The sequence below is a fragment of the Elephas maximus genome, chromosome 3 (assembly GCF_024166365.1).
Source record: "Elephas maximus indicus isolate mEleMax1 chromosome 3, mEleMax1 primary haplotype, whole genome shotgun sequence".
In the NCBI taxonomy this organism is placed as follows: domain Eukaryota; kingdom Metazoa; phylum Chordata; class Mammalia; order Proboscidea; family Elephantidae; genus Elephas; species Elephas maximus.
The window spans coordinates 59,133,872-59,422,229 of record NC_064821.1 but is presented as its reverse complement, the minus strand read 5'-3'; the positions used below and the strand labels follow the sequence as shown (position 1 = coordinate 59,422,229).

The 288,358-nt window shown below is 45.2% G+C and overlaps 5 protein-coding genes across 10 annotated transcripts; 2 read left to right on the top strand and 3 right to left on the bottom strand.

Annotated features, from left to right (window-relative positions):
• Positions 1-36,603: 36,603 nt before the first annotated feature.
• RNF186 (ring finger protein 186) lies at positions 36,604-37,299 on the top strand. The gene has a single exon (XM_049875515.1). It carries the CDS (start codon positions 36,604-36,606, stop codon positions 37,297-37,299), a length of 696 nt encoding a protein of 231 aa, XP_049731472.1.
• Positions 37,300-60,447: 23,148 nt separating this feature from the next.
• On the top strand, positions 60,448-191,222 carry TMCO4 (transmembrane and coiled-coil domains 4). 6 transcript variants are annotated; one of them, XM_049878122.1, is made up of 16 exons: positions 60,448-60,547; positions 67,193-67,291; positions 73,580-73,769; positions 84,040-84,214; positions 85,092-85,119; positions 106,509-106,641; positions 117,346-117,443; positions 118,404-118,547; positions 119,382-119,501; positions 126,995-127,159; positions 128,070-128,206; positions 131,778-131,862; positions 152,983-153,069; positions 170,512-170,629; positions 178,402-178,519; positions 188,208-191,222. In XM_049878122.1, exons 3-16 carry the CDS (start codon positions 73,588-73,590, stop codon positions 188,616-188,618), a joined length of 2,001 nt encoding a protein of 666 aa, XP_049734079.1. In that variant the 5' UTR covers positions 60,448-60,547; positions 67,193-67,291; positions 73,580-73,587; the 3' UTR covers positions 188,619-191,222. The 6 variants fall into 6 exon arrangements, with proteins under 6 accessions (XP_049734079.1, XP_049734080.1, XP_049734077.1 ...); XM_049878120.1 differs by lacking the exon at positions 60,448-60,547 and adding an exon at positions 60,660-60,700; XM_049878119.1 differs by lacking the exon at positions 60,448-60,547 and adding an exon at positions 60,852-60,936.
• A 255-nt stretch (positions 191,223-191,477) lies between these two features.
• Positions 191,478-208,786, bottom strand: HTR6 (5-hydroxytryptamine receptor 6). Its single transcript, XM_049878127.1, has 3 exons — positions 208,073-208,786; positions 192,303-192,461; positions 191,478-192,100 (listed from the first exon to the last, which is right to left on the bottom strand). Exons 1-3 carry the CDS (start codon positions 208,784-208,786, stop codon positions 191,663-191,665), a joined length of 1,311 nt encoding a protein of 436 aa, XP_049734084.1. The 3' UTR covers positions 191,478-191,662.
• An 8,948-nt stretch (positions 208,787-217,734) lies between these two features.
• Positions 217,735-232,048, bottom strand: NBL1 (NBL1, DAN family BMP antagonist). The gene is made up of 6 exons (XM_049875514.1): positions 231,876-232,048; positions 231,676-231,824; positions 231,367-231,571; positions 221,649-221,843; positions 221,439-221,550; positions 217,735-219,337 (listed from the first exon to the last, which is right to left on the bottom strand). The coding sequence occupies exons 1-6, from the start codon at positions 232,046-232,048 to the stop codon at positions 219,074-219,076; spliced, it is 1,098 nt and encodes a 365-aa protein (XP_049731471.1). The 3' UTR covers positions 217,735-219,073.
• A 17,770-nt stretch (positions 232,049-249,818) lies between these two features.
• MICOS10 (mitochondrial contact site and cristae organizing system subunit 10) lies at positions 249,819-287,597 on the bottom strand. Its single transcript, XM_049878118.1, has 4 exons — positions 287,457-287,597; positions 253,799-253,846; positions 252,466-252,575; positions 249,819-250,082 (listed from the first exon to the last, which is right to left on the bottom strand). Exons 1-4 carry the CDS (start codon positions 287,518-287,520, stop codon positions 250,074-250,076), a joined length of 231 nt encoding a protein of 76 aa, XP_049734075.1. The 5' UTR covers positions 287,521-287,597; the 3' UTR covers positions 249,819-250,073.
• Positions 287,598-288,358: the final 761 nt, after the last annotated feature.

Below are 288,358 nucleotides of genomic sequence, written 5' to 3'. Positions count from 1 at the left end.
GCTTTGGAGCACTTGGTAAATTCCTCTCTGCCTTGTGTTTCCTCAATTTGTGAATTGCATTACCCTCAATAAATCTCTTTGATTTTACTTTAGCAGGGTGAGTGCTCTTACTCTTGGACATTTCTTGGTGTCAGATCCATGGGATTCAAAGACACAATATGTTTGGCAGCCCCTGGAACATAGTGGACTTCAGGCTTCTGGCACCAGTATAGTCACTTGGTGTCATGGGTTGAATTGTGTCCCCAAAAATATGTGTCAATTTGGTTAGGCCATGATTCCCAGTATTGTGTGGTTGTCCTCCATAGTGTGATTGTAATTTTATGTTAAGTGGATGAGGGTGGGATTGTAACACCACCCTTACTCAGGTCACCTCCCTGATTCAAGATAAAGGAAGTTTCCCTGGAGTGTGACCTGCACCACCTTTTATCTCTCAAGAGATGAAAAGGAAAGGGAAGCCAGCAGAGAGCTGGGGACCTCATACCACCAAGAAAGCAGCACCGGGAGCAGAGCACATCCTTTGGACCTGGAGTCCCTGTGCCTGAGTATCCCCTCGGCCATGGGAGGATTGAGGACAAGGACCTTCCTCCAGAGCTGACAGAGAGAGAAAACCTTCCCCTGGAGCTGATGCCCTGAATTTGGACTTATAATCTACTGAACAGTGAGAAAATAAATTTCTTTTTGTTAAAGCCATCCACTTGTGATATTTCTGTTATGGCAGCACTAAGACACTAAGACTAAGACACTTGGGCTTGTCATTCCCCTGGATTTCCGGGAGTCACCCCAGGTAAAAAGCCTCTTACATCAAGCTCCACTTCCTTGTGTTGATGCTCTTAGAGATTTAATTTTGGCCTTCTCTTGTACTTTCATCTTCAGTTCATGCTTTGAACATGTTGCAAAATTTAGTTTGGCATGGCTGTTACCACAATTCTTCCAGATCTAATAAGAGACTTCAGGAGAATCTGAATTTCAGCCCATTAAGTTGGAACTCATTTTATTCTTAGGTGCACATTCAGGCTCAGGGCACATTAAGGTTTTCAGTGCACATTCAGGTTGAATAGCACAGGCAGCTCACTGTTCTAGTAAGACGGTGGCCTGTTCATACTAAAGACAGTTTAGAAAATGCTATTCACTGTTCTGTTAAGTTGATGGCAGGCTCTTGTTGTGGGGTTCTTGAGCTGGATAAACTAGTATTTCTGTGAAGTGAATTGGAAAATAAAGTTTCCCAGATTTGACAACCACAATGGAATGGCTATGTTTGATTGGTATTTGGAAGTCTTCAAAAGATAAAGAAAAGTATAACTGCCTCTATGCAGGGCAGCATTTCTAAAATGACCAAACAGCTAAAGGAAATGCAATGTCAGGAACCTTTCCCTATTTCTCCTACCTGCATTCCTCTGCCACTTTGACTTTACATCCTAATCCTGATAGGCCCATTTGTGTTCTCTTTTCTTCCCTTTCTGGGGAATTTTTTGGTGCTCAGAGTTGTCAGAGGGTCTGAAATGTCTCCATCTGAAACTCTGGCAACTTAATAAGTTTTACGTAGACCCTGTTTTCTGTTGAATTGGGTCTTACCAAAGAATTACTATATACATTTTAAGAAATGGAGTTGTTTGTTGTGTGGTATTGTATAAGCCTGGTCTTTGAGCTGGCATCACAGACAGGTGAGTTTATGTGCTTTTATGTCTTGTTTTGCTCTGAGACATTGCCTCTGGCCTGGAGGGTAGTATCTGAGTTTCTGTCTTGTATCAGGTAGAAGTTCACAGCTGGTGTTTTCATAGGGCTATCTAAAATCTCAGTTTTTTTTTTCTCTTCCAAGGAAAACTGTCTCTTGCACCTGGACTTTCAGTAGCTTCCCTGAGATACTTTGATACAAATTAGTTCATTGATTGAAAAGTGCACTGGAAAAAAAGCCTTTTTTTTTTTTTTTAATTGATACAACAAGGCCTCAAAAAGATAAAAAATTAGAAGGCTAGAGGTGGGGCCAAGATGGTGGACTAGCCAGACGCTTCTGGAGATTTCCTCTTACAACAAAGACCTGAAAAAACAAGCAAAACTATTTTATTTATGACAATCTAGGAGCCCTGAACATCAAAGCCAAAGTTAGAATACAGACTGAGAGGCAGAGGTGGAAGAGTCAGTTCAAAAGCAGAGAGGAGTTGCCAGACCTGAGTCACCGGATTCCCTCAGGCACCATTCCCGGGAGTGGCTGTGGTGGGCTGGTACTAGCATTTGGCCGCACTTTCCTCAGAGAGAAGCAGCCAGCTGCACAGCCTACTCACAGCTCTGGAACCAGAGAGAACAGCACTCTCAGCAAAAGGTAAGTACTTGCATATATTTTAGTGCACCCCCTCCAAGCAATCTTCAGTGGCTGTTGATTTCTCTGAGCCTGAGATAGGCCCTGTTGAGCACCTGGAGCAATCCTCCCAGCCTTGCAGAAGGAATAAATTTGCAATTGGGGGAAAAGATAATTTGCCAGCTCCACTAACCGGCAGAGCTCAGGACAGAAGCAGCTCCTGTCCAGGCATAAATGGTCTGTGGACTTTGAGTGCCCTTCCCTTCTGCATGGACCTGTGTGGGCCTATTTCAGGAGAATAGACCCTTGTTGGCAGACTACAACTGTTTCAGCTGTGCGGTGGAGAGGTGGGTGTTTGATGTTTCACACCACTTTGCCTATTAAACAGGGTCCTCAGCTACCCACATCAGGGGCCTAAGGACTGGTGGCTCCACTCAGGTCACCCAGCTACCCGCAACAGGGGTCCAAGGATAACTGGTACCTCCCAGTCGTTACAATCAAAAACATTGGGTGACATGGTCCATCTGCTGAGCCCACGCACTTGTACAATCTAGGGAAGAGGGACACGTGTTCTTCAGAGACACTTGGGGGGTGGTTCTCAGATCCCTGCCTTGTTCAGAGCATGACCCCCTGCTGCAACCAGATACCAGTACCTACACCAATCACCTCTGTCCCTCCAAGACTGTAGGACAGAGCCTGTACCACACACTTGATGATCAGCTACCTAGACACCCAAGCTGAATTCACACAAGAAGCATGAATGGACTCCTAGACTGATATACCGGATAACAGCTCTAGCCATCTGGGGACAGGATATCAGATCTCCAAAGGAGAAAATAATCAAGCTAGCACATTCGAGCAACCCATTTGGGCATATTAAAACAAAACAAAGCAAGAAGCTATGGTACAGGAAGCACACATAAAATAAACTAATACAATAACTTATAGATGGCTCAGCAACAACAGTCAGTACAGAGTCACACAAAGAAACAGATCATGATCGTCTCAACAAGCTCTCAAAACAGAGTCAATGAATCTTCTGAATGCAGTGCCTTCCTGGAATTACTGGATTCAGAATTCCAAAGATCAATATACAGAACTCTTCAAGATAGCAGGAATGAAATTAGGAAGGAGATCAGGCAATATGCAGAACAAGCCAAGAAACACACAGATAGAGTAGTTGAAGAAATTAAAAAGGTTATTCAAGAACATAATGAAAAACTTAATAACCTGCAAGAGTCCACAGAGAGGTAGCAATCAGAAATTCAGAAGATTAACAATAAAATTACAGAATTAGACAACTCAATAGAAACTCAGAGGGACAGAATTGAGCAACTGGAAGGCAGAATTGGTGAACTTGAAGATAAAGCACTTGGAGCCAATACATTTGAAGGAAAATCAGATAAGAGAATTTAAAAAAATGAAGAAACCTTAAGAATCACGTGGGACTCTATCAAGAGAAATAACCTACGAGTGATTGGAGTACCAGAACAGGGAGGTATAACAGAAAATACAGAGAGAATTGTTGAAGACTTGTTGGCAGAAAACTTCCCTGATGTCATGAAAGATGAAAAGATACCTATCTAAGATGCTCATCGAACTCCACATAAGGTTGATTTCAAAAGAAAGTCATCAGGACATATCAAAATCAAACTTGCAAAAACCAAAGATAAAGAGAGAATTTTAAGAGGAGCTAGGGATAAACAAAAAGTCACCTACAAAGGAGAGTCAATAAGAAAAAGCTCAGGCTACTCGGCAGAAACCATGCAGGCAAGAAGGCAATGGGATAACTTACATAAAGTACTGAAGGAAAAAAATTGCCACCCAAGAATCATATATCCAGCAAAACTGTTTCTCAAATACGAAGGTGAAATTAGGACATTTCCATATAAACAGAAGTCAAAGAAATTTGTAAAAACCAAATCAAAACTGCAAGGAATACTAAAGGGAGTTCTTAGGTGAGAAAATCAGTAATATCAAGCATCAACCCAAGGCTAGAACACTGGACACAGCAATCGGATGTCAACCCAGACAAGGAATCACAAAAATAAATCAAGATTAAAAGAAAGCTCAACAATTAGGAGTATACAGCAAAGTGTGTATAATTTTTGTATGAGAGACTGACTCGATTTGTAAACTTTCACTTAAAGCACAATAAAAATTAAAAAAACTAAAAACAGGAAAACAACATTAAAACAATAAAGAGGGACTAAGAAATGTACTCACAGATCTTTCTTATTGACAGGAAGACAAGGTGATGCAAAGAAATAAAAGTTAGGTTTAAATTTAGAAAAATAGGGGTAGGTATTAAGGTAACCACAAAGGAGACATCAAAATAAAATAGGGACTCAGCAGAAACAAAATCAACAACAATGAATATGAGGAGAAGACAATATATAAACTACTCAGCACAAAAAATTAAGTGAGAAAAATAAACTGTCAACAACATACAAAAAAAAAAGACATCAAAATGACAGCATTAATTTATACCTATCCATAATTACACTGAATGTAAATGGACTAAATGCACCAATAAAGAGGCAGAGAGTGGCAAAATGGATTTAAAAAAATGACCTGTCTATATGCTGCCTGCAAGAGACATACCTTAGACTTAGAGACACAAAAACTCGAAGGACGAAAAAAAATATATCAAGCAAACAACAATCAAAAAAGAGCAGGAGTGGCAACATTAATTTCTGACAAAATAGACTTTAAAGTTAAATCCACCAGAAAGGATAAGGAAAGACACTATATAATGATTAAAGGAACAACGTACCAGAAGGATATAGCCATATTAAATATTTATGCACCCAATGACACGCCTGCAAGATACATAAAACAAACTCTAAAAGCATTGAAAAGGGAGATAGACAGCCCCAAAATTATAGAAGGAGACTTCAACACACCACTTTCAGTGAAGGACAGGACATCCCGAATGAAGCTCAGTAAAGACATGGAAGATCTAAATGCCACAATTAACCAACTTGACCTCATAGACATATACAGAACACTCCACCCAACAGCAGTCAAGCATACTTTCTTTTCTAGTGCACATGGAACATTCTCTAGGATACACCATATATTAGGTCAGAAAGCAAGCGTTAGCAGAATCCAAAACATTGAAATATTACAAAGCATGTTCTCTGATCATAAAAATAGAAATCAGTAACAGAAAAAGCAGGGAAAAGAAATCAAACACTTGGAAACTGAACAATACCCTGCTCAAAAAAGACTGGGCTATAGAAGATATTAAGGATGGAATAAAGAAATTCATAGAATCCAAACAGAATGAAAACACTTCCTATCAGAACCTTTGGGACACAGTGAAAGCAGTGCTTGGAGGCCAATTCATATCAATAAATGAAGACATACAAGAAGAAGAAATGGCCAAAATCAAAAAATTATCCCTACTACTTGAACAAATAGAAAGAGAGTAACAAAAGAAACCCTCAGGCACCAGGAGACAGCAAACAATAAAAATTAGAGCAGAATTCAATGAAATAGAGAGCAGAAAAACAATTGAAAGAATTAACAAGACCAAAATCTGGTTCTCTGAAAAAATTAACAAAATTGATAAACCATTGGCCAAACTGACAAAAGAAAAACAGGAAAGGAAGCAAATAACCTGAATAAAAAATGAGACGGGTGATATTACAACAGACCCAACTAAAATTAAAAGAGTCATATCAGGTTACTATGAAAAATTGTACTCTAACAAATTTGAAAACCTAGAAGAAATTAATGACTTCCTAGAAACACACTGCCTACCTAAACTAACAGAGGTAGAACAACTAAATAGACCCATAACCAAAGAAGAGATTGAAAAGGTAATCAAAAAACTCCCAACTAAAAAAAGTCTTGGCCCAGATGGCTTCACTGCAAAGCTCTACCAATCTTTCAGAGAGGATTTAACACCACTACTGCTAAAGGTATTTCAGAGCATAAAAAAAAGAAAAGGATAAAATACCCCCAAACTCATTCTACGAAGCCACCATATCCCTGATACCAAAACCAGGTAAGACACCACAAAAAAAGAAAATTACAGACCTATATCCCTCATGAACTTAGATGCAAAAATCCTCAACAAAATTCTACCCAATAGAATTCAACAACATATCAAAAAAATAATCCACCATGACCAAGTGGGATTCATACCAGGTATCCAGGGATGGTTCAACATTAGAAAAACAATTAATGTAATCCATCATATGAATAAAACAAAAGACAACTGCTGTAGAAAAGACATTAGACAAAGTTCAACAGCCATTCATGATAAAAACTCTCAGCAAAATAGGAAGAGAAGGAAAATTCCTCAACATAATAAAGGGCATTTATACAAAGCCAACAGCCAACATCATCCTAAATGGAGAGTCTGAAAGCATTCACCTTAAGATCCGAAACCAGACAAGCATGCCCTTTATCACCACTCTTATTCAACATTGTGCTGGAGGTCCTAGCCAGAGCAATTAGGCTAGATAAAGAAATAAGGCGCATCCAAATTGGTAAGGAAGGAGTAAAAGTATCTCTATTTGCAGATGACATGATCTTATACACAGAAAACCCTAAGGAATCCTCAAGGAAACTACTGAATCTAATAGACAAGCTCGGAAGATTATCAGGACACTAGATAAACACACAAAAATCAGTTGGATTCCTCTATACCAACAAAAAGAACATCAAGGAGGAAATCACCAAATCAATACCATTTACAGTAGCCCCCAAGAAGAGAAAATACTTAGGAATAAATCTTACCAGAGATGTAAAAGACTTATAAAAAAAAAAAAACTACAAAACACTGCTGCCAGAAACCAAAAGAGACCTACATAAGTGGAAAAACATACCTTGCTCATGGATAGGAAGACTTAACATTGTAAAAATGTCTATTCTACCAAAAGCCATCTATAGATACAATGCAATTCCAATTCAAATTCCAATGACATTTTTAATGAGATGGAGAAACAAATCGCCAACTTCATACAGAAGGGAAAGAGACCTCAGATAAGTAAAACATTACTGAAAAAAAAGAACAAAGTGGGAGGCCTCACACTACCTGATTTTAGAACCTATTATACCACTACAGTAGTCAAAACAGCCTGGTACTGGTACAGGTACAACAACAAATGCGTAGATGAAGGGAACAATATTGAGAATCCAGACATAAATCCATCCATATACGAACAGCTGATATTTGACAAAGGCCCCAAAGTCAGTTAAATGGCGAAAAGACTGTCCCTTTAACAAATGGTGCTGGCATAAATGGATATCCATCTGCAAAAAAATGAAACAAGACCCATACCTCACACCAAGCACAAAAACTATCTCAAAGGATCAAAGACCAAAATACAAAATCTAAAAAGATAAAGATCATGGAAGAAAAAATAGGGACAACAGTAGGAGCCATAATACATGGTATAAACAGTATGCAAAACATTACTAACAATGCAGAAGAAAAAGTAGATAACTGGGAGCTCCTAAAAATCAAACACCTATGCTCATCCAGACTTCACCAAAAGAGTAAAAAGACTACCTACAGACCGGGAAAAAGGTTTTAGCTATGACGTTTCTGATCAGACCCTGATCTCTAAAGCCTACATGATACTGCAAAATCTCAACTACAAAAAGACAAATAACCCAATTAAAAAAATGGGCAAAAGATATGAATAGACACTTCACTGAAGAAGACATTCTGGTAGCTAACAGATACATGAGAAAATGTTCACGATCATTAGCCATTAGAGAAATGCAAATCAAAACTACACTGAGATTCCATCTCACTCCAACAAGGCTCCATTAATCAAAAAAACACAAAATAATAAATGTTGGAGAGGTTGTGGAGAGACCGGAACACTTGTACACTGCTAGTGGGAATGTAAAATGGTAAACCGCTTTGGAAATCGATTTGGCGCTTCCTTAAAAAGCTAGAAATAGAATTACCATACTATCCACCAATCCCACACCTTGAAATATATCCTAGAGAAATAAGAACCTTTACAGGAACATATATATGCACACCATGTTCACTGCAGCATTGTTTACAGTAGCAAAAAGATAGAAGCAACCAAGGTGCCCATCGACAGATGAATGGATAAGTAAATTATGGTATATTCACACAATAGAATACTATGCATCAATAAAGAACAGTGATGAATCTGTGAAACGTTTCATAACATGGACGAACCCCAAAGGCATTATGCTGAGTGAAATTAGTCATTTGCAAAAGGACAAATATTGTATAAGACCACTGTTATAAGAACTCAAGAAATAGTTTAAGCAGAGAAGAAAATATTCTTTGATGGTTACAAGAGAGGGAGGGAGAGGGATATTCACTAATTAGATAGTAGATAAGAACTATTTTAGGTGAAGGGAAAGACAACACACGATACAGACAAGGTCAGCACAACTGGACTAAACCAAAAGCAAAGAAGTTTCCTGAATAAACTGAATGCTTCGAAGGCCAGCGCAACAGAGGTGGGGGTTTGGGGACCACGGTTTCAGGCGACATCTAAGTCAATTGGCATAATAAAATCTATTAAGGAAACATTCTGCATCCCACTTTGGAGAGTGGCATCTGGGGTCTTAAACACTAGCAAGTGGTCATCTAAGACACATCAATTGTTCTCAGCCCACCCGGAGCGAAGGAGAATGAAGAACACCAAAGATACAAGGAGATTATGAGCCCAAGAGACAGAAGGGGCCACATAAACCGCAGACTATATCGGTCTGAGACCAGAGGAACTAGGTGGTGCCCGGCTACAACTGATGACTGCCCTGACAGGGAACACAACAGAGAACCCCTGAGGGAGCAGGAGAGCAGTGAGATGCAGGTCCCAAATTCTCGTAAAAAACCAAACTTAATGGTCTGACTGAGAGTAGAAGGACCCCAATGGTCATTGTCCCCAGACCTTCTGTTTGTCCAAGACAGGAACCATTCCCTAAGCCAACTCTTCACACAGGGATCGGACTGGACAATGGGATAGAAAATGATACTGGTGTATATAAATTTTGGTATGAGAGACTGACTTGATTTGTAAACTTCTACTTAAAGCACAATGAAAAATTTTTTTAAAAATTTAATAAGACAGGTTCATGTATGTTAAGAGTATCTATGTTGTGGCCATGAAGTTTGAAAATGTAGATCCTATTCTTTTTTTTTTTTTTAGATTGAGGAAGTTCTTGATGACACTGTATATATTTGACTGTGTTTCCAGACTTAATGGACACCCTGTAGTTTAGCAAGGTTAAAGGCATGTCTACTGGAAGCCAACACAACCTGTACATGGCCAGGTCATGGAAGCTCCCTGAGGGACCAAATTGCTGGGCTGAGGGCTGTGGGAACCATGGTCTCAGGGAACATCCAGCTCAATTGGCATAACAGAGTTTATAAAGAAAATGTTCTACATTCTACTTTAGTGAGTAGTGCCTGGGGTCTTAAAAGCCTGTGAGTGGCCATCTAAGATACTCCCCTGGTCTCACCCCCTCAGGAGCTATGAAGAATGAAGAAACTAAAAACGTAAGGGAAAGATTAGTCAGAAGAACTAATGGACCACATCTATCATGGCCTCTACCAGACTGAGTCCAGTACAACTAGATGGTGCTTGGCTACTGCCACTGACTGCTCTGATAGGGATAGCAGTAGAGGGTTCTGGACAAAGCTGGAGAAAAACGTAGAACAAAATTCTATCTCAGAAAAACCAGACTTCCTGGCCTGACAGAGACTGGAGAAACCCTGAGGGTATGGCCCCCAGACACCCTTTCAGCACAGTAATGAGGCCACTTCTAAGGTCAGCCTTCAGCCAAAGATTGAACAGGCCCATGAAACAATACTAAAGGGGTGCACCAGACCTGGGGCAGGGACTGGAAGGCAGGAGGGAACAGGAAAGCTGAAAATAGGGAACCCGGGTTTGAGAAGGGAGAGTGTTGACATGTCGTGGGGTTGATTACCAATGTCATACAACAATGTGTGTACTGTTTGATGAGAAACTAGTTTATTCTGTAAACCCTCATCTAAAGTTCAATTTAAGAAAAATTAATATAAAAAAAAGATTTTAAAAAACTATTCCAAATTTTTCTTCCCTAAAGGATCCTATAAAGCATGCAAGGATAAGGTTATGAAAATGTAATAATTTCCTACCTCCAGATAGTACTACCAACACCCAGACCAGATAGTACTACTAAATTAGAATTGGTTTAATGATAAACAAGTGCTTATATAGATCTAATGGTCTGAGTATTTCCAGGAATTTATGAGGGCGAATTTGTTCTGACCAAGATTTTAATGTTCTATCATGTGCCTGTCTTGGAAGAAGTACAACCAGAATGCTCTTTAGAAGCAAGGATGGTGAGACTACATTTCACATACTTTGGACATGTTATCAGAAGGGTTCAGTCCCTGGAGAAGGATATCATGCTTGGTAGAGGGCCAGTGAAAAAGAGGAAGACCCTCAGTGAGATGGATTGACACAGTGGGCTCAAACATAACAATTGTGAAGATGGCCCAGGACTCAACAGTGTTTCATTCTGCTTTACAGGCATCAGAACTGACTTGACAACACCTAATAACAATAACATCATATGTCAATCTTAAGAGCAAAACCTTTCTAAGTAACTTAAGCTAGATATTATATGAAATGTGTTTTATTTAAGGGAAAGGGGTGATTTCCAAGAATTGATGGGTTCATCTTTGCTAAAGATCTTTGGCATTTACTGGGTATATAAAAGGTTGTGATAAACAGAAGGCAAAACTGCTTACCAAGAGAATTGTAAAAGGGAAAGAATTTGGTTATCTTCTGTCTTTCAAAATACCTAGGCCAAATTAAACATATGTAAATGAACTGGGATGTCTAATTCTTGTCTCTGAACACAGCCACAAGATAGGGAGGGGCAGGATCAGGCCTCCTCAGCCTCCAGGCTCTGAGGTCATATAACTCCAAGGATGTTTTTGAAGGACCCCTCCCAACTAGGCGAAGACCTTTTAAGACAAAAGTAAATAAGAAAAATGCTATCTTACTAGAGTTATTAGGAGCCCTGGTGGTGCAGTGTTAAAAAGCTTGGCTGCTAGCTGAAAGGTTGGCGGGTCAAATCCACCAGCCACTGCTGGTGGCAGAAAGATGTGACAGTCTGCTTCCTGAAGATTTCAGCCTTAGAAATCCTGTGGGGCAGTTCTACTCTGTCCTGTAGGGTCACTATGAGTCAGAATCAACTCAACAGCAGTGGGTTTGGTTTTGGTTTGGTGCTATAGTTATAAGAAATTGGGTGGCTCCCCATCATAGAAGAACTGTAAACAAGTTCTCTGTTGCAGAGGAGTTCTAAGAAGTCAAAAGATAGAAATCACAATGAGACACGCCTGAAATGGCCTGGGTAAATATTTCCACCCCTAGTCAAAAACTTAAGGTTATATCCATATTAATGAATTGGTCTGTTGAGCACAGACTTTGTGATTTCCCAAACCAGTTGGTGAAATATTAAAGGGTTAAAATTAGGTTGGAGAAAATATGGGAAATGGTAAAAGTTTGAATGGAAACTTAGAATATTTAAACAAACTTTATTTCAACAGTAACTATGTTTTATGGTATTTAGGCTTAAAAAGATTCTAAGCTCTTTAGGTAACTTGCTAATATTAAATTGAGTATATACTTTTCCTTTTTATGCCACAGAGAAAGGGTATATACAATGATGAAGATCAAAGACTACAGTCTTCAGCATGGATTACACTCAACATAAAGAAAACAAAAATCCTCCCAGTTGGATCAATAAGCAACGTTATGATAAGTGCAGAAGAGATTGAAGTTGTCAAGGTTTCATTTTACTTGGCTCCTCAATCAATGCCCATGGAAGCAGCAGTCAGGAAATCAAATGGCATATTACATTGGGCAAATCTACTGCAAAAGACCTCTTTAAAAGTGTTAAAAAGAAAAAATGCCACTTTGAGAACTAAGGTTTGCCTGACCCAAGCCATGATATTTCCAATTGCCTCATATGCATGCGAAAGCTGGACAGACAATAAGAAATATCGAAGAAGTACTGATGCCTTTGAATTATGGTGTTGGCAAAGAATATCAAGTATACCGTGGACTGCCAGAAGGATGAACAAATCTGCCTTGGAAGAAATACAGCCTGAGTGCTCCTTGGAAGCAAGGATGGCGAGACTTCGTCTCACAGATTTTGGACATGTTATCAGGAGAAATCAGTCCCTGGAGAAGGACATCATGCTTGGTAAAGTAGAGGGTCAACAAAAAAGAGGAAGACCCTAGATAAGGTTGTTTGACACAGTGACTGCAACGATGGGCTCAAGCATAACAATTGTGAAGATGGCACAGGACTGACAGTATTTCATTCTCTTGTCCATAGGGTCGCTATAAGTCAGAAATGGCTGGATGGCACCTGTCATGGATTGAATTGTGTCCCCCCAAAATATCTGCCAACATGGCTAGGTCATGATTCCCTTATGACTGTATGCTTGTCTAACATTTTATCTTTTTATGTGACTGCCCCGTGTTATAAATCCTTTCACTATGATCTAATAAGATGGATTAGTAGCAGATACACTGATGAGGTCTAAAAGATTAGATAGGGTCTTAATTCAATCTCCTTTGAGATATAAAAGAGAGAAGTGAGCAGAGAGACATGGGGACCTCATGCCACCAAGAAATCAGCACCGGGAGCAGAGAGTGTCCTACGCACACACATATATATATGTCTGCTAAAGAGTGTGTTAATTTTTGCCGTTTAAGGGGTACACTATAAGAGATATGCAATAAATACAATGTTCAAAAGGTTTATTAAATGGAAATTTATCTGATATGGTAAAAACTTTATATCCGTTTGCCTAAAGTTTGAGGGGTTAACATATGAGAATTTTAAGAACTTTTGATGCCAAATAGCATATAAAGCAAAGAGTTGGGTTTTCACCGTTGAAATAACAAAATTAATTACTGGGTTGAAGAGTTAATTTATTCTTTGTGTAATCTGCATCAAAGGGAAAAGTTCACCCTCTCATTAGGATAAAAATTCCTGAGTCAAAGACCAAGCCACACGGCTCCGAAAAAAGCTAAGGTTTTTACCTGTAAGACATTTTGTTAAACAACTTAAGTATTGTTTCTCAGAGACCTGTGATAAACTCCTGACAATTTTGAACTTTGGGGAAAGCCACAAAAGATTTGTTTCTGCTTTTTAAAAGGAAAAATACTAACAAGTTTATTTAATATGTTATGAGTTACATGAAGCACGTTGATAAATCAAGAAAAGCGCCTGCTTTACTTTGGGTTAAAAAAATATATGTGTTAGCATTTCCTTTTGTTTTTACCTGGTATTAGACAACAAGTATATACTATTATGTCATAATTTCATTTTCTTTTATTGCTAACTGGGTCACAACTTCATTTCTTTTGAATCTGGCATCATCAAAAGCCAATGGTTTAACTGGGCAAATCACATCATTTACCCATGGAATTTTTTTATTACTATTCAGAGGTTTAAGACTTGATTATCTTGATGATCCAACTGGATGTGGAAATTATCAAACAATATCATTAATATCACATGCAAGTAAAATTTTGCTGAAGATCATTCAAAAGCGGCTTCAGCAGTATATCGACAGGAAACTGCCAGCGATGCAGGCTGGTTTCAGAAGAGGACGTGGAACCAGGGATATCATTGCTGATGTCAGATGGATCCTGGCTGAAAGCAGAGAATACCAAAAAGTTGTTTACATGCATTTTATTGACTATGCAAAGGCATTTGGCTTTGTGGATCATAACAAATTATGGATAACATTGTGAAGAATGGGAATTCCAGAACACTTAATTGTGCTCATGAGGAACCTGTGCATAGATCAAGAGGCAGTTGTTTGGACAGAACAAGGGGATACTGCATGGTTTAAAGTCAGGAAAGGTGTCCGCCAGGGCTGTATCATTTCACCATAACTATTCAATTTGTATGCTGAGCAAATAATCAGAGAAGCTGGACTATGTGAAGAAGAAGGGGGCATCAGAATTGGAGGAAGACTCATTAACAACCTGCATTATGCAGATGACACAACTTTGCTTGCTGAAAGTGAAAAGGACTTGAAGCACTTACTGATGAAGATCAAAGACCATAGCTTTCACTATGGATTGTACCTCAACATAAAGAAAACGAAAATCCTCACAACTGGACCAGTAAGCAACATCATAATGAATGGAGAAAAGATTGAAGTTGTGAAGGATTTCATTTTACTTGGATCCACAATCAACACCCATGGAAGTAGCAGTCAGGAAATGAAAAGATGCATTGCATTGGGTATATCTGCTGCAAAAGACCTCTTTAAAGTGTTGAAAAGCAAAGATGTCACCTTGAAGACTAAGGTGTGCCTGACCCAAGCCATGGTATTTTCAATTGCCTCATAGGCATGTGAAAGGTGGGTGATGCATAAGGAAGACCTAAGAATTGACTCCTTTGAATTGTGGTGTTGGCAAAGAATATTGAATATACCATGGACTGCCAAAAGGATGAACAAATCTGTCTTGGAAGAAGTACAACCAGAATGCTCCTTAGAAGTAAGGATGGCAAGACTGTGTGTTACATACTTTGGACATGTTGTCAGGAAGGATCCATCCCTGGAGAAGGACATCATGCTTGGTAAGGTGGAGGGTCAGCGAAAGAGAGGAAGCCCCTCAATGAGGTGGATTGACACAGTGGCTGCAATAATGGGCTCAAGCATAACAACTATTGTGAGCACGGTGCAGGACCAGGCAGTGTTTCATTCTGTGGTACATAGGGTCGCTATGAGTCAGAACTGACTCAAGGGCACCTAACAGCAACAACAACCAGGGATGGGAGGGAGGAGAAAGGGGAGTGGCTAACGGTGATGGAAATATCACATTAAGTGTAGGGTTGCATAGCTGATTATTGTAATTCTGTCAATGAATCGTACACCTGTAAAAAGTTGAATTGCAAAAGTTGTGTGATAGGTATATATACAACAACAACAACAAAAACAAAGAGTAGCTGCTGAGGCTGCTTATGTACCACCAAAAGCCTCATGGGATTTGGTTTCTTGGTTTGGAGGTTTAGTGTCATGGTTTCATGGGACATCCAAGTTAATTGAAGTAATAGCATGTTTAGTGCTTCTGTTCTACCTCCTAGTTCATTGCGTAGTTCCTGAGATTTTAAAAGATTACAGGCAGCCATACAAGGCAGAGCAAGTGGTCTTTCTTTGCCTGGAACAACAGAGGAAGAAGGAGAGTCAGAAATAGGAGGAGAATATGGAATATGTGGCTAATTGCCTCCATAAACAACTGCCTCCTTTGCCATGAGACCAGAAGAACTGGATGGTGCCCAGCTACCATTACTGAACATTTTGATCAAAGCTCCTATAGAATTCTAATCAAAAAAGAGAAAATGTAGAACAGAATTTCACATTTTCTTGGACTCTAGACATCCTAGAGCTGTGAAGGTTGGATGAACTTCTGAAACTATTGCCCTGTGATGATCTTTAAACCTTAAATAAAAAATATCCCTTGAACTCTTCTTAAAATCAAACAGTAGTTTAGCTTAACTAGTAAAAAAGTGTTCCTTGAGCATTACGTTCTTTTAAGAACTATCTATACAGGATCAAATTGACAACAGCAACTTAGAGGATTAGATAGTAACCTTAAGGGTCAGTGAATTTATGTTGATGGGGGAGGAACAACTCAGAAAAAGAGGGTGAGAATGGTTGCATAGCTCAAGGAATGTAATTGATGTCACTAAATGGTACATGTAAAAACTGTTAAAAAAGAATTAAAATGGAGAGCCAGGAGCCCAGATTACTGAGAAATGAGGGGGAATGAGTTGGGAGTCGAACTAGACAGTGACAATGAGGGGAAGTAGAATATATAATCTGATGGCATGAAGTTCAAAGATGAGGGGTATTAGGATGAGGGGTGGGAAAAAGGTCTGTAAATGGAAATAAGGAGCAAAAAGAACACCTGCCCCACCTCCTGGCCCAGTGGTACAAGGACTGTGAGAGGAACAAGAGCTGTGGCTGAGGGGCAGCAGGGGAGGCAGTGTTCCAAGGCAGAGTCAGGTTTCTGTTAGAACAAGAGGGTGAAGGAAACTTCCAGTGAAAGGGTAAAGAATGGCTTAGGAACTCTGGAGGGCTTATGAACTCAGGAGTTGGGGAGGAGGAGAAAAGGGAGACAGCATAGGACACGATAGAGCCTTTTGGAAATTAACGTGCTGTGATGACCTGGAAGTCAGGGGGCTTTAGTGGTTATTGACAAAAATCTGGTAAAAGCCCTAACGAGAGGGTCCTGGTGGGCTTAAGCAGATTATGGAGGCAGTGAGTGTTGGGGGCAGATGAGTAGGTGCTTAGGGCCGCCTTTTTGCCCCTGAGGGTGCATATTCATTTCCTACCTTGTAGAGGCAAGAGGAATCTAACTTTGAGTCGTGTGCTCATTACTGACCCCTGTTGAGGAAACTGCTTCCAGGAGATCAGGTTACACCAAGCATCGTACCATCTTCACCCTAGATGATAGGGATAGAAGACCTAGGGCAGGGATGTATCAGCCCCTCTTCAGGCTTCCTCTTGACCCTGAAAAACACAGAAAATTTCTATTACCGGTAAACTCTTACATGCTATCTTAGTTACCTAGTGCTGCTATAACAAAAATACCACAATTGAGTGGCTTTAAAGAACAGGAAGTTATTGTTAGATAGCTTTGGAGGCTAGGAGTCCAAATTCAGGGCTTCGTCAGGGCTATGTGCTGTCCATTCTAGGAGAAGACCATTCCTTGTCTCTTTCAGCTTCTTGAATCCCCAGGCATTTCTTGACACTCCTTGGCTTATAAACAGGTCTGCATGTGGAATCTTCCCCCTGAGTGTGTCTCTCCACGCCTGTTCTTTTCTCTTATCAGACACCACTCAGAAGAGATTAGGTTTACAGCCCACCCTACTCCAGTATGACCTCATTAACAAAACAAAAGAAAAGAAAACCTTATTTCCAAACAGGGTCACAGGTTAGGACTTCAATATATCTTTATGGGGGACACAATTCAATCCATAATGCATGCTAAGCACTATGTTAGACAATCTTTAAGCCTCATGCAATTCTGTATTCAGCATTATTCCCCTTTTATAGCTGAAGAAACTGAGGTCAGGAAAACAGTGGAATAGTGATGCGGAGCAGCCTCATCACATGGCTGGATTACCATCTCAGGAGCTGGAATCACTGGGGTTACATCTGGCTGCCACTTACTAGCCATGGAATTTGACCTTAACCTCTCTAGTTTTGTAGTGAGTGGTAAATGACTAATTCATGAAAACAGTCAATTCTCCTGTGATAGACAGGGGATCAAGGCTCACCTAAAGGTAGACTACCTCTGGGTTTCTCAAAGACATGAGTCAAGAATTTCCTTTCTTCATGGATTACACCAGCTTGAGTTCAGTTTTCTGTTTTCTGTGATTAAAATATTCCTGAAGTAGACAAGATTTTAATCTCCGTTAGGCAGATGTTATTGTTGTTAGGTGCTGTCAAGTCAGTCGGTTCTGACTCATAGTGACCCTATGTACAATAGAACCAAACACTGCCCTGTCCTGTGCCATCCTCACAATCATTGCTATGTTCGAGCCCACTGTTGCAGCCACTGTATCAACCCATCTCTTTGAGGGTCTTCCTCTTTCTCTCTGACCCTCTACCAAGCATGATGGGAGTGGTCCCTCCTGATAACATGTCCAAAGTTCATGAGACAAAGTCTCACCAACATTGCTTCTAAGAAACATTCTGGCTGTACGTCTTCCAAGACAGATTTGATCATTCTTCTGGCAGTCATGGTATATTCGATGTACCTCCAGGGACTGGTCCCTCCTGATAACATGTCCAAAGTACATGAGATAAAGTCTCACCATCCTTGCTTCTAAGGAATATTCTGGCTGTTCTTCTTCCAAGACATATTTGGTTGTTCTTGTGGCAATATTCTTTGCCAGTGCTATAATTCAAAGGCATCAATTCTTTTTGGGTCTTCCTTATTCATTGTCCAGCTTTCACATGCATATGAGGTGATTGAAAATACCAAGGCTTGGGTCAGAAACACCTTAGTCCTTCAGGTAACATCTTTGCTTTTTAACACTTTAAAGAGGTATTTTGCAGCAGATTTGTCCAATACAATACATCGTCTGATTTCTTGACTGCCTCTTCCATGGACGTTGATTATGGATCCAAGTAGACAGAGAAACCGAAAATCAGAGCGATTAAGCTGGTTGCACAAAGACACAGATTAGGAAGCAATGAAACTAATATTTGAACACAGGTCTGTATGACCTCTCAGCCTTCCCAACACCCATACGACACCCAAATATCCAGAACCCTCCATTATTTCTAATCTAGTATCTTCCTTCCAGAGTCCCCGGGTGGTGCAAATGGTTAAGTATTCGACTACAAGCCGAAAGGTTGGCAGTTTGAACCCACTCAGAGGCACCTCGTAAGACAGGACTGGCAATCTGCTTCTGAAAGGTCACAGCCTTGAATACTCTATGAAGCAGTTCTTCTACTCTGCACACATGGGGTCACCGTGAGTGGGAATTGACTTGACGGCAACTAACAACAACAGTTTTCCTCCCAGGGGGTCTTCTGCAAAGGCCAGGACTAGACAGGTTGAGAGAGGAGAGGGGCTGGTTTGGCAGTCTTCTGACTTTGGACTGATCAACTGCAGAGGAGTTTAATGTATCACAGGCCACACCAGTGGGGGAGTGATTTTTTACATGGTCCAGTGGTCCAGATCCAAGGTCCATGTTCCCTGGAATGTGGCCAGCAGAGAACTGGTGGTAAAGTATTCTCAAATTGGCACGTGTCGTCTCCATGCCTCCTACATCCAGGACGGCATGAGTCAGAGGAGGCAGGAGCCAAAGGGTTTTATTTTGAGAAAACCAGGTTACATGCCTATACTTACCCTTGCCTTCTTTCCTAGATTCATCAATTCTTCCCCTATTTTTCTCTTTTCATTCCTTTTTTTCCTTTCTTGTTTTTTTCTACCTTTCTTCTTTCCACAATGCTTTTGAAATGGTTTACAGAAAATATATACATGTGAAATAACCCACAAAAACCCAGTGCCGTCCAGTATTTACATGTGAAATATAAGTACAAAAAACATCCATCAGATATCAGATAGATAGCAGTTATTGAGCCAACTCCAAATCATAGTGATGAGCTGACTCTAAATCATAGTGACCTCCTGTATTACAGAATGAAATGTAACCTGGTCCTGTGTCATGCTCACTGTCATTAGCCTGTTCAAGCCCATCATTGTGGTTATTGTGCCAATTCATCTCACTGAGGGTCTCCCTTGCCCTTGTTGTCCATCTACTTCACCAAACATGTCCTTCTTCAGCAATTGATCCCCAGCAAGCAAGCTGGAGGAAGTTCTAATGTGATCCACAGGTTTTCATTGCTTGATATTCAAAAGTAGATCACCAGGCCTTTCTACATAGTCTACCTTAGTCTGGACATTCTTCTGAAACCTATCCACCGTGGGTGACTACTTGTATTTGAAACATTGGTGGCATAGCTTCCAGCATCATAGCAACACAAAAGCCACCACAGTAGGATAAACTAGAATACAAATTTGTATTAGTTCCTGTTATGAATTGAATTGTGTCCCCCAAAATGTGTGTCAGCTTGGCTAGGCCATGATTCCCAGTATTGTGCGGTTGTCCACCATTTTGTGATTTGATATGATTATCCTACGTGTTATAAATCCTAACCTCTATGATGTTAACGAGGCAAGATTAGAGATAGTTATGTTAATGAGGTAGGACTCAGTATACAGAATTAGGTTGTATCTTGAGTCAATATCTTTTGAGACATAAAAGAGAATGAAGCAGAGAGGAGAGGGACCTCATACCACCAAGAAAGAAGAGGCAAGAGCAGAACATGTCCTTTGGACCCTGGGTCCCTGTGCTGAGAAACTCCTAGACCCAGGGAAAATTGATGACAAGGACCTTCCTCCAGAGCCAACAGAGAAAGAAACCCTTCCCCTGAAGCTGGCATGCTGAATTCAGACTTCTAGACCCTTAGACTGTGAGAGAATAAATTGCTGTTTGTTAAAGCCATCCACCTGTGGTATTTCTGTTATAGCAGCACTGGATAACTAAGACAATTCCGTAGGGCTACTCTAACAAGTTTTCACAAACTTGGAAGCTTAAAACAACAGAAATTTATTCTGTCACAATTCTGAAGCCCAGAACTCTGAAATCGAGGCATCGGGAGGACCGTGCTTTCTCTGAAGTCTCTAAGAAAGAATTCTTCTTTTCTTCTTCCAGTTTCTGGTGGCTCCAGGCACTCCTTGGCTTGTGGCTGCATTACTCCAATCTCTGCTTCTTTCACAAGGCCTTCTCCCAGTGGTTTTTGTTTTTATTTGTGTAAATATTTTATTGAGTTTTTGGTGAAAGTTTACACAGCAAATTAGGTTTCAATTTAACAATTTCTATGCATATTGTTTAGTGACATTGGTTACATTTTCTACATTGTGTCAACATTCTCCATATTTCCATTCTGGTTGTTCCACTTCCATTAATCTAGCTTCCCTGCCCCCTCTAACTATCTCATTTATGCTTCAGGGTAAATGTTGACCATTTGGACACATAGATGATTTAGGAAAAAAAAAAAAAAAAAGGAAGCAGAGTACTCACGGGTGATATTTTTTATTTTATGAGCCAGTCTGCTATTTGGCTGAAAGGTGACCTATGGGAGTAGATTCAGTTCAAAGTTAAAGTATATCTCAGGGCGATAGACTCAGGGGTTCTTCTAGTTTCCACTGTTCAAGTAAGTCTTTTTTTTTTTTTTTTTTAAGAATTAGAGTTTTGTTCTATAATTTTCTTCTATTCTATCTGGGACCATCTATTGTGTCCCTGATTAGAATGGTCAATAGTGGTAGCCAGCCACCATCTAGTTCTCCTGGTCTCTGGATAGATGAGGCCATGGTTCGTGTAGGCAGTTAGCCCTGTAGACTATATTCTTCTTTGAGTCTTTGGTTTTCTTCTTTCTCTTTTGCTCCAGATGAGTAGAGACCAATAGTCATATCTTAGATAGCTGATTGCAAGGTTTTAAGACCCCAGATGCTAATTAACATACTAGGGTGTAGAACACAAACTTTATAGACTATGTTGAACCAATTGACGGAGTTGTTCCACGAGACTGTGGTCCTGTTACGGATTGAATTGTGTCCCCAAAAATGTGTATCAACTTGGCTAGGACATGATTCCTAGTATTGTGTAATTGTCTACCATTTTGTGACCTGATGTGATTGCCCTATGTGTTGTAAATCCTAATTTTTGCCTGTGGTTAATGAGGCAAGATTACGGTATGTTAAAGAGGATTGGGTGGGATGCAACATCCTTATTCAGGTCACAGCCCTGATCCAATGTAAGGGGCATTTCCCTGGGGTATGGCCTATATCACCTTTTATCTTACAAGAGATAAAAGGACAGAGAAGCAAGCAGAGAAAGCTGGACCTCTTATTACCAAGAAAGAAGCACCAGGAGCAGCTCAAATCCTTTGGACCCAGAGTCCCAGCACTGAGAAGCTCTTAGACTGGGGGAAGGTTGATGAAGAGGGCTTTCCCTCAGAACTGACAGAGAGAGAAGGATTTCCCCGGAAGCTAGCACCCTGAATTTGGACTTCTAGCCTCCTAGACTGTAACAGCCAGAAGGAATAGGGTCAAGAAAATACAATCACAAAATGCAGGTTTCTAAGGGCTTAGCTTGACCCAACAGCATTTCCCAAACTGTGTTTCTCAGAACCCCAGAGTTGAACAAAGCATTAATAAGTATCCTTTAAGAAAACGGTTCCACAGTCAAATAAGTTGGAGATAAAATCAGGATTCAACAAAATAAGTAGGTTTTTTTACTGTGGGATTTCTAAGAATTTTTAATACTCTAATGCTTTTTTTTTAATGCCCACCTTGACTTCCCAGGCTTGGATGAAGGATGTAGTGTTTCCAAACTTATTAATCTATGAGCCCTCCTTGCCACCCACCCCTAGATTTTTAAAGAGCACCTTTTAGAAGCTCACCGAGAGCTACAGACTCATGGGCCACAGTCTGAGAAAGGCACATCTGGAGGAACAGATGAACAAAAATCCTCGAAATAAAATTTCTCTCAGCCAGGCATTGGAAAGGGTTGGCCATCTGACAATTTGAGGAGACAGTGTCTGAAACAGCCTAGACTTCAAGTGTTTTGCCTGATGAAAGTGAAGAGGATTTGAAGCACTTACTGATGAAGATCAAAGACTGCAGTATGGATTACACCTCAACATAAAGCAAAAAAAAAATCCTAACAACTGGACCAATAAGCAACATCTTGATGAAAAGAGAACATGTTAAAGTTGTCAAGGATTTCATTTTACTTGGATCCACAAATGATGTCTGTGGAAACAGCAGTCAAGAAATCAGACAGTGTGGTGGCAGAGCCAAGATGGTGGAATAGACAGAGGCTTTCGGCGAGCCCTCTTTACAACAAAGACCCGAAAAAACAAGTGAATCAAGTATATTTGTGACAAGCTGGGAGCCTTGAGCTTCAAAGGCAAGCTTAGAAAACGAACAGAGGGGCAGGGGGAGGAAGAGACCATTCAGAAGCGGAGAGGAGTTACCGGACCTGAATTGCAGGGAGCCCTCAGACACCATTCTCAGAGCTGCAGTGGCAGGCTGGTACTAGCCTTCTGCCGCAGTTTCCTCAGGGAGAAGCACCCCAGCCACACAGCCTGCTCACACCTCTGGAATCTGAGAAGAATGGCGCTCTTGGCAAAAGATAAGTACTTGCATATATTTTACTGCACCCCCCCCCCCCCCAGCCCCAAGCTAGCTTCAGAAGCTGAATTTCCTGGGCCTGAAATAGACACTATTGAACACCTAGAGCCATCCACCCAGCCTTGGGGAAGGAAAAAATTTGCAATTGGGGGAAAAGATAATTTGCTAGCTCCACTAGCCGGGGGAGCTCAGGACAGAAGCGGCTCTGATACAGGCATAAACCGTCCATGGACTTTGAGCACCTTGCCCTTCTGCATGGACCTGTGTGGCCCTATTTTAGGAGACTAGGCTCTCGTTAGCAGACTCCAACCATTTCAGCTGTGTGGTGGAGAGGTGGGTGTTTGATATTTGACACTGCTTTGCCTATTAACCAAGGTCCTCACCTACCCACATCAGGGACCTAAGGACTGGTAGCTCCACTCAGGTCACCAAGCCACCCACAACAGGGGTCCAAAGATAACTGGCACCTCCCAGTCCTTACAACCAAAAACTTTCATTGCCCGTGATCCATCTGCAGAACCCGCCCACCTGCACACTCTAGGAAACAGGGATGCACTTTCCTCAGAGACACTCGGGGGTCAATTCCCAGCCCCCTGCCTTGTTCAGAGTGTAACCCCCTGCTACAACCAGATACTGGTACCTACACCAATCACCGCTGCCCCACTAAGACTGTAGGACAGAGCCTGTACCACACACTTGATGATCAGCTACCTGGACACCTGAGCTGAATTCATACAAGAAAACTGAATGGACTCCTAGACTGATATACCAGATAACAGCTCTAGCCAGCTGGGGACAGGATGTCAGAGCTCCAAAGGTGAAAATAATCAAGCTAGCTCACTCAAGCAACCCATAGGGGTAGACCAAAACAAAACAAAGCAACCAGCTACGACACAGTAAGCAAGCATAAACTAATACAATAACTTACAGATGGCTCAGAGACAACAGTCAATATCAAGTCACATAAAGAAACAGACCATGATCACCTCAACAGGCTCTCAAAGCAAAGAATCCAGGGATCTTTTAGATGAAAGTGCATTCCTAGAATTACCAGAGCCAGAATACAAAAGTTTAATATACAGAACCCTTCAAGACATCAGGAAGGAAATGAGGCAATATGCAGAACAAGCCAAGGAACACACAGATAAAGCAACTGAAGAAATTAGAAAGATTATTCAGGAACATAATGAAAATTTTAATAAGCTGGAAAAATCCGTAGACAGGGAGCAATCAGAAATTCAGAAGATTAACAATAAAATTACAGAATTAGATGACTCAATAGAAAGTCAGAGGAGCAGAACTGAGCAAGTAGAAGCTAGAATTTCTGAACTCGAAGATAAATCACTTGGCACTAATATATTTGAAGAAAAACCAGATAAGAGAATTTTAAAAAATGAAGAAGCCTTAAGAACCATGTGGGACTCTATCAAGAGAAATAACCTGCGAGTGATTGGAATGCCAGAATGGGAAGGGATAACAGAAAATGCAGAGAGAATTGTTGAAGATTTGTTGGCAGAAAACTTCCCTGATATCGTGAAAGATGAGAAGATATCTATCCAAGATACTCATTGAACTCCACATAAAGTAGATCTTAGAAGAAAGTCACCAAGACATATTATAATCAAACTTGCAAAAACCAAAGATAAAGAGAGAATTAGAAGAGCAGCAAGGGATAAACGAAAAGTCACCTACAAAGGAGAGCCAATAAGAATAAGCTTGGACTACTCTCAGAAACTGTGCAGGCAAGAAGGCAGTGGGATGACATATTTAAAAAATTGAAGGAAAAAAATTACCTACCAAGAATCATATATCCAGCAAAACCGTCTCTTAAATATGAAGGTGAAATTAAGATATTTCCAGATAAACAAAAGTTTAGAGAATTCATGAAAACCAAACCAAACCTACAAGAAATACTAAAGATAGTTCTTTGGTTAGAAAATCAATAATATCAGGTATCAACCCAAGACTGTAGAACACTGGGCACAGCAACCAGAAGTCAACCAAGACAAGGAAACCCAAAAAAACAAAGGAAGAATATTAAAAAAAAAAGTTCAAAATAGGGTAACAGCGATGTTATTATACAAAAGAAGACAACATTAAAATAATAAAGAGGGACTAAGAAATGTAATCATACACCTTCCATGTGGAGAGGAAGATACAGCGATAAAAAGAAATAAAAGTTAGGTCTAAATTTAGAAAAATAGGGGTAAATAATAAGGTAACCACAAAGGAGACAAACTATCCTACTCATCAAAATAAAATACAAGAAAAAAATAAAGAGACTCAGCAGAAACAAAATCAACAAGAACAAAAAGGAGGAAAGGACAATATATAAAGATAATCTACTCAGCACATACAATTAAGTGGGAAAAAGAAACCGTCAACAACACACAAAAAAAGGCATCAAACTGATAGCACTAAGTTCATACCTATCCATAATTATGCTGAATGTAAATGGACTAAATGCACCAATAAAGAGACAGAGAGTGGCAGAATGGATTAAAAAACAAGATCCGACTATATGCTGCCTAGAAGAGACAAACCTTAGACTTAGAGATACAAACAAACTAAAACTCAAAGGTTGGAAAAAATACATCAAGCGAACAAAAATAAAAAAAAAAAAAACAGGAGTAGCAATATTAATTTCTGATGAAATAGACTTTAAAGTTAATTCCATCATAAAGGATAGGGAAGGACACTACATAATGATTAGAGGGACAATACACCAAGAAGATATAACCATATTAAATATTTATGCACCCAATGACAGGCCCGCAAGATGCATAAAACAAACTCTAACAGCATTGGAAAGTGAGATAGACAGCGCCACAATAATAATAGGAGACTTCAACAGACCACTTTTAGTGAAGAACAGGACATCCAGAAAGAAACTCAATAAAGACACGGAAGATCTAAATGCCACAATCAACCAACTTGATCTCGTAGACATACACAGAATACTCCATCCAACAGCAACCAACTGTACTTTCTTTTCTAGTGCACATGAAACATTCTCTAGAATAGACCACATATTAGGTCATAAAGCAAGCCTTAGCAGAACCCAAAACATTATTAAGATTGCAGGAGAAAAACTAGATAACTGGGAGCTCCTAAAAATCAAACACCTATGCTCATCCAAAGACTTCACCAAAAGAGTAAAAAGGCTACCTACAGACCGGGAAAAAAGCTTTTAGCTATGACATTTCCGATCAGCGCCTGATCTCTAAAATCTACATGATACTGAAAAACTCAACTACAAAAAGACAACCCAATTAAAAAATGGGAAAAAGATATGACTAGACATCTCACTAAAGAAGACATTCAGGTAGCTAACATATATGAGGAAAAGTCCACAATCATTAGCCATTAGAGAAATGCAGATCAAAACTACAATGAGATTTCAGCTAACTCCAATAAGGCTGGCATTAACCCAAAAAACACAAAATAATAAATGTTGGAGAGGCTGTGGAGAGATTGGAACACTTATACACTGCTGGTGGGAATGTAAAATGGTACAACCACTTTGGAAATCAATTCGGTGCTTCTTTAAAAAGCTGGAAATAGAACTACCATTCGATCCAGCAATCCCACTCCTCGGAATATAACCTAGAGAAAGAAGAGCCTTTACATGAACAGATATATGCACACCCATGTTCATTGGAGCACTGTTTACAATAGCAAAAAGATGGAAGCAATCAAGGTGCCCATCAATGGATGAATAGATAAATAAGTTATGGTATATTCACACAAAGGAATACCACACATTGATAAAGAACAGTGAGGAATCTGTGAAACATTTCATAACATGGAGGAACCTAGAACGCATTATGCTGAGTGAAATTAGTCAGTTGCAAAAGGACAAATATTGTATAAGACCACTGTTATAAGAACTTGAGAAATAGTTTAAACTGAGAGGAAAACATTCTTTTGTGGTTCGAGAAGGGGGAGGGAGGGGGGTGGGAGAGGGGTATTCACTAATTAGAGAGTAGATAAGAACTACTTTAGGTGAAGGGAAAGACAGCACACAATACAGGGGAGGTCAGCACAACTGCACTAAACCAAAAGCAAAGAAGTTTCCTGAATAAACTGAATGCTTCGAAGTCTAGCATAGCAGGGGCAGGGGTTTGGGGACCATGGTTTCAGGGGACATCTAAGTCAATTGGCATAATAAAATCTATTAAGAAAACATTCTGCATCCCACTTTGAAGAGTGGCGTCTGGGGTCTTTACGGTCAACCCACCTGGATCAAAGGAGAATGAAGAACACCAAGGACACAAGATAATTATGAGCCCAAGAGACAGAAAGGTCCGCATGAACCAGAGACTACATCAGCCTGAGACCAGAAGAACTAGATGACTGCCTTGACAGGGAACACAATAGAGAACCCCTGAGGCAGCAGAAGAGCAGTGGGATGCAGACCCCAAATTCTCATAAAAAGACCAGACTTAATGGTCTGACTGAGACTAAAAGGACCCTGGTGGTCATGGCCCCCAGACCTTCTGTTGGCCCAGGACAGGAACCATTCAGACATGGATTGGACTGGACAATGGGTTGGAGAGGGACGCTGGTGAGGAGTGAGCTTCTTGGATCTGATGGACACCTGAGGCTATGTTGGCATCTCCTGCCTAGAGGGGAGAGAGGGGGTTAGAAGCTGGCAAAATGGACACGAAAAGAGAGAGTGGAGGGAGAGAGCAGGCTGTCTTATTAGGGGGAGAGTAATTGGGAGTATGTAGCAAGGTGTATATAAGTTTTTGTGTGAGAGACTGACTTGATTTGTAAACTTTCACTTAAAGCACAATAAAAATTATTAATAAAAGAAATCAAACGGTGTACTTCACTGGGCAAAATCTGCTGCAAAAGACCTCTTTAAGTGTTAAAGACCAAAGATGTTTACTTTAGGACTAAGGTGCGCCTGACCCAAGCCATAGTATTTTCAACCGCCTCAAATGCCTGTGAAAACTGGACAGTGAATAAGGAAGACCGAAGAACTGATGCCTTTGAATTGTGGTGTTTGTGAAGAATATTGAATATATCATGGACTGCTAAAAAACGAACAAATCTGTCTTGGAAGAAGTTCAGCCAGAATGCTCCTTAGAAGCAAGGACGGCAAGATTTTGTCTCAAGTACTTTGGACATGTTATCAGGAGGGACCAGTCCCTGGAGAAGGACATCACGCTTGGTAAAGCAGAGAGTCAGTGAAAAAGAAGAAGAACTTCAACAAAATGGATTGACACAGTGGCTGAAACAATGGGCTCAAACACAGCAGCCATTACGAGGATGGTGCAGGACCAGGCAGTGTTTGGTTCTGTCATACATGGGGTTGCTATGAGTCGGAACCAGCTCGACGGCACCTAGCAACAACAACAAAAACAATGTATGATAATAGATTATAAAGAAAATGTTCTACATCCTACTTTGGTGAGTAGCGTCTGGGGGCTTAAAAGCCTGTGAGCGGCCATCAAATATACTCCACTGGTCTCACCCTGTCTGGAGCAAGGGAGAATGAAGAAAACCAAAGAATTAAGGGAAAGATTAGTCCAAATGACTAACAGATCACAAGTACTACCTCCTTCACCAGACTGAGTCCAGCACAGCTAGACGGTGCCTGGTGATTCTAACTGACACACACACACACACACAAAAAAAAAATTTACTTGTCTGACAGAGACTGGAGAAACCCCGAGAGTATGACCCCAGACGCACTTTTAGCTCAGTAATGAAGCCGCTCCTGAGGTTCACCCTTCAGTCAAAGATTAGATAGACCCATAAAACAAAATGAAACTAAATGAGCACACCAGCTCAGGCACAAGAACGAGAAGGCAGGAGGGGACAGGAAAGCTGGTAGTTGGAAACCCAAGGTCGAGAAGGAGAAGAGTGTTGACATGTCATGGGATTGGCAATCAATGTCACAAAACAATACATGTACTAATTGTTCAATAAGAAACTAGAAACCCTGGTGTCATAGTGGTTAAGAGCTACGGCTGCTCACCAAAAGGTTGGCATTTTGAATTCACCAGGTGCTCCTTGGAAACAGTATTGGGAGTTCTACTCTGTCCTATAGGGTCACTATGAGTCGGAACTGACTGGATGAAAATGGGTTTTGTTTTTTGTTTTGGTAGTTTGTGCTGTAAACCTTCATCTAAAGTACAATAAAAATTAAATAGGATTGAAAAAAGTATGATAAATTATTAAGTAAAAATACAAATTGTCAAAATAAAGATAAAAATGAGAATTTTGATATGAAAACAAAACTTATTTGTTCAAGTATGCAGACAAAGAAATTGAAAAGGAGATACCCAAAATTAAAAGTGTGGGTTGTGAGGTTAATGATTACTGATGTCTTTTCTTTTCATTCATCAGTAATTTTAAAAAAACAATAAACATAGATATTTGTTGTTGTTAGCTGCCCTCACGTCAGCCCCCGACTCATGGCGACCCAGTGTGTTATACAGTGGAATTGCTCCATTGGGTTTTCTTGGCTGTAATCTTTACAGACGGTGATCCCTAGGCGTTTTCTTCCATGGAGCCGCTAAAAGAAAAACCAGGTGGGTTTAAACCACCAACCTTTTGGTTAGTAGCTTATTGCAAACCACTTATGCTATCCAGGTTTCTTCTGGATATTTAAGTAATTATAGTAGTAAAAAAAGAAAGAAAATAAATTCCAGTTTCCGACTTCCTGCAGTTTGTGCCTGAGGCACTCACTATCTCTCTTGCATCATCTCTCTCCCGTCCATGCACTGATCTTCATTATTTCATTACCGTCATTTTGGCTCCTAATCCCCTTCCTCTAAGCGCCCCCCACATTCACTTTGTACCACACATGCTGGGTCGTGAGGGTGGAGCTGCCCGGGTTCAAAGGAGCACAGAGGCAGGAAATCTGGGGTAAGAGTGTGAACTAAAGACATAGCCAACACCAGCCAGACCAGGGCAAAGAGTAGTGGAGAACGATGGGGCATTTGCTTGAACACAGCGCTCCTCACCTACTGGAGTGTGGAGTGGAAGGGCTGAGGTGGCCATGATCAGAGGCCAGGGATAGATTAGACAGTTTAACCTCATGGCATTACTTCTCCCTGACTCCTTTATCAATGAACTTGATACAGGGCCAAATGCTCAGATAAGGAACACTGGTGGCACAATGGTTAAGTGCTGGGCTGCTAACTGAAAGGTTAGTGGTTCAAATTCACCAGACACTCCACGGAAGAAAAGAGCTAGTGATCTGTTCCCATAAAGACCCATGGGGCTGTTCTACTCTGTCCTATAGGATCGCTAGGAGTTGGAATCGATTGGACAGTACACAACAACAATGCCCAGATCAGAATCAGTGTGACTTCCAGTGGAGCTGTTCCTCTCAGCAGAACTAGCCTCTGTCACCCCAGGTCCCTTCCCTAGTTGCTGCTCGGTGTGAGGCTGTGCTTCTCACACTCTTGGGTCACGTGACCCCAGGGGTGTGTAAAGCCATAGGATAAAATAAAATTGCATTTTAAGAGGGAAAAAAAGTTTTTCTGAGAATTAATGTATTCGTATTTGTACAGCAATTAAAACAAATACATTTTATTTGAAGATTTGGAAAGACTCACTTAAAAGTTTTAGAGTTCCAATATTATAGCAAACACAAATATATCATGGAGTAGAATGCAAAACCTAAATGAACTTCACATTTTAAGGCCCTAAAGACATGTTGTACTTCCCCCGGGATAGATGTGCTTCAGGCTATGCCCCTGGACCCTGCCCACCTCCACCTCTGCTAAGAAGCACTGGCTGAACAGATCACCAAAGTGTCTTATCTCCATGTCCCAGGAAGGTTTCAGTTACTTCTAGGTCAGTTACATACCAGGTGCATAAATTACTGAGCCTTCCCTGAGCATGGTTTGATAGGGGTGGGGGACATAAGCCATCTTCCATAATTTTCTAAGATATTTTTGTCTTCGTTTTACCAAATTAACCAGCTGAAGCTCAATGAAGTTGAAATTACTTGTCCAAACAAAAAAGTGGATAGTCAGAATTGCAACTATAAATTAACCAGTGCAGATCATAGTTAAGCCAAGTCACCTTTAAGAAATGAAGTTGTTCCCAATCCAAAATGGTGGGATGGAGGTAAAATGAAGAAACATGCTGTTGTTGTTGTTGTTGTTAGTTGCCTTCAAAACGTTGCCCACTCCTGTGGCATCCTCACAATTGTTGCTATGTTTGAGCCCATTGTTGCAGCCACTGTGTCAATCCATCTCATTGGGGGTCTTCCTCTTTTTCATTGACCCTCTACTTTACCACACATGATGTCCTTCTCCAGGGATTGGCCCCTCCTGATAACATGTCCAAAGCAAGCCAGATGAAACCTTGCCATCCTTGCTTCTAAGGAGCATTCTGGTTATCCTGCCTCCAAGTCCGATTTGTTGACTGGCCATTTCCATGGGTGGTATTAGAAGGAACTTTCACATTCTACTTAATATGCACTTCTATAATGCTTGGGTTTTTATAACCAATATGTTTTCTTAACAGTGGTGGCCAACAACGTCAATAGAGTATTCTTTAGACACTAACCCTAAATAACTTCTTTTGCTATGATTTCCTCCACCCAGCTACCTTCTGATAATTTGTCTTCCCACTGAGGTGGCTAGCAAAGAGAGGAACCACTGGCTCAATTATCACTGTGTTGCTCACTGATTGCCTACTTCTCATTATGCATGAATGCAGCTTGACAAATTTTATTCTCCTCCCACCCCTCAACCCATCCTAGGGTCTAGCAAACAGAAAGGGATATTATACAATGCAAGTAAAGTAGACAAAAGACAGAGCCTTAGCCATAAAGAAAATATGAGCCCAAGAGACGGAAACGACCACATAAACCAGAGACTACATCATCCTGAGACCAGGAGAACTAGATGGTGCCCAGCTGCTACCAATGACAGCCCTGACAGGCAACACAACAGAGAGTCCCTGATGGAGCAGGAGAAAAGTGGGGTGCAGCACTCAAATTCTAGTAAAAAGACCAGACTTAATGGTCTGAATGAGACTAGAGGGACCCCAGAAGACATGGCCCCTGGACCTCTGTTAGTCCAGAACTAAAACCATTCCAAAGCCAGCTTTTCAGACAAAGATTAGACTCGACTGTTGTTGTTGTTAGGTGCCCTCAAGTCGGCTCTGACTCACAGCGACCCTATGCATAACAGAACGAAACACCGCCACGTCCTGCGCCATCCTTACAATCATTATTATGCTTGAGTTAATTGTGCAGCCACTGTTAATCCACCTCGTCGAGGGTCTTCCTCTTTTCTGCTGACCCTGTACTCTGCCAAGCATGACGTCCTTCTCCAGGGACTGATCCCTCCTGACAACATGTCTAAAGTATGTAAGACGCAGTCTTGCCATCCTTGCTTCTAAGGAGCATTCTGGTTGTACTTCTTCCAAGACAGATTTGTTCATTCTTTTGGCAGTCCATGGTATAGTCAATATTCTTCACCAACACCACAATTTAAAGGTGTCAATTCTTCTTCCACTTTCCTTATTCATTATCCAGCTTTCACATGCATATGATGCTATTGAAAATATCATGGCTTGGGTCAGGTGCACCTTAGTCTTCAAGGTAACATCTTTGCTTTTCAACACTTTGAAGAGGTCCTTTGCGGCAGATTTACCCAGTACAATGCGTCATTTGATTTCTTGACTGCTGCTTCCATGGCTGTCGATTGTGGATCCAAGTAAAACGAAATCCTTAACAACTTCAATCTTTTCTCTTTTTATCATGATGTTGCTCATTGGTCCAGTTATGAGGATTTTTGTTTTCTTTATGTTGAGGCGCAATCCATACTGAAGGCTGTGGTCTTTGATCTTCATTAGTAAATGCTTCAAGTCCTCTTCACTTTCAGCAAGCAAGGTTGTGTCATCTGCATAACGCAGGTTGTTAATGAGTCTTCCTCCAATCCTGATGCCCCGTTCTTCTTCATATAGTCCAGCTTCTCAGATTATTTGCTCAGCATACAGACTGAATAGGTATGGTGAAAGGATACAACCCTGACATACACCCTTCCTGACTTTAAACCAATCAGTATCCCCTTGTTCTATCCAAAAAACTGCCTCTTGATCTATGTACCGGTTCCTCATGAGCACAATTAAGTGTTCTGGGATTCCCATTCTTTGCAATGTTATCCATAATTTGTTATGATCCACACAGTCGAATGCCTTTGCATAGTGGATAAAACACAGGTAAACATCCTTCTGGTATTCTCTGCTTTCAGCCAGGATCCGTCTGACATCAGCAATGATATTCCTGGTTCCACGTCCACTTCTGAAACCAGCCTGAATTTCTGACAGTTCCCTGTCAATATACTGCTGCAGCCATTTTTGAATGATCTTCAGCAAAATTTTGCTTGAGTGTGATATTAATGATACTGTTCTATAATTTCCACATTCGGTTAGATCACCTTTCTTGGGAATAGGGATAAATATGGATCTCTTCCAGTCAGTTAGCCAGGAAGCTGTCTTCCATATTTCTTGGCATAGATGAGTAAGCACCTCCAGCACTGCATCCATTTGTTGAAACATCTCAATTGATATTCCATCATTTCCTGGAGCCTTGTTTTTCGCCAATGCCTTCAGAGCGGCTTGGACTTCTTCCTTCAGTACCCTTGGTCCCTGAACATATGCTACCTCTTGAAATGGTTGAACATCAACTAATTCTTTTTGGTATAATGACTCTGTGTATTCCTTCCATCTTCTTTTGATGCTTCCTGAGTCATTTAATATTTTCCCCATAGAATCCTTCACTATTGCAACTCAAAACTTGAATTTTTTCTTCAGCACTTTCAGCTTGAGAAACGCCAAGCGTGTTCTTCCCTTTAGGTTTTCTATCTCCACTATAATACATAAAATGATAGTGGTGAGGAGTGTTATTCCTAGCTCGAGTAGACATATGAGGCTATGTGGGCAGCTCCTGTCAGGAGATGAGATGAGAAAGCAGAGGAGTACAGGAGCTGGTTGAATGGACAAGGGAAATATAGGGTGAAGAGGAGTGTGCTGTCACATTGTAGGGAGAGCAACTAGGGTCACATAACAATGTGTGTATAAGTTTTTGTACTAGAAACTGACCTGAATTGAAAATTTTCACTTAAAGCACACACACACAAAAGGCAGAGTCTAATAACATAGTAACACACAGGAGTTAGGTCACTCTTGGCCATTTAAAAAGTCTGAGTGTTTTGTTGATGATTGATTCTGTGTCAGAAGGGAGGTAAAGTGCTCTTCTCTTCATCCATTGCTGTGAGATTCAGAAGTCTTTTACCTGCAACGGACAGAAATCTAAATCAAACTGGTTTAAGAATAAAAATGGGAGGAGTTGAGTTTTACATATTCATAAAACTGAAAAATCCAAAGACAGCGCTCTTCTGAGGCCAGCTGCAGGCATGGCTGGCTCCAGAGGCTCACCCAATGTCATCAGGTCTTTCTCCAACTCTTTTCTTTGTCTTTCCTGAAAGCTCCAGGTTTCCATCCTCTAGCAGAAAGAGAAACTTCTTAATTGTTCCAACAGAAGCCCCAAAACTGAATCTCATTGTTTCAGCTTAGATCACATGCTGACGCCTAAAGGACTCGCTGCAGCCAGAGGGATGGAACACACTGACTGGTCTGGCCTGAATCATATCACCTTCCCCTTGCCCTTCCTCTTCTCTTTCCCCTTCCCCTTCCCCTTACCAGAGAGCTGGGGTGAGAAATCAACCCGACCAGAACCACATAGAATGACACTGGAGAATGGTGGTTGCCCAAAAGGAAAACAGGGCACTGTTACCCAAAGAGTGGGAAACAGATGTTGGGCATGGGAACAAAGCAGCAGATGCTCAGTGCTAGATCTGAAGCTCCCTTCAGCTTGGTTTGGGAGAAAACAGTATGGAAAGAAATAACTGGTTATTGAGCTGAAGGCTCAGGAGAAGAAGAAATGGGATGGGATAGGATGGAATGGGACGGGACGGGATGGGACGGGACGGGATGGGACGGGACGGGACGGGACGGGATGGGACAGGATGGGATGGGATGGATGGTAGGGGAATTAGATTTCAGAGACAGAGGGTCCCGGGAAAAGGTGAAGCAAGAGTTATTCTACAGGGGAGAGACCTTCTGTCAGGCTAGGCACCCAAAACACAAAGAGTGTGCCTGCAGTGCCTTTCCCCTGGGGTAGTGGGAAGAGCTGAACAAGAACAACAAACTCTGTATGGACCTCAACAGTTGACATGAGCAGCCAAGGACCGTGGAGCATGTCCTTCTGGATTCAGTATCACCTAAGTGAGACTTTTTTGAGGAAGTGGACTGTGCCTTCCCGCCCTTCTGACCTTAAGGGCAAAGTAGTGGGTCACGTTTTCTTAACTGCCATGCAGCTTATATCTATCCATCTCTTATAAGTCCTGTCAGCTTGAGTCAGCTGCCCAGAAGCCACCCGCCTCTGCATGAACTGCTGAGACTGAGTTTCTGGACCCGAGCAAGAGGCTGGGCACCTGACCTTGGACAGGGCTAGATTCCACCAGGTCCTGTTCACATGGGAGGCCCCTTGGCGGTCAGCCAGCAGGCCTGCCACTACCACGCCCTGCCCTCGCATCCAAGCCTGGGCTGTGCCTTCCTTGCAGTGCTGTGCCAGGATTCTGGGAGTTTGAGGATGAAGACCCTGGGCATGGGGATTGGCTCAGGCTGGGCTTCATAAATGGCTGCTATTCTTATTGGATATGAAGCATGCCTTGCATATAACAAATGTACCCATTACGGGTACATGAGGTGGGTACCCAGCACATCAAAGACACTCGAGAAGTGGTAGCTCTTCAAATGATTATTGTGACTTTAAAGGGCCTGAACAAGTAGCAGTTACTGAATACCCGTGGGCTGTTGTGGTTTTTCTGTGTTCAGCTGTGCTTTCTCCTCCCTTGACTCAGAATACTTTCCCCATCACTTCTCCATTCTTCAAGAAGCCACCTGCTTCCAAATCTGCTCAAAGCAAAACCAAATTTTTTCCCACTGGTCCTGACACCCAAAAGGTTTTTGTTCAGGACCAACCTGTAGTGGGGTTTCTCAAGGTGGGGTCCCACAGTTTACCTGCATTAGAATCACCCAGTTGACAGCTATGCAGATCCTCGGATCCCATCCAGATCTGCTGAATTTCAGTCTCTGGGTCTGGAGCCTAGAAATCTGCATTTTAAAAGGCTCCCTTGGTCGGGGGGAGGGGGCCCGATACATACCAACCTCCACAAGCCACAGTCCTGTGAACACTCACCAACAGGAAAGTCCTGATTCACCCAGGCCCTGCCCCCTTGTCCCGTCTATCAGGCAATTCAAAGTCTCTGGGCCGCAAGTTACTGATTAACCCTAGGTTTCGTGAAAAGAAATAATAATAACTGAAGGAATAATGTAAAACAAGAAACAAGCTGAGCAGTTCTGGAAGAGAGTGGTGGTGGTAGATGGCTGTTGGTGGCTCGAAACTTCCATCCAGACTCCAAACCAGTCACAGCAGCAACAACTGAGACTCCCTGTTGATATCAGCCCAGGCTCTGAGCAGCATCGTCCCTGCGGGCACCTGTGCCCAGAATGGCCTGTACCAAAGTCCCGGAGCAGCCAGCCCCCCAGCAATCCCATCCCATTTCCACAGGATCCTCCACCTCCAAGGCCAAGGACCCTGCTAGGTGTCACCGAGGCTCAGCAGGGATTGACCTGGAATGCCTGGTATGCCGGGAGCCCTACAGCTGCACCCGGCTACCCAAGGTGCTGGGCTGCCAGCATGGCTTCTGTGCCGTCTGCCTGAAGCTCCTGCTGTGTGTGCAGGACAACACCTGGTCCATCACCTGCCCACTGTGCCGCAAGGTCACTGCCATTCCCGGAGGCCTCATATGCAGCCTGCAAGACCAGGAGGCAACGAGGGGGCAGTTGGCACACCCTGTCCCTGAGGTGTCTCTCTGTCCTCAGGGGCTGGCAGATCCTGCCTCTTCGGCAGCAGAGCACCCCAACTTGATGGGAGAGGATGAGCAGGATGCAATGAGTGCCAATCGCGTGGCAGCCCGGAGCCTGGCTGCGCACCTGCTCCTACTGATTCTGCTCATCGTTTTCATCCTCCCCTTCATCTACCCTGTTGTCATCAGGTGGGTGCTGGTCTTCGTCATTGGACTGGCCCTGTTGTTGTCCACCCTCTGCTGTTGTTACTCCAGTGGCCGGGGCAGCTGCTGGCCCTCCTCCAGGACTCTTTTCTGCAGAGAGAAGAAACAAACCCAGGTCTCTTCGATTGCCTGAGTGCACTCCAGCCGGGCAGCCCTAGCAGCTCCTTCAGCCTCTTAGGCTCCTGTTACTGTCACAATGACCAGGGTAAGGGGCTATGAACTAAGACTGGCTCCCTCGGGAGGCTAAATGCCAACTGGACTTGCAAACCAAAGCCAGAGGGTGGTCTTGGGTCAAGAACTTTGTGCTTGGAGGACAGGTCTTACGCTTGTCTTTGGCATACCATCTCTAAACTGGGGGCAGGGAGGAGGCACAAATGACTTGACCGCTACAAGGGAGCATCCTGTTTTCTTATTCCAGTGCTCATGGTTTTTCTTTATATAACTTGATAAAAGTATTGCAATGTTGATCCTGTTGCAGAACAAACAGAACCAGGACACACTCCCCCTTCTTTTTTTTTTTTTTTGCAATTCATTTGGCTGGTTTCATTTTCTTGGTTTGGTTTGGTTTGGGGTTATTGTGTTTGGGGCAGTTTGTTCATATTTTTAGCTGTTACCCACTTTTCCTCCCAGGAAATGGGAGCCCATATCCTTCTCCTGTTTTCCCCAATGCTAGCCACTTCGTGCCCATCCCAAGCCCACCAAAGGTCCCAGTTGCTTAGTTCTCCCATGAGTTGACCGAGGGTTTGAAGAAGAAAACTTGTGTAGAGGAATGGAACTCCTGACGTTGTGTGGGACTCACACATTTAGTTTTCAGAGTTGGGGAGAGGTGGACAGGAAGCAGATGAGTGTGGAAATGTTCCCAGCATCCCCACCAGATCTCCCAGCTCTATGCCATGAAGCCTAGACTTAGCAGAGGATCTCAGGGTCACAAAGACTAGCCCCACCATAGCGGGTCCAGCCGCCCATCAGATGTACAGTCTCATGCTACAGAGCCAGATCTTTATGGGTGTTGCTTTCCTTTATTATTGCATCCCAATTTCCATTTGCAATTTTGTCATAAAGATAAGAAACCCCATAAATGCAACGGTTCTTACCAGTAGCTGCACATTTCCTGCTACACTCTGATAGCCACCTGAAAGGTTTTGTGTCTTCTTCTCCAAGCCATTTCTGCTCTTTAACATAGGGGAGTCAGTCCCTCTGCTGGTTGCCAAAGTTAAGCCTTGGCCAGGGGAATGTGTGGGGGTACAGGGGAGCGGAGGATGGCACATGACACATTATCTCCTTCCAAAGACCCCAAAATTGGGAAACAGACTTGAAGCCTTAGAGGAGCTCATCAGGCATAGTCCATTGCTCTTCCCTGCCTCCCTCCCCATCCCATCCTGGTAGGATGATCATCACAAAAGAGACACTTAGTTCACGGTGACTGTGTCTTTGTCAGTGAGGGATGGGTTAACCCTGGCTCAGTTGTTATTATTGTTGAGCAAGGCCTTTTACCTCTCTAAGCCTCAATTTCCCCAAATGAGCTAGCTGGACTGGATTATTCCTAAGACCCCCGAAATCCCAGGAGCTGAGGGCACTGCTAGACCCCAAAACAATGGACAATAGTCACATCCCCTCTGGATTTAATACAAAGAAAAATCAAACTATAAATATGTGTACTGTTCACTGCTCTTAAAATCTGAGTGCGTTCTTTTTTCTTATAAGGTGCTTCCAGGGTAACTCTGTGGCACCCATGCCATTGGCCTTATTAACTCACAGGTGCTGAGAGGTGGTGGGTGTGAGTATGCATGTGGGGGTATGTGGGTACTTGCGCTTTCAAGCCAGGCCAAATGGACCTGAAGAACACCTTGTCTCCCCAGGAGGACTAAAGAAAGGGAGTCATTCCATATTTGCTCAGCTGGCCTCAGGCATGTGCAGTAGAATAGAGAAAGAACATTCTCTCCCCGCTCACTCCCTCATCCTCATTCTATCTAGTTCTTTGGACCCTTAACCAAGAAGAAAACCTCCACCAAGGTTTCAGTTGCTAACATCAATATCATTTCTACCATAATAATGGCGAGCATGTATTTATTGACTGCTTACTATGTGCCAGGAGTCCCTGGGTGGTGAAAGCGGTTGATGTATTCAACTGCTAACTGAAAGGCTGGAGGTTCAGGTCCACCTAGAGGTGCCTCAGAAGAGAGCCTGGCAATTTACTTTCGAAAAATCAGCCATGGAAAACCCTATGGAGCACAACAATTCTACTCTGACACACATGAGGTTTCCACGGGTCGGAATTAACAGCAACTGATTTACGGTGTGCCCGTCACTGAGTTAACAGCTTTGTGTGCATTATGCCATTGAATCTCCCTAACGTGTTTTATATGTGTTATAGCGTTGACTCTTCATAACAACCTATGAAGTAGAGATCGTTACTATCCCTATCTTACAGATGAGGAGACTGAGGCTCAGAGAAGTGAATTCCCCTGCCTAAGATTGCATAGCCAATCAATGCCAGAGCTCCCTGGGGGGTTAAGCAGAGGTTCTTTCTGCCTCATCATGCCGCCTCCTTTGCAGGAAGCTGGTCACCACTTGCAGGCCTGAGAGGGGTTCCATGGTGAGCAGTAAACTTGCTTTGGGAGCCTTCATATTCCAGTGGTCAGGTGCTCATAGAGGCCAGAGAATTCCAGAACCTGTTGTCTATATGCAAGAGAAAGAAAAGAGAGTGATGAAAATGGTATAACTTTCCTGTAGACTTTTCCCCCTTTTAAAAACTTTTATGTTGTTGAAAATATGCACAGCAAAACACACCAATTTGAGAATTTCTACACAATTCAGTGACATGGATTACGTTTTTAACATTGTGTAACCATTCTTACCCTCTTTTTCTGAATTGTTCCTCTACAATTAACATGAGCTCACTTCCCTCTAAGCTCCCTATTGAATCTTTCGAGTTGCTCTTGTCAATTTGATTCCAATTTCCTATACACTTTATCACCTCCAGCTTCCCCTGCAGGGAGCTGTGCTAGCAGGAACATTGGAGTCCCAGATCTGAGGCCCCATTCTACCCATCTTTGCTCTGTACCCTTAAGCAAGTCACTTTATCTCCCTGGACCTTATATCATGAAAATAAAAGCCAGAATAGGGACTCTCCTGTTAGAGCCTCTGGCACATGGGAGGCCTCCAAACAATGTGCCCTCCATCCCTCTGGGCAATAGTGTTCTGAAACTGCTGTCACAATCTCCTTTGGACCCCAGCTGCTCCCAACCACTGCTGACCCCTGGCAGTGTGGGACAGAGAGCTCTGGAGGCCAGTCTCTGCCCAGGCTGCCCTGGAGGGGAGCAGAGGAAATAGGCAGTGGTGGGACAGGACATGAGTGAAAGAAACCAGAGAGGGAGATGTGAGGGTCATGAACAATTCAGGATGGAGTCTGCTTGCATAGGACTCTGGGAGAAAACCACAGTACCTAACTGGGTGGTGACCTGGGCCAGTAAAAAACACACCAAACACCTGATTTCATGGTAATATCAATCGAAACCCATTAACTAGTACAAAACTACCCATTAATCATTGTTTAGGCTCCCCTATACATAGGCCCCACATCATGTAGGCCCTACATGCCCTATATGTGGTGTATAAACACCCAGTCCTCACTATTGCTCGCGGACCTCTACATGGCTAACTCTCAGAACTTTGCTGTCCATTGCAAGAATCTTGGCACAACCTGTGTCTGTAACTTTCCTAATAAAGCCAGATCTGATCAACCTGGCTTTTACCACCTCCTGTTTTGGAATCCAACCTGGGCCCCTCAGAGCCATTCTTGCCACTCCAGTGGGGTGCAACGGAAGACCGGCTTCAATGCCAAGCCCTGACCCAGTGTGGGACCCAGGAAAGTTACAGAGATTTTCTGAGCCTTAGTTTGCGTTCTCCCACCTGTAAAGTGGTGGAGGGTGCCACACACCTTGTGGGGGCTCTGGGAGGATCCAATGTGCTACCACGTGAGAATACTGTGTCCTCACTTATGAACATTTTGCTTCCCTCTCTGCCTTGATCATCGATCATTGACCTGCTTGGGCGAAGGGTTCGTTGGGCCTGTCCGGTGTGATAGGGAGTAGGGTACCAGCCTTGATGCTGGGGTGGAGATGTCAGTCCAGAGCTGGGAGCTTTTCTGGGACAGACCAATCTGGTGGAAGACTTTGTGTTTAGGTTAAGGTGGAGATCTGGGAAGGGAGGTCCTAAGGATGAAGAAAACTTTTAGGAGGAGGCCAAATTTCACCCTTATCAGACTCATCTCCCTATGTAGGAGCCCTGGAGTCAGACATACCTGGCTCAAATCCAGCTTCACCACTTAAAAGTCGCCTTACCTTTAATGAGTCTCAAGTTTCTTACCCGTGAAATGGAGGCAATAATGCACATCTCATAAGGTTGCTGGAGAAATCAGATAATGCATGATTGAGCTCTTATGATCATGAGAATGTAAAGAAGGGAGGGAAAGACAAGCAGATGGAGATGGGGTTGAGTCCTAGAAAGCCCTAATGGGAATGATGAAAACAGACTTCTTTATTACAACCTGAGCATTAGAATTAGCCTCCTCCACTATCAGCCTCAGCCTCAGCAATATCCTCAACAACAACATAACACTAACAATAATTGCTAATAATATTTGTGCAAAATGTGTTACATATATTATCACATATGCTGATTTTTTTTATCAATAGGGACTATTATTATTATCAAATTACCAATTATCCTAGGCACCAAAAACCAAAAACCCAAACCCAGTGTCATCGAGTCAATTCCGACTCATAGCGACCCTATAGGACAGAGAACTGCCCCACAGAGTTTCCAAGGAGCGCCTGGCAGATTCGAACTGCCAACCCTTTGGGTAGCAGCCATAGCACTTAACCACTACACCACCAGGGTTTCCAATACCTCAGGCACAGAGAGGTTACATAACTTACTCCAGATCACACAGCGAGGTGGAGGTAAGGCCAAGAGTAGACTGCAGACCGCCTAACTCCAGAGTCTGGAATTTCAGGGTTTGCTATAAAAATGGAACATTCCTGGCTCATTGTAGGTGCTCAAGGTATGTGGGCCCTTTTCCTCTAAAGGTGAAGAATTAAAAAGAGATGGCATTCACCCAGGGGCAGTTCATCCCATAAGCAAGGTAAGCACAGACTTACTCGTGCTTATTTACTAATCTGTAGTGAACAATTTCACATAAGCACAAGTAAGCAAGTGCTTACGTTGCTTATTGGATAATCTGCCCCTGATTCCCTCATTTGGTTACAGCTTCCTGATTTAGTGAACAATTTCACATAAGCACAAGTAAGCAAGTGCTTACGTTGCTTATTGGATAATCTGCCCCTGATTCCCTCATTTGGTTACAGCTTCCTGATTTAGTGGGTGCCTGAGGCAGAGAGTTACAATATCTCACCTGTCCCATCCCCAACAACCACTTCCTCACCTTACCTTACAGCCCCAATTCATCGCTGGGAGTCACCTGTTCATTGCTGGAATCTTTTCAAATGACTGGAGGAAGTTGTTTAGCCTTTTTTAGAACAATTCATTCTTTGTGGCGAAACGGAAGGTTTCTCGAAATAAAGGACTTTCCTGCAACTTTTCAGGCCATGAGAACAACATAAAAAAAATAGAGCCCATTAAAAGAAATCCAGTCCAAGTTCTTGAATCTAGCTGGAGCTGCTCTGTGAACTTTAGGTTATCGTCTGGGTATTTTGAAACCACTTTTTTTTAATGAGGGGGGATATTTCTGGGGTCAGTAGAGATCTCCTTGAAGAATTCAAAACACCATGGAAAATAGGAATCACCACCCATCTATTTATTCAACGAATATTTATTGAGGATCTGCCTTGTGCCAGGATATTCAATCTCATGTGACCTCGTAGAAGTTTGAGGAGGAAAAACCACTAAAATACACTGAGTACCTACTATGTGCCAGTCCTCAGGCTATAGCCTTTAGCTGGGTTACTTCATGTTCACTTAAAGAACTTTCCCGGAGCCTTGCAGCAGATAAGTGGCAAAGTCAGGCTCAAAACCAAGTCTGACTGACTCCTAAGACTAGGTACTATTTTCTTCATCCATTTTGTGGATGGGAAATCAAGGCTCGAAAAAGCCTGTGATTTCCAAAAAAAAAAAAAAAAAAATTTTTCCCAATGTATTGAAGATAAAGTTGGAACCAGAATCTACAATTTCTGAATTTTCCCCAGTCTTTGTAATAAATCCCATGAGAATTATTGAATTATTATTCCCATTTCCCACCACCCATCTGTCAAGTTGTGGTGCTGTGGTGGCTGGTGTGTTGCTGTGATGCTGGAACCTATGCCACCAGTATTTCAAATACCTGTAGGGTCACCCATGTTGGACAGGTTTCTGTGAAGCTTTTAGACTAAGACAGAGTAGGAAGAAAGGCCTGGTGATCTACTTCCGAAAACCCGCCAACGAAAACCCTATGGGATCCCAACAGAATATTGTCCAATATAGTGCTGGAAGATGAGCCTCTAGGTTGGAAGGCACTATACAATGGCTGCAAAAAATCCACCCAAACATGCCAACGATCCTGAAGATAACACAGGACCAGGCAACATTTCATTACGTTGTACCTAGGGTCACCATGAGTCAGAGCTCACTCAACAGCAGCTAACAACAACATCCCCATCTCACCAATTAAAGAGTTAAAACCTGTCTTGGTCATCTAGTGCTGCTATAACAGAAATACCACAAGTGGGTGGCTTCAGCAAAGAGAAGTCTATTCTCTCGCAGTCTAGTAGGCTATAAATCCAAACTCAGGGCATCAGGTCCAGGGAAAGGCTTTCTCTTCCGGGCTCTGGAGGAAGGTCCTCGTCATCACTCTTTCCCTGGTCAAAACTGCTTCTCACCGCAGGGACCCTGGGTCCAAAGGACGTGCACTCCTGCTCTTCATTCTTGGTGGTATGAGGTTCCCATGTCTCTTTGCTCGCTTCTCTCTTCTATATCTCAAAAGAAATTGGCTTAAGACACTATATAATCAGTATAACTGCCACTAATCCATCTCATTACAACATAGTGATAGGATTTACAACACGTAGGGAAATCACATTAGATGACAAAATGGTAGACGATCATACAAGACTGAGAATCATGACCTAGCCAAGTTGAGAGATGTTTTGGGGGGACATATTTCAATATATGACAAAACCCAAGGGGTTAAGGCACTTGCCCAACGTCACAAGCTAGTAAGCGAGGATACCAGAATGTAAACCCAGTCTGTTTGACTCCAAAGCTTATGTCTGCACTTTCCACTGTACCGCACTGCCTCTCACAAACTTGTCTGCATCGTGAAGCAGACAAGCTTGCATGTCTCACAAGACACTCAAGGTACTCACCATAAGAGTCTTTTTGCTCAAAGAGGACTATAATGACCATTGACCTTTTTTATTCTCCCCTTCAGCTGTCTACTCAGGTTCCTCTTCCCTCCTATTGGCCTCCCCTCTCTCTTTTTGATGAAATCGCCCTTGTGTCTAATCTCATCAAAGGAAAAATTCCACCAGCAACCACTACACCAACTGGGGACCTGGTCCTTCCTCTACCCACCATCCTGTTTCACCAGAGGCAGTCACATGATCTAGGTCACAAGATACAAGTCATTCCAGTTGCTCTTTTCCAGAATTTTGGATCTGGACTAGTAAGGAGGGGTGAATGTTTGAAAGCGGGAGCAGCAGCAACAGATCACATGGTCCCCCCACACTGTCCTTTAGGCCTGCTTGATTCAGTGAAACCCCCATTTCCTTTCCTATGTGAATTTTTTCTTCTTCTTTAGATTGTCAGAATCAGTTTCTGCTGTTTGCAACCAGTATCCTGAACTGCCCAGGATGTAGCCTGCTGAACTGCCCAGGATGTAGCCTGCTGAAAAAAATCCCACCCTGAGCTTCAGCCCCTCCAAAGCCCAGGCAAGCTGCAATGTCACAGGCCAGGGAGCCAGGAGCTCCTCTTGCCCTCCACGATGCCAACAGCCAGCCTGACCTCGTGGTGAGGCTGCACTGATGTCAGGCCCAGGAGGGAGGTGCCCAGGTCAGTTCTGTTCAGATGTGGGATCAGACAGGAAGCATAGCATTAGATCTCAGAACAGCCTCCATCAAAGGAGAATGGTCCCCGCGCTATGGGCCTTGTGACCCCCAGGGGAAACAAGCTCTGATTCTCCAAAGAAACCCAGCTGCAGCACCTAAATGGAGTCAATTTGCAGAATAAAATAGCAGCAAAGTAGCTGTGGATACAGCAGTTCCAAAACAACTGCAGCTCAAGACATGCCCGTGAACATGAGGGAAAGGGTAATAGCAATAATAGTGGCTAATGTTTATTGAAGGAGCCCTGGTGGTACAATGGTTAAATGCTCAGCTGCTAACCAAAAGGTCAGCAATTTGAACCCGCCAGCTACTCCACAGGAGAAAGATGTGGCAGTCTGCTTCTGTAAAGATTACAGCCTTGGAAACCCTATAAAGCAGTTCTATTCTGTCCCAAAGGGTCACTATGAGTCAGAATTGACTCAATGCCAAAGAGTAATGTTTATGGAATGTTTACCACATGCAAGGGAGTCCCTGTGTGGTCAATAAGCAACTCAGGAATTTTGCTAGAGCTATCTAGAGGAAATGTTTTCTCCACCAGAGCTGCTAGTTGATAGACCGTTCATCTAGATTTTCTAGTGACCATCTTGCCATCCCATGGGGAGGATTTTCCTATGAGTGGAGCTAACTCAGAGAAAACCAGAGCCCAGTCGTAGATTCCTAACCAAATTATTTGGGCACCTAGATCTGACCATGCCTGAAACCTGCTACCCTCTCTACTTTTCAGTAGTAAAATGAGTCAATAAATTCATTTTCATTGCTTAAAGCTTTTTGAGGTGGGTGGTTTCACTTGCAAGGAAAGGAGCCCTTGAATTACGAGGTCATGTAGAGTCGAAGCTAAGGGGGTTAATATGAAGCTACGTGCATAACGAGGCTAAGAAACTGAATTTGAGAGAGAAAGACAGACTGATAAAGCAGATACTCACAGAGAGGTAGACAGGAAGCAGGCCGCATACCTCTGAGAGGCAAAGAAAGAAGCCTCAGGCCCCAACTTTGCAAGACACCAGTCTTGGTGATACTGTTCCTGTTCTGCCCTCCTTGAGAATAATTGAGTTGATTCTCGCTCATAGATACCCTAAAGGACAGAGTAGAACTGCCCCATAGGGTTTCCAAGGAGCACCTGGTGGATTCAAACTGTCGACCTCTTGGTTAGCAGCCATAGCTCTTAACCACTACACCACCAGGGTTTCCACTAATTGTTATATCCTCTAATATTCCTCTCTTGGTGCTTCGTTTTTTTTTTTTTTTTGGAAGATAAAATCTTTTAATGGATTTTAACCTAAACCAAAAAGCTGCATTTTATATTTTCCTATCCTCCCGCTGCCCTTTTTTTGTGTATGTAGCAAAACGCTGACATTTCAACAGTCTTCGGAATCGACTCAAAGGCACTGGGTTTGGTTTGGTTTGGGTTCACATATCAGTGATATTAATTATGTTTATCATGTTGTTCAACTATTGCCCTTATCTGTTCCCGAATTATGCTATCACCCTTAACAGAAGCTCAGTGCCCCCTAAGCATTGGGTTTTCCTTCCGCCCTCCCTCCTGTCCACGCTTGGTAACCACCAATAGACCTTGGTCTCTATACACTCGCCTATTCTACATATTTCATTTAGGTGTGATCATGCAATATTTGTCTTTTAGTGATAGACTTATTTCACTCATCATAATATCAGAACTTCACTTCTCTTTGCTAAAAAAAAAAAAAAAAACCAAACCCGTTGCCGTCGAGTCAATTCTGACTCATAGTGACCCTATACTCTAATTATGAATCAGGATTTCTCTTTATGGCTGAGTAATATTCCATTGCACATATATACCACATTTTGTTTATCCACTCATCTGTTGATGGACATTTAGGCTGTTTCCACTTTTAGGCTATTGTGACTAATGCTGCAATGAACATTGGCATACAAGTGTCTATTTACGTTCCTGTTTTCAATTCTTTTGGATATATGTCTAGGCATATCAAAAGAATATTTCAAGATCTAGCCCAAAGTACACTTTCAGTGATTGGATGATATCTACACTTACAAGTAAAACTAGTTTATATGACTATTATTCAAATTTACGCACCAACCACTAAGGCCAAAGACAAAGAAATTGAAGATTTTTACCAACTTCTGCAGTCTGAAATTGATCAAACATGCAATCAAGATGCATTGATAATTACTGGTGATGGGAATGTGAAAGTTGAAAACAAAGAAGAAGGATCAGTAGTTGGAAAATATTGCCTTGGTGATAGAAATGACACCAGAGATTGCATGATAGAATTTTGCAGGACCAATGACTTCTTTATTGCAAATACCTTTTATCAACAACATAAACGGCAACTATACACATGGGCCTTGTCAGATAGACTACACAAGAATCAAATCTACTACGTCTGTGGAAAGAGACAATAGAGAAGCTCAATATCATCAGTTAGAACAAGGCCAGGGGCCAACTGCGGAACAGACCATCCATTGCTCATATGCAAGTTCAAGTTGAAGCTGAAGAAAATTAGAACAAGTCCATGAGAGCCAAAATACAGCCTTGAGTACATCCCACCTGAATTTAGAGATCCTCTCAAGAATACGAGAAGGATGTTTACCTGTGTTTTATTGACTATGCAGAGGCATTCAACTGTGTGGATCATAACAAACTACGGATAACACTGCAAAGAATGGGAATTCCGGAACACTTAATTTTGCTCATGAGGAACGTTTACATAGATCAAGAGGCAGTTGTTCGGACAGAACAAGGGGATACTGATGGGTTTAAAGTCAGGAAAGGTGTGCGGCAGGGTTGTATTCTTTCACCATACCTATTCAATCTGTATGCTGAACAAATAATACGAGAAGCTGGACTATATGAAGAAGAACGGGGCATCAGGATTGGAGGAAGACTCATTAACAACCTGCGTTATGCAGATGACACAACCTTGCTTGCTGAAAGTGAAGAGGACTTGAAGCACTTACTAATGAAGGTCAAAGACCACAGCCTTCAGTACGGATTACACCTCGACATAAAGAAAACAAAAATCCTCACAACTGGACCAATAAACAACATCATGACAAACAAGGAAAAGATTGAAGTTGTCAAGGATTTCATTTTACTTGGATCCACAATCAACCGCCATGAAAGGAGCAGTCAAGAAATCAAAAGACGCATTGCTTTGGGTAAATCCGCTGCAAAGGACCTCTTCAAAGTGTTGAAGAGCAAAGATGTCACCCTGAAGACTAAGGTGCGCCTGACCCAAGCCATGGCATTTTCAATCACATCATATGCATGCAAAAGCTGGACAATGAATAACGAAGATCGAAGAAGAGTTGATGCCTTTGAATTGTGGTGTTGCTGAAGAATATTGAATATACCGTGGACTGCCAAAAGAACGAACAAATCTGTCTTGGAAGAAGTGCGGCCAGAATGCTCCTTAGAGGCAAGGATAGCGAGACTGCATCTTACATACTTTGGACGTGTTGTCAGGAGGGATCAGTCCCTGGAGAAGGACATCATGCTTGGCAGAGTACAGGGTCAGCGGAAAAGAGGAAGACCCTCAACGAGGTGGATTGACACAGTGGCTGCAACAATGAGCTCAAGCATAACAACGATTGTAAGGATGGTGCAGGACCGGGAAGCATTTCGTTCTGTTATGCATAGGGTCACCATGAGTCAGAACTGACTCGACGGCACCTAACAACAACAATGGCTCAAGAATAGATTTGATGCATTGAGCACTATTGATCAAAGACCAGACGAGCTGTGGAACGACATTAAGGATACTATCCATGAAGAAAGCGAAAGGTCATTAAAAAGACAAGAAAGAAAGAAAAGACCAGAATGGATGTCAGAAGAGACTCTGAAACTTGTTCTTGAAGTTAGAGTACCTAAAGCGGAAGGAAGAAATGATGAAGTAAAAGAGCTGAACAAAAGATTTCAAACGGCGGCTCGAGAAGATAAAGTATTATAATGAAATTGGGCAAAGATCTTCAGTTAGAAAACCAAAAGGGGAGAATATGCTTGGCATTTCTTAAGCTAAAAGAACTGAAGAAAAAAATTCAAGCATAGAATTGCATTGCTGAAGGATTCTGTGTGAAAAATATTGAATTATGCAAGCAGCATCAAAAGAAGATGGAAGGAATACACAGAATTACTGTACCAAAAAGAACCGGTCGATGTTTAACCATTTCAGGAGGTAGCATATGATCAAGAACCAATGGTACTGAAGGAAGAAGTCCAAGCTACACTGAAGGTGTTGGTGAAAAACAGGACTCCAGGAATTGACTGAATTCCAATTGAGATATTTCAACAAATGGATGTGGCGCTGGAGATGCTCACTCCTCTATGTCAAGAAATTTGGAAGACAGGTACCTGTCCAATCAACTGGAAGAGATTTATATTTGTGCCCATTCAAAAGAAAGGCAATTCAACAGAATGTGAAAATTTTCAAACATTATCATTAATATCACACACGAGTAAAATTTTGCTGAAGATTCATTGACAAGCGGCTGCAGCCATGATATCATTGCTGACATCAGATCAATCTTGGCTGAAAGCAGAGAATACCAGAAAGATGTTTACATATTTTATCGACTCTGGAAAGGCATTTGACTGTGTGGATCATAACAAATTATGGATAACATTGTGAGGAATGGGAATTCCAGAACACTTAATCGTGTTCATGAGGAATGTGTACATAGATCAGGAGGCAGTCATTCAAACAGAGCAAAGGGATACTGTGTGGTTTAAAGTCAGGAGAGGTGTGTGTCCGGGTTGTATCCTTTCACCATACCTATTCAATCTGACCACTGAGCAAATAATCCGAGAAGCTGGACTATATGAAGAACAGGGCATCAGGACTGGAGAAAGACTAACAACCTGTGTTATGCAGATGACATAACCTTGCTTGCTGAAAGTGAAGAGGACTTGAAGCACTTACTGATGAAAATCAAAGACCACAGCCTTCAGTGTGGATTACACCTCAACAGAAAGAAAACAGAAATCTTCACCAATAAGCAGCATCATGATAAACAGGGAAAAGATTGAAGTTGTCAAGCATTTCATTTTACTCGGATGCACAATCAACACCCATGGAAACAGCAGTCAAGAAATCAAACAACACATTGCATTGGGCGAATCTGCTGTAAAAGACCTCTTTAACGTGTTAAAAAGCAAAGATGTCACCTTGAAAACTAAGCTGCACCTGACACAAACCATAGTATTTTCAATTGCCTCACATTCATGCAAAAGCTGGACAATGAAAGGGAAGACTGAAGAAGAATTGGTGCCTATGAATTTTGGTGTTAGTAAAGAATATCGAATATACCATGGACTGCCAGAAGAACAAACAAATCTGTCTTGGAGGAAGTAAAGCCACAGCGATCCCTAGAAGAAAGGATGGCAAGGCTTCGTCTCACGTACTTAGGACATGTTATCAGGAGCAGCCAGTCCCTGGAGAAGGACATCATGCTTGGTAAAGTAGAGGGCCAGTGAAAAAGAGGAAGACCCTCAAGGAGAGGGATTGACACAGTGACTGCAACAATGGGCTCAAACATAACAATGACTGTGAGGATGCAGCAGGGCTGGGCAGTGTTTCATTCTGTCACATGTAGGGTAGCTATGAGTTGGAACCAACTCAATGGCACCTAACAACTACAACCTAGGAGTGGAATTGCTGAATCATACGGCAATTCTATGCTTAACTTTTTGAGGAACCCCAAAACTTTCCCACAGTGATCGTATCAGTTTACAATCCCACCAGCAATGGGCGAAGATTCCAATTTCTCCACAATATCCCTCTCTTTAAAGAACTACCTAGCTGAAGAATTCCAATAGACACCTCCCCATCCCTTCCCCAGCACAGAACCTGGTGCACAGTGGGGACCACGAACCTCTGTTGAATGTTAAATGGAAGATTTGCAAGGCAGGACCTGGCTCATCTAAGTTCCTTGGGAAGACATGAGGAAGGTGGTTTGGGTAGCAGGGCAGGTCTCGTGAAGGATATGGAAACTGCGTGGGCCTGGAAGGATGAATAGCCAGGCAGAATGGAGTGAAGGAGGGCACTGCACGCAACATAAATAGTGTGAGAAAAGCATGGAGACTGAAAAGTAGATGACTTTTTTGCAGCAGAGAGTTGACCTGTCTGACTAAGGATTTGTCGGGGGAGCAAGGGAAGCAGGCTGGGGCTGATCCAGGAGGGTCCTGTGTGTTAGGCTGGGGAAGTCCATGACCACATGTGGGAAGGCTTGATGTGCATGTGCTCAGAGTTCCCAGGAGCCCTAATACTCTGAAATTGCAACTGCAGACCAGTGTTGGCATACCCTTGTGGGTCTGAGCGGGAAGTCTGTGGCTATGTACATGAAAAAAGATGCATCTCAGGGGTGAGCATGAGGGGGAGTGGAGAAACAGGGAGAAACTATCAGAGTTGCTATTTGCTCTGCCATGGATCTCAAACAAACCCACCTCTGTATTTTCCTCCCAGGCTCTGGCCTCCAATCCCTGTGTGATGGGGACATCAGACAATTTCAGACTGTATTAATAATGATATTCATTCATTCATTCACTAATTCATTCAAGAAATATTTACTGAGTGCTTACCACATACTGGGGATTGGGTTAGGTCCTAGGGAGACAAGGTCAAGAAGACATGTGATTCTTAGACGCATAGAGCTTATACTGGGGCAGATGCTGGAGATTACCTACTCAACAGTTATTCCATCTTCTGCCTTAAGAGAAACCTGATTTTGTCTGTGCAGCAATGTGCTTAACTAATACTGACAAGAGGAGTCTCATCTCTTGGCTATATCCTTCAGAGGGCCCCACTCTGACCCTTCTCCAGCTGCACCATCCCAATGGAGAAAGGGGTCTGCAAGACCAAGAGGATGTGCCCACCTAAGCCCAGAACTCTTGACACTTTCTCCCTGTTCTTCCACTCCCTGCCCAAACAGCCCCAAGCCCACTTCCAGCCAGCAGGAGCGAGCTCCTCCTCTGATGCGTTCTCCTGAGATTGCAGCCAATATGCACATTCCTGGGTTCGATGAGTGACCAAGAGGCAGGTGTTTGTGGGGCAGTGGATAGAGCTTGGATATGCAGGGCTGGAGGTCCACGTGCCTGTGTGTGAGGCCCTACATGGTATGAGATGGAGCTAGGGATACGCAGTGGGCCAGGGGCTACATTCTGAAGTGAAACTCTGAGGAGTCCAAGGATTCTAAATTCACACGTAGTTTTCCGGATTGTTTTGAAGACACATCTGTCAGGGTGAAGGTTAGGATGTGTTTTATTTAGAATTTTGTACTCTTTCCCTGAACTCCACAAATGTGACGAATAGGCATGTTCCCACCCATGGGGATCTGAGCTAGTCACCATTGCCAGATACTCACTTTCCCAGACTCCCTTCAGCCAGAGGAGGCCATGTGATCCACACATGTGATCCCAACTGAGGCTTCTGGGAAGTATTTTCCACCCTGACCATGGGAGAGAAGCTCATGAGGAAAGGCTTGTGAAGTGAGCCCCCTTTTCTCTCTTCTTTCCTGCTTTTGAACACAACTGCTGAAAGATATGTTAGGGTCGACTGGCCATCTTTGGACCATAGGATGACACAGTGAAGGACTACAACCAACACGCTGAGGGTAGTGAAAGATGGAAAGAACATACATCCTTGCTGACATTACTGAGGTACTGGAACCACCTATCTCTGGATTTTATATTCCATAAATCATAAGCATCCTTATAATTTAGGCCACTACATGGGTCAGCATTTGATGCTTGCAGCGGCAGTCATCCAAATGGAAACATACATTCTAGTGACTAGTGAGAGAAACCAGTCTGGCTGGAAGATCACCGTCTCCATTTTTTGCCATATCTGCATACCATTTTTACTATTTTTTTTTAAGTCATCTCGTTTTTCTTTGCTAAATGTTTTAAAAGGAAATACCTCACTGCCATAAGTAACAAACCGATATCATTTGCCATTATAGAAAGTAATAAAAATATACAAAATGAAATCAATATTGAAAATACATTTAAAAAAACTGAACAACACTAAGTGCAATGTGGTATCATGGATTGGATTCTGGAACAATAAAAGGCCATTAGTGGAAAAAATGGTGAGGAAAGTCTGTACTTTAGCTACTAAAAAAGTAATTACTATTTAGTACCAATGTCATTTTCTTAGTTCTGATAAACGTATCATGATTATGTAAGATGTTAACAGTAAGGAAACAGAATAAAAAGTATATGGGAACTCTCTATACTGTCTTTGAAACTTGTGTTAATCTAAAATTCTTTCAGAGTAAAAAATTTATTAAATAAATAAATTTTGAGTAGCTGAAGGCTCTGGGCTGAGCCCTATTCTCTCTTCATTAAAAAAGAGGATCAGCAAATATTAGAGGAGCTTTAAAATACAATAGCATCAAACTGTGTTCTTGGCAGAAGGGCTGAACAGAACTGAAAGGGAATAACTTTCTCCTTGTGTAATTCAAGGTGGTTTAATGCAAATTCATTTACCAACTAAACATATCTTGTGTACCACCAGTAATACAAACACCACATGTTGGTAAATAATGGACCAGGCACAAGTGTAAAGCATTCTTAGACCAGGAGCAGATACAGGTCATCATCTGAGCCTCTGTGTAAGAGATAAAGCAGGGAACTACACAATTACTACCTAAACCATGAGACCATCGGGGAAGAAATATTAACCCAAGTGGCTTTGATCCCAAAACTCTGCTGCTTCGCTCAGCCAATTCCAGTTGATGGTACAAGTAACAAAAAGATGTTCAGTTCTTTGGGTCAAAGATGCCTTGGAAACACAAACAAGAAATTGCTGAGCAATATAACAACATCTTTGTTAACCACAAGCCATCTACAGCACCCTGTGCCCTAGACTTCCTCCAAGGACACGTTCGGTCCCTCCCTGTAGGAGCCCTGTTTATTTCTGAGTGTCGCTAGGGAAGAAGAAATGACCATAAACAACTTCCTAGGTCACTGAGTCTCAAGTTCAACACAATGGCTTTATAAGGTTACCCTACGGGAAGGGATATGAGGCTATCTTCAGGAACATCAGCCCAAGAATCTAGCTCCATTAATAAATACCCACGCCAGGCCAGGCCCTACCTAGGTCCTAGAATGATAGACACAACTGGGACATAGCAAGGGAGACTTCTCCCACTGGGGATCCATTATCTGCAACTCATCTAAATATTTTTAAACTTGTATTCTAGGCTTCGGGAAGGGCAGGACAGCTGAACCAGCCAGGCCTGGCTTAAAATCCTGACTCTGCCACCTCGTGGTTCAGTGATCTGAGCCACGTGACTTAGATGTCGACCTACTCCATAGTTTGCAGCTGTCAGGGTCACCAAGTGTCATGGATTGAACTGTGTCCCCCAAAGATGTGTGTCAACTTGGCTAGGTCACGATTCCCAGTATTGCATGATTGTCCACCATTTTGTCATCTGATGTGATTTTCCTGTGTTGTAAATCCTACCTCTATGATGTTAATGAGGCAGGATTAGATGCAGTTATGTTAATGAAGCAGAACTCAATCTACAAGATTAGGTTGTGTCTTAAATCAATCTCTTTTGAGATATAAAAACAGAAGCCAACAAAGAGACTTGGGGACCTCATACCACCATGAACGCAACACTGGGAACAGAGAGCATCCTTTGGACCCAAGGTTCCTGCACTGGGAAGCTCCTAGACCAGGAGAAGATTGATAACAAGGTCGTTCCCCTAGAACTGACAGAGAGAAAAAGCCTTCCCCTGGAGCTGGCACCCTGAATTTGGACTTCCAGCCTCCTAGACTGTGAGAGAATGAATTTCTCATTGTTAAAGTCATCCACTTGTGGTATTTCTGTTATGGCGTGCACTAGATGACTAAGGCACCAAGAAATAAACAACTCACAAAGGCACTGGATGGAACAACACTTTACTCACACAGATAAGAGACCAAGCAAAAGCAGCTTTAACAGTGGGCATTGGTCCCTCCCAGGCCAGCAATTCTCACTCTGCAACCACAGGGAGGTGGTCTGCACACATCCCTCTTGTGTTGCAGGCAAAGAACGCTATTTCCTCCCTGCCAGGAGCAGATATAGCAGCAGTGTTTCCCAGGTGCTGGATAATGCACACATTTAGATAAGCAGTTCCTGGGAGTGTTGACATGTACTCAGGGCAAAAGGCGGGGGGTGGCGGGGGAATGTGCTAACAGACCACTATCTACTACAGGATGTGTTCTGTGTCAAGATGCCCCAGAAAAGGAGTCAGCCCACACTCTCATCTCATCCAAGAAGCTGGGCCAACACATCTGGTCCTAAGCACAAGGTTCATTCCTGAGTCACAGGGAAAGGCGGCAGGCTGCACTCAGGCTGCCCCCTCCCACAAGTATTCACTGTAATTTCTATAACTTCTGGGAGAATTGAATCCAATAATTTAGTTGTTTTAAACCTATTTAATCATCAGAATTACTAGGGGAGTTTGTTAAAAATACAAATTCCTGGGCTCCCAACCCCCCTGAGAAGTTCTAAATGTGGTAGCCTATGTCTCCCAATAACCCATGCCTCCATTATGTAATTTTATTGGGCCTACCCTATAAAACCAGAGCCAAACCAGTTGCTGTCAAGTCAATCCCGACTCATGGTGGCCCCACGTGTTGCAGAGCAGAATTGTGCTGCGTGTGTTTTCATGGCGGTGAACTTTTGGAAGTAGATCAACAGGTCTTTCCTCTGAGCCATCTATGGTGGGGTTCGAACCACCAACTTTTCGTTAGTGTGCTTAACCATTTGCACCCCCCAGGGACTCCATGTCTATCCTACAGTAGGCACGAAGCAAGTACAGGCCCCATCCCTGACCTGGACTTTTGCTACAGTCTGTCCACTGATGTCATTCTGTAATCTGTTCTCCACACAGCAGCCAGTGGGATCCTCTTAAAATGTGAAGTCATTTTCACCTCATTTTCCCAGATCTTCCTACAACTCTTCATCTCATGCAGAATAAAATCCCAAATGCTTACCGAAGCTGACAAAGCCCTACATCCGTGGTTCCTGACCCTGGACACACATTAGAAACACCCGAGGAGCTATGACCACTCCCAATGCTTAGCCTTCCCTCAGACCACCAGAAACAATCTCTGGGGGAAGGACCCAAGCAGAGTTGCCAGACAAAATATACGCCACTCAGTTAAATTTGAATTTCAGATAAATAATGTATAATCTTTTAGTATGTGTATATCCCAAATATTGCATGACATGTCTGTCACCATGTGTCTTTCAGTTTATCATACTGTGGTAGCTTGTATGTTGGTAAAACACTGGAAGCTTTGCCACTGGTATTTCAAATACAGCAGGGTCACCCTTGGTGGAAAAGTTTCAGTGGAGCTTCCGGACTAAGGCAGGCTAGGAAGAATGACCTGGCAGTCTGCTGAAAAAAACTGGCCAGTGAAAACTTTATGAATAGCAGCAGAACATGAAACATACTTACATAGAAAAGTAAAAAATAAAAAAAGTGATTGTTTATCTGAAATTCAAACCTAACTGAGCGTCCTGTATTTTTATTTGCTAAATCTGGCAACTCTAGGTCCAAGCATTCAAAAAAAAAAAAAACACAAACCAAACCCCTTGCCATCAAGTCGATTCCAACTCACAGTGAACCTATAGGACAGAGTAGAATTGCTCCATAGGGTTTCCAAGGAGCGTCTGGTGGATTTGAACTTCTGACCTTTTGGTTAGCAGCAGAACTCTTAACCACTACGCATGCCACCAGGGTTCCCAGTCCAAGCATTAGCATTTTTATAAAGCTCACAGTAATATGGCCCCAAGTACCTCTCTGATCTATCTCATCTACTACTCTCCTCCAGTTCTCTCTCCTGCTTTCAATCTCTTTCTTGAATGTGCCCACCACACTCCCACCTCAACACCTTTGCAGCTGCTGGATGTCTGCCGGAGATGCTCTGCCCCTCAGAGGTCACGGGCAGGCTTATCCTGACCACTTCATCTACCGTAACACTCCTCCCTGCGTTCCTGTCACCCCACTTGACTCTTTTCTCACTATAACACTGTCACTACCTAGTGGATTAATATCTATTTGCTTATTTATTACCTGTCTGCACCACTGCCCACCCCAACTAGAATGTGAGTTCCATGACTTTGCTGGAAACACGTTGGTTCTTTTCCCTGTTGTGTCCACAATGCCTAGAACGCCACCAGCCACTCAACACATATTTGTTGAGTTAGTCAACGGTTATGAAAATGTTTCCCCTTCCAACACAACTGCCCTAAGCATCCCCTTGGGGGAGGAGTGGATAGAAATCATTTTATTAGAAGTGATAAGAAGACATCTTATTTGAAGTGATAAGGGGCTTTTTCTTGTCTTTTACTGAGAATAACTTTAGTTAACATTTATTGTGTCCTGTGTACCAGACACTGTTCAAAGCACTTTATTTGTATATACTCACTTAATTCTCGTGACAACCCTTGAATGTGTGGGCCATGACTATCCTCACTTTATTGATGAGGAAAGTGACTAAATCCTTCAGTGTCCAATACCAAACCTCAAACATCTCAGTGGCATACACCAAAAGGGTAAACATATATTATCCACCTTTCCTACCTGTAGTCTTGATTATGAAATTAGGTCCTATGTGCAGTGGGGTGACTAGGATGAGAGGCAGGTGGTATGCTCGGCTGTAACTGGGTCCAATGTCTGGAGGCAAGTGTGTTCAACACAGAGTCTCTAAGTGAATTAGGGACAGACAGTTGTGAAGAGTGTTGCCTGGTCCTTCAAAGACTGGTTGGAAGAGGCCGATATTGAACAAAGGAGGGCTGGTTGGACATTTTCTGTTCCAATTCTGTATTAGTGTTGAGCTTCCATATGGTTATTAATATTCCGTCTTGATAAGGCCCACATGCTCAAAGGACTAATCCATCTGACCCTCACAAAAATCCTATAGACAAGTGGAGCTGCTCTTCTTGGTCCTGACTGGCCAGTGGGGAGATAAGGAGGTGGAGGCCAAGAGAATTCCACAAAGGGCATGAGTCACAGTCCCTGGACCGGAACGCAGGTCTCCGACCCTTGTTCAGTGCCTTCTCCACTCACGGTACTGGGCTGTCTCCACTGGGAGAAAGAGCAACAGCTTTTCTGGCCACTGATGACTCATGTTCCAGCTCTGGCATCCATTCCCTCTGTGACTACTGCACCGCCTAGACCCTAGATTGGGCATGATGAAGATTCACAGGGTGGCTGGGGGAATAAGATTCATTCATTCATTCATCAATCAAATGATTCTGGGCACCCACTGGGTGTCAAGCACAGTTCTGAGGGTAGACACACAGTAGAGAGCAAAGCAGCTGAGATGCCCTCTCTTCAAGGTTTTCAATTCTAGTGGGGGTAGGGGGTTGGGCAGACAATAAACTAGTAAATGAACAAATTAATTTTGTTCAGGAAAATAAACAAGATAATTTTATAGAATAATAAATAAAACTAGTTTCCTGCCCTCAAAGTACTCACTGTGAGAAAGACAGTCATGTAAATAAAATACAACAAGGCAAAGTTTAATACTGGGGGTCAATGAAAGGGAAGTCCCTCCTTCCAACTAGCTTGAGCCTCGACTCAGTGGCATCACTAGGAGGGCGAGGGGGTGCAGACCATACTGGGTGACACTGTCATGGGGGTGTCATCAAAATGACAGTGTATAAAAATATCCCTAAAGTTAGTTATAACAACGAAATATTTTTTGTAAGCCCAGTTTACATGTATCAATATGCCTACAAGGGTAATTTATTTTTTGAACCTTCTAATGCCCTCCTGGAAACTCTGGTGGCATAGTGGTTAAGTGCTATGGCTGCTAACCAAAGGGTTGGCAGTTTGAATCCACCAGGCGCTCCTTGGAAACTCTATGGGGCAGTTCTACTCTGTCCTATAGGGTCGCTATGAGTCAGAAATGACCTGACGGCACTGGGTTTGGTTTTTTTGGTTTAATGCCCTCCTGTTGGAGCTGTCATTATTACCCAAGTATGGTGATGCTTTGAATCACATGGTTTCATCTGTTTTTTTTGTATGTTACTTTCGTTGCTGCCAGTGTTTTTATAGTTGCTGATTTTGTCAAGTTTTCTGGTGTTTTAGCAACAAAATTGTGGAAATTAGTATTTGTAAGCCTGTATCAATAACTTTTCTGAGAATGAAGTAGTAATTAAAGGAAAAGAAGGAGTGATATACGGGAATTACAATTTACAAGTAACATTAGCACAAAAAATATTACTAAGGATTTTGTGTGGTCTGGTCTGGGAGGACAGCCTAGGGTTGGTGACACCATGAGTTACCACACTGGGTGACATTAACCCTAGTGATGCCACTGCCTCAACTGCAGCAAGAATTTCTCCACCTTGAAGGAAGGTGTTTGAGCACAAACTCATGGCACGTCTCCATCACCTAATTGTTACCCACACCTGTGGTGGCCCTTGCACTTTCTGTCATTAAACTCTGCCCTCTCCTCATTAGAGGTGGAAATCTCAGAGTATAGATTTAAAATAAGTAATAACATAAGAATAGAGGAGGAAATCCCTTTATGCATCTAGCCTCCAATTTTACATTGTCCCATCTTAGCATTATGAAATACAGTTCAATAAAATACATAATTGAAAGCTTCATCAACAACAACAAAAAAAATCAAACAAGACAGGTAGCCAGGTGTGTGATTTCCCAGCACGTAGAACAGCACCTGGCACATAATAGGTGATCGATCCATATTTGTTCAATGACTGTGATGATTGGTTATGGGAGGTTCACACACGAAGCCACCATGAGTGGAGACCAGAATGAAAAGCGGGAAACAGACAAAGGAATAGGAAGGTCTGGGGGCAGAGTTCCCAGGCATGGGAAGCTCAAGGTCCTGACGCTGGACAAAACTTGGCCTTAGAGAAACAAAAGGAAGAATCAGGGAGAACACGGATATCTCAACACTCTTCAGAGTGCTTTATATACACGCCGTAAGGTTGTTTCTGTGACTGGTTCTTTGATATTACATAACAGAGTTTTGAAGATTTCCACCCAAGTGGCTTTTCATCCCTCCACTCTCGGACCCGAGCAGTTTCTATGGAGTGGAACCTTAAGGGTCCCCTTCTCTCACGCCCCGTCTTGCTGCTTTCTGGAGGGCATATGTACCCACGAACATAGTTTGGCGCCACGGTTGGCCTGTCCCTTCCTGAGGCCGGCAGCCCTGTCGCGGTGGTTGGCGCTGGGTGGCGATGGTGGCGTTGGGACGGGCCCCCGCTCCCGGTGCAGCTCCGCCGGGCCGGCCCGGAACAGGCGCGCTCGGGGTAAGGCTTTGCAGGCCGCGGGCTGGCCGAGACAGGCTGGGACCCGCGCGGGGCGGCTGGGCGGGAGGGGAGAGGAAAAGAGAGGGGAAGGGAGCGGAGAGGAGGGAGGAGCCCGGAGGGAGGAGCCCGGACCGCCGCTGCCGCCGCGTTAAGGTAAGGAGGTCCCGGCACTGTCGCCGGGCCGGGGAGCCGCCGGGGCGCTGGGCAGTGGCCACCCCTCTGGGACACTGTCCGCCGCCGGCCCCGCGGGGGGAGCCCCGCAGCCAGGCTCGCCCGCGGGCCCCTCGCCACCCACCCTGCTCCCCGCAGCTCGTGGGCACCCGACCCACCAGGAAGTGGCCATGCGCTCCCCCAGCGCCGACATGCCCTGGCGTCAAGACTGCCGCCTGGTTAGTTTTGTTTTTGTTTTTTTCAGAGCCGGAAGTGTCCTAGAAATCATGTAGGGTGGCTGACCGGGTAACTGAGGCCAGGAGGAGCACCCAGATGTCTCCTGCCTCCCAGTCCAAGGCTTTGAACCTTAGAGATCACCCAACCACTCCCTTGACGAGTGAGAACGCTGCCCTGGGCCTGGGAGGGGCAGGGACTTGCCCAAGGTCACATGGAGTCATGGGACTTCCCCGTGTGCGACAAGGTCCTTCCACGGCACGCTTGAGGAAGGCCACCGGGCACCCCTGACCCCCCCTTTCCTTGCCCCTACAGACCTCTGCGCCCCACAACCGAGTCTCAAACTGAGAATTTCAGAAGGGCTTGGGAATCTTCTAGAGAAAAGCCAGTCCCCCCATTTTACACCAGCCATTTCTCCCTCCCTTGCCCACTGTTGTTTTAGGAGGAAAAAGGAATTATTACTAACTTTTGAGTGGATTTTTACAGCTAGGTTATATGAAGCTCTGAGAGGTGAAATGATTTGCCCAAAACCACACCACTAGGAAGGAGAACAGGATTAGAACCTGGATTACCTGACTTCAGAGCCTGGCCTAGTGCTTGGCAGAGTAGGTCTTCAGTGTCCCTTCCCTGGGGTCACAAAGGGAGTTAGGAGCAGAGTCGAGGCTAGAATCCAGGTCTTGGTCTAGAAACTAGTTACCTAACACAAAGTAGGAGTAACCCTTTAGTTCTCTTTTCCCTAACTCAGTGTTTATTTCACTGCAGAAAATAAACTCTCTAAGCTTTGGAGGCATCCATTCATTCATCACATATTTAATGAACACCTACTGTGTGCCCGTGTGTGCACTCTTTAGACACTGTGAATACAGCAGTGAACCAGTCAGAGAATACCCTGCAGAAGGTGGAATAAAAACACTGGGCCCTTTAGTTGCAGGAGGGAGGGAGGGCTGGGCACAGAGAAGAGACCATTTGGGATCTTCGACACTGTGAAGTATGTGTCGAGGGCAGAGAGAGACAAGGACACCAAACCTCAGAATGTGGTATTAGAACAGCCTCAAGCCCTCAAAGTTTTGGTCTCTCATAGGACCTGAGTGAGATGTTTCTTTTAGCCAGAGCCTTCCCTCTACATTCCCTAGGGATTTGGGGTGAGGTGAAGGGTAGGTGGGATGAGAGTAGTCCAAAGAAGTCGAGAGACCTGGGCTAGAAACCTGGCACTGCCATTTCTTAGCTGTGTGACCTTGGGTAGGTCCCTCCACCTCTCTGGTCTGTTTCTTTATACAACAGGAATCATAATACCTCAGAGCGTTGATGATACTATGTCAAAATGCTTTGTAAATAAATGATGAAGCATGGTCCAAAGCGTGGCTATATCAGGACCTTGCCAAATCAGGCATAAGCAAGAGTGTGTTTATTTAAGGTTTATTTACTTAGAGGCTGTAGTGACCCTGATAACCTATTACTGCTCCCTGTGAAGAAATCTAAGAGGCAGAGGTGGGGGTGGCCGAGTTCCAGTCGAGGAGGCTGAGGCTCCCTGCTGCACTTGTGAAAAGAGTCGCTCACATCACAGTAAGCATTTCCGTTTATACAACCCTTACAGCGTGGTGTGTAGCATCAGGCAGATGTAGACGTAGAGCCTAGCTTTTCCACTTCCTAACTTGGTGGTCTTGGGCAAGTTTCATGACTTCTCTGTGCCTCGGTTTCCTCATTTGTCAAACACCTGTCTTCTAGGTTTGTCCTAAGGATTCTAGCATTCTAGGAGTGGAAGCTTGTAGAGGGCTAGGTGCAGTATCTGGCACTCTAGGAGGCTTTTTACTTTTTAGACCTGAGGCCCAAGGAGTGGTTGGGTTGGGCACAGTTAACGATTAGGTTGCCGTAGCTCAGGGTGTGGCTCCCATGAAGGTTGGTGCCTGGAGAATTTCCCATAAGCCTAAAACCATCTCTTCACTGGCACCATCCAGAGCTACAAAGGCTGGGCCAGCTACCTGGGCTGGCAGATGTGGAGCCTGAGAAATGTCATTACATGGTTTATTGTGGTGTCCTTTTCCGGCCTTTGTGTTATGTAAACACTGCTGTACATTATAAATGGGGCTGCAGATGGAGAGATGGGGGCCCTATATTCTTGAATGTGTTGCAGTAAGACAAAGGCGCCTTGAGGGGGAATCCAACCTATTTTCTACTTAGCTGCACTTTACTTGGCAACCAGGGTGATTCAGTTGTACCACCCTCTGTTTGAAACCCTGGTGTGGCTTCACATTTTCCTAGGATAAAGAACAAAACCTTTAACAAGGACCATAAGGCTTTACAGGAGCCCTAGTGGCTCAGTGGCTAAGCAAACTGAAAGGTCAGCTTTTTGGAACCCACCAGCTGCTATCTGGGAGAAAGATGTGGCAGCCTGCTTCCGCAAAGATTACAGCCTTGGAAACCCTGTGGGGCAGTTCTACACTGTCCTGTAGGGTCAAGTCAGAATTGATTCGAAGTCAGTGGTTGTTTGTTTGTTTGTTTGTTTGTTTTTTGAGGTCAGGGTGGTATAAGGCCTTGCATAGCCTGGGCCGCTGGTGGTGTCAGTCCCTCCTGTACCTCCAGCTGCATCTCAGACCACACTTTCAATAGGCCATGCTCTCAGTGGGCCTCCATGCCAGGCACACTGCTCCCTCCTTCCTTGGGGCCTTTGCAGATCCTCTTCTGGACACTCCTCCCTTTCCCCTGGTTAACCCCTCCTTGTCCTGCAGATCTTAGCCCACCCTTGGCTCACATTCCCGATGCCCTGGGCCATGTGAGGTCCCTGGTATGTCAGTGGTTAAGCTCAGGGTGGAATTGTACACCTCAACTAACCCCATGACATTATGGACTGAGTCTGCAGGAGCTCAGTAATGAAATCTACCCATAAGGAGTATCACTTGAGCAGAAATGGGGACCTCATTTTATATAAAACTCTCTTGGCCTTCATCCAAAAAATAATGATGAAGGCATTTCTCCGTCCTGTTGGTAGATATTCATTCATTCATTGAGTACCCACTGTGCCAGGTGCAATTCTAGGATACAACACAAAATCTATTGCCCTCAGAGAGCTTTCTCCAGGGAAGGAGACAGACCATAAACAAACACACCTGTAATACATTTTAGGGTGGTGATGAACGTGCAGAATCCAGTGAAGGGTAGGGAAGGTGGTGGGCCTGCTGTTTTAGACCTGGGTGAATAGCCAAGGCAGCTACGCCAATGGGGGAGGAGGGGAGAACTAATGCTCTGAGCATTTCCCACTCCCACCCTAACCTACCTGGTTGGGGAGACAGGCCCATAAGCAACTAACCATTAGAATCAATAGGAAGTAGTGGGACAGCCCGGTGGAAGGCTGTGGGCTTCAGAGGCAGGAGGCCCCACTTTAGCTGGACAAATCCAGGAAGGCTTCATTGGAGCCCCTAAATGGGACTTCAGTAAAATGGAGAAGAGCTCACACTTTGGAGTCAGCCTTGGGGGACACATCCTTGGGGGATACAGCCAGCAGCGTGACCTTCACCTCTCTGAGCCTCAGTTTTCTCATCTGTAAAATAGGGACAGTGATAATCTCTACCTCTAGCTCTGAAATGAGATCATGAAAGTAAGTCCACAGGACATCTTAGCTGATTTTATTATTAAACTGCTTTTGGCACCATTTGGACATGGAAGAGAAAATCATCCCAGACTAAGAGATCAGTATTAGCTAAGGCCTGAGGTGGGAAATCCCGGCATGGAGTGGAAGCATGGGACAGGCTGGAAGAAGGTTAGTGGAGGGAAATAAAGTTGGAAACGCAGATTAGACCCATCCCAGAGGTGGTTGGGGCTGCTGAAGGTGAGATGTTAGCCAGTGAACAGATGGGAGCTAATGAGATAGATCTAATTTGGTGGTTTTCAAATTGCGTTTGAAATCTTACTGCCAAATCAGGGTATAAAGTAGACCAAAGAGAAGCAGTGTGACATAATAGTTAAGATGGCTGCCTTTGGGCTAAGACCCAGGCCCAAGTTTAAATCCCGCATGACTTGGCCTTGACCTTTATTTCTCAGGGTCTCTCTGCCTCTGTCTATAAAATGGGAGATAATAGCACCTACCTCGTAGGATTGGTGAGAGGAAATGAGGTGAAGCATGGAAAAGGGGCGGCATGTGGTCGACATTTGCCAAGCATTTACTGTTATAGTTTGAAGGTGGGTGTTGAGGACTCCCCACAGGTATCTCCTCCTGTACACCATGGCTGGAGATGTTCCTGGGACCCTTTGGAGCAGTTTGAAAACCCATGGGTCAGATTAACCATTACAGACTTTTTCAATTTTGCCTCCCTTCCTTCCCAGGCAAAATGGCCTTTTGAATTATCTTTAATTGTCCCAAATGGAAACCACCGTTCATACAACAAATCTTTATAAGTACCTTCTGTGCTTACTTTAAGGAGCCCTGGTGGCACAACAGTTAAGCACTTGGCTACTAACCGAGAGGTTGGCAGTTCGAACTCACCTAATAGCTCCGCAGGAGAAAAGACGTAGCCATCTGCTCCCATAAAGATCGGAGAAAACCTTCTGGGAAGTTTGGCTCTGTCACATGGGGTTGCTATGAGTCGAAATCACTTGATGGCATCTAACAACAACAATGCTTACATACAGCAGAGGGAGATAGCCAATAAGCAATAAACATAAGTAAATGATTGGTGTATTAGTGATGTGTGCCACGGACAAAGCAGAGGAGCAGGGTACAGGGGATTGGGATGGAAGACTGGGGGGCAGGGTGGCTTCACTGAGGTGTGAGATGTGAACAAAGACCTAAAAGGTGAGGGAGTTGTCCATGTGGTTATCTGGGGGAACAGCCAATGCAAAGGCCTTGAGGTAGGAGCGTGCCTGGTGAGATCAAGGAGCAGCAAGGAGGCCAGCATGGCTGGAGCAGAGTAAGTGAAAGGGAGAGGAGTAGGAAGTGAGGGTGGAGAGGGCCCAGGGCCAGACTGCATGTGGCCCGGTCGCCACTGTAAGGATTTTGTCTTTGGATGAGAAGGAGCCATGGGAAGGTTTGGAGCAGAGGCAGGGCTTGATCCAGCTTTAGTTCTAAATGGAGCTATCTGGATGTTGTTTGTTGGATAGGCTAGGGGTGTGGCAGAAAGAAGGTGAGAGATCAGTGAGTAGGCTACTGCCATGATCCATGAGAGAGATGATGGTGGCTAGTACCAGGGTGCTGGCGGAGGAGAGGAGCAACGGTCAATGACAAAACCTCATAGAGCCGGAGTATCTTGTCATACCACCTGCCTCACCCTCCAGCCCCGTCCGCCAGGCTGCTTCAGTGAGCTTGGAATGGGAACATTTCCTCTGTGCCAACGTTCCTTTTTTAATTCTGCTCCATGATATTATTGCCCAAAATCCTCGGTTGGACTGTGGTGGAGTTGTTGCCATGGAGACACCCCTGTGATGCCATTTTTAACTCTGACTTCCAATTTGATTTCCACATAGAGGCATAGAAGGCACACATTTCTCTCCTAAAATGCTGGCGGTAAACTGGGCCTGCTTTGGGTCCTCCTTTTTAAGACCATCTCAATATTATCTTCTTTTGGTTGTGTGTGTGTGTGTGTTTTCATTTCCGACTACGATCTTCAGAGTTTCTGGCTGCACTAACCAAGAGGCACAGTGGGCAAGCTCCACCTTCATTGCTAAGTGGGTGGTGAGGATCAGCATGAATCCAAACCCCAAAATATGGAAATGGAGCCAGTCCTGACCTTTCTACTTCTTCATGCTCGTCACCAGACGCTCACGTAGCACACTCTCTCACCGGCCCTAGCCACCCAGAGCTGGTCAGACCTCACACATTGGAAGGACACCTTCTTTCTGACTGCTAGAGAGGCAGACACCAGCCCTTGCTGGCTCTCACTGCCTCTGTGAATTTGTTAATTCGGTGCAAGTACTCCCAGAATCTTATGGCTACAACTTAATTACAGCCAAAAAGGATACAAAGGAAGAGACAGATAGGCTGAGGTTTGGGGAGGGGGAGAGGGTCATGGTGCAGAGCTTCCATGTCCGAAGTGATAATGTGCTACCTCTCCTGTGCATGGTCGCTGACCAGGGTCATACCTGGCACATCGTGAGCGCTCAGCAAGTGGTGGCTGCACTGCTCTCTGCTGAGAAGGGCATCCCAGGAAGAGGAACCAACGGGGGCCAAGAAGTGCGGAACGAGGCTCATCCTGCGCTTCTCTCCTGTGGGCCTCCTTCAGATTCCACACCCTGTGGATCCACAGCCTGGCTTTTTCTGGTTTGCTCCCCCAGGACAAGTCTCATGTTTCTCTGAAGAACCTTCAAGAAGCTAGACAGCCTGTCTTGAAACTTAGAGAGAAGGGAGGCCCACAGTTGTTTCTTGAAATCTGAGTAAGTATTATTTAAGGTTTATCATCTGTCTTAGTCACCACTGTATCCCCAGCATGTGGCACAGTGCCTGGTACATACCCAGTGCCGTCAATTCCGACTCATAGCAACCCTATAGGACAGAGTAGAACTACCCCATGGGGTTTCCAAGGAACGCCTGGTGGATTTGAACTGCCAGCCTTTCTGGTTGGCCGCCGTAGCTCTTAACCACAGTGCCGTCAGGGTTTCTGCCTGGTACGTAGTAGGTGCTAAAATGTATTTATTACATTAATTAACTGGTTAGCTTGGGGTGGGGGTGGATATCTATTTATAATGTCCTTAGACTTTAAGAAAGGGTTTTTAAAACTCTGTAGACTTCCCGTTGCTTTTTTTTTTTTAAGCTTTTTATTTTGAAAAAATGATAGACTTACACCAAGTTGCACTGATAGTACCGAGAGGTCCCTTATCCCTCATTCAGCTCCCCACAACAGCCTTTGCTTTAACAATTAAGTCTAAACTCCTTAGCTGAACAGTGAGGGAAGACCTCTCAGAAGAGGTGACATTTGAATTGAAAATTCAGGGAAGAGTGTTCCAAGCAGGCGAAACGGCAGGTGCAAAGGCCCAGAGGTGGGAACCAGCTTGTGTGTTTGAAGACAATCAGTGTGGCTGAGTGTAGTGAACAATTTGGGCAGAGGGTGGGGTGGGATCTGAGATGGAGCTTAGAGGTAAGCAGGGGCCAGATCGCATAGGACTTTGTAGGCCATGGTAAGGAGATTGACATTTATCCTGGAACAATGGGAAGCTTTCAGAATCTTTTAAGCAGGCAAGTGACATGATTGGTATATATGACAAAAATATCACTTGGTCTACTATGTAGAGAATAGATTGTATGAGATCAAGAATGTATTTTGTTAAATGAATGAGTGAATGAGCTTGGCCTGAGCCCAGCTTTTTGTGCACAGAGTACATCCCCCTCCTCTGTGCTTCTTTGATTAGAAGGCTGTTTAGTCTTGAACTAAGAACTCATGTGGGGCTCCTCAGATACCAGCCCAATAAAATACTATCTTGGGCTCCTCTGGGTGATAGGTGCAATTACTGCAGCCTCCAAATGGTTCTTTTTTTTTAAGTTGATTAAATGAAGTGAAAATTGCTGAGCCTGCAGACATGATAGCTGGGTGCTGCCCTTGGTACCAGCTTTAGTTCATGGTTTGAGCTGTCCTCTTTGGTCTTCCACCATGGAGGCTGGGGAACGGGAGGGTCTGTGGTCTGGGCTGATCCTCTGAGCCACAGAAAACTACCAATCTCAAACTTGGGTTGTTGAAGCAACAATTGGATGCCAGTCCTGCTGGGTGACCTTGCCAAGACCTTAACCTCCTCTCTGAGCCTCAGCTCCTCCATCTAAAACAAGAGGAGGAAGATCCCTGGGGTGGTATAGAGGAAAGAGTGTGGGATTTGGAGCCAGAAGTCTGGTTTAGATCTCATCACTTACTGACTTTGCAACTTTGGAAAAATTGCTTGGCCTCTCTGAGCGTTTTTCCTCATGGCAGTTGTCTTAGTCATGTAGTACTGCTATAACAGAAATACCACACATGAATGGCTTTAACAAAGAGAAATTTACTCTCTCACAGTCCAGTAGGCTAGAAGTCCGAATTCAGGGTGCTGGCTCCAGGGGAAGGCTTCTTCTCTCTGTCGGTTCTGGAGGAAGGTCCTTGTCTTCAGTCTTCCCTTGGTCTGGTAGCATTTCAGTGCAGGAACCTCAGATCAAAGGATGCGCTCTGCTCCCGGCGCTGCTTTCTTGGTGGTGTGAGGCTCCCATGTCTCTCTGCTCGCTTCTCTCTTTTGTATCTCAAAAGAGATTGGCCTAAGACACTATCTAATCTTGTAGATCTCATCAATATAACTGCCACTAATCCATCGCATTACATCATAGTGATAGGATTTACAACACATAGGGAAATCACATCAGATGACAAAATGGTAGACAGTCATACACTACTGGGAATCATGACCTAGCCAAGTTGACAGAGTTCGGGGGTGGGAGGTGGGGACACAATTCAATCTAAGACAGCAGTTGTGAGAATTAAGTGGGTTGGAAAGTGCTTTGTAAACTGTCACATGCTGTACGAATGTTGATGTGTTGCTATTCACTACCTCAGGGTTGTTTCAAGAAGCTAATAAATTATTAGTCGTGGACAGATTTTTAAATAACTCCTCTACAGAAATCATATTTTGAGAACACGAGTTTTTATTGCTCAGCTGGATAGGAATGAAGCTATGGACCAAAAACAGTGCAGAGTCTGGTTATTAGACTAGAAATCTCTTGGCAATATGACAAGTATTTAAAACAGGTGGTGCTCAAGAGCTCTGGCTTTGGGCTCTATCAGTCTGTCGTTTATGGGTTGTACTCCTCTGAGCCTGTTTCCCCATTTGTAAACCGAACATTATGGTAAACCAGTTGCCGTCGGGTCAGTTCTGACTCATGGCGACCTCACATGTATTAGAATAGAACTGTGCTCCACAGGGTTTTCAATGGCTGATCTTTTGAAAATGGATCACCGGGGCTTTTTTCCCAGGTGCCTCTCCGTGGACTCAAACCTCTAACCTTTGGTTACCAGCTGAGCATATTAATTGTTTGCACAACCCAGGGACTCTGGACATTAGAGCCTGGCACCTGGTAAGGGCTCGATAACGTTTGCTCTTGGTATTGTTTACTCCCCCTTTGTTATGTGCCAAGCGCTGTGCTGAGCATTTCATTTGTTTATTGATAATTTTGTTCATTTGTTTAACAAACATTTATGTAGCACTTAAAGGAGCCCAGGTGACGAACTGGCTAAGCATTCAGCTGCTAACTAGAAGATTAGCAGTTCAAACTCACTGGCCACTCGCAGGAGAAAGATGGGGCAGTCTGGTTCTGTAAAGATTATAGCCTTGGAAACCCTGTGGGGCAGTTCTACTTTGCCCTATAGTGTTGCTATGAGTCAGAATCAAGTAGAGCAATGGGTTTTGGTTTAACCCTGTGCCAGCTCTGTTCCAAGTGTTTACAAATATTTACCCACATGGGCTATATCATTTAGTCCTAACACAGCTCTTCCAGGTAGATACTGTTACCATCCCATTTTGTGGGTGAGGAAACCTGAGAGCAGAGTTGAGCTGCCCAAGGTCCCATATCTATCAGGGGGAGGTGCTTGGATTCACACCCAGGTCTGTCTGGTGGCTGAGCCTGCATTCCTATCCTGGGTGCCCTGTAGTCAAGGTTAGCACCCCTCTCTGACGGCCTGGCACTGCCAGGGAGGTGGATCCCCACTCCCAGCGCCCTTCCTACCCCTTGAATGCCTGGTTTGGCTTGTCTTTCCCTGTCTCTCTTCTCCTACTCTCTCCTCTTTTCCCTCCCCTTCTTTCTTCTTCTCTCTCCTCCTTTCTCTCCCTTTGTTTCATTGAGGCCTATCCATACATATAGTACACTATACTATACTATTAAAAAAAAAACTATTGCCATTCCTATAGAACCACCCTGTAGGGTTTCCTAGGCCATAATCTCTGTGGAAGCAGACTGCCACATCTTTTTCCCACAGAGCCGCTACTGGTTCAAACCACTGACCTTTCATTTAGCAGCTGAGCACTTAACCTTATACCACCAGGGCCCCAGATACAATATACACATACAATAAAGAGCATAAATTTTAAGTGTCCCTCTCAGTGAACTTTTACACATATTTACACCCATGTCCCTGAGTGATGAAAACGGTTAAGCACTTGGCTGCTAACCAAAAGTTTGGCAGAATATACCCAGAGGCATCTGAGAAGAAAGGCCTGGCAATCTACTTCCAAAAGGTCACAGCCATTGAAAACCCTATGGAGTGGCTCTACTCTGAAACACGTGGGATCACCATGAGTCAGAATCAACTAGACAGCAACTGGTTTTTTTTTTTTTTTTTTCCTAATCATCACCAAGGTCAAAATATAGACCCAGAAGGCTCCCTTTTGCCCTTCTGAGCAGATACCCCCTCGCAGAGGTAACCATTCTTCTGACTTTTATCACCATAGATTGGTTTTACCTATTCTTCAACTTCATACAGGTGGAATCTTACAGTATTAGTCTTTTGTGAGTAGATTTTTTGCTTATCATTTTGTCTGTGAGATCATCCATGTTGTGGTTAGCTGAAGCTTGTTCATTTTCATTGCTGTGTAATGTTCCATTGTGTATATGTACTGGAATGTACCCATTCTACCGTGGATGGGCATATGGGTTGTTTCCAGTTGGGGACTCTTGTGAATGAAGTTGCTATGTGCCTTCATGTACATGTCTTTTGGTGGACAGGAGCTCTCATATCTCTAGAAGTTGATTACTGGGGAATAGGAAAGGCATAAGTTTAGCTACAGTGGATACTGCCAACAAGTTTTCGAAAGTGCTTGTACCAGTTAGGACTCCCACCAGCAGCAGGTAAAATTTCTTTTTCCTCCTGTCCTCGCCAGCACCAACACTTGGTCAGTCTTTTTAATTTTAGCCATTTTGATGGGTAATAGTAGTATCTCACTGGGTTTTAATTTCCATTTCTCTGATGGATGATAATGTTAAGTACCTTTTCATATACTTATTGGCCATTTGGATATCTGTTATGCAGTAACCGTTAAAGTCTTTTGCCCATTTTTTAAAACTGGATTGTTTGTCTTTTTCCTAATGATTAATTCCCATTGCCATTGAGTCAATTCTGACTCGTAGTAACCCTATTCGGCCGAATTGAACTGCCTCATGGGGTTTCCAAGGCTGTCAATCTTCCTAGAATCAAATTGCCACATCTTTCTCCTGCAGAGTGGCTGGTGGGTTCAAACTGCCAACTTTTTGGTTAACAGCCAAGCACTTAGCCACTGAGCCACCAGGGCTCCTTAATGATTAATAGGAGTTGTTTATATAGTATAGATACAAGTCCTTTGTTGATATGCGTTTTGAAAATATCCTTCCTTAGTCTGTAGATCACGTTTTCATCCTCCTAAAAGTGTCTTTGAAGAATTAAAAAAAAAAACAAAAAAACCAAACCTGTTGCCGTCAAGTTGATTTGGACTCACGGTGATCCCATGTGTTTCAGAGTACAACTGTGCTCCACAGGGTTTTCAGTGACTATAATCTTAGCAAGTAGATGGCCAGGCCTTTTTTTTTTTTTTTAATTGTGATTTAGGTGAAAGTTTACAGAGCAAATTAGTTTCTCATCAAAAAAATTTATATACAAATTGTTTCATTGCATTGACTGCAATCCCATATTATGTCAGCACTCTCCTCCTTTCCCATTCCACCCTGGTTCACCGTGTCCCTTTGTCCAGTTTTCTTGTCCCCTCCCGCCTTCTCGTCTTTGTTCCTGAGCAGGTGTTGCACATTTGATCTCATATACTTGATTGATCAAAGCAGCAATTCCTCACATGCGTTGTCGTTTGTCTTGTAGGCCTTCCTAGTCTTTGGATGAGAGGTGAACTTCAGCAGTGACTTCAAGTCTGAGTTAGAAGGGTGTCCGGGGGCCATAGCCTCAGGAGTTCCGCTAGTCTCTGTTAGACCAGTAATCTGGCCTTTTTTGTGAATTTGATCAGTTGTTCTACGTTTTTCTCCTGCTGTATCTGGGACCCTGTTTTATAATATCAGTCAGAGTGGTTGATAGTAATAGCCAGACACCACCTAGCTCTTCTGGTCTTGGGGTTGTGTAGGCTGTGGTTCTTGTGGTCCATTAGTCCTTTGGACTAGTTGTTCCCTTGGATCTTTAGCATTTTTCCCTTTCCTTTGCTCCGGACTAGAAGAGACAGATAGTTTTATCTTAGATGGCCAATCACAAGCTTTTAAGACCCCAGACGCTACTCACCAAAGTGGGGTGTAGAACATTGTCTTTAAGACTCATGTTGTGGCAATTAACATAGATGTCCCCCGAGTCTATGGTCCTTTGCCTCCGAGCCTGGGAACTTCATCCCATGAAGTATTCAGTTACGTCTAAGAGGTTTTCCCAACTGTGCCACTTGTGTGCTCTATTGTCCATATGAGTGTATGAGCAGCATCTACAGTCGTGTATTTAGAAATTTCCGCCTCCAAATGCCAGGCCTTTTTTCTGTGGTGCTGCTGGTAGATTCGAACTGCCAGCCTTTTGGTTAGTAGTCAAGCACAAATCATTTGTGCCACCTGGGATTCTTTTGGTAAATAAAAGTTCATTTTAATGAAGCCTACTTCATCAATCTTTTCTTTTATGGTTGGTCATTTTTGTGTCCTGTTTAAGTAATCTTTGCCTACCCCGTGGAAACATTTCTTACTGGGTTTTTGTTTTTTTTTTTTTCCTGCAGGGCTGGCAATGGCCACGTGGGAAAGACCTAGCCAGAGGCTGCCTCAGCAGCAGCCTCAGGTAGCCGAGGCAGCCACAGAGGGGGACCCGAGTCTGCCCACAGGCCGGGAGCTGGCCGAGGCCAACCGCTTCGCCTATGCCGCGCTCTGTAGCATCTCCTTGTCTCAGCTGTTTCCAGAGCCCGAGCACAGGTGAGTGTTTTTGTCTCACAGTGGGAAGGTCATACTGCCCAGATTTTCTTCAGGGAGGTAATCGTTGACAGCCTGGCAACCTGCCAGGTACTGCCAGCACTGCGGTGGTGGGGCTTACACAAAGAGGACCAGGCTGTTGTCCTTACCTTTAAAGAACTCACAGTCAGGTAGGGTTAAGACATCCCCTCATGCAGTATTCACTCATTTATACCTCTACCAAGCATTTTTTGAGCACCTGCTGTGTACCAGGCACTATTTGAAGTACCTGGAGGATCCAAAACCCCAACCCGTTGCAGTTGAGTCAATTTTGACTCATAGCAACCCAATAGGACAAAGTAGAACTGCCCCCATAGGGTTTCCAAGGCTATAATCTTTATGGAAGCAGATTGCCACATCTTTCTCCCACAGAGCAGCTGGTGGGTTCGAACTGCCGACCTTTCAGTTAGTAGCCAAGCACTTAACCACTTGCCACCAAGGCTCTTTCAAGACTGTGACCTTTCAGAAGCAGATCACTAGGCCTGTCTTCCAAGGTGCCTGTGGATGAGTTTGAACCACCAGCCTTTCAGCTAATACTCAAGTGCTTAACCCTGCACCATCCAGGGATCCCAGGGATATGTAGTTTTTTAGTAAGACAGGCACTGCCCCTGCCCTGAAGTAGGACACGGTCTGTAGGAGGATAGGCTATTTATTTATTCATTCAGCATGCATTTGTTGAGCACCTACTGCTTACTGAGTGTAGTGGAAGGCGCTGTAGAGGAAACAAAGAAGAGCAAGGCATGGCTCCTGCCTTTGGGGTACTTACTGTCTAGGGGAGGTGACTACATCAGTGACTGTGGTGGTGGAGCATGGGGTAAGCTCCATGATGGGTTTAAACAGGTTCTTGTGGGAGCAAGAGAATGACAGGTTTAACAACAGTGTTACATTTTACTGTCTGCTGTTTACCAATATCTGCCATGTATGCATTTGTGTATGTGTGTTTACATCATATATTTGGAGTCAGAAGAGCAGAGTTGTTAAAAAGCATGGGCTTTGGAATCAGTGAGACCTAGGATTAAATCTAGGATCTGCCACTCACTGGTTTTGTCACCTTGAGCACAGCATTTGCCTCCTTGAGCCTCAGTTTCCTCATCTGTAAAATGGGCGATGGTAATACCTACTTCATCAGGGTTGTCATGAAGATTAAACAGTGAGATGAGGCATGTAAAGCATCCCCATGTTCAATCCAGTGCCCAGCCCACAGTAAGCTCCCAATAAATGTGAGCTCTTTTCATTATTAAAACTTGGGGCATCAGGGAAGGCTTCATAAGGGAGGTGATATCCAGGCCGGGCTTTGAAGGTCAGGTGAATTTTCACCATCATAGGTGGGGGAAAGGTGGGGACCAAAATGGAACTGAAGCACCTGGACTGGCCAAGGGGAGGGCTGCCTTTGCAAATGGGGAGTTAGCTGGGTGAATGGAGTCCCAGGCTCCAGGAACTCTGCATGACAGGACTAGACACACAGCCAGAGAGGAAACTGCGAAGCAGATTCATGGAGGGTCTTGAATGCCAGGCGGAGGAACTTGGCCTTTGTAGATAGTGAAGAGAGGCTGGAAGGTTGGAGCAGGCCAATGACTTAACTGGATTTCTGTGTCTAAAATCTTCAATCCCCAAACGTGTCTGGAGCTGTTAGTACCAGGGTCCAGCAAGAAGCATGGAGGGCAGGGTCTGCCTTCAAGGATTCAAGAAGGATGAGTTTAGAGGCAGGAGGAGGCCAGTTAGGAGGCTGGTGTAGTTAGTTGCAAGGAACAAGGACAGTGGCCAAGGTTGGGGGGACAGATGAGACAGACTTTTCTCAGGGAGAACAGAGTCAACTTGGGGCAGGTGGATGTTGTGGACGGAGGCAGAGAGAGGAACTAACTATGGCTCCAAAGGTTCAGGCAGGCTGGGGAGCATAGAAGGACAGAGATGTCATTACTGAGACCAGGAACAACCGGTTGGGGCAGGAGATGACAAGAAGTTCTTTCATCTGTCGTGTTTTCAAGACCCCTACTCAATGCACCCCCGCTAAGTAAACCTCCCTCATCCCTTGGGTCTTGGCTATTTTTTTCGTGTGTTTTTTAATACCTTTGTCTCTCCCACTGGACTGAGCACTCGGATTTATTCATTTATACCTCCAGGAAGCTTTCCTTAGCCTTTTCCCCCCACCCCCTGGCCAGGTGTTTCTCCACCTGTGTGCCCAGAGACCTGTCACTGCAGCCACCACATGCACTGTCATCCTTGCCGTGTCCACCACCCCTCCAGTTTGGGCTCTTGGAGGACAGGAGCTGCCTTGTCCATCTCTGAGCCCCTAGTGCCTTGCACACAGCCTGGCATAGCATAGATACTTGGTAAAGGTTTGTGAAAAGGAGTGAATAAATCCTGGCTTTATTAGCACAGGGGCTGTTCCGTGGGCTTTGACTCAGATCTGGGTTCACATGCTAACTCTGCCACTTCCCAGTTGCATGTGACCTTGGGCAGGTTATTTAACTTCTCCAAGCATCAGTCTAGTCATCCGTAGAATGGGCTAATAATAACCACCTTGCAGCATGGTTGTAGGATTTAAATGGGACAATGTAGGTGAAGCACACAGTACAGTGCTTAGTGAATGGTGGGGCTTGCTTTCTAACTGTGACTTACTCTCTTTGCCTTAGTTTCCTCATCTATAAAATGGTAACAATACTGGAACCTACCCCTATCAGTCAGAGTATTTTGGGCTGCAAGTAACAGGACACTGATCTAAAAGAGATTTGAACAATAGATTTGTTTCTCCCACTTAACAAGAAATCCAGAAGTAGATAGCTCCAGGATTAATTTACTGCCTCAAAAATACTTTGAATTGGCTTCACTGCAGTTCTCTTGGCCTTCCCTTCCTGATCACAAAATGGCTGCTGCAACTCCAAGCATCACACCCTCAAAGGACAAGGCCCAAGGCAAGAAGGAGGACAGACAGATTCTCCTCAATGTCTCATCAGGGAGGAATATTTCTTGGAATATCCTGAGAAGCCTCCCCCTTTTGTGTCATTAGCTAGATCTGGTCACATGCCTGAGCCTCAGCTGCAAGGGAGGCTGGGAAAAAATAAAGGCATTTGCCATTTTCAACCCCCATCATGAGAGAGGGCTAGGGAGTTACTACTGCAGAGAAACTGCCAACAGTGTCTGCCATCATCAGACAGGTGGTTGTGAGAAGGGAATGGTTTGATGGCCCCCGCAGAGCCTAGCACAGAGCTACCGCCAAGGAAATGTTGAGTGTTCTCATTATTAACAATGAAACCAACCGCATCCTCTATCGGGAGGTTAGAAACCATTTCACTGGGATATCCTGTTCCCGAGCAGGGGGTGTCCCATCTCCCACAGGAGTCTCATTTGCTCCCTGCTCTGGCCCACATTGTTGTTGCTGTCGCGTTGGCCCCTGACTCATGGCGACCCCGTGCACAATGGAGTGAAGTGCTGCCTGATCCTGCACGTCTCCATAGCCAGTTGCCCATCAGACCGCCATGATCCACAGGGCTTTCACGGGCTGATTTTTGGAAGTGGATCGCCAGGCCTTTCTTCCTAATCCGACTTAGACTAGAAGCTCTGCTGAAACCCGTTCAGCACATCGTAAAAAATCAGTAACAAAAAAAGCCAAACCTGTTGCCGTTGAGTCGATTCCAACTGATAGCGACCCTATAGGATGGGGCAGAACTGCCCTGTAGGGTTTCCAACGAGCAGCTGGTGGATTGGAGCTGCCAGCCTTTTGGTTAGCAGCCGAGCTCTTAACCACTACACTACAAGGGCTCCAAGCAGCATCATAAAAACATATAAACCTCCAGTGACACTGGTGGCTACACATAGAATCAAACCGGATGTCCTGCCAGAAAGGCAAGAATTCTATCACCGGACCACCACTGTCCCCACTCTGGTCCATACCTGTGCCGTATCTGGGAAGCCTCCATCCTTCCAGAAATCTCCTCTGACCTGATAAACCCCATAGACGGGGGAGAACTTTGTGTACTTTGTTCACATAAGCAAATACTTATTAACCCAGAAGTTAATACCGGGGCACTTGCAGAAGTGAGTTATTGTTCTGTACCCCCAGCAGCCCCCTCCACCCCAGTGCTGTTGCTTGCAGCTACACAGAGCCATAAGCTTTTGCTGGGGGTGTTTCCTCCTTGAAAGTTTCCGAGTCAGTGTGCCAGCTGTTTCCGCAGGGTTCCTCTCAGTTTTCTGAGACAAAAAACCCATCTAAATAACCTCCTCAATCTCTTTAAAACCTCGATAAGCTGCTGGTTTCAGTCATCTTTAGAAAATACTCTGTGGCAGTTTTGTCCACGTGGGGCATAAAAGCAAGCCTCTAAAATATTTATCAATGATGCGGGCTGTAAACATCACAGACGCTGTTGTTCCCCACAATTAAGTCTATTTATTAACCATGGCATAGACCAGGACCCAGCAAATATTTTCTGTAAAGGGTCACACAGTAAATATTTTAGGCATGTGGGCCATACAGTCTCTGTGTCAATACTCTGTGGTTGTAACCTGAAAGCAGCCGTAAGTAAATAATACGCAAATGAATAGGCATGGCTGTGTTCCAGTAAAACTATTTACAAAAATAGGCTGCAGGCCTGGATCTGACCCCCAGACCAACTAGGAGTCAGGAACCCTGGAGCCTAGGTTAGGTTTTTCCCCTGCCCTGCTTTGAGTCCCTAGATAAGCCATGTCCTCTCTGCAGCCGAGGGGCTCCCTCTGTAAGGTAATAGTACCACTGCACAGAAATGGAGTAAGAGTGAAAGGGCGTGCTGGATGCATGGGCTTAGCCAGTGCCTGGCATGTGAGGTTGCTGTTGTTGTTGGGTGCCATGGAGCTGATTTTCAACTCACAGGGACCCCGTGTGACAGAGTAGAACTGCCCCATAGGGTTTTCTAGATTGTAATCTTTATGGAGGCAGATCACCAAGTCTTTGTTCTGCAGAGCCACTGGGTAGGTTAGAACTGTCAGCCTTCCGCTTAACTATTTGTACCAAAAGGGCTCCTTGTGATGTGGGGAGTGCTGGGTAATTAATCCCTGGGAAAGGATGACCGTCTGTGCTATGGTTAAGCGTGGCCTGTCGGGTTGGAAACCCTGGTGGCATAGTGGTTAAGTGCTACGGCTGCTAACCAAGAGGCTGGCAGTTCGAATCCGCCAGGCGCTCCTTGGAAACTCTATGGGGCAGTTCTGCTCTGTCCTATAGGGATGCTATGATTCGGAATTGACTCGATGGCAGTGGGTTTGGTTTTGGTTTGGTGGGGTCTGAGAGATGTAGGTTTGACCCTTAGAGCTGTCCCTTATCTTCTCTGGATTTGGGTTTCCTTGTCTCTAAAATGGAAACCCTGGTGGCATAGTTAAGAGCTACGGCTGCTAACCAAAAGTTGGCAGTTCGAATCCACCAGCTGCTCCTTGGAAACCTTGTGGGGCAGCAACGGGTTTGGTGGTTTTGTTTTGTTTTGTTTTTTTTGTCTCTAGGATAAGGGTAAAGCTGTTCTTCCCACCCTCGGGGGGTTGTGGTGAGAGTGACGTGAGCCAGTGTATGCGAAGCACTGAGCACAGGGACCAGCAGGGGTTTGCTCTGTTATGGTTATTTGTTGGGGTCAGTGTTGTTGATTTTCATATATTTCGATCAGGCCACCAACCAATATAAGCAATTACCAAGGCCCTGCCAATCCAAAATGCTACTCATTATTTGATAAATGGCACTTTACTTGTATGTTTGTTAACGCATTCATTTGTCTGTTTAAGAAAAGCAGTATAGAATACTTTATAGCTGCCTGGTATTGTTCTAAGCACGTGACAAATGTTAACACAGTTAATCCTCAGGACAACCCTATAAAATAAGTATTATCATCATCTTCACTGTTTTATAGATAAAGAAGCTGAAGCACGGAGAGGTTAAGTAACTTGTCAAATTTCACACAGCTAGTGGCAGAGCTGGAATTTGAACACAAGTCCTTGCTCTTTGGCCCTCCACTGCTGTTATGAAATGCTTCTCTACATCCAAGACTTTCTTCATGAACATAGGGCCAGGTAATGCTGCCGCCCTCGGCCCTGAGCCCTTTCTGCCTATAAATACACCCTTAAGTAATGTTCTGAAACCCTGGTGCTGTAGTGGCTGAGAGCTTTTGGTCAGCAGAGGCTCCTTGGAAACCCTATGGGGCAGTTTATTTTTATAGAGTTGCTGTGAGTTGAAATCGACTCAATGGCAACAGGTTTTTTTTTTTTTTTTTTTTTTAAGTAATGTTCAGTTCACTTAGTCATCCATTTCCCCATACATACCACATCCTCATACCAACCTGGGGTAGTCCCGTAAATTACAATGGGTTAAATTATAATTATTGTAAGAACGGTAAAAAAAAAAAAAAAAAAGGTAGTAAACATTTATTGACGGTTTACCAGGTATCAGGTGCTGTTACCCTGTCATTTAATCTTCCCCCATGAACCTATGAGCCAGGTCCTATTGTCATCCACATTTTATAGCAGAGGAAAGTGAAGGTAAGAAAGGCGAAGTAAAGACACACAGCCAGTCACTGAAGAAGCTGGGTGTTAGGGATTGAATTGTGTTCCCGTAAAAAGTGTGTTAACTTGGCTAGTCCATGATTTCCAGTATTGTGTGACTATCCACCATTTTATCTGATGTGATATTCCCATGTGTTATAAATCCTACCTCTATGATGTTAATGAGGTAGAATTAGCGGTGGTTATGTTAGGTTATGTTAGGTTATGTTAATGTTAGGTTTTTTTATGTTAGGTTATGTTAATGAGGCAGGACTTAATCTATAAGATTAGGTTGTGTCTTAAGTCAGTCTCTTTTGAGATATAAAATAGAGAAGCAAGCAGACAGACATGGGGAACCTCATGCCTCCAAGAAAGCGGTGCTGGGAGTGGAACACATCCTTTGGAACCGGGGTTCCTGGGCAGAGAAGCTCCTAGAACGGGGGAGGATTGATGACAAGGACCTTCCTCCAGAGCCGACAGAGAGAGAAAGCCTTCCCTTCGAGCTGGCGCCCTGAATTCAGACTTCTAGCCTACTAGACTGTGAGAGAATAAACTTCTGTTCGTTAAAGCCATGTACTTCTGGTATTTCTATTATAGCAGCAATAGATAACTAAGACATGGGGACTCCTCCCAGGTGGTCGAACTTCAGAGCCTAGCTAAACCATTCTCTGCTGTCTCCCTTTGCCGCCTTATAAATAAAAATAATGATGCTAACATTTATTGAGCATCTCCTACATGCCAAGTCCTGGTCTGAGTGCTTTATATGTTTCACTGAATTTAATCTTCAAAGAACCTTATGAAGTTGGTCTCTTAAACCCATTTGGCAGATAAGGCAACTGTCTTAGTTATCTAGTGCCACTCTAACAGAAATGCTAGAAGTTCATGGCTTTAACAAACAGGAATTTATTTTCTCACAATTTAGGAAGCTAGAAGTTCAGATTCAGGGGTGTTGGCTGTAGGAGAAGGCTCTCTCTGTGTTGGCTCAGGGAAAGGTCCTTGTCTCTTTTCAGCTTTTGTTTGCTGGTTCCTTGTAGATCTCATGTGGCATGGCATCCATCTTCCCCCATCTCTACTTGCTTGCTTGCTCAAATCTACTTTTTTATATCTCAAAAGAGATAGACTTAAAACACACCCTGTGCTAATACTGTCTCATTAACGCAACAAAGAAAACTCATTGCCAAATGGGATTGTTGTTGTCATTAGGTGCCATTGAATCAGTTCCGACTCGTAGCGACCCTATGTACAACAGAACGAAATTCTGCCTGGTCTTGCGCCATCCTCACAATCCTTGCTATGCTTGAGCCCATTGTTGCAGCTACTATGTCAGTCCTTCTCATTAAGGGTCTTCCTCTTTTTCCACTGACCCTCTAGTTTACCAAGCATGATATCCTTCTCCAGGGACTGATCCCTCCTGATAAAAGTATGTCCAAAGTATGTGAGGCAGTCTTGCCATTCTAGCTTCTAAGGAGCATTCTGGTTGTACTTTTTCCAAGACAGATTCATTTGTTCAAGTGGGGTTATAACCACAGATAAAGGGTTAGGATTTACAACACTTATTTTGGGGGGACACAATTCAGTCCATAATAGCAACTGAGGCACGGAGAGGTCAATTTACTTTCCCAAGGAGCCGTGTCACTCGTATCCCCCCTTCAGGAATGAAGGACTTACGTGCCAGCTGCTGAAGTGATGCCAGCACAGCCCTGCGCTCTCAGCCCCCTCTGGGCCCTGCCTCAGCTGGACAGCTACCTTGCCCAAGGTCTGCCCTTCCCTGGTGCGGCCCACATCCAGTGACTGGTTGATGTGGGAAAATAAAGGCCTGGTCCTCTTACCCCACTTGGAACAGATCTGAAGTTTCATCCCATCTTGAGAACTCCCTGTGGTCGGACTGAGGCTTCCACTGACACTGCGCTACAGCTCAGCTGTTCCCTCCGCCCAGTGGGCTTCCTTTCCTCCGTCCCTCCCTCCCACATGTGCTGACCCCAAGGGCATGCCCTAATGCCTTCCTGCCCATCTACATATATACTTTAAAGTTACCAAGTTAATATGTTTAACAAGTGTTGGAGTCCATATATTTTTACAACAATTAAAAAAAAAAAAAAATCCTTCTGCCTCGTAATTGTCATCTCAGAGCTGCTTCCCGGGGAATCCAGATTTGAACCTGAGCCCTTCAGCTCTCCTGTCAGGGGCCAGCCTGCAGAGGTCTTTCCTCTCAGGGTTCAGCAGCAGCAGGCTCTAAGAAATGGCACGTGTGGGCTGACCAAGGTCTGTGGAGCCAGGGCTGAGTGGGCCAGGGGCTAACCTCCTGAGGTTGCCCCCACGACCAGGGAGCTCTGTCTGTTTCTGGGTAAGTCTCATTCCACCCTGACCTGATCACAGCCCCTAAAGGGTGCAGAACCTGGCACCGAGAGTCCCAGGGCAGTGTGGTTTGAGGCAGGGTGGGCCACTGGATTTGGAGTTAGACCTGGCTTCTAGGTCCCAACCTTTCTCCCTGGGCTAGTAGAATTGCCTCCTACCTGGCTCCCCTGCTTTGCATCCCCAACTGCCCCCACCTTCAACTCACCCCTCTCGCTGCCACAGAGTAGTGGCTCTAAGTCAGAAATCTGTGGGGACTGCCCCAGCCCCCAAATGCCACTCACTCCCCTGCATCTGTGTCTCAGCTCACACGCTTCCTTCTCCCTTGGGGTGACACCATCCCGTCCTCTGTCTAGGGACTCCTGGGCCTTCTGTAGGACTCAGCTCAAATATCTGCTGTGGTCAGAGACCCCACAGTGTATGAGGTGATTCCGGGAGGTGAACATAGTTGGGAGAGCAGGCCTTTCCTCTTTGCTTTACCCACTTCTGCAGTGGCTGACTTTTTCTAGCAAGCATGTATTTAGTGAGTTAAAACAGCAGTGAGTCACTTCAGGGAAGCCTTTTCTGGTTGCTTCCCCTCACCTCTGCAGGTGGATTTGGGGGCTTCCTTTTTGGTTTGGTTAGGACTTAATTCCTGCTCTGCCTAGCATATCACAAGGCACTGACTGGGCTCATTTATTACATGTGCGTCTGTACCCAGCTGTGAGCATCTTCGTCAGAGACCTGTCTTGTTGGTCTGTGATTCCTCAGCCCCCGAACAGGCCAGGCCCAGGGCAAATGTCAGTAACTGCTCATTGCCCTCAGTCTTTGCTTTTTCAGCCTCTTTGGTAAAGTTTTCGGGGGAGAAGAAACTAAAATCCATCCCCTAAAATTAGGGGATGCATTTCACGGATGACAGTCATCAAGTTTTCAGCTTCCATTTATTGATTTTTTACCTACTGCGTACAGACTGCTTACGTACATGTTGTCGTTAGCGACTGTAGAGTAGGCCCCCCACTCGTAGTCACCCCCCACACAATGGAACAAGACGCTGCCCAGCCCTGTGCCGTCCCCATGATTGGTTGCGGATTGGGTCATTGTGGCCCATAGGGTTTTCATTGGTTAATTTTCAGAAGTAGCATGCTAGGCCTTTCTTTCTAGTCTGGAAGACTCCACGGAAGCCTCTTCAGGATCCTAGTATCATAGCAACGTGTCCACTGACAGGTGGTGCCTGCGCATGAGACGCGTTGGCAGGAATCGAACCCAGGTCGCCCACGTGGGAGGTTAGGATTCTACGCCTGAACCACTACTGCCCCTATTCACACACATGAAGATGTCTGATGTAAACTTCCCACAGCTGTGTGAGGAGGGCGTTCCAAAAAGCCTCGGGATCTAAGCTGTGGTTGTCTTTCAGCTCCTTCTGCACAGAGTTTATGATGGGCCTGGTGAAGTGGTTAGAGCTTTCCGAAGCTGTCTTGCCAACCATGACTGCTTTTGCCAGCGGCCTGGGAGGCGAAGGAGCAGACGTGTTTGTTCAGATTCTATTGAAGGACCCCATCTTAAAGAATGACCCATTGGTGATCACTCAGGTACGTACAACACCTGGGTCGGGTGGCAGCTACAGAATGGGAGCTGGGGGAGTGGGGAGTTGAGGATGGGTGTGGGCGAGTAAAACAAACTATTTCCTTTCAAAAGTCAATCTGAACATTGCTTCCAGTGGGGTGGGGTGGCCTGAAAGTTAATACTTCATCATATTATGGTTTTATGATGTTGATAATAGCTAATCTTAAATTGTTATTGAATATTAACTGTTTATTTAATATTTATATAGTTTTTATGTCCTAGTGCTTTTCCAAATATTAACTCACTTAATTCTCAGAACAGCTTTATGAGGTGTAGGCAATATGATCATCCCTTTTTATAGATGGGAAAACCGAGACACAGAGAGGTTAAGTAACTTGCCCAAGGTCACACAGCTAATAAGTGGCTCAGCCAAGTTTTGAACCCAGGTGGTCTGACTCCAGAGCCCATGCTTCTAACCACTAAACTGTAGTGCCTCTTTGGGAAGCAGCAGTTTTACTGTATGCCCTCGGGCAAGTCACTCACCTGCCCTGTGTGTGGTTAAAGCAGGTAGAAACTTGTGACATTGGCTGCCGGGGGGCAAATGTATATAGATTTAAAACAGCCCCTTCCCCTCAGTTACCTTCTGCCTTCTTTCCTACCTTTATTTAACTACCTGAAACTCTCACATTTTTATTTGCTCACTTGTTTATTATCTGTCCCACCGCTAGAATATAGGGCAGAGATTGTTGTCTGGCTTGTTCTCCCACTAAGGAAAAAAAAAAAAAAAAAAAACCCAGTGCCGTTGAGTCGATTCCAACTCATAGGAGTCGGTAAATATATGTTGAGTGAGCAGGCTGGTAGCATACCAACTTACTGCTGATTCCTGTTACCTTTTCCCCCCAGGACCTTCTGACCTTCTCACTCAAGGATGGTAAGTTGATTTTCTAAGCTTTGTAAGTTATGGGCCCCCTTCTTCATCCCCAGCCAGTAAAGCAGGGATAGGTGCCGCCACCCATGGCCCCGTCCTCCGTGGTCTTTTTGGTGCAAAGAAAGAAAGGGAACCCAATATCGTTGGTGAGCTGGTGAGCACTTCATTCATGCCAAACAGTGTATGGTGCTCCTTGGCGTGTGTCTCACTTATTCCTCACATGGCCTTGTGGTTTTACCTCCTAAGTAGCTCTTGAACCTGGCCTCTTCTCCATCTGCACCCAGCACCCCGATCCGAGCCACCATCAATCACCCCAGTCCTGAACAACAGCAGGAGCCTCCCTGCTGTCTTTCTGCTGCCACTCTGGCCAGCAGTGCTGTCTACCCTGCAACCCCAACGGTCTCTTCAAATGCACGTCTGACCTCGTCGCCTCTCTGTTTAGTGCCCGCCAGTGGCTCCTGCTGCACTTGAGAGGACCAGCACCTCCAACGTGGCTGGAGGGGCTGTGTGTGGCCTGCCCCTGCCGCTCCAGGCTCATCTCTCCACACGCTCCCCCCCCCCACCCCCACGGTTGTACCCAGACTGACCTCTGTGTAGTTTCTCCAACATCCTGAGTTTTCTCACCTTGGCGTCTTTGCGCATGCCCCTCCGCCTGGCTGGAAAACCCTTCTTGCTCCTCTTTGTCCAGCTACTTTCTCCTTGTCCATCTCTCTGCTCAGTCATCACTTCCCTAGGCAAGCCCTCCTGGCCTCCTGACTCAAATGCTCCACCGGCATCATGTCTACCACAGTTACAGTTTTACATCTGGTTATGTGATTCTTTCAGGAGCCCTGGTGGCACAGTAGTTAAGCACTTGACTGCTAACTGCAAGGTCAATAGTTCGAACCCACCAGCTGCTCCATGTGAGAAACATGTGGCAGTCTGCGTCCATAAAGATTACAGCCTTGGAAACACTGTGGGGCAGTTCTACTCCGTCCTATTGGATTACTGAGTCGGAGTTGACACGATGGCAAAGAGCTTTGGTTTTATGTGATTCTTTGATCGTCTTCTGGCGTCCCTGCCTGACCGTCTGCTCCACACAGGCAGGATCCATGTCTGGTTTTGTTCACCACCTAGTTCTGTTGCTGTACACAGCACCTGGTGCATGGCACACACTCAGTAAATACTTGTCAAATGAATTACTGAGACAGATTGGTTGCACTATTCTATAGATAAGGAAATTGATGTAGAGAGGTGAAGCAACTTACCCAAGGTTGTCCAGTAATGGTAGTGTGGGATTCCACCTGTATTAGTCTCCTAGGCCTACCATAACAAATTACCACAAATTTGGTGACTTAACATGACAGAAATTTTATTCTCTCATAGTTCTAGAGGCCAGAAGTCCAAACTCAAGGTGTTGGAATGGCCATGCTCCCCGCAAGGACTGTAGAAAAGAACCCTTCCTCGCCTCTTCCTAGCTCCTGGTGTCTCCAGGTGTTCTTGGCTTGTGGCTGCTTAACTACAGTCTCTGCCTTCATCTTCATATGACTGCCTCCTTTTCCCTTGCCTCTGCTCTGCGTGTTCTTATAAGGACACTTGTCATTGGATTTAGGGCACAGCCAGATAATCCAGAATGACCTCCTCTCAAGATCCTTAACTTAAGTACGTTTGCCAAGACCCTTTTTGGAGGCTACCATCCCACCCACTGTACCACCCTGGGGTGTTTTCCATTCAACCACTACACAGTCTGCCTCCTGAGCACCTTCCCGCCCAGGGCTCACCCTCCTGCCCAGGGCTCACCTTCCAGCTTCTTCCACCTCCACTGCCTGGGCTTCCCTGTTATTGTGCATGAGACTTCTTATTGTCCCTAGTCTGATGAGAGGTTTGGGTACAGAGCCCTCTGATGTTAATCTGATGGGACACAGGAAGAGAGAACACAAAATTGGAAATGGAATCCCTGACAACCTCCAAACCATGTAATAGGAGAAATTTCACCCAACTCCCCACTGGCACCCTGGCTAGTAGAGGGGTGGAGGGGGAGAGGAGGAAGAATAGAACTTTAAGAGAGAGAACAGTATGTGCAGAAGCGGAAGGTGGGGAAGAGCACACAGAAGGAAGGTTGGTAGGGCAGGTGTGCAGCAGGCAGGGCATTGGGCCAGGGAGGTGGCGGTCAGCTGAGCTGGGCAGGTGAGCAAGATGGGGCTCACGGGGGCAGGCTTTAGGAGGCATCACTGTCAACTTCTTGGTAGGTGCTGTCGAGTTGATTTTTGACTCATAGCAACCCCATGTGACAGAGTAGAACTGCTCCATTAGGTTTTCTAGGCCATAATCTTTACAGAAGCAGATCACCAGGTTTTTCTCCCGCAGAGCCACCGGGTATGTTCCAGTCGCCAACCTGTGGGTTAGCAGCCAAACGCTTAACCATTGTACTACCAGGGCTCCTTTGCTGTCAGCTACCAAAAAAAAACCATTGCTATTGAGTCGATTGCGACTCATAGCAACCCCATAGGACAGAGTAGAACTGCCTCATAGGGTTTCCAAGTAGCAGCTGATGGATTCAAACTGCCAACCTTTTGGTTAGCAGCTGAGCTCTTAAGCACTGCACCACCAGGGCTCCTCACCGTCAGCTAGAAGTGAGAGAACACAGGCCTCCATGAAGGCAGCAGAGAGACCGGGGGTAAGGGGCTGATACGAGAGTCATTCTGAGGGAAGAGACAGAAGAGTTTCTGAGAGCAGATCTAGGGAAGAAGAGTGAATATACTGAAAAATCAGTAGTGACGTCTGAACTCTGGAACCCTGGTTGCCCAGTGCTACCTGCAAGAGTGTAGGTTCTCAGGAATCTTGGCATTTGCAGTCAGTGACTCTTTCATGAGAGGTGGTGGTCAGAAACCCTAAAGGAATAGGGAGCTGGGACTTCGTCAACAGGTCACAAGAACTGCTTTCTCACACTTGCTTGCCAGTTAATGTTCAGTTCAGTGCCTTCAAGGGTAGCAGAGCACGTGGGTCAGTTGGTAACCAACCCTTTCCCCCTCATAGGGTTTTCTTGGCTGTAGTCTTTATGGGAGCTTCTTGTTACAAGAATAATACATTTTCTTAATTATTTAAAAAAATACGACCTCTAAACACTTGCTAAGGAGCCCTGATGGAACAGTGGTTAAGCACTCAGCTGCAAACTGAAAGGTTGGCGGTTCGAATGCACATGAGAAAGACCTGGCAATCTGCTCCCATAAGATTACAGCCTAGAAAACCCTATGGGGCAGTTCTACTCTGTCACATGGGGTTTCTTTGAGTCGCAAATCGACTCAACGGCACCCAACAACAATAACAACAGAAAGCCTTTGCTACTCAAAGTGTGGTCCAGAACCAGCAGCGTCAGCATCCCCTGGGAGCTTGTTAGAAATGCAATATCTGATGCGGACTTGCTGACTCAGGAGCTGCCTGTTAACCAGATCCCAGGTGACTTGCATGCACATTACAGTTGGAGAAGCAGGCAGGACATCGGACCTTCTCTAAGGTGCACCCCCAAAGCATGTCTTTGGACCTACTCTAGCCAAACAAAACATCTTAACTCTTCATGTCTTAGAGCTAAATGGAGCCTCAAGGGGTGCTTTGGTTTAGCCCCCGTGCAGGCAGGCAAGGCATTCAGTAATGCACCTGTTTAACAGCTGAGGCTGAGTGGCTTGCCCTCAGGTAGGTGGTAGAGCGGGTCTGGGAACACTGCTTGGTCTTCAGACTCCCGGTCATGGCATTTTCTGTCTCTTGGCACCACAGCTCACATATTCAGGGGCTGTGAATCTAAGGATTTGTCACATATCTTACTACAGAGCGACTGAATCACTTTTTTAGACCAAAAGTAAGGGAAAAATAATATCTGATCCTTCTGGACTCTGTTGGAGGGAGTGGTTGGGTTTGCAAGGTGGCCTGAGGTTCAAGTGGCTGGAGAGTAGGGCAGCATCTCAAAGCAAAAGCCATTGCTGTCAAGTCAATTCCAACTCATAGCAACAGAGTAGAAGTACCCCATAGGGTTTCCAAGGCTGTAATGTTTACGGAACCAGACGGCCACATCTTTCTCCCACGGAGCAGCTGGTGGGCCCGAATGGCTGACCTTTTGGTTAGTAGCAGAGTGCTTAACCGCTGCACCACCAGGGCTCCTTAGGGCAGCACCTCAGCAGATATAATCAAATATCATGAAGCATTATAATGATAAAAAAAAGCCACTATTTATTGAGTGTTTACTATGTGCCAGGCATGATGCTAAGGGCTTGAATAGGCATTTAGCCCTCTCAGCCCCCTAGGAGGGAGGTATAGGGCTTGTTCCCATTTTGCAGACCTGGGACTTTCACAGTCAAGGGTGGTTTTTCTGTGTTGGAGGGCTCAACCGTCTTCCTCTTACAGAGATTGATCGGTTGGTGGCATACAGTAGAGGCGGAAGCTGTCTGTGCTGCCGGGTTTCTCCCTGAATTCAAGGTGGGGCAGTTAGTCATGGAATCAGCCCAGGAAATCAACATGAAAAGCTGCATTTCTCAAAACTTCCTAGAAGGTTGACCTTTACTGGGAGTTTTTAGAGTCTTAGTCACCAGCATTGCCACATGGGCAATTGGATAGAATTATTCTGTGTGCTCATCATTTTCTTTTCCTTATCCAGTAACAACCCACAAAGCTGTTTGCCCACACAACTGAAAAAATAAGTCTTTGATATGTTGAAGGTTAAACTGAAGCTGAGCCAGAGCTCAAGGCCAAGGTTTCTTACCATGGCACTTTTGATATTTGCAGCCGGATAATTCTCTGTTGTGGGGAAGTACACTGTGTTATTGTGGTGTGTTTAGCAGCATCTCTGGCCTCTACCCACTAGATGCCAGTAACACTCCCTGAGTTGTGACAACCAAAAATGTCCCCATACATTGCCTAATATCCCTTGGGGGACAAAATTATGCCCATTTGAGAACCACTGCTCTATGACCCAAATTTCAGCCATGTCAGATGGGCCAATTTATCTATTTGCTCCTCTACACCTTTATGTAGATTGTAAATTATTAAACTAGTCGCCGTCAAGTCAACTTTGACTCATGGGGACCCCATGTTTGTCAGAGTAGAACTTGTTCCATAGAGTTTTCGATGCCTGATTTTTTAGAAGTAGGCCTTTCTTCTGAGGTGCCTCTGGGTGGACTCGAACCTTCAGTCTTTGGGTTACCAGTGAGCACATTAACTATTTGACCATGGTGTATAATCTTCAGGTCAGTTGTTTGAGGTAGGCACTATTGTCCCAACCTCCAGGGTAGGAAATTAAGGGTCAGGAGGCTAAGTAGGTAACCCAGGATTACATTTAAGATATTTAAATTCCATTTAAGGCAAAACAAATCTCTGCATGAACTCTGCCTTAGTGCCTGGGAACCTTAAACTGAATCATGACTTTGCCCCCTGTACTCTGAACTGGAAGAGAGACTTGACTCTAGGCCATGGAACCCAAAAAGGCACACATCAAATGAGACATAGCAGTCCTTACTGTACACTCCCTCTACTTTCTGACCTGGTCTTTATTACCAAATTACAAACCATCTACCTCCCTGATGAATCTGAAACGCTGAGGTCTGAGCTACTGGTCTTTGGTCATGGTGAAATTCAAACCTTGTCACCTGGTCATTTCATCAGCCTCCTTGAGATTCATCCAATTTGTCTTCAGTGTTGAAACTGGCTGGTTCTTCCATTTTTTAAGTATTTGTTGGATGACCAGATAAGGACTGAGCCTGTGTGTGCCAGGCTGTGTACTGGACACTGGGAATAATTCTGATCAGAGCTGATGCCCATTGATTGCCTACTGTGTGCCTGGCTAAGTGCTTTACAGGTACCGTTTCCTTTAAACCCTGCAGTGACCCTAGGAGGTCGATGTGGTTATTGTCCCCATTTTACAAAGGAGAAAACTGGGCACAGAGAGGTGAAAGGGCCTGCCCAGGGTCACACAGCTGGCAAGTGATGGAGCCAGGATTCGAACCCAGGCTATGTCCACTTTCCACATGTTCAGGGTCTACTCTCTTAACTACAGTTCTGCTTCCCACAGAGGGCTAAATTGAGACTTAGTCCCTGTCTTCCTGGTGCTCATGGCCAGGCACACAGCTCACTTTTAAGAGGGTTTAGTGAGGCCAGAAAGAAGGCTGGGTACAGTTTATGGTGGGAGCCAGAAGAGGGGTGATCCTGCTGGCTTCTAAGGAGTAGAGTCTGAGGAGGGTTTCAGGAGAAGCAGCCCCTTCTCTGTGCCCTCTGCTATGGAGACCACTGGTCCTGAAGTAAGCTTATCACTATTTCGATTCCCTTAATGGTGTTCTTCAAATAAGCTATGAGGAGAGAAAGCAGGAATCAGACAATCTCCAAAACAATCTGAGGAAAGCTACTGCCTCACAAGGGAGTCCATCGTGAAAGGCCTGTCCCTCCCACCTGCTCTCCTTCACAGACAAGCTTAAACGCCAGGCATGGTAGCACAGCACTGGAAGTCAGGTGTGGTTTCTTCTTCATTTTTACGGGAAAAAATTCACTAAGGGTAACAATAGGGATAAAAATAAATATTCTGGAAGAAAATGTGTAGTTAAAAAAGTTGGTAAGTTGAGGGGCGATAGTGCAGTGGGCAGGGTAGGCAGTGTCTGAGTTGGTGTGAGAGGTGTGTCCCCAGTCCCCACAGACAGGAGGGAGGAAGAGCCTCTTGCCCTGACATGCTCGGGGCCACTCACAGCCCTGCCTGGCTGCCCTGGCTCTGAGCACAGCTTCTCAGCATTGCTTACCAGAGAGGCTTCAAGGAAATGGGACTATTCACTGTAAGGTTATTATTATTGATCACCTACTGCATCTCAGGTGCTGGCTAGGCTTATCACATGTTCGTCTTGTTTCATCCCAACAAGAGTCAGTTCCGACTTACAGCGATCCCACAGGGTTTCCAAGGCTGTAAACCTCTGTGGAAGCAGACTGCCACATCTTTGTCCAGCGGAGCCACTGGTGATTTCAAACTGCTGACCTGTCGGTTAGCAGTCGATAGCTTTAACCAGCAGGGCTCCTTAAAAAAGGCATTACAGTCCCCATTTTACACATGAGGAAACAGACCCAGAGAGGTTAAGAAAATTCAGACCCAGATCTGTGGGACAACAAAGGCTGAAGGTTCTGCTCTGGGCTCTCTTTCTTTGGTCTGGAGGGCAGTCCCCAAAGGTAAAAGGGAGACCGTGATCTCTTTCACAAAGTCTGGGACCCATGGCAATCTCAGTGGGTACAAGGTCAAATCCAGGCCTCTGTGTCTGCCCCATACTCAGAGATGGGGCCATTACTGAGAACAGAGGTTGGTTCAGTGCCTCACAGCTAGAGGCTATAATGCCCACCCTCTATGGGGAAGGGCATTTGGAAATGTGGGGTTGTTATCACAATGCTTGGCATGCTGCTGGCATTTAGTGCCAAGTTCCAGGGCTGCTGTGTGTCCTTCTCTGCACAGGACAGTGCCGTACAATAAAATAAGTGCAAAATGCATGCTTCCCTAGTCTTGCTGGTCTGGGAAGATGCCCGGAGGTGTGGGTTCTGGCCCTGGCTCCCCATTAACCCATACAATGAATCCTAGACATGTCCCCTGGCTCTTCTTAAGCCAGAGGGATCAGTTGGGCTCCAAGGGTTCTACCAGCTCCCACAGTATGTGGTTGAGTGTCTGGGGTGGGCGCCAGGCTTGCCTGACAGCTCTGAGTCTGGCGCACACCTGCCCCTGGTGGCAGAGCCGAGATTCCTGGGTTTCCCCCCACAACTTTCCAAAGAAGGGGCCACGGGGGTGATGTTACCTTTCTGTGTTCTTGTGACCCATGGCCCAGAGCGGTCCCTGGGATTGTATGTGTACCCCACATACTCATGTACACAGAAGATAGGAGTCACAGCTGACCACATGGGTTTGTCCTGGAGCCCCAGAACTCACTCAAGAGTTATAGACATGCCTTCAAAAGACAGCCCCAGTGGAATGAGCAGATACACTGGCGTCAGAGAATCCTGGATTGTGATCCAAGCTCCACCACTTTCAGCTGTGTGACTTTGATAAAGTTTCTTAACCTCTCTGCACCTGTTCTTCCCTCATGTGCAAAATGGGGCATTTGCACCTATCAGCCTCCCGGGGAGGGAGGGTTAGTAATCACTAATGCAAAGCTCCTCACATAATGCCTGGCACTCAGTAGTTAGAATCGACTCCATGGCAATGGGTCTGGTTTTTGGTTTTTGTTTTTTTAGCCTACTAGACTGTGAGAGAATAAACTTCTGTTTGTTGAAGCCATCCACTTGTGGTATTTCTGCCATAGCGGCACTAGATAACTAAGACAGTGGTGGTGGAGAGGCAGCTGTTGGGCTGTTTCAAGTCCATTTGACCTTGGACTTTTGGAAGTCCCTCCCTGTGAGGGGGAATGGGCACCCTGAGGCTGCTTCTCAGATCTCTGAGCTGGAAAGGACCTCAAGAGTCCAGGTCCTCCACCCTTGGTCTTTAGGTGGTTGCCAAAGTGTCGAGATCCTACCACTGTGGCTAGACAGTCCAGGAAACATCAAGGACTGGCCCAGATTCAGAGACAGGCCAAGAGGAAGGAGAGGAGGCTAGAAGTAATGGGTGAGCTCAGGTGAAATGGGCAGTGCTACTTACATCCAGAAGACAAGGTTCTGCTGTCCCATGGCTTTGGTCCCCTTGTCGTGGGTGGGGTCAAGGGCATGACCTCTGCAGCCAGACTACCCACTTCACTACTCATCAGTTGGGTGGCCCTGGACAAGTGACCTAAGCTCTTTGTGCCTCAGTTTCCTCTTTGACGGAATTGAGATACCAGTGGCCCCTGCCTCCTTGGGCAGGTATGAGAATTCAGTAAATCAATACATGTAGAGTGTGTAGCGCCAGATCTTATTTAGAGTCAGCAGGAGAGAACTGAAGCTTTCAGTATCTGAATTATAGGATGTTTCAGCATAATCACCCTTTTCTGCTTTGCAGCTGAGGCATGAGGGGCCCATTAATGATGCATTCATTCATACGAATATTCCATCCATTCATACAAGTGTCTAAAACAAGTGCTTTGTTTTAGACATAGGTCCACGTTCTGAGGATGCACCGTGAATTAGGAGCTTATGTTCTAGAAGCAGAGACAGACAATAAACAAGTAAGGCAGATACAATAATTGGCTTTAAATGGTGATGACAGAATAACTCAGGGTAAGGGAATAGAAGAGTCCCTGGGTGGCTCAAATCGTTAATCACTCAACTACCAAAAGGTTGGCAGTTCGGACCCTCGGAAGAAAAGCCTGATGAACCACTTCTGAGAGGTCACAGCCTTGAAAACCCTGTGGAGCACAGTTCTACTCTGCAACACCTGGGGTTGCCATGCACTGGCATCAACTCTGCAGCAACTAATTTGGTTTTGGTTTAAGGGACTAGAAAGCAATGGAAGTGACCAGAGAAGCCTTCTCAGAGGAGGTGACGTTTGAGGAAGGAGCTGAATGATGAGCAGGTCTAGAAGTGCTCCAGACATTGTCACAACTTTGACATTTAAAAGTAACTCACGTAACAAGGGTAGGAAGGGAGAAAGAGAGGTATTCACTAACTAGATAACCCAGTAGACAAGAATTATCTTAGGTGAAGGGAAGGACAACATACAATACAGGGGAAGTCAGCACAACTGGACTAAACCAAAAGCTAAGAAGTGTCCTGAATGTAACCAAACACTTCAAGGGACAGAGTAGCAGGGACAGGGGTCGGGGACCATGGTTTCAGGGGACATCTAGGTCAATTGGCATAACAAAGTTAGTGTTAAGAAAATGTTTTGCATCCCACTTTGGTGAGTGGCGCCTGGGGTCTTAAAAGCTAGCAAGTGGCCATCTAAGATGCATCAATTGGTCCCAACCCACCTAGAGCAAAGGAGAATGAAGAATACCAAAGACACAAGGAAAATATGTGCCCAAGACACAGAAAGGGTCACGTAAACCAGAGACTCCATCAGCCTGAGACCAGAAGAGCTAGATGGTACCCGGCTACCACCAATGACTGCCCTGACAGGGAACACAACAGAGAGTCCCTGACAGAGCAGGAGAAGAATGGGGTACAGAACTCAAATTCTAGTAAAAAGACCAGATTTAATGGTCTGAGCCTGGAGGGACCCCAGAAGACATGGCCCCCAGACTCTCTGTTAGCCCAGAACTAAAACCATTCCCGAAGCCAACTCTTCAGACAAAGATTGGACTGGACTGTAGGACATAAAATGATACTTGTGAAGAGTGTGCTTCTTCTTAGCTCAAGTAGATACATGAGACTAAACGGGCAGCTCCTGTCTGGAGACGAGATGAGAAGGCAGAAACAGACCGGAAGCTGGTTGAATGGACACAGGAAATCCGAGGTAGAAAGGAGGATTGTGTTGTCACATTATAGGGAGAGCAACTAGGGTCACATAACAAGATGTGTATAAATTTTTGTATGAGAAACTAACTTCAACTGTAAACTTTCACTTAAAGCACAATAAATAAAAGTTACTCAAACATTGTAAGGGATGATCCCACCCGAGGGAGAGAGAGAGAGAGAGGCCTTAACCAGTTAACCCATTCTTTTCCCTTGTCCCTTCCAGGAGTAGAACTCAGAGGGTACTGGAAATAGAGAGTAAGCCTTGACTGGAGGTGGAAAGCAGGAGAAGGTCTTTTGTGCTGTTTGGGGAGAGGGACACAGCAGAGAACCCTGGCAGTCAAGGGAGAGCTTTAATCAGTTAGTGAGCCAAGACAGCTTAACAGTACACGTACTGCTTGCCAGGCATTGTCTGAGGAGACAGCAAAGAACAAGGCAAAAATCCCTGCCTTCATGGGACTGACATTCTGTTGGGGAGAGCCAGACAATAAGCTTGTACACAGATATAACAGTGGTAGAGACCAGGATAATGGAGACAGGGCGATTCAGGGGTGGCTGCTCCAATTCAGGGGCCTATAGCTTATCTAAGGAGTTGATATTCAAGTTGAGACCCAACTGAGAAGAAGAGGCCAGCCAGGCAGAGCTCTGGAGGAGGAGCTTTCCAGGTAGCAAGAAGAGCAAGTGCAAAGGCCCTGAGGCAGGAATGAGCTTGACATCTTGGAGGGGCTGATGCTGGTGCATGAAGCAGGGACAGGTAGAAGGTGAAGGGGGAGGGGGTGGCAGGAAGGAGCTAGATAATGTACAGCCCTTTAGGCAGTGGAAAGAAATGTGGGTTTTATTCTAAGTGAGTTGGAGAGCAGTTGGAGAGTTTTAAGTAGGGGAGAGAATACAGTTGGATTTATGACTTTAAAGAATCCCTCTGGCTGCTGTGTTGCCAATAGAGTGTGCGGACAAGAGCAGAAGATGAGAAACTAGTGAGCAAGATGGCTGGTGGCTGAAGAGGGATGGCAGTCGTGGTGGCAGTGGAGTTGGAGTGAAGTGGACAGACTCAGGATATATTTTGGAGGTGGAGCTGTCAGCATTAGCTGGTGGATTGAATGTCAGGATTGGGGGGAATAAGAAGAATCAGGAATGATACCTGGACTTGTGGCCTGAGGCAAGGGTAGATTGGTGTGCCTTTAATGAGAGAGGGTAGAATAGACAGGCCCTCGAGGAGTGAGTTGGCCACCTGGCAAGTTGGCGGTGAAGCCAAGGTCAGAGAAGCCCAGTCTCCTGGGTAACCCAGATCTTTTGCCCCTTCCCCATACCCACAGCCTTTCTTAAATAGAACATTAGCTCCAAGACTGCAAACCAGCCGCCATGGCCCTTGAAATGAACCTTACAGGAAGCTGAGGTCACAGACGCTGGTGCCTGAGAAACCTGGGCACCTGGCAGCCTGCATTCCAGAAGCTGAATCACCGTGGCCTTGACCCATGGAGTGTATATTCGTGGCTGATTGTAGTTGTCACCCATTAATCACTGGCGACCAAGGCTTGCTTGATTTCCACAGCTCGATTATCACCTGGGCTCAATAGTAGTCTGTGATCCTAGGAAGGAGCAAGGAGCTCCTTTGTTCGTGGAGCTTGAATTGACCTAGTAACCCAAGACATGGTATGCAGCTGTCTGCTCCCCAGCACGTAGGCAGTTCGTCATCTAGGGAAGAAGCCAAGGGCAGCTGGGCAAATGCTGGCAGGCCCGTGAGACTCAGGCTCACTCAGAGGACGCCAGTTAAAGGAAAAAAGTGACCTACTTTACAGAAACTGAAATCTTCAACTTCAGAGTCCCCTTTTTGAAATGCTAGCCACTACTACTTTAGTATAATATTATTGCCTAAAATTGTAGACCACCAGCAGAGATGCCCAGTTCTTTAACATTCATTAAGGGACCAAGAGTCCTTCCGTGCACTGTTTAATTGAAGCTTCACAACAGCTTTGTGATGTGACTCTTAAACTATTCTGATTTTCTTCCTGAGAACTCTGAGGCTGAGAGAGGACAAGCCATTTGCCCAAGGGTTAGCCGCACACATAGAATTCCTACTCAAGTCTGTCAGGTCATTCATTGAACGCGTATTCCGCAAATTTTTATTAAGCATGTTTTTTGTGTCAAGCACTGTTCTAAACACTAGGGATAAACCCAGTGCCGTCGAGTCGATTCTGACTCATAGCGACCCTATAGAACAGAGTAGAACTGACCCATAGAGTTTCCAAGGAGCACCTGGTGGATTCAAACTGCCAACTCTTTGGTTAGCAGACGTAGCACTTAACCACTACGCCACCAGGGTTTCCAATACTAGGGACAGAACAATGAAAAAGACTACTCCCTAAGTGCTCGGCTGCTAAACAAAAGGCTGGAGAATCGAGACCACCCAGAGGCACCTTGGAAGAAGGTCTGCTTCCGAAAAATCAGTCACTGAAAACTTTATGGAGCACAGATCTACTCTGACACACATGGGGTCCACCATGAGTCGGAGTCAATAGCAGCAAGTTAGAGCGTTTATACTTCAAGGGGAAGTGATAGACCAAAAAAAGTAAACAAGTGCAATACCAGAGAGCAGTGCGTTCTGTGAGGGAAAAATACAGAATAAAAGGATAGTGTGACGTGGGAGAGGGGACAGCTATTTTAGACATGGTGGTCAGGAAAGGCCTCCCTGGGCAGGAGACATTTGAGCAGAGATCAAACGTGAGGAGCCAGCCGATGAAGATCTGAGGAAAGACCAGTCCAGTTAGCGGAAATAGCAAGTGCAAAGGCCCTGAATTCAGCAGGAACATTTTAGAAGGTGAGGTCAGGGAGCTGGCTGAAGCCTTGTGGGTTATGATAGGGTTTGGATTTGGTTCTAATTGTAACAGGTTTCAGGTCTCCCTTACCTCCATGAAAAGAAGAACAAATTGGGCACCTTGTCTCTGGAGTCCTATCTCTAGACATGGGAGCCATTTCTGTGGTCCGGGAGGAACCAAGGAGGGAAAGTTAGAGTCTGGGAGGGAAGGAGATTAAAGAAGAGAACTGGGAGGGATAGAAGTCTGCTCCTCCTACTCCCAGCCTTCAGACCAGTGGTGCATATTAAGGTAGACTCCCTGCCCTATTCTGCGTTCGGGACCAAGGGAGGGTGTTGAGGAGGGGTTGGGCGGGAGAGAAGTGATCCCCACATGCCAGGCTAAGAGGCATAGACTGGGCTTTATGGGTAGAGATGTGGTGGGGAGAGGCCCGAGATGGAGAGACCAGTGAAAATATGCTTGGCACAGGCTACTGAAGAGGCTCAGGTAGGAGCTGTGGGGATGGAGAGAAGCAAAATGGACACCTAAGAGATGGTACTGGAGCCCTGGTGGTATAATGGTCAAGAGCTAGGCTGCTAACCAAAAGGTCGGCAGTTCAGATCCACCAGACTGGGGAGAATACAACAGAGTTGGTGATATTGGATGTGAAGGTTGAGGGAAAGGGAGGATCATGAGGTCTCCCGGTCTCTTAGGTGGCTGAATGGTGTCATGGTCTGAGATGGCACACCCAAGAGGAGGCACAGAATGTGCTTCATGCCACACAAAGGCTCATTGTCTGGCTCCCCTGTGCGCTTTTTGGTACAGATGGGAGGGGGTTTAACAGCTCGAGCTGATAATGGAATTGGAATCTTAGAAAAATAGGGACACACTACATAGGATCCTATCTATCATGTGCTGCCTGAAGACAGAAATCCCCTCAACAGGGTTCAGTTTCCCCCTTTCAGGTCCCCCATTCCTTACTAGCCAGATATTAAGCTTTTCTTTTCGTTGTGGTAAAAATATACACAACAAACATACAATTTCTACATGCATAATTCAGTGACATTGATTATATTCTTCAAATCATGCAACCATTCTCACTATTCCTTTCCAAATTATTCCATTATCATTGACATAAACCAAATGCCCCAAGCAAAAACTTTCCCCTTTCCCCCACCATCCCACCCCTAATAACCACTAATAATCTTCAATTTCTATGTATTTGCTTATTTCATATAAGTGAGATCATACAGTATTTGTTCTTTTGCAACTGACTTATTTTGCTCAGCGTGACATTTTCATCCTGCTTTCAGTGGCATGCATCAGAACTTCATTTCTCTTTATGGCTGAGTAATATTCCATTGTGTGGAATTTTTGTTTACCCGCTTTGTTTATCCATTCATCTGGTGGTGGACATTTCAGTTATTTCCACCTTTTGGCTATTGTGAAAAGTGCTGCAGTGAGCAGTGGTGTACGGGTTTCTGTTTGTGTTCCTGCTTTCACTTCTTCTGTATGTATACCTAGGATTGCGACTGTTGGGTCATATGGTAGCCCCAGTGACACAGTGGTTAAGATCTCAGCTGCTAACCAAAAGGTCAGCAGTTTGAATCCACCAGCTGCTCATTAGAAACCCTGTAGGACAGCTCTACTCTGTCCTAAAGGGTCACTATGAGTCACAATCAATTTGATGGCAATGGGTTTTGTTTTGTTTTTATGCCAAACAGTTTTCCTAAGCTTTTCTTATGAGCTTCTAGGCTATAAAATTAGAGCTTGGACAGACCACTTTTGGTTAAATTTTGATAGATTAATTTTTCCAACTGTAAAATTAACCCAGAATCATTATGGATAATTTTGAAAAGGCAAAAAAATCATATTTAACATATTTCTTTCACCTTTTTCTCCTATGCAGTAGTTTGTTATTTCTTAGTTGGAATCTTATTGCATATTATCAACTTAATTTTCTATCCCTTTTTAAATGTTTTATTGCATAGGCATTTTTTCCATTATTACAAGCTTTTGGAGGGAATCATTTTTCATGGCTCCTTAGTTTTTCACTACATGGGTGCACCTTAACCCAGTGCCATCGAGTCGATTCCGACTCATAGCGACCCTATAGGACAGAGTAGAACTGCCCCCGTAGAGTTTGCAAGGAGCACCTGGAGGATTTGAACTGGCCGACCCTTTGGTTAGCAGCTGTAGCACTTAACCACTACGCCACCAGGGTTTCCCCTTACGTTACTTAACTAATCCCGTTATTAGACCTCCAATTTCATGTTTGTAAAAATGGCGTGGCAGAGGTGTCTGACCACCTCTAACTTCACAAGGGGGAGGGAAATCATTATCAGCATCAGCAGCCCAAGGCTGATTCTGATGGGGTGAAGGTCAGACACTCCTCCTCTCCAGGATTTCTGACACCAACTGTCCCTCCCAGGGCACTCTGTACTTCTCTGCTGGGTTCAATAATTTGTTGCAGTGGCCACACAGAATTCACAGACCATACCCACAGTTATGGGGTTTATTAGGGAAGTAAAAGGTTACAATTCAGGATCACAGGTGACTCAGGATACAGTTCTCTGATCTGGACAGCCTCTTCTCAGCTGTGCCCATAGGCAGGCCTCTCTCTAGCCGTTGGCCCCTCAGCCCTTGGCCCCTCTTCCCTTTGACCCTCAGACCTCTTGGGCTGGCCTCTACCCTGCTCAGGCAAGTGTTACAAGCTCCTTAGCCCCGCCGGTAAGTGCCCAGAGGCACCCCACTCCACCAGCAAACCTCAGCCTGAAGTTACTGAACTTTTTCACTCCATGGGTCGACACACCCACTGTAACCACCTCGCTCTGTGGGCCAGAAAGCCCACTGTGCTGTCTTGTGCCAGTCTTCTAGTTCTGCTACTGCTGTTTCTCTCCTGCTGCTTCTTGCCATCTTGCACTGTCTCCAGTGTTACAGCTCTCTTTCTGTCTGTCTCCTGGGTCTAAGAGGTTCTCAGCACAGGGACCCTGGGTCCAAAGGATGTGCTCTGCTTCCATCTCTTCTTCTTGGTGATAATGAGGTCCTGGGATAGCAAAACAGACCAATTCCCTTATTAGGGTTCCATACACTTTATTTTCATGGTCCCACCCCCACAAGGGTGCCATGCACCTTATTTGTATTGTTAACAAGTTGTCCAATCCCCTCGGTGGGCCACAAGCGCCTTGTTTGCATAGTCTAACCGAATCATTTGGTGGGAGTTATAAGACTTATGGTGAGAAAGGTCATGTAAACGCGAACCATCACACTGCAGGCCACCCGCTGGCTTTTCTAGCCATGGATCTTTCATACCTGGAGGATAACTTCCCCTTTCCAATCACTTTACCAGTCCAAAACAGTGATTAACAATTAGTCCTTCAGTAGGCAAAGAGTTCTCAGGGTGCAGTCACTCAGGTACCAACCGTTCAGGTCTGCTGCAGGTATACATCTGATCTGGTCAGGTTCTCCAAAAGTCATTTCATCTCCACCCTTTCTGGCCTCTGATAAAATTTAACTGAGAGAGGATCATTCCCTTGCTCTGAGGCTCTCTCAAGATTCAGTCATTGTACTCCAGTCCAGCAGTGCCTCCCTCTTAGTCCATTCTTTCACACTTACAGCTTCTACAATTACAGTTTTTTATAATCACAATTAACCTTGTTAGCAGTCAGCTCACACCTGAGTCATGTAATCCTATCGGCATCTTCCCCTACCATCTCTTCCCCAACCCATAAGGAAAAGAGGTAACTACTCAGTGGGGATGCTCTCTTGTCTCCCTTATTTTGAATCCAAGCACACCCAGGAAAGCATGTAAGCCAGCCACTTCATGCCTTGGTCTCCCCATTTTAGATAGCCAATGTTTGAATTATTCATTCCTATCAAACCAGTACTCTGAGGAGAAAAACATGTTCCTTGATCTGAAGAATATCCTCTGTTCCAATTGGAACTTTGAGTAGCTGCATCCATAAGCAAAGTCCAGTCCAGAGCAAGCCATCAAATTGCAGCAATCTACACCAGTTCATGGTGTCAACCATCTTTCTCTTCATTAGGTCAGGTTCTGGTCAGCTCATCCCTAGCCCCTGTGGTCTAGGTCAATGGGCACTACTCGTAGGCTCCAGAGTCCACACAACTCCCTGTACTTCAGGCCAGCCAGCCTCTTCTCTGTCTCTCATCCCTAGCCCCCATGGGCTAGGTTAGTGGGTGCCAATGGCACATGTCCAAACTCATCCCATCTCTTTATTGCTATGCCTCTCCCACTTCAACTCATCTCATGGCCCCAGGTAGTTTCCTCAAGTGAACATACGAGGCTGTCTACTTACTGGCTCCCTTTGACTTCCAGTCCTGGAAGGGGGTTCTTCTAATGGGCATTGACTTTTCCTACCAGTGGCAAACCACTTGCTCAAAATTCAAAAAGCCTGTCATTTTTTTTCCCTGCAGCTCCTTCCTTCAAATGCAAATTTCCTGCTCTCCCAGCAGTTCTGAATGCATGTCTTTTTAAATGCAAATTACCTGACTCTGGGGGTTCTGAGTGGAGCTCGGGTTTTCTACTTAAGCCCCCAGTACTCTATACACAGTGCTACTGCATTCAAACCAACAGCCTGTGTTTCTTTTGGGCAAATCCATGTTCCCCTTTTAGTACATCCAGTCAAGCATTGGCTGAAGGCAGAGTTACAGTCTGTAATCTATAATGCCCAGTAATCATTTCCATCATATATTTAGGTCTGTTTTACACTAGGTAGGAGAAACATTCAGTATCCATAGTACATTCAGATACACACATAACCCCCTTTTTAAACATTCCAGGTTCATCTTCTCTTCTCCAAACCTTGTCTATCTTCCCATTCCTACGCACATGACCTTGGGCCTCTGGCTGGGTAGAACCAGAAGACCCTGGCCACCTATCAATCGTCTTGTTTAACTGGCCTGGCTTTTTTCCCAAGCCACTCCAGATGTGGCTTTTCTCCCCTCAGCTGCAGCATAACATCTCATACTTTCCTTTCAGCCATTACAGGTAACAACCACCAAAGTAACCATCTAAGAATCGCAAGTTTCACTGCCCACACCCCTTCATTCTTTCTCTTTCTAAGTCCCATACCTCCATGAGTTTGCAGCCATGGTAACAAGTCCCACTCCTGACACCAACTGTAAAAATGACATGGCGGAGGCATCTGATCTCATCTAACTTCACAAGAGGGAGTGAAAATCAACATCCCAAGACTGATCTCTATGAGGCAGAAAGGCCATACGAAAGTGATCCATCTCACCACAGTGTTATAAATGCATCAGTAGTGTCTTTATAGACTAAATATTTTCCACCTTTTGAATGGTTCTCTTAAGCTTGGAATTCCAGATATGGAATTTCCAACACACAAAGTATGCACATCTTAGACTTATACAAAGAAAACTACAGTACGCTTCTGCAAGGAACCAAAAGAGACTTATGTAAGTGGAAGAACATACCTTGCTCATGGATAGGAAGACTTAACATTATAACAATGTCTATTCTACCAAAAGCAATCTATACATTTAATGCAATTCCAATCCAAATCCCAACGACATTCTTTAATGAGATGGAGAAACAAATCACCAACTTCATATGGAAGGGAAAGAGGCCCCGGATAAATAAGGCATTACTGAAAAAGAAGAACAAAGTGGGAGGCCTTACTTTACCTGATTTTAGAACCTATTATACTGCCACAGTAGTCAAAATAGCCTGGTACTAGTACAACAACAGATACAAAGACCAATGGAACAGAATTGAGAATCCAGACATAAATCCATCCACATATGAGCAGTTGATGTTTGACAAAGGCCCCAAAACAGTTCAATGGGGAAAAGACAGTCTTTTTAACAAATGGTGCTGGCATAACTGGATATCCATCTGCAAAAAAATGAAACAAGACCCATACCTCACTCCATGCACAAAAACTAACTCAAAATGGATCAAAGACCTAAATATAAAATCTAAAACGATAAAGATCATGGAAGAAAAAATAGGGACAACGTTAGGAGCCCTAATACATGGCATAAACAGTATACGAAACGTTATAAGAAATGTAGAAGAAAAACTAGATAACTGGGAGCTCCTAAAAATCAAGCACCTATGCTTATCCAAAGACTTCACCAAAAGAATAAAAAGACTACCTACAGACTGGGAAAAAGTTTTTAGCTATGACATTTCTGATCAGCGCCTAATCTCTAAAATCTACATGATACTGCAAAAACTCAACCGCAAAAAGACAAATAACCCAATTAAAAAATGGGCAAAAGATATGAATAGACACCTCACTAAAGAAGACATTCAGGTAGCTAACAGATATATGAGGAAATGTTCACGATCGTTAGCCATTAGAGAAATGCAGATCAAAACTACAATGAGATTTCATCTCACTCCAACAAGGCTGGCATTAATCCAAAAAACACAAAATAATAAATGATGGAGAGGCTGTGGAGAGATTGGAACACTTATACACTGCTGGTGGGAACTTCAAATGGTACAACCACTTTGGAAGTCAATTTGGCGCTTCCTTAAAAACCTAGAAATAGAACCACCGTACGACCCAGCAATCCCACTCCTTGGAATATATCCTAGAGAAATAAGAGCCTTTACACGAACAGATATATGCACACCCATGTTTATGGTAATACTGTTCACAATGGCAAAAAGATGGAAGCAGCCAAGGTGCCCATCAACGGATGAATGAATAAATAAACTATGGTATATTCACACAATAGAATACTATGCATCAATAAAGAACAGTGATGAATCTGTGAAACATTTCATAACATGGAGGAACCTGGAAGGCATTATGCTGAGTAAAATTAGTCAGTTGCAAAAGGACAAATATTGTATAAGACCACTATTGTAAGAACTTGAGAAATAGTTTAAACTGAGAAAAAAACATTGTTTCGTGGTTATGAGAGTGGGGAGGGAAGGAGGGTGGGAGAGGGGCATTCACTAATTAGACAGTAGATAAGAACTACTTTGGGTGAAAGGAAAGACAGCACACAATACAGGGGAGGTGAGCACAATTGGACTAAACCAAAAGCAAAGAAGTTTCCTGAATAAACTGAATGCTTCAAAGGCCAGTGTAGCAGGGGCAGGGGTCTGGGGACCATGGTTTCAGGGGACATCTAAGTCAATTGGTATAATAAAATCTATTAAGAAAACATTCTGCATCCCACTTTGAAGAGTGGCGTCTGGGGTCTTAAACGCTAGCAAGCAGCCACCTAAGATGCATCAATTGGTCTCAACCCACCTGGATCAAAGGAGAATGAAGAACACCAAGGACACAAGGCAATTACAAGCCCAAGAGACAGGAAGGGCCACATGAACCAGAGACTACATCATCCTGAGACCAGAAGAACTAGATGGTGCCCAGCTACAACCGATGACTGCCCTGACAGGGAACACAACAGAGAACCCCTGAGGGAGCAGGAGAGCAGTGGGGTGCAGACCCCAAATTCTCATAAGACCAGATTTAATGGTCTGACTGAGACTAGAAGGACTCTGGTGGTCATGGCCCCCAGACCTTCTGTTGTCCCAGGACAGGAACCATTCCGAAGCCAACTCTTCAGACATGGATTGGACTGGACAGTGGGTTGGAGAGGGATGCTGGTGAGGAGTGAGCTTCTTGGATCAGGTGGACACTTGAGACTATGTTGGCATCTCCTGCCTGGAGGGGAGATGAGAGGGTGGAGGGGGTTAGAAGCTGGCAAAATGGACACGAAAAGAGAGAGTGGAGGGAGAGAGCGGGCTGTCTTATTAGGGGGAGAGTAATTGGGAGTGTGTAGCAAAGTGTATATGGGTTTTTGTGTGAGAGACTGACTTGATTGGTAAACTTTCACTTAAAGCACAATAAAAATTATAAAAAAAAAAGTATGCACATTTTTTAAGTTTTTGATACATATTGTCAGATTCCCCTCCAGAAACTTTTTACCAATGCATACTCCCCACAGTGATATCTTTGAGCGCCGGTTTTTGTTATTGTTGTTTTCACCTCCTTCACAACTTTGGAGTTAAAAAAACTGATCTTTGCTAATTTGCTGAAAAATATCATCTTGCTTTTGAGTACCATCATTTTAAATATTTGTGTGATATCCCATCCAGGAATCTGTACTATTGTTTAATGGACTGTTTCTCATGGGGTTGTGCATTTAGGATATTTACGGCTTTTTTGGGCTTTATAAATTACACTGCTGGGAACATCTCTGTGCTTAAAACTTGGACTGATTCTTTGCCTGTGTTGTTTCTCTCTCAAGGGCACTATGATGCCCGGGCCAGAGTCCTCGTTTGCCACATGACCGCCCTACTCCAGGTGTCCTTGGAGGAGTTGGATATCCTTGAAAAGACGTTCCTCGAGAGCCTGAAGGAAACCAAAGAGGAAGAATCTGAGTAAGAGAGCCCTGTGGCTTCAGTCATCCCTGTCAGTAATTGAGGACTTCCACTTGAGTACTCTTTTCAGATAACAGCACTCCTTTCCCCCCTTTAAGACAAGGTCCTGTGAGGCAGAAGAAGCATTGAACAGAGTGAGAAGTCCCAGCTGTAGCCATGACTCACTCTGTTGCCTTAGCAAGTCACTTCCCCCTTCTGGGCCTCAGTTACCTCATTTGGAAGAAAAGAGGGGATTAAATTGATGATTGCTAAGAACCATGAATATTGCAATTTTAACATTTCATGGCCCTGACACACTGGTGTGGATGTCTCTTAACTCTGCCCTGGTCCACCTCAGTCTCTCATGACACCTTGTCCATGGGCCAGATTGAGCCCATGGAGCCAGAGCCAGGTTCAGATCCCACTTCTGACACGCATTCACTGTTGGACCTGGGGCAGGTGGCCCCTTCTCTAAACCACAATATTCTCACCTGTAACGTGGAATAATGATACCATCCTCCCATGGTCATTGTGAAAAACACATGTGATTATATTAGAAAATGCTTGGCCGAGGGGTGGCACGTAGCAAATGCTTAGTAGATATGAGTCCTCCCCCTCCCTCACATGCTCCTGTAGCTAACATTTGTAGGGCAATTTTGCTATCTATATATGGTAAGGAGTGTGTAGAGGGAAATTATACTGGTAACTTGGCCACAGAGCAGCTCTATCTAGAACACCTCACACAGGATCTAATCCAAGAGCAATAAATCAATCATAGTCACAGCCTAATTGCGGGCTCCTTGCACCAAGCACGTCTTCCCAGTCTGGGTTTTGCTCAGCTGCGGTGGCTTTCTTTGAACAACCATGTTGCGCCAGCTCGGCTCACCTGGGAGTTGAGCTCTGAAGCCACGTTCAGAGCCAGGGTTGCCCTTTTGCCAGAATTTGTTGGGCAAAGGGAGGGGTGTTTTGTGAAGGGAGGAAACTTGTGTGTTGAAATGACCTGAAAACAGACTTGCTTTGGCTCCCAGAGCTGTGTCAGTAAAGAAATACCTGAATCCAGGCCAAGTATCATAACGTAAGGGCTTCCCAAGTTCTTTGGATGTGTTGGAAATTTGTAGTGTCTTATGTGCTTCGAAATCAAGGAACCTCTTAGTTATTGTTTGGAAATCTTGTTGTCAGAAAGAAATGTAACCCCCAGAGGGATTTGTTCTGATTAAACTCCCATAATGCCAGACCAGAGAAGATGTAAAACAGAAGTTCTAGCCTTCTTTGGGTCAGACATAGCTCAGCTCTGCCACTTACCAGCCATGCAAGGGTCAAGTTATTTAACTTTTCTGGGCCTTAGTTTGGAAACCCTGGTGGTGTGGTGGTAAAGAGCTACAGCAGCTAACCAAGAGGTTAACAGTTCGAATCCACCAGGTGTTCCTTGGAAACCCTATGGGGCAGTTCTACTCTGTCCTTTAGGGTTGCTGTGAGCCAGAATCGACTTGATGGCAACAGATTTTGGTTGGGCTTCAGTTTGCTCACCAGCAAAATGAGATAACAATAGCACCTGCCTTATAGAGCTCTTGTCGAGCTCAGATAAGTTCACACATGTAAAGTGCTTCAAGCAGGCCTGGCACAAAGTAACTAGTCGATAAATATCATTATTTGCTGTTTTAATATCACTATTGTAATTGTTACTATTATATGTGGATCCTTCCCCCAGAAAAATGCTCCACATGTATAATTTTTTATTCAGTTTTAGGAACTTCCCAGACCTTGCAGATCCCATCTGTGGTTTCCAGAAGGATCTGAGACCAGGGAAAGCACAGTAACTGTTCATTCAGGAGACCTCGTTCTCATTTTGATTCTGGTACTGTGTGTGGCCTTGGGCACATCACTTCCCCTCCCTGGGCACCAGTTCTTCACTTGTACAACTAAAGGATCGAATTAAATGTAGGTTTCTTTCAGCTCTGAGGTTTTCTGTTTCTGTGAGATGAGTTTATCAGTTGGCTCTCTGAGGTGATTCTTTCCAGTGTGATGTGCCAACTTTCTGTTCTTGGGTCCCAGCTGAGCCTTAAGGCTATCCTAGCTTCCCCCACTTGTTTAATGACTTCACCTCTCTGTGCCTCAGGTGGTGGTGCGGTGGTTAAAGTGCTCTGTTGTGAACCAATAGGTGGCCAGTTCGAACCTACCAGCCACTCCACAGGAGAAAGACGTGGCAATCTGCTTCCGTAAAGATTTACAGCCTTGGAGACCCTATGGGGCAGTCCTACCGTGTCCTGTAGGGTCACTATGAGTCAGAATTGACTTGACAGCAGTGTTTTGTTTGTTTGTTTGTTTTGGTAACATGGGGATAATGGTAGTATCTACATCATAGGGTTGTTGAGAGGATTAAATTAATCAATACATATCACATTCTTGGCACGTAGTAGGCTGCCAGTAGGCTTTAGCTAATGCACTACTAGAGGTTGATACTGGTCTCCTTATAATAACAATGTCAGCAAGTCACTTTTATTGAGCGTTCACTAGACGTTGGTACCCAACATCATTCCTTTTAATCCTGATAGCAGTGCTGCAGATGACGACGACATCACTCACCCAAGTTTGCACAGCTGCCAGTGGCAGGGCCAGGGTTTGAATCAGGCCTGTCTGAGTCAGTCTGATATCCAGTCTGAATGTCACTCATTGCATCACCGAGGCCATTGTTGACAATCACAGGTGCCGCCCTTAATTCTGAAGAAAGCCATAAAGATAATCCCTTTATGGGGCTTTCCGAGCTTTTACGAGAAAAAATGTCTCTAGACCTCCTGGAGATAAGCTCTCCCTCTCTTTCAAGAGAAGTGATAAAAAAAAGAAAGTGGCAGTGAGAATTATAAAGTTAGGGAGCACCTTTTCATAGGAGACAAGATGGCAATGAGTGAAATTTAGCTATTTGTGGATCTGTGAGATGGGCAGTGTGGGTGTCTTGCTTTTCGTTAGGGATGTTTAGCTTCAGCCTATCACTTGGCCCAAATCTGTGATTTGGCTTCCACCTCAGTCTTTGGCAAGTTGAAGTGACGAAGTCAGGGATAGGAACAAAGCTGTCATTTAGAGTTAGTGTTGTTCTCTGACTTTTCACTCTCAAATACAGGAAGCATTCTATATGGATCTCAGAGTGAATGTCTCCACCTGTGCTTTAGATTTGGGAATTCAGTCAAACAATTGAAGTAGTTGCAAGAGTAAAATGCTGCCGTAGTTAATGATGACTGGGAAAGCTATTCATTTTATGTACGAAACAAAAATATAAAAATAAATATATTCTTTTTGAGTCAGCGAATGTTTATAAATATTTAAATAATAGTACAAAGCAGAATACTGGAGTATGTCATCCATCCAATTTTTTGTTAAATTGATTGCATATACTAGCATTTGTATATTTAAATAACACAGCCATCAAGGATAGTATTTGCTTTTTAGCTATCCCTTTTATGAACAGTGGTAGCCCTCGTGGCGCAGTGATTGAGAGCTTGGCTGCTAACCAAAAGGTCGGCAGTTTGAATCCACCAGCTCCTTAGAAATGGGGCAGTTCTGCTCTGTTCTGTAGGGTCACTGTGCATCAGATTCAACTCGACAGCAGTGGGTTTCGTGAACAGCAGAACATAGAGTGCCCACCTATGTTTTCCGCCTCTCGGGTTTATTGGGAAGCTGCTTTCCCACTGACGGTATATGCTGCCAACAGGTGGGGACTTGTATAAAGCCCACTGCCGCTGAGTCAATTCTGACTCACAGTGACCCTGCAGGACAGAATAAAACTGCCCCCTTAGAGTGTCCAAGGCTGTAAATCTTTACGGAAGTAGACTGCCACACCTTTCTTCTGCAGAGCAACTGGTGGATTCGAATCGCTGACCTTTCAGTTTGCAGCTGAGTGCTTAACCACTGTGCCACCAGGGCTACTGGGGGACCTGTATAACTGTTTGAAATGGAAGAAATGGGCATATGCCACAAATTACTGTTTTTACAGGGTATTATATGAGGTGTTGCATCCTGGAGGTGTGATTGTGTAAAACTTTTGTCTCTTTTGGCTTTTGTACAGCAAGTAAGTCTTGTAAGTATATTTCCGGTTTCCTTTGCATTATTTGGAAGCTGAGTTTCTCATGATGATTCCACGTTCACAGGAGTACCGCATTTTCAGGCGTCATACATTGTATGCGCCTGTCAAGAGGTCTGGAAGGTGATGCAGAGTCCAGAGGGACATATGTGTCCCACATAATATTACTCAAAATTCACATTACCTACCAAAAATTCAGACACATTCAGTGATTCAGCATGTATTCCATTAATGAAAAGACGTTATGTAAACAAAAAATTATTTTTAATTTTTTAATTCATTCATGAAAGTGTTATTCCCATTTAGGCCATGAGTCTTCTCTTTGGAACTCAGCTAAAAATGAGTGACTATGTGGCATCATAGCTATACAGACATCACTGCAGGAACAATCTAGAAGCAGATGATGCTGAGAAATGTCAGTGGCACTAACTCAAGGATTTGACTATGTTCTTAATCATAAATCTGTAGTAATAATTATAGCTTTATACGATTTCAGATTTGTTCTAATATTCTTGAGGTTTCATTCTTGATGGTAATTGGCATATTGGCTTATATTCTGGCAAATGGTTTTACTAAGCCAAAATGTATATTCCATGCCCCTCTGGTTTTCTTAGATGTGGACAGTGTATCAATAAATATATCACCATGGCAAGATGTTCACCTCTGACCGTTGTTGGAATAATTAGGTTTCATTCAGCTTTCTGAATTCCCTCTCAGTTCCAAGGCCAGGGCAGGATGCTATAGTTAGAGAGTTGGCAAAAGCTTGCTCCATGCCCTGAAAGTTTGGTCCAGCAGTTTTCAAACATTAGATACAGCAGGATCCCTGGAGGAGCTTGTTGCAAATATGATTCTCTACCCTCACGCCTAGAGATTCAGGCCTGCAAAGCTGTGGTAACCCCTAGAGATTCTGATACAGTTGATTCAAAGCCCACCCCTTGAAAATCACTGGTCTAAAATTTCAGGATAAACGGTACAGAGGGTTAGAGGGGCACAAAATTGGGGCATTTAGCCAACCTTGGAACTCAAGGCAGGCTTCCTGGAGGAGGTGTCACATCAGCTGACTCTTTGGTTAACCAGACAAAGGAACGTGAGAAAGTCCTTGGAAGGAACAGAGGTACAGAGACATAGAGCAGTGTGCCTGCAAGCAGGTCAGTGTTTTTGGAGGGTAACGTGTAAGTTAGGAAGTGACAAGAGATGAAGCAGGAGAGATGGATAGGGGCCAGGTCACAGTGGGCCTGAATACCATGCTGGAGAGGTGACACTTTATGCTGAAGGAGTCAGGAAGGCAGGGAGGGAGGACGAGAACAAGGCAGGCAGTTGTGGTTATACTTTGCTATTCACCTTGGCCTCTGTATTGTTGTTCTTAGGTGCCGTTGAGTCAATTCTGACTCATAGCGACACCATGTGACAGAGTAGAACTGCCCTACAGGGTTTTCTAGGCTGTAATCTTCATGGAAGCAGACTGCCACGTCTTTCGCCCACGGAGCGGCTGGTGAGTTCAAATTGCCAACCTTTCAATCAGCAGCTGAGTGCTTAACTGTTGCACCACCAGGACTCTGCTGTATTAGCTAAGTCCTGTCCTTATCCTTCCAAAGAGTCATTCTCCATTTATATTTCATATGTGAGGAAACTGAGGCTCAGAAAAATTGGGCATCTTATTTTAGGTCCCCTGGCAAGATAATGGCAGAGATGAACTCAAATACCTCTTCCCCAAATTTCAAGACCATTCGCTGTGTTTGTTAAATCAGGATACAGCTGATTCACAGTCAGCTGCTTGTTCAGTTGCAGGTTCCTCTTGTATGTCCTCAGCTTGAGTTTTTTCTCAGGCCTTGAACTCTGCTGAAAGCAACTAATTTCCAGCCTTCCTGTTTGCACTGGAAGGGCCAAAGTATCTCCCCCAGCCTGTGCTTAGAAGGAAATTATGGTGATAAGGAAAGGAATGATAATAGCAACAAACGTTGAGTGATTACAATATATCAGCTACTGTATGTACGTTATCTAATTTAATCCTCACAACCCCTGGGAATTAAGTACTTTGGAGCCCTGGCGGTTCAGTGGTTAAGCATTTGGCTGCCAAAAGGTCGGCAGTTTGAATTCACCAGCCGCTCCTTGGAAACCCTATGGGGCAGTTCTACTCTGTCCTATAGGGTCACTATGAGTCGAAATCGACTCAAGGGCAACAAGTTGGTTGGTTTTGGTTTTTATATCCATTTGTTGGATAAGGAAACTCAGAGCTCACAAGTAATTTGTGCATAGTCACAATGTTAGTAAGTGCCTTTATCTATTAGGATAGGCTAGGGTTTTGCTGCAGTAACAAATGAGCCCAAATCTCAATAGCTTACAGAAACACAGATGTATTTCTTGTTCATTCTATTATGTCCATCATAGATCAGCTGTGGCTTTAGTCCACACTGTCTTCACTCTAAGGAGCCCTGGTGGTGCAATGGGTAAGCGCAAGGGTGCTGACTAAAAGGTTGGCAATTTTGAACCCACCAGCCACTCTGCAGAAGAAAGATGTGGCAATCCACTTCTGTAAAGATTACGGCATAGGAAACCCTATGGAGCAGTATTAGTCTGTCCTGTAGGGTCGCTATGAGTCAGAATTGCCTTGATGGCAACAGGTTTGGTTTTTGGTTTGGTCTTCGCCCTGGGTCCCAGGTTGACCGAGCAGCCTCTATCTGGAATGTTGCTGGTCTCAGGGCAGACTGAAAGAAGACGTGTCAGGCCCTACACTGGTTCTTGAAGATTCTGCCAGAAGTGACACACATCACTCCCACCTGCATTTCATTGGCTGAATCAGGTCATGTGGCCACTCCTCAGTTCCACAGGGCAGAGGTGTATAACCCTTCCATAGGGAGGGCTACTGCAGGGAGGGATAGTTGAATATTTGGTGAACAGCAGAGGTAGGAGTCAAGCCAGTGTATAAAAAAAAACAATTGCCATCGAGTCAACTCCAACTCATGGCACCCCACGTATGCCGAGAAGAACTGTGCTCCACAGAGTTTTCTTGGCAGATTTTTCAGAAGCAGATCACCTGGCCTTTCTTCCAGGGGCACCTCTGGGTAGGTCCGAACCACCAACCCTTTGGTTAGTAGCCCAGCACTTAACCATTTGCACCACCTAAGGACTCCTTCAAGCCGAGGCTTACTGGGTGTGAATCCTGACATCAGAATCTATGCTCTTAATTGCTGCTCTGCCTACTACTCTGCTAAATACTTGGGGTCCAGCCTCATCCAAAGCTTCTGCTGAGATGAATGTCAGTCATGGAAACCAGCACTCATGGGTGCACAGAGATTTTTACTGTTGGTTTCTGCTTTGCGCTAATGATGCCACTGAGAGGTACTGTCCTTTACACCCAGAAAGGGCTTATGGACAAAGTTTTTGGAGTGAACTGGCAGGGAACAAGAAGGCATAGCTCATGGACAAAATTTTTGGGGTGAACTGGCAGGGAACCAGAAGGCATAGCTGATCCCCAAATCCTTATCTCAAACTCTGTTTCTTTTAAGTGACTGGAGAATGAGCTATTTCTCTATCTAATGCCTGGCTCGTGAGGAAGGAGATGGGACCGACAAGTACTAGTTGAGCAGGTGCATTGTTCTGCTCACCAACACACAGCACCGAAAAGTGCCAGCACACAGTACATTCTCAATGAAAGTGTGTTGATTGAATGGATGAAGGCATGCATTAATTTAATCTGTGTAAACCAACAGCCTAATAAGGTAGATGCTATTATCCCTGTTTTACAAATGAGGAAACTGAGGCTCAGGGAAGTGAAGTATCATGATGACAGTAAAAACCATGATAACAATAAAAAACCAGCCAGTTGCTGTCGAGTCAGTTCCAACTCATGGCAACTCCATGTGTGTCAGAGTAGAACTGTGCTCCATGGGGTTTTCAATGGCCGAGTTTTCCGAATTAGATCACCAGGCCTTTCTTCCAAGGCACCACTGGGTAGACTCGAACCTTCAACCTTCTGTTAGCAGCTGAGTCCATTAACTGTTTCATCACACGTGGTTCCATAATAACAATAGCCACCATTTTATTGAACACTTGCAATGTGACAACCATTATGCTAAATACTTTGCAGATACTCTCTTAACTGATCCCCACAGCCCCTCAGGAGGTAGGTACTCTTATCCCTTTACATCTGTAATATAGGGACAATAATAACACTGCTTCTCAATGGTGTCACTAGGGTTGTGTTACCCAGTGCAGCAACTCATGGTATCACCTCCTGCCATCCCAGACCCTACAGAATACTTAATAATGTTTTTTGTACTAATGTTACTTGTAAATTGTAATTCTCCTATATCACTGGATATAATGGCAGTTGTAGTGACCTAAATAACTAGCAAAATTAAAATTACACTTTTAGAGTGGGAAACTGATTTGCTCTGTAAACTTTCACCTAATGCACGATAAATTAATAAAATAAAATAAAAATTACACCTTTAAATTACAATATCATATGCATAGCCTACACATATTTAGATTCACATAGTTTCACGTGGTTAAAGAGAAAATTCGGTAAGAAAACAATAGAATTTGAAGTAAAAATGTTTAAGAACTACATCAAAATTATGTTCATTTTAACGTTAAACTTTACCGTTACATGAGAGACATTAATAGATTAGGTTTGCATAATCAATAACGGCCCAAACAGTGTAGGAGTTGTAGACAAATACATACAGAAATACATTCGTAAATGAAATCATACTGTAAAAATAAGCAGGCTCAAATACACACGCATTTCAGCACTTAGTGAACATCTTGACTCAGTCAGACCTTCCCTTTCCTGGCCTTCAGAGCTGCAGACTTGTGAGTGACTTCATCAAAATCCGTGCCTTTTGTCAACTCACTTTTTAATGTGTCACTATTTCTTGAAACCATAATTCAAACTTAAATCCTGGAAATTTCATTAATGTCAGATATATGTTTATACTGTTTTTAAAGAAAATTAAAAAGACTGAAATTTTTTTAAAAATTAATTTCGGATTTAAGTTATATTTCTAAACAAGTATCAGGAAACATAGCATTTCCCCCACTTCATGTTTTAAACTGTCAGTTTCTCTGGGTAGTTATCAAAGAGTTATATAATCAATAATTGTTATACATGTAAGTTGCTTATCAATTTTAATCATAGAGTAATATGTGATAAATATAGTTGTAAACTGCTTAAACGTAATATTTCTTGACTATACAAATACTAACAACAAAATTGTTTTGTAAAATCTTTCTACATTGAAATGCAACATTATTAATTACAATGTTATTGGTAGCTGAGCGGAAGCCTTTTCTGATTTTTCTCCTTTTAATTACTTCTTCATTCTCAAAAAAGTTATTGATATAGGCTTACAAGTAATAATAAGCACAATATTGTAGCTAAAACACCAGAAAATTTGGCAAAATTAGCGACTATAAAACCAACAGCCGCAAGAAAAACCACACCTCGTGCTCCTAGCGCCTGCAATGAGACCACGTGATTCAAAGCATCACTATGATTGGTTAATAGTGACAGCTCTGATGGGAGCGCTTTAGAAGGTTCTAAAAGTAAATTAGCATAGAGTTTTAGCTTTGTAGGTATATTGATACAGGTAAGCTGGGCTTATGAAAAATGTTTTTGTTGTTATAATTAACTACAGGGATATTTTTACAAGAAATAATACATATCTGCTGAAATACTGCACAAAAACTTTATATTCAGTCATTTCAGTGTCGCCCCCTCTGACAGTGTCACCTGGTGCAGTCCACACCCCTTAGTGACTCTATTGCTGCTTCTTAGGATACGATTAACTGTGTTAAATGCCAAACACAGTGGCTGGCATATAGGAAGCCCTCGATACATATTAACTATTCTTCTTTTATTACCCTTATTTGCTATCATTGTACATTGAGTCGTTGTCCAAACTCCAACGTCAGTTCAGAGTCCGTGCTAGTAATGAACTCAGTGCTCCTGCCCTCACCCCCTCGTCTTATTCCCTGTGGCTTCAAAGTGGCTGAGGGCTGAATCGCCGACAGGAGAACAGGGCTTAGTGGTACCTCTGAGCCCTCACACAGCAGCCATCTCAGGATCCACCTGACCCCAATCCATTCTCAATTCTTTCCTGTTGCTAAATTTTATAGCTTTTAAGTTTCAAGTCTGAATGATTCTAGACATTGCTCCCAGGCCAAGGTCACCAATGCAGACATTTCTCTAACCCATCTTCAAAATGATTATTCTGAAGGAAATTGGTTTCCACATGTCAGAGAGGGAGGTGGGACGGGGCGGGGGAGGAAGGGAGGGAGGCTAGGCGGGAGGCAGTGGAGTCTGAGACTCTATTTTGTGCTTGTTCTGGGTCCATCTGTTTAAAGATATTTTTTGTGCTTCTTTTGCTGTTGTTACTGTTTTGTTGTCTTTTCATTATTCAAATTGCAATCGTGTTAGGATGGATCTGTCGGGTAAGTAGCACTTCCCATGCATTGGGATTCCCCAGCTGGGTTTCAGAATGTCATCCATTTTTCTAAAACCATCCACAGGCCCAGAGTGACTTGGGTGCCTTGCTCTGCATGACAGCGCACCCAGCATTGACCCTAGTTTGGGGGTTGGTGAGGCTGGGAGGTCTCAAGGGATTCCAGGCACATCTAGCCCTAAAGACCAACCTCTTCTCCCCCAGAATGGCCGAGGCATCCTGGAAGAAGAAAGAAAACCGGAGGAAATGGAAGCGGTATCTCCTGATAGGCCTGGCGACTGTCGGAGGCGGGACGGTGATTGGTGAGGCCGGCTTAAGATGGTTGCGCATAGACCAGGGTGGTACAGAGTGAGAGGTGACACCAAGCTTGAGCGAGAATGCAGTGTGCAGGGGATCAGCTGGGAGGTGACCCCAAGATGGAAGTGGAAGGACCTCAAAGGTGCCCACACCAGATAGGCATCCAGTCCATCTTTGGCAACTGTCAGTGATCCGGGAGCTCCCGGTTTTGCAGCCATTCCTGACTGGTTGGTGTGTCTTCTCCTGTTTCCCCTTAAGTCCAGTTTGCCCTCCAGCTCAGATTCCGGCACTAGACTCCTCAGTGCCCCAGTCCTGCTTTCTTATTGTCTCCAGCTCACTTAGCCTTGTTTGTGGCTTAAAACAACACAAATGTATTACCCTACAGTTCTGGAGGTCCAAAGTCCAAAATGTGTCTTCAGTGGGCCTGTGTTCTTTCTGGAGACTCTAGGGGAGAATCGGTTGCCTTCTCCAGCTTCTAGAGGCTGCCTGCATTCCTTGGCTCATGGCCCTATCTTTAGGGAACCATTGTTCTGCCTACCACAGTTTTCCTTATCTAGAAAATGGGCATAATGTTGTGAGGATGCAGTAATATGACGTATATTAGTAAATGCCTGGCACGTAGTGGAGTTCCTGGGTGGCGCAAATGGCTAATGTGCTCAGCTGCTAACGGAAAGGTTGGAGGTTTGAATCCACCCCAGGGTACCTCAGAAAAAGACCTGGCGATCTACTTCCAAAAAAACAGCCATTGAAAACCCTATGGAGCACAGTTATACTCTGTCACACATGGGGCCACCATGAGTCAGAACTGACTCAACAGCAGCTGCGAGCTGTGCGGTCAGTAATAAGTATGTTCACTAGTGTTGCTAGAAGCTTCCATGGACTGCAGTAGGCAGCTGATGGGGAAAGAACCCAACAGGCGGCGTCCTCATTCTCACCTTCACCCACCGTGGCTGCTTTCCTTGCAGGTGTGACCGGGGGTCTAGCTGCCCCTCTTGTTGCTGCAGGAGCCGCGGCAATCATTGGCAGTGCCGGGGCAGCAGCTCTGGGCTCAGTGGCCGGCATAGCTGTCATGACCTCACTGTTCGGTGCAGCTGGTGCCGGCCTGACAGGTAAGGCTCCAGAGCAGTGGTGCAGTTGTAAGGTATTTTCAACGAGGGTGATGCAGCCCCTAAAGGACACCTCATATTCTCCTCGGTAGGGGCTCCTTGGGAAGTGTGAAGGAGGCAGGGCGTGGCTTGGCTTATTCTGGGCCCCAGCCATGCTAGAAATTGCAGCAGGCATCACAGAGAACTGGGCCAGTAGCTTGGCACGGTCAGGGTTAGGGCTGAGTTTGAGAAACTAGCCTCTCTCCCTGCACCTTGTGTAAACTTCCTGAGAAAGGATTTGATTGGACCTGCTTGCCACCATCCAGCAAGGGGCTTTCCTATTGGACAGTCCCAGGCGGCGCTGTTTGGGCTTCCTCCTATTTAGAGGGTATATAGCTATCCTTCCTTTACCAGCATCACCTGGGGGAGCTCTTCCAAACCATGGATGTTAACACACACACACACATACATAGATTCCCATTCAACTCCTCAAGTAGGGTATCACTCCCCCGCATTGAGAGCCTTGGTTAGTTTCATCCACTTTTACTGAGTGGAGGTGTCATACCCCCAAAGTGTGTGAGAAGGACAAAAGGTACAGAACTAACTTAGTCAGGACAGAGTAGTGGTTTAGAGCCTGGGCTGTGAGTTCAAACCCCAGCTTGCAATTCAGGGGCTGCCCAGCTTTGAGCAGTCTCTTACTCTCATCTATAATTGGCGACAATAACGACATCTGCCTCAAGAACGAAATGCATTTGTCCAGGACAGGACACATAGCCAGTGCTCACCAAGTGGGCCATTCTGGCTACTGTTCCCCAGGGCCGCCAGTCACCTCCATTTTTGTTCTGTCTGGGTCTTCAGGATACAAGATGAAGAAGCGTGTTGGGGCCATTGAAGAGTTCACGTTCCTGCCTCTGACGGAAGGCAGGCAGCTGCACATCACCATCGTCATCACAGGGTGGCTTGCCTCTGGAAGATACCGTGAGAACCAGAGAGCAGGAGGCGGAGAAGGATGGGAAGGGGGTGGGCTTCGACTAAGCTGGGCCTGCTGCTGAGTTCCAGACCCTGGGCTAGGCTCTTGGTTGGGTATGTCTCTAGGGGGGTCAGTATTAGAAGGACCATTTTACAGGGAGAAAACTTGAGGCTCAGAGAGGTAAGGTGACTTCACCCCCGACCCATCCATCCATGTATTCTTCCATCTATCCACGCACCCACCCACCCATCCTTCCATCCATTCAGCAATACTGGAGTGTACTGTATTTACCACATGCCAGATGCTGAGCCAGGCCCTAGGGATTAGAACAACACAGGTGTGACCTCTGCTCCCTTGGAACGTATGGTCCAAGGCAGAAGAAAGATGGTTGAGCAAGAAATTACAAGGAAGCTTTATGAACGGAAGGAGCTCTGGTGTCGCAGTAGTTAAGCACTCAGCTGCTAACCAAAAGGTCAGTGATTTTAACTCACCAGCCACTCCGGAGAAAGATGTGGCAGTCTGCTTTCATAAAGACTACAGCCTTGGAAACCCTATAGGGCAGTTCTCTTCTGTCCTGTAGGGTCCTATGAATAGGAATCAACTCGATGGCAATGGGATTTTGGGTTTTTATGGATGGTACGATAGGTACAGGGTATTTCTGGGTAATGAGGAAAAGCTTTCTGGAGGAAGTAATATTTAACCTGAGGAACAGATGGTAGTTAGCCAGGTAAAGAAGGAGCAAGTAATGTACACCAAGCAAAGGAGCGGCATGTCCAAAGGCCCAGTGGTATGAGAGAACCAAAAGGAGTACCCAGTGGCTAGAGCAGGGAGGCAGAAGACAGAAGAGTGGGCAGGGGCCAGATCACACAGGAGTGTTTGAGCTGTGATGAGGGGTTTGAGTTTATCTTAAGCACAAGTGGAAGACAGTGAAAGACTTAAAGCACAGAGGTGAGAGATCAGTACATCTTGGCTATGTGACCTCAAGCAAGTTATTTAACCTCTCTATCTCAGCTGCTTCATTTGTAAAGTGGAACAAACTTTTCCTGCCTTTCAGGGTTGCTGAAAGGATTAAATTAAATGAAATAACATGCAGAAGGCATCCAGCACAGCTCCTGGTTCTAGTTGGCATTTCATAAATGTTTGTTCCCTTTGCTGCTCTAACTTGAACTTGTGTTGAATATTGATTCAAGGTCGGAGGTTGCCAAGAAAGACATGACTCACACACAGGCACTGGTTGGAACAACACTTTACTCACATAGAAAGAGACAGAGCAAGCTCAGCTTCCGTAGTGGATGTTGGTCCCCCATGGCCAGTGGGTTATTCCCTGCAGCCTCCACAGGGCTGGTGTTCTATACACACCCCTCTCATGTTACTGTTGAGAGACCTCATCCCCTCCCTGCTGGGAACAGGAATAGTAGTGGCTTGGTCAGGTGCCATATGATAAAAAAAAATACTCATGAATAAATAGATCAAAGATGTTCTTATTAGGCCCATAACAAAGAAAGAGTTTCCCTGATAAGGAAGAAGTAGGCTCAGTTCCCAGCCTCCATTATCAGGGAATGTTCTGAGCCTAAGACTCTTGATTAGGCAGTCAAATGAGCAGGGGCTGCAGCAGTCTGTCTTCCCAACAGGAGCTTCAAACTAGGGCATCACTGAGGATAAACACTGTGATCCACTGCCTGGCTCAACTTTGGCAGTGCCCTGTGTGAGGCTTAGCAAACGGTTCATCACAGAGCAGGGTGGACCAGGAAATCCTGAACACCCCAACCTGACCACGAGGGGCACATGCTGATAGCCTCCTGGGGTCCCCAGTCTCTGAGACCAGAGGTGAAAGCCACAGATCTTGTAAGGAAGAAAGCAAGTGAGAAAACGTCTAGGCTCTGTTCAGAAACATTTCCAGGCACCAGAATCAGGCCCCTCCCCACACAGTAGGTCTCTAAACTTTAACTGAGCCCCTAGTATATTCCTACCCCATGCCTGGCATTTTACCTACATAATGGAAACCTGACATGGGTTACCGCCTGTAATCCTCACATCCACCTTCTGGTGGGTGCTGTTCTTATCCTGATCAGTGGGAAGAGGAAACCCAGAGGGCTTACGTCACAGGTGAGTGGCAGATGGAAAATTCAAACCCAAAATCCCTGTTTCTTTTTGTTTGTTTTCACTGCACCTTGTATCTTAGTTGGAAACCCTGGTGGCATAATGGCTAAGTGCTATGGCTGCAAACCAAGAGGTTGGCAGTTCAAATCCCCCAGGCGCTCCTTGGAAACTCTATGGGGCAGTTCTACTCTCTCCTACAGGGTCACTATGAGTCGGAATCGACTCAACGACAGTGGGTTTGGTTTTATGTGTCTTAGTTACCTAGTGCTACTTTAACCGAAATACCACAAGTGGATGGCTTTAACAAAGAGAAGTTTATTTCCTCACAGTAAAATAGGTTAAAAGTCTAAATTCAGGGCATCAGCTCCAGGGGAAGGCTCTTTCTCTGTAGGCCAGACTAGGAGCTTCTTCACGCAGGGACTCTGAGTACAGAGGACGCACTCAGCTCTGGGCACTGCTTTCTTCCAGGTATGAGGTCCTCCTGTCTCTCTGCTCACTTGCCTCTCTTTTGTCTTAAAAGAGATTGCCTCAAGACACAATTCACAATTCAATCTTGTAGATTGAGTCTTGCCTCACTAACACAACTGCTGCCCATCCCTCTTCATTAACATCATAGAGGCAGGCTTTTCAGCTTATAGGAAAATCACACAAGACCAGGAATCATGGCCCAGCCAAATTGATACACATATTTTTGGGGGGACATAATTCAATCTATGACGCCATGCTACAGGAAGAAGAGGAACGGGAAGGGAGGAACAAGAGCAAGAGTCTAAATAAAGGAATCTGTGGCTCTGACCAGTATGGGAAGCAAATCCCTTATGTTCATTTTACCCCCAGTGGCTCCTCGCTTTGCCTCGGATCAAAGGTCAAGTTCCTTTTAGGGGAAGGAAATCATCTTTAGTGTTCTTTTCCAAAAGTCTAGTGCAGTGGCTACCCAGGTAGAAGGAGTGGCTTGGGTTTTTTTATTAGTATAAGTAATAAAACCAAGGTAGAGAAAGTTCAGAAAGGTAGACATCACCTATCCCTGCCTCTCCAGCAGCCAGGGAAGCCAGATTTTCATTGCAGTCTTGCTGCACCCGTTTCCTATGGCTGCCGTAATGAATTACCACAAACCCGGTATTTTAAAACAACTGAAATTTGTTCTCTTGCAGTTCAGAAGGGTAGTAGTCCTGAATCAGGGTGTCAGAAGGACCATGCTCCTTCTGAAGTCTCTAGAGAAGAATTTTTCCTTGCTTTTTTTTTTCTAGTGGTTGCAGGCAACCCTTGGCATTCCTTCACTTGTAGCTGCATTACTCAAGCCTCTGCCTCTGTTTTCACATCCCCTCTTCCCTGTGCCTCTTGTCTCTCCTCTTCTTACAAAGAAACCAGTCACTGGATTTAAGCCCCCCCTCAACCCAATACGGTCTCACCTTGATCCTTAACAATTACATCAGCAATGACTCTATTTCCAAAAAGGTCAGATTCTGAGTTTCCAGGTGAACGTGAATTTGGGGGGGCACTATCCAACTCGCTACACTTGCTTTTATGTATTTTTAGACTGACTGGATTTTCTTTGGCCCACCCCTTTATTAAACATGATTGTGTATAATAACGATAATAGCTTTATAGCGAACCATTTGCCAGGAACCAGGCATCAACCCGAGCATTTTGCCTGCATCAGTTCATCACTTGGTTCCTCGCATCAACCCAAGAAGGTGGGCGTTATTATCCCCCCCATTTTACAGATGAGGAAACTGAGGCTCGTAGGGCTGCTCAGGACTACTCAGCTTGTCTAGGCACAGGAGCAGGGCTCGACCCATTTTTTGTTTTTTGGACTTGTCCCCATTTTGTGTGGCTCCATAACCTATATTCTTGGCCATGGAACAATGCAATGCAGTACAGGACTTTACAGTTTATATAATGCTTTTCATACAGCATCTGCTGTGACCCCCACCATATCCGGAGTCAGATATTATTATTCTGTTCTCACAGATGTCGAAACTGAGACTCAGGGCATGGTGCCTTGCAGTGAGTCACACACCCAGGAAGCTGCCGAGCTTCCTAGCCCAGTGTCATGGCAAACCTGTGCCATTCTGTACCCCTGCTTCTCTCAGGCCTGGCTGTCAGCTTCTACAGACTGTGTGTGTGTGTGTGTGTGTGTGTGTGTATGTGTGTGTGTGGTAAAATATATATATATAACATAAAATTTGCTGTTTTAACCAGTTTAAGTGTACGATTCAGTGGTATTAATTACATTCACAATGTTGTGCAACCATCATCACCATCTGCTTCCAACACATTTTCATCACCCCAGACAGACACCGAACACCCCTTAAGCAATAACTCCTCATTTCCTTTTTTCCTCAGCCCCTGGTAACCTCTAATCTACTTTCTGGCTCTGTGTATTTGCCTAGTCGAGCTACAGGCAGTCCCCAGGGCACGAATGAGATCTGTTCCTAAGTCTGTCTTTAAGTTGAATTGGTAGGTAAGTTGGAACAGGTACATACAGCTCTTATTTAGCATCGGTTAATCAAATGTTTGTCTCAATATACAGTATATTTTTCACCTTTCTATGCATATAAAACACTTAAGAAACACTTCCAAACTGCACAGTGTTTTCATGAGCATCACAAAGTAGTGCATGCATTCATTATTACAAACCATTGTATTTAACTCAAATTTTTAATATAATAGGCTTTTTGGCAGTCCCTTTCTTAAGTATGAGTTGTCCATAAGTTGGCCATTCATAACCCAGGGGCTGCCTGTATTTCATATAAGTGGAATCATACGATATTTGTCCTTTTGTATCTGGCATCTTTCACTCAGTGCAGTGTTTTCAAAGTTCATCCATGTCACAGAATTTCAAATTCTCAGGGAATCTAGACTTCCTGGAGCCATTGAGGCTGGATGAACCCCCAAAATTATTGCCCTGAGATAATCTTTAAACCTTCAACCAAAAATATCCCCTGAAGTATTCTTTAAACTAAACAATAGTTAATAAAGAATGTCTGCCTTGAGCATTGTGCTCTTTTAAAGCTGTATCTTGTTGCTTTGTGCCGAGTCGATTCCAACTAATAGTAAGCCTATATGACAGAGCAGAACTGCTCCATAGGGTTTCCTAGGCTGTAATCTTTACAGAAGCAGGTCGCCAGGTCTTTTCCCCCACAGAGACTCTGGTGGGTTCAAACTGCCAATCTTTCAGTTAGCAGCCAAGCACTTAACCATTACGCCACCAGGGCTCTTTAAAGAACTAACTATATGGGATCAAACTGACGATAGCAACTGGAAAGGTTAGATAGGAAGCTTAAGGGGCAGTGAGTTTGTGTTAATGGGGGAGGAACAGTTTGGAAAAGGAGGGTGAGAATTGCTGCACAACTTGAAGAATATAACCAGTGTCACTGAATTGCATATTAGAGATTGTATGTTCTGCTGTGTATATTTTCAACGACAACAAAAAATTTTAAAAAGGAAGAAAACTAAGTCCATCTATGTCATGTTGTTAGGTGCCATCGAGCTGGTTGCGACTCATAGCAACACCTATGTACAATGGAACAAAACACTCTCCAGTCCTGCACCATCCTCATAACCATAGTTATGCTTAACCCCATTGTTGCAGCCACTGTGTCAATCCATCTCATTGAGGGTGTTCCTCTTTTTCACTGACCCTCAGCTTTACTAGACATGATGTCCCCCTCCAGGGATTGATCCCTCCTGACAGCATGTCCAAAGTATGTGAGACGTAGTCTCGCCATCCTTGCTTCTAGGGAGCATTGTGGTTGTAATTCTTCTAAGACAGATTTGTTCATTCTTTTGGCAGTCCATGGTATATTCAGTATTTTTCTCCAACACCACAATTCAAAGGCATCAATGTCATAGCATGTATAATTCCTTATTCCTTTTTATGGCTGAGTTGTTGACAATCCCTGAGTTATTGCGTACCTGTGACAGGGTCCCACAGAGGGAAAGGAGCAACCAGAGTTGTCATTGGGCAAACATACCACCCTGGGCGGGGTGGGGAGAGATGGGGAGAGGCCTTTGGCTCCAGCAGGTGGATTGGCATAGAGCTGACTCCCAGAACCTGAAGCTCTAGGACATTGACTCCATCCATTCATTCATCATGTGTTTATGAGTGCCTGCCATGTGCCACATCACAGGCTTTGGGAACATAGGCTGTGGGACAGACATACAGTAAACAGGGACACAAACGTAATTGTGATTATAGCCTGTGATGAGAGCTTATGATAAAAAAAGCAGAAAGTGTGTGTGATCTAGTCAAAGGGGCCAGGAAGGCTTTCCGTGGAGGAAGTAATTGAACTGGAATCTCACGGACAAGTAAAAGTGAGCTAGGAGAACCTAGAGAAGATCCAGAAGCTATTGAAGGTGGGAGGAGATTTGTGTTTTGAAATGGTCATTTGGGCCACAGGCAGAAATGGTTGGGGGCCAGGTTAGGGGCCCCTCCTCTGTACTTCCATAGCCCCCTGTCCCTTCTCCTAGGATAGCTAGTAACCAGTTGCCATCAAGTGAACCCTGACTCATAGCAACCCCACGTGTGTCAGAGTGTAACTGCACTCCACAGGGTTTTCAGTGGTTCATTTGCAGAAGTAGATCACCAGGCCTTTCTTCCGAGGTGCCTTTGGGGGACTTGAACCACCAGCCTTCCACTTAGCAGCGAGCATGTTAACCGTTTGTACCACCCAAGGACTCCTCTCCCACAATAGCGTCACTGTATGATGTTTACAGGCTCACTCCCTCCCAGGACTGAGAGCTCTTTTCTCTAGACAGCTTAGTTTCCTCAGCTGTAAAATGAGGCTCATTGTAGTACCTATTTCAGAGGCTACGGAAAGGATTAAATGAAAGAGTCCCTGTACAGTCCTCAGCACAGATTTGCCTGGCACTTAGTATGTGAGTACATGCTTAGTAAACATTACCTCCAATAATAATTTTCTGTATCCTCAGCGTCTGGCATAGTCTAGGCACCTGGTTAATGTGTTTAGAATGAATGAATGAAGTGACCTCTGAATCCCTATGATGCCAGAATTACTGCAGGGCGAGAGAAAATAATATTTTTATATTGTAGTAGTTCAAGCACTAATTTCTTATAACTACCTACTGAAGAGAGATACATATTTATCTCTCCACTTCACAGATAAGCAAAGTGAGGCTCAAGGTGAGCTAGTGATGTGTCCAAGGTCACCAGCTATAATGAATGCAGGAGTTGGGGTTTGTACAACAGTCTGCTGACTCCCAAGGCAGTACTGTGCTCCATAGGCTCTGCGAATAGCTGCCACTCGTTGGCACGTGATGGGCCTCTTGTCTTCCCTGCAAGAGTGAGTGTTCCCCTGTTGCTGCCTGCCCAGAAAGGTGAGTTGGAGCATCTTCTGATGCAGACAGGAGAGATCCCATCTCCCTGTGTTCTCCGCAGGCACCTTCAGCGCCCCATGGGCTGCCCTGGCCCGCAGCCGTGAGCAGTACTGCCTGGTCTGGGAGGCCAAATACCTGATGGAGCTTGGCAATGCCCTGGAGACCATCCTCAGTGGTCTGGCCAACAAGGTGGCCCAAGAGGCCCTGAAATACACAGTGTTTTCTGGTAAGTCTTCCCCTGTTTCCCACAAGAGCTCTCCTCCTACCTGGTTCCATTCCTTTGCATGCCTGAGGCCCCAGTAAACCAGGCACTGGGATGGGCCCTAGGGACACAAAGAGGTTCAGACTGCATTCCTATATCGTGAAAAGTTCATGGTTTTTGCAGGCAGAAGACATGTAAACAGCCAACCACATAATCACATAATGTATCGGTTAGCTATGACTGCATAACAAAACCAAAAAACCAAACCTGTTGCCATCAACTCAACGCACTGCATAACAAGCCACCCCAAACCTCAGTGGTTTAAGATAATAAGCATTTATTATTATAGCGCACAAGTCATGAGACTGAGGTTGGCTGATCTTAGCTGGGCCTGGTCGTGTCTTTGGGCCAGCTGTGTCCACTGATCTAGACTAACCTTGTCTGGGACAACTAAGGAACTCAGCTCTGCTTTCATCCACTCTGGGTCAACAGGCTAGCACATACCAATAGAAGAAGTATAAGAAAGGAAAGCCCCGATGCACAGTCCATTTCAAGCCTCACATTTACCAACATCTCATAGGCCAAAGCAAGTCACATGGCTGAGCCCAGAGTGGGTGGACAGACAGGTCCGTCCATTATGGCGGGGGGGCACTGCAGAGTTATGAGGCAAATTGGGAGGATATGGGGTGGGGTGATACATTGGAGCCATCTTTGGAGTCTCCCACATGACAAGTGCTTTAGCAGAAGTCTAGTCCATGCATCAGAAATGCAGAAGCTTCAAATCTCTCCTTTTTAGCAACTGGACAATCCTTGGAAAACCTGCAAGTTCCAGGTTAGGCACTCTGCATACACTCACTCTAAAGGCATCCCTTAGCCAGTTATTTCCCTAGAAGGACCTCCCACCCACTTCATCACTGGTTTCCCACCTCCCCAGGCATTGTGGCTGCCCTGACCTGGCCAGCATCACTCCTCGCTGTCGCCAATGTCATCGACAACCCCTGGGGTGTGTGCCTCCACCGATCAGCAGAGGTTGGCAAGCACCTGGCCCACATCCTGCTCTCCCGGCAGCAGGTACCTGGGAATGGCAGTGGGCAAGGGGCAAGAGGGAAAGTTAGGGGAGCGGGGATTGACTTGCACACAGACGTCAACCTTAGAGACAAGTCCATGTGGAAATAATCCAGTGGCTTTGGGGGGGTGGTCTTCACTGTCCCTCCAGTTCAAGCCTTGGAAGTGTCTGTCCTAGGATGGACCAGGAAGAATCTTAGGCTGTGCATCTACAGCATTTTAGGTGAGGACTAGGTAACAGAGTCATCTGCAGGTACGGGCAAGGTGGGAGGACTACAGCAGAAGACAAAGTGGCTACTATGTATTGACTTTTAACTGCAAAGTTTAGCAATAATGGCTGGGCTCCAAAAAAACAAAACAAAACCCATTACCATCAAGTCAATTCTGACTCATAGCGACCCTACAGGACACAGAAGAACTGCCCCTAGGGTTTCCAAGGCTATAATCTTTATGAAAGCAGACTGCCATATCTTTTTCCTGCAGAGTGGCTGGTAGGTTCGAACTGCCGACCTTTTGGTTAGCAGCTGAGTGTGTAACCACCGCATCATCAGGGCTCCTTTGGCTGGACTTATTAGGGTGAGATTTCAATGGAAACTTCTGACTGGGTTTGCAGTGAAGCCAGTAGAGTGAATGAGAATACATGCCTCTGCTGGCTACAAATGGAACTCCCACATCCTGGTGGCCAGATGTTCCTCCCCAGAAGTACAAAGCTCTCAGCTGAGGAAATCTCCAGTGGTATAAATACCTTGTAAAATGGTTAGGAAGAGAAATCATAACGTTGTACTTTTAAATTTTGAATCCAGTAATGGTGTACTTACCAAGGAAATGAAACTGCCTCCCTTGAAAATAAACAAGTTAAATAGAAGGAAAAGTTTGAGAATTAATAGCAGAGTTGGCTGCATTGTTAGGAATGGTTTTGACTGCAAGTGGGAGAGTACTCAAAATAACAGTGGCTTAAATAAAGATAGATGTTTATTTCTCATGTAAAAGCCTAGGAAGGCAGCCCCACACTACAATGGTGCACCAGGTGTCAGAGGCCTGGGTTCCTTCTAGCTGGTTGCTCCATTGTACATGGTCTCAATCTCATGGTCCAAGATGGCGGCATCTGTACTCAAGGTAATGGGAGATAGAAAAGGATGAAGAAAACAAAGCAAAAAACCTTATAGCACTTTCACTGGTATCTTATTGGCCAGGCTCTTACCATGTGACCATATCTAGCTGCCAGAAAACCAAAAACCAAGCCAACTGCTGTCACATTGATTCCAACTCATGGCAACCGCATGTGTGTCAGAGTACAACTATGCTCCATGATATTTTCAGTGGCTGCGATCTTTCGGAAGTAGGTTACCAGGCCTTTCTTTCAAGGTGCCTCTGGATGGATTTGAGCTACCAACCTTTTAATTAGTAGCCAATTACTTAACCGTTTGCACCAGAAGCTGGGAAATGTAGCCTTTTCTGGATGGCCATGGGCCCAGTTGAAATTCAATATCTATGGACAAAGGGGAGATACTGAGGGAAAACTAGCAGTTTCTGTCACAGTGGGAAAGTTGCTTGAAAAACCGGTAAGCTTTCATCCCATTCCTGTATCTTTGCCAAAAGAAACAGAGAAGTCATAGCAGGCCTGGCTGTATAACAAAAATCAAAATGACATTGGCTTAAACAAGGTAGAAGTTTATTCTTTCCCATGTAACAGTCTGGGTGTTTGCATCCAGGGCACTATGATGTGTATGAGTTTCCTATTGCTGATGTAACAAATTACCACAAACAGTGGCTTCCAGCAACACAAATTTATCATCTCACAGTTCTGGAGGTCAGAAGTCTGAAATGGGTCACCAGGGCTGTGTTCCTTCTGGAACCTCCAAGAGAGAGCCTGTTTCTCCCCTTGCCCTTTCCAGCCCAAAGACCGTATGCATCTTTGACTCGTGTCCCCTTCCTCCATCTTCAAAGCCAGCAGCATAGGCATCTTCAAATCTCTTTCTCTCTGTCTTTCTGCATCCATCGTTACATGGCCTTCTGTCTAACTTTGACTCCTCCTGTGTCCTTCTTATAAGGACCCTTATGGTGACATTGGGCCCACCTGGATAATCCAGGATAATTGCCCCATCTCAAGACCCTTAATTTAATCATGACTGCAAAGTCCCTTTGGAAACCCTGGTGATGTAGTGGTTAAGTGCTATGGCTGCTAACCAAGAGGTCAGCAGCTCGAATCCACCAGGCGTGCCTTGGAAACTCTGTGGGGCAGTTCTACTCTGTCCTGTAGGATCGCTATGAGTCGGAATCGACTCAACGGCAGTGGGCTTGGGGTTTTTTTTTTGTTTGTTTGTTTGTTTTTGCCAAAGTCCCTTTTTTCATGTAAGGTAACATTCACAGGTTCCAGGATTATGACATGGACATCCTTGGGCGGGGGGGCGCATTATTCAGCCTACCATATGGCAGCTTCACAGTATCGAGGCCCAGACTCCTTCAGTCTTGTCACCTCACATCCTCAACACTTGTCTGCTTTCCTACAGTCCAAGACAGACCTTCCAGCATTACGTCCACAATGCAGCCAGTGGGAAGTAGGGAAGTGAAAATGAAGTGTTGCCTAGAAGTCACCCCTTCTACTTCCCTCCACATCCCTGACCCGTGACTCAGCCATGGGGCCACACCTAGCTACGAGGGAGTTTGGGAAACTTAGCCTTGGGCTGGGTAGCTGTGTGCCTGGTAAAACCCAGAAGTTCCATTACCAGAGGACAGAGGGGAGGATGCATGTTGAGAGACAACTAGCAGCCTTTTTTTGCCGCAAAGGGCGACAGAATTCGAATATTATTTAATGGGGGATTTTCTGTTGTAGTAAATGACGTAGAGGAAGGAATACATGTGTGGGGTAAAAATAGCAGAAAAGGATATACAGGTAAAACCAGACCCAACCTCCAGAGCTCACCTGCCCCCTCCCCCTCTTTCCATGTAGAACTCATACCCAAGTACTCCAGGTCACTTTTTTCTTTACAGCCTTCCCGTAATAGCAAGTTGCCTTTTCAACAAGCTCTTCAGACTGAAAACTCCTCTTTACATCTAATTTACTACCTTCTCCTTATAATGTAAAGGCAATATTTCATGTCCCACTTTCCTGTCTAGAAACAAACAGTGGTCCCTCCCATATCACCCTTTGCCTTTTTCCCATCCCACCTGGGGATGCCTTGCTCCTAATCTCCCAGCTCCAGAAGGGACCCCGCTCACTGGTTGTTTGCCACAAGGTAGCAGAGTCCAAGAGAAGGAGCTCTTGTAATTGACTAGCCCTGTCTCCTGGGGAAGGAAAGAGCGGCAGCTTGATAGTGGTCTAAGATGAAAGAGAATTAACCCAGCCGGAGGCTGCCTGTCAGCCTCCCTCAGAGGAAGCCAATTCCAGCGGCAGGTGCCCTGCTGCATAAATGAGGGCCCTAGCCCTCCTGATTAAGACATTGGAACCCGGGGGCCAGGAATAGCACATGCATGATTCATTAAGTACGAGAAGGGCACTGGCAGTGTTCAGGGGCCCTCCCCCCACCCGCCATCAGGGCTCTGTCACCTTCAGACACCTGTGTCTTTTCTCCCCCAGGGCCAGCGACCCGTCACCTTGATTGGCTTCAGCCTGGGAGCCAGAGTCATCTACTTCTGTCTGCAGGAGATGGCTCAGGAGAAAGGTGAGCCTGGCTTGTTGTCACAGACGAAAACCTCTCCCAAGTGTATGCCCTGGGCCAGAGGTCCTAAACCCAGGGGCCACGATCCTTGCAGTGTGTCCGCAGTTCTTAGAAACGATAGTGAAAAGTTTGTGTTGGAAAATGACTTCTTTTTTCTGTATGGAATTTAGGGTGGCTGATAATGACATCATCGGCCCTTGAGCTCTGATGCACATTCCGGAATGGGAGAGAAGGGGATGGACACTGTGTGTTTCTTGGTGCAGTGATGTTGGCATTTTGAGCAGGGTGGGGAGGATCACACACATGTGCACCCGCACACACATGCACACACACTACCTGATAAAACATTTAGCACCTCTGGCCTCAGGTATTAAATGCCACCAGTAGCCCCTCCGGTGATTGTGACAACCAAAATTGCCACAAAACATATCCAGGTATCCCTGAGAGTGGGGTAGGGTGGAGGGTTATGGGCTCTGTTTGAGTGTCATGGGGCTCGCATGACAGCACGTGTGCTCTGGATATGTGCATAATGACTGGGGACACCCTTGGCAGTGCGTTATACCCCCAATGTCATCCTTTCTGTGCTGAGGCAGCAAAAAGATTGATGGTCACTGTCCCCAGCTTGGGCGGGGCAAGACAGAATGCTGGTTTGGGATGGATCTGTCAGCAGAGGGCTGCCTGTTGGACGGGCCGGGGGAAGTGAGTTGCAGAGCATAGGGCACCTGGGGTGGTCCACAGTCCAGGGGACACAGACGTGCCCGCCTCCTGGTAGAGTACAGTGTGGCAGGACTCAGAAGGGCGAGAGAAGGAACTGAGAGAGGAACTGCTTCGTCTGAGAGCAGGGAGTGGATGGAGAGAAGAGGCTGCAGCCACAACCAGCATTCTCACTGGGATCTCCCTGAGCCTCAGTTTCCTCACTTATAAAATAGAGTTAATAATGCCCACCTTGCCTGGGGTGCTTTGAGGAATAATTGAGGTGCCCCATATACTGTACTTTTGCCCATTTGAAAACCCATTGTTGGCGGAGTTCAGCTCAAGGATGCCAGCTTGCCGCTTCTGCTCCTCAGAGTTCCATCCTGAGACTCTCCCTAAAGACGGCCTCCGCCAAGCTCTCCTTGTTCAGCTTGTGATACAATGATTGCTCCAATTACTGGCAAGCACAGAGGCAGTGGGGCGGTCAGCCAGCTGCACCTGAGGGGGCTGGATGAGTCAGGGCCTGACTGGTGGTATTTTCAGTGTTGGCATCACCAGAGGGCATGCAAGAGACCCCAGAACTCAGGGCCATGACTCATTTTTGCTCATTTTCTTTTGCTAAAATCTCTCCCCAACATCACCCTGGAGTAGGACCACGTTACAAAGACAGGGTAGACGAGCTACTCTTGGTGTTCACTATGGAAGGGCCAAGCCCTTGTATGCGCCGCAGTGGCCTAGCTATCCTCTCTACACCATTTTGGAAGACACTCTCCCTCCACCTCTCCCTTGTAGCTTTCATCAGCCTCCCTCTTCACCTCGTTTTGTCCCCATCACTTAAAGCAGCGGGGAGGCACCTTAGTCCTACTTCTGGTAGCTTTGGGTAACATGGAGCCACCAAGCACAAGGGCCTGGGCAGCCAGCTCCAGGTTGTGTCCACCAGGAAAATCTAGGTTGGAGTCAGAGGTCAGGCAAAAACCACTATGGAAGTAAGGGTGAATCTGGAGCCCTTGTCAAGATGAGTTTCTGTATCTACCTTGGAGAACACTGTACCTTCCCTTTCTATCTATATACATTCTTCCCCCTACCAGACATCACCAGAGATAGAGCAAATCAGAAAGACACCCCCTACCTGCCTTTCCTGCTCTACCTGCTACCCATTATCCACCTGGGACGTCAAGGCCTGCTGGGGGGAACTCCCTGGACAACCAGTTTCTCCCCATCCCAAGCATCTCCCCAGCAAATGACCTTATTGAACTGAGGCAACAGCATTGACTCCTACCTAATGCCATGTTCTGTGTTCCTACGACTTGTACAAATATAATTATACTGCCACAATCTCTTGAGGGAAAAATGGGGGGACAGTATTTCTCACAGAGTAGAACAGAGTCTTTGCACAAATATGTGTGGGTTATAGAGAGGCAGGATGGTTGTATCAGTCAGTTATTGATACAGTGATGCTGCATAACAAACCAGCCCACAACTCCATGGATTACAACAAATATTTTCATGGTCAGAGTCTATAGGTTGGCTGTGTTTCAGTTGATCTAGGATGGGCTGTGCTTCTGAATGCAAGCTGGGAGGGCTTGCTCCTGGCCCCAGGCTGGGCTTGGGTCAGCTCCGTGTGTCGGGGCAGCAGCTATCCAGGGCCATACTCTTCTTGTGGTAGATCACTACCATGCCAGAGCCAAGCCAAACCCACAGGCACACATCTAAGACCTCTGCTCACAGCACATTCACTGACATTCTGTATTAGTTACTTATTGCTGGAAAAAAAAGCCTCTCCAAGCCTCTTGTTGTTAGCTGCCGTCAAGCCTGCTCCAACTCATGGTGACCTCATGCACAGTAGAACAAAACATTGCCCGATCCTGCATCATCTTCACAATCGTTGGTGTGCTCTAGTCCATTGTTAAAGCCACTGTGCATTTTGAATGCCTTCCAACCTAGAGCCTTCCCTAGGGAGCTTATCTTTCAACACTATGTCGGACAGCGTTCAGTTGTGATCCAGAGGGTCATCACTGGCTAATTTTTGGAAGTAGATTACCAGGTCTTTCTTCCTAGTCTGTCTTAGTCTGGAAGCTGTGCTGAAACCTGTCCCCCATGGGTGACCCTGCTGGCATTTGTAATGCCTGTGGCATAGCTTCCAGCATCATAGCAACATGCAAGCCACCCAACTACAATAAACTGACAGACAGTTAATTGTCTCCAAACAGAGTGACTGAAAAGAGCAATAACTGATTATTGCTCACAGTTCTGTGGATTGGCTAGGTGGTTGTGTTCTTGCCTGCTCCTTCATGCAATTGTGGCCAAAGGGCAGCTGGGATGGCCAGAAGGTCCAAGGGATCCTCACTCACAAGTCTGGCAGTCAGTGGTGGCGGTTGGCCAGCACACCTCAGTCTTTCTCCAGATGGTCTCTCGTCCTCCAGCAGGCTGGACTGAGCTCCCTACATGGGGTCTTAGGGCAGCATCTCTAGAGGGCAAGCCCAAAAGCTGCAAGGCCTCTTAAGGCCTCAGCTCCAGAGGTCTCACAGCATTGCTCCGCTACATCCTGTTGGACAGAACAAGTCACAAACCTGACCAGGTTCAAGGGAGTGGAGGCGGAATATACTTCTCCTCTAGAAGAGGAATGGCAAAGAATCTGTAGCCATTTTTAATCTTCCACACGTTCCGTTGGCCAAAGCAAGTCAGTGGCCAAGCCCTTGGTCAGTGGGGCAGTACGGTGCACTCTGCCTACAGTGGAGGGCCAGACAATAATCCAAACTATTTCAGTGGAGTAAGGGGATGAGCACGGACTTTGGAGTCAGCTGAGACCTGGGTTCACATCCTGGCTCTGCCTCTGCATAGCTATGTACCTTGGTTGGGCAGATACAGCCTCTCTGGATACTCATTTCCCTGTTTACAACAAGAGGTTAATGTCACCTGCCTCTCTGGGTAGTGGTGAAAGCCACAGAGCACAGAGTTCAGGCAGTGGCGCAGTCCCAGGTCTTGGTAAAAACCAGTTGCCGTCGAGCCAACTCTGACATATGGCGACCCCATGTGTGTCACTGTAAAACTGTGCTCCATAGGGTTTTCAGTGGCTGAGTTTTTAGAAGTAGATTGCCAGGCCTTTCTTCCAAGGCACTTCAGGGTGAATTCAAACCTCCAACCTTTTGGTTAGCAGCTGAGCACATTAACCATCTGCACCATCCAGGGACTCCTGGCTCTTGGTAAACACTCAGTAGATACGTCCTCTCAATCCCAACGCATCCTTCAGCAGTCTTCAGGCTGAGATGCTCCTTGCTGGTCAAGGGGTGGCTGCAGCTTCTCCCAGTTCTCTATACCTGCGTCTCCCTGGGGAAGCTGTTGAAAAATTGCCATCCTCTGTGCTGTCGTCATTTTGCTCTTTTTGTAGTAATCTTTCCCCCAACCCATGCAGCAAACTATTTGCCTGGCCCCTTATTACCTCAAGTTACGTGGTTTTATTAATAGAACGAATTCTTAATTTAGAGGTGAAGATGAGTCTTTGGCTCCAATTAACATAAATTACATGTTAATTTAAGATTGTTAATACAAGCCAAGGCTTCAATTCCCCTGCAGAGCAAATTGAATTAATTACCATTAACCATTTGGCCCTGGCAATCGGAAGTGAGGCCTCTGACCAGCTGCCTCCAGAACGAGAGGCTGGAAGCTGGCAGGAGTGAAGGGGGAAGCAGGGGGCCTCTCCGTGGTGGCCTATTTAGGATGACACTGAGGAGATGGTCCCGCACCACAGCCTTCTAGGGGCAGCTTCCCGTAGCAGCTCCCTTCCGGCATCTTTCCCGGTCACTATTCCACCCCTGGATCTCCATATGGCCCAATTTAAGAATTTGGGCTTTGCCTGACAGGGAACCCAACAGAGAGTCCCTGGCAGAGCAGGAGAAAAGTAGAGTGCAGAACTCAAATTCTAGTAAAAAGATCAGACTTAATGGTCTGAGACTGGAGGGACTCTAGAAGACATGGCCCCCAGACTCTCTGTTAGCCCCAACTCTTCAGACAAAGATTAGTCTGGACTATAAAACATAAAATGATACTTGTGAAGAGAGTGCTTCTTAGCTCAAGTAGGTACGTGAGACTAAATGGGCAGCTCCTGTCCAGAAGCTAGATGAGAAGGCAGAAGAGGACAGGAGCTGGTTGAATGGACACAGGAAATCCAGGGTGGAAAGGAGGAGTATGCTGTCACATTATAGAGAGAGCAACTAGGGTCACATAACAATGTGTGTATAAATTTTTGTATGAGAAACTAAACAGTAAACTTTCAATTAAACAGTAAACTTTCAATTAAAGCACAATTAAAAAAAAGAATTTGGGCTTTGATATTAGGCAGACCTGGGTTTGTCTCCCAGCTCTGCCACTGATTAAAAAAAAAAAAAAAGTAGCTGTGGGATTTTGCGCAAGTCCCTTAACCTCTCTAAGCCTCAGCTTCTCCATCTGAATATGGGGCTTAGTACCTTACCTCAAAGGTACTTCCAAAAATCAGCCAATGAAAACCCTGTGGATCACAACGGTCTGATCCACAACCAATTATGGGGATGGCACAGGACTGGCCAGTGTTTTATTCCATTTTGCATGGGGTCGTCATTAGCTGGGGGCCAATTCAAAGACAGCCAACAACAGCAACAGCACATAGTATGGGAGTCCCTGGGTGATGCAAACATGCTCAGCTCCTAATAGAAAGATTGGAGGTTCAAGTCCACCCAGAGGCACCTTGGTAGAAAGACCTGGTGATCTACTTCCAAAAAACTCAGCCATTGAAAACTATGGAGCACAGTTCTCCTCTGACACACATGGGGCTGCCGTGAGTAGGAACCAATTTGACCACACCTGGAAAACCACATAGTGTTACAGCCTCCACCCCCAACACGTATATCATGGACTGTGGACCTAGTTGAGGAAAAGCCTGCCTTTACACAGGAGGGTCAGGGCTGCCACTTCCTGTTCCTTCCTGTTGGTATACCCACCTTCTATCCTCTTCCTACAACCCTTCCCAAGTCTTTGCCTTGTGTTACTTATGGGGTGTCTTCCAGTCTCCAGCTGGCTATGATCTTGAATGAATTATTCACCCTTTGCCCAGAGCTGCTGTTTCACACCTAGTTCATTCCAGCTCTGCTGTCTCATTTCAGACAGCCCTGCTTGTTTAACACACAGTCTGCACACTGAGGAGACCCTCTCCTAATTGCAGGAAAGCCTTCATTATCTGAATTAAGGCGTGTAAACAAAGAATTACTCTCATCCTTTTGAATCCACCAGTTGTTTTCTGAAGCCCCTAGAGACCTAATAATGAAAACATAGCAATAAATCCCAGGGAGTCACCCAGAGGACTTAGTCCTTCAGCCAGCCTCCTTCTCCTTCCCTGCTAACTGTAACTCGTTCTTCCTTCACTCTCCCCCAAGAAAAGCTTCCTGTAGAATCAACCATCTTCACAGCTTCATATACTTTCCTGTTGATGTTGCAAGTCACAGGGATCGCCATTTTGGGGATATGCCACCATTCACAAGGTGCCCGTCACAGCCTGGCCTGCCTATGCCTCGAGCTCGGTGTGGTCAGCTTCCTTCCAAATGCTGTCTAGACTGGAAGCGTCTTGAGGACAGAGATCATGTCTGAATGACCTCTGCACCTTCTGCACCATCATAAACCCAACAGAGGGTGAGTGCTCTATAAATGAGTTGAAGTCTAACATTGTAAGTACTCACACTGTCAATCAGGATAGGCTAGGTTGTGCTGCAATGACAAACATTCCCCAAAATCTTAGGGGTAGGACACAACAAAGGTTAATTTCCCATTCATGCTACCTATCCACTGTGGGTCAACTGGGGGACTCAGGTCATTGTAGTCACCCAGAGACCCAGGCCAATGGGTCTTACCTCAGTTGGGTAAGAGAATTTGCTGAGTTATCCACTGGCTCTTAGTGCTTTCTCCTGGAAGTAATACGTGTCACTTTCACCTATGTTTCATTGGCCAATGCAAGGCACATGGACATACCTAACATCAAGGGGTCAGGAAGTGTATTCCTACCACGTGCTGAGAAGACAGAAAGGTAGAACTATTTGGTGAACAGCGCCAGTGACTACCACAGACATCTTATCTAGATATCCAGTGTGAGGACATCATGGTTCCATAAAATAACAGTAAGCTGCAGCTTGAGTTCCTGAACACATACTAGAACTTTATACTCAATCATTAATTCTCAGCCCTCAGCCAGATGCTTCTTCTCCCTGAGCCTCAGTCTATTTATCTGCAAAATGGGGACTTTCCCATCTGCCCATCTCTTGCCTCACAGGAGTGGCCCTTATAGCATGGAGGGTAGACATACACCCTGATGGAAAGCCAGAGTGGGGCAGCCCTGAGGATGCCTGGGTGAGAGCCCATGATTGATGGTCCCCAGGAGCCCAGGAGCTCAACCAAGGGGCTTCCACGCAGACAGAGGCAGGATTGATCCCCAGCATGTTACCCACCAAAGGAAAAGCACCAAGGTCAGTGCAGAACCCTGGGTCTAGGTTGCCAGGGCCCAGGGCCCAGGCAGGTCCCAGCCAAAGCTCCGAGCTCTTTTGGCAGCTGTAGCTCCAGATTATGCCCAGTCTCCAGAGAATCAGAGGAGAAGACCTGGTGAAAACACCTTGGAAACAGAGCTGCCCCCAAATGTAATGACTATAAGAGTAATAGTAATAGCAATTGGAATAATGTTGTCGTCCGTGTTAGCTGCCTTTGAGTTGGCCCCTGATTCATGGCAACCCCAGGCACAACAGAATGAAACACTGCCCAGTCCTGTGTCATCCCCATGATCAGTTGCGAATCGGACTATTGTGATCCATAGGATTTTCATTGGTGGATGTTTGGAAATAGATTGCCAGGCCTTTCTTCCTAGTCCATCTTAGTCCGGAAGCTCCACTGAAACCTGTTTAGCATCATAGCAAGACACAAACCTCCACTGACAGGTGGTAGCTGCACATAAGGTGCATTGACTAGGAATCCAACCCAGATCTCCTGTGTGGAAGGCAAGAATCCTACCACTGAACCATTGCCCTCCCGATAGGAACAATGGCTGCCACATTTTAAGGCCCAGCTCTCTGCCAGGATTTTGCTCAGGGTTTTTCTGACATTCTCTTCAACCTTCGCAACACCAGAGGCCAGTAATTCTGCCCCCACGTTTCAGATGACAGTGGAATTTAGGGAAAGGTGGAGTAACTTCACCTAGAACTAGGATATTGACACAGCTTTCTCTGACTCCAGAGCTCCTGCTTTATATTATTTTCTTTTGCTCCCCGCCTCCGAGTTAGATGTTTTCACTCAAAACAGTATCCCAGATGACCTTTCCAACAAGAAACCATTCAAGATCAAATTCACTCTGTCAGCTGGTCTTTATGAAGCATCTGCTGTATGCCAGGCGCTATGGTAGACTTTAAGGAGCCCTGGTGGCCCAATGATTAAGCACTCAGCTGCAAACCAAAAGGTTAGTGGTTGGAACCATCCCCAAGGCACCACGGGAGAAAGACCTGGTAGTCTGCTCCCATAAAGATTTACAGCCTAGGAAACCCTATCAGCAGTTGTACTCTGTCCTGTACAGTCACTATGAGTCGGAATTAGCACAACGGCACACAACGACAACATGCTAGGCTTTGGGGAGGTGGCCGTGAACAAGCCCATGCAGCACCTGTCCTTGCAGAGCTCCCAGCCTGTTGACATAGACTGCCCCGCTGAGACATGAGTTGGGTCTCACAGAGTGGTTGTGGGTATTGCAATGATGTGTGTCCATCATCCAGCAGAGTGCCTAGCACATAGTAGGTGCTCAGTGAAGCTTACTGTTCTTCAGTACCAAGTTCTAGGACAGCCTCCTGGTTGGGGCTCACATTGCCTACACCTACCCAAGTGTACACATCCAGCAGGTGGAGACCATTATCTCTACGGTTTCAAACCCATGAGTACTTGGCTCAGGAAATTAAAAAAGCCACGTGAAAGCCACCTCTGCAACTCAGGGTCTGATGCTCAACAAGGCCTCCAGGCCTTCTCCGCTCCTCCCACAGCTCCAGGCAGTTGGAGTTTGCAGAGACACAGTGGGGACTGGGCTGTGCTCTACCCTTGTGCCATCTTAGAGATCTGTGAGGTGCCAGCTGAGTTTCTCCCTCTGTTACTCAGATTCACAGAGCCGCCTTGCCACAAGCTCAGATGTGTCCGGGCTGAGCAGGAAGGCCTGCATCCCACTGGGAATTCCTGGCCTTCTGGATGACCATTTGGGATGCTTTCTGTGGCTGAAAACAGGGTGGATTAGCCAGTAAATGAGGTGTGCACGGGCTTACTTGTGCTTCCTTACTAATCTGTAGTACAGTTTTGCCTGTCTCTTACCACATCAGAGAGGTAGTGAAACCCGTGTGAAATGGTGCACTACAGATTACTAAGATTAGTAAGTACCTTGCTTACTGGATAATCCATCCCTGTAAAGGGTTATGAATTTGAAAAGAGGCTTTGATTCTGTAGGAAAGTGCTGTGGGGTTGGGAGAGAGACAGATGCCAGCCATAGATAAAAGCAGAGTCTTTGATGTGGTGAAAAAATGTGAAATTGTTCACTACACATTTGTAAGTAAGCACAGGTAGCCTGCTTATTGGGCAATCAACCCACTTGTGTGGCTGAGAGGAGAAATATACGGGCCCTGATTCAGGTGGGGTTTACTACGAGCCCTACCAGCTGCCTAGTGTGATTTATCCTTTCTGATCACCATCATCATCATCTTGACAGCTAACACTTACTATGTGCCCCCCAGAAAACTAAACCTGTTGCCATTGAGTCAATTCCAACTCATGACAACCCCATGTGTTACAAAGTAGAACTGCTCCATAGAGTTTTCTTGGTTGTAATCTTTATGGAAGCAGGTTGCCAGACCTTTCTTCCACAGTGCTGCTGGGTGGGTCCAAACCACCAATCTTACAATTAGTAGCCAAGACCAAACAGGACCTTACTGTGTGCCAGGCATAGCTAAATAGTTTGCATGTCTTATTTTATTTAATCCTCACAATAATCCTATAAGGTCTTAATTATCCCCTATTTTACAGATGAGGAAACTAAGGCTTATAGAGGTGAAGTAATTAGCGCAAGGTCACAGGACTAGTAATGATGAAGCCAAAATTTGGGTCCAGGGTGGCTGATCCATGCTCTTACCACGACTTGATACTTCTCTAATCCTTACAGCCACCCTGTAAGGTCAGGATAATTAGCTCCATTTTACAGCTACAAAAGTGGAAGCTATAGTGTGAGGCAAAGAGATTTGCCCAGATGGGCCCATTAGAGTTCTTTGGTTGCAAGTTCCTGAGATTTCCATCAACTGCCCTTCCTTCAGCCATACCCAGAGCTTCTCTCTGCCCAAGAAAGAAAACTAGGAGTTCAGGGCAACTCCTGTCTCCTTTGGTCCAGGGCTCCCATGTCTTTACACCTGTTCTCGCTGTCCAGAATGTTCTCTTCCCCCGCAGCCACCCACTACGCATGGAGCCAGTTCAGACACATCCTTCAAGACGTGGCTTTAAAATCCCTTCCTTCGTACTCCTTGTGCGAGGAAGACTCAGATTTTCAGATTAGTTTGGAAAAGAAAAGTTTTTCTTGCAAAGAGGTGTAAACTAGTCAGACTTCAGAAGGCCCAGCTTGCCAAATTACACACAAACACATAACAGGCACTTAAAGGGAAACACACACACATGATTACCAAAGTTACTGAGTTTTCATCAGTCTGTTCTTGGTAGAGTAACAGCCATTTTCTCACAAGGTTGTACTGTAGCCACACTGAACATGCAGTATCTTCGACATCAGCTTTCCGAAAGCTGAGGCTAAAGTTGTTCTCATTAAGGAGTCAGTAGCTTATGGGAAATGCTCACTTGTTTTGGGAACTAGAACCAGACAGGGTGACCGTGTTATGTTTGCTTTATATCAGAGGTCAAAGTGTGGATTTACTTTTGTCTTTGGTGTTCCTCGCTATGGGATATGCTTATGCATGATGGTGACGGTTTTGTTAACTCTGGTCCTCACAACATTCTCACTTGGTAGGTATTATTCATCCCATTTCACAGATTTGCAAACAAGGACTAAGACTCAGAGAGCTGGAGTGACTTGTCCAAGGTCGGAGCTGGGACGTGGCAGAGCTGTGATTCACACCAGTGCCGGACCCCAAAGCCTGGGTCATTCCACTGCATCAGGCCACCCTCCCTGCTCCTTCTCTTGGCTTTTTACCCATCTGTCTGTTTCTACATTCACTGTTTTGTGTTATAAAGTATCTGCTCGAAGGTCTCCCTCCTCAGTTACAGTATTTTCAGCTTTGGGGCAGATACTGTGTCTGTCTTGGTATCACCAGCGCCTGGCACAGGACATGGCCCATAGGAGGTGCCCAGTGGTTGTTAATAGATGATTCATTAATGGAGGGATATGAAGGCAGCCATGAAGTTTGCTGTGAGTGTTACCTGCAGAGGTTGTCTGCCCAAGGCCTGGCAGAGTGACGCCACAGCCCAGGAGACCCGGGCCGGCCTACTGGCCTGTTGCCAACCTGTGCCCAGGTGTCCTAGTAACCTGGCAGCTCTTAGGCTATTCCCACTCCCAGACTGCTGCAGGCATGACCAGCCAGCACACATACACCTGAGTGCACTGATCCTGCCTGCTGGAAACCAAGACAAACGTGCACCTGCCAACCATTTATGCGTTTGGGCAGGAAATGCATGTAGCCAGAATTCCCAGGGATGAACAGGCCATTTCCAATGATGGGCCACTGGCCAGCCAGGGAGATGAATTTGCTTTGAGAGTGACCAGCCCTCTGGCAAAGGGTATTTCTGGCCCCTGCAGGGGTGAGAGCCGGGGTGGCCAGGAAGAGCCACCATCTGTGCACTCACGGGGAGCTTCTAGGCCCCAGATCGTGGTGGGCGTTTCATCTTTTCTAGTATTTCCTTTAAAAAGGTTTTAAAAATTGAGAAGTTGGGAAGCAAACTGAATTCAAACTGACTCATGGTGACTGGCTGAGCCAGGATATGGCCCCATGAGCCAAGAAATCAATTACGGCTTCCATTAATTGATGCGTTTCTTCTCCCAGTCATTCCAAAAGGATTTGAAGGGAATTAATTAAAGGCATCACACATTGTGGCTGCGCTGTGGCCCTGTCCATGCAGTCAGCAAGACATCATGCAATAAGCCAGGCTGGCCTGTTGGCGATTCGTTCAGTAAACATGAGCCTACAAGGCCTGCTGCACTCTGGCACCGGGGTTGGTTAATTGAGTCAATCCTGGCTCCTGCATTCCACTCCATCTGTAAAATGACTCGATTTGATCACTTTTCCTTGTGTCCACGATGCGAGGCATAGAGGCAGTCAGCTCAGAAGCTAGCATCCTTTATGACATGAAAGAAGGAGCACTGGACTTAGAGTTTAAAGGCCTGAATTCAAATTCGGACTCTACTAGTTACTGTCTGTGTGCCATAAGGCAAGTCACTTCACCTCTCTAAGATCCAGGCTAATTAGTAAAATTAGGATGCTGATGCCTCCTGGGGTTGTTCTGGGGATTTAATAATTACTATTCATTAAGCACCTTATGCCAGGCATTATGCTAAGAACTTTGCATATTTCTCATTTACTGTACAAACTACCATAAGATGTAGGTATTAATATTCCCATTTTGCCTATTAGGAGACTGAGGCCAGGGGCTGTGTCCGTTTTGTTCACCTTTGTGTCATGAGCACCCAGCAGAGGACTTGGCCCAGAGGAGAGTCACAGCAGTTTACGTATGATGGGCCGGGGACTCCACTCCAGCCTGTTGTCGTTGTTGGGTGCCGTGGAGTCGATTCTGACTTGTAGCAACCCCATGCGGCAGAGTAGAACTGCCCTGTGGGGTTTTTTGGGTTGTAATCTTTATGGAAACAGATCGACAGGTCTATCTCCCGAGGGGCCACTGGGTGGGTTCAAACTGCCAACCTTTCAGTTAGCAGCCAAGCACTTAACCATTGCACCAACAGGGCTCCCTGCACAAAGCTGGCCTCTCAGTATGGTGAACATGGCAGTGCAGTGCTTGGTATGTAGTAGACCCTCAGTAAATAAGCATTGTTTTCTCCTTCTCTCCTCGAGTTTATCCGTATGGATTTTTCCAAGGCTCCAGTACTCATTGCCTCTGAGCTTGATAATAAAACAATAACGTTTTTAGACTAACTGGCAGCTGTCAGGAAGAAATGAGTCAGCAGAACGCATGAGTCACTTCTGCTTTCACTAAAGGCTGACCAGCCCTGGAGTCTTCCCAGGACACTCAGCGCAATCATTTGGCTCCCCCGGGGATGCAGACACCCTTGCCCTTAGTTGCCACCACCTGCTGAAATGCCTTTGATCACACATTAAATGCTGGTTATTCCAGTTGTCTCGGCTCAGCCAGCTACCGTGAGTCAGTCTGAATTGAGTTTGCTTCCCAACTTCTCAGTTTTTTAAATCTTTTTAAGGCAAATACTGGTTGTGGGAAGAAGGCAAGAATTCGGAGACTGGCTATGGTCTCAACTCTGGGGCCCAGCGTCTTGCTCCAGCATCAACCCACAGGGTACAGTCTCCACTTGACTGGCTTCCTCCTCCTCCCACAGACTGGCCACCAGCCCCCAGGACCCACTAGATAAGTCCACTTGGCTTCTGGGGCCACAGGTTAGAACTGGAAGAACCTCCAGAAACACCTCCTCCAACACCTTCATCTTACAGGCAAGGTAGAGACAGTGTTTGCTCCAAAAGGTGGTGGCCATTGGTGTTTGCTGTTATGCCTGAGGGAACCCAGGAGTACCCAAATCCCACCCTAGAAAGTACCTGCTTCTCCCCGCAGGCTTCCCAATAGAGATGAACATGCACACCCTGGCTAAACGATGATCGGGGCACCACCGTCATCCAGGTTGGCACCCAGTGACCCCAGGGAAAAACTAGGCTGCAGGTATGCTGGATCACCCAGCAGGGTCAGCCACCTGGAAGCTCCGGACCTGACCTGGGCCCTCCTGCATCCTGGCTGGTGGCGTGGAGGAAGGAAGGGAGTCAAAGGAGAGAGGGAGATGAAGAGGGGACCATCTCCACTGCCTGGAATGAAGCTAGGGCCAAGAAGAGAGAACAAGGTGGCCCTGCCTACCCCAAGGGACCTGGCTAGCTTGTGAGCCCCATTGCAGGAGAGGGAACCCAGCCTGTGGTCCTGCTTCCTGATGTACAGAGTCCTGCCCACGAGTGCATGTGGCCCATCGGTGTCCTTGCATTTGACCAGTCAGAGCAGCACCCCCTCTTCCCTTGGCCAGTACTGGGAGGCCTGGGCAGACAGTGGGTAGAGGGATATGCTGGTGTGAAAGGAGTGGCTGAGAATTCCTTCCGCCACTCCTGCAGCCGAGGCCGGACAGACCCAGGTAGCCATACTCCAGCACCAGCACTTGCCCTGGCCACCCTGCCACCTCAGGACAGGCAGCACTCCTCTGGGGCCAGAAAATCTGTTGTGCAGAAGTTCCCCAGAATGTTCTTTGTTCCAGGATATATCTCCCTGGCCTGTCTCTCCTGCCTCCTGGTCTAGCCATTTCTAGACACACTTCCTACCCCTAACTGTAATATATATAGGGAGCGAGGGATTGGTTAAGGGAAGAGCCTGCTAATAATTATGCAGGGGCTTCAGTTCTCCATACTGCAGGGTTAAGAGCATGGGCTTGGGGTCAGAAAACCCTCAGATCAAATCCCAGCTCTCCTACTTACTTGTGCTGTGATCCTGTCTAGTTGCTCTTCAAGTCTTCTTCATGAATAAGACATATCTAATGCTTCATGGACGTATTGGAAGGTTAAATAAGATAACATAGGTGAAGCACTTAGCACACAGCCTGGCACATAGTAAATGCTCAATAATTGGCTCAGATCATTATATGGTAGGTGGTTTGCAGATTTCAGAGATTGTTGTTGTTAGCTGCCGTTGAGTTGGCCCCTGATTCATGGTGACCCAGTGCACAATGGAATGAAACGCTGACAGGTCCTGACCACCTCCGTGATAGTTATGGATCAGATAGTTGTGATCCGTAGAGTTTTCACTGGCTGATTTTCAGAAGTGAATCACCAGCCCTTTCTTCCTAATCCTAGTCTGGAAGTTCCACTGAACCCTGTTCAGCATCATAGCAACACTCACACCTTCACTGACACATGGGTGGTGGCTATGCACAAGGTGTATTGGCTAGGAATTGAATCCGGGTCTCTCGTATGGAAGGCAAGAATTCAGTTTAATCATACTGAACACTCAGTATGAACCGAACACAAAGTTTAATCATAATTTGAGGATCTAGAAGGCCAATTGCCTGCCAAATGCAGAGCAGAAGATAAAAATATTTCTAGAAAAAAGAAGAAGAAAGAAACCTAAATAAATAGGGAAAACATTAAAGAAGGAAGGAAGGATTCAGGAACACCATCTTGGGGTCAGTGCCATGGGCCTCAGTCCATTCTTTGATGCTATGAACATTTGAAATTGTGGACTCCTAAACCCAGGGTTCCAAGGGATGCTGAAATCATCTGGTTCAGGCATCCACACAATACAGGGATCCCCTTGATATCACCCATTAAAGATGTCCTCTCGCCTCTGCTTAATTGCTTCTAGCGACAGGAAGCTTACTACTACACAGATGGGCACTTACAAACTTAGGAACTAATTATTTTAACATGAGAGTCAATCGCTTGTAGGCTGTTAAGGCTGTTTGTGTTTGAACACGTATTGAAATAAGATATGTTGTCCAGTGAGGCCACTAGTGACCCAGACTGGGCCCCAAAGACTGCAGTACCTGGATGGCCAGCATGTCCCCAGGTTTCATCCTGGGCTTTTTGGAAACATGATTTTACCCATTTTGTACCCAGAGCTGATCAGAGCCCCATTAACCAAGCTCACAAGAGACAGTATTGGAAACTGAACACTGATTCATTTAGGTCGATCAGTAATTCTTACTCCCCAGCAAATGGAGTGGACTCCATGCTCAATGCCCAGCTCCTGGGGAAACAGGTTACCTGCCCAAGGTTCCAGGTGAGCAGGGGTATGGACGGGACGGTCTCTGCTGGCCACAGGGAGCCCTGATGGCATCCTCCTGTCATGGAGAGATCCCCTAGCAGGTGACCTCAGTTGCCTTCCCTCCCAGGCCTCCCCTGACACTCAAATTGTTGCATATACGGGTCAATAGTAAGTGAAGAATCCAGGCCCTCTGCAGTGAAGCAGCATTCCTATGGGGGAGGGGGGAAGTTCCTAAAATTCCCATGATCATCAAGTTTGCTCAGCCAGTATTGTCAAAACTGTTATCTTTTAGAAAATAGCTAGGCCAGTTGCCTTCCAAATGCAGAGCAGAAGATAAAAATGTTCCTAGAAAAAAAAAAAAGAACCCTGAATAAACAGAGAAAACATTAAAGAAGGAAAGTAGGGCTTCTGCCTGTGGGTCAGTGCACACCCCACGCTTTGTGTTTGAATGACAGGGTCTGGGTTTTGGGGTTAAGAGCCCACAGCCTTGCTGCCCCTACCCCCACCACCACAGCACAGAACGTCCCTGTGTGAACTCTGACCTTTCAGATCTCTAGCATCTTCTTCATTACTCTTCCTTTCTCCCATCTTTTGTTTGCTTGTTTACTCAGTCGTCTGTTTGTTTATTTATGCAAAGCCCCATCTCCTTGCTCAAAGGATTTGCAAGACCTTACCAGAAGTAAAAGGAGCCCCAATGGCACAGTGGTTAAAGCACTCCACTGCTAACCAAAAGGTTGGTGGTTCGAACCCACCAGCTGCTCCATGGGAGAAGGATGTGGCAGTCTGCTTCTGTAAAGACTTACGGCCTTGGAAACCCTAGGAGGCAGTTCTGCTCTGTCCTACAGGGTTACTGTGAGTCAGAATTGACTCGACAGTACTGGGTTTTGGTTTCAGGAAGTACAGCCACTAAAGCAATCGTTTATGGGTAAATATAAAACATCAGGACCAGGAAGAACATAAATGTGAACAGGAAATGTAATCCAGTTGGGAAGATCAAGGGCAGGAGAGCAGAGATGAAGCAGAAGAAGCACCAACCCAGCAGCCAGGCCTGGATCTGAATTCCAGCTCTGCCACTTACCAGCTGAGCAAATAGATGCCACGTATTAGTCTCTATGCCTCAGTCTCCTCACTTGTGAAATGGGTCTAGTCATGCTTTCTTCCTAGGATGATTAAAAGAATTAAGTGGGATAATAGATGTAAAGCACTTAGCAGAATGGCTGGCAAGTAATAGGCATTCAATAACTATTTTTATTATTGTAGTTACCTGTTACTACCCAGGTGCTGTAATTGCACAGTGAATTTAGCTATTAGCTTCCTAACAATCAAAGCAAAAACAGAAAGAGCTGACTGCCTATTGCTCTGTCTGTGAGGGGTCGTGGAGATGCCAGCTCCATGGGGAGCAAGACCTTCCCCTTCAACTTGACTGACTCTGGCTAAGCGTTGCACCCTCTCCTTTTTAGGAGTTGAGAGCACAGGTTCAAGCTTGATTAGCCATCGAAGCGTCACTCTTTCTGCCTTTGGCTAGCTAGAAAGATCGGGCTGGAGGTTACAAGTCACGAGGGGAATGTCATGCTTGTGAGTCACCCTGATAAAGTGCCTGCTTAATTGTGCAGAGATGTGCTAGCAGTAGGGACAGCTTTGGAAACTCAGATTGGAGATAATTATCTCTTCAACTCTGGTGAGCACCTGGATCCTTGGAAGCCAGGTAATTAGGCGACAGTTCTTAAGTTGGATTTTCCTGTGGATGGTTTTGCATTTTGTAATTTCACAGCTGCTGGAGAAGGAGGCTTTGTCGGACCATTGTTGTACCTGTATGGCAGGCTCAGAGAGTGACCAAAAGCGTGATTTCTAGTTAATCCTGTCATGGCCCTCTGGGGAACGCTGAAGGAGAAAAGTTGATCGTCTCCATAATAAGAAACCAGTGTTCCAAGGAGGGGATGGGAGCTGATGTTTATTGAGCACCTACTGTGTGCCAGGTAGGAACAGAGACTCCATCCTGATCTTCCTGCCATCACCTGGGAGCATGATTACACCCAAAAGCAGGTATTGCAGTTTCCATTTTCACACACGGGGAACCCAAAGCCCAGGGATGTTAGGTGACTTGTCCAAGGACACACAGCTGGTAAGTAGCAAACCTGGGATTCTAGTCCAGCTGCGTCTGATTCTAAACCATTTCAGTGGACAGTTCTTTTATGCTGCTTCTTATGACAGGCTTTAAGAGCCCTGGTGGCCCAGAGGTTAAACGGTTGGCTGCTAAGGTTACCAACTCAGACCTTCCCAGCAGCTCCATGGCAGAAAGACATGGTGATCTGCTTCCATAAAAATGCAATCAAGGTAATAGGGAACCTGAGGTCAAGAAGGGAGAGTATTGGCACGTCGTGGGATTGTAACCAATGTCATAAAACGATATGTGTACTAATTGTTTAATGAGAAGCTAGCTTGTTCTGTAAAGCTTCATCTAAAGTACAATTAAAACAAAAATTACAGCCAAGAAAACCCTATGGAGCAATCCTACTCTGTCACATGAGGTCACCATGAGTCCAAATAAACTCAACAGCACCCAACAACAACATAACAAGCTCGCTGCCCTCAAAGAGCCTATAGCCTAGTTAAGAAAATAAGACGCCAGCCTTAAAACAGGTAAATAGCAGTTCCAAACACTATATCCAAGTGCCTAGACATTATGGGTTGCCGCAGTTCAGAGGAGGGAGTGGTTCCTTCTAGATGGCAGGGAAGGCTTCAAGGAGGAAGTGATAGTCTTTGACAAATGGGTAAGAACAATAAAGCTTGATAGACTGCAAGGGAGGCAGGAGGTCTTGGGGCCCAGGAACTGGCAAAAGCAAAGATCCAGAGGTAGGAAGGCAAATGGTCTGGGAGACCCGAGCCAAGGTTTCCGTTAGGAAGCTGGGAGAATTAAGGTTGGCGAGATGAGTGGGGTCTAGAACGCAGGGTGTCGGCCTGTCTGACAGCAAACAGAGGCCTGGACGCAGGCTCCGACTTGGGATGTTAGGACCAATTCTTTCACTTGTTGTTGTTAGGTGCCATCAAGTCGATTTCGACTCAAAGCAATCCCAAGTGACAGAGTAGAATGGCCCCATAGGATTTTCTAGGCTGTACTCTTTTTTTATTTATTTTTATTTATTTATTGTGCTTTAGGTGAAAGTTTACAAATCAAGTCAGTCTATCATACAAAAAGCCATATGCCCCCCACCATGCACTCCCAGCTGCTCTCCCCTTAGTGAGACAGCACATGCCTCCGCTCCGCCCTGTACTCCCTGTGTCCATTCAGCCAGCTCCTGTCCCCCTCTTCTCATCTCTAGGATGTACTCTACGGAAGCAGATCGCCAGGTCTTCCTCCCGTGGAGCCACAGAGCAGGTTAGAATCACCAACCTTTCGGTTAGCAGCTGAGTGCACACTCATTGTGCCACCAGGGCTCCTTAGTGACTAAAAAAAAAAAAAAATTTTTTTTTTTTTTTTGACTAGATGCGTTTAATTACCCACTAAGTCAGCAAACTTCCTCCAAGCACCTAAAAGTGCCTAGAACTGTACAGGGCATAGAAGGGATCAGATCAGCCAAACTCCACTCCTGCCTGAACACAGACCCTGCCCCCGTCCTTCATCCTTGCCTCCCCTGTGGCTGGCCAAACCCACCCCATCCTCCAGCCCTGGTTTCCTCTTTCTCTTACACTCTGCTTCCTCCTGGCTAGGCTCTCCAGGCCCCAGTTTGGACAAACCTTAATCAGTCCCCAACAAATGTTTGTTGAACTGCTCCAAATGGAGCCAGTTGATAGAGTGGCTGTCTCATGTCAGGCCTTCCACATATAGTAACTCATTTACCCTCACAGCTGCCCGGGAGGCAGGTACACTGGTACCATCCCTGGTTTTCAAGAGAAGAGGCTCAGAGAGCTTGTGGGATTCATTCACTTCACACAGCTTGTCGGCGAGAGTCAAAGGTAGACCTGCCTATTTCAGACTCCCAACCCAGGGCCCTTTCCACTGTCGTATAGAGACTCTTGATATGTCCCTTCAACTTTACAGCTGACGGTTCACAAACTCACCCAGGCTGGCACAGCTAGTTAATGGCAGGGCTAGGTCAGGCCCCAGTCTCATCATTCCACCTCAGGGACCCTAGGGATGGGCAGATGCTCTGGGGTGTGGCCAGCCCACCCCTTGAGGGCACATCCTCCCTGGAAACTCCTAGGGTACAGCCGAAGGAGACCTGGTGGTAAAATGGTTATACGCTCGGCTGCTAACCAAAAGGTAGGTAGTTCAAACCCACCCAGCAGCTCTACAAGAAAAAGATGTGGCCATCTGCTCCTGTAACCCTATGAGACTGTTCTCCTCTGTAACATGGGGTCGCTATGAGTCAGAATTGACTTCAAGGCACCTTACACCACCACCACCACCAGAGCCCTGCCTTGGAGCGTTTGTGGTGATCACAGCACCACCTTGTGGCAGCTTTCAGAGGTCACTTCATAGAGGAAAGGGCTCTTGGCCAGTTCCCAAGTTCCCCTGGGCTCCTCCACAATAAGTACAGGGCAGGCTTTCTGGGGAGGGTCTACTGACAGCCTTTTATTCAGGGCTTGTGCAGAACTGAGCAGCTGCTTCTACTGCCTGAGAAAGTTCCATGCCACCCAGTTATCTCCTTGTTTTCATTTTAGTCAGTAAACATTTATTAGGCACCAAAGATACAAATAAGGAGCCCTGGTGGTTCAGTGGTTAAGTGGTCAGCTGCTAACTGAAAGGTTCATTGTTCAAATCCATCTAGCTGCTCCACGGAAGAAAGGTCTGATGATCTGCCCCCATAAAGATTGTTGTCGCTAGGTGCGTCCAGTCAGTTTTAACTCATAACAACCCTATGTGACACAGTGGAACTGCTCCACAGGGTATTCTAGACCCATGAAGATTACAGCCTAGAAAACCCTGTGGAGCAGTTCTACTCTGTCACATGGGGTCACAATGAAATTGACTCAATGGCTCTTAACAACAACAAAGATAGGAAGAGGGGAAGAGAGTGCCCACTATGCCAGGTGTTTCCAGACATCATCTCATGTAGTTCCCCTGACAGCCCAGCAAGTTAGGGACCCTTGAGCCATTTTCCAGATGAGGAAATGGAGACTCAAAGAGGGGTGCTATGGCAGCTCGCACAGCCGGCTTCCAGGGCTGGGATTAGACCCCTCGCCTGTTCTCAAAGCTGAAGATTTGTCCATCTAAGCAAGACTGGACTTTCTGGCAGCAGCTGCCCAAAATGTACCATTGTTTCAGTGTCCTTTTTTTGTCCAGATATAAATCAGGAGAAATTGTCTGACAAAGGATTCCTTATAAGAAAAGACAAATAAAAATTAGATCCCATTAGTGACAATTCACCTTTATTAAAATGACAAAAACTATACAAAACCAGGGTCAAATAGCCCTTTTTTTTTTCATAGATGGAAGGGAACTCAGATGGGTTTGTTCTGAGAATTCCACAGCATTTCAGAAGTCACTGGAAGACCTCTGCCTTGTGGCAGACCCAGGTAGGAAAACTCATTGGGAGAGAGAAAGAAGAATAACAGTTAAGTCCTTGATGTGATTCTGTATTCCCTGGGCTTAAAGGGAGTCACCAGTTATTCTACCAGGGGGCCAGGGGCCTAGGCTGTGGAGGTCCATGGACACCCAGTCATGCTTACCCAAAACCAAAACCAAACCCATTGCCATCAAGTCAATTCCGACTCATAGCAACCCTATAGGACAGAGTAGAACCGCCCCATAGGATTTCCAAGGAATAGCTGGTGGATTCAAACTGCTGACCTTTCGGTTAGTAGCTGTAGCTCTTAACCACTGTTCCACCAGGGCTCCAGTCTTGCTCACAGGTGCTCACAGGGACACTCAAAGATGCAAGCCCCTGATGGATCTTGGCCACACCACAGTCCGGGGCTCCACAATGCGGTAGGGCTGTTCATGTGAAGAACTGGCAGAGTTTGTCATAAAGACTTCTTACAACCAGCAGTTTTCTTAGTGCTTTCTGCCCTGACTGCTCCTTACCAGCAATCAGTGTGTCATTTGTTATAGAAATGGAAAAAAGACTGAATTGTAAAGCTTGGGAATAGGGAAACAGGGAGCAACCACAGAGAAATCTTCTGTTTCGAGAGTATTTTCTTATCAAACTAAGCAAATTACCATTTGAAATACATTCACCTTTTAAAATAGCTGTGCTGTCAGAAAGTGAACCTGATATTCTAGTCCAGAGAACATCAAAAGTTAAGTAGACTCAGGCTTGCTGTCCCATAGCCAATGCTGTGGACATGAGAAGGTTGACTGGTGGCAGGGTAATAACCACTGTGGATTTAGCATGGTTTCGAACCATAGTCCTTCTCGTACTGCTTTACGATTTGTGTCATTTCTGTTTATCATCGATGTTCCCATTTAATATCTTTTATGACAACTCATAATCTTAAATTGTTTTTAAAGGAAATTTTGCCTTCAAGTGAAAAATCAGTATTATTTGTCATAAATAGAAGGAATAGTAGAAAATAAATGCATCAAAAATAAAATAATAGTATTAAAATACAGCTTGTCACTGACATCTGCCAAAGGCTCTGAGCCTGAGGCCTGTTCCCTTTCTTAAAAAAAGAGAAATAACAAGAAATAGAGATATAATAACAACTTCTGGAGTGGCAATAACATGGACTAGTTAACCTGAAAATTCACTACAAATACCCTAGAAATACTAGATAAAATGACAAATATCCCTTTAAATACTGCTGAGCTCCCAAGAAGTAAAGAAAATCACCAGAGATCAGAAACAAGGAGAGAACAGAAAATCAGGGCAATAAGTATGTGCCTTGACTGCAGGAAAAAAAGAATGTCTCCTCTAGGGTTTAGGACCGTGTCTCACTTGGGTTTAGGACTCAGATTTATACTGCATGCATGGTCCAAGAATTCCCCAAATAAAAAAAAAAAGATTGACACTAAACTACTCTGGAGAAATACATGCTCAACCCAGGCCAAACATACGCACAGCTTTAAAGGTGAGCTTATAATCCAGACTTATAAAACACATGAGAAAACAAATCTCCATGAGGGAAAGTCAAGAGAAACAACAAACATCAGGATTAGACCCTCAGTCTTCAATAGGACACTCTGTTGGAGCCGTCCTCCCCAAAATAAGTATGTTTGTTGTTATTAAAGACATGAGTTAGAACATTGAAAATAAATGGAAAGAACAAGACATTGAAGAAGGGGATAGGGAGATTTGAAAATAAATAAAACTTCTAGAAATGAAAAACAGAGTAACTAAAATTAAAACCTAGTGGAGAAGTTAAACAGCAGATTAGACAAAGCTGAAGAGAGAAATAATTAACTGAAAGATTGATTTGAAGAAATTATCCACAATGCATTATGAAGAAATAGAAAATTGGAAAAGAGAAGTTAAGGTTCAATGTTTGTCTAATATGCATTCAAAAAGAAGGGAATAGTAGAGAGATACAATTTATTGTCAGAGAATTCTCCAGAATTGATTCCTGAGATTCAAGGAGCATGAGTCTTGAGCAGGATAAATATTTTATACCTAAACACGTCATTATGAAATTGTAGAACACCAGAAATAGAGATCTTAAAAGGAAAAGGGGAAAGGAGAATTACTTTCAAAGGAAGCTCAACTAGACCAAGAAGAGACTTCTCAAAGCAACAATAGAAGCCAGAAGAAAGAGAAAAAGTAACTGTCAATCTAGAGTTCTATACCCAGCTAAACTCTCAGTCAAGATTGAGGAAAAAAATTAATTTTCAGACAAAGTCTGAGCAGGTTTACCTCTAACAGACCCTTGCTGAAATAACTACTCAAGGATATACTTCAAGAAGCAGTGAATCCTGAAGTTCGCCTTTCAGCCAAAGATTAGATAAGCCTGTAAAACAAACAATAACACATGCTTCTCGGATTAATCAAGTATATAAGACCAAATGTGCAACATCCGCCGAAAAGCAAAGATGAGAAGGCAGGAAGGGACAAGAAAACTGGACGAAAGGAAATGGACAAACTGAGGTGGAAAGGGGAAGAGTGCTGACACATTGCAGGGGTTACAACCAATGTCATGAAAAAATTTGTATATAAATTTTTGAGTGAAAAACTAATTTGCTCTGTAAACTTTCACCTAAAGCACAATAAAATAAAATTAAAAAATCAGCAAAGATTAACTGCAATGATATAGAGTATCTAGCACAGTGCTTGATAACCAGAACCACGCTGGGTAAAACAGTAGCTGCCCACATCATAACTGGATAAAAGCCTCCAAACTCTGCAGCTTTGATCTCTATCCAGCCTTTGTTCCTCTGCATCTGATGTTGGTGCTTGGTCTTCCCAGTGCTTGAACACTTCACCTCACCTTGGTCTTACTTAAAGAATTCTGCCTTGGCTCACTCATCCAGTTCTCTAGGTAGATCCTGTCTCAGCTCAGGGCTCCCAAAACCACATCCTTGAAAACCAGCCACTTGCCAACAGTCTGGCCGGGCCAACCCAGCATCCTGGCATAATTCCTATTCATTCATTCTCTCCACCCTTCTCCCTGGATGAGAATTCAAAGAGACATTAATCCAGCAGTGGTAGTATCGGGAATTTTTAACCTCTTACTCATAAGCTGTCATTGCTTTGCAGTGTTTCACATACATCGCATACATCTGTGATAGACTGGTTGCAAAAAATGACCCCAATTCTCCCTGCCCCCATCCACACCCTTTACAATGGGACCTTGAAGCTCCTCCCATGAAGAGGTGAAGTCTGTTTCCCCACCCCTTGAATCTGGGCTGGCCTTGTGACTTGCATTGGCCAATAGAAGATGGAGGAAATGACATCATGCTAGTTTCAAGCCTAGGCCTCAGGAGGCCTTGAATGTGGATTCCACTCTCTCAGAACCTTGTTGTTGCCTTAAGAACAAGTACAGGCTAGCCTTCTGGAGGGTGAGAAACTATGTGGAGCACAGCTGAGTCTTCCTAGCCCTCCGCCGGCCGTAGACACATGAGTGAGCAAAGCTGGGATTAGCCCTGCCTGGCTAATCTTAGCAGAACTGCCCAGCCAATTTGTAGACTCATGAGAAATAATAGTTGGTTGTTATTTTAAGCCACTGAGTTGTGGGATGGTTTGCTACACAGCAATAGCTAACTGATAGAACATTTATGATATTTTATTTATTGACACATTTGAATTATGGTGTTGGAAAAGAATAATCAATATCCCAGTGACTGCCAGAAGAATGAACAAATCTGTCTTAGAGGAAGTACAGCCAGAATGCTCCTTAGAAGCAAGGATGGCAAGACTTTACCTCACTTACTTTGGACACATTATCAGGACGGACCAATCCCCAGAGAAGGACACCATGCTTGGTAAAGTAGAGCGTCAGCAAAAAAAGAGGAAGACCCTCAGTGAGATGGATTGACACAGGAGCTACAATAACAGGCTCAAATAGACCTACTATTGTGAGGATGGCCCAGGACTCGGCAACATTTTGTTCTGTTGTACAGAGGGTCACTATGAGTCGGAGCAGACTCCAAGGAACCTAACAACAGCAACATTTATCTACACGCATGTATATAAATGCAAGTGCTTGTTCTATACTGGTTCACAGGCTGCAGCTTGCCAGTAGCTGTATTTCTAAGTGTTGTTGGCTTACTCAGCTAAATCTAACCTTTCTGATGGGAACATTGAGTTCACATGTCAGGGCGTGTGCTGTAATTTTCCATCAAAAAATAGAAAGCGTGTCATGTTTCCCACAGGCCCATTTTCTTTTTCTCAGCGATATCCGTTTATCCACATCTGGTTTAGCATATGTGCCAAGGATTACCAAAGCAAAAGGCTGCATACCCTTGACCTGGTCCCACTTTAACATATTAATCTTATAGCAAATTTTAGCCTGCCAGTGTGTCTCGTGAATCAGCCAAATTGGAGATGTTAATCTTTGCAAGTGTGTGTATGGTTTATAAGACAGAGTTTTGGAATATGTCATAGTTGTCAAGAACATGAATTTTAGTTCAAGATTGTATTTGATCACAAAAGGAGGTGGGCCAGGAGGGTAAGAGAGAAAATGAAGAAATAAACAAGTTCCAATAGTTTCTGTGGGATGAGCCTTCCCCATCATAAAATGGAAGTAGTCATGGTTACTGGAGGATTCTTGTGAGGAATAAATGAAATAATATACGTATAAAGCACTTAGTCCAGTTGTTAGCTGCCATCATATCAGCCCCAACTCATGGCAACGCCATACACAACAGAACAAAACGCAGCCTAGTCTTGCTTCACTCCGTGATCAGTTGCCCATTGGATTGTTGTGATCCATAGGATTTTCACTGGCCAATTTTTGGAATTAGATTGTCAGGCCTTTCTTCCTGGTCCGTCTTGGCCTGGAAGCTCCACTGAAACCTGTTCAGCATCACAGCAACACACAAACCACCACTGCCAGACAGGTGCCAGCTGCGTGTGCGGTACCTTGGCTAGGAATCAAACCCGGGTCTCCTGCATTGAAGTCAAGAATTCTACCACTAAGCTACTTGTGCTCTCACACTTAGTCCAGAGCCTGTCCCATAATAAACAGTGATGATGATAATGGTGCTAAAGAAGAGGAGGAAGAGAAGGATTAAGAAGTAGAATTCCAGAACCTTGTTTAAAAAAAAAAAAAGTAAAAAAAAAAATTTATCAAGACATTTGCAGCAAGATACCTGTCTTCAGTTTCATTCCCAGCCTCTAAGAAGTTAAACCTGTGATGTTTGCAAGATAAAACCAAGACAAAGGAGTTTCTCAATCTGCTCACGCAGATGAGTCTGAGCGTCCTGACCCTTTGGTCCCTAAATGCCCACTTGGCTGCAGATGACTTCTGGGCTGTCGCTAGATACCAGCAAAAATGCAGAACAGACTTTCGGTCAGCTGGTTCTTTCCTCCCCACGATAGCAGACATCACATTGGAAGTGATTTCTTTCCCTTCCACGGAATTGCATCCACCAGTTGCTTTGTCCTCAGACAGACCCAGCTTGCACCTCTCCAGCCCCGCCTCCCTGGGTGGGAGCGAGGAGCAGTCAGGCAAAGCAGATAAATTTTCCCCAGATGCTGGCAGCAGCCGTATCACTTTGCACGGCCAAATAAAGGAGAATCAAAGGCGAGAGGTTCTCTTAGGGGAGAGACAGTTAAGAGGAGACTCATTTTGAAGGCCTGGTCATTCCCTAAAGAATTCATCCCAATCCTAATAATATGTCCAGGTGGCTTCTTTTAAGTGATTCTTCCTGGTGTGAACCTCAACCCAATTTGTGGGCACAGTCAAAACCCCTTTTTTTTCTCTGTCTCTCTCCCTCCCTCCCTTTGGCCGCTTCTCTCTGTGTGTTTGTCACATGCGTGTGCATCTTTGGAATGGATTTTGTGTCTAGACGCAGCTCATGTGGTTTCCTTTGAGGGCTGTGTTATAGGCCCGCAGTCATGGGATACATTTCTCCTTTATTTACCACCTTATCACTCACTACACACACAACCCCCTGCCAGGAGGGAGAAGGTCCTTCCTTTTTGCTTCTCAAACTTGAGCTCCTTTGGTCTTTGCAGCCCAGGAGAATCTCATTATTGACAATGTGATAGGCACGTGGAAGTGTGTGGTGTTGCCCTTCCATCTGTTGGATGAGATTTCTGTGTAACTCCCAGGGAAGGCCATTTAGAAATACCTTGAAAGCTCTGCAAAGGGTTACCTCACTTTAAGAAAGCTCACTGTATGAAAAGAGCAAGATGACAAGGGCAAAGCTAAAGGCAGTGTCTTAGTCTGGGTTCTCTAGAGGAACAAAGCCAATGAAGCATACACAGATATATAGAGAGAGAAATTTACTTCAAGGAAATGGCTCACGTACTTGTGGGGGCTGGTAAGTCCCAAATCCATGGGTCAGACGACAGGCTGAAGACCTCTGCTGGCTCACATGATTTCAGGAGCTGGCAAACCCAAGGTCAGGTGGTAGGCTGGAGGCATCTGTAGGCTTATATTCCAATAACTGGAGGTCAGGCATCAATGCAGTCAAGAAAAGAGAGCAAGCTTTGCCAGAACATCCATTTATATATTGGATGCAGGCCGCACTCCCTTTCCAACTAATTGGCTGCTCACATCAGATCACAGAGTGGAAGGTGATTACATGTCTGCCAAATCACTGAGAATCATAGCCTAGTCAAGTTGACACATAGTATTAGCCATCACAGGTGGTTCGTCTCCCATTGGCAAGGGGCCCCTCACTGTCCTAAAGGATTCTCCATGAACTTCTTTTAAAGAGCCGGTATTTCGTACATTTTTAAAATGTTTCATTTTACAAAAACTCAGTTTGTGCACAATTTTCAAGACCAAGACTATAGTGGAAAATGAAGTTTGTTATTATGAAGAAGCTGTCCATTCTCAGCTCTTGATATTTTTATAAAGCTAAGACAATCTTGACTTCCAGCAGTGTCAAGTGATAAAAGTACCATTGCAGGAGACCAGTGTGAACCACTGAAAGCATGATAAGATATAAACTGATTTATCTAAACCCTGGTTGATAAAAGCAAATGAAGAAGTGTTTAACTACACTTGACAGCTCTTCAACTGCTCCTCATCGGAGGATCTGTTCTGAAGGGAACCAATGCTACTATTTTCTGCTACAGTCTGCCAGTCATCACCACTTCCCACCACTGCTGAACTCCTAAAACAGTGCTTGTGATTAGTGGCTGAATAGCAGCAGATACATTAACTGCAAATGCCCAGGCCATCTCCAAAGATGATGTAGCAGACACACCACTCGTGCATAGTTGCCATGTTGATGGTCTGTGTGGCAACAACAGCGGAGCAGATGCCACTGACTGAGCCCATGTGCCAGACACTGCCCTGTACACCTAACCTTACTCCAGCCTTGGGAAGTCAGTATTATTATATGATCTCTAGTCTATAGATGATGAAGCTGAAGCTTGGAATTATTAAATCGCTGACCTTAGTTCACACAGAGGCAAAACTAGATTCAGACACAGGTTTCTCTCATGCCAAAGGTCACACCACTTCCATCGGACTGATGGGTCCCATTCTTTTGAGTACATGGACGCTTTCTAATGGCAAACATTTTTGTAGGCCCACACATAAGTCGCACTGTCAATGTCAACTGATTAAGAAAATACATAATGACCGAGAGCTACTCTGAATGCACAAATTTTTTATATGGATCTGTATTCTGTGAGTCACAACACCATCTGCGTACGATCTTAAAATCGTGACACTGACATATGGGAGACATATGAGGCATTTCATTGGCCAGCTGAACTCAAACATACCAGTGATCATGCAGATGGCACAGGACCAGGCAACATTTCATTCTGTTACACAGAAGGTCGCCATGAGTCGGAGCTGACTCAGTGGCAACTAACAACAATGACAACAGTTGGCCAGCAGTGGTTGGTATACGTGCGGCTTCCTAGATCCCTCCCAGTCACCCTGGATCTGTGCTCCAGAGACTGGGCATCCCAAACTGCGCCATGAATCAGCTAAAAGGGTGGGGACTCTGAGCTTCTCATTATATAAGCTTGGCCCAAGAGATTCTGTAAACACGGTTGATGGTATGTACTTGTTGAGAAGGTTACCGTGAACCTTTGGATCACATTATCTGCACCTGGAGATGGAAAACGAGGCAGCGTTAGCTCTGGAAAGGACCATTCATTATTCTTGCCCATTGCAGACTGCAGTCATTCATAGTAGCATCAGTCCCCCAGAACCGAACTCCTGAAAACAAGTAATCAAAGAGCTGGGAACAATGTTAAAATACTCTTTCATTTACTTTCATTTACTCTTCCTTTGATTTTATCTGGCTTTCAGAGATCTCAGTAAGAAGAAGAAAAAAACTTCCACTTATTCTCAGCCTGAAACATTCACACTGCTGAGTCCCAGTGCTTTCATTCATTCCACAAATATTCATTGAGCACCTCCTCTGTGCCAGGCACTGTTCTAGGGCCTGAGGATTCAATAGTGATCAAAAAGGACAACAGTCCCAGCCTTTTTGAAGCTTACATTCTAGCTGGAGACTACACTATAGACTTTTAGAAAGTAAAATGTGTAGTAAGTCAGATAGTGATAAATGCTTTGGAGAAAAATAAACCAGGGAAGGGGGATAGGGTACCTGGTAGGCGTGGGATGACTGCCTTTCCGATGGGGTAGGTACTTAGAGGGTGACAATTAAGCAAAGAGGCAAAGGAGGTAGGGGAGTGAGGCATGTGGGGATTCGGGGGAACAGTATTCAGGAAGAGGGAACAGCAAGGGGAAAGCCTGGAATGTTCTGGAAGAGCAAGGCCAGTGTGGCTGGAGCACAGCGAGTGAGGGAGAAGTACAGGGAAGGTCACAGGGCTTCACCAGCCATTACCATGACTTTGGCTTTTACCCTAAGAGAGAAGGGCCCCATGGAAGGGTTCTGAGCACAGAAGTAATATGATCTGACTTTACTGAAGTGTGATTTACATACCATAAAGTTCCCTCCCCACTGTGAGTCTACAATGAGTTTTAGTAAATTTACAGAGTTGTTCAGTCATCACCACAACCCAATTTTAGAACATTTCCATCATTCCCAGAAGATCTCTCGTGCGTATACCTTACACATTAAAGGGATGGCTTCAGCTCCCATGTTAAGAATAAAAATAAGACGTAGAAGGAAAGAAAGGGTTGAGAAAAAAATTTTTTTCACTGCACAAGTGAATGACAAGAAGAACTAAGAGCAGAAGAGTGAAACTATGACAGGTAAAGCTTTTATTTAATCTGCAAGACGTTTGGAACCCCCTTGGTGCTAAAGTTGTAACAGGATGAAGGGCCTCCAGCTTTCACGGTAAAAATAGGATATTAATAACATACAGAGAACTGTCAGGAAATGTGGAATTCATGTGTAAAAGCTGCATGTGTCTGTGGCTCTTGAACTTGAATATGACTGAATGCATGTTGGGTCCTTGCCCTCTTTTACATAAAAAGTCTAAATATTTATAAAACAATCTTAGTACCAGTACCAGTTGCTGTCAAGTTAATGCCAACGCATAGTGACCCCATGTATTGCAGAGTAGAGAACTGTGCTCCATAGGGTTTTCAGGGCTGTGATCTTTTGGAAGCAGATCACCAGGCCTTTCTTCTGAGGCACGTCTGGGTGGGTTCGAACCAACGACCTTTCGTTTAATAGTCAAGCACTTAACCGTTTGCGCCACCCAGGGACTAAGACGATCTTTGTACCTTAAAAACCCACAGGAAGAAAAGTAACAGTAGGGGTAGGAATAAATCCAAAGCTGTTGCAGCAAACATTTATTATGCCTCCACAGCAAAAAAAAAAAAAAAAAAGTGGTTAGATCTTCTCATATTAATTATTATTAAAATGTTAAATTTCAGTTTCTTTTTTTGGCCTTGAAAAGGCCAGGAAAAAGTGGGGCCATTCTGCCCTGAATCCACATCACAAAATAAGGGAGTCATCTGTGCCCAGGAAAGGGGCCTGCATGACACTTAAAAACAGTGCCTGAGTGAGAATTTTCCACACTTTACCTGGAAGACTGAAATCTCCTGTATTGTAATATTTTGGACTGAACAGTGAACTTTGACTTTTTCCCCCCTTTCCAGCAGCTACTACAGCAGTCAGTGTCTTCTTTTTCCTAACAAATGTTTCCTGTCCTGGACCATCCTCTTTCTGGGAATGGTCAGCTGGTGTAAGTCTCTGACTTCCCACACTGGACCCTACATTGGACTAGTGTTTCATTCTGTTGTACACAGAGTTGCTATGAGTCAGAACCGACTCCACGGCACCTAACAACAACAACAACAGGGTGATTCCAGTCTTGGAGGAAGTACAGTCAGAATGCTCCTTAGGAGCAAGGATGGCGAGATTTTGTCTCAACTTACTTTGGACACGTCATCAGGCAGGACCAATCCCTGGAGAAGTTCACTGTGCTTGCTAAAGTAGAGGGTCAGCAAAAAAAAGGGGAATCTTCAATGAGCTGAATTAACACAATGGCTACAACAATGGGCTCAGACTTACCTACCATTGTGAGGATGGCACAGGACTGGACAATGTTTCTTTCTATCACATGTAACATCTATGAGTCAGGGCCGACTCAACAGCACCTAACAACAACAGGGTGATTCTTGGAGTCCCTGAGTGGTGAAAATGGTTAATGTGCTTGGCTGCTAAGCAAAAGACTGGAGGTTCGAGTCCACCCAGAGACATCACAGAAGAAAGACATGGGGATCCACGTCTGAAAAATCAGCAATTGAAAACCCTACAGAGCACAGCTCTACTCTGACACGAGTCAGAATCAACATGACAGTAACAGGTCTTTTGGTTTGGAGTGTGTCTTAGGCTGGGTTCCCTAGAGAAGCAAAACCAGTAAGGCATATAAATATATATAGAGATTTCTCTCAAGGAAATGGCTCACGCAGTTGTAGAGGCTGGAACGTGAGTCACGCTGGAGGATTCTCCTGATTCAAAATCCGCAAGTCAGACAGTAGGGCTCTTGCTCATAGGCTGTGAAGACCAATGAATCCCAGGATAGGCAGGCAAGATGGCAGATAAGCTGCTAGCTCAAATCCCAGGAACCGGAGGTCAGACAAACAGCAGCCAGCTGCAGGATCCAGAGTGAGCAAAAGCCCATGAGCCTTGCCAGAAAGTCCACTTATATTTGATGCAAGCGACACCTCCAAGGAAACTCCCATTCAACTGATTGGCAGCTCACAGCAGATCCCATCATGGAGGTGATCACATTATGTCGAATCTCATTATGGAAGTGATAACATCATCATGTGACTGCCAAACTACATCATAACTGCCAAACCACAGAGAATCATGTGATTCTTGTTGACTTGCCTCAGCTAACAGCTGTGTTTACTGAGAGCCTGCCACGTAGCTTATTTCCACGTTTGCAACCACACAGAGAGCAAATCCTCTTTAAGATACACCCCATCTGGCTGCAGCAACAGTTAAGGATGAAAGCAGAAGAGGCCTACCCAAATTGGGTAATGTGTTTTCAACTCACTGTCAACCCTGACTTGATTTTGCTGCTCTCTGGACTCTTTTATGAGGTTCAACTACTAGTCTCTGTTCAAGGTCACAGGCAACTACCTTTTATGTTTTTTGTAATAGCACAAATGGTTTACACTCCACGGCTAACCTAAAGGTTGGTGATTTGAACCCACCCAGCGGCTCAGTGGAGGAAAGACCTGGCAATCTGCTTCCATAAAGATTCCAGCCAATGTTACAACTGACCCGATAGAAATAAACAGTTACAGCAGAATATTATAAACAACTGTACAGCAACAAACTGGATAACCTAGACGAAATGGACAAATTCTTAGAAGCACACAACCTACCCAAACTGACTCAAGAGGAAATAGAAAGTCTCAACAAATCCTTAACAAGTGACGAGATCCAATCAGTGATCAAAAACCTCCCAACAAAAAAAGAGTCCTGGACCAGATCTCTTCACTGGAGAATTCTACCAAACATTTAGGGAAGAATTGGCACCAGTATTATTTAAAATCTTCCAACGGATAGAGAAGGAAGGCCTACTCCCTAGTTCATTCTATGAAGCAAACAACTACAATACCAAAACCAAACAAGGGCACCACAAGAAAACTACAGGCCAATATCTTTTATGAATATAGATGCAAAAATTCTCAACAAACTACTAGTGAACAGAATCCAACAGCATATTAGAAGAGTCATACATAATGACCAAGTGGGATTTATTCTAGGAATGCAGGGTGTTTCAACATCGCAAAATCAATCAATGTGTAATATACCACATCAATAGAACAAAGGAAAAAAACACATAATCGTCACTATGGATGCAGAAAAAGCATTTGATAAAAACCCAACACCCTTTAATGATGAAAACCCTAAAGGAGATTGGAATAGAAGGGAAATTTCTCAGTATGATTCAGGGTACATATGAAAAGCCAACAGCCAACAATATACTTAATGAAGAAAGGCTGAGAGCTTTCCCCTTGAAATCAGGAACAAGATAAGGGTGCCCACACTCACCTCTTCTATTCGATATTGTATTAGGAATCCTAGCCAGAGCAGTAAGACAAGAAAAATAAATAAAAAGGTATCCAGATTGGAAAAGAAATGAAATTATCTCTATTTGCGGATCCTACATATGGAAAATCCCAAAAAGTCTGCAAAACATCTTCTAAAGCTAATAGAGGAATTTAGCAAAACCAAAGGCTACAAGGTCAACAAACAAAAATCATCTACATTTCTATACACCAGAAATGAGAAATCTGAAAGGGAAATTGGGGAAATAATTCCATTTACAATTGCATCTAAGAGAATAAAATAACCAAGGAATAAACCTAACCACGAACATGAAGGACTTATACAATGAAAATTATAAAACATTGTTGAAAAAGATTAAAGAAGACAAGTGGAAAGATGTCCATGTCCTTGGGTTAGAAGAGCTAATATTGTTAAGATGTCAGTACTCCCCAAAGCAATCTATAGATTCAACACTATCCCGATCGAAATTCCAACAGCCTTCTTTACAGAAATGAAAAAATCAATCCTCAACTTTTTGTGGAATGACAAGAGGCCCCAAATAGCTAAAACCATGTTGAAACAGAAGAACAAACTAAGAGGACTCACATTTCCTGATTTGAAAACATATTATAAGCTACAGTAATCAAAACAGCCTGGTACTGGTATAACAATAGACACATAAATCAATGGAATAGAATTGAGAGTCCACAAATAAACCCACACATTTATGGTCAATCGACTATTGACAAGGGTACTAAGTTCATTCGATGGGGAAAGAAGAATCTCATTAATAAATAGTGCTGGCAAAAATGAAGTTCCACATGCAGAAAAATGAAACAGGATCCATGCCCCACACCATACACAAAAGCAAATTCAAAATGGATTAAGTATCTAAATATGCAAACTAAAATCATAAAACTCTTAGAAGAAAATGTAGGGGCAACGCCATCGGGCCTAGCTTTTAACAATGGATTATCTAGCGTAATAACAAAAGCACAAACAGTAAAAGACAAAATAAATAAATGGGACCTCATAAAAATGAAAACTTTTGCTTATCGAAAGACTTGACCGAAAAAGTGAAAAGACAAGCTACTGACTGGGAGAATGTCTTTGGAAACCATATATCCAAAAAGAACCTGATAACCAAAATACTTATAAAACTTGGACACCTTAACAACAGAAAGACAAATAACCATCATAAAATGGGCAAAGGAACTGAATAGACATTTCATCAAAGAGGACATTCAAATGACCACCAACCACATGAAAAGATGTTCGACATCATTAGCCATCAGAGAGATGCAAATCAAAACCACAATGAGATACCATTTCACGCCTATGAGGATGATTAAGATTTAAAAAAAAGAAAATAACAAATGTTGGCAAGGAAGTGAAGAAATTAGAAGTCTTATCCACTACAGGCTGGAATACAAAATGGTATAGCCATTGTGGGAAGCAGTGAGACAGTTCCTCAAAAAACTAAAAATAGAACTACCATATGACCCAGCAATTCCACTCGCAAAAGACTTGAAAGCAGAGACTCAGATAGAGGCTTGTACACCAATGTTCATTGCAACACTATTCACAATAGCCAAAAGTGGAAGCAACCTAAATGCCCATCAACAGATGAATGGATAAACAAAACGTGGTACATACATACAATGGAATACTACTCAGCCAGTAGAAGAAATGAAGCCTTGATTCTTGCTACAAAAAGAGTAGCTGCTGAGATAGCTTATGTACAACCAAAAATCTCATGGGATTTGGTTTCATGGGACATCCCAGTTAATTGGCCTAATAACCAGTTTAGTGCTTCTGCTCTACCTCCTAGTTTGTTGTGTAGTACCTGGGGCCTTAAAAGCTTACAAGTGGCCATCCAAGGCGTGACAATTGGTCTCTATTTGCCTGGAGCAACAGAGGAAGAAGAGTCAGGAATAGGAGGAGAATATGAAATGTGTGGCTAATTGCCTCCATGAACAACTGCCTCCTTTGCCATAAGACCAGAAGAACTGGATGGCACCCAGCTACCATTATTAAACATTTCAAACAAAGATTCTATAGAAGAATCCTGATAAAAAGGGGGAAAATATAAAACAGAATTTCAAATTCCCATGGACTCCAGACTTTCTGGAGCCATGGGGCCGGATGAACCCCTGAAACTATGGCCCTGAGATAATTTTTAAAACTTAAACCAAAAATATCCCCAAAGTCTTCTTAAAACCAAACAACAGTCTGGCTTATCTAGTAAAAAATGTCTGCCTTGAGCATTATGCTGTTTAAGAACTATCTATATGGGAGCAAAGTGACAACAGCAACTCGCAAGATTAGATAGGGGACCCTAGGGGGCAGTGAGCTTATGTTAATGGTAGAGGAACAACTCAGAAAAAGAGGTTGAGAATAGTTGCACAACTTGAAGAATGTAATCAATGTCGCTGAATTTATAAACAGTTGAATTGGTGTTTTGCTGTGTATGTTCCTAACAGCAACACAATAATAATTAAAAAAAAAAAAAAAGATTACAGCCAAGAAAACCCTATGGAGCAGTTCTACTCTATAACACGTCGGGTCACCAAGAGTCAGAATCGACTCAAGAGCAAGGAGTTTGGTTTTTTTGGCTTTTCCTTCCTGTGGCCACTTCTAGGATCCTAATAAGTTACGCAGGGCAGCCCTATCAGGAATTGTGTTATCACCACTGCTGGCCACAAGGGGCTGCCCTTCAGGCATCAGTGCTGTTGCTGAAAAGCAGATCCCAGCTCTTATGCTATGGGGAAATTCTGTTAGAGAAGGCACTCTAAATGGCAAGCTCTCCAGATCTCAGAGAACTGTTCAGCTGGGGGGTTAGCCTTGCATCTACAACCATTTGGCCCCCTGGAAGCGAGGATGACAGGATTTCCCTTGGGAGAATCTCCCACCCCTGTCCCTGTGTGCGCACTGCTCTTCCTGTTCTTACCGTGAGCAGCAGAGATGACTCCAGGCAGCAGGTCTCACATAGTCTGGGTGCTGGTCCCAGCTTTGATTCCCATGGGCTCTGTGACCTTGGGCAAACTCTATATCCTCCAAACCTCAGTTTCCTCATCTGCCAAGGGAAGGGGTTGGAATATAATCTAATTGATCTCCTAAGGGCCCTTTCAGCAGCAGCCTTGTTACCAACATAAGCACCTGAAATATCCCTTACATGGGGTGGAGTCTGAGTCCATCCTTGGTATTCAGCATAAACTACCAGTTTACTGAAATTTTCAATCCTTTAGCCAGATTATTATCTCCCTGGAAACCAAAGGAGTGAAGTCGAAATTCTGTGCCACAGAATCTTTTAACGTCAGCATGAGATGGGAGCTCAGAGAGTATGGTACAGGGGTTCTTCAAACTCTTGTTAGCCTGGAACCTTTAGTCAGACAAATTCTGACTTGCAAACCCAAATGAAAACGTTAGAAGTGGAGCTGCTATGTTTAGAAACCAAAGCCCAGAGAGAGGAAGTCACCTGTCCCGCATTACTCAGCAACTGAGTGGCAGAGCTGGGTGGAGCTGACCTCCCTGGGCACATTCCCCAGAGCGGCACTGAGCACGTGGCTTCCAGAGAGATGAGGGACTCAGAATTGTGCAAAAGAGCTGGTATGGGGAGGAAGGGGCACAGGGCAGGGAGGGGACACGCTAACTTTTACTCTGTATTCACTATGCTGTGTCTTTCCCTACACCATGACTTAGTCTTCCTACCCCAGAGGCCAGTAACACTGTTTCTTTGGGGCTCAGAGTCGTTAAGTGATTAAGGTAAAGTCGCACAGCTCCTAACTGACTAAGTTGAGATTTGAACCCAGGGCTTTGTGATTCCAAAGCCCGTACACCAACTTTCCTGGGGGATAGTGATTTATTCATTTATTCAGTCAAATATCAAGCATGAAATATGTGCCAGGCGCTGTTCTAAGTCCTGGCCCTACAGCTGTGATGATCCAGCTGAAGCGCTGCCCTCACTGGTTTTAGAGGAGGAGACAGATGATAAACAAATGACACAAGAAGAAGAAAATTAAAGCAGAGTAAGGGGATGGAGGATGAGGGGCTGAGTGTGCACCTCACTGACACACCCATCCATGAGCTGTCGCCAGGCTGCAAGGAGATAAAATAAGTGCTTCCTCTCCCTTTCTGTACTTTCAGGACAAACAGTCTGGGTACAGTGCTGGTCTGGGGATCACACTTTGGATAGCCCCAACCTAAAATATTTCCAAATCAGTAGGTCACTGCAACTAGAAGGATCACGGCTGGCCACTCCCTGCCCTGGGACTCACTCCCCTCCCCGCCAGGCTGCACAGACCCCAGGGCACCTGCTGCCAAGGAAGGCTGTGGTGTCTCCTGCCTGGTGTGTACAATGATCCAGGGGCTGTAAGTCTCCTAAAGGGAGACGTCCCATCCGAGTCTATGGCTGGTTGTGAGCCTTGTGGATCGTGGAGAGAGACTTGGGTTCAAACTCGGGCTATGGCACGTTACTAGCCATGTGATCTTGCAAATGTCTTTGTTTTTCCTTAACTCTAACACAGGGATAGCGATGTTTTGCAGGAATAGATCAGGCACATTGGGGCTTGACCCAGAGCCTGGAACTCAGGAAGCAGAAGCCCCCATCACTGCATGTCTGTGTGCCTGTGTGTGCACATGTATTTGTGTGCATGCATGTGGGTGTATATCGTGTGCACGGGTGCGTGCTTGCATGTATGTATTGCATGAGCTTCTGTGCATGCTTGTGTGTGTGCATGTTTGCCTACGTGCACCTGTGTGTGCATGCGTGCCTTCTGTTCCTGCATACATGTGTGTAGGTGTGTATGTGTGTGTGCATTCTGTTCATGCATACGTGTGTGTACATGTGTGTGTACATTTGTGTGTGTGACATTTATCTCCTCCACCGCTGTTAGAGAGTTCCTCCCAGGACCCATTGTGGCCAGGGACGCTGATACGCTTTTCCTGGGGTCTCTCACCAGACTGCCAAGGGATCATCGAGGACGTCGTCCTGCTGGGTGCACCAGTGGAAGGCGAAGCCAAGCACTGGGAGACATTCCGGAAGGTGGTGTCCGGGAGGATCATCAATGGCTACTGCAGGTCAGGCCAGTAAAGAGGTGACAACACTTACTGAGCTCCTAGTGTACCTGGGCCCTGTGCTGAGGACACGGATTTGAGGCCAGGACCCTGTGCTGGAGGATCCCAGGGACTGGTGGGACACTGGCCCCGTTAGGAACAGAGTCCAGGCATGTTCTGACCTGGGAGGCGTTCATTCCCATAAGGTCGTTGACAACAGGCGGAAGACCCTGCAAAGGACCTCCCTGTGTCAGGCCTGGGACCAGCTTCCAGGGTGACAGAAGCTGCCAGCGGTGGCTCAGCATATTGAAGCTGGGTAGGGGGAGGTGGGGGAGTGGGATCTGGTCTGAAGAACAGAGCTGGGGCCCCAATTGGAGCTCTTTGAATGCTGACTAGGAAGCTTACATCTTAGTTATTTGGTGGTGGAGGAAGGGGAACAGGCAGGGGGCCGGGATGAGCTGTCAGAGCAGGGGCAGGAGAACAGCCCAGGTAGCCAGCAGAGGTGGGGAGCCGGTACCCAACAGGGTGGCAGACCCAGGGGCCTGCAAAGGCTGGAGGCCATGGGGCTGGAAGGTTGCAATCCTTGCTTGGGCTTTGAAAGCAAGGACTGAGGGGTTTCAGCTGAGGCGGTGACCCAGGCTTTGGGGAAGGAGAAACGATGAAGCCACCAGCAAGCCTCAGGACAGTCCGCCTAAGAAGATGCCTGTCCCTTCACCCTGAAGTCAAAGGCAGGCTGGCAGTGTTCAAGAGCACACGATGTGGAATCACACAGACCTGGGTCCTATTGCTGGCCTCAGTGTCTTCATCAATGAAAGGGGTATAATCACAGTAACACCCCACCCCCAGTGTTGTGATGACGATTACGCAGTGTACAGAACTGCACATGGTACGTGCTCAGTGAATGTCAGATGCTGTTACTATTATTATTGTTGTTATTATCAATTGCTTAGGATGTTCATTCAGCAAACTTTTTGTGAGTGCCAGCCTCGTGCCAGGCTGGGGCCACAGCAGGGAACAAGACCCAGGCCCAGCCCTCAGGGAACCCAGAATCCAGCGGGAAAACAAGCAATCCCAGCCAGGTACACAAAAGCGTGTCTGCGATACCAAAATCCAGGAAGTTCTGAAAACCAAAGGCTTTTTCCTAAGTGTGGCACAAACTCACTTATTGGCAAAACATGTCCTGAACTAACAAGAAAGAAAAGAAAAAGAAAGGACAGAAATTTTGGTGTCAGATTATCCTGGCTCTGCCATTTACCTAAGGTGCCTAGGTGGCACAAATGGTTTGTGCTTGACTGCTAACCTAAAGGTTGGTGGTTTGAACCCACCCTGCAGTACTTTGGAAGAAAGGCCTGGCAGTCTGCTTCCATAAAAATTACAGCCTAGAAAACTCTGTGGGGCAGTTCTACTCTGTAACACATAAAACCAAACCCGTTGCTGTCGAGTGGATTCCGATTCATGGAGACCCTATAGGACAGAGTAGAACAGCCCCACAGGGTTTCCCAGGAGTGGCTGGTAGATGGGAACTGCTGACCTTTTGGTTAGCAGCCAACTCTTAACCACTGCACCACAGGCTCCCTGGAACACATGGGGTCACCATAAGGCAGAATTGACTCGAAAGCAATGGATTTTTCTGTTTTGTTTTGTCATTTACCTATTGTATGGCTTTGGGGAAAAAAAACTTCCCTGAATTTCAGTGTCCCCATCTATAAAGTGAGAATAACAGCCCCTCCTGCACAGGAGTGCTGGACAGGTTCCATGAAATTACATCGGAAGAGGGCTGGCACTTAGTAGGTGCCCAATAAATAGTAAAAAAAGAATAAATAAATAGTAGCAGTGTAAAATTGTCATTACGGGGCATATTTTTCACATTTTTCCTGTTGCCATGGAGTGGGTTCCAACACAGCGACCCTACAAGGACAGGGTAGAACTGCCCCATAGGGTTGCCAAGGAGCAGCTGGTGGGTTCAAGCTGCTGACCTTTTGGTTAGCAGCCGAGCTCTTAACCGCTGTGCCGCCAGGACTCCATATTCACATAGCACATGTTTTTGGGTTTTTTGTTTTTTTTTTTTTTTGGTACTTAACAGCAAAGGGAACGAATTAAAATTGCATGTGTGCAGTATGAAAACAGCAAAATTTTATTAAAACCATCAGTTCTGCTGAGAACCCGAAGCTGGCTAATAAGCCTGATTTTCAATTATTTTGTGAGATCCAGGGCCGACTATCTAGAGAGGAGAAAGGAGAAGGAAGATGAGGAGGAGGAAAGAGAAGGAGTGCACAAACAAAAACATCACCGTAGTTCCTCGGTTCAATTTTGCTCCAACTGGGAGGGTTTTTTTGGGAATTCACACTCTTGGCCTCCAATGGCCTTTTGGTTACCCATGAACCTACTTAAACATGATGGGGCAGGCAGGGGTATTCAGGCCAATACCACCAAACTAAATACATTTATAAATTTATAATTACATTAATAAAGCTCTTTGTAAATTTGTTTGCTGATCTGAGCTTTGCATGAACCCTGGAAGCCAGTATTCGTGTTCCCTATTGTCCCAGTGAGGAAAAAGCTCAGAGGGGCAAGTGACTTGCACAGGGTCACATACCAGAGCCAGGACGTGAACTCAGGCCTGTCTCACTCCATGGTTTGAGGGTTTCATTCTGAGCTCCCCGGAGGACTCCATGTAGCCCAGGGACAAGAGGCCACCACATGCAAGTCTCTGTTCCAGGTCTTGTTAGGGGGGTGGGAAGGGTGATGTAGGATGGGAAGCTGGGAGGGCCCCTGCCCACAGGTGTCTCCAGACCTGGCGAGGGAACCAAGAGGTCCTCTACAAGTGCAGTGGTGGAGAGTCCAGGGTTTGGCTATGTGAATCATGCATCACCGTCACCTGGTAGTAGACAGATAGGTGCCATCACTAGTCAACCCTGGCTCATGGCAACTGTCTCAGTCATCTAGTGCTGCTATAACAGAAATACCACAAGTGGATTGCTTTAACAAAGAGAAATTTAGTCTCTCATAGTCTGGGAGACTAGAAGTCTGAATAGGCTTCACCTAGATTCACCTTCTTCCCCTGGTCTAGGAGCTCCTCAGTGCAGGAACTTCTGGTCCAAAGGACATGCTCTGCTCCAGGCATTGCTTTCTTGGTGGTATGAGGTCCCCGTGTCTCTCTGTTCGCCTCTCTCTTTTATATCTCAAAAGAGATTGACTCAAACACAATCCAATCTTGTAGATTGAGTCCTGCCTCATAACTGCTGCTTATCCCAGTTCATCAACATCGTGGAGATAGGATTTACAACACATAGGAAAGTCACATCAGATGACAAAACGGTGAACAATCACACAATACTGGGAATCGTGGCCTAACCAAACTGATATACGTATTTTTGGGGGATACAGTTCAATCCATGACAGTGACCTTATGTACAACAGAGCTAAACATTGCCCAGTCCCGCATCTGTGTCGTGATTGCTGGCATCTTCGAGTCCATCATTATGGCTACTGTGCCGATCCATCTCACTTAGGGTCTCCCTCACCTTCACTGACCCTCTAATTCACCAAACATGATGTCCTCCGCTAGCAGTTTATCCCTCCTGATGGTTTGTCCAAAGCAAGTGAGTTGAACGATGTTCCATTGTGACACATAGGTTTTCACTGGCTAATTTTTGGAAATAGATCTCCAGGCCTTTCTTCCTAGTCTGTCTTATTCTGAAAGCTCAGCTGAAACCTGTCCACCATGGGTGACCCTGCTGGTATTTGAAATACCATTGCTATAGCTGCCAGCATCATAGCAACATGTAGGCCATCACAATCAGACAGGTTCAGTTAAACAGGGACTGCTGGGCCCCACCGGTTTCAATTCAGGAGGTCTGGGCTAGCGCCCAGAATTTGCATTTCTAACAGGTTCCCAGGTGATGCTGATGCTGGTGGTCTAGGGACCCCACTCTGAGAACTACTGATTAAGAGAACTAAGGAACTGAGGAACAACCTAGGCCTCTAATACTGAGCTGGGCTCTCCTGGCTGGGCAGCCATTACCCCTCTGTAGACTAGGCCCTCTGTCCACTTTTCCTTACTGGATACTCACAGGTGAGGAAACTGAGGCACAGCAGTGTACCCAGAGCTAGTCAATGGCAGAACTGGGATTTAATCCCAGGTCTCTGACTGCAAGTCTGCCCCTCTCCTGTGTATAATTTGCTTCCCAGCCTACAAAAGGTGATGGGGAAAGCAGCTATAGCCAGGGCTGATTCTAGTCCATGACGGGGTAACCAGAGATGGAGTGAGCCCAGTGAAAAGACCTTAGGGCACACTGAATTGGCGGGGTTGACTGGGGCAGACCCGTATACGGCCAAGCAGTTATTAGCCTTCCATCAGTGTCGATACTTAGTTTCATCACCTTGTTTTTGTTGGTTGCTATCAAATCAGCTGTGACTCGTGGCAGCCTTACGTGTAACAGAACAAAATGTCGCCCGGTCCCGCACCATCTCCATGATCACTGGTAGGTTTGAGTCCATTGTCGTGGCTGTTGTGTCAATCCATCTCATGAGGGTTTGCCTCGTTTCCGCCGACCCTCCACTTAACCAAACATGATGTCTCTCTCTAGCAACTAGTCTTTGCTGATGGCATATCCAAAGGAAGCAAGACTAAGTCTCACCAGCCTCGCTTCCAAGGAGCATTTCAGTTGTATTTATTCTAAGACTGATTTGTTTTATCATCTGCGTGTCTTCTATTTTTTTAATTTTCAAACCCACAAAAAAGTGGAGAGAACAGTCCAATGAACTGCATAGCTGTCTTAGACACCTAGTCCTGTTATAACAGAAGTACCACAAGTGGGTGGCTTTAACAAACAGAAATGTATTTTCTCACAGTCTGGTAGGCTAGAAGTCCAAATTCAGGGCGTCGGCTCCAGGGGAAGGCTTTCTCTCTCTGCCAGCTCTGAAAGAAGGTCCCTGTCATCACCCTTCCCCTGGACTAGGAGCTTCTCCACACAGGAACCCTGAGTCCGTAGGACACACTCTGCTCCCGGCACTGCTTTCTTGGTGGTATGAGGTCCCCCTGTCTCTCTGCTGGCTTCTCTCTTTTATGTCTCAAAAGAGATTGGCTTAAGACACTATGTAATCTTGTTTTTTTTAATCTTGTAGATCTCATCAACATAACTGCCACTAATCCATCTCATTAACATCATAGTGATAGGATTTACAACACATGGGGAAATCACATCAGATTGACAGAATGGTAAACAATCATACAATACTGAGAATCATGACCTAGCCAAGTTAACAGATACGTTTGGGGGACACAATTCAATCCATGACAATAGGCTTCACGTAGATTCACCAAATTAAGTTAACATCTTGCACACCCGCTCCATCACTACACACACAAACACACACACAGTTCCTTTTTGTCCAACCATCTCCAAGGAGGCTGCAGATAGCATGACCTCCACTCCTAAAGATTTCAACACTCATCTCCCACAACCACCACACCATTACCACATAGAAGAAAATCAACATTAATTCAGTTAACATCAGCCAACATATGGTCACATTCCCGTTTTGCTATTTACCCAAAGGGTCCTTTATAGGTGGGTTTCCCGCACCTCAGGGTCCCCTCCAGGTTCACAAGCTATGACACCGGTATTTCAAATACCAGCAGGGTCACCCATGGTGGACAGGTTTCAGAGGAGGCATCTGGCAGTTATACCTCTCTAGTGCCCCTATCCACTCAACAGTCCCCTCTCCTCCCTTGTTCTTGGTAACAGGAGGCCTGGACATCTCAATTCTGGATTCACCTGTTTCCTCCTGATTGGATTTAGGTCAGACATATCTGGCAAGAACACCGGTGACGATGTGTCTCCCCCTGAGTGGCACTGAGGATATAACGTCACCTCCATGGCTCTGTGGGAGGTCTTGGCCTGTCAGCGCCCTCCATTGTAAAAGCACATTTTTTTTCTTTCATGATTAAAAAGTAATCCATGGGTGATGCGAACCAAGTGACTCTTCTGCTCCCCAACACCTTTCCCCCAATGGGTTTAGCATCCATTGATGACGTTCAGTTGACTGTCATCCGTGAATGTGTTTGTGCCTTTTAATAGTTTCTCAGCTTGAGCAAGCTGATCATACAAGAAGGAAGGGAGAGTTTGGGGTCCACTGCTCAAGAAGCAGCATGGCCCAGTGGGACAAGCGTGGCCCTGAAGTCCCGCAGACATGTCTGCCCATCCTGGTTCTGCTACATAACATCTGTGAGGCTTTGAGCAGGCTTTCACCTCTGCAGTCCAGGCTTCCTCATCTGTGAATGGAGCTAATCTGGGGGCACTGTTTATCCCAGTTTGTCTGGACTTCCCTACATCCTGAGAAACCCCTCAGTCCCAAGCACACCCAGAAGGTTGTTCTCCCAAACGATCACTCCTACCTTGCAGGGCTTGTGAAGATTCAATGAATCAATGCAGGTGAAGCAGCTCAGAAATAGCAAAGAAGGGGGCAGGCCCAGAGAGCTCGGACCAGAGCCAGGGGCTGGGAATGGGAGGAAGGTGATGTCTGGGCCAGGGGAAGGCAGCCTCCTCTGATGTCCTCCTTGATCCCTAGTGGAAATGCCCTAGGTCAAGGGTCAGCAAACACTATGAAGGGCCAGAGAGTAAACATTTTAGGCTTTGCACACATGCAATCACTTTTGCATATTCTTTTTGTTGTTTGTTTCTTTACAACTCTTTAAAAATGTAAAAACCATTCTTAGCCCCTTACAAAACAGGCTGGATTTGGCCCACAGACCTAGTTAGCCGATCCCTGCCCAAGGCCAGTGTTTCCCAAACTTTGATGTGCATTGGGCTCACCTGGTTGTTGTTAGGTGCCAGTGAGTGGATTCCGACTCATGGCCACCCCATGTGACAGAGTAGAACTGCCCCATAGACACCTAGATGTTGGAGCTCAATCCTGGACGCAGGAGAACAAATGAGCACATCCATGCACTTGCTGAGCAGCAAGGCCCACACACAGCTCTTGGGCGTCCCGGCTCAACCAGCATAAAATCCTGAGGTTTGAGAGGGTGGCTGTCTTGTGGCCCCTCCAGACATGTCTCCCGTGAGCATTGCTTGTTGCACCTGAAGAAACAGACAGCAGAGGGCCCAGGCTTGCTTTCTCTAGAGAATGTGGAGCGTGTTTGGCTAGGAGGGGGTGTGTGTGGGTGGAGTGGGGTTCACAGCACCTGTGCAGGTGGAGGAGTGTTTTCAGGGCTGTGGCCCACCTGGACAGCCATCCACGCCTTCGAAGGTGTGGCTGGGGACAGGGAGGACCTGTAGGCTGGGCCAGGTCTGTCCTCAGAAAGCAGAGCTGGTCCCCCCAGCTCATAGATAGACAGAGAGCCCAGAGTTCCCCCCACAGAGCATGAGGGGGACAGCTCCTCACAGTCCTTCCCTTCCCCCCAGCTCCTCCTCCCAGGAGGGCCCCCTGCTTCTACCCCAGGGAACTGGAACCTCACCCCCAGTTAAGAGCAGCTCTCCTGAGCAACAGGCTGACTTGTCAAGAACTTTACCCCCATTTCCTCATTCATTCACTTGACAGACAGTCACCTAGTGAGGGCCAGGCACTGCTCTCACAGCGTTAACGTGGCATTTGCCTAATAATGTGGTCCCTCTAAGCCTGTATTGCAGTACCTGGCTCTCAGGAAGCACTGCAAGGGTGTCTCATTACTTCCGACAGGCGGGCAGGCACAATCGGGGCTCTGGTTTCCTGCAGAAGCACCATCCCACCAGACTTCCCTGGGTTCATCCTTGCCCTCTGGAGGCTGATGCTCTCTCTCCACCTGCCCACAGGGGAGACTGGCTGCTGAGCTTCGTGTACCGCACATCCTCGGTGCAGCTGCGTGTGGCTGGCCTGCAGCCTGTACAGCTGGAAGACAGGAGGGTGGAGAACGTGGACCTGTCCTCGGTGGTGAGTATCGGCCTGGTCCCTCTCAGGGCTCAGTGTTTGCCAGGGGCAGGGAGCTTAGTTACCCCAGTCCGGCAACACCCTGCCCCAGGGGCACTGGCCCCTGGCCCATTTTCCACCAAAAAGAATTCGCTTGTGAAAGGAATAGTTCCCATTTACCAGCACCTTCTTTTGTCTCCAGGCCTCATCTACCTGCCACCTGTCTACCAGAGGGAGTTAATAGCTTCATGTATGGACACTCACTGAGTGGCCACCTCAACCCCAGGCCTTTTACAGGCATTAGTATTCCCATTGTACAGATGAGGACACTGAGGCTTAGAGAGGCTAAGGAACTTGCCCAGGAACATACAGCTGGAAAGAGGCAGAGCCAGACTCAAGCCCAAGCCTAAAGCCCATGGACATAGCCCTGCTCGGGTGGCTATAAGAAACGGTGGGAGAAGGGCCCACGTTCCAGAGGAGGGTGAGGTGAGCGTAGTGAGCAGCAGCTGCAACCACAGGCAGACTTCAAAAAAAAAAAAAAAAAAACAGGCAGTGCAAATCCTTGTGATGCGAGGGCCCATGACAATAAGAACTTTGGTTTCTGAGTATCACATTGTTGGCCACCATTTATCAAGTGCCAAGAGCTGCCCAAGCGTAGCCCAGTTTCCCCAGGATCTGCAGAAGGGTTGTCTGAGCCACCATCCTGCCTGACTGCAGGAAGGCCAGGCCCCTCTCTGGGCATTTGCAAAGTCCTCCAGGGCAGGGGACTCTGTGGAATATGCTGGCTTCTCCCTTCTCCAGTATCAACTGCTGGTGCACCAACCATCCCCACCTGCTGACACCACCGCCCCCCTCCCCAGCATGGCTAATACTCAGCCATCACATGGAGGCTTGACTGAGGATTTGAAGATAACATAGGGAAATTCTCGTACTAAAAAAAAACAAAACCACCAGGCACTGCTGCCTCTGAAGTCCATTCGCCATGGCCTTTCTCAAAGGATCCCTGGGCCTCTTACTCCAGCCTTCCACCATGTTGCTGGAGCCAATTCATCTTCGCTTACATCTCTGCTCCCCTAAACTCCCAGGGCCCTAACACGTAAGTCCTAACCTACCTGAGGAACACAAAGGAAGCAGCCCCATGCTTTCCTAACCAGGAGCTTCCCAGGGGCTGGTGTTGGCCCAAGAATAAGAGGAGTTTCTAGACTCATCCACTCATGAAACCCATCTCTCCTTCCCCAGGACAGATAAGAGCTTCTACTCCTAGAGCCACAGGATTCTTAGATTGTCTGTATCCCTGACACACTTGCCCCATCTGATGTAAACCTCACAGTAACCCCATACGGAAGGTATTTATTGCTGTTTGCTGCCATCAAGTTGGCACTGACTCATTTTGACCCCCACACACAACAGAATGAAATGTTACGTGATCCTGTGCCATCTTCATGATCACTGGTGTGTGTGAGCCCATCGTTGTGGCTACTGTATCAATCCATCTCATGGAGTGTTTCCCTCATTTTCACTGACCATCTACCTTACTAAACAGGATGTTCTTTTCCAGTGTTTGGTCTTTCTTGATGACACGTCCAAAGTAACCAAGCCAAATTTTGCCATCCTTGCTTCCAAGGAACATTCTGGGAGTTTTTCGTACTGTGGTGGCTTATGTATTGCTGTGATTCCTGGTAACTATGCCACCAGTATTTCCCACACCAGCAGGGTCACCCATGGTGAACAGATGTCAGCAGACCTTCCAGAAGAATCAAACATAAGGAGGAAGAGCTAAAAGTTCCTTTGAAATGAAATGCCACAAAGCCCTCACAAGGTCCAGCTTCTGCTAGGGGGAGGCCCCTGATGGGATACAGTGAAACAAACACAGCCTTTGGTACCAGAGAGACCCAGCTTAGAATCCTGGCTCAGTCACAGGTTTGCCAGCTGTGTGACCTAGGCCAATTACTTAACCTCTCTGTGCCTCAGTTTCCTCATCCATGAAATGTGAGACATCACCTACCTTCCAGATGCATGGCATGTAGTAGGCCCTCATTTAGTGCTAGTTCCCCCTCTCCTGCCCCTGCCACCACTGTCAGGTCCTTCCAGCTTCTGTATCTTCTTTCCCTCTTCACACTGTCAGGGTGGCAGCTTCCCAGCTCCTGCCTAATAATACCTCTTTATCACATTACGAGCTCATCACAAAAAGCAGTGCTTTCCTCTTCTGGACAATTAGAGATAATTACCATTGCCTCTGTGATGCCCTCCTGTTTTCCTTGAAAAATCTCACAGGAGGAGAGGTGGCTGGCAGAGCAGCTCCCAGGACTGCTGTTGGGGAAACACTAGCTGCCCTTGGCTCAGAGCAGAGACACTCACTGCAGGATGGGCACCAGCAGGGCCCTCTGTGAACCATCTCAGACACCTGCCCTCCCCACCCCAACCCCAGACTAGCCGAGGTAGCTCCTGATCTCAGGACAAGCCCACTCAGGCTGGCCCCGTCTCAGACAGGCAGACATCTCCTGAGAGAATGAAGCCTTTCCCTTCTCCTGCGTGGGGACAGGGTTGCGACAGGCAGGGGATTCTGCCATCCCAGAGCAGACACCAACTTGTGAGGCTTCTGGGAGGCAGAGCCTAGTTCAGGACAAGACACTTCAAGTTTCAAAGGAAATGCCAGCTGGCTTCTAGGACATAGCACAGGGCTTGGCAAAAAGTAGACAATAATAATAACAATCCCAGCCAACCTTTATGTGCCAGGTATTGCTCTTCGTGGGTGCTTTACAGGTATTATCTCATTTGATCCTCATAGCGGTCCCATGAAGTAAGCATAATGACCCCAGTTTACAGATGTGGAAACTGAGGCTGCAGAAGGTGGCACAACAAATGAGTGGTAGAGCCGATGAACCCAGGGAACATATTGGCACTTAACCACTGCGTTTGTTCTGCCTATATTCATGCGTCTGTTTAGCTTCCAGACAGTTACCTCTAACTCTGTGCCAATAAGCCTGCTACATGTCTGATCTCATTGAATCCTCACAGTTCAGCTCATGTGATGTAAGTAGCTGTATTAGCCCCATTTTACAGATGAGGAAACTGAGGCCCAAGAAATGAAGGAAGCCAAGGGGGCCTGATAGGCTTGGAAGGAGTTGCTGGGGCAGGCAGAGGTGGTAGTAGTAGCCTCAGTATAAGCAAGCTGAGGTGTGTTGTAAGGCAGGAAACAGAAAGTGCCAAGGCCCATTCATGTCTGTGTGTATCTGGTGACCCCTGAGCACCCACAATGTGTGGGGCTAGCTGCCAGGGAGCAGAGGTGAGTTAATGGAGTTTAATGAGTGCCATTACTGGGAGCCCCTGGAGAGACCCTAACCAGCATGGCAAGGTCAGGGAAGGATTCTCAATACAAGTGACATCCAGTGTGTATCTGGGCAGGGGGCAAATCTTAATCAAGACAGCCAGGAGCTGGTCACGGGCTGAAGTCTCTAGCCAGCATCAGCTAAGCCAGAACTTCCCATGCTAAGAAGAGATTCTTTCCCACCCTCCTCACCCCTGCTCTCTCATCCCTCTGGCTAAGCGCAAAACTGAAACTTTGTGCCAGCGACTTCTCCCTCTGCATCTTTGCAGAATGACAGCCCTGGGACTAGGGTTGGTTAGACCCCAACCAGCCTGTAGCCAAGGAGGCTGAGGTGTATGTTCTAGGATAGCTGCAAGGTGAGATTTCCATCTGGAATCAGCTACAGCCAGTGGCCACAGTCTCCACACAGCCCTGGCTCCAGCCCTTCACCAATATTAAAAAGGTTTAGGGAGGCAGTTCTTGTCTGTTCCTGTGGGTGTGAGGTTTCAATGAATTCAGCCTCCAAATGGATCAGCCCAGCTAACTTCCTAGTCTCCATCCCCCTTCAGAGGAAACTCATACTGATGCAGCACCTTCTGTGTGTCAGCCCAGTTGCAGTTAACTCCGACTCATGGTGACCTCACGTGTGGCAGAGTAGAACTGTGCTCCACAGGGCTTTTAGTGGCCGATTTTTCAAAGTAGATCGCCAGGCCTTTCTTCTGAGGCACCCCTGGATGGACTCAAACCTCCAACCTTTCAAAGGCCCTGGTATTGCAGATGGCTAACGCACTCTGCTGCTAACTGGAAGGTTGGAGAGTGAAGCGCTTAATCCTTTTGTGCCCAGTTGTACATATAGTGACCATGGAATTTTTCAGCCTCTGGGGTTTATTGGGAAGCTGCTGCACCACTGACAGTGTGTGCTACCACAAGGCAGGGCCTTTACGGCTGTTTGAAACCAAAGAAACGGGAGCATACTGCAAAGTACTGTTTTTATAGGGTATTGTATGAGGTGTCTGAATTTGTGGTAGGAAAAATAGAAATGTTGAAAATTTTTATTTGTTACACATACATACCAACAGACCCCAGTGGGGACTCTGGGGTATAATTAGTGGTACTTAGGGTAGGCTTGGGGAGGGGGCAAGAAAAAAAAAATCCATACTACCTACCAAAATTCAGGCACACTCAATGATTCAGCGTGCTTCCATTAATGAAAACACATGGTATCAACAAAAAATTCAAAGCAGAAAATAATTGGGTCACCAAAGGATTAAAACTGTTTATGCCACCCAGACTCCTGCCCAGAACCCAAGGCCTGAAAAAGCCACTTACTTATGTGTGTATTTTCACTGAAAACTGTTTAAATGTGTTTGTAAGGAAAGGAACAAAATGTAGGCAGGTTCTGGGTAGTGAGACAATAACAAAACTGTGTAGGGAATTGCCTTTTTCATGTTCTTGAAAAATCATTCGAATAACTCAACGTGATTTGTGATTCAAATAGAAAAGCAGAGTCTTTGTGTTATTTCCTGAGGTTCCCCAGTGTTTTCCTGTCCTCTTTTTAAATAAAAACCTTCCCCTCAGCCTCAGAGGAATGTTCTGCCTCGTGCTTGCCTGTGGCACTCGTGTAGGCCCCCTAGACAGCTGCGGGGAGAGGGAGGCTCGATTTCAGAGAGATCTGAGCTAAGCAGCCTCCACACATGGCCTCTCAAGCACAGCACACGGCTTTGCTGGTCACGTGCTGTGTGTCATTAGGTAAACCACTGCCCCTCTCTGGGCTTCACTGTCCTCATCTGTAAAATGGAAATAATTTTTAAGCGCCTCCGCCCCACTGCTTTCTATGAAAGAGCACAGGCTTTAGAGACAGACCGATCTGGACTGAAATCCCAGCTCTGCCATGTTCTAGCTGTATAATCTTGGGCAAGTCACTTGACCTCTCTATGGCTCAGTTTCTTCGTCTATAAAGTGGCAGTTAGCAGCTGATACTACCACCACCGTTTGCTATTGAGTCAATGCCAATTCACGTTGACCTCATGTGTGTCAAAGTAGAAGTGTACTCCACAGGGTTTTCAGTGGCTGATTTTTTAGAAGCAGATCTCCATGCTTTTTTTCCAAGGCACCTCTGGGTAGACTTGAACCGCTAACCTTCTGGTTAGCAGCTGAGCACGTTAACCATTTGCACCACCCAGGGATTCCAATTAGCAGCTGACACTTGTCAAAGGAATATTTCCAATACACTTATTTGCTACAATGCATTAGGTACCTACTATGTTTTTTTATGTTGCAATGGTTAAGCACTCGGCTACTAACCGAAGGGTTGGTGGTTTGAATCCACCAGCTGCTCGTCGGGAGAAAAGACCTGGCGACCTGGTTCCGTAAAGATTACAGCCTAGCCCAACAAAAAAATCCCCAGCCCAGATGACTTCACCAGAGAATTCCACCAGACATTCAGAGAAGAGCTCACACCAGTACTACTCAAACTATTTCAGAGAATAGAAAAGGAAGAAACACTCCTGAATTCATTATATGAAGCCAGCATAACCCTGATACCAACTCCAGGCAAAGACATCACTAAAAAAGAAAACTACAGACTGATATATATAGATGCAAAAATTCTCAACAAAACTCTAGCCAATAGAATTCAACCACATATCAAAAAAATAATACATCACTACCAAGTGGAAACCCTGGTGATATAGTGGTTAAGTGCTATGGCTGCTAACCAAAAGGTTGGCAGTTGAGACACACCAGGCACTCCTTGGAAACTCTATGGGGCAGTTCTACTCTGTTCTATAGGGTCGCTGTGAGTCGGAATCTACTTGACAGCAGTGGGTTTTGTTTTGGTTTGTTCTTTTACTGAGTGGAATTCATCCAGACATGCAAGGATGGTTCATCATTAGAAAGTCAATCACAGTAATCCACCACATAAATGAAACAAAGGAAAAGACTCACATGATCATCTCAATGATGCAAAAAAGGCATTTGATAAAGTCCAACACCAAATCCTGATAAAATCGCTTGGCAAGATAAGAATAGAAGGGAAATTCTTCAACATAATAAAGGGCATTTATACAAAGCCAACAGACAACAGTATCCTCAATGGAGAGAGACTGAAAACATTCTCCTTGAGAATGGGAACCAGACAAGGATGTCCTTTATCAATACTGTCTTTCAACTTTGTATTGGACGTCCTAGCTAGAGCAATAAGGCAAGAAAAGGAAATAAAGGGCATCGAAATTGGTAAGGAAGAAGTAAAACTATCCCTATTCCAGATGATGTGATCTTATATATAGAAAATTCCAAAGATTTCAACAAGAAATCTACTGAAACTAACAGAAGGATTCAGCAAAGTGGCAGGATACAAGATCAACATACAAAAATCAGCTGGATTCCTCTATAGCAACAAGGAGAACTTGGAAAACGAAATCAGGAAAACAATACATTTTACGGTAGGCCTCAAAAAGATTAAATACTTAGGAATAAATCTAACCAGGGACATAAAAGACATATACAAAAGAAAACTACAAAACACTCCTGCAAGAAACCAAAGAGACCTAGATAAATGGAAAAACATACCATGCTCTTGGACAGGAAGACTTACTATTGTGAAAATGTCAGCACTACCCATATAATGCAATCCTGATCCAAATCCCAACAACATTCTTCAGTGAAATGAAAAAACTAATCACTAACTTTATATGGAAGGGGAAAAAAACCAAACCCAATGCCGTTGAGTCAATTCCAACTCATAGCGACCCTACAGAATAGAGTAGAACTGCCCCATAGGGTTTCCAAGGACTGCCTGGTGGATTCGAACTGCCGACCTTTTGGTTAGCAGCTGAACTCTTAACCACTACACCGCTAGGGTTTCCATGGGACGGAAAGAGGCCCCAAATAATTAAAGCATTATTAAAGAAGAAGAACGAAGTAGGAGGCCTCACACTACCTGATTTCAGAACCTACTGTACAGTCATGGTAGTCAACCTGGTACTGGTACACCAGACACACAGACCAATGGAACAGAATGAGAACCTAGACGTAAATCCATCCACCTATGGACAGCTGATCTTCGACAAAGGACCAAAGTCCATTAAATGGGGAAGAGACAGTCTCTTATCAAATGGTGCTGGCAAAATTGGATATCTATCTGTAGAAAAATGAGACAGAACCCATACCTCACAGCATACACAAAAATTAACTCAAAATGGGTCAAAGGCCTAAATATAAAACTTAAAACTGTAAAGATCATGGAGGGAAAAATAGGGACAACATTAAGGGCCCTAATATATGGCATAAATAAAATACCAAACATAACTAAAAATGCACACAGAGCAGATGAACTAGATAAATGGGACCTCCTAAAAATTAAACACTTATGCTCAACAAGACTTCTCCATAAGAGTAAAAAGAGAACCTACAGATTGGGAAAAAAATTGTTGGCTGTGACATATCCAACAAGGGTCTAATCGCTAAAATTTATAGAAAACTTCAACACCTCAACAATGAAGACACAAACAATCCAATTAAAAAATGGGCAAAGGATATGAACAGACACATCACCAAAGAAGACATCTGGGTAGCTAACAGACACATAAGGAAATGCTCCCGGCCATTAGCCATTAGAGAGATGCACTTTATAGGGCAGTGAGTTTATGTTAATGGGGGAGGAACAACTCAGAAAAGGTGGGTGAGAACGGTTACACAACACGATGGTGTCACTGAACTAACACGTTGTTGTTGTTAGGTGCCATCCATCGGTTCCAACTCATAGTGACCCTATGTACGATAGGATGAAACATGCCTGGTCCGTGCCAGCCTCACAATCATTGTTATGCTTGAGCCCATTGTTGCAGCCACTGTGTCAATCCACCTGGTTGAGGGTCTTCTTCTTTTTCGCTGACCCTCTACTTTACCAAGCATGATGTCCTTCTCCAGGGACTGATCCGTCCTAACAACATGTCCAAAGTATGTAAGACGTAGTCTGGCCATCCTTGCGTCTAAGGAGTATTCTGGTTCTACTTCTTCCAAGATAAAACTAACATGTACAAACTATTGAATCAGTGTATGTTTTGCTGTGCATATTCTCAACAACAACAACAAAATAAATAAAATTTATAGAGAAAAAAAAAGATTGCAGCCTTGGAAACCCTATGGGGCAGTTTTACTCTGTCCTATAGGGTTACTACAAGTCGGAATCGACTCAACGACACATAGCAACATGTCCATTATTGGAGTCCTTGAGTGGTATAAACAGCTAACACACTTGACTGCTAACTGGAAGGTCAGAGTCACCTCAGAAGAAAGGCCTGGCATCTACTTTCAGAATATCAGCCATTGAAAACTTTGTGGAGCACAGTTCTACTGTGACACACATGGGGTCACCATGAATCAGAATTGACTCTACAGCAGCTGTTTTGTGTGTGTGTGTGTGTCCGTTATTATATTTAGGCATGAGGTAGTCCAATCACACCCCCTACTTTTCACTCACTGACACATCTCAATACAAAAATGCGGGTGTCTCTATTCTCCGAAGAAGGGGGTGGGCACTTCTGAGTTCTTAGCCTTTGTCTTAGTCAAGATTCAGGCCCACCTAAAGTGGCTTAAACACACAAGGGTTTATAATGTCTTGTAAAAGAAATCCAGAAGCAGTTCAGGCACAAAATAGCTGCTGAAGCCCCGGCCATTACATCTGAATTCCAGCTAGCAAGGAGGAGGAAATGGGAGAAGAGCACCCCCCCCAACCCTTAAAAGAGATTTCCAAGGAGCACCACATAACACCCCTGCTTTATCTCATTGACCAAAACGTCACAAGTCCATACCTAACTGCAAGAGAGGCTGGGGGATGTATAAATTGGGGTTCTTATGACTAAGAAGGAGGAGAGTGAATCATAGAAGGTACCTTACCTTGCAATCTGTGTCATTGCTTTATTTTCAGTTTGGGGGCTTTTCTTGGGAGAATAACTGTGTGAAGCACTTTCTTGGCATTATCTCATTTAACTCAGAGCAACCCTCTGATGTAGTTACTGTCCCCATTTGACCACTGAGACAAATGAGGATCAGAGGGATATGGGACTTGCCCAAGGTCCCACCGCTGTATGAGCAGCAGAGCCCTTCCACTGTAGCCTCAAGCTGCAGCCAGGGAGTGAGAACTTCCATCCCAGCTTTCTGTCCACCAGGAGGTTCCTTCCTGTGCCAAGAGGACCTAGATTTTTTAGAGAAACTTTCTTCATCTTTATTCAATAAATTCTAGAACAGCCTTGAACTTGAACATCCCCACCCCACTCCAGATCTGGGCAGCATTGAGGGTTAGAGTCGTGGGATTGGCAATTCATTGGCTGAGCTGCACTTGGGCCCCCGGGAGGGCCAGCCTCTACCCACCCACCATGGCCCTCACTCATTGTCCTTCTGCAGGTCAGCGGCCACTTGGATTATGCCAAGAAGATGGACGTCATTCTGAAGTCTGTAGGCATTCGCACCAAGCCAGGCTGGGATGAGAAGGGCCTCTTGCTGGCCCCAGGCAGCCGACCCCAAGAGGAGCCTCACCAGGCGGCAGCCCCCTCGTCGTCATTAGGCGAGACAACCCACCAGGATGAGCAAGCCCAGGGTCTCACCCCCGAGGACACCCCTAAAGTTCCCACATGCACCAATCCCAGCCAAACCAAGGTGCCAACAGGCCTGGACCAACCTGAAGAAGCCTCCCCTCCTGCTGCCATCAACCCCATCGAGAACCCCCGTATCTGCAGCCACAGCGTGGACCCCAACCCACTGGGCTGCCCCGACTGTGCCAGCCAGACCCAGGGGCCCTGCCCAGGGCTGGACTGACCCCCCACGCGACAACTGAGCCGTCCTCCCAGAGTTCTCTATGCAGCCCTCCCACCCCTCCATCAGCTCCCCACATGAGATCTGAAGGTGCGAAATTTCCAGAAGTACCTTTCCTGAGGTGAAGGAATTGGAAGAAGGAGGAGGGAGAAGGCTTGTGCTCCCTGGGGAAGCAAGGCCAGAGAACTGAAGTCAACCAGCCACAGTTCAGAGCCCCGGGACTGGAAACCAGCCACAGGCTTAGTACTGCAGGCCACAGCTGTGGGGTCTGCGTCTGGCTGTCTGTCAGGAGGTCCAGGGGGCTCTCTGCAGCCCAAGGCTGCCACACCAACACTCCCCAGGCGTCAGTAAAGCCAGGCATCCACCGTGCGGACTGAGCACTGTGCAGCCACAGGGGCATCAGTCACACAGACTGTGACGTGAACAGTGCCCCACAAAGTTGTATAACATGGTGGCCCTGGTTACAGTTGTAAGAGCGTGGTGAGTGAATGCTGAATCAGCATTCAGTGTGGGTGGGAGGTGGGCCTGGTGACAAGAAGGAATTCTACAGGGGAAGGATTTCCTGTAGCAGGAACAGGGGTGATAACAACAATTGATTATAAATAATAATAATAACTACCACTCATTGAATATTTACCTCATACCAAATGCATGAATTGTCTCAGCTGACCCTCACACAACCCTACAAGGTGAGTACTACTGTTATCTCCATTTTATACTTGGGAAAACTGAGGCCCAGAGAGGTTAGGTAACCCACTGAAGGTCACACAGATTGTCAACGATGGAGCCAAGTCTCAAACCCCAGTCAATCGGACACCTATGCCCAAGCTCTTAACCGCTGTGTCTGCATCCATTGGAACCTTCCCTTTTGTTCCTCCCACTGCCCCTGAGTGTCAGGGCCAGAGAGAATTCTCCCCAGTATGCAGATTGGGGAGCCAAGGCCCCAGCAGAGAAGTAGGAGGAGGCAGAGGCACAGGAGAATGAGAGCCGTAGAGTATCAGAGCTGCGGTGTTTGTATTTGTTTGTTCATTCCACAGATATTTACAGAACTGCTCCTGATAGTCGCACCTGCTGTCACGCATGGAAAACTGAGACCCTGAGAGGGGAAATGACTTTCCTGAGGTCCCAAACCCAGGACACTAGCACCAATCTCTTCCCATGACACCAGCTGCTTCTCACATCCCAAATGACCCCTCAGGTGAATCCAGTCCACACCCAAGTCACTGCCTTCAGCTAGTGTTTATTGAGAGTCTGCTTGGCCAGGCCTGGGGGCCAAGGAGAAGCCCCTGCAAGCACCATGGCCCCTCTGCGGCCCACAGCCAGGGCCAGAGTTGAGTCTGATCAGCACCAAGGAGAGTGGCAGGGCAGCCTTGAAGGATCCCCAGGAGTTTGGGTTGATGGAACTTTGGGGAGGGGGGAGAAGGAGGGGGACTGAAAAACAAACCTCAGGCTGGAAAGGAACCTATGGCAGGTAAACGGGGAACGAGAGCTCCCCCTCCACAAAAAGGCCTCTGTGTCAGGGTCCAGCTTCCTGCCTGGGGCCCAGCCCACACCAGGGACAGCTCCTCCTCACCTCTGCTGTGCTGACCAGGTGACCACCATTCCCCTGTCCTCACTGACCCCAGGGAAGGCCAGAAGAGGGCGGGGCAAGGCCCTGGTTCTGTCTCCATCAGCTGGTTCTTTTCTAGGTCCAAGGAAACCCAGGATGGAGGAAAATCCATCCTGACGTTGAGCAAGAAACCCCCAGCTGTCTCTCCACCCCCCAGGAGAGACAATGTAGCAACTTGAGAGCTGCGAGGGTCCCTGAGGGGTGAGGCCCCACCCAGCACCCAGAACAAGGAGCTGGAGAGCCAGAATTGGGATTGTGGGAATCTGGGCTGGGGCTGAGGAGGAGGAAAGTAGAGAAAGAACAGTGGGTACCAAGAGCCATCCATTGCCGACAGCCAGAGGCCAGGGAGCTGGATGGCCAGGAGTGAAAACAAAAGCATGTACAACTTATGGACCACTTACTGGGTGCTCATGACAACCATACAAGATAGGCATCATTACCCATTTTGCACACAGAATTGCTGTGGCTCCGAGAGGTTAGTGACCTGGGCAAAGCCCCTGAGCTAGTAAGCAGTGGAGCAGAGATTTCAGGCCTGGGCAGACCCCCAAGCTCAACACTTTTATGTGCTGCTATGTGGGAGATACAGCCATCCTGAGGGGGCTGGCAGGTCCTAAAACTTTGTCTAGCAAGTCATACTCCAGGTTAAAAATCATCTAAGCCAACCCAGGAGTCCCTGGCTGGTGTAAACGGTTAACACACTGGGCTGCTAACTGAAAGGTTGACAGCTCAAGTCTACCACCAGAGGTGCCTAGGAAGAAAAGTCTGGTGATTCCGTTTCCAAAAATCAGCCATGAAAACCCTATGGAGCACAGTTCTACCCTGACACACATGTGATTGCCAAGAGTCAGAATCAACTGGACGTCAACTGGTAAACTGGTACTGGTAAGCCAGCACATCTCAAATTGTCATGTACATACAGATCACCTGGGAATCCTTGTAAGCATGCAGATTCTGACTCAGCAGGTCTGGGGTGGGGCAGGGATGTGCAATTTTTGCAAAATCTCGGGTAATGATGATGCTGCTGGTCTGTGGACCACACTTCAGGTAGCAAGGGATTCAGCTAAGCACTAATCTATCTCTGCAGACAGAAGCATTACTTCCCATCAAGCCTGATAGAATGTGCAAAGGATGTGATTGCTTTCTTCCTAATCTGAACCAACTAGTTCTTCTCCCCAACTCTCTGCATCCTCCAGCCATCCTCTACACACATCTGCAAGGGACACTCAACGATGGAGCATCCTGGGGAACACAGTATCTGAGCCAGCTACTCTCCCACCAGATGGGGGCCTGGAATGGGCAGTGGGGGTTGGCCAGTGCGCCCCAGTGGAACTCAGAGGGCTCCAAGGAGACCTGCAGCCTCCTGGCCTTGACTAAGAGCTGACCTGACCCCTCAGAGATTGGGTCCCATGCAATCCATCTCCCCAGCTCCAGGCCTGGGTCAGTTCGTGGGGGTGCCAAGTGGATGCAGCCTCAGCTCGGGTTCCACCGGATCGTCGTTGAAGAAGGTGACAACAGCAGTGGCCCGGACAGGTCGGGGGGGCCCCCGGGTGGCCTCTCCAGGAAGCAGCGGCTGGGTCGTGAGCTGCAGGCCTGAGGAGCCACCCGAGTCTAAGTCTGCGCTGGGCGGCAGGGGCAGGGGCAGCACATGCTGCAGGCTCAGGCCTGGCCGGGGGCCGCTGTGAGAGGTGCGCACAGACGGCGAGGCCAGGCGGGCCTGGTGCTCCCGGGGGCAGCGGGGACACGGCAGAAATTTCCCCAGGGCCCGCTTGAAGTCCCGCATGAAGAGTGGGTAGATGATGGGGTTCATGGTGCTGTTACAGTAACCCAGCCACGTGAGGACATCGAAGAGGTCTGGGGAGACGCAGTCACACACGGCCTGGGGGGGATGGGGACATGTCACACCTGGTCCCGGGGCAGGGACACAGATCACCCTACCCAGCATGGATGATGGAACAGGCACACACAACACACCCACCATGAGGGGCAGCCCCCCTCCTCCCTCCCTGTGTCTGGGGTGGGGTGGGGCTCAGGGCCTCCCCAGCAAGACCTGGACTCACCTGCCCCTGCTGTGATATTACCTGGGCTATGTTGGCCACAAAGAAGGGCAGCCAAGTCACAAAGAACATGCCCAGAAGGATGCCCAGTGTCAGGCTAGCCTTCAGGGCCTTCCTGCTGTGCTTGGGGGCCAAACGCCTGCTCTCAGCCGACTCCACCACTGGACGCGAGGTCCGAGGCACCTGTGGAAGGCAAAGCCACATGAGTCAGCTAAGAGCCCCAATCTGACCCTGATCCCAGCCACAAGCTGAGCGTCAATCCCAATTCTAGACTGAATCCTAACACCAGCGATAAACTGAGCCCTGATCCTTGACTAAGCCCCAATTGTAGTCCTGGTCTGAGGCCTGACCCTGACTCCAGAGTGAACCTTGATCCTGGCTCCAGACCAAGCCATAACTTCAGCAATGAACTAGGCCCTGACCATGATCCCAGACAGAACCCTGACACCTACCAGAGATTGAGCCCTGCATAATGGTAGTCGCAAACAGCCTTAACCGTGAACCTTGACTGAAGCCCCAACCTTAGCCCCAGACTGAGCCCTGATCCTCAGCCCATACTGAGCCCTAACCCTGATCCCACTTCTCACAGGAGAAAGTGCAACCAGACACTAGTGGTGCCCCAGATACAAATTGGAATGATTCCGAAAAACAACCACCCCTGCAAAGGACAACCCACAGTGCAGGTCAATGCACATTGCAGAGAGCCCCAGCACCTTCCAGAGCCTTTGGCACTAAAGAATTAGTTGTGATTGAATAGTACTTGAAAAAAGAAAACCTACTAGCTATCCAGGGCTTGGTAATCTCTTTATATATGAATTCTCTTCATATTTTGAAGTAATGGCTTTGCCATTACTCTCATGCTCCACAAAATAGAAGTTTTTTTTTTTTTTAATGTGTGCACAAAGCAATGTCTGCAATTAGACCAATTATAAATTGCTAGGGGTGCTAGTAACTTTGGAATTTTACAACTCAAATTACACCTTGGATTGTCAGGCATCTCCATTCTCAAATGTGGCCTTTAAGAAGCAGGGAGGGAGAGAAAGGGGAGAGAGAGGTGCCCCACAGTAGCCACTGAAAGGAAGCCAGGGGCACAGGGAGGTTAGAATTTAACTTTACAAACTGAGGACCAGCAGTCCCAAAACCTTAAAAGGCTCTCTGAACTGGAAGATCTTTTAGCCCAGCAGTTCTCTTAACTTTTTGAAATTCATGAGCCCTTTGAGAACCTAATGAAATCTACAGAATCTCTCTTCAAAAATAAACAGCATACAAATTTTATACATGCACACACACACAAATTCCCACACTTCCAGAGGGTTCAGAGACCAACCTGAAGTCCATCCATGAAACCCTTAGGGGTCCATGAAAGCTGAGACCTGAACCCCTCCTCTAAACCGTGTGTTGTAATCAATTTGGATTTTCATATATCAGATTTACACAAAGTGAGACCCACCTATATGCACAATTTAAGTAAACACTGGTGTGCAAAGGTGTTCACAATTCAGTATAAACCATGCGGAGAGTGTGTGCTGCCCCAGGAACACACCTGGACTTTGAAAGCCAGGGATACCCTCAGCACTCTCTAAACAGCAGGAAAGCCCAGCTTAGTTCTTGAGGCAACCAGATGTGGGTTGGGCATGACAAGATGAAAGGGTCAAAAGGAAGCAGGAAAGGAACCAGATTGCCAGGCAACCTTTCACAGATGGAAAGGGGGAGGAGAAGGCGAAGCCAAGATGTGTCATCCCCGGGGAAGACCAAAGCCAACATCCCCCGTCCCACCCTCAGGTGCTTGAGTTCTTCCAGCCCCTGCTCCTCCCTCCCCACCTAATCCCGCGAGCCGGAGTCTGTGTCCTGTCCATGGTGCTGAAACCCCAGCTAGTACTATCTATGGGAGCAAGAGAGTCTCTAGGTAGTGCAAAAAATGTGCTCAACTGCTAACCGAAAGATTGGAGGTTCAAGTCCACCCAGGGGCACCTCAGAAGAAAGGCCTGGCTATCTACTGCCAAAAAAACAGCCATTGAAAATGTTATGGAGCACACATAAGGTCACCATAAGTCAGAGTTGACTCAATGGCATCTGTTTTTTTTTTTTTTTTTTATGGGAGCAGGGAGGCTAGTGCAGGTCTAATTCTGGAATGGTGGGGGATGAGAGGAGGGAGGCAAAGCACACTATAACCCCCAATCCCCGAAGTGTTCATCTGGGTGAAATCTGGCTATACTGAACCTCAAGGACAAATTCACAGAAAAGCACCCTAAAAGAACCCTTGATTTCTCCTCTCTTGGTGGGACAGTATCATGCAGACAAGAGCTGGGCTTTTATGACAGGTAATCTGGCTTCAAGTCATGTCTCTACCACTTACTCTGTGCTTTTGAGAGAGCCTCTGTCTCCACATCTGTAAAATGGGAAAACAATGCTCAGCTTATGGAGTCACTGTGGATAATAACTGCATGCACATAGATTAATAAGTGCTAATTATATGATTGTAGTTGGACAATGAATAAGGAAGACCAAAGAAGAATTGACATTTTTGAATTATGGTGTTGGAAAAGAATATTGAATATATCATGGACTGCCAAAAGAATGAACAAATCTGCCTTGGAAGAAGTACAGCCAGAATGCTCCTTAGAAGCAAGGATGGTGAGACTTTGCATCATATACTTTGCACATGTTGTCAGGAGGGATCAGTCCCCGAAGAAGGATATCATGCTTGGTAGAGGAGAGGATCAGCAAAAAAGAGGAAGACCCTCAACAAGATGGATTGACACAGTGGCTGCAACAATGGGCTCAAGCGTAACAAGGATTGTGAAGATAGTGCAGGACCAGGCATTGTTTCACTCTGTTGTACATAGGGTCGCTCTGAGTCAGAACCAACTCATTGGCAGCTAACAACAACTACATGATAGCCACGATGTGGTTTGGTGGTATGTATATGATTTTGGAGTGACTATAGCACCCTCAGGGGCCCTGTCCTTCTGTCTTCAGCTCTGGTTTCCCCAAAGCAGCACAGATGTCAGGACAAACGGCCTGACTCACCAGGCTCCAGAGCATGACTGGCATCTTTACAACTAGGGGATGCTCTCCTCCATCTCCGCCCTACCACACACAAGCCTGCTTTCTAGGTCTGGCCCCAAGTCAGCAAGAGAGGAAAAGAGGGTCTGTTTTCTTTCTCCACTTCTGGCTTAGCCTTCTCCAGGGTGGCATCTATACAGCCTCTGTGGGCCTGCTGTTGTCAGCCCAGAGGAAGAAGCTCCTCCTTCCCCAAAAGATCACCTAAGACCTACCATGTCTTCATATCACTGCCATGAATGGGGAAGAGGAGACACTGCCTCCAGGAGGTCCCACTCATACAGGTACCTCTGACCCCTGGTGACCTGTGGAGGGGGGCAAGAGGCAGCCCTGATTTTGCCCGAGATCTGGAGCACTGGGGACCTGAGGCCTCTGGGGATATATTTCGGGGGAAATCAAAAGTGATGAGGGGCTTAAAAAGGGGTGAAAAGGAGCTGAGATTTACTGTCTAGTCTTTCTGAAAAAAAAAAAAAAAAACAGGTTCTTCCTTCTCTTCTCCCCCAAAGAATTGACCTCGAACACAAGCAAGAGGGAAGAAAGAAGGAAATAGGCTCATAGAAGATAGGGGACCTTCCCAAGGTCACACTGCACCAGTACAAGGCCTCAAACCAAGGCCCCGGTGACTCCAAATCAGCATTATCCCCATTTATTGAGCACCAGCTATGCATGAAGTCCCTGGGTGGCACGAATGGACAGGCACACAGGTACGAACCAAAAGACTGGCAATTCAAATATACTGAGAGGTACCTTGCAAGAAAGGCCTGGTAATCTCCTTCTAGAAAGTCACAGCCCTTGAAAACCTGTGGAGCACAGTTCTACTCCAAAACACATGGAGTCACCATGAGTTGGAATTGACTCAATAGCAACTAGTTTTGTTTCAGCACTTAATATCCATTATTTCATTCAGTCTTTATAGGAAATAGGTATTATTATCCCCCTTTTGTAGATGAGGCCACTGAGGCTCAGAGAGACAAAATAGCTTGCCAAGAGTGACACAGCAAGTAAGTGTTGAGTCAGGGTTTCAAAGTCATTTCCGGCTCCAGAAACTGCACTTTTTCTACTTCACCACACTGCTTCCCTGTTCAGAGATTGCATCCACCGGCCAGTCAGGACGTGGTTTCAGAAACACCACCTGTGACCAAGAGATCTTCAAAAATCAGAAGCCAATGGCAGCCACCAGCCCACACTCTGGGGTCTGACTCATGTCAGCCTCCCCCATCTGCCTTCTGTCTTCCCTGTAACCACCTCACGGTCCTCTTATGGCCACAGTCTGTTGTTTGCATGTCCCTTATGCATGTCTGTGTATGTGTCACCATGAGAGTGTAGCTGCCCAGAGACAATTTGGCAGTACCCTTCCAGCTGGCACTTCCACCTGCAGGTTCCTATGTTCAAGAAACACCTGTACGCAGAAATGAAAGCAGGAACACAAACAGAAACCTGTACACCAACGTTCACTGCAGCACTTTTCACAACAGCCAAAAGATGGAAACAACTAAAATGTCCATCAACATATGAAGGGATAAACAAAATGGACATACATACAATGGAATATTATGCAGCCATAAAGAGAAGTGAAGTCCTGATGCATGTCACAACATGGATGAATCTTGAAAACGTCATGCTGAGCGCAGTCAGTCACAAAAGGACAAGTACTCTATGATCTCGCTTAGTGTGAAATAAGCAAATATATAAACTAAATATTATTAATGGTTACCAAGGTGCTAGGGAGAGGGAAAGGGGGACTTTTTGAGCTTATGTTAATGGTGGTAGAATATTTTGGAAAAGGGTAGCGATAATGGTGGCACAACATGAAAAATATAATCAATGTCATTGAATTGTAAATGTAGAAGTTGTATTGGTGGATGCTTTTGGTGTGTGTATTTTCACCAAAACCAAAAGCAAACCAATTGCCGCCAAGTCAATTCCAACTCATAGCAACCCAATAGGACAGAGTAGAGCTGCCCCATAGGGTTTCCAAGGAGCACCTGGTGGATTCAATCTGCCAAACTTTTGGTTAGCAGGAAAGTTCTTAACCACGGTGCCACCAGGGCTTCGCATTTTCACCACAACAAAAAAAAAGAAACACCTGTACATGTGTCTGTACACTTGGCATATGAAAGAATGTGTACACAGCAGTATTTGCACAGGGGAAAAAAACCCAAACAGCCTAAGTGCTCATCAAAAGGAGGGTGGCTAAATAAACCATGGTACATTCCCACTATGGAATACTACGCAGATGCTTAGAAGAACAAATCAATCAAATGGAAAGATCTCCAAGACGTGTTATCAAGTGACAATGGCAAGTTGCAAAACAAGAGACACAGTGTGGTTCCATTTATTTTTTAAAAAAATACACAAGACAAAAACACCAAGTTTCTTTAGGTACATACACAACTATGTAAACACATAGAAAAAGGACTGGAAGGACATATACTAAATTGGTAATAGTGCCCCTGAGAGTGGAGGGAGGTCTTTTCCTTTCTCTCTAGTGTCGAATTTTAGTCTGAAAATGTTTTTACAGATGCATGCCCGAAAGAATTGAAAGCAGGACGCAAACAGAAACCTGTACACCAATGTTGGTTGCCGTACTTTTCACAATAGCCAAAAGGTGGAAACAACCCAAATATCCATGAACAGATGAATGGATAAACAAGATGTGGTATATGCACACAATGGGATATTACTCAGCCAGAAAGAGAAACAAAGCCCTGATACATGCTACAATATGGATGAACCCTGAAAACATGCTGAGCAAAATAAGTCACAAAAAGACAAATACTGTATGATCTCACTTACATGAAATAGGCAAGTGCATCGAGACCAAAGCTTATTAGTGGTTAGTTACCAGGGGTAGGAGGGAGAGGGAAAGGGGAAATCATTGTTTAGGGGGCACTGAGCTCCTATTAATAATTTGGAATATTTTGGAAAGGATAGTAGTTGTACTATATGATGAACGTAATCAATGACACTGAATCACCCATGTATAAATTGTCAAACTTGAAAATGTTTTGTTATATAAATTTTTACCACAGTAAAAGAAACAATTTAATGTTTTTACATATTCCCTTGTGTAATTTAAAATTTTTATGACCATCCAATCATAGCGTGAGGGTTACGAACATAGATTCTGGAGCCAATCTGCCTGGGTACAAATCCTGGCTCTGTTACTGACTAACTGAGTGACCGTAGACAAGTTACTTCACCTCTCTGTGCCTCAGCTTTCTCATTTGTAAAATGGAAATTATGTCATCTACCTCATAGGAACTGTAGCAAGGATTAGATAAATATACGGAAAGTTACTAGAATAGTGCCTGGGATATAGTAAGCACCATATAAGTGTTAGCTATCATTACTGTTGTTGTTATTGCTATTTGTGTCTGGCTCAGCTCTTGGATAGTGGCGATGATGTTGGTGGCAGTGATGTTGTTGTTGTTAGGTGCCATCGAGTTGGTTCCAACTCATAGAGACCCTATACACAGCAGAACAAAACACAGCCTGGTCCTGTGCCATCCTCACAATAGTTGCTGTGCTTGAGCCCATTGTTGCAGCCACTGTGTCAACCCATCTCATTGAGGGTCTTCCTCCTTTTTGCTGATCCTCTGCTTTACCAAGTGTGACGTCCTTCTCCAGGGACTGATGCCTCCTGATAGCTTGTCCAAAGTATGTGAGATGTAGTCTTGACATCCTTGCTTCTAAGGAGCATTTGGTTGTACTTATTCCAAGCCAGACTTGTTTGCTGTTTCGGCAGTCCATGGCATATTCAATATTCTTTGCCAGCACCACAATTCAAAAGCATCAAGTCTTCGGTCTTCCTTATTCATTGTCCAGCTTTCCCACGCATAGGAGGCAACTGAAAACACCATGGCTTGGGTCAGGTGCACCTTAGTCCTCAGGGTGATACCTTTGCTTTTCAACACTTAAAGAGGTCTTCTGCAGCCAACTTGCCCAATGCAATCCATCTTTTGATTTCCTGACTGCTGCTGATTGTGGATGCTGATTGTGGATCCAGGTAAAATGAAATCCTTGAGAACCTCAATCTTCCATTTATCATGATGTTGCTTATTGGTCCAGTTGTGAGGGTTTTTGTTTTCTTTCTGTTGAAGTGTAATCCATACTGAAGGCTGTGGTCTTTGATCTTCATCAGTAAGTGCTTCAAGTTTTCTTCACTTTCAGCAACCAAGGTGTGTCATCTGCATAAGGCAGGTCGTTGATGAGTCTTCCATCAATCCTGATGCCCCGTTCTTCTTCATATAATCCAGTTCTTGGACTATTTGCTGAACGTACAGATTGAATAGGTATGGTTAAAGGATACAACCCTAACCCACACCTTTCCTGACTTCAAACCATGCAGTATCCACTTGTTCTGTTTGAATGACTGCCTCATGATACATGTACAGATTCCTGATACATGTACAGATTCCTCATGAGCACAAGTAAGTGTTCTGGAATTCCCATGCTCCCAAATGTTATCCATAATATGTTATGATCCACACAGTCGAATGTTTTAGCATAGTCAATAAAACACAGGTAAACATCTTTCTGATATTCTCTGCTTTCAGCCAAGATCCGTCTGATATCAGCAATGATATCCCTGGTTCCACATCCTCTTCTAAACCTGTCTTGAATTTCTGGCAGTTCCCTGTTGATATACTGCTGCAGCCAGTTTTGAATGATCTTCAGCAAAATTTTGTTTGCATGTGATCTTAATGATACTGTTTGACAATTTCCACATTCAGTTGGATGCAGAAATATGGATCTCTTCTAGTTGGTTGGCCAGGTAATTGTCTTCCAGATTTCTTGGCATAGATGAATGAGCACTTCCAGTGCTACATCCGTTTGTTGAAACATCTCAGTTGGTGTTCTGTCAGTTCCTGGAGCCTCATTTTTCACCAATGCCCTCAGTGCATCTTGGATTTCTCCCTTGAGAACCACTGATTCCTGATCATACGCTACCTCGTGAAATGGTTGAACGTTGACCAATTCTTTTTGGTATAGTGATTCTGTGTATTCCTTCTATCTTCTTTTGATGTTTCCTGCATCATTTAATATTTTCCCCATGGAATCCTTCACTGTTGCAACTAAAGGCTTGAATTTTTTCTTCAGTTCTTACAGCTTGAGAAATGCCGAGCATATTCTCCCTTTTGGTTGTCTATCTCCAGGTCTTTGCACATGTCATCATAATATTTTACTTTGTCTTCTGGAGACACCCTTTGAAATTTTCTGTTTAGCTTTAGCTCTTTCACTGCATCATTTTTTCCTTTTGCTTTAGCTACTCGCCATGCAAGAGCAAGTTTCAGAGTCTTTCTGACATTCATTTAGGTCTTTTCTTTCTCTCCTGTCTTTTTAATGACCTCTTGATTTCTTCATGTATGATGTCCTTGATGTCATTCCACAACTCATCTGGTCTTCGGTCATTAGTGTTCAACATGTCAAATCTATTCTTGAGATGACCTCTAAATTCAGGTGGGATATACTCAAGGTTGTACTTTGGCTCTCATGGAATTGTTCTAATTTTCTTCAGTTTCAACTTGAACTTGCATGTGAGCAATTGATGGTCTGATCTGCAGTTGGCCCCTGGCTTTGTTCTGACTGATGATATTGAGCTTTTCCATCATCTCTTTCCACAGATGTAGTCAATTTGATTCCTGTATATTCCATCTGGTGAAGTCCATATGTATAGTTGCCATTTATGTTGGTGAAAAAAGGTATTTGATGGTGATTTTTTTTCCCCTGGAAAGGCTCAAAGGGATGAGCTCCCCAGAACTATATATTTCACCACCAAAAAGGAAAGGAGAGGAACCAACATTTGCTGATTTGTTGAGTATCTACTATGTGACAGATACATATATATATACACACACACATATAAAAAAAATTTTTTTTAAACACATATACATATATATAATTTCATTGGCTCCTCAAACCGCTGTATGTGATAGATAGATACCATTACCCCATAGCAGGTAAGGGTTGAGTAAGAGATTCAAAGTCATTTCTGGCTCCAGAAACGGCACTTTTTCCTCTTTACCACACCGCTTCCACATTCAGAAATTGCCCATGGCAATCAGAATCCTCCTTAGAAACAAGGATGGGAAGACTGGCTTACTTACTTTGGACACTTCATCAGGAAAGACCAATCACTAGGAAACTACACCATGGTCGGTAAAGCAGTTGTTGTCAAGTGCTGTCAAGTTGATTCTGACTCATAGTGACCCCATGTGACAAAGCAGAAATGCCCCTTAGGGTTTTCTTGGCTGTGATCTTTACAGGAGCAGACTGAAAGGTCTATCTCCTGTGGAGCTGCTGGGTAGGTTCAAACTGCCAACTTTTTGGTTAGCAGCTGAGTGCTTAACCATTGTGCCACCAGGGCTCCTTGGTAAAGTAGAAGGTCATTGTAAACAAAGAAAACCCTCAAGGAAATGGATTAATATGATAGCCACAACAATGGGCTCAAACATAGCAACAATCATTAAGATGGCAGAGTATCAGGCAACATTTCATTCTATTATACATAAGGTCCCTAAGAGTGGGAGACAGCTGGACAGCAACTAACAACAACCATTACCCTGGGGTACAGGGAGGTAAAATGACTTGTCCAAGATCATCTAGCAGTGATCCAAAAGAGGCAGAATTCGAACCACAACCAGCCTGATACCCCAGCTCCTGCTCCCAGCTCTGGGGCTGCACCAAGCCGCCTTGCTCCGAGCAGCAGCCAAGCTTGCCATCCTCGGTGCTGGCACTCCGTGAACCTCTCCCGGCTCAGCCTCCTCCTTCCCCTCCGAGATATTTCTGTGATTGCAGCCTCCTCTGAGGAGGAGGAAGGACAGAGATGGAAGGGAAGCTAGATCACTAAGATAATGATGCATAGTGGGCTGAGGGAGGGTAAGAAAAGATGGGGAAGGAGGAAAAGGAGGAGAAATTAATAGGTGAGGAGAGAGGGAGAGGGCGATGGAGAAATGCAGAAGGAAGGAAGAGAAGGGGGAGAGACGGGAACTTGAGGAGAGAGATAGGGGAGGGGAAAAGTGAGGTAACAAGGAGAAAGAAGATGGAGAGAGGGGTATGGACCACCAAAACCTGTTGCCATAGAATCAATTCTAACTCAGAGTGACCCTGTAGGACAGAGTAGAACCATAGGGTTTTCAAGGCCATAATCTTTATGGAAGCAGACTGCCACATTTTCTCCTGGAGAGCGGCTGGTGGGTTTGAACTGCTGATCTTTCAGTTAGCAGCCAAGCACTTAACCACTGTGCCACCAGGACTCCTTTTACAGACCACAGAGACATAGAAATCACAGCAGAGAGAGCAAGAGGCTGAGAAGGCTGCGAGTCATGGCCAGCTGGGCCTCCTTCGCTCCTCTCCTTTAGCTGTGAGCTCCCAAGCTACCTACCACTGACAACCCATCCCTCTGGAATTATCTGGAGGCTGAGCACCACCCCCACCCGGCACCCACCTTTCACACACACACACACACACACACACACACACACACACACACACTCACTCCCCTGCCCAGCTTGCTCTGATTCCACTCCCCGCCACACACACACCCCTCCCTCCATCCTAAGCCACAGCCCCACCTCAGCTCTAAGCATGATCCCTTCCTCACAGGCCCTGGGGCCAGACAGTGGTGGCTGAAACCAATAAGCCAACCCATGGCCTTTTGAAACCCCATAAATAGGCATATGGAGGAGGAGGGAGCATAAAAATCCTCATGGTCTCAGCCTCAGAGGAGCTGGGACTTGGGGACACACTCCCAGCTGCCTTCCTCTGTTGGGCAGCTAGAGGCTGGATTGCAGAGAGGAGCCAAGGGCTCGGGGGCTGAGGAGACCAGGCGGGAAGGGGTCTGGTGCACTCTGACTTCTGTTCCTTCCCCCATCAGTATTTTTGGGTCCAGGCATTGAGAGAGCCTCTGCCTGCAGACCATGGGTTGCTCATCCCTGGGACAGGACAGCTGGCCTGGGAGGGGAGGGTCGTGACCCAGGAGGCTGGAGTAGAGGCAGCATTCCAGAAACAGTTCCCCAAATGTGGGCAGTTCTCCAGGCAACGGGGAAAAGAGCACGTAGGAGGCCTGCCTAGGAGCCGAGGGGCCTCAGAAGCCAGCACAGTGACAGGGTCTGATACTTCCACATTCAAAACATTCCAGAACACCCAAAAACCCACTGCAGTCGAGTCAATTTTGACTCATAGAGATCCTATAGGACAGAGTAGAACTGCCCCATAGAGTTTCCAAGGAGCGCCTGAAGGACTTGAACTGCTGACCTCTTGGTTAGCAGCTATAGCACTTAACCACTACACCACCAGGGTTTCCACATTCCTGAAAGGGACAAGAATTAGAATATACACATTTCTAGTTTAAGAGGCCCATGGGTCATTGTGCCTCAGAGACACGGTGCTGGCCTAAATGACCCATGAAGACTCCTCTCAGCCTTTGGTTTTAGGGCTCGTTGTAACTTCTTTGCTTCACTTTTCAAGCATATACACAGTAAATAATAAATTCTGAGTGTTCACTGGGTGAGGCACCCCTCTTGTAAGCCCTGTAACACTCATCACGATGGTGTTCGATGATCTGTGTCTATCTCCTGACTAGAACATCAACTCCCAGAGGGCAGGACGTGCCTGTCCTACTCACCTCAGCATCCATTGCCTAGAACAGCCCCTGAGCAAAGTGAGTGTTCGGTAAATGTGACTGGGCAAATGGATCAAGGTAAAAAGCTTAGGCTCCATCAGATACTAGAACCGATTCTGAAGGAGTGGGAGAAAAGGCAGCACTGTGAACAGGGGTGAGAGCCCAGGCTGTGCGAAACACTGTGTTCATTTTGCTCCTTCCATAAATATCTATTGAGCACCTACTATATGCCAGGTACTGTTTTAGGTGCTGCGAATACAGCAGTAAGCAAAAAGAAAAAGTCTCAAAGCGCTTACTTTCTTGTAGGGAGAAATCAACAATAGACAAATAAATAGGTGAGTGTATAATATGTCAGGTGGTGGTATGTGCTGATGAGAAAAATAACTCAGGAAGTTAGGGTTGGAGAGTACCTAGGGAGGGGTGGCAGCTGCACTTGGTAGAGTGTGATTCGTAAGGGCAGTTGAACAGAAGCCTGGAGGACGTGATGGGAGTTAGGGATGAGCCATGTGGCAATGTGGAGGGGAGGGCATTCCAAGAAGAGGGAATAGCAAGTGCAAAGGCCCTAAGGCAGGGGTGTGCTGAATGTGTGCAAGGAACAGCAAGAATTTTGATGTGGCTGGAATAGAAAGAATGAGGGGGATGGTGGAAAAAAGGAAGCCAGAGAAGGAGAAGAGGGCCAGATTACATGAGAAGCAAGACCACCAGAGCAGACACATGATAGGACTGGACTTGCATTTTAAAGGACTCCCTCTGGCTCCTGTGTTAGAATAGATTGAAAGGGAGCAAGCATGGAAGGCAAGTCAGAGATTGCAGCCATAATCCAGACTTCAAATGAAGGGGCTCAGCCCAGGTGGTAGCAGTGGAGAGATGAGAAGTGGTCAGAACCCAGATATGTTTTGAAGGTAGAAATAAGAGAACTGGATGTGGCATGTGAGAAACAGAGGAGTCCAGGCTGCCTCCAAGGCTTCTGGCCTGAGCCACAGGAAGAATGGAGTTGCTTTCACTGATATGAGGAAGATTTGAGGAGGGCGAGATCTGGGGCTGAACAATCTGGAGTTCAGTTTGGAGTACATTACATAAGAGGCCCATGCTGGAGAGAGTGCTTTGGAAGTTATCAGGTGTAGGTGGCATTTTCAAGCATGAAACAAGATGAGATCACTAAGGAGTGAATGTGGGAAGAATGGAGAGGTCAGAGGACCTCAGAGGACTGAGGCCAGGGATGCCACAGTTAGGGGCAGACCGGGAGGAACTAACAAAGGAGACAACAGCCAGTGAGGTAGGAGGGACAGTGTGGTCTCCCTGAGGACAGAGTTTCTGGACAATGTCACTGCCCACACCGGCTCAGGCAGATCTAAACTTGAACCTCACTTACTGGCTGTGTGACCTTGGGCAGGTCACCTTCCCTTTCTCTGAACCTCAGTTTCCCCATCTACAAAGCAGGGATAATGGTAGTACTTGCCCCATTCATTTGTTTTGGGGGTTAATAAGCTTAGCTTGGTGCCTGGCTCATAGTGAGCGCTCAAAGACCATGATCTGCAGCTATTAGCACCTGGGAGACTCCTGTCCAGGTGCTGAACCTCAGTCTCAGGTTCAATCCCGGTGCCAGCCAATTAGTTTTATGGAAACGAAATCTGTGTGTCAGGCACTAATGGAACCAAGAATCCTGACCCCTCCCACCCCAACATCATCAGGACCAGCTAACTTCTCCCATCCTTAGTCACTAGAACAGCATTTCCCAAAGTATGGGAATGCAAGATGATTTTAGGTGGTAAATGGACACCTCGTAAAACAATATTGAATCACAGAATAAAAACATTACCCCTTTACAGTTCTCTTCCAGCTTTTCTGGCTACGTCAAGAAGAAAAGTCTCATGTTGATGGTACTGTGTCTTTAACACCCCTCTAACACTTAGCAAAGAGAAAGCAGGCCTTGGGCTTAGTTAGAGACATCAACCATACCTAGCTAAACTTCAGTGATACTCTGGGGCTTCTTCACAGAAGTTGTATTTGTGATCACCTTTTATTTATGGCAAGGGATACTGATTTTCCACTTCCGGAAGAGTTCATGAAGGATTCTTTCTAAACAAATTCACAGATGTAAAAAGATAAGTGAGATGATTTAAAGAATATGCTAAGTAAATATGAGGTCAAGTGGCTTGAGGTGCATCGAGAGGAGTGAGGCAGATATCCCAAGCCGGTTCCTGAATGCCTGAAGTTTGGGAAAACTCCTTTAAAAGAACCCAGGGAGAGAGTGCCAATGGTCCAGGGCAGCCACACCGCTGCTGAAAAACCAAATCAGGATCACAGTCACCTTCCGAGGTTCAAGAACATTTTCCAGTGAGCACAGATAGGGAGAGATAGGGCTGCAGCCAGGACCTCCTGCACCCAGGGCCTGGCCTGCTAGTTGATACCCCAGCTGCAGCTCTGGGCCTCACTGCTGGGGTGCAACAGATGGCTGCTCTGGGGGACCACCAAGAAGGGTATTAGCCTTTCAACCATTAAGAGGTCTCCATTCACCCAATGACCCCCAAGGCACCCCACCCTCCAGGAATCTCCTCCAGCTGAGGCTGTACCAAGATGAGCTAGCAGGGCCAGTTGGGGCTGTCCTTGGGGCCTATGACCTAATTCCCTGGGATTCTGGCCCAGTCAGTCTAAACACTCATCCCTCGGAGTAGCAATAGGACTTGGGTTCTCTATGGCCCGGGGTGGCAGGAAGAGCCACTCCACTTCCAGATGCAGAACCTTGAGCTAAGAACACCTACCCCATTCACAAGTAATTACCAGTCACCTACTATGACCAGCCATCACCCCATGTGTCAGTTTGTCATACTGTGGTGGCTTGCCTGTTGCTGTGATGCTGGAAGCTATGCCATTGGTATTTCAAATACCAGCAGGGTCACACATGGTGGACAGGTTTCAGTGAAGCTTCCAGACTATGATAGACCAGGAAGAAAGGCCTGGCAATCAACTTCCAAAAATCAGCCAATGAAAACCCTATGGATCATAAAAGAATATTGTCTGATATAGTGCTGGAAGATGAGCCGCCTAAGTTGGAAGGCACTCAGAATACAAGGTAGCCGTGACAATGGACTCAAGCATACAAATAATTGTGAAGATGGTGCATGACTGGCTGACGTTGCATTCTATGTACATGGGATCGCCATGAGTTGGAGCTGACTCGACAGCGACTAACAACAACGATGACGAGCAATGAGGATTAAACCAACCTCAATATGCCCTACCCTCATGGACATGCATTCAAGTAGGGGAAATAGACAATAAACAAGTCAACAAGTAAGCTGGGGGTCGTGAAGGAGAACAACAGAGTGGGAGAGAGTGGATCACGCTATGGTGGTCAGGGGTTGCTTCTGGTAAGAGGTGACCTGAAAGCTGAAAAAGAGTCAGGCAAGAACAGAATTGGGGGAGAGGAGCATTCCAAGGAAAGGGAAGAGCAAGTGCAAAGACCTTGAGGCCAAAGCAGGTCTGGTATCTTGTAGGAATTGCCAGAAGGGGCATGTGGCTGGTACAGAGTAAAGGCAGGGAAAGGAGGTGAAACGATGGGCTTCCTCTTTTTTCTGAGAGCAGTGGGGAGCCACTGAAGGGACTGAAGAACATTTATTTTTTATTGCTTTGGCTCCCATGCAGAAAATGGGTAGTGGGGGGCTGGAGTGAAATCAGGGGGGGCCAGTAGAAGTCTATCCAGGTAAGGAAGTGATGGTGACTTGGCTAGAGGAGGTGGCAGTGCAGATGGAGAGAAGTGGAGAATTCAGTTCTGCATATTTTTAGGAGGCAGCACCAAAAGGGCTTGCTAATGGGTAAGGTGGGCGTTCCGGCAAGGAATTATTCCTAAATTTCTGGCGTGTGATGTCTTGATGGTGCCATTTGCCTGTTGGGGAAGACCGGGGGAGGAGCAGATAGGGAGAGATGAGACACCCCCAATTCCCTGTTGCACCTTACCTTCTGGAACACTACCCTGTGGACAGTCAGGCATTGAGTTTGGCCTTCAGACAAAAGATGGGAGCTGGAAATGGCCAGATGCCCAGTGGGCGCTTGATGTTTGCTCACTCCCTCTCTATCCCGCCATCCTTCCTGCGCACCCGGTTACCTGCAGCATATCCAAAGCCTGGCCGGCCATGCCGGTGGTGAGGGAGGCTACCTGCACCGCCTGCTTGCGGGCGGCCAGCAGAATCCTGCCGTAGGTGAAGCAGATGGCTCCCGAGGGCAGGAAGAAGGTGAGGCCGGACGCCACGAGGACGAAGGGCAGGCTGGCCAGCAGGCGACACTGGCCTGGGACTGGCGCCCGCGCGCGGCCCAGCTCGTGCCAGCCCAGGAGCAGGGGCAGGAAGGAGGCAAGCGCCGCAAGGCTCCAGGCGCCCAGGACAAGAGCCATGGCGCGCGGGGGCGTCATGCGCAGCTTGTAGCGCAGCGGCGAAAGGATGAGCAGGTAGCGGTCGAAGCTGATGAGGCAGAGATTAAGGATGGAGGCGCTGCAGCACATCACGTCGAAGGCGGCCCAGAGCAGGCAGAGGCCGCGAGCCAGCACCCAGCGCCCGTACAGCGCGTTCAGCATGGCCGGCGGCATCACCACCAGCCCCACCATCAGGTCCGACGTGAACAGAGACACCAGGAAGAAGTTGGACGTGTTGCGCAGCGCCGGCTGCGTACAGATGAGCGCGATGAGCAGCGAGTTGGCCGCCGCAGTCAGCACGATGACCACGCACAGCGCGGCAGCCACCCAGCCACTGCCCCCAGCGCCCGACGGCGGCCCTGACTCCCAGTCCGGGGTGCTGTGGTTGGGAGGGCTCTGCTCTGGGATCATGGGGGCGGGGGTGGGAGGCGAGGAAGTGAGGCGTCGTAGGGTGGGCAGGAAGACAGGGTGAGGGGCGGCTGGTGAGGGGCAGAGACTCTTGGAGGAACAGAAACTGGATGGGCGTCCTCAGGTGAGAATGGGTCCGCCTGGGGGACAGGGGCAAGCAGGAAGACAGAAGTGGAGGCGCTAGGGTTATATGGGCGCCCACGGTGGGGGGGGGGGGGCTGAGACACCTGCCTCGAACGAGTAGAAATTTTGGGGAGGGGGACACCCGATGAGGAGCTGAGTCCCCTAGAGAGAGTGGGCACAAAGTTAGGGGCAGGGGGACGCCAGATGACCTTTGGAGGTTGGTTGGGCACCCTCGGGTGAGAGCAGAGTCCCCTAGAGGCAGCCGGCGGTAAGATAGGGACGGGGACGCCTGGCCAGGGCAGAGACCAAGGAGGTGGGCGCAGGCAGTGCTGGGCGCTACCCCGCCTAGGGCAAGCTCCCTGATAGGGGCAGGCGTATGGGAGGCTAGCCTGGAGCTCTGGTGCTGGGGTCATAGGATGGGGCCCCTGGAAGACACCCGGGGCTGGGGCAGGAGGGAGGACGCAGGCCGGCTCTGAGGAGAGTGGAAGAGCAGCGGCCGCGCCTCCGCTCCCTCTGCCCGCAGCCGGGTCGCTGGCCCGGCTCCGCAGCGCGCGGTACCTGGGGGGCTCTGCGCTGCTCCGCTGCCGGCCACTGCGGCAGGCCCCGCAGGGCCGCGAGAGGGAGAAGCGGCCGCAGCCGGGAGGCGGCGGGCCGGCACTCCCAAGCCCGGGAGGCGCAGCTAGGGGCTGGCGAGCGCGGAGGAGCGGGTGGGTGCTTCAGCAGTGCGCTGTCCCAGCGCCTTGGAGCCTGCGCCCCGCCCCGCGGTGGGCGGGGAGAGCCCGAGCCTCAGCCTAGGGTACGGGAGGGTCTCGGCTCCCCCCGCCCAGGAAGGAAAGATCCGAGCGCCCCCGTCGCGTGGGGTCGCTTCCCCGGCTGTCACATCAGCCTTCCCACTCCGGCATGCCCTCCCCATTCCACATGTGGTGGCGGCGCAGTTGGAACTCAGAGGAGGGGGCTGTGGCCCGCCTTTATCCGTGGACTGCTCCCAAATGGGGGATCTGCCCGCCAGCAGCAGCATGGAGTTACCGCGCTATGGGGGTCGGGGGGGAGGCAGGAGTTGGGAGCTGTTGGGCAGATCGCCTCAGCTGCTGTATGTTTGCGCTTCCGTTGCTATATGTATAAAATGGGTTAATAATTTCTGCATAGTTCACCTTTGGTTTGAGCAGGAAGGCTTGGAGCAGTAGGTTACTCCTGCCCCATGGCCTTGAAAGCAGAAACCATGCGGTTTCCCAGCAGCGCCAGGCACTAAGGATGAAGCCCCTGATCTGTCTGCGCTCTCAAGCTAACAGACTGTGAGCAGATTTGGGAATACTCGGGCCAGGTAGAGTACGGTTGCTGCAGGGAAAGGGGAGGTGTGTGGCTCCCTGGGCGCAAAACCCGTGTATCTCTCCTCGGCTGAGCATAGTCTCTTCCCAACACTGCCCAGATGAATATTGTGGGTTCCATTCATGCAGTCATTCAGCAAATATTTATTGAGCACCTAGGAGGTGTCCAGCACTGTTCTGGCCAATCAAGACACTACAGTGAACAAAACAAAGACCCCTGACTTCCTGGAACTTACATTCTAGTGGAAAGAGATAAACAATTAACCATAATAAACAGTAGAGTGCATAAGGTGATAATTGTTTATGGAAAAGAGAGAATGTAGAACAATATAGGGTGGCAGAAGGCACCTTGGTGGTGCAACGGTAAAGCACTTGGCTGCTAACCAAAAGGTTGGCAGTCCAGCACACCCAGCAGCTCCGCAGGAGAAGACCTCTCAATCTACTTCCATAAAGATTACATCCTGTGGGGCAGCTCTACTCTGTCACATGGGGTCACCATGAGTCAAAATCAACCTGATGGTACCTAACAACAACATGGGGGGGTATTGAGTGATGGCAACAGGGGTCTTTTTCCCTCCACAGAAACAGAAAAATAATACCTCCCACATATAACGCTCCTACACTGTGCCAGAGCCTTTGTTATATTATTCCTACCTCGGTGGTGCAAACAGTTCATGTGCTTGGCTACTAACCAAGAGTTTGGAGGTTTGAGTCCACCCAGCGGTGCCTGAGAAGAAAGGCCTGGTGACCTACTTCCAAAAAAATCAGCCACTTGAAAACTTTCGGAGCACAGTTCTACTGTAACACACATGAGATCACCACGTATTGGGGTTGACTTTACGGGAACTTTTTTTTTTTTAATGTCCCAGGGACTTTATTATATTATTTGTACCCCTACAATCCACCACCCATCTGTCAGTTTGTCGTACGGTGGTGGCTCGGATGTTTCTATGATGCTGAAAGCTATGCCAGATGTCAGCAAGGCCACCCATGGTGGATGAGTTTCAGTGGAGCTTTCAGACTAAGACAGACTAGGAAGAAAGACTTGGCGATCTACTTCCAAAAATTAGCCAGTGAAAACCATAAGGATCACAGACTATTGTCTGAGATTTCAACCTATTTGTTTTGGACCCATCATCAGGAGGGACCGATCACCAGAGAAGGAAATCATGTTTGGTAAAGTGGAAGGAAATGCTCCATGAGGTGGCTTGACATAAGGGCGGCAACAATGGACTAAAACATACCAACAATCATGAGGATCATTAAACCAAAAACCAAACCCAGTGCCATCGAGTCGATTCCGACTCATAGCGACCCTATAGGACAGGGTAGAACTGCTTCATAGAGTTTCCAAGGAGCGCCTGGTGGATTCAAACTGCCAACCCTTTGGTTAGCAGGCATAGCATTTAACTAATTTAACCACTACACCACCAGGGTTTCCTTGAGGATCATTAAGTTCTGTTATATATAAGGTTGCCATGAGTTGCAGCTACCTGGACAGCAACTAATAACATAACTAACAACCCCTACAATAATACTCAGACATAGGTGTTGAACTGAGGCTTAGAGAGGCCAAGGGCCTTGCCCAAGGTTAAAAGCAACAAGTGGTCAAGCACCCTTTGCAGGTGGTCAAGCTACCTCCTAATAGAAACCTCAAAACCCTACAGCCCTCCACCTGCCCCTGAGCCACTGTTTGGAGCTCAGAGCCCCAGTCTTGCCCATAGATGGATCTATGCAGCAAATGGAGAGGGCTTGTCCTCCTTCCCCAGCACCACCCTGTACCACTGTGATGGTTTCTGCCATGCCCCAAGGAACACGGTGTAGTAAGTACACCAAGTACTAGGCTGAGAGGAAAACCCAGCTTAGAATCCCAGCTCTGCCACTTACCAGCTGTGGGACTTGCAGTCAGCAGCTTCACCTTAAGGGTTCTGTTTTCTCTTCTGCAGTAGTTAACAGGGAATGCAGAACCCTCCTCCCGGGGTTGTTGAAAGGATGAAATGACACTGGTGTAATCTGTAAAGTTAAGGGTGCAGTGTATGTCAGTGCCAGCTGCTGGCCTCAGTGTTTTGCATCTATGTGATGATAACAGGGATTGGATGATTCCTACAGGCACTTTCAGCTCTATGGTGACTCCTTCAGTCCAGAGGTTTCTGATGTGAGCAACAGCAGACCTGAAAGATGATTTGTTGAGTGACCAGGGTTCAAATCCCAATTCTGCTGCTTGCTATGTGAGCTTGGGAAAGTTTCTTGGATTTTCTGCAGGTAAGAAATTGGGGTAGTGGAGATGTGAATGGAATGAGTATTTAAACCAATTGGCAGAGAAGAGGTGTCTGACAAATTTTAGCTTTGTAAAAAATAGCACCGTCATGCGTTCAGGCAGTGTCTAACCCTATATAAGTCCGTGGCCCCATAAGGTTATAACAGAGTTCAGAAATCCCAGTCAGAGAACAGGAGAACAGGACACAGCGGATGTAAACAAAAGTAGCGAACAAAACAGCCTTCTGCATGCAACACATGTATCTCATGTTTCTTGTATACGAAGCAATTGCACTGCCAGGCGTATAACGTCTGGCACACTACAGTATCCCATGTAGCTCTGCTGAGCACAGGCAGTCCCTGGAATGTAAACAAGTTCCTCCCAAGTGTGCCTTTACGTTGAATTTGTACATAAGTTGGAACAGTTAGGTACAGCTCGTATCTAACGCCAGTTAGTCAAATGTTTGTCTTGGTATATAGTATATGGTGTACCTTTCTATGCATAAAAAACCTTAAAGAAACACTTCCAGATACATGAAAACATATTTAACAGAATAACACAGTAATAATGATGATAACCATGTTTTGATGCACGTCACAAAGTCGCACCTGTTTGTTGTTACAAACCATTGTATGTGCCTCGGATGTTTAATCTGATAGGCTTTACGGGATTGGTTGGTAACTACAAGCTGCACAGAAGTCAGACTTTCGGAATCCAGGAACTAACTGCCTGTGGTCAATAATATGGTGTTCACACAATGTCCAAATCACATAACACCCTATTTCACAGAAAGCACTTGGGTGTTCAGTGACACACGACTATATATAGTGCAATAGAATACTAGGCCCTTTGCTTCAGTTTTTTTTTTTTTTTTTGGTAATGTTTGATGTCTGGTATTTCTAAAATGACCTAAAGAAAGCATAGCCAAAATGTTAACATTTATTCCTTCCTGGTGATAGATTGATGGATGTTTGTTGTATAAGATGTATATTTTAAAAAATTGAAAAAATAACACCCTGAGAGGGACCACAACACAGAGGCCTGGATAGAGCAGGAGAAAAATGTAGAACAGAATTCAAATTCATGTAAAAAGACCCAACTTGCTGGTCTGACAGAGACTGGAGGAACCCCCAAAACTATGGCCCCCAGACACTCTGCTAACCCAGAGCTAAAACTATTTCTGAAGTCCAGTTTTCAGATAAAGATTAGACAGGACAATAAAACAAAAAGTAACACACGTGAGGAACGAGCTTCTTAGTTCAATCAAATATACGAAACCAAAGGGGCAGCTCTTGTCCAAAAGCAGGACAAGGAGGCAGGAAGGGACAGGAACTAGACTAATGGATACAGGGAACCCGGAGTGGCTTAAAGGGGGAGCATGTCACATCATGGGGACTGCAACAAATGTAACAAAACAATATGTGTATACATTTTTTAATGAGAAATTAACTTGAGCTGTAAACTTTTGCCTAAGCACAATTGAAAAAAAAAAAAAAAGACCTTGGGGAGGAAAAAGGTAATAATTTTTAAGATATGGGCCACGGTGATGGTGCCACCTTGCGACCACACTGTTATCTTGAATTGAGGCCTTTTCTCAGAAGATCCCCGTGTGTGCACCTAAGTTTGTCATTTCAGTCATGGAAAACTAAAGTTCTAGACTTGCTAACAACTCAGAGTAGGAAGGGACTTTCAAGATTGCTCAGCCTTTGCCTGGAGGAGATAGCCATGGGTTGCTAAATCTTAGGAAGTCCTCTGCCCCAGATGTCCACGCCTGTTAGTACAAAATGGATTGGGGGAGCTCATCATTATAGAGCTGGAGAGACCAAGGTCTGGACAGGTCGTGAGGCCTGCCCATAAGTGGTCTCACAGACAGCATTGACCAAATTGGGCAAACTTTGTGAGGGCAAGGACTTTTGTCTCTTTTGTTTACTGTTGTGCCCCCAGGAGTGGCACAGGAGCCCTGATGGCACAGTGGTTAAGAAAAACTAGCTGCTAACCAAAAGGTTAGCAGTTCGAATCTACCAGGTGCTCCTTGGAAACCCTACGGGGCAGTTCTAGTGTGTCGTATAGGGTCGCTATGAGTCAGAGTTGACTCAACAGCAACGGGTTTGATTTTGGAAACCCCGGCAATGTAGTGGTTAGGTGCTATGGCTGCTAACCAAAGGGTTGGCAGTTCAAATCCACCAGGCACTCCTTGGAAACTCTATGAGGCAGCTCTACTCTGTCCTATAGGGTCGCTATGAGTCAGAATTGACTCAACGGCACTTGGTTTGGTTTTTTGTTTTTTTTGGTGTCCCCGTTGGCTGGATCAGTACCAGCACAATAAGTAAAAGTATATATATATATATATATATAACAATAATAATAATAAATATCTGCTCAATGAATGAATGAATAAACAAAACTATCAGCCCAACCACCAGCAGTTACAGGTCAAGCATTCATTCTCAATAGTAATAATGATAGCTGACACTTAGCAAGAACTTACTACATGCCAGGCACTCCTCTGAGCACCCTACCTGCACTCACTCATGTAATGCTCACCAAGACCCTGGGAGTGAGGTAGGTGTAAACATTATTGCCCATTTACCAATGAAGAAGCTGAGCTTCAGACTTCTTCAGTGGCTTGCTCAAAAGGACACAGCTAGGAAGTGGCCAAGTCAGGATTTGAACTCAGGCTGACTGGGTTTGCCTAGAGGTTTAGAGCAGGGGAAGATAACTAGTTGGGAGTTGGCTCCATATAGTCAAACAATATGGAGAAACCGGTACTAATTGCCTGGCTATCCGGAGAGGGGTCTGCTTTCACAGCGCTGCGTCTCAGTATTAATCCTTTGTAAACGTTGTAAGTCCGTCCACTCCTGTTTGGTGGTCCCCATTTCCCCCGCCCACCTCCCAGGGCCTCTCTTGGTGGTTCAGTTTGAGCTTTGTGGAGAGAAAAATCAGAAGTCACTGCCCCCACTTTCCACCCCATTCCGAAGTTTGTACATCTAGGTGTACTTTTTTTGTTTATTTTAATTCCCTCTGGTCTCTCAAATCTAGCTCCTCCATTTCCCTGGGCTCCTACATCCAATCAGCAGAGCCCCTCCTTGTGGCTCCGCCTCTTCCTGTGGCTCCACCTCTCCAGCCCACTGCCTCCACTTAACCCTGACCCCCTGTATAACCTCCCTGGACCGTTCCAGTCACTCATGCTGGTGATTAGCCTCCCTCTCCTTCCATCTTGGAAAACTGGGCTGCAGAGAAGTATACCTCCTGCATGCAGAGACATCAAAAAAAGAAAAAAAAGAACCTAAACCCATTGCCATTGAGTCATAGCAACCCTATAGGATAGGATAGAGTAGAACCACCCCACAGGGTTTCCAAGGCTGTAAATCTTTACCGAAGCAGACTGCTACATCTTTCTACCGCAGAGCAGATGTTGGTTTGCCTACCTTCTGGTTAGCAGCGAGCACCTAACCACTGTGCCACCAGGACTCCTTTCCTATGTCCTGGCCTGGGCAAATGACTTCCAGGGCATAAAGGCACTGTTTCCTCATTTGCAAACTGCAAGTTTTCCGTGGATTAGAAATTTGCCTTTACAAGGTAGAGACAGTAAATGTGTGAGGAAGAATAGGGTCATAGCCTTCACCAACACCAGCCCTGTGAGGTGCAGAATTTGGGGGACCCAGGTCAGCTGCATCAGGATGCCTGAAACCACGGATAGTACCGAACCCCCACTATGTTTGACCCATGCATCTGTCAGTTTGTGGTACTGTGGGGGTTGTGTCTTGCTGTGATGCTGGAAGGTATGTCACCGGTATTCAAATACCAGCAGGGTCACCCATGGCAGACAGGTTTCAGCTGAGCTTCTAGACTAAGACAGACTAGGAAGAAGGACCCAGCAGTCTACTTCTGAAAAGAATTAGCCAGTGAAAGCCTTCTGAATAGCAGCGGAACACTGTCTGATATAGTGCTGGAAGATGAGCCCCCCAGGTTGGAAGGCAACAATGGGCTCAAGCGTAGCAACAACTGTGAGGGTGGTGCAGGACCGGGCAGTGTTTTGTTCTGTTGTGCATAGAGTCACTATGAGTTGCAACCGAATCAAAGGCACCTGTTTTGACCTATACACACACGTATCTATGATGAAGCTGAATTTATAAATTAGGCATAGTAAGAGATTAACAATAATCAGTAATAATAAAATAGGACAATTAGAAGAATATACTGCAATAAAAGTTATGTGAGTGTGGTCCCCAGGCAAGACAGAGCGGAAAGGCATGAGATTTTGTCACACTACTCATTTGACATTTTCGGACCTTGGTTGACTAAGGGTCAGTGAAACCGTGGAAAGGGAAAAATCTCAGAGGGGAGTCACCATCAGTAGGGAACAGCTCTGCCACAACTGGTTTGTTTTTCACTAAGGTTATATAGGGTCACTATGAGTTGGAATCGACTCGATGGCAGTGGGGTTTTTTATACTGAGAGCAGTAATTAATGGTTTAGGCTCCAGGCCTGGGTTCGAGTTCTGACACCAACATTTCTTAACTGTATGACCCTGGACAAATTACTTACTCCCTCTGTACTTCACAAGGAGCCCTGGTGGCACAGCGGTTACGAGTTATGGCTGCTAACCAAAAGGTCGGCAGTTCAAATCCACCAGCCGCTCCTTGGAAACCCTATGAGGCAGTTCTGCTCTGTCCTATAGAGTTGCTATGAGTCAGAATTGATTTGATGGCAACGGGTTTTTGTACTTCAGATGTGCCATCTATAAGGTGAAGGCAGTATCTCCATCAGAGGGTGGTGGTGAGGATTAAGCAGGTTAATTTATGTAAAGGACTTGGCTTAGTCCCCCACAGCAAGGACCTTATGTTCATTTGAACCAATGGTTTTGCCAATTCCCCTTCTCCTGGGGCCCTGGCTGGGTCACTGTGAAGGTGAAGAGAGATGGTACGAGGCAAGCCCAAGGGACCAAGGGTCAAAATCAGGAAAGCCCAGTTCTGGAGGCCCAGCCAAGTAGTGTGTGCTAGGCCAAAAAACGAGCACCCAAATATAGAGGTGGGGAGGTGGGAGACAGTGCAGCACAAGCCAGGGTGCACCATATAGCAGGGAAGTGAGGGAGTCCATGGAATGCAGGGAGTGCTGTGGGAGCTGAGCCTGGTGGGTACATTTGGGACTCTGCACCCCAAAGCCTCCCCCTACAGGCCCCGCCAAGGGAACCTCAGAGAACCCCAGGTCAGCAGAGATGGCCAATGAGGAAGAGAACACAGGTGCTGAAGGAATTTATTCATGAGAAGATTCAGGGTCAGTCCAAGAGACAATCTACTGGTTACAAGCTCCAGAAGCTCTTGTCGTAAAAGCCATGAGGCCCAGAGCACCCCTGGGTAGGGGACTTGGGGGGTCTGGTGGCCACCTTGGAACAGAAGAGCAGGCACAGGCAGTTCTGGGTACTGGGTACTGAGGGACTGTCTTCCAGGCCAGCCTGCCCTTCCCCCAGGTCCCCACACCCCCTCTAGGTTTAAAGTGCAGCTGGGGGGAGGGGCAGGTAGAAGTGGGGCACCAAAGAGAGCCCCATTTGGACACTGGCCACCCTCAAAAGCCCTCCTTCCTCCTTTTCCCTGGGGGTTTTTTGAGTTTCAGCCAGAGTCTGCCCACCCAGGATGGCAAGCAAAGCCCCTCCCTGGAACCTCTGAGTAAAGGGACCACCCTCCTCCCCCATCAGGTATTTAGAAATAGCTCCCCCAAGAGTGGGGCTGGCTCCATCAGCTTTTTGAGGGCCTAGAACTTGGGGGGCAGAGGGAGGAGCTAAGATTTCTAAGAGGAAGAGGAGGGAAGGATGTTCTTCGGTGATGGTTTGGGGCTCATCCCCCCCTCCCCGGCCCAGAAAGACTTCTTCTTCCCCCCACCTCCCATCATCCCAACCACAGGCAAGTCAAAGAAGCCCCGGAGAGGCCCAGGGAGCCTGGCTCCCAGCTCTAGCCCCAAGAGTCAACAGGGTCCTGCCCAGGCCTGACTCCCAAACCACTCCATTTCAGTGTCACAGGAAAGAAGCTTCCCCGGGATGGGGGCATGGAGAGGAGGGCCCTTTGGAAAACCTGTGGTGCTGGAGCTTCCTGCTTCTGCCAATGGTCTTCCTAGCCCAGATCCAGGCTCCCCTTAAGGCTGCTGCTGGCAGTGTGCCCACCCTCCACTCTGGGACCCAGCTCCACCATCTGCACCCCCAGGGACCCTGCCCCACCCAGGGGCAGTGGGGTCTTGGCCTGGTGCCTCCCCCCGTTTTGGATGGCCTCACCTTCACCTCAGCAGCTTTGCCAACTTCCACCCCCTCCCAGGGGCACATCTCTAGGAGGCAGAAAGGAAGAGGAACCCCCTCCAAAAAAGAACTCTGAAGACCTCTTCCTCCCCCCACTCTTGAATATATTAAAATGTGCAGCTTGGCTCCAATCTCTCCCCTTCAAATCTCCATGGCAACCGGGTAGCATTCCAAGTCCAAATCTGAATCCAAGTCCATCTGGTGCCAGAGGGGGGCTTCAGCCTCCCCCACCCCACTATTCCCCAGAGGGTGAGATCCAACATTCCACAGGGGGATGAGGGGGGGAAGAGTTGGGGGCCTTAGTCCTCAGCCCCCTCTTCCTCAGTATGGGGGACCCCTGGGGGATCCTCGGGCTCAGGGGTCTGCCCACCAGGATGGGGGTGAGGGTGGTGATGGGGGTGGATGCCGGGCTGGGTGCCTGGCCCGTCCTCGCCCTGCATGTAGACGCTCAGGCCCTCGTGGCTGGGCTCCTTGCCGCACGCCTGGCAGCTGCACTGAACGATCTTCTCCACCAGCTTGTCCACCCGGGGCACCTCCTCATGGCCAGGGCACTCCAAGGTCACCTGGGAGCGTGAGAGAGAGAGGGAAGGGTGTTTCCAAAGGCCTGGTGAGGGCAGGAAGACCCTAAGGGTAAGAATACCTCATGCGACCAAGAATCCCAGAGACCCCCAGACTCCCAGAGCCCACCTGGGATGCCCCAGTTAGCTCTGCGGGTCCATTCAAGGGGTGGGAAAGACAGGAGACTGAGCCCCTGCAGAAGCCACCTGATTTGTCTCCTCAGGTCCAGTCCTGCCACCTTGCTATCCACCCGCCACAGCAGCCAGAGGGTACCCCAGGGAAAATAAATCCAATTGCAGCCTAACCCAGTGAAACCCAGCGCCGTTAAGTCAATTCTGACTCATAGCGACCCTATAGGACAGAGTAGAACTGCTCCATAGGGTTTCCAAGGAGCACCTGACAGATTCAAACTGCCAACCTTTTGGTTAGCAGCCGTAGCACTTAACCACTACACCACATTGCAGCCTACCTCTGCTTAAAAGTCCCCTCAGTGCTTCCAACTGCATTTAGGAGAAAAATCCTGATTCCTTCCCAAGGCCACTCAGGACCTTCAGGCTGCTCCTGGCTGATCTCTCTACCCTTGACCTTGCACCACTCCCTCCAATTCTGGGCTTGAGACTTTGCACAAGCTGTTTACTCTGCCTGGAAGGTTCTTGCCCAAACCATCCCTCTGCCACCTGCCCGAAAGTTTGCCTTGTTAACCTTTACTCCACCTTCAGGTCTGATCTTCAAAAGAGCCCCATCGCAGACCCAGCCCAGCTGAAGTTTGCCTTGTATGAGCTCCTTAGCATCTTTCTCTTACCCTGTTTGTCACACTTCTAATTGCCCTTCTCTCCTTCCTCCCTCCCTCCCTTCCTTCCTCCCACATGCATTCATAGAGCACCTAGGATGTGCCAGCTCTGGGGACACAAGGACAAGCATGGCTCCTCAGGGTACTCAGAGACTAGTGGGGGGAACAGACACTTGTCAAAATCACACAAGTGCAGGTGTGGGAGAAATGCTCAAAGCAGAGCCACGCAGTGCTGTGAGAGCCCACGGGAAGGGGGTTTGATCCCTTCAGGGGGATCTGGAAAGGGACCCCAAGACAATGACACTTGAGCCAAGAGCTGAGGAATGAATAGAAGTTAACTAGGTGAGGAGGAGATGAAAACTATTCCAAGCAGAGACAAGAACCTGTGTGAAGGTCCTGTGGTAGGAACCAGCAGAGTAGAGGACTGAATGGAGGTAAGCTGGTGTCAAGACTAAGCCAGTGAGAAGGGTGGGAGGCAAGATGAAGCTGCGAAGATGGTGAACAGACTATGGAGGGCCTGCGGGGGTGGGAGGATTTTGGTCTCATGCTATAACAACGGGAGCCACTAAGAGAAAGGATTTCAGCAGGAGACTGGCATTGGAACAGAGCTGCTGGAAGATCCCTTGTCCTGACATGTAGGGGGTCAGACTTGTGAGCCATTGTGCAGCAAGGACCACATCTGTATCCCCAGCACGAGCCCAGGAGTCTGCACAGAGTAGAGCCTTACTGTCATGGATTGAATTATGTCCCCCCCAAAATGTGTGTATCAATTTGGCTGGGCCATGATTTCCAGTATTGTGTGATTTTCCTGTATGTCATAAATCCTGCCTCTATAATGTTGAGGGAGGATGGGCAGCAGTTGTGTTAGTGAGGCAGGACTCAATCTATAAGATTGGACTTTGTCTTGAGGCAACCTCTTGAGATATAAAAGAAAAAAGCAAGCAGAGAGACAAGGGGACCTCATACCATTAAGAAAGCAGTGCCAGGAGCAGAGCATGTCCTTTGGACCCGGGGTCCCTGCTCAGAGAAGCTCCTGGGCCAGGGGAAGATCCATGAGAAGGCCAATAGAGAGAGAAAGCCTTCCCCTGGAGGTGACACTTTGAATTTGGACTTTTAGCCTACTTTACTGTGAGAAAATAAGCTTCTCTTTGTTAAAGCCATCCACTTGTTGTATTTCTGTTACAGCAGCACTAGATAACCAAGGCACTTATTAAGTGCCGAAGCCATCTGCTGCAATATAGGACGCTAGGAAGAAAGGCCAAGGTCAGCGCAGCCTCTGGGTGGAGGTGGGGTGGGGCAGGGCAGGCGGTACTCACAATCTCCCACATGGACTGGGCCGGCATACAGGAGTCACAGTGCACCAGGGACTCTGTGGACTGCGGGAAGGTGTTGGGGACGCTGTAGCTGAAGCACTGTCCTAGGCACGCCCTGTGGGAGGAGAGGTCACCATGCCTGTGGCACTGTGAGGGAGGCAGGGAAAGACAGCTCAAGTCCTCGCTCCCCCTACCCCCACCCCCAAACCCCACCTGTTCTGGATAGACTTGGCCTCACAGCCGCTGTGGCCCACGATTTGGGTGATGTTCTTGGCCTCGCACCAGGCGCTCTTGTCCGGGAACAGTGCCAACTTGTTGATAGGTGGTGGGGCGGCCAGCAGCATGGTGGGGAGGACAGCCCCCACCAGGACCCGAAGCATCGTGCCTGTGGCCTCCAGAGCCCTAGAACTGAGCACAGGTGGCAAGTGAAGCCCAACAAGGCCCAGGAGGCTGGGCAGTGTAGCAGAAGGGGTTATAAGCATGGGCTCTGGTACCTGATTGCCTGGGTTCAAATCCTAGCTCTGCCACTTGGTAGCCAAGTATAACCTTGGACAAGTTATTTGTCTTCTCTGTACGTTGAAAATGGGGCTGTTAGTACGCGAATCTGATGGGCATCATGAGGATTAAATGAGGCATTACATGAAAGCACCCAATAGAGGGCCTACCACACCCTCCCTCTGTGTTAGCTACTTGTTACTTTCACGACTAAGGCATACTCGACCCAAGCCGTGGTCTTTTCGATTGCCTCATATGCATGCGGAAGCTGGACAGTGAAAAAGAAGAAGAATTGATGTATTTGAACTGTGGTGCTGGTGAAAAATACCGAATATACCATGGACTGCCAGAAGAGCAAAAAAATCAGTCTTAGAAGAAATATAACCAGATGCTCCTTAGACACGAAGACGGCGAGACTTTGGCTTGCTTCCTTTGAATATGTCATCACAAAAGACCAATCTAGAAAAATGACTTCACAGCGGGCAAAGCCGAGGGTCAGCAAAAACAAGGAAAACCCTCAATGAGATGGACTGACACAACAGACTCAAACATAGCAACAAATCATGAAGATGGCACAGGACCAGGCAACATCTCACTCCGTTATCCATAAGGTCATATGAGTCAGAGCTGACTCAACAGCAACGAACAACAACAAAATATAACTTTGAGCAAGTTACTTTTTATCTCTGCCCCTTGGTTTCTTCATCTAGAAAAGATCAATGGTGACATTGCATGTGGCAAAGGACTGCTGAGACTATTAAATAAGACACTACGTTTTCACACACAAGAACATGGTGAGTGTTGAACAACAAGGTCCTTCTCACTTCAGCGTCGTGGGTCCCCCAGGGAAACAGAAAAAACTTGCCCATGAAATATCTACCCTCGAGGGCTGACTCCAGCATGTCTGGGCTGAGGCACTGCCAGTTGTCAGCATCCTGACATAGGGGAAGCTAACTTCCGTCTTCATGTTGCCGCAAATACTTTCGCCTCCTTGGCTAGCTGGACCTTGAGAAAAAAAAAAACTAACCCAGACCAGATGATATTTTTTCTAGGATGCCCCACCAGAGCCTTGAGACCACTTGGGCTCTACACATTTACATCATTATCCCCCATCAGTCTCATCCTAGCTGGAGCCAAGCAGGAGCCAATCAGAGCGAAGCACTGACGGTCTGTGAATTCCCGGCTATACAGAACGATGGAGCAAGACACTAAGACAACATCAGAATGGGCCAGAAGATGGCGCTGCAGGGCAGAGTCTATGTCTAAAAGATTCCTCTCCACGGTGACTGACTCTCTCCCAACGTTCCCCAACTTTGTCCTCTGTAGGTTTCTCCCATTCCCCTTCCTCAAAAACTTTGAGGTGGTAGGATTTCAGAGACTCAGAAATGGGGGCAATGCCAGCAAGCAGTCTCACTCCTCAACGGATAGGGCACTGGGGAAGTACTGGACTGGGAGTCAGGAGTCTGCCAACTTCTGACTCCTGCCGCTGGCATGCTGTGACCCTGGCCACTCGGGCCTCAGTTGCCCTGCCTATGAAATGAGTGGGCTTCACTAGACCATTAGTTTCCAAACTAGCTTCAGAATCATCACAATTCCCTGAAGACTTACGGAGTGAGGGTTCTAGGATGGGGTGGGATTCTGCATTTTTAACAAGCTTCCCAGGTGGTCCTATTGCTCAGCCAGGCTAGGGACCCACTGGGTGAGAGGATCCCAAGGGACCATTCCAGCTCAGACAGACCGGGATTCTGTGTCTTCAGGGAGTCTCCAGAAGGGCCTAGGTGAAGCTGAATCTGAAAGAGGGAGCTGAGGGTCCCACTGGTCCCACAGACGCCGAGCACTAGGATAGGGATGATAAAGACAGGTACTTGGTAAAGGGTCAGGGAGGGATAGAGAGGGGTCCTGCCTGCTCTTGCAGGGAAAACCTTGGCAGAGCTGGCTAGGCTCAGCTCCCAGGGAGGGTGCAGGTCAGCCTGTAGGGCTGTGAATTCCGTGAGTTCTCGCCATCCAGCAAGTCCCCTTCAGTTCCTGCCTCTTTTCCCTGTAGGAGGTCTCTAGAAGCCTAGATGTCCCATCTCACCGGATCTCAAGGCTTAGATGACTCCTGCTCCCAGCCCAGTGGGGAGGGGTAGAAACAGAAGAGCAGTCAGAGATAGTAAGACAGTTCACCCCATTCCAAACAAGCTTAAAGCACGGTCCAGGCTCACCCACACATTTCTGGTCTTGCTCACAAGATCAACAGCAAACACCATGTTTTCCGTGGAACCACCTTCTAACAAAGTAGAACGGGTTTATTCTTTTTTTTTAGTTTTTGTTGTTGTTGTAATTATACATATAACACAGCATTTGCCAATTGAACGTTTTTCACATGTACAGTTTAGTGACATCAATTACGTTAACCATGTTATATGACCATCACCGATATCCATTGCCAAATTTTCTAGAATAGGTTTGTCCTTAACTGGCAACCTAACCAATTTCCAACAAACTTAGCACCCAAGAGGTTTTCCAAGTCTAACAGTTTCTCTTCAGGGTTTGGCCACTGCACATCAGAAAAGGGCCCAGTGACTGAATTAAGGCCAGAGCGTACCAGGCTCAGGAAGTTCTGGGGACTTTGGTCCTATACCTGAGCCTACCACCCTTCCTTGGGAAGAAGAGGGACAATTAGGGTGGGGAGTGATATTAAAGTTTACTTAGAATTAGGGATGGAGATTGGGTGGTAATGAGAATAAACAAAATGAGCCTTCGGGTCTGACATGGAGTTAGAATTAGGGTTAGAGGAGAGGTCAGAATTGAGGCTATGGGCTGTTGTTGTTAGGTGCTGTCGAGTTGGTTCCGACTCACAGGCTATGGGTCAGGACTAAGTTAAAGCTAAATTGAGACTGGTGTTGAGGTTGATAGCAAGGCTTACCAGGAAATGGGATAACAGATTTCTTCAGGGGAGTTACTGGCCCAGGGGTTGGTAACTGGTTATGAGGGGCAGCCAGAATTGAGGAGAAATGAGGTAAACTGAGGCAGAAGACCACCTCCTTTGTCTTCCTCCCTCTCTAGCAAACATACAGTTAAAGTTAAGTGTTAAGGGCCATCAGTGCGGGGCGGGGGGGCGGGGAGCGGTAATTGTAACCCAACCTGCCAGGCAAGGCCTCTCCCCAAACCCAGGGTACTGGCCAGGGCCTCAGAGGAGGGAGCTGGGACTGCCACTTGGCTCCCCTCAGCCAGCAATTCTGAGTTCCAGCACACAGCCAGGCTCCCACCAGAAGATCCTAGAGTCCCTAGGTTTGAATCCCAGCCCTTCCAGCTAGGAGCCATGTGACTTCCAGAAAGTAAGTTCACCTCTAGGGACCTATCTTCCTCAACTCTAAAATGGGGGCACAGCACCTTCCTTGGATGACAACTAGAAGGATTAAAGCACCCAGCACCTAGTAGGCACCCAACTAAGGCCAGTTCTCTTCCCCGTGGGAGCCTTGAGGACTAACCTCCCCCCACCCCAGCCTGGGGAGCTAGAGGTCCTGGGACAGGCTGGGCGCTGGGGCAGGTAGCAGAAAGGGTGCCAGGCACAGTCTCTCCTACACACATTTATGTTCAGGACACGCCCACCACCCTCCACCCCCAACCCCAAAGAACCCACACTGCTCCCTCGCACACCAGCATGGCCTCTTTGCTAGCAGGTTTTATTTTTTGTTGGTTAATGCTTCTTTCTTTTTTAAAGCAGCAACTCAACTACTTTTAAGAAGCAGCTGGACCTTCCTTCCTGACTTGAGAGCCTCACCCTCAGATTCTCATCCCTTCCTCCCTGCCCTGAAGGTCACACAGCAAGTCACGGGACTCCCCAGATGCCAGGGCAGGAGGGGGAATCCGGGATCGCTGGGCCAAACCCTTTCTTGGCAGAGAAATGTCCCATAGCCTCACAGCAAGTCCAGGCAAAGCAATGCTCTTCCCCTAGGCCATGCAGTTCCCTGCAGTTTGGCCCACGTTTCCTGAGCACCTTCTCAGAGGGCAGGGAGAGAGGGGAGGGTGAGTATGGAGGACCTGGGGTCCCAGCCCCTACATTCCCCTTAGGAGTTCAGAGCCTAGAGGTGAAGCCATCTGTTTTGGGCAGTTGCTTTCAGTAGGGGCAGTCAGAGATGGCAGTGAGGGAAGGGTGGGGGTATGAGAAAGGGAGCAGAGATTCTTAATTCTGAATTTAATTAAAAAAAAAAAATTCCCATCCAGCCAAGTCTAGCTCATGGCGACCCCATGTGTTACAGGGTAGAACTGTGCTCCATAGCGTTTTCTTGGCTGTAATCTCCATGGAAGTGGATGGCCAGGCCTTCTACAGCGTCACTGACTGGGTTCTAACCACCAACCGTTAGCAGGTAAGCACAAACTGTTTGCTCTACCCAGGTCCCTATCACAATCCAGGATAAACTGGACCAATAGTGTCAACAATGCAACCAGTCAGCGTAGATTTCAGGGTATACAATTAGTTAACAACCGGTAGTAGGGAACCAAGGGAAGGAGCTCCTGGCTGAGCAAAAGAAAACCCAAAACCCACTGCCATCAAGTCGGTTCTGACTCACAGTGACCCTACAGGACAGAGCAGAACTGCCTTTTAGGGTTTCCGAGGCTGTGATCTTTAAGGAAGTAGGCTGCCACATTTTTCTGCCCCAGAGCCTTTCAGTTAGCAGCTGAGTGCTTAACCACTGTGCCACCAGGGCTCCTTGAACAAAGGAAGGGAGGGGAAGTTATGGCTATCAGCCCATTCTCCTCCGTCCTCACAGAAATGAGCTAACTATGACCTAGGCACAGTTCCAAATGCTTTACATGCGTTAACTTAATCCTTACAATGACCCCATGAGATAGAGACTACTATTTCCCCCACTTTATAGAGGAAGAAACTGAGGCACACAGATGGAAAGAGATTTGCTTGAGGTTATACGATGAGTCAGTAGGAGAACCAAGAACTGAACCCAGACAGGAGCGGCTTTAACCACCGCGCTACCTTTACAGATGAAAAGGGGTGAGAAGGTATCCAGGGAATCCGGGAAACAGAACCAGCCCAGGCCCCTCCTCCTCGGGAAGGAGGCTAGAGTGGGGATGAGGGGCCTGGGACCATTTCCCTGCCCCTGCTCCAGTGGACTGTGCCTCTTATTCCTATTTGCTCTCTGGGGTTCAGCCACTGCCTGGGTTAGAAGCCTAGGAACCCAACGAACCAGAGTTCAAATCCCCACTCCGAACTCCCCAGCAGACAAGAATGTGGTCATGGGCAGACAGACGCCTGGGTTCTCGTTGCCTTGGTAAAAACATAATATCCTTCTTCACAGGGTTGTTCTGAGGCTTCAATGAGGGCATCTGGAGTACAGGACTGTCTTACCACCCCCCACAGTTTACTCCCAAATCCGAGCCCTCCAGTCCCTCAGCTGCCTGGCACATTCTGAGGCTGGCGCCCACACCGAAGGGAAACTGTGGCACAGGTCGAGGAAGTGGCCACCCCATATCTCCCACATGGCGGGGGAGAGAGCAGTGAACAAACACAGGACTGCCTTGGCAGCTTCTCCGGAAGCCTTTGCTCAGAAGGTCCCTCAGGAAGGACAGGGAGGTGGGGTAGCGAGAATGCAGGCTTCAGGGTCAGGCCTTTTGGGCCATCCCTGCCGGAGCCTAGCATCTTCCCTGAAATGCCTGCTAAGAACTCTGATGCCCAGGTCCCAGTCCTGGATATGCTGGGTGAGGCCCGGGCATCTGTAGGTGGTCCCTACTTGATTCTGAGGCCCAGTCGAGTCAGGAGCATTGTCCGCCTCAAACGGTATCCCCCCACCCCACCCCAAAGGGTCTCCCATAACAACACTGCTGACTGAGCCACCCAGCCCCTCCATCTGGATTCTAGTGGCTGGAATCTGGTACTAAATTCATGGAAGGGGCCAAGATTTCAAGGAACACCTTCTCACAGACCCCAGACAAACCAAACTAGTTGCTGTCAGTTAGGATTCGTGGAGAACCCACCCACCATGAAACCCTGCAGTAGGGCAAAGAGTTGATTTTGTATAACAAGTGAACAATCACTCCCCACTTCCTTTTTTGGGTAAATCTGAATACTCAAGGTCAGTTAAGGCCTAGAACGCAGGATTTTCAAGGTAGACACACACATACGCAAACAGGCCTACCCCAAACCTACTTACCTGTGCCCCTACAAGCACATAATAATATATTCTACACACATGTATACAATCATATGCATATACAAACACGCCTATACATACACACAGAAAACATGCCTATACACATGCTCAACACACACACAAATGCCCCAGGCCTCTGCAGTTACTGCTCCCAGCTACCAGCCCAGTGGGACAGCAGATGGAGAGAGCAGGGTCAGCAACTCCTTGGCAGTAAAACAGGCCCCTCCCCAGCTTCAGACCCCAACAGACTCCAGTGTTTCTACCTGTGCGCTTAGCATCCAGGTAACATTGTGATACCAGCAGGAAGCATGTGGGGTTCATGGTCTGTTGTTTTTCAAACTTATCAGACTAGATACTTCCCATTCTCTATCCCCCTTCCCTCCACGTCTCCCCACCCCCCCCACCCCCGCTCCCCTCCCCACACATGCACTAAGGACGGGGTCTGGGTCTCCTTCTCCATTAGCCAAAGATGACTATGACCCAGGTTCAAATTCTAGCTCAGCCACCTTAACCTTTCTGTGCTTCAATGTCCTCCTGTGCGAAGTGGAGCCAGTGATAATAATACCTACCTCACAGGGCAGTTCTGAGAATTGACCTGCAGAATGCAAGGGAACTTCTGGAGAGGGTGCCGGTCAAGGGCAAGTCCTTGGTAAATGTTACCATTATCAGGAGCTTGGAGTCACCCTAGCCTCTTATCCTCACTGGCCTCCACCCACTCCCTTCCTCCTCCCACAATCTCCTCCTAGCCCTCCTTTCCTTCCCTTCCTCCCACCGGATCCGGGTGGGTTCTGAGGACATCTAAATCTGGGGGTGTATCTGCCCATGAAACTGGATTTAGGGGAAACCTCAAGGTGAAAGTCAAGAAAATGGGATGACGGATGGGAAAGGTTTTATAAACTGTCACATGGTGCCCAACACTAGGTGCATGCCAGGGTGGGAGCTGAGAGGAAGATCACACTCAGACCCTAACCCCTCGGTCACTATGGGGACAGGGCTTGGAAAGATCAGCCCGCTCTAAACCCAACTTGGGGAAAACAGGCTCTGCCCGCCACCAGGCTGTCCCACTGCCATGTGGCAGGGTGCAGAGGGTGTGGTATTTGGGGCCGCAGCCCTAGGCTCAGGGATCAGGGAGGGTAGGGCAATGGCTGCAGGTCTTGGAGCAGGTACAGGGACTTCCTTGAATGGCGCAATTGAAAATGTCTCCCTGGGAGAGGGGCAAGGCAGGGTCAGGCCTGGGGATCCTTTCTCACACAGATTAGCTCAGCAGGGTTTCCTGGGCTCACACTAGGGGTCATCCACTGACCCACTGTGTGCCCAGAGGCCAGACAGTCTAATGGCAACATACCGAATGACTGGCCATTTGCTTAACCTCCCTAAGCCTCATGTTTGCCCCCTGTAAAATAGGGAGCTGAGCCTGGGAATGTCCATTTTAGCAGATTGCCTTGGAAGGAGTCTCGCTCCCACATGTTGCTAAGGCCCCTGTGATTCCAGGACCTCAGTCTCACCGCAGGGCAGCTTCCTTCCTTCCTTCCTTCCTCCATGGGCACAGCCTGAACCAACTGTCCAGGGGGTGGAGTTGGGGCCACACAAGGCCAAGCCCATGCCACTTACCTGCCTCTGCCAGGCAGCTCTACCTTCCAGCCCTGGCTACCTCTGTGCCCCGCCCCAAACCAGGACCATGGTCCTCCTACCTGCAGACTCTCCTGCCCAAAGACCAAAAACAGCCTCCAGAACAAATCCACGCTAATGAGCCACAGGGCGGGTGAACATCTGCTCAGCAGAAGTCCTGCTGCGGCCTCACCAGCATCTCTTCCGGCTCCCACAGCCTCCCACCCTCGGATGGTGGGGGTGAGGGGAAGGAGTTAAACTCAGTCTGAAGTCCCACTTCTAACTAAGATCGCCCTATCTCTGGCTAATGCAGAGCACCCAGGCACTGCAGAGAAAGGTCCAGCTTGCAGGGGTGGCTGTGGAGGGGTGGGGGTCACCAAGGAAACACTCCAGCCTCTGCTTTTTCTTTGGCCTCGACTAAAGACAAACTATGCCCAAGCAACCCCAAGCATCTGGGGGAGTCCCACGAGGCTGGAGGCTTAGACAGTAACAAAGCAGAGGGGCTTTTTATTGACTAAATGCCTCCCCACCCTTATGCCCCACCCGTGCCCAGTCTTTGGCCTCCAGCTCGGGAAGGGCCTCAGCAAGCCCGCAAATGTACCCTTCTCCCCAATGCCCGCCAACCCCTTGGCCCCGCCGCCAAGGCAAGCTGTTGCCCCTTTGCTGCGGCTTGTAAAAGACCTGAATCGCCCCGCCCAGGGAGGGGGACGGGCAGGTGGCCGGCAGCAGGGCCCAGTTATCCAGAGGGCCTCGCGGGGGTGGAATTCTCAAGAAAACTGAGCCCCCGGAAAGGGTGGCTCCCCCCTGCCCCAGGCTGAGCTCCAGGAATGACCCAGGCACGGCCGGGGGTCAGGCGGAAGGTAGGAGGAGCAGTCTTGCTTCTTTTACCGGATCTAGGACACTAATTATGGGCCCACCTGGGAGCCCCAACACTGGGGGATTGTCTGAATTGGAGGGCTGGAGGCCAGGGAGACGCACAGACACAGAGCGAAGCTCCCACAGAAGGGCCGAGCAGAGGGACAGAGAGAAAGGGAGAGAAAACAAAAAGGCAGAGACAAACTCAGGGAAACAGAAAACGGAGGCAGAAGAGGAGAAACAGAAAGAGACAGACCCAGGGAAAGAGAGGGACGGATATAGAGAGATGAAGTGACATAGAGAGACAGAAAGAACGGGAGACAAAAACGGACAACAGAAAAAGGAGGGGGGACGTACAGAGAGGCTCGGGGGCAGCGCGGGCACCCGGGCAGAGTCAGGGGGACGCGCGAGACCCGCGACTGCCTCTCCCCCGGGCGCTGCCTGGAGTCCGCGCGGCCGGACCCGCCCTCGACCCGCCCGGCTTTCGCCCTGTAATGCATTTCCCTCCCTCGTTCTCTGTGGGCCACGGAAACTCCTACCAAGAAATGGAAACCCAAGGCGGTCTGGTGACCGGCTCCGGGCGCAACGGTGGCCCCCTGGCCACCTCGAGCCGCGCCCGCGTCCTTCAGCTCCGGCGTCCTGAGGCGCCCGGGCACCCGCCGGGCCTCCTGGGCTCTCCGGCTCCGCGGCGGCGCCTCTGCACCGCGCCCTCGGCCGCTGGACCGGCCGGAGGGCTAACCTCGCTGGCGAAAGCACGGCGCTGCCCTGCGGCCAAAGCCTCTGGAACCCCGGCGCCCGCATGCTGGCCCGTACGGACTTACCGCACGCGCGTGGCAGCAGGGAGCGCTGCGCGTCCGCCGGGTCCTGCGGTGCTGTCTGCGGGCCGCGGGGGTGGCAGGCGCAGGCGCCCCCGGGAGGCTCGGGGAGGCGGCCGGCAGGGTTGGCGGCGCCCCGCGAGGCGAGGCGAGGCTGCACTGCGCGCCGTCTGCGGCCCCGGGCGGGCGCGCGGTGCGGGGGAGCGGCGAGCTGAGCAGCTCAGACGTCAGGGGTGTCTCCGCTCCAAATAGGGATTGAGGGCGGGGGCAGCAGAGGGGAGGGACGCGAAACAGAAAGAGCGGGCGGGCGCGCACGCCGCTCCCTCCGGGCGTGCAGGAGGGGGCGCCACGGTCGCCCGGGGCCCGGCCCAGCGTGTCCTCCCACGGGAAGCACCCGCCCCGCGCCCCGGCGCAAGGGCCCCAAGGCTTTCTCCCCGCCCCACCGCGAGTCCCGAGCCGGGCTTCTGAGTGGTCAGACGGCTCAGCGGAGCTCCGAGGGGCACCCTGGCTAGCGCCCAACGGGGAAGGCCCGAGCAGGGAGCCCCCGCGTCTTCTCAAGCGCTTTCCGCTGGGTTTCTCTGCGCTTGGACGTCTCTCCGCCGGACTTTTCCTGAGACCCGACTGTCAAGTCGTGCCAGGCCTTGAGGTGATAAAGATGGAGGTGTTCATTTTTGTGGGAACCGCACATCGCAATCTTGCTCCGAGAGCGTGGCGCTCGCTCCAAACCATGGAGTCCCGGCACCAGGAGTCCGCCCTCACTCCGCAGTATTGTGGTGCTCGCATCCTCTCAGCTCCGGGGTATACGAATGCGAGCCGGTTCAGGTCCGTGCTCTTTGCACCGGTGTCACTCGACCTCCGCCCAGCCGCCCCTCCACTCCAGTCATGTAGTTTAAGCATCCGGAGGAGGGCCCCAGGAAGGACTGTTTGGAACGAGAGCGCCAGAAGACAGACTCGTTTCCCTAGCTCCTTGGAAGAGCTAGCCCCGCGTCCAACCTCATCTCAGGAGTACCACTTGGCACTTGGGAGGGTTGTGGTGGTGCGCTCTCGGTTCAGTTTGCCCAATGAAGTGAGAAGATAGCTTTGCTCCTGGAAAGTGGTAGCCAATGGATACCACGTGGGACACGGTTGTGGGACTTAGGGATTTTGTCTTATTTTGTATCATAGTTAATCCGTGTGTGTGTCTTTTTCTTGGCTGGAAGCTCCGAGGTGGATGCAGCCCTGCTGGTCTGGATGTCACGTGGCTGCTGAGCATCCTGTGGGTGGCTCCTAGCGGCCTACTCCTAACTCCGTGGTGCACTGCAGCCTATCTGTCCTTTCCAAACCCAGCATGCCTCTCCGTGTCTCCTAGCTCCGAGCTCTGTTCCCTCTGCCTGGGCTTCCCGTCCCCTCCTCATCTCCTGGCAAACGCATTCTTCAAGGACCAGACTGGAGAGCTTTCCCAAGACCCTTAGATAGCAATAAACTTCTTCCTCCAGACCAGATCTCGGGCCACACACATGGTACATACCTCTGTTAATCCTAATTTCCTTCTAGAATAAACCAATTAATTGTCTTCAAGTCGATTCAGACTCATGGCGACCCCATGTTTTGCAGAGTAGAAATGTGCTCCATAGGATTTTCGTGGCTGTGACCATTTAGAAGCAGGTTGCCAGGCCTTTCTTAAGAAGTACCGCTGGTGGGTTCAAACTACCAGCCTTTCAGTTAGTAGCCTAGTGCTTAACCAAATAGTCGTGTATACCTCCTTCCTCCATTAGATGGTGAGCTTCTTGAGGGCAGGGGTTCATGTATTTATTTCAATTTCCTCAGGACCTAACTTGGAGGCAGACAAGGTATACAATCCATGTGGTATTGTTCCCCACAGATGTAGCCCAGATAAGCCTTTCAATAATGATCATTATAATGACAATAGCTTATGCTATTGTGTAGCTTACTATGTACTTGGTCCTGTTCTAAGCACTTTGATTCCTCACAACTCTATGAGGCAAATAACATTGTTATCCCCATTTTATAAGTGAAGAAACTGAAGCCTAGAGAGAGGTTAAGTAACTCTAAAGTCACACAGTAAGTGATGATGCCAGCAAAAGGCTGTCAAAGGGCCATGTTCATGTCCCACAGAGCACACAGCCTCACTGCACTGTATACAGCAGGCACTCAGGAAATATTTACTGTTTTGTACCCAAAGCTTGGCACCATTCACCATGTGGACCCTGGGCAGGTTGGGGAATGGGTTTCTACATTTTCTAAGAACCTACTCCTGCACTGTAGGAAGCTAATTGTGCAGCCTAATGAGCTTGCTAGGTCACACACAGAGCCAGGAGTAGAAGCCAGTGCCCTTGGTAGTGCAGTCCACCACACTCTCAGACAGAGAGGTTCTGGAACAATCCCAACTGCCTAATCAAGACCATGGGCTTGGGGTTGAGTCGCACCTGTCTGTTGAAGACTGGTAACTACAGGAGGGCTTCAATATTGGCAGGGGACCTGGAAGGCGACTTGTTAATAGTGTCAACAGCTACCGTTATGCGCCAGGCATATGCTAAGCACTAGCCCTGGTGGCACATCGGTTAAGTGCTTGACTGCTAACCAAGAGGCTGGTGGCTCGAAGCCACCCAGTGGTTCCACAGGAGAAAAGACCTGGCAACCTACTCCAGTAAAGACCTAGTAAATCCATGGGGCAGCTCTGTTCCATCACATGGGGACACTATGAGTTGGGATTGACTCTTTGGCACCCAACAACAACATGCCTGCTCTATCTTATCGAGTCCTCACAGCAATCCTATCATTATTCCCATTTTCAGATTCAAAAAGTTTAGTAATCTTTGGGAGATCACACTGATAGTAACTGATGAAGTCAGGATTTGAACCGGACCTGTCAACTCCAAAGCCTGTGCTCCTTTGCCCACCACACCCTCCTGGCTGCCGGAGCGCCCGTTTCCATCAGGCTGTACCTATGGCACTGGGGGGTGGGGGGTGGGGGGTGGGGGGTGGGCAGCAAGAAAGACAGAACCTGTCACGTCAGAGTCTCCAAGCTAGCGGAGATGCACCTGGTTGGCAGCAGTGCCCCAGCTGCCCTGACAGGCCTGGTTGGCACAGGGCATGGGCCTGAGGCCAGAGCCTGCTGGCCCTGGGCCAGCCTCTTGGGGCCGGGGTAATGTGGGGCCCAGAGCTGGGGCTGAGGGCTGAAAGCCCCTCTCCCCAGCTCATTAGCAAACATCTGGGCTTAGGAAAATGACCGAGCTGGAATGTGACTGGGCTGTGGGGAGCTGCTCCCTCCTTGAGTCCAGGGAATGTGAGCTCCCGCAGGGCACTGGCTCGAGCCAGCTGTTTCCTCTAATCCCCGTCAGCCCAGCCTCTGCCAGGCCTCGGCCTCGACAGGGGTCCAAACCTGTGCACTCCTGCTGGAGAGAGAGTGAAAACAAGCAAAAGGCTGTCCTTCTCTGAATCAGAGGGTTGGTACCAGGGCCCGGGAGAACTACAGTCCCTTACTCCTCTCAGAGATAAAAGGCCAAGAGCATCCTCACTTCCATGAAAATCACAGGGTTGGAGCTGGGAAGGGATGCTAGGACTCAGCATCGGAGGTTCTGGAATCTCCCTTCTTGGGTTTGAGTACTTGCTCTACCACCTACTGATTATAGGACTGTGCAAGTTAGTTCACCTCTAAGCCTTAGTTTCCTTAGATGCAGTTAATAGTGGCATGTACTCCACAGAGTTGTCAGGATTCATTCGTTTATTCCACAACTATTTATTGAGTGCCTATTGTGTGCCAGACAGGCACAGACATGTTGGGGATGCAATGAACTAGACCAACAAGGTCCCAGCCCTCAGGAAGCTTGTGTTCTGCTATTGGAAGGCAGATAAAGGACAAGTAAACAGATGAGTGGATTTCTAAGCCGAGCTGAGTGATACGGTTAGAAGAGGGATCAATTTGTTGGGAAGCCCCAGAAGACATCTTTTTGTTGTTATTACGGTAACAACATTTTTCACATGTACAATTCAGTGCTGCCAATTACATTAATCATGTTGTGCAGCCATCCCCAGTGTCAGAAGACATCTTGAAGAAGTGATGTTTAAGGTGAGGTTATGATAAGAAGGAGCCAGGATTTGGGGAGATAAATGGATGCAAAGTGCTCGGCACAGTTCCTAGAAAATAGCACGTGCTTCATAAAACGAAAGCTATTTTAGGGAGGGTCGTATACGGCACAAGGAAGGCTCTGGAGTCAGATTCCCTGGATCAAATCCAGCTTTAGCACAAAGCTTCTCACCTTACTCAAGCAATGTGCTTCCCAAGCCTCAGTTTTCTCATCTGTAAAATAGGAATTTTAATACTGTCCACTCCTGGAATAAGGTGAAACAGTTAAGTGCTCTGCTGATAACTGAAATGTCAGCAGGTCAAACCTATCCAGGGGCTCCTTGGGAGAAAAACCTGGTGATCTGCTTCCATGAAGATTAAAAATAATAATAATAAAATAAAAACAAACCCATTGCTGTCGAGTCGATTCTAACTCATAGCAACCCTATAGGACAGAATAGAACTGCCCCATAGGGTTTGCAAGGAGCAGCTTGGTGGATTTGAACGGCCAACCTTTTGGTTAGCAGCCTGAGCTCTTAACCACTGCGTCACCAGGGCTCCACTTCCATAAAGACTACAGCCTAGAAAAACCTATGTGGCAGTTCTACTCTGTCACATGGGGTTGCTAGGAGTCAAAAATCGACTCAAAGCCACCCAAAAACCCCCACGATTATAGGGAGAATTCACTGAGAGAGACATGTATGTGAAGCTCAGATCCTGGCCCGTGCTCAACTCTCAGGAAGTGGTAGCGACTATTACAGCTGGTGTATTGTCGTTTCCCAATCTTTTATAGAGGAAAAGGATTTGCCCAAGTCATCCAGCAAGTTAGCAGCAGATGCGGGGCCAGAACCAGGTATTCTGACTTTAAGCCTATCCCCCAGGCTGTATACTTTTGCTCTTCCTCCTGCTGCTGGCGGGCTTCGGAAACCTCTCGGCCCCATCTTGGGCTTTGGCCAGAGAAAGCAAGGGAAGATGGTGCTGCACTACAGGGTCTGTCCCCAGAGGTCTGTTGAGGGTGAGAGAAGTGTGGCCGAGGCTGGGTGGGAGGGCAGAAATGAGGTTCCAAGAGGAGGGGTCCTTGGCCCCAGAGAAAATTTTCAAATGACCTTTAATGTAGGAAGGATGCGAGACCAAGAATCAAGAAGAGGGATCAAGTGCCAAGAATAAGAGAGGTGAGGTGAGAGAGGAAGGTCAGAGATGAGAATTAAACTCCAAGAATTTTGGAGTGAAAAATTAAACCATGTGTGACTCCAAAGACTGTCCTTTTTCCGCTCCAAAGAACCAGTATAGTTATAGTGGTTACGACTGTTTCCTCATATGTAAAAATGAACATACCAAAGTACCCTCCATGGTGATTGTGAGACAAATCAAGTAAATCTGTAGAAGAGTACCTGGCACCGGGAAGGCTCAATACATGTTAGCCCATATTTTTACTATGATTTTATTTTGTTCAACTGGCCAAGTTACCAGAAATATGGCCTGAATGCCAGGGATGGAGGTGCCAAGGGCTAAAAGGGAGTAACCACTAGCTCTGCTTCCATCTCTCCCACTCCCATGGAGCAGAACAGCCAGCTGAAGGCCTCCATGTGACAGCACCAGAGCTCAGCTCTCAGGAAAGGGCCTCTTGCCTGGAATTCCTCTACCAAGCCAACTGTCAACACCCTGTTGCCTTTGGTAAACATGGCAAAAGTGGTTGTCAGGAAATTAGGCAAATCTGTTCTTTTACAATGCCATGTCTCCATTTTTTTCTTACACTGTTTCTTCCATTCCTCAGCTCCTAGAGGCCCACACATGAGAGTGGGAGAAGAATTTTTCTCTCCCCAAGAGTTGGTCCTTTTGTGCATGTTTAATATCCCACAGGACAGCATTTCTTTTCTTTGTTTTTTTGTGCTCCAGATAAATTCATTGAAAAATCCCCTGTTTAGGAATATGGGAATTTGAGAAGGCAGGCAAGAAAGAATATCATCTGGGTGTCTGCCTAGCCTGTCTACTAGAGAACGGACCTCCAATACATACACAGCACACCAGCAGCCATGTTTGTTTTCCATGAACCCACCCACTCTGGCAGGCTGGACCAGAGTGGACACCTGACCTTGGCTGAGCCAATCAAATTCTCTCTCTGAAGAATTTGGTCTGAAAGGCATAAGGACTGAGTGGGAAATAAAGACCTTCAGGGCGGATTTCCAGAGAACTCTGGCTCCTGAAGAAGCTGAAGGAGGCTTGGTTCTTGCCTGGTACCTGCTTGATGTTTGTCTTTTCCTTGGATTCTGTGAGCTTCTCTAGTATTTTACGGTGAGCCTTCCTTTTCTGTGAACTGATTTGAAGGAGTTCCTGTTACTTGCCTCCCAAAGAGTCTTGACTAAAACAACCGAAGTGTATACATGTATATATGACAACTTACTAAGTGCAAGGTACTAGAGATAGAGTAAGGCATAAGGCCTGCCCTCTAAGGGGAAAGAGCAGACACCAATAATGGGAAGGAGCAGAGCAAAGGAAAAGCTCATGATCAAGGAAGTTGCCAGCTATGAGGACTCAGGAGTTCAGAGAAGGGAGAAATCCCAGAGGGCTGACAGGGCCAGGAAAAGCTTGATGGAGGAGGTAGGATTTGAGTGGGAATTAGAGTTAAGAGTAAGACTTGGCAAGTAGAAAAGGTAGTTCAAAATAAGAAAGAAAAGCCTGGAAGGAAAGAAGAATTTGCATATGGCAAATATGTGGCCCTCAAGCCTCCACAGCATTATAGCAGACACTATTGACACAAAACTCTTGATTGGCCTAGAAGCAGCCTAGAACCTTGTGAACATAGCTCCTGTGGGCAGCCCCCACCAGATGGATATATTTGGATTGTGAGATTAAATTTAGTTGTTTGAATGAGTTTGTCACTCCTAGGAAGGTGTGTTTCAGGAATAAGTAACTACTTTGATTGAAATTGAGTCAATATACTAATATTCAATTATTCAGCAAATATTTTTGAGTGGTTACTATGTGCCAGGCTCTGTTCAGGTGCTAAGGATAAAGCAGTAAACAAAACCAATAAAAATCCCTGTCCTTAGGGAGCTTACATTCTAGTGGGAGGAGAAAGACAACCAACAAAATAAGTAGGCAAATATGTAGACAGTGAAATAGTGATAAATGCCACAGAGAAATATAAAGGAGGGAAGGGGCTAGGGTATGTATAAGGGGAGGGTTATAATTTAAAATAGAGTAGTGAGGGAATTAACACCCATGGAAGCAGCAGTCAAGAAATCAAAAGACACGTTGCATTGGGCAAATACGCTGCAAAGGACCTCTTTAAAGTGTTGAAAAGCAAAGACATCCCCTTGAAGACTAAGGTGCGCCTGACCCAAGCCATAGTATTTTCAATCACATCATATGCATGTGAAAGCTGGACAATGAATAAGGAAGACCGAAGAAGAATTAATGCCTTTGAATTGTGGCATTGACAAAGAATATTGGCTATACCATGGACTGCCAAAAGAACGAACAAATCTGTCTTGGACGAAGTACAACCAGAATGCTCCTTAGAAGCAAGGATGGTGAGACTGTGTCTTACATATTTTGGCATGTTGTCAGGCGGGATCAGTCCCTGGAGAAGGACATCATGCTTGGTAAAGTACAGGGTCAGCGAAAAAGAGGAAGATCCTCAACGAGGTGGATTGACACAGTGGCTGAAACAGTGGGCTCAAGCATAACAACGATTTTAAGGATGGTGCAGGCCCGGGCAGTGTTTCGTTCTGTCGTGCACAGGGTCGCTATGAGTCTGAACTGACTCGACGGCACCTTACAACAGCAGTCAGGGATGGTCTCATGGTGCCGATATTTGAGTAAAGACTTGAAGGAGATGAACGAGCAGAGCAAGATGTGTGACTCTGGGAGAAGAGCGGGCCAGGGAGAGAATAGCAAGTGCAAAGGACCCAAGGTGGGAGCATGCCCAGTGGGTTCAGGAATAGCAAGGACAGACTAACCGGAGCTGAGGAGCAAGAGCGAGGGCTGTAAAGGCTGAGAAGGTCAGAAAGGTTACAGAAGGGCAGGATCCTGTAGGGCCTTGAAGGCCACTCTATTGACTTTGGCCTTTTCTCCAAATGAGATGAGAAGCCCTTAAGGGGTTTTGAACAGAAGAATGACATGATCCAGTTTATGTTTTAACACTGGCTGCTGTGTGGAGAACAGATGAAAAGGGCGGGGGGGAGGGGACAGTAATAATATGCTCTGACATTACTATATGCCAGGCACTGTCCAAAGGGCTTTTTACTTATTAACGCAATTTATCTTCATCTTACCTTTTAAGTATCATTATCATCTGCATTTACAGATGAGGAAACAGAAGCATGAACAAGAGTAACTTCCAAGGTCCCATAGCTACCAACTGGCAGAATCAAAATTCAAACCCAGCAAGTGTGGCTCCACAGTCCCTGCTCTTAACCCTTACGCTCTTCTGTGGGGGAAGAGGGGGACATATGGTTGGAGGTAGAGATAGGAGTTGGATGATGGAGGGCTAAGAAATTTGGACCTATACTCAGTATGTATTGGGGAAAAAAAAAAAAAGGAAGCCACTGGAATTTTCTTAATAGGAAACAATGTGCATAAAATAGTGTTGAGACTGGTGGGAGGGGAGAGACTGGAGGCAGGAAAGCCATTTGGAAGACTTGTAGATTTTGGCAAGGTGAAAGAAATCTGCCAAGACTCCCCATCCCTGACCCAAGTGAGGCTCTACAGATAATTGTTCAGGCCAAAAAGAAGCTTTATGCCTGGGCTGTGGGGCCCAGGGCATGGAGGAGTCAAGAACCTTAATAGATGTGTCTGCCAGTTGACTTGGTCTGTGCTTACCTTCTGGGGCTCTATCTCCTTAGCCTTCAAGGGGGGTATCCAAGTGGTTAAGGAAAGATCTATAATCACTTTTATATTCCCTGACAGAGTAACTTATCTGTCATGTGATGTCACAATCGTTGTGCCTCCAGCTTAAATTGAGGGATGATTTTTTTTATTATAACTTGTTCTGTAATTGATTGTATTATAAAAAATACTACTTAGCCGGCCGTATCAACTTTCTCCTGAATAAGTGCCCGACCTCACATCTGGACTGTGTGGCAGGAAAGGACAGCGATTATTACTACTGTCTTATAATGAGTCCCAGAAAGATCGAGTGAGTTTCTCATGATTACACAGTGACCCAGGGAAGAAGCTCAGAGAACAGAGGATGTTCTATAGTAAGAATTTTGGGAAGCCTTTGTTCCGATTGAAAATCACTGATCCATAGAAATGATTAGTCAGGACCACCCACTTAAAAAGCAAGTTAATTTAGGGAGTTAAATAAATATAGAAAACTTCAAAATCAACCATCTAACTGAAAAAGAGTAAGGACACAACTCTTAGATGAACATTATGATACTAAAAAATGTATACTGGGTCTCGATCACATCTGGGAATAGAGACAGCAGGACAGGTGGAAGGCAACGGATGACAGAGACTAGAAGACAGACGCTGACAAAGACTTGAGACAGACCAAAGAACACACACTGGCTCTCTCTCAAAGAACTATACCGTATTTACACTCACACACAGAAGAGTTGGATAGACCTGATTTATAAACCCTGCTCTTTAAAAATTAAATCTTACAGCCAGGTTTCTCACTGTTAGAGAAGTTACTAGGTTTTGGACTTATGATAAAAGTATACACTCAATATCACACACACACACACACACACACACATACACATTTGCTAGCTCTGTCTACTGAGAGGTCTAGAAGCAACAAGGCACCAGTAGCAATGAGCACACCTAGAGATCTTAGTTTCTAATTACCATTCTCAAACAAAAGAAACCAGTGCTCCTTGGAGAAATGGCTGATCCTAGGGCAAGTACAAGAAAAGGCTGGTACATTTTGTGCTCAAAGAATAGACTGGAAATGTCAAAAGGAGGCAGGCACCAGCTTGAAAGAGCTCCTACTGAACAAATCTGGATAATTTGAGCATCAAATAAACACTGAAAGTAATGGATTATAAACCAAAAAAAAGCTCGTTACCATTGAGTTGATTCCAACTCATAGCAACCCTGTAGGAGAGATTATACTCAGTAGAATAAAATGAGAATTCGTAAGTTCACACTGATAAAAATAAATGAATAAATAAATAAATGGAAGAGAAGGAAAAGTATTTCGTTATAGTTGAATGCCAAGAAATAAGGTAAGATGAATTTAGAAAACCATCAACGGATGCTAAAACCAATGAATGGAATGGATGAAAGTTTGCCAAGCAACAGGGTATTTAGAGTCTCAAAAGTATCCTCCCACAATTTACTTAATTACAAAAAGAACAATAGTAAATTTAGAGTGGAGAAACCAGACAAACATCACCTTAAGCAAGTGGTCAAAGCCAACATCACTAATACTGGGGCAACGGGCCATCATGTGCCGCCCGATACGCTGCACTGAAAAGGACACAACACTGCCTCTCTGGTCTTTCTGCCAAAAATGCAAAACTGGAATCTAATCATGAGGAAATAGCAGACAAACTCAATCAGGAAAATTCTACAAAATAACTGATTTGTGCTCTTCAAAAATGTTAAGGTCAAGGAAAAGGCTGATGACTTGTTTGAGATTAAAGGAGACTACAGAGACTTGAGAACTAAATACAATGCATGGTCCTGGATTGGATCCTGGACTGGGGGAAATACCTATAAAATATATTGTTTCCAATACTGTGAATTAGCTAACAAAGCCCATGAGTCAGTTCCGACTCACGGCAACCCATGTGTGTCCGAGTGGAATTGTGCTCCAGAGCGTTCAGTGGCTGGTTTTTCAGAAGTCGATCACCAGGCCTTTGTTCTGAGGACTCGAACCTCCAGCCTTCGGGTGAGCAGCTAAGCACATTAACTATTTGCATTTCTAGGGACTCGTGGATTAGATAATGCTATCGTATTAATGCTAACTTACTGATTTTGATAATTGCACTTTGTTTTTATAAGAAAATGTCCGTATTCTTAGAAAATATACACTGACACAATGTCTTCAAAATACTATGCACAACACACACATGTAAAGAGAATGATAAGTAAATGGGGCAAAATGTGAACAACTGGTGAATCTGGGTACAGGGTACACGGGAGTTCTTATATCATTCTCACAACTTTTCCATAAGTGTAAAATTAAAAGTTATAAAAAATATAACCGCTTAAAAGTAAAACATAAAGGTAAATATTGCCAGTATATATTCTAAAAAGGTTTTCATTTTCGAGCTAAATATGTATAGCTATTTTCAAATTATTTCTCATTCATGATGCTTTGGATCAAGAATCAGCAAACTTTTTCTATAAAGCCCCAGATGGTAAATATTTTCATCTCTACGGGCCACATGGTCTCCATCCCAACTACTCAGCTTGCAGCTGCAGTGGAAAAGGAACCATGGATGTTATGTAAATGAATGGTCCTAGCTATGTTTAGTAGCCAGGACCATTCATTCAGTGGCGCACTGGTTAAGCCCTTGGCTGCTAACTGAAAGCTTGGCGGTTTGAACCCACCCAGTGGCTCTGCAGGAAAAAGACCTGGCGATCTGTTCCTGTAAAGTTTACAGCCTAGAAAACCCTATGAGGCAGCTCTGCTCTGTCACATAGGGTGAATATGAGTTGAAAATCAACTCAACAGCACCAGATAACAACAACATCTTCAATAAATCTTTATTTACCAAGCAGGCAGCTTGCTGCAGTCTATCCATCTCTGCTGTAGATAAAAGAGGTATCACCATTTTGTGGCCTTGAAGTTGTTGTTACCGGTTATATTAAAGCCATGTTGCATTTTTGCAACCATTAGAATATGTGACTTCCCGCCCCCCTCGGGTCTATGGGCCTATGTTGTTTTTTTTTTTTCTTTTAATTTATTGTGCTTTAGGTGAAAGTTTACAAATCAAGTCAGTCTCTCATACAAAAAGTTATACACACCTTGCTGTGTACTCCTAGCTGTCCCCTCTTAATGAGAGCACATTCCTCGTCTCCGCCCTATATCCCCGTGTCCATTCAACCACCTCCTGTCCCCCTCTGCCATCTCATCTCACCACCAGACAGGAGTTGCCCATATAGTCTCAAGTGTCTACTTGAGCCAAGAAGCTCACTCTTCACCAGCATAATTGTCTATCTTATAGTCCAGGCCACTCCCTGTCTGCAGAGTTGGCTTTGGGAATGGTTCCAATCCTGGGCTATCAAAGGGTCCAGGGACCATGACTGTCAGGGTCCCTCCAGTCTCAGTCAGACCATTAAGCCTGGTCTTTTTACATGAATTTGAGATCTGCATCCCACTGTTCTCCTGCTCCATCAGGGATCCTCTGTGGAATATGTGACTATTCTTGATATTTAATCTAAAGGCTAGTAAAATTAAACCGAAGGTCAAATCTGGGTCAAGTGTTCCTTATTCCCTCTTTAAATAAAAAGAATTCAAGAACCATCACAGTTGCTCTAATGAAAGATGAATGAGAACTGTTTGTAATGCAGCAGGGGAGGAAATTAGGCATGAATGTTGCAGGGAAGGAAACCCTGGTGGCGTAGTGGTTAAGTGCTACGGCTGCTAACCGTAAGGGTTGGCAGTTCGAATCCACCAGGCGCTCCTTGGAAACTCTATGGGGCAGTTCTACTCTGTCCTATAGGGTCGCTATGAGTCAGAATCGACTCGATGGCACCGGGTTTGGTTTTTTCTGGTTTGGTTGCAGGGAAGCAGCACAGGACTTGGAGTTAGCTGTTCTGTGTGGCCTTAGGCAAATCTTTTTTAACTGCTAACAGCAAATGTTTATTCATGATTGTAGCCAAGAAGAATTTACAAATGCATTTTAATTCCTTGCTGATAAAAGAGTAACATTCCATCTTTGCAATCTAGTAAGGAATACAGAAGATATTGGTAAAGGCTTTGATGTTCATATCTGTTATAACCTGGTAATCAGAACACACACAAACCACCTGCTTGAGTGTTACAGCATACCAGCCTTTCAGAAAGGCCATTTTGATGCTCTACTGGACAGCTGAGCAAATAGCATTCAATGTTTAAAGAATGGGAATAGGGAAGAAAGAGATGGAAGCAGTAAGCAGCACGCATTTCAAAGCCTACTTTTAAGCACACAACATTATGAATATTAAAAAGAGAGGGTGCAAAAAAAAAAAAGGCAATTCAGCATCTTCAGCAACAAAAAAGCGGGGCTAACAATCTCACTGGACTGTTGTAATGACTAAGACAGATAAAACACATGAAAGCATTAAATAAATGTCCAAAGCAGTCAGGATGTTTGTTTCCTCCATTATTATTGAGTTAAAACACAATTTGCTATGGCAGTTTTCCCCTGGAGACTCTGAGCCATTTTTAAAATTTCAAAAAGTCTAGTGATGGGTGCATTTTACTGTTTGTAAATTATACCTTAAAAAAATAAATATATAAATAATTGAAAAGTGTATAGCAAACGGTAACATACTCAATTACTAGCCAAAAGGTTGATGGTTTGCACCCACCCAGAGGTGCCTTAGAAGACAGGCCTGGCAATCTGCTTCTGAAAAGTCGCAGCCTTGAAAACACTATGGCACAGTTCTACTCTGCCCACTTGGGGTCGCCATGAGTCGGAGTCACCTCGACTGGCAATTAGCAACAGTTGATTTCAAATTGGATCAACCTGTTCTTATCAATTTAAACTCAATGAAACAGGCCCTGATTAATTTCAACTAGTTTGTGTATGGGATAAGGTTTAAACTGGAAATGACCTTCCCAACTTTAAATAGCCTCTGCCCAGCAGAGCGGAGTAGTTAAGTCTGGGCTCCAGAATTAGATTCAAATCCCATCTCTATCATCTCTAAGCAGTTGGTTATCTTGCAAGTTAATTTATCTGTCCTTCCAAAATCTATTTCTTCATCTATAAAATGAGAATAAAAGTACTGCTCCCATAGGATTGTTGTAAAAATTTAGCATCATGATTTATGCAAAGCCTTAGAACACCTTAGAACACTAACTGGCAGACAGTATGTGCCCAGTAAGTGTTAAGTATTATTACACACTCATTTGAAGTGATCAAAAAAGTTCTGCCTGGCTCAGACTGCCTAGAGCAGGCATAGAGAAATATGACTTGATTGACAGTTGGTAATGAGCTCCTTCTTCTGGCCCCAGTTTCTTCCCTATTAAAGACCATCCTTTGTCCACACCTCCTCCAAGAATTCTTGACATCCCCTTCCCCCGCTTGTATCTTGTTGCTCTGAGGATCACACAGTTGAAATCAATTATACCGAATGCAAACGCTCAGTAATCGTCACGTTTCCAGCCTGACTGGAAATCTTTGAGGATTCTTCGGATTCCCATTCTATTTCAGTGTCTTCTTTCCCCCACCCCCGCCTAAGCCTAGCACTGAAACCTTGTACTCAGTAAATATCTGATTTTTAAAAAAGCTCGGGTGGAGTTTTGGGAGAGAAGCCACAGTGGCCTTACTCATATGTGTTGCAATAGAGTGAAAATATGTGACATTAATGCATATTTATGATCATGTATGCTGTTTTCCAACAATTTTTAGGGTTTTTTTTTTATTACCAGGAACTCTTTGGAGGCACCCATTGTCTCCCACAGATCTTGCCGATTTAGAGATCCAGAGCCAGCTCCTGGAGCCCAAGGACTATGCCGTCTTTCTGTTCTGAAACAGTCCCCTGACTACCTATCATTAATACCATGCACTTTATTTTGATTAAAAGAGCAACAACCTCTTTTTAAACCCAAGTGCAAGCACATATAATTGACCCTAAAAGTCTATAAAGTAGAAATTATTTTTTTCCCCTTTACAGATGAGGAAACTGAGCCAAGTAAGCACTGGAGTAGGAACTTGAAACCCAATCATCTGACTCCAAATCCTATGCTCTTCCCACTTAACAGTCCTACCTCTTCTTGTTCCCCTCTGTCCTCTACCTTCAAGGCACTTTACCTCTCTAACAGTTCTCGCTGGGTTCTCATACTTGTTCCTTGGCAGAGGTCGCTCAGGGAACACAGTAAATTCTGCCCTATTCCTTCCCAGGTCTGTGTATTCAGACATCACCTGCTGGTGTCTGAGGGGAAGTGGTGATTGCAGCACACTTAAAAGAAAAAAGTGGCAATAGTTTCCAGATGAGCTTATTATTCTAAATTTAACATTCCTTTTGGTATTTAGAATTTCCACTTTCTCCCTTCCACCCCCTTTGCATTTATGTAATTAGAAAGCATGCAACAGGAAACCGTTTGTGTTTCAGTACCATTTAGGATGAAGGCTGTTCCAGCACCATGGAGTACATCCTTGTGGAAATACTTTGCAGAGTTTATTTGGACAGGTTCAAAAATAGTCTTTCAACAATACAATCAGACTGAACCACGACGAGTGAAATGCAATTATGGCTTGGTTACATAAAAAAAAAAAATGTAAACTGAGGTTTGGGGAAACTTAAAGCAAAACTACATAGTTATCGCCTTCATTCTCAATCTCTGCGTTTCCTATAAGCAAGATTTCAAGACTGCATCTTTGGAGCTTTTGAACTGGATGAGAGAGGATGACATTCAGTAAAGGAGACAGCTCAACAGAGTGTGTTCTGAGGCCCTTTCTCAGAACAAAGGCATACTTCTGCATAAGGCAAATGCAGTTTGATAAAGGCTCCCCAGTGGGTACTTGGAATGCCAAAGTCATTCACCTAAATGAGTTAAAAATACATATTGTTCTGCGCCAAATTATACAGTGTCAAGCTCAGACTGTATGTATTTATATATGTTGGCAGAGACGGCCCCTTTTGGGGCGCCACAGCTTTATCCCAGTATCCTGTGCCCAGCTGGGTTCCCATCACTCTCTCTCCCTGAACCCATGAATTTCCTTGCATTTGGTTCCAGAAGGGCACACAAGAAGCAAAGTCAAAGTTTCACAACTCCACAAGGGAACAGGGCCCCAGAAGACTTGAATTTCTACTGAAATTTAAAGTAGGACAGAATGTGTGCCTTTGCCAGCAAACTGGAACCATCTAAAAGTTGATCCGAGATGGGGGCAGGGAATGGGGACAAGATCAAGCATTGTGCTCTGGGTCAGTCTCTCCTGAGTTACAAGGCGGGAATACAAAGTACTCTGGAATTAAAGCAAACAGCCTTAATGCTTCCTTTGGCTGGTCTTTGCCGAAAATGATTCTCTCCAAGAGCTGACCAGTTTCTCAAAACACATTAAGTGGTGCTTCAAAGGTCCCTGGGCAAAGGGATCCATTCAAATACTTACCTAAAACCTAATGACTAATGAAACAGAGTTTGATTCCAGCGTCCCTCTCCATTCCATATTTTTCTGACATATCTAGAGAATTAGTGGGCACGTTGTTTTCTGTTTTTGTCTTTTTTGGAAGGGGACCTGTTATTCTTCTCTCTGCCTGAATAAAGATGGAAAAATTGGGAGGAAATATTAACTTTTAAAACAAATATGGAGAAGACAAGTGTAAGGGATGAAACAGGTCGCCAGGTTATTTTTCTCTTAATTACATGGGTGGCCCTAAGTCATGGAATGAAGGGGAAAATATGAAAAATAGCACAGCGGCTGCAGCAAGCCACAGCCATGTCTTACAGTTCTGGGCTCAGGCCCATCTCTGAGCTTTGGATGATCCAAAGATGCAAAAAAGCCCAGAAAGCAGAAAGCCACTGCTGCCAGTTCCAGGCTGGAGCTTAGCATGCCTTTCTGGAGAGGGGAGCAGGGTAAAGGACAAGGGAGTAGGAGAGGGGGAGGAATTTGTTACCCTGAACGCACTCATTACATACAACATTTGCAAAAACTAAGGTCTAATCAATGTTCCACAATTGGGGTCAGACACTAGTCCTACCCTGGGGCCCCTGTCCCTTGCCCCTGCACATACTGGCTCTACACAACCATGTGTAGTTCTCCAACTATACTATGCACTTTCATGATTACGAACCTTTGCATAAGCTACCCTCCTTCTCTTCCTTGTCTGCTTGGAGTGTCTGCAAGTCTCAGTTCCTGTATTCCCTACTCCCTCATTCCTCAGGGAGACTTGGTTGCTCCCTCTAGTTTGTTCTCTCTGCACTTTGCCGTCACTCCTCATCCCCATTAAAACAATTCTCTTCCAGTGTCGTAAGAGTGTGCGTACCTGTCTTTCCATCAGACTCTAAAGCTCCTTGAAGGCAGGGCTGTATCTTTTCTCTTTAAAAATATTTTATTGAGTTTTTGGTGAAAGTTTACACAGCAAGTTAGGTTCCCCTATGACAATTTCCACACAAATTGTTCTGTAACATTATATACATTTATCACCATGTGTCAACATTCTCTTTGTGTTCTGTTTGTTCCCTTTCCAGTACTCTAGTTTTCCTGCCCCCTTATCTTCTCATCTATGCTTTCGGGTAATTTTTGACCTTTTGGTCTCATACTGATGGGTTTTAAGTAAGGCACCATTCTTATGGGTAATAATCCTTTACGTTGTGTGCCACTCTGCTATTTTGCTAAATGGTGCTGACAAGAGTCTCAGGGAATCCTCTGTTCTCTACTGTTCCAGTTTGTCTGGATTTTTTTTAATACGAATTTGAATTCTCCATATTTTCTCCCATTCTATCTGGGACCAGGGGCTGTGTCTTTTCATTCATTTATCTCCACTGACTAGAGCAGTGCCCAGCTCACAGAAGACGCTCAATAAACATTTACAGAATGAAGCGGCAACTGGAATCGAGCTCTGCCCATCTTAATTTTATTATAAAGAGACAGGATAAGGTATGCTAGACTGAGTTCTGGGAGTCTGCACATTTTCAGAATAAGTGGAAAATACTAAGAATTATGAACTACTTTTGTGTCCAGCCTCCTTGGTTTAAGTGAAACCACAGACCAAATTCACAGCTGGGCATTAGAAATGGCCCTTCTGTCCCCAAACCTCAGCTGCTGGGTGAAGATAAAGTACACCCCATCGTGGCCTTCCAGCCAGGTGGGTATGCAACCAGCTTCCCCCACCTCCAGAAGAAGGCCCCCAGGGACGAAGCCTGTAGCAAGCTCCATGAGAGCTGCAGGACACGACATCAATGTGGTGACCCATCCACACAGTCAGCCTTCACACTCTCTAAGCCAGTCAGCGATCTGACATCAGTGCAGGAGGCACAGCTGAGATATCCTGCCAGGTTCCTTGGTGACAACAGCACACAGACCTTAAAGAGCTGCTGCAGCAAGGAGAGGCTCCTTCAAGACATTTGTCATCTCCCTCAGACCACGCAGCAGCGCTCTCCAACCTCCGATTTATGGGATGGAAGCAGCTCTGAAAGCTACACATTAAATTAGGGGCAAGCAGGGAGGAATGAACAACGGCTGTGGTTTCAGCAGGGCTCTCGGAGAGGTGTGACAATAAGGTTACAGCTGCTGGCAGTTCAAACATAGCTCTCCTCATGCTCTGAGACCAAAGGCAAAAAACACAGGCAGTGCACTGGGCTTCCTATTTTTGTTTAGTTTATTTCCTTTAAGACCACCTCCTTGCAATTTCCAGAGAGAAAATACAAAACAAGAAACAGACTTGGTTTCAAATACATAAACAGTGTACTGGAGTATAAAACATTACTGATAGCATTGTTCCAGAAGAATGTCAGCTTACTCCAGGGCACCTCAATATTCCTGAGGAATAAACGTGATTTCTCTTTTCCTCCCACTGGGATGTTCTCAGGCCTAAGTCACTGCTCCTGTAAAGCAAGGACACTCAGGTTAGAGTTGTGCAGAAAACACGTTCACAACCCTCTCTAACTTGTTGCTTCCAGTCAGACTCTAGGGACCAGGGGGGCTCAAACCACACCATGCTGTCTGCTTTAAAGCTGCCTAACGACACAGCCTTGTGTATCCACCCAGGTTCATAAAAGACTGGCTCCCCAGTCTTAGAGGAGAAGAATGGGAAAGCAGAACAGGGCTAAGCAATGGGTGCCTGGATAACTGCACTTCTAAAACCCATCGAAGGGAGCACAGATGAGTGAAAAGAGCACGATTCTGGAATCAAACAGCCTGCTAATTATGCGATCCCTGGCAAGTGTCTTAACCTCAGTCAGACTCCGTTTCCCACTGCTGAACAGGGATAATAACACCTCTCTCACGAATCTATTGGGAGGTCTAGAGAGAAAGGATATAAAGAGAAAGCACCTAGGATGGTCCTCAGGGCATATCAGCACTCAACAAGCAGTTACCATAACGTGACTGCCGAGCCCCAAGTTGGGATTTTGCGCCGCTTCTCAGGGAGCAGAGCATGACAATATCGAGGCACAGACTCAAGTTCAGATAAAGTTACAAGGCCATTTTGGAATGGTACATGCAAGGCTGTAAAAAGTGTAACAATATTTTCCACAGTAACTCCCCGACATTAAATACATAATATGCATAATACGAATATCATCACCCCTAAGCCATCACCCATGACAACTCAGTTTGAAACAATGCAAACCTTTTAAACAATTAAAAAACCTGGAGCTCGTCTCCCAGCCCCTATCTGTCCTCCCCAGTGTTCAGCTCCCCGGTGCCAGGAAGTGAAGTCAGGGAGCGGTAGAAACCGCCTGTTGTCGGCTTTGGTGCCATGCAGCTGCGCCTCTGCTTGCACTGTCCCTCGGATTACCTCACCCTGGCTTCGAGGCAGAGATGGTTCATTAACATGGAGGGCAGGGAAACGCCTGCCAGACTCCCTAGCCGGCCAGCTCTCCCTGCTCCCAGTTCTCCTCCAGCATGCAGAGACTGGTCTGGAGGCAGCTGAGAGGATCTGAGCAAGTTCTCAAATGCAGGCTACTGAGCTGGGGTAGGTCCCTGTTATTGAAGATTCTGTGACCCTTGTGGCTACAGCTCTTGACCAGAATTAGGACACTCATTTGTACCACATCTTCTGCTCTACTTGTTATTATGGTGGAACAATGGACAAGTCAATCTCCCTTTCTTGGTTGGTCTCAGGTATAACAACCAAGGTTTCTACTTACATGGCACCTCACAGCTTAAGAACATTTTCAAAAATTGTTCATGATCTCATTTAATCCTCACAACAACCCTGTGAGGTAGAAATTGTTACCCTCATTACATGGACAGGAAACGGAAACTTGGAAGTGAAACGACTCAAGATCACATGGGTAGCAAGTGATGGGCCAGGACTCACTCCCGGGTCTCCTGGCCCCCGTGCTCTTCCATTAGCCCCTGATGCTGCCCGGATCATACTGAGTCTAGCTTAACGGAAATCTGGAAAGCAGATAATTCTACGCATCCAGAGAATGAGTTCTGCACTGAAGGCTGTGTTGTTACAAAGGTTTTTTCTTAGTCTGTGATTATCAACACTTATATACAGTATGATATACATTTTATTTTTTTTATACATTTTATAGTCCATTCATTGACTGTTCATTTATTTGAGTGCAAACTACAACCCAGGCCCTGGCGATGGAAAAATAAATACCACCTCTGTCCTTGAGGAGCATCCAGTCTTCCACGATCCTTTTACCTAAACCCCAGAGTAAACAATCACCTAAAATAAGGGTAAAGGAATAGGCTGCTACACACAAACTTTGAGAAGCATGCTATTCTCTTCCCTCTCATGATGTGTAGTAATTTTCCAGCCTTTTTGAAGCATTAAAAATCCATCTGAAGACAAGGACTTTAGCAGAATCATGTGGGACTTACAGTCAAGAACCTGTTCCCTTCAATAAAAAGCAGAATAATGGCTGAATCCCAGCAGTCTTTAGACTTGGCCTGAATACGCATGGAACGTATACAGGTTGCTCTAAAGATCCTGAACAAAAGCTACTACTTACAGATGTGTAACACAGATTTACTTTACCACTGAGAAACTTCTCCACAGTTTTATCAATTCCAGTCAGCTAACGTATGAGCATATACCTGAATGCATATGTGCATCAGAAGGCACAGGGGAGAGACGTGGCACTAAAGCAGTATTAACATCACTAAAGAGCAATTACGGTCTCACTGATGCCCCAATGATAAAAAACAGTTTATTGATTATACGCCCTCTAAAGAATTCTTCAGGGGCTCAGGAGAAACCAACTCTTTTTCTTTTGAAAGACAGCAAAATATAAATTCTGTACATACTCTGACATATTTTCCATGAAGAAGATATGGAGCCTGGAAATCATGCTGACAGTTGGAGTAGGCCATTCCCAATCCCATGCCAGAACCAAAGGCTAATGGCCACATTCTTCCTAGTGAACAGAAAATGGAAAATCCCAATAGGGAACTATTAGGGGATGATAAAGCTTTTTCCTCACTTAAATACATTTGCTTAGGGTTCAGTAAATATTCAACATACACCAAACTGATGACTATAATATACCATACGCTTTTGTCGGTGTTTAATTAATGGCAAAAAAGGGGGTCTGTTAGTAAACTTGTTAATTTATTAAGTGCCTATATTGCTAGGTTCAAGGTAAACAAGTGGTACAATATGACAAGAGGAGGCATGATGGAACCTTTTAACTCTTCCATGTCAGCTCTAATCACTTGCTTATTTTAACTAATTTCTTAACCTCATCAGGAACAGTAATATCTTTCAACATGCTTGAATTTTAAAAATATGTAAGAATTTCACAAGTATTTACACATTTTTCTTATAAGTCATGGCGTTTACTTAAACCAATGCTGCAAATGATTATTTCATATCAGCACGATGTGTTAATTCTGATTCTCTAGTTACGTATTACGGGAGCCCTGCGGGTACAGGCTGTAAGTGCTTTGCTGTTAACAGAAAGGTCACCGGTTTGAATCCACCAGCTGCTCCACAGGAGAAAGGTGTGGCAGTCTGCTTCCGTAAAGAGTTACAGCCTTGGAAACCCTATGGGGCAGTTCTACTTTGTCCTATAGGGTGGCTATGAGTCGGAATCTACTTGATCGCAGCGGGTTTGGTTTTTGGTTTCAGTTCTGTATTCCCAGCCAGTTCTTCATGGAAAGTTGCTTCCATTCAATATCCAGACTTCAAAAGTTCTTCCACAAAACGAAAAGGGACATTGCCTACCCTCTGCTTAGGAGAATTTTTGGCTAAGGAACATGTGTATTTCTGGTCCACTTGTTTTTACTGCTAGCAGGACTCTCATTTTCAAGTTCCTTTAGAAAAATTTGCAGTTAATTAGAAATATTTAAGGGTGTACATTTGGTCAAATGACTCACTGGCATAAAGTACAGACTTTTACAATGATATCATATTTAAGATTTCACCCTGACTCAATGTCCAGGGGGAATTCTGGAGATACCCAACCCATTTGGACCTCTTCTGAGTCCACATTCTTTGTCTAGCTCATTTTACATTAGCCTACCTAACCCCAGAAGAGGATGGGTTGGCAGCCTTCTGGATACGCCTTCCTGAAGGGTCTCTGCTATGTATGCCTACAGTATGACAGCATGTTAGAAAAGCAGTGAGAGTAACACTTACTTTTAAAGAAGGTAAGTGAGAAAACTACTCCTAATCCAAAACCAGTACCTACGAAGAGGAAGGAAAAACATGTTAAATCTCATAACTTGACAAAAAATAAAATTAACATTTCTTAAATGTGACCATCTATAAAACAGAAGATTATTTTTCTCATAATTGGATACAGAGTTGATTTTCTCATTTCCAACCTTCTTTCTTGTTGTCAGAGGCTGTTATACAGATGCCTTTGGTCCCCTGATCCACAACAGGATAACAACTTTATTCACCATTCTGTCTAGACAAGCCTTTGGTGGGGGGGCAGGGACCAAGCCAAGAACAGACCAGCCCTGTACTGCTTTCCAGTAGCCTTGGGTACCCTGGGCTCTCCTACCGATCTTACAGATGGTGCAGCAGCCTGAAGGTCAGCTAAACGATGTCAACAGGAAGCTCCCCTGGTCACTCCAGCCTGTTGAGTGATGGTTGCTTTTTGAGAAGGTGGAAAGAACTGCTCCATAACAATCCCAAAGGCTGCGCCATCACCTAAGCCAGAGTGTCCAGGCAGGGAAAGCACTTCTCCCCAAGTCCCGGGTGTGGAGATGAACTCCCTCCCCTTACTTTATTCACAGTGCACTTTCAACCACTGTCTTTAGAAATAAAACTAGCTTTCACTATAAAGAACAAACACAAGCCTATTACGATGGTCTGGTAGAAAACATTTTAAATATCTGATTTTAAATCAAATCTCAAAGGAATATAATAAGCTTGGAAAAAGGAAAGTTCCGTTTAAGAAAAACAACCAAATCCTCATTTTTACCAGTATTTCTCACACCTTAGTCGTTCTGGTGCCACCTTCACAATTTTTACTAAAATCCACACATCACCTACACCATTATTTATTTAATCATTTTCTTAAATAGAAAAAAAATCAATGCATGCACTTACTGATATTTAGCCTGAACATAAGTATCAGTGAAACCATAAATGACTGCTAGCTATATATTTTTTCGTAAGGTGTATTAATATAGAATAAAAACATTTGTCCATGGTATCACTTTAAAAAAAAAAAAAAATCACCTCAATTGGAACCCTTACTCAATCCTGGTGGGAATGCAGAACGGTATAATCATCGTGGAGAACAGTGTGGTGGTTCCTCAAAAAACTAAAAATAGAACTACCACATGATCCAGCAACTCCACTCCTAGGTATATACCCAAAAGACTTGAAAGCAGAGATTGAAACAGAGACTGGTACACCAATGTTCACTGCAGCACTATTCACAGCAGCCAGAAGGTGGAAACAACCTAAATGCTCATCAACAAATGAACAGATGAACAAAATGTGGTACATACACATAACAGAATACTACTCAGCCAGGAGGAGAAATGAAGTCCTGATACATACTACAATATGGACGGAGCTTGAAGACATTATGCTGAGTGAAATAAGTCAATCACAAAAGGACAATTATTGTATGACCTCATTTATATGAAAAGATAAGAAAAGGCAAATGTACAGAGACCAAAGTTTATTAGTGGTTACCTAGGGGTGGAAGGGAGGTGGAAAAGGATGGGGTTAACAGTGATAGAAAAATTACATTAAGGGTAGGGTTGCACAGCTGATTATTGTAACTGCTGTTCATAAGTTGTACACCTGTTAAAAGTTGAATTGGCAAAGCTTGTGTGACGTATTTGCAACAAAGACCAAAAAAAAAAAAGTAGCTGCTGAGGCTGTTTATGTACAACCAAATGCCTCATGGGATTAGATTCCTTGGTTTGGAGGTTTAGGATCATGGTTTCCTGGGTCATCCCAGTTAACTGGCCTAGTAACGTGGTTAGTGCTCCTATTTTCTCTCCTGGTTTGCTGCGTAATGCCTGGGGTCTTAAAAGCTTGCAACCCGCCATCTAAGGCACAACAAGTGGTCTCTATTCACCTGGAGCAACAAAGGGAAAAGGAGAGTCAGATATAAGAGAAGGATACGGAATGTGTTGCTAATTGCTTCCGTGCCTCCTTTCCATGAGACCAGAAGAACTGGATGGTGCCTAGCTACCATTACTGAACAATTTGATCAAAGATTCCATAGAAGAATCCTGATCAAAAGAAGGAAAATGTAGACCAGAATTTCAAATTCTCATGGACTCCAGACTTTCTGGAGCCATGGAGGGTGGATGAACCCCTGAAACTATTGCCCTGAGATAATATTTAAACCTTAAACTAAAAACATCTCCTGAAGTCTTCTTCAAACTGAACAGTTTAGCTTAACTAGAAAAAATATCTGCCTTGAGCATTATGCTCTTTTAAGAACTATCTACATGACATAAATCAGAGGCTCTATCAGCCTGAGATGAGAAGAACTAGATGGTGCCCAGCTACCACCAATGACCACCCTGAAAGGGAACACAACAGAGAGTCCCTGACAGAGAAGGAAGAAAGTATGGAGCAGAACTCAAATTCACTTAAACAGACCAGACTTAATTAATGGTCTGTCTGAGACTGGAGGAATCCCCGAAGCCATGGCCCCCAGATGCTCTATTAACCCAGTACTAAAACCATTCCTGAAGCCCACTCTTCAGACAAAGGTTAGGATGGATTATAAAACATAAAATAATACTCATGAAGAGTGTGCTTCTTAGTTCAAGCGGATACATGAGACCAAATGGGCGGCTCTTGTCCAGAGGCAGGAAGAGACAGAAACTGGCTGAATGGACACAAGAAACCCCGGGTGGAAAGGGGAAGTGTGCTGCCACATTATAGGAATTGCAACTAATGTCACATAACAATATGTGTATAAATTTTGTATGAGAAATTAACTTGAGCTGTAAACTTTCACCTAAAGCACAATAAAATAATAGTAATAATAATTATATATATGTAGATATATAGAACTATATGGGGTTAAGGTGACAACAGCAACTCGAAAGATTAAATAGGAACCTTGGGGGCAGTGAGTTTATGCTAATAAGTGAGGAACAACTCAGAAAAAGAAGGTAACAATGGTTGTACAACTCAAAGAATGTAATTAATGTCACTAAATTGTACATGTAGACATTGTTGAATTGGTGTGTGTTTTGCTGTGTATAATTCTTAATAACAACAAAATAAACCTTAGGGAAAAAAAATCACCTCACATACTATGAGAAAAACTTATTTCACTATTATCAAAAGAGTAAGCTATACACGCCAAGGAAGAGAGCTAAAAGCTGATTGGTTTTTGTTTTCAGATTTGACAGAGCAATTGTTTTCAAAGGTCTATCAGAGCACTGTGATGCTCTTTACTGAGCATTCACTCCATGGTCCAGCAAAGCTCTTGACCAACCTCTTTGCAGTTAAGCACCACATAAAAGCCCCAATTCTTATTTGCCTTGTTTTCAAATTTGTGCTGCAGAAGTTCCAAGAATGTCTTCTCTAACCATGATTTTATACCACTGCAATGTAAAAATTCAAAGTACTCCTTAGTCAAGTAACTTGATCTTTCTGCTCCAAATGCAGAGAGCTTTACCATGAGGAAGCAAGCCAATCCACATCTTTCTGGACCCAAGTATACCCACTCCTCACTTATCGACATGGTTAGGTTCCAAAGAGCAGGTCATTATGTAAAAAATCAGTGTTATAATAAAATGGAGGATGACTACATCATTACACAACTGCCAAATTATATCATTACATAACTGCCAAACCACTGAGAATCATGGCCCAGCCAAGTTGACATATATCCTTAGGCATCATAGGCAGCAATACTCTTGCTCACACCTCAGTGTTCATTACTGCCACGTGTACATTGTTAACACGCAAAACAGTCAGACAGTAGATTTTTTTACTACTGTTGTAAGTGCGAAATGTCAAATAACAAGATATTTGATAAGTGAGGAATAGGTGTACAGTCAATTCTTACTATTTATGGTAAGTTATGTTCTATAATGTCACCACGAACACTGAATTTGTGAATATTGAGCCATTTCTCCTAGGGGAACACAGAGTTAGGTTCCTACAAGCCTCTGGTCACAACAGTTTTGTTAACCAATCAGTACATAACCTTGTTTTATATGTTTCTGTTCAAAGACATCTTATGTAATATATATTGTTGTTGTTCATTAACATTGAACTCACGGCCGACAGCACTATAATGCATACCTGGATGAACCTTATCAACGTTATTTTCTCCTTAAGGTACATCACAGCCTCCTTGTGTTTAGGAACATTAGAGAGCACTTCAGCACTACACTTTGGGGCCATTTTAAACAGTGAAATCGCCAAAAAAACGCAAAAAAACGCAAAAACACGTGGCACTAGACGGTGCAAAGGACACCTGTTTACAGCATGAGAGTTGGAACAAGAAGGCAGAGCAGAGCCCATGAGGCAACTCAAATTTTTAGCTGCTTTGTGTTTATCCAGGAATGACCACTATGAGTACTGATTTTGAGGCTACAAATAAATTTCAGTGAGTAGACAAGGTCACAAATACAGACTCAGCATATAACAAGGATCAACTAATTCTTTTTACACCTATACAACAATCCAGTTGGTGTTGGCATGAAGAAAGCATTTATGCTACTTACCCAGGATGATTTTTGGTAATTCTTGTGTACCATATATACGTGGCCATAAGGTGTGTCTCTTGATGAATGAAAAATCACTACTTTGCCATGTCCAACAGACCCCACATTAGGTACTGTTTTGGTACTCAACTTAAAATGCAGTATCTGAAAATCACTCATGCCATTCCAATTTCCATATAATTTAATGAAACTGTGGAAAACTAGTTAGTTTACAGATAATAGCTAACCTATTCAAGATTGACATAATGAAAAGGAATGGGTACTAATATAGGAGTATATCCTGTGAGTACCAAACGACAACCAGATGTGGTCTTATGTCCCATTTTACACATGCAGAAAATAACTTGCCAAGGATACTGTTTAGTTAATGGTTGAGCAGTGTGCTGGGCCCAAGTCTGCTAAGTTCCAAAGCCACTATACCCACTATGTCCAGATACTGGATTTCCCTACAATTTAAACCCCTAAATAATCACTACCTCCCCAAGGGGAACTGGCATGACAAGATTTCTACTGCCAGTGAAGTAAGATATAGGCAAGAAATGGACTGTGCTTCCCATGCAACAGCCCAGAACACTAGGCAACCAGGGTAGGAACAAGACTACACAAAGCCACAAGGGCTATTCAGATTTACTTCCACACTAATGCTATTGCACATGTCACAAACACGAATTTACCTGGTTGGCATGATTCAAGAACTTCAGAGAAATGGGAATCACCACGATTGGTAATCCTGGCAATAATCTGCTGTTGCCTGGCTTATAAAATGGCACAGGGTTCAATTTCAAGGCAACGTGCCTCACCCCCTTGCAGCTGGAAGATGAGTAAGACAGCAAATTGGTACTAGAAAATGAGGTAAAGGATTTGGACTGGCTCACAGATTTCAAACCAGGCAATGGGGTGGGGAGGTAGGCCAGTAAAAACATAATGGCTTACAATCAGAGCCTTTGGTCTTCTACATCTGGAGGCAAGCTTTTGGCAAACAAATCAAAAGTCCAAAAGGAAAATATTTCAGCATTTTTCTTGTCCCTCTGATTCCATGCCTGTCTCTTCTATTTCCCCCCAAGGAAAAAAGCTCTCTGATGCTCAACTTTTCCTAGGAGTAGACCATGAATGATGCCAAGTCCACTGCTACTAATATCGCTCAATCAAAAAGACGAGAATGCTTTCAACATCAATCAATAGGGAGTAGAAAATCTTTCTAGACTTTATTCTAAATTCAGGTATATGCCCAACCACCCAGTTTTGCTCCTATTGAGGGCATTTACCCGCAAATATGAAACCAAAACTACAGTTTGGACTAGCCAAAAGAAGTTACCAAGGACCGTGCACTGCGGTCTTAGTTAAACTGGGCTGCTGCTACATCTTCGATTATTCAGAGTGATTTTCTTCCCTTTCTTCCTCCTTTCCTATATTTTTAAGACACAGAATAACAAGACTATTCTCTTTGGAAAAATAACTCAGATATGATTTTTAAATGCCAACATTTTACTTCAAGTTAGCTATCTCAGTTATTTAACATATAAACAATGGTGGAACTCACTGATGAGTTTTACAGGTTCAAGTTCTCACATGCTCGATTTTCTTTTAAAAGGCAACATGCTGCTTCAAAGAAGGTCTCACCTGATCAGGGGACACAACTCTGCAGCTGTTTCCACTAAAGATTGGCACCTCTGGGCCAGGTTTAAACTTTGTAACAATAAAACATGAAAGGTTTGTCTTACAATAAAAACAAACCAACATGGAAAGAGAAGAGTTTTCTTTGCCCTTGGCCACTTTTTTGTTGTTGTTGTTGCTGCATGACAAGCTCTTTTGGTGTAAAAAAGCCAAAGGAAAAAGAGTACAAAGCATTTTCACCTTCCCTGGAAACAAATATTTAATTATGAATACAGTTTATATAATTTTGTCTCCCTCCCACTCAAGCCTGTTCTGTTGGTCCATGCTGTCTGAAATGACAAGTAACTCTAAAATAAAGAAACGCCTGATTATAGGTGTACATCTTCATGGAGGGAGAATAATGAGGGATAAGGAAAAAGAAACACAACAGAGAAGCCTTATGGAATTGACATTAGGCACAGAGCCCACACTCTGAGACCACTTCTTTTGGAGAGGAAAAAGAATTGGCACAAATTCTTTCAAAAAGAAATTACCGCCCTCCAAATCAATCTAACCACGCACTTACATGCATGCTTAGTGCCCAAAAGGACATCATAAAACTGGCTAGAAATAAATACACATTTTTAGGAAGGAACAATTCCTTACCAATTCATGTGATAGTATTATACTAAAAAAAAAACAAACCAGAATTCTTCTCCTACTAATCCATTTAGGCACAAGATAAGGCAATTCATGTACAATATTGCCTTACTTATACCTAAGCGGATTTTATAACAAATTAAAAAGAACAACCAACGTAGGTGCAGAACAGTGTACACTGTAAGCCACCTTTTGTGAAACAAAGGGGAGAAAATATATGTGGATAGCCATTACTGTGACATATGGACAGTTTCTACTCAGTGCAACTTCGTTTTGCATGAGAAACTTTGCTCTCACCATGCCACAAATCGTAAAGCTTTACTTCATTGCAAATAATTGTCAAGAAGCAAACATTATCAGCAGGAATTAAGAAGCAGGCTATATCATCTGACTGCAGTGTTGAGATAGAAATGTGCTTTGGATGTTAGTCCCTGAACAGAATAAACTGGAGCAACACACACCCCCTCCAGAAGAATCAGCTTTGCAGGAGTTGCAAGCGCCAACAGACTTTCATCGTTTAGAGGCATGCAGTAAAAAAATCCTATAGAAATTCACTTCAAAAACATTTCTATAGACCCACTTCATTTATCGGTAACTGATTATGTGAAAATTATTAAGGCCTTACTCCAGCTTACATTTAGCATTTTAAATGAGGCTCCTATATTCATGCCTAAAGTAGAGATATCAAATGCTAAAATTTAAGTCAGCATCTAAAAATTAATAAAATTGTGAAGGAATTCCATTTTAATTTGTATAATATCTTAAACCAAGATGTAGCAGCAAAAACAATTAAGTACCATATTCCAGCAGCAGTTTACCAATACGAGAAGTTACAGGAATTACCAGCAGCTCTTTAAGATCCTAGAAGTCATGTACCAAACAACTTCATTCTTAAACATCTGGAAGAAAGGAAACAGCTTCCCAAAGTGAGGGATTTACTCTCCTGCTAAGTGTAGTGGAAAGGGCACAGATTTTGCAGCAAGACAGACCTGGGTTCAAGCCACTCCTCCACTACTTACCAGCTAGCTCTCTGAACACAGGTCAGTTATTCAATCTCTCCCAGCCTCAACCTGCTCACCTGTAGAGTGAAGGCAAGCTGACAGTGTTGGTGTATTAGGAAAATGTAAAGTGTCTAACAGCGTCTGACGAGTTCAGTAAGCGGCACTAGGTTCAGCCACCTCCGTAATGGAACTCGAAAGACGTCAAAAGCGTAACGTAATAGCTGCTCCTCTATTTAAATACAATTCACTGGCTTGTTTAGGGTCACGCTGTCTGTCGGGGAGCCACAGCTGAAAATCAGAACCTTTTTCCTGTTCTCTGCACAGTTTACTATAAATTCATGGCCATTAGCAACTGTTTTATATGACTACATCAGGTTTTGCTGTATATTTTTAAAAGTAGGGGATTCCTTGGGATTCATTGCTGAACTAGGACATTTTGCTTTAAAATGTACTAAAGATTTTCTTAGCGCGGTCTTGTGTTTAATAAAGCTATATTTATGCTCTGAGCATGGATTAGTATCAAATTGGCTTATTTATAATGGGCATGCCTTCCTGTCCAATCCTGTTTTTATCAAAGTTATTATAATCATCAAATGCATTTGTTAAGACAGAACAAACAAGAATCTGCTTTTATAGAAAAGTACCCTCAGGACTAAGTTTAGTGAGAATTACGTTTCCATGAAACATTCCAGGTTTATGAAAGATGTTCAGGGTCCAATTTACAAGGAAAAAAAAATTTTCAAGTCAGCTCCAAACTGTGTTACTTAATCCTTTGAGGCAAAGACAGATTGTCCCAGGTGTCCGTGTGTAAATGCCAAGTCATGTGAATTAACCAAGAGAGTGTGCCAGACCAAAGAACCAGGGAGGGTCAATTCAGTCTGTGTTCATCAGCAGCTCAAAAGTCAACACTGCTGCAGGGCATATAGGAAACAGCCCAAGAAGGTGGCTATTTTACAAGACCTTAACCTTCCTGTGGCTATCTGGACTAGACAGGGCTGGAACACCTGAAGGAATTTCTCAGATGGACATCAATTACCAGGATTCTGATCAGAACAAGCAAACCAGTCAGCAGAAGCAAAGATGTAGAAGGTAAATGTGGAAGCCATTACCGGTGTGTTTTGTTTCCAGAAAAGCCAAACTCACAAAAGGGTCCTTTTAAATGAGTGCTTGTAGCTCATGACACAACTTTCAAATTCGGACAGCCATACAACTTTCCAAGAATGCATAAAACAAGAAACATGACTGTAGACATTTTACTGAAATATAGTTAGTTAATTCACATGTAGGGATAGTATGTAGGAAAATGAGGAAAAGCTCTAAAATTTATTAAAGGAAGACTGAAAAAAAAAATAGATACAGAATTACTAGGTTAGATGAACACAGTAAAAGACTCAATGCACTACATTCATGTGAGGGAGGATTTAGAGGTACTGACAGTTATAGAAAGTGCCAGGCACTGTACCACATTTCTAAATACCATCTCATTTAATTCACAGAACAACCTTGTGAAGTTTATCATGCCTGTTTTACAGAAGAGGGGTTAAGTAACTTACCCAAGTACACACAGCTAAGTAAACGGAGTTCAAGCTCAGTCTGCCTGACGCCAAAGTAATGGCTCTGGGTTATACACCGGGCTAAACCTCATGGAGAGGTCAGAATAGCAGCAGGGCGACTGGTCTGTTGTTAGATATGACAACAAAGTGTTCTTCTGGATTGTAGCACCATCCATTGGTAGTTTATGACTATGTTACTCTCAGTCCCTCAAGGAAACAACAGAATCCACAGATGTTTGACTTATCGGGAGTGGTAACATTAAGACCTGAAATTACTTAGAGCCAATGAGAAAGAGTCAACAACTCAAGCCAGGAAACACTTCCTTCTGTGCACTGACTGGAGACAAAATAATTCAAATGGGTGTGGGCCTACAAAGGGTTCAGAAGGCTATTTCCCAGTGAGTCTCTTCTTTCCTGACACCTCCACTACCTTTATCTCCTCCTCATCTCTATCAATAACCGGATGCTTACCCTTGTAAAGGAAGTAAATATAAGAATCAAAGATTCACTATGTCCAATTTTGTATATCATTATAGCTATTATGGATACCCTGATGGCTTAGGGGTTAAGAGCTATGGCTGCTAACCAAAAGGTCAGCAGCCCGAATCCACCAGGCGCTCCTTGGAAACTCTATGGGGCAGTTCTACTCTGTCCTATAGGGTTGCTGTGAGTCGGAATCGACTCGATGGCAACGGATTTGTTTTTTTGGTTTTGACAGCTACTATAAGGAGCCCTAGCAGTGCAGTGCTAAAGCACCTGGCTGCTAACTGAAAGGTGAGCGGTTTGAACCCATCAACCACTCCATGGAATAAAGACGTGGCAGTCTGGTTCCGTAAAGATTTACAGCCTTGGAAACTCTATGGGGATAGTTCTACTCTGTCCTACCAGGTCACTATGAGTTGGAATCAACTCCACAGGAATGGATTTGGTTTTACACCTATCATATTACTGCCTATTCCTATGATTCAAATGAAAAGTTCAATGGAGAAACAAGTACCAATAATTTATTTCTCTTACACACATTTACTTGGTCAACATTTATTAAGTACAAGGCACTGGGGATAAATTTATGTACCCCTGGAGCACATCAGTCTAGCATACAGTGTTTATTCTTTGTGAAGTGGGAAGTGTAGAACAGTGGTTATACTTTAGTATGCGGTTATGTGGACCTGGGGCTAAAACAGGTTAAACATGATTGTGAATACTAGTATGTGTCTAGCTGTGTGTCTCAATCCTTGGGCAAATTATTTAACTTCTCTGGGAGTCAGTCTCCCTATATAGAAATATTAGTGCCTATCCCTGACCAGGGAACAGTGAGGCGGAAACAACATAATACATGTAAAATGCTTGGAAGAACAGAACATTGCACATTGTAACTGTGATTTATCTTTTTCCTCAACAAAAAGCATTTCGTGAACAAATTGAAAGTCTAAATATTTACTGAGCCCTGAAGGGTGAGAATACTGGGTTCAGTGAGGTTCAGAGATAAATAAGACACAGCCCTTCCCTGGGGAGCTTGTGATCCAGCCGGCACACAACAACATCCTTTAAACAATAGGGAGGAAATGAAGGGCTTCAGCAGGGAGGCAGCAAGTCAGATGTGTACTTCAAACAGTTCACTCTGACAGCCATGAGATTGGATCTGAAGATGTCTAACTAAAAAATGGAGACGCCAGTTAGGAGAAGCTGTTGCAGCAGCCCAGGTGAGACATGAGACTTCTTTCTGCCCATCTGAATGAAAATATTACCTTACATAATTTGGTCTCTCTTCAATAGCCCTCTCTGTATCTTTCCTGTGTTTCATGCTATACAGAAATGAAAGAGACGGTGGTAAGGTGGCTGGTGCAGGCTAAAGCAAGGCTTTGACCAGAGACTGGGAACATCTGCGGCATGGGAGTGATCACACTTAACGACTATTCTTAGGTAATGGATCGTATATAGTGGAAAGCCTCATGGACAAGAACACAGACATTAGTCCTTTGTGAGATGGGGCACTAGAGATCATCTAGTTGTACCCTGAGGAGGACTCCATAAGAAAGCATGGTCTGAATCCTTATTCACTGCTGGTGGAAATGCAAAATGGTATAGCCACTGTGGAAAACAGTTTGACAGTTCCTTAAATAGTTAAACAGAATTACCGTATGATCCAGCAATACCACTCCTAGGTATATACCCAAAAGACTTGAAAGAAGGGATACAAACATTCTTGCACACCAATGTTCACTGCAGCATGACTCACATTAGCCAAAAGGTAGAAACAACCAAGTACTCGTCAACAGATGAATGGGTAAACAAAATGTGGTACGTACACACAATGGAATACCACTTAGCCAGAGAGAGAACCAAAGTCCTGATACATACTACAATCACAAAAGGACAAATACTGTATAACCTCACTTACATGAAAAGGCAAGAATAAGCAAATATAAAGAGACCAATGGCTATTAGTGGTTACCTGGAGCAGGACAGGGAAGAGATAATTATTTCCTGGGAAGTAATGAGTTTATGGTGATAGGAAAATCGGCATTGATTAAGGGTAATGGTTGCACAACTTGATGAGTATAAATGATATACTAAGTTGTACACCAGAAAAAGGGCAAAATGGCAAATACTGTGTAATATATAATTTTGCAACAACCAGAATAAAAAGAGGCTAAAGTTGCCAATTCTAAAGTACACCCAATCACCTCATACGATTAGTTCTGTTGATTCAAAAGATCAGAGTCATGGCTTTGTGGCACTGTCCAGTCAATTGACTTAATTACTGGTTTTAGAGTTACTGGTGCACTCCCGACTTCAGCAAGTAGTGCCTAGGGTCTTCAAAGCTTGCCAGCAGCCATCCAAGATACCACAATTGGTCTTTATTCACCTGGAGCAGCAAAGGAAGAAGGAAACCCAGGAATCAGAGAAGGAACTGAACGACAGGTCTAACTGCCTCCATGTACTACTGCCTCCTTAGCCATGAGACCAGAAGAATGGGATGCTGACTGGCTACCATTACTGAACAGTCTGAGCAATGAATCAACAGATGAATTCTGGTCAACAGAGGGGAACGTGTAACAGAAATTCAATTTCTTACAGAATACAAACTTACTGGACCTACTCAGATTAGGGGGGAAAAGAAAAACTGAGACTAGAGGAACACCCAAATCTACTGCTCGGAGAAAATCTTCAAATCACGAACTGAAATTATCCCCTGAAGTCATCTTTAAACAACTGTTTAGCTAAATTAGTAAATAATGTTTTCTTTAAAGAATTACCTATCTGGCTGTTAACCCAGAACTGAAACTATTCCTGAAGCCCACTCTTCAGACAAAGATGAGACAGGACTATAAAACAAAAAATAATACACGTGAGGAACGTGTTTCTTAGTTCAATCAGATACACGAGACCAAATGGGCAGCTCCTGTCCAAAAGCAGGATAAGAAGGCAGCAAGGGACAGGAACTGGTAGAATAGACACAGAGAGCCTGGGGTAGAAAGGGGGAGTGTGCTGTCACATTGTGGGGATTGCAACTAATGTTACAAAACAATATGTGTATAAATTTTTGTATGGGAAATTGAGTTGTAAACTTGCACCTAAAGCGCGCGCGCACACACACACAAAGAATTATCCATATGAAATCAAATGGTCAACAGTAACTAAAGCATAGGCGAGAAATTTTATAGGGTAGTGAGTCTAAGTCAATGGTGGTGAAATAATATGGGTAGAAATAGTGATGCAATGTGAAGAATGTAACCAATGTTACTGAATTGTACCTGTAGAAATTGATGAGTGAGTGTATGTTCTTTTGTGTTTATTTTCACCAAAATTAAAACACACACACATACAAAGTTACGTGGGGATAGAAAAATGGGCCAGATATTTAAAAAGTATACTGACATTTTTGCATTTAAGGTACTGTTGGTGCAAATGATGACTATCCCAAGAAAGCTTCTGCAAGTGTTGGAAGGACGTGTCTGCGTTGTGGAGTCTTCCTAAGAGCATGCAACTTTTTCTTTGCTATCCAAACCTGGCTCTAACAAGCTGTCAAAGACCATCGGCTGTGAAGCAGCACTTAGTTGACCTTATCTTACAGTAGTATACTACAATCTTTCTTAAAGACATCACTACTCTACAAATCCCCTAATAAACCTCTCCAAATCACTGGACTTGTATACATTAAGAAACCAAGAACTTAATTTTCATACTCCGAGTGAAGGAGGGAAAAAAGTCTTCTAAATTAAAAAAAATAATAAGTAAGTTTCCAGTTGCAGCTGGAACAAGGAGAAAAATAAGTTGTGATTTTTCAACGGTCACAGCCAATCTTTTCTGGGAACAAATAAGATCAGTAACATTTATTCTAGTTCAAGACAAAATACATGACTAGAACAGTAATATACTGTATTGCTTCTAATCAGAATGGTATATTTATGATCTCACAAACTCAGGGTTTGTCACGTACAGGCCTATGCTGAAACAGTAAGAAATGAAAAAAAAAAATTCCTATAACGCATGAATTTCAATTTAGTCATCGGAAATGGTGCCAAGAAACTAGCAGCTTTCTTAGGATTACCGTCCCACTAAAAAGTGAATTATGTTGCTTAAATCATTAGCTTCACTTAATCACTTACAATCTATCAGACAGGACTTCTGAGTGGTTTATACATGCAGGTTCTGACAAATAATCAGAAACATTTGTTCTAACTTGTAAACATTTGTCAAAGTAAAGTAAATCTACAAATCTGTCAACAATCCTGTCAGAGTGTTATAATAATTATAAATTATCCTCAGCATTCTAATGCAGGTTTAAGTTGGATAAAGAAAACTTAAGTAAAAGCACTGGATTTCAATTGTTCAATATACTGTTAACTATTAATCCAAAAACAAAACAAAAAAACCCATTGCCATCAAGTCAATTCCAAACTTACGGCGACCCTACAGATCAAACACTTGTAATTTTCTACCCAAAGATACATAACTGAAGAGACTTGGAAAGTCAATGTAGTTTTAAACAGGCACCTCAGCCACACTGCCATCTGCCCACCCAGCCTGCCCACTATCCTATTCTATTTGCCTCCCCATCATCCATACCTACTGACCCACCGTCTGCTAAGACCACCTCCTTACCTATTTTAAACCAAAGGACTCTTCCCACATTTTTTTCTAATTTGTACTCAAATTCACTATTTCTTGTTCCTTTCATGCTATCTAAAGAGCATTTTAAAGTTATTTATCTACTTCCTACTTTAAAAAATCACAAATTAAATTATTAACTATTACTTAACATCTTGATTCCAATGCCCTTTCATTTTATAAATATATTTCATTTCTTGTTTTAATAACAAGAATGTATTTAGTTAAAAAAAAAATTATGAGCTATGCTTTCTTCCAAGTCATTCTAATTATTGTTTTTTTTCCCCCTTCCTTTATCTTTTCAGCTGCTGAAAAGTATGTGCGTATGAATGTATGAATATATGACCCTGTGTTGTGTGTGGTGCAGTGGTTAAAGCGATCGGCTGCTAACCAAAAGGTTGGCAGTTTGAAACCACCAGTGGCTCCATGGAAGAAAGACGTGGCAGTCTGCTTCCACAGAGATTTACAGCCTTGGAAACCCTATGGGGTCGCTATGAGTCGGAATCAACTCAACAGCAGTAGGTTTGTTTTTGGTTGTGTGTCATAGTCTGAAAGAGCTGTGGCAGGCGTCAGAAGTTCTGGGTAGTCCCCTTTGTCTAGGGCAGGGTTTCTCAACCTCAACATTATTGACATTTTTTGAGCTGAATAATTCTTTGTTGTGGAGGTTGTCTTGTGCACTGTAGGATGTTTAGCCAGCATCCTCCGCCTCTACCCACTACATGCCAGTAGCACACTACCCAAGTATGACAACCAAAAACATCTCCAAAAAAAAAAAAAACCAAACCTGTTCCCACTGAGTCAATTCCAACTCATAGTGACCCTACAGACAGAGTAGAACTGCCCCACAGAGTTTCCAAGGAGCGCCTGGTGGATTCAAACTGCTGACGACCTTTTGGTTAGCAGACATAGCACTTAACCACTATGCCACCAGGGTTTCCAGGCACAGCCAAATGTCTCCGGGGAGCGAAGGGACAATCACCCCAGGTAAGAACCACTGGTCTAGGGGTTTACAGTTTACGAAATGCTTTTACATCCATTATCTGATCCTGGGCCTCATTAAACCCGTTGCCACTGACTGGATTCCAACTCATACCAACCTAATAGGTTGCTGTATATATGACAGAGTGGAACTGCCCCATAGGGTTTCCAAGGTTGTGATCTTTAAGGGAGGAGACTGCCACATCTTCCTCCCACAGAGCAGAGTGGCTGATGGGTTCAAACCACTGACCTTTTCGTCAGCAGCTTAACCACTGTACCACCAGGGCTCCTTTGGGCCTCACTAAGTACCCCAAATTTACAGACAAGGAAACCAAGGCTCGGAGAGACCAATAACTATCCTAAAGCTCACTTGGCTCTAGGCCCACTCTTCTTACGTCTTCTCCAGCTAAAAGAGCTTAACATCTCAGGCCCTCTGTTTCCTCATAGTGAGAGACACTGGGCTAATCGGCTGTTTTCATAATTCCCTTCCTTTCTTTCAAAACAGAGAAAGCCTTTTTTACAGAGAATTCTTCTGTGGAAACCCAGTACATTCAATAGCTGCTGTTTGAGGAGTCCAAGCAGCATCCAGACCCTACCTCCTGAACCCCACCTTGTCCCAGAGAAGCCCCAGAAACCCACAGAGCACATGTTCAAAACTGGTGGCAAATGAACTCCCCTGTTGGTTGCAAGCCTCAAATTCCATGATTCTAAAAGGCCATCTCTTTAATTAGGGATGGTTTTTGGCAGGGGCGGATTACCCAACAGGCAAGGTAAGCACCGTGCTTACCAGATCATCTGTAGTGAACAATTTCACATTTTTTCACCACATCAAAGATTCTAGCTGGCATCTGTCTCTCTCCCAATTTCACAGCACTTTCCTACAGAATCAAAGCCTCTTTTTAAATTTACAATCTCTGACAGGGACAGAGGACCTAGTAAGCAAGGTAAGCATGGGCTTATTTGTGCTTACTTACTAATCTGTAGTGAACAATTTCACATGCATTTCAAGATGTGGTGACCAGGGACACGATAGAAGGTCCCAGACTGAAAGGGAGAAGAATGTAGAACGAAACTCAAATTCCTAAAAAGGCGAGGCTTCATCAGGGGGAGAGCAATTGTGAGTATGTAGCAAAGTGTATGTAAGTTTTTGTGTAAGAGACTGACTTGATTTGTAAACTTTCACTTAAAGCACAATAAAAATTAAAAAAAAAAAAAAAGGAAGAAAGAAATGCAGGGAAATAAAGTATTATTTAAACCTTTGATTTAAACTTCTATCATTTCTTTTTTAAGTCAGTTCTCAGAGAAGAAACAGGTAGAAAACCTCATTTAGTTTAACGATCAGGGCAGCTATTCACAGGAAGAAACGATGCCTATTCTCTCCCAAAATAAAAATCATGTAGTTCTCAAAAAAAAAAAAAGGCGAGACTTACTGGACCTTTGAACTTGGAACTGAAAGCTACTCCTGGAGGTCACCTTTCATCCAAACAATAGATTGGCTGATAAAATAAATAACATCACCCATGAATACTGTGCTCCCTTAAATATCAACTATATGAGACCAAATGATCAACATTTACACTAAAACAAAGATGAGAAGGTAAGGAGGAGCAGGGAAGCTAGATTCATGGAAATAGAACAAAAAGAACTGAAATAGTAAGAACATTGACACATTGTAAAAAATGTAACCAATCTCAGGGAATAAGTTATATAAAAATTGTTACATGGGAACTTAATCTGCTATGTAAACTTCCACCTAAAACACAATTAAAAAAAAAAAAAAAAAGGCCTGAGACATAGTCTCATGGGAAAACTCAGTCAACTGGCATAATATAGTTCATAAAGATAATGTACTACATCCTAGTTAGGTCAGTAGCATCTGGGGTCTTAAAAGCTTGCATGTGGCTACCTAAGATATAACTATTGGTCTCTACTCGTCTGGAGCAAAAGAGAATGAATGAAACCAAAGACTCAAATAAAAAACTAATCCACAGGACTAATAGTGCACATGGCCTCCTCTAGTCTGAGACCAGAAGAACTAGATGGTACCCAGCTACCACTGATGACTGTTCTGCTCAGGGATACAATAGAAGGTCCCAGACAGAAAGGGAGAAAAATATAGAACAAAATCCAAATTCTTAAAAAAGGCCAGACTTACTGGATTGATAGAGACTAGAGGAACCCCTGAGACTAATACCCTTTGAACTTAGACTGAAGCTACTCCTGGAGGTCACCTTTCATCCAAACAGCAGATTGGCTGATAAAAAAAAAAAAATCACCCATGAACACTGTGCTCCCTTAAACAATCAACTATATGAGACCAAATGGTCAACATTTACCCTAAAGCAAAGAAGAGAAGGTAAGGAGGGGCAGGGAAGCTACGTTAATAGTAACAGAACAGAACGGAAATTATGAGAATACTGACACATCGTGAAACATGTAAGCAATCTAATGGAACAATCTGTATAAAAAACGTTAAATGGTGTAAATGTTCCCCTAAAACACAATAAAATATTATTTAAAAAAAAAAAGATTACAGCCATTAAAAACCCAACGGAGTGCAGTTCTACTCCGGAATATGTGGTCACCATGAGTTGGAACTGACTTGACAGCAACAGGTTAAGTTCAATAGAAATAGTATGTTAAACCAACCTCCAAAGTTATGGGTAGGTGGTGAGAGTGGAGAGCGTATACATGTGTGTGCCAAGTGTGTGGGACCCCAATAACTAGGTAAATCTAGGATCAGAAGACCAGTAAAACAGTAGTTTTATGAACAAATCTCTCCAGATATCCAGTACACAGGAAGAAACTGGTCCTAAACAAATCAGGAATGACCCGGGGGGAACAAGTCTCAACCCCCCAGGCACCAATTTCCTAATTCTGTGAAATGAGAAGGCTGAAAATGGGTTATCAGTTCTTTTTTCTCAAAGTAGTGAAATTTTTTCGAAACAAAATCTTACACAGAAAATAAATATACAAAACAGATAAAAACGGAGCTGCTCTGATAGGATGAGAGCAAGGGGAAGTAGCTGGAGGCATGGCTAGGACTTACCTGCAGTCTTCCCTCACTCTCCTCTTGGTACCCAGCCCCGCCCAGTGGCAAGCCCTATAGTACTTTGAAAGACATTTTAAAAACCACTGAACAAATGAATCCCTAAGCTTCGTTCCAGCTGTAATACTCTATCATCCTGCGAGTTTAGGAATTTATGGAGTTTATTCAACTGGGGCTATCCAAGGAGAGCAACAGTGAGACCTCGTATCCACCAAGAACAAATACCATTTGTGAGACTGTCAAGTAATGAGAAACTTCAGTAGATGCCAATGTAATTTCAGAGTTGATGGAAATCTTAAAGATATTTTCACTTTAAACCACTATCCTGTTAAAAACAAAACCAGACTTAACACATTTTTTTAAAAGATCATTCATAATCCTCAACTACAGTAACTAAACTCAGTAAATTACTTTTTCTAACTGTTCTCATTTCTTTCCTTAAATTATAAAAACTGCAGTTAATGGTCCTTCCCACTAAGTTTCATTATTATTCCCCAAAGATAACGTGGATTCACAGTTTCTTGCCTGTCGTTCCATCTATATAAATGGGATCACATGTATCACATGTGATACTGTGCAACTTGCTTTCTTCACTTTACAATGATTGAGAATACCTTTCTGTGACAGTGCATCTTCTTAAAACTTTGTACTGAGGTATAACATACATACAGAAAGGTGTACAATTAGGTGAACATTTGATGAATATTTACAGACTAAACACCCACGTTAACATCAACCAGATCAAGAAACAGATTTCAGCATCCCAAGAAGCCAGCTTTGTGTTCCCTTCGTCAAAACTTTCACCTAAGGGTAACCATATTCTGACTTTAGTGGTTTTGCCTGTTTGGAAATTTATTTAAATGGGATCTCACAATAAGTATTTTCACCCAACACAATTGTGAATTAAAAACAAAAACCGTTGCCATCAAGTCGATTCCGACTTACAGTGACCCTATAGGACAGAGAAGAACTGCCCCACAGGGTTTCTAAGCAGTGGCTGATGTATTCGAACTGCTGACCTTTAGGTTAGCAGCCAAACACTTAACCACTGCACCACTAGAGCTCCCTATCGCAAACAGTTGTAGTTAATTCATTATCAGGTGTGTATTAAAATGAAATTTTCGAAATCAAAGTCTCATTACGATTTTGATTTGTATTTCCCTAATGACCTTTGATGAGCATCTTTTCGTGTGCTATTTGACATTAGCATAACTTCTCTTTTTATATATAATGTCTTTTGTGAAAAGTCTTCTCAAATATTTTGCCCATTTTTTAAATGGGTTGCTTGTCTTCTTATGATTAAATTTATATTCTGGGTACAAGGTCTTTATCAGACATATGTATTACAAATATTTTCTCCAATTTTGTGGCATCCTTTTTGTCTTAACAATGTCTTTCAAAGAGTACAACTTTTTATTTTGATCAAATCCAGTTTATCAATTTTTTTCTTTATTTTTGCTTTTCGTATCCTAAGAGATTTTTTTGACCCCAAAGTCACAAAGACTTTCTCCTATGTTTTCTTTTAGAGGTTATACAGTTTTAGCTTTTATGTCTAGTTCTATGATCCACAATCAATGCCCATGGAAGCAGCAGTCAAGACATCAAAGGAAGCATCGCACTGAGCAAGGCTGCTGCAAAAGACCTCCTTAAAGTGTTAAAAAGCAAAAATGTCATTTTAAGGACTAACACGCGCCTGACCCAAGCCATGGTGTTTTCAATCGCCTCATATACACACAAAAGCTGGACAATGAATAACGAAGACTGAAGAAGAACTGACAACTTGAGTTATGGTATTGGTCACAAATGTTGAATATACCATGGACTGCCAAAAGATCTAACAGATCTGTATTGGAAGAAGTACAGCCAGAATGCTCCTTAGAAGCAAGGATGGCGAGCCTTTGTCTCACATACTTTGGTCATGTTATCAGGAGGGACCAGTTCCTGGAGAAGAACATCATGCTTGGTAAAGCAGACGGTCAGCAAAAAAGAGGAAGACCCTCAACGAGAAGGATTGATACCGTAGCTACAACAATGGGCTCAAGTACAACAATTGTAGGATGGTGCAGGACTGGGCTCTGTTCCATTCTGTTGTACACAGGGTTGCTATGAGTCAGAACCGACTTGACAGCACCTAACAACAACAAATGATCCTTTTCAGGTTGAATTTTGTGTATGATGTGAGGTTCATTTTTTTCTCTATATATGGATACTCAGTTGTTCTAGCATGATTTGTTGAAAAGATTTTCCTTTCCCCATTAAGTTGCCTTTGTCAAAAAGAATTGACCATATATTTATTGGTCTACTTCTGGACTCTATCCTATTCCATTAATCTATATGTGCATTCTTTCTCCAATGCCACACTGCCTTGTTTACTGCAGCTTTATAGTAAATCTTGAAATCAGGTAATGTTAAAGTCTCCCAACTTTGCTGTCCTTTTTAAAAAGTGCTTTGGTTATTCTGTATTGCTTACATTTTCATATAAACTTTAAAGTCAGCTTCTCAATTAAAAAAAATTCTGCTGGAAGCTTGATTAGAATTGTCATGAATCTATTAGATCAGTCTGGCAAGAAATGACATCTTAACAAGATTATATTCCAATCCATGAACATGGTATATCTCTAATTTTGTTATATCTTTAATTTCTTTCAACAATGTTTTGTGGTTGTCAATGTATAGGTCTTACACACATTTTGTTGAATTTATCCCTAAGTATTTTATATTTTTGGATTTATTGTAAATGGAATTACATTTTTTACTTTAATTTTACAATTGTTCATTGCTAGTATTTAAAAATATTGACTTTTGAACATTGATCTTGAATCCTGCAACCTTGCTAAATTTACTTATTAGTTTTAGTAGTTTTCTCATAGGTTCCTTATGATTTTCTATGTATATGATCATGTCTGTGAATATAAACAAATTTACTTCTTCCTTTCCAATCCATATGCCCTTTATTTGCTTTTCTTATCTTAATACACTGGTTAGGACCACCAGTATAATGATGAATATAAGTGGTTAGAGTATACATTCTTGCCTTGTTTCCAATCTTAGAGAGAAAGCATTTAGCCTTTTACCATTAAGTATTGCAATTTTCCTCACAACTAATTAAGTTGAAAACGTTTTCATGTATTTATTGGTCATTTAAACATTCTCTTTGTGAAGTGTCTGCTCTTACTGATTTGTAGAAGTTATGTATATAATGTGGGTCTGAATGAACGAATGTATTACAATGTTGCTTTTGTAATCAGATGCATCAATCAGTTTGTTCATCCTTGCATCAATATCATACTGTTCTGATAACTCTACTACTAAAAAAAGAAAATCAAACCCACTGCCATGAAGTTGACTGCAATTCACAGCAACCCTATAAGGCAGAGGAGAACTGCACCATAGGGTTTCCAAGCAGAATGCTTAACCACTGTGCTCCCAGGGCTCCACTATACGACTAGTATATTTTATAGACACACACTAATTACTATAGGAAACCCTGGTGGTGTAGTGGTTAAGGGCTACAGCTGCTAACCAAAAGTTCGGCGGTTCAAATCCACCTGGCATTCCTTATAAATTCTATGGGGGCAGTTCTACTCTGTCCTACAGTGTCGCAATGAGTCAGAGCCGACTCGCTGGGAACAGGTTTGGTTTTGGGTTCAATGACTATAGGTCTTGATATCTAGGAGTGTAAGTCCTTCAGCTTTGTTCTGGTCTTTCAGTCATTCCTTTTAACAGTTGTCTAGTATTTCATTTTACATATGCACCATAATTTTGTCACCTACTGATGGGTATTTAGGTTGTTTCCAGTTTGATGGGCTTTTTTTGTTTTGTTTTTTGCTATTGTAACACAACAACGAACATCTCTGAACACACATCATTTCCCATTTGTGCATATATTTGTAGGTTAAATTGTACATTTAAAGCTCCAAGACAGAATTTTTCTTTTATCTAGGCAGTTGTACATAAAACAGCTAGGGATTTAATATGCAATTATTTCTTTAAAGCACCTAATAGCGCATTAAAGTAACAGTTCTTTAAGATCAAACAAAAATGGACTTATTGTTAGTTTCTAAATCACCACTATCTCATCCGAATTATATAAGAAACAACAATGAAAGTAAACACTTAGCTTGTGCCAGGCTCTATGTTAAGTCCTCTATATATATTAACTCATTTAATCTTCATAAATCTCATATGAGATATTTACTATTACTATGGTTATTTTAGAGTGAGGATACTGATGCACAGAGATTAAGTAACTTGCCAAGATCAACTAACAAACTGTAGAGCCAAGTAGGCTGATCCCAGGCCCTGGAGCTCTTCACTTGCCACTCGATAATCCCAATAAGAGAACTCAAGGATCAACACTGCACCCAAACCCTAATTTCACAATTTCAGCTCTTTACATGTAGAATTTATATATTCTTCTTTTTCTCAATTGGCGCAATTTAAATTTGAAAGTCTTATAAGTAATAAAATTATTCACATAAAATAAGCATTAAGATATAGTGGAAAGAATATGACTTGTGGACATGAATTTAATAATCCCAGCTCGGTAATTTACTTGCTGTGTGACCTGGGATAAGCAACCTAACTTCTTTGAGTGCTATTTTTATTGCTGGAAAAACAGAGATAATATAAACTTCCTCACTAGGTTTTTGGGGAATAAAAAAGGGAAATATATTAGTGTACCAAACACACTGGCACATAACAGAAATTCAATTAGTGTTAGCTTCCTCTTCTCCCCTCTCGGCCTTTAAATAAACAGGATCCAATCTAGCATTGCCTAACATTTCACTAATGGGTCAAGCGCCATAGTAAAAATATTACCACACCAAACGATTTTTATAAGTAAATATTTGTATTTTTACTTGGATTCAATACTGAAATGCACTTGCCAAAGAAAGCATTTCAGCATATTTACTAATAAACTGTTTCAAGCCACATTTTAGGAAAGCATAAAACCACAGCCAGAACAAAAATTTAAATATGTTTTCAAGTTCCATATAGTGCCTACTTACATTACTCTGTAAAGCTAACAGAAAATTCTCCTCTAGCAAGATCACAATGTTCCATTATTCATACTGCTGTCGCAAATGGAAAAAGTACTTTTGCTCCCAAACATTGTTTTGAAATTCATACAACAAACAAAATATGGCTACTAATTCAACAATTAACATATACTAATTTGAAACCCAAACCAATAAACAACCAAAAACCTTTGAAGTATTTTAGTTTACCCTCATTGATATCACTCTATGAAATGAGGAGGCATCAGTTTGCAAACAGACTACCAAAAGGCAGTTTTTGGTGAGCCACCAATACTTTGCAGTAACCCATATTTATCAGATGAACTGATACTTAAAGAGAAACATTAATTTGCTTTCTTTTTCCATGACTTTATCCTATGGCTTCTTTCTGTACATTCAGTATAATATTTAACATTAAAATGAGTTTCAACAATCCAGTTCAACAATCAACTGGATCCCTGGCTGGTACAAACGGTTAAGCGTTAACTACTAGCTTAAAGGCTGGTGGTTTGAACCCACCCAGACAGGCCTGGCTACAGTCACCATGAGTCAGAATCAACTCGATGGACGGCAACAAACAACAACAACAATCGATTTAATTATACTTAATTTGATTATTGGATTAATACACAAAAGCTGCTGGTTAATTCTATGGCATATCAGCTGCTAAGCTGTTTACTGTCCTCCTTCCTAAAGAAGGAAGGAACAAGGCCAAGTCCTTTCTTTTCATGAAGATGAACACATGGCAAAGCAGTAACTTTCATCTCTGTTAACTGAGCTGCATACAACCACTGTTCTATCTCAAGACATACTAGAGATTAATACATTGCAAAGTGTTACTTGGGCTCCCCCCTCCCTCTTATTTCTGTCACTGGCAACACCACTACCCATTTACTTAGGCTTGGCATCAGCTCACCAGCCACACTTCAAGTTCTATAAATCCTACCTCTGTACTATCACTATCACATCTGTCTCCTGTCCACTCCCCCTGCCCTCACCTTGGTTCGGGCTTCCTCTCATCTGATAGTCTCATCTCCGGTATGAATTTAAGTAACAAACCCATATCCCTGCCTTCATTCTAAAAAAAAAAAAAAAATTCATTCTAGCCCTCTCCAATTCATTCTCCTCATGCTATGCCAGTGATCTTTCTGAAACCAGAAATCCAATCATGTTACTCTTTTGCTTAAAATTCAATAGTTTTTCCTCAAAACACTAAACAGAGTTACCATATGACCTAATAATTCCACTCCAAGGTACACAGTCAAATGAAAACATGTCCACTTGCTCATAGCAGCATTATTCATTAGCGCTAAAAAGTGGAAACAACCTAAATGCCCATCAACTGATGAATGGGTAAACAAAATGTGGTATATTCATACAATAGGCTATTATTCAGTAACAAAAAAGAATGAAGTACTGGTCCATGCTACGACATGGACGAACCTTGAAAACATTATGCTAAGTGAAAGAAGCCAGTCACAAAAGACCATATATTGTATAATTCCATCTATGTGAAATGTACAGAATAGGTAAATCCACAGAGACAGAAAACAGATCAGTGGTTGCTTGGTGCTGGGATGGGGAAGGAATGGGAATGACTGTTAGTATGTACAGAATTTCTTCTGTACCTTTCTTTTTGTGGATGTCATAAATGTTCTAAAATTAGAGTGTGATGACAGTTATCCAGCTCTGTGGATACAGGAGAAACCACGGCACTGCGTACTTTAAATAGGTGAATTTATGGAACATGAAATATATTTCAATAAAGCGTCCTATAGGGTCACTATGAGTCGGAATCGACTCGACGGCACTGGTTCTTTTTTTTTTAAAGTAGTAAAAAAGGGGAGGAAAAAACCGCACACCACGTCTATACTGCTTTCTGGAAGTTAACAGAATCTATTCCTATCCCCAAGTTCACCTAATAACATGACAGAATAAAGTATCTACAGCCATATTTAAAAAAAAGAAAACAAGCAATGGCTTCACCACTGTCTTTTAGGATAAAATCCAAACTTACCAGCATGTAGTAAAAAAAAAAAAAAAAAGACCTTCATTAACTTTCCCACCCCTTCTACCTTTCCTGCCTCACCTTTTACCCCTGACCCACATAAGCCCTTTGACCCCCAGAGGACAAAACCTCCAGCACTAACAACACACAGTGGCTACAAGCATGAGCTCTGGAAACCAGACAGGATGGGGTTTGCAGCTGTGATCGTGACTTTAAAGGGGCAACTCAACTACTGAGAGCTTCCATCTCCTCACTGAAAAAAAATGGGGGGAAATTGGTCACAAGGCTATGAGGATTAAATGAGATAATGTATGTAAAATATAACATGCTTAGCGTAGTGCCTGGCAGGTGGTAAGTGCTCAGTATATGATAGTCATTATCATCATGCCCTGAAGAAGCCAAATTCTCCCTCCCCTCTGGGACACTGTCTAGACAGTTTCCTGGCCTGGAATGCAGCTCTCCACTCAGTCCACCTATTAAACATCTACATAGTGCCCAAGAGAGAGCTACAATGTCACCTCCTCCCTTTCCCTTTCCTCTAGGAGGTAAGCCCCTCCAGGGTAGGGCTAATATCTGTTTACCTGTGCCTCCCCAGGCTTACCACAATGCTGGTTTTTTGTTTTTGTTTTGAGAAGTACATATTAATGATTACTATTATGTATATAGGGTCACTGTGAGTTAGAATCAACTCTATGGCAACGGGTTTGGGTTTTTTTGTTTGTTCATTATGTATATAGACTAGAATACTGATTGTTGGGCTTCCATACCACACTCGATAGCCAAGAGCAGAGCAAATGTGTTCATTATTTTAACTCACGATTTCTACCCTTCATTTAGATGCCTGCAGCCAATACGTACCAAGTACAGGCAAAGTCCTAGCTGCTCTACCGAGATGATCTCATCTTATCCTTACTTACAACAACCCTTTGAGGCAGCTGCTATTATTTTATGGATGAGAAAACTGAGGCACAGAGAGATGCTTATTGGTACTTTTATTTCCAATGGAAAAAAAAAAATCAGTGAAAAGAAAAAGCATGTGTATGCTACCACAGTAGTCCACTGAACTGAACAATTCTAGGAGCTGTTTTAAAACACCCATTGTTTGCATTTTTCTTGCTACTAAGACAACTGCAAGGGCAGCCTTTTTCAGGAGAGAATCACAGCCTTGCGCAACCCTCCTTCTCAGGATATCTTCCTCCCCTCTTTAACAATAAGCTAGAATTCCTGGCCAACTCATGGATTTGTAAAACTAGATATTCCTCTCCCTGGTCTCACAATGCAAGAGAAATAGGACCACCACAATTTTAAAGCTGTCCAAGTCACATTAGGGACCTCCATTCGAATCCAGGAAGTACTGGAATCGGATTTTCCTCAAAGCATCCACCAGCCAATCTGTACACTGAGGCCCTGGTCACTGTTAAAGACAACATCACCTCGGTTATGAGGCCACACAGCCTGGCAGTGCAGGCTTCAGCATTCAGGAGTGAGTTGTAACAGCTCTCTGAGAGCAATGACAGTGCTTGCACGACTCACGCTAGCAAACCCATTAAAAACCAAACCCACTGCCATCGAGTCGATTCTGACTCATAGCGACCCTATAGCAGAGCTTAGAAATTCTCAAACCAGAGGGAAGCAGCCCTGGGAAGTCTCCTCTCCTAGGATCTTATTTTCCCTGGGAAACAGATACAACCTCCCATCCAGTCCAGAATGACAAGCACAAGGTGAGGGCATCAGCTTGGTGGAGACCATAACTATTAAGGCCCCTAAGCTGGCAAGAGCCTACGTGCCTTCTATTCTCATTAATACAAACGTGTCACTTACTCAGGCTCATGAGTGCGTACAAATTACTCAGTACATACAAGAAAAACAAACAGCACAGTCCTTGGAATGAGAAAGAAAACCACAGCATCCAATAAATCTGATAAAACTTAAAAATAAATCCATAAAATTAGCAAAAACCATTAATGACGCACTCACATAAAACTAACGGGAACATGCCATTCATAAACTGTAATATTCTTCACTCCTTTTTAATTTCCTGCAATAGGCTTTGGCACTACCACTTAAACCAACATCACCCTCTACTTGTTTAAATACAAAAGTGTTCTCTCATTTATATTTCTTGGTTGACCACTTCCAAACATTCCCAATACTACTTCATTATTAAGATCTACTGACAGTAATTTACATCTCCAGATGAAATAAAAAGTTGGTAAAAATCCCTAAGAGTACAAGAACACAAGATGAAACATGTGAACCAGCAGAAATTGACATAAAATATATTTACCTTGGGCTTTTTAATTTAAATGCTAATTCATTCAGTTAATAAACACACTGAATAGCAAATATGGGCAGAGAACTGGGTGTACAAAATTCTAAGCAATATATGTTGTTATTTTAACAAATCATTGTTGTGTCTCTGGTTCTCATTCAAGTGAAGTTACATTCAAGTGAAGAGGGACAATCAAGTAAAGAAACAAACTGCAAATTTCAGACGGTGATAGGTTTCTTACGGAAAATGATTAATTGATAAAGGGAATAATTAAGACACCTTGGAATTCCTTAAGTGCTAACAGTTATTTTAAAAAAAAGATACTTTAATCCCAAACCTTATGGATGAACTAAGCAATATACATGGATGGCACTAGCAGAAATAAGGATAGAGGCCAAAGAGAAGAGGGAAAAAATGTGAGGGGGAGAAAGGAAAAGGAGCAAGGGCTGAAAACAGAAGGGAGGGTGAGAGAACAATGGCCCGTTGTGCCAATAACTCGGTAGCTCATCCCCAATGTAACAGAGAGGTATGTACTTTTTTGATCCATAGGCTCACTTCATCAGGTCAAACCATATCAGAAACCACCTATCATACCACAATTCTATTTGACACGAAATAAATAGATATTTTCAAACCAGAATTAATGAGAGAAATAGAACCTTACTCAAGCCTAGGGATAAGAAGATCCTTGAAAAGTTTTTTTTTTTTTTTTAAGAACCACTGCCTAAAATACACTCCTGAGAGAACTATTTAACTCAGCTGTACAAGATCTGGAGCCTGGTGGTGCCGTGGTTAAGAGTTACAGCTGCTAACCAAAAGACTGGCAGTTTGAATCCACCAGCTGCTCTTTGGGAGCCCCATGGGACAGTTCTACTCTGTCCTATAGGATCGCTAAGTCGGAACGTACTTGGAGCAACCGGAGTTTTCTTTTTTTTTGAGCGGGGGTACATGATCTATGCTAAACATGAGCAATTAGGAGAGTCTTTTTTTAGCAAACCAGTGGGAAAATGAAAACAATTTAGGAGCCAAACCAAATGAGAGGACTCACTAACGGAACTGTCCGTTCACCATGGTTTCCCTTCCATCTCTGCCAAACCCAACAGTATGAAACTGTCAATATGCAGTTAAAAATCTATATCGGCCCTTTCTTCCCTGCCTACATCTTCTACCAAACCTCTTATCTACCAATGGCAGGTTGCCACTCCTAAGTGTTCACCTTCATTTTAGGAAGTACCAGGAAAGCAAGCAGCCAAAGAGATTTAAAGAGTTCCATAACTCACACCCTACAGGAATCACTCACTATAAAAGTGTATTCAAACTCATGGTTTCAAACACCACTCAGATTAAAGCCTCCCCAAACTACATTTTCATGCCTCATCTCTCTTACCCCCCGTCTCCAAGTCCGTTACTGCTAAAGGGACAACCCCCACATACCACCTAAAAAGACAGAGAGAGTAGCTGCTGAGGCTGCTTCTGTACAACCAAATACCTCATGGGGTTTGGCTCTTTGGTTTGGAGGTTCAGGGTCATGGTTTCATGGGACATCACAGTTACTTGACCTAATAACACGCTGACCGCTTCTATTCTATCTCATTGTTCTTTGTGTAGCGCGTTGGAGTCTTAAAAGCTTGAAAACTGTCATCCAAGGCACAAGTGGTTTCTATTTGCCTAGAACAACAGAGGAAGGAGGAATCAGAAATAGGAGAAGGATATGGAATGTGTTACTAATTGCCTCCATGAACAACTACCTCCTCTGCCATGAGATCAGAAGAACTAGATGGTGCCTGGTTACCATTACTGAAAATTTTGATCAAAGATTCTATATAAGAATCCTGATCAAAAGGGGGAAAATGAGAAACAGAATTTCAAAATCCCACGGACTCCAGACTTTCTGGAGCCATGTAGGCTGGATGAACTCACAAATCTATTGCCCTGAAATAATCTTTAAACCTTAAACCAAAAATATCCCCTAAAGTCTTCTTAAAACCAAAGAATAGTTTAGCTGAACTAGTAAAGAATGTCTGCCTTAAGCATTATGCTCTTTTAAGATCTATCTGTATGGGATCAAAGTGACAAGAGCAACTGGAAAGATTAGATAGGGACCTTAGGGGACAGAGAGTTTATGTTAATGGAGGAAGAACAACTCAGAAAAGGGGGATGAGAATGGTCACACAACTCAAAGAATGTAATCGATGTCATGGAATTGTACATGCAGAAACTGTGTTAAAGGTAAACGTTCTGCTATGTACATTCTCAACAACAATAAAATGAATCACATTAAAAAAAAAAAAGAAAACCAAACACCTGAAATCTCCCTCTCAACTAAATTCAATGCTTAAGTAGAAAAGCAACAAAAATCATGACTTCCTTTTTTCCTCACTATAGTTTCACACTTTCCTGCCACCCACATAATCAGCTACTAAGTCTTATATGTTATTTAGTGTAAATAAGGTTCACATGCACCTCTTCTATTTTACTTCCAAATTTTGATCAATGACATTACCACTTACCCAGCTTCTAACCTTGGAGTCATCTTCATAAGAAATGAAGATGATCCAAAGTTAATCAGCTGAAGATAAAGAAATCAGCATTTATTGAGTTCCAATTATGTACCTGGCACTGTGCGGCCTAGAAGGTGGGTTTTACTATCCCTGCTTTATAAATGGGGAAAAAGTTTTAAGTTTCTCAAATACACCTAATCCTTTTCCAGTCTAACAGTTCAGACCTTCATCACTTCACATTCACAGTATTGCTAGCCTCCTCTACTTCAAATCTGTTCTGAAATAATATATTGCCAGATCAATCTTAGAAAATATTCCATTTATATCACATCAATTCCCTATTGAGGACAGTGAAAGCCTCATGCTTCTCTATTTGTCCAAGGAATGATCCATAATTCAATAAATATTTTTTGCCTAAAACCTTCCATGCATGATTCCCCACCAGTCTAGGCTGTTTAGTAGTGAGCCCTGGAAGTCAAAAGTAATAGACTTTATTAAAACAGAGGTGGTGAACATGCAGAATGCATCTGAAAAGCCAAAGACATCTCTAAGTCTTCAAAAGTGGACTCCCTCTAAGACATCTCACAATTCGGACTCCACCCAACCCCACTCTCTTTTCTTAGGGAGTTACCCGTTGCTATTGTGGCCCTCAAGTAGATTAACACCAACAGCAACCCTATAGGACAGAGTAGAACTGCCTCAGAGGGTTTCCAACGCTATAATCTTTACAGAAGCAGACTGCCACATCTTTCTCCTGAGGAGCAGTTGTGCATTTGAACCTGAAATAAGAATGCCTGGGTTCTAAATCCAAGTCCTCCAATTCTGGCTTTTAACCTCTCCCTGGAGAACCGCATCATGTTTGGTAAAGCAGGGGGTCAGTGAAAAAGAGGAAGACCCTGAATGAGATGGACTGACATAGTGGCTGCAACAGTGGGCTTCAGCATAAGAATGATTGTGAGGATGGCACAGGACTGGGCACTGTTTTGTTCTGCTGTACATAGGGTGGCTATGAGTCAAAACTGACTCCATGGCACCTAACATCAACCTCTCCCTATGCTTCAGTTTCCTCTGTAAAAGTTCAAGTTGGCCTCTGCTCAAGTTCATCCACACTCTTTGACTATCCAAATCCAGCCCATTCTCCAAAGGTCAGCTGAAATCTCATTTCCCTTGCAAACCCTTATTGGATGACCTCGGTCCATCCCTCCACTTATTTGATTTACTAAAGCTCTACAGCAGAGTCTGAATTTTAACTTCTAACTGTAATCATACATTATCTTGCCTTATTTAATTATTTCACATTTGTTATGTCCCACCCCCAGTAACTCCCTGCTCATGGATGACAGTCATACTACTCATTGCCTCAAGTGGTCATCAGTGGCACAACTATATTAATATCAACAACTACCACTGCTTACTGAATATATAATATGGACCAGGCACTGTGCTAAGTAATCTATTTTTCTTCCCATTAATTCTCTTTAATCCTTTTAGACATCTTTACCCTATTTAATAGGTAAGGAAGAGACCTTACCCAAAGCTACAAAACTAGTGAAGATGGGAATGAGGGCTGCAGGTGGGTGATTCAAACTCAGCTCTGTCCACTGTCAAAGCCCAGACTTAACTACTACAACATACTGTTTATTACTTTGGTCATTTCACATCCAGGTGTTAAATTTTCTCTCTTATGTGTAAGCTGTTGGAAACCCTGGTGGCATAGTGGTTAAGTGCTATGGCTGCTAACAAAAAGGTCGGCAGTTCGAATCCACCAAGCACTCCTTCGAAACTCTATGTGGCAGTTCTACCCTGTCCTATAGGGTCACTATGAGTCGGAATCGACTCGACGACAACGTGTTTGGTTTTTTTGGTTATATGTAAGCTGTTAACAATAACCAAAATTGGCATCTCTTTGGTCACTTCCAGAATAAGCCATTCATAAAAGTGATCCATACTCAAGCCTCACGTACTCATTAATCCTCAGAGCAACTCTATGAGATAGGAATATTACTGCCAAATTACAAATGAGGAAATGAGGAAACAGGCACAGAGAGGTTAAATAGCCTTCCCAAAGGCACACAGTTACTAAGTAGTGAATTTGGGGGTGAAGTGGTAACTATGATACCTTACTTCATTCATTGATTCAGTCCATAATTTTTATCATGCACTGTTCTAGGGGCTGGGGCTACAGCACTGAACAAACCAGGAGACATTCCTGCTGTCATGAAGCTTCCAATCTTATTTCTTTCCTAGTATTTTCATTCGAGGCACAATCCTAAACCTTCTTAAATACCCTAAGATTCCATACAAAATTTTATCTATCTTCTGAGTTCATTTCCCAACTTTGACCATTTTGACATTGATTGGCAGTGCGAGTCTGAGCAAATTCCTTCCCCTAACTCTCATTGTATGACCTGTAAAAAGGTTATTTATGAGATAATATATTAAGTTGTACACTTAGCACTGTACACCCTAAATAAATGAGTTTGCCTCTCCTCCTCCCATATAGATCAAAAACCAAAGCTGTTCCGGTTGAGTCGATTCCGACTCATAGCGACCATATAGGACAGAGTAGAATTGCCCCATAGAGTTTCCAAGGAGCGCCTGGAGGATCTGAACTGCTGACATTCCAGTTAGCAGCTGTAGTTCTTAACCACTACACCACCAGGGTTTCTTCCTCCCATACAGTGACTTCATAATTTGTGTCCCTCACGGAGCACATGTTAGAAAGACTACTCGGAGTTACATTAAGGACTGAAAAGAGACCAGCCTTTTACTTTCTGGGACAATTTTCATTCCAGATCACCATCATTAAGTCTCTAAGTTTAGGCCCCAGACTGTACGGATTCAGATACATCAGGTTACAACTCGGAAATGACAGCAACTCACTTTAGGGGCTGGCAGTGTCTATGAAATATTCCCGATGACCTTCTTTAGAAGGCGCTTTTGTCTCAGGGAGTAACGTGGCCTCCCGACTAGGCTCCATGCCCCGGGCCGGGGGATGTGACAACGGGTAGGAGAATTTCGAGCCTTGACACAAGGTTATGCCCTGCAGACCGTTCTCCATTCGAAGCGCCCTGCAACTCTCCCGCCACCTGCCAACCCGACGACCACCTACCTGCTAGGGGCTGCAACTCCACCCCTCCCACCCCGAGCGTCTGCCCAGGGTCCTGGGACCTGTGACCCCGCCGGCCAGGTGACCTCCCGCCCGGGCTTGGGAAGCTCGCCCTGGCCTGGGGGGCTGGCACAGGCCGATCCGAAGGCCTCGGCCCGCGGGCTCTGGTGGCCTGACCTCCCGTGGGTCTTCTCCTCCAGCCCCTGGTCAGCAGCGCTTTGAGCAGCAGAGCCCGGGCCGGGCCTAACAGTGGCAAAGCGCCTCACCTATCTTCACGACTGCATCCGCCAAGCACCGGTCCCACTTCCTGCCGAGCTCTGACTCCGACATGTTCCCCACCAGCAGCTCCAGCTCTCCTTACGGCCGGCCCCCGCGCTCCCACTCCAGGAAAGTCTCGCGAGAGCCGGCCTCTGTGCCTAGGTCCGGAAAGCCGGCGCCGGCGTGCCAAATATCGCGAGATGACCTAGCTCGTGCCGTCGCTTCCGGCTCTTCAAGCGGGTCATGGAGGTGACAGGTTAACCCGAGGCCCGAGGTGACCCTGACCTTGGAGGCGCCCTAAGTAAGGTTAGCGAGGCTGACAGATTTCCTACACGGCATCCAGAGCCCTGTCGGGAAGACTCTTCCTCCGCGTTATCTCCTGACGTTGGCCCTGAAAATCTCACCGGGCAAGGAAGGCACAGCGCTTGATTTATTCATTCATTTACTTACTTGCCTTCACTTTTTCCGCTCAGTCGCTCGCTTACTCTGTCGTTCACTCGTTTGTTACAGTGGAACTCTCGCCCGCGCCACTAAAGGTCACCTTTGCCAAATCCTGTGGACGCTTCTTTGACATCTGTACAGCATTCTACACGATTGTTCCCTCTGATCCTCCTTGCCTCCTCCTCTGTTCGCCTCCTATGACACCACTCCCCGAATTCTCTTCCCTCTCTGACTCTTCTCTTTTGGCCTCCTTCCAGGGGTGTTTTTTTCTCTGCCATTTTCTTAAAGAGTGATGGTTCGCAGGGTTCCATCAGTCCTCTTTTCACTCGCTCCCTTGAGTAATTGGAGCCACTGACAACTTACATCGCTAGATCTGAGCCTACCTCAACTTCCTATTCATGTATTCAGCCTCCTTGCTGGTGACTTTGATCTTTGTCTTCCTTCCCCATTTTTATGCTCCATCCTACCA

Bases quoted from the DNA above. Each gene is read 5' to 3' on its own strand.
- RNF186 (XM_049875515.1), top strand. From the start codon at position 36,604: ATGGCCTGTACCAAAGTCCCGGAGCAGCCAGCCCCCCAGCAATCCCAT.
- TMCO4 (XM_049878122.1), top strand. From the start codon at position 73,588: ATGGCCACGTGGGAAAGACCTAGCCAGAGGCTGCCTCAGCAGCAGCCT. The intron at 128,207-131,777 runs GTACCTGGGAAT...TTTCTCCCCCAG, and splicing joins TCCTGCTCTCCCGGCAGCAG to GGCCAGCGACCCGTCACCTT. The intron at 153,070-170,511 runs GTAGGAAAACTC...GTCTCTCACCAG, and splicing joins CTGCCTTGTGGCAGACCCAG to ACTGCCAAGGGATCATCGAG.
- MICOS10 (XM_049878118.1), bottom strand. From the start codon at position 287,520: ATGTCGGAGTCAGAGCTCGGCAGGAAGTGGGACCGGTGCTTGGCGGAT. The intron at 253,847-287,456 runs GTGAGGCGCTTT...TCCTCTTCGTAG, and splicing joins GGATGCAGTCGTGAAGATAG to GTACTGGTTTTGGATTAGGA. The intron at 252,576-253,798 runs GTAAGTGTTACT...TCTGTTCACTAG, and splicing joins CTCACTTACCTTCTTTAAAA to GAAGAATGTGGCCATTAGCC.
- HTR6 (XM_049878127.1), bottom strand. From the start codon at position 208,786: ATGATCCCAGAGCAGAGCCCTCCCAACCACAGCACCCCGGACTGGGAG. The intron at 192,462-208,072 runs GTAACCGGGTGC...TGCCTTCCACAG, and splicing joins AGGCTTTGGATATGCTGCAG to GTGCCTCGGACCTCGCGTCC. The intron at 192,101-192,302 runs GTAATATCACAG...CATCCCCCCCAG, and splicing joins TTGTGGCCAACATAGCCCAG to GCCGTGTGTGACTGCGTCTC.
- NBL1 (XM_049875514.1), bottom strand. From the start codon at position 232,048: ATGTGCGGTTCCCACAAAAATGAACACCTCCATCTTTATCACCTCAAG. The intron at 231,825-231,875 runs GCGCTAGCCAGG...CTGACCACTCAG, and splicing joins GCTCGGGCCTTCCCCGTTGG to AAGCCCGGCTCGGGACTCGC. The intron at 221,551-221,648 runs GTGGGGTTTGGG...CTCCTCCCACAG, and splicing joins GCCAAGTCTATCCAGAACAG to GGCGTGCCTAGGACAGTGCT.